Here is a 277,297-nt window from a genome sequence, read left to right on the forward strand (position 1 = left end):
GCTGCTGTGTGTTTGTTTACATGGCTGACATGTTGGATACGGTACTAAATTCACACAGTGCAGCCTGAGTGCAGCAGGTGTTCTGAGCCATTGATGAGGCAGCGGTCCGTTATAGAGCGGAGCGGTCATTATACTCCTATAATTCACAGCTGATTTCAGTGCTTGACCAATCAGAATCAAGCATTTAACTAAGCCGGGTAATAAAGTGTTATATGTTCTATGGGAGAATTAAGATACTTTGGATTGACATACTGTGTGTGGAGGATTTGATTCTATTTGTTTTCTCAATTAGATTTCTTTTCACTTTTTTCAACTTTTATTACTTGGGATGGTAAAAAGATGAGGCAGACAAATAAAATGTATTTTGACAAGTAATAAAAGTTGAAAAAAGTGAAAAGAAAGCACTTTAATCTGATGGAGAAAACAACTAGAATCAATGCTCTGTGGATGAACAGGAAGTAGTGGTAGGGTGTGACTCAAAGGGATCTGGCGCCCTCTATCTTGCAACTACGTTGTGCAAAAGGAGAATATTCCAGATAGACAGAATCAGAATCACAAAATGAACACAACGTAATCGACTTTTGCTATTTTTATTTTTTTGTTCGAAAAAAAGAAACTTCATAATATCATCATTAATCGTTTCGTGACAATCTTTTTGCTCAATGAGGTTTGTTCTTATAGATGGACATTCTGTGTGTTTCCTTAATTTTTAGAACACTCATGTAGTGTGTTAGAAGACCATTGTCTAAACCTCCAAAATAGGACCGTTATTTTTAGCTTGTGGCCCTTGGACTTTTTGTATTTTGCCGAGTGGTCCCTGAGCCTTCTTAAGTTGAGTAGCCCTGTGTTATAGTGTTATATGTTGTACATGTAGTGATGCGTGGAAGCGGGGATTGAACCCGGGGCTTCCACTCGCCAGACCAACACACAAACCGTCGTGCCAAGAGGGCTGAGCCCAATTAGCAGGGCTGTTGTACAGTGGGCAGGTTCATGTCTGTACTAACTGTGGGGGCTTCACATATAGGAGGATTGACATACTGTGTGTGTGGAGGTCCAGGTTCATTACTGAAGACAGGACCATGATCCATAGACGTGTCACTCTTCATAGACACACAGCTGGGTGTTGGAGACTCTGCTCTGTGGTCAACACTTCTGGAATCATACAAAATACACCACAATTATCATGTGGATGAAAATGTTTCCTTTGTGTTTATTGTTACAGTATGTTCCATTATGAAGGATCTCACACACTGAGTCTGTATGCTCTGTATCAATTTATTGTATTATTCATCTTCCCCCAAAACATCTTTATGCACACAAACCTTATACAGCCAGTCTGAGCTGTTTTACTGTATTCATTTACCCAAAACTAAACTAAATGAAGCAGTAGGGACAATGCAGCAAGGATAAGTAAATATGATGGCAGCTTAAAAAAAAAACGCCTTTATCCGCCCGTATCCGAAGGAAAATGGGTGATTTTGTGGTGGTGATTATTTTTTTCACCCGTTGGTGTAGAACGTAGAACATTTTGTGTATAAAATGATGTGGTTCATCCCCCCTCAGTAAAATCTGACAAATCCGACTTGATCACTATACTATGGAAATAATGTGCACTGATTTGTGTGATGTTTGGAAAGAAATTGTAGGGGTAATATTAAAAAAATAGGTTTTTCAAAGTTCGTCCTTCTGGTGGTGCTTTTAGTGGTTTGTTTTGGTATCATTTGTTCCTCAACGTAGAATGATTGTGCGTACAAAGTTTCCCAACAATTAGACGCTGTGTTCATGATTTGTGGCGTTTAGTTCAAAACGGGCCACTCATGCAAACTTTAATCAATCTTAGCCAATCAGGATGGAAAATGACTAATTAAACAGATCTGTCTTAATCACATGACTATCTAATTTGTACTGGTTTGCAATTTGAAATTTGTATAAAATCTGAAGGAGTGATATAAAAAAAGTGTTTTACATAAGTCGGCCTCCTGGTGGCGCTATAAAGGCAAAAGTGGAAAATGCAGAGCAAAGGTTTTTCCTTGGCCTCTAGGGAGTGCATATACAATGTTTCACGCAGATCGGTGCAGTTAAAAACCGGCCTGTTATAGCGCCACCATCAGGCTCATATGAAAATATTCAAGTGGCATTTCTTCCTCTGCCTAGTGGGAATGTGAGATTATTTTATTTATTTATTTTACCAATTTATTTCAGTGACCAATCTCGCACAGACACGAACGCATACACAGTTTAATTGGCATTCCAAGATTCCAGTGATCTTACCTTGTGTGTGGAGGTCCAGGTTCATTACTGAAGTTTATAACGTGTCCTTTAGAGCGGTCACTCTTCATAGACACACAGCTGGGTGTTGGAGACTCTGCTCTGTGGTCAACACTTCTGCAATCATAGAAAATACACCACAATTATCATGTGGATGAAAATTTTACTTTATTTTTATTTTTTTTGTTTATTGTTATGTTCCATTAGAAGTATATCTTGCACACTGAGTCTGTATTTTCTGTATCAATTTGTTGTATAATTCATAATATATAGACCTATAGATATATAATCCCCAAAATATAATTATGGACAGAAACCTTATACCATTTGATTAGTTTTACTGTATTCATAATCATATCCTCAAAACAAAACTAAATGAAGCAGGGATGAGTTTATGGTCAGGTAGGTTATTTTGGGCCAGCAATGATCAGAATTCTCCAATCAGGATGGAATATGAAAAGTCTGACAAATCCGTCTTGATCACTTAAATATGGAAATAATGTGTACTGATTGATGTGTGATGTTTGGAAAGAAATTGTAGGAGTAATATATATTAAAAAAAAAAGGTTTTGTGTGTATCTGTGAACAGCCCAACACCACCCTAGATTATCTGATCACTGACAGACAGAAGGACAGACAGACAGAAGGACAGACAGACAGACAGACAGACGGACAGGGTGTAAAACGTATTCGGGACCATGCTGCCTTTCGGCCTGGTGGAGACAATTAGAGCAAGGAGAGTTTCAACTGCTGATCAAGGAGATTCAGAATTATCCTGATCATTTAATTCATTTATTTTACCAATTTATTTCAGTGACCAATCACACACGCACACGCACACGCACACACACACACACACACACACACACACACACACACACACACACACACACACACACACACACACACTTCAATTGGCATTCCAAAGTGATCTTACTTTGTGTGTGGAGGTCCAGGTTCATTACTGAAGTTCATAGGGAGTCCTTTAGAGCGATCACTCTTCATAGACACACAGCTGGGTGTTGGAGACTCTGCTCTGTGGTCAACAGACATAAATAAACATTAATAAAACCATCAAAACCTGTTCATAGTTCAAAACAAAAGTAGCCCATTAACTCATTTACTGCCTATGACTAGTATGACGACTTATATAAATGCGTCCGTTCCGCCTATGACTAGCTGTCAATATGCTGTAATCGCTAATTAAAGTATGATCGCCGATCCGACATTATTTTTTCCTCTATAGAGCCGCACTATCCACAGAAACCGGAGACGGACAGACGGAGACGAGATGTGCCGTTTCTCATGCTAAACTGCGACCTTCGGTAGCAATAAATGCAACACATTATAATACAGTAGAAATTATAATTCTAGATTTATAGTAGGACAGCTCAAAGAACTCCTTGTATGGACATGGTCTCATAGATATGACAGACAGACAGACAGACCGACCTCAGGATGTCTTTAGAGGCAGGGTCCAACTCCTCTCTCTCCACCGAGCCACTCATGGTAGAGCAGAGACCTTCACACACACACACACACACACACACACACACACACACACACACACACACACACACACACACACACACACACACACACACACACACACACACACACACACACACACACACACACACACACACACACACACACACACAGGGTGATTTTAGGACAATATTCCTTACATTGTTGTGGATCCATGTCACATTAAACACTGACTGTAGGTGAATAACTTCATGATTCCAGTTACTAAAACCACTGTTGTAATGAAGAGAATATGATTTAAAACATATTGTACCTCATTGATTCAACATACTATAGTATATCCACTGTTGTAATGAAGAGAATATGATTTAAAACATATTGTACCTCATTGATTCAACATACTATAGTATATCCACTGTAATGTAGAGAATCTGATTTAAAACTGTGTAGCTTATTGTATAAAAACAGCAAAGGGATTGTAATTCTATACTGGGTTTATTTTAAATCCAGTGTGTATTAATTAATAATAGTGAATTAAATATGTGATGGAGTCAAAGCTAACCAAGTGCTCAGTCTACCTCTGACACAATAACTTTAACATGTAGTTGCACAGTTTGTCCAAAAGGTGGTGCACATGGACCACATTAAGGAGGACAGAAGGCCTACAGTAACACAGTAAGACATTTATGAAGTACAGTTGAAACATGGACTGTGGTTGAAGCTGCTTGTGTGAAATGGAGGGTTTTCAGACCTGGGGAGGCGAGGCTGTTTTGTTCACTTTGTGAAACAAATGTTTGATCTTTTCAAACTCAGATCAACGTTTCCTTTTAGCACGAAAACACCTGACAGGCCAGTCCAGACATGTCATCAAACATGTTGTAGCGTTGATGTGTGAAATATGTCTGTTTAGCCTCTACAATGACTTCATGTTGATGTGTGAAATATGTCTGTTTAGCCTCTACAATGACTTCATGTTGATGCATGCGCGCAGGGGGTAGGGGGGGACGGGGGGGATTAACACCTCCACTTTTTTTGGGTGGGGGGGATATCCCCTCCAGTGTTCAGGTCCAAGAAAAAGCCGCAAATATGATCGATTATACTGTACACACTGAGTAGTTCTCATTTCAAGGCGTATTACTGCCCTCTAGAGGCATTGGCGGCCTTAACTATGTTTCATTGGTTTCAATTGAAACGGGCCTCGGCCGTCAGGGGGGCCTCCGACTGCCCGTCAGTCTAAGTCCAAATGATGGTCAATGCAAATGATCGTCCATCGAAAACCCCCTCTCACATTTGGGCCCCCTTTAACGTGCTAGTTCTGCCTATGTCCTGTTGCCAGGGGGGACTCCGACTGCCAGTAAATCTCAGTCCAAATAAATGACGCTCAATGCGAATGACCCTCCATCGGAAGCCCCCCTCAATGGGCCCCCCTCTATCACGCTGTCGCTGTGCCTGTGACGCTGCAGTGCACACCGATCGGCTTGACTTTGTAATACGAGCTAGGCGCGCGGTTTAGTTGTTGGATGGACTATCAAAACAAGTTGTTATTAGTTAGAATACATCACAGAGCCTTTCAAACGAGAGGGCACTTGTGAGTAAAGTTGGCAAGATTGTTGAACCACTAATTAACAACAATGCACGCTCATTTTAAGATGGCAACAACAAACATGGACGTAACACTGGTCTGTCTGTCGCATCCTATGGTCGTATCCAGTCAGATGAAACACGGTGTTAATCATGTCAAGGTAACGTTAAAACGTTACCTTGAATGGAATATATATCTGAGGACGTGAGGAGCAATTATGTTGTCAACTTCCCCAAAAGGCTGTCCTGTCCTATCAAACCAGACGCTGGGACAGCATCCACTGCTTGTATCCACAATATAACTTGTGAGTATCCTAATTTATTACTTAACATGTCACGCCAATGCGCAAATGGTAATGTGGGTAGTGGGTACAGTAATTAATGTACAGTATTTGTGCAAGTTGGCCCCACAATAGACCTTTTGTCAGCCTTCTGATTGGTCCCTGAGACTCCCTGACTGGCCAACCAGAAAAAACATTCACTTTTTGCTATCGGGGGTGGAGTTTGTGCAGTGGAGAATGTTGCTTCAGCCTTTCAAAAACTGTCCGCAGTGCGGAGCACGGCAATCGCCTGGTACGGCCGCGGCAGTAGGGGGCGATCTCGCTCATCATAATGAATAAGCTTCAACAAACTAGTTCACATGGACCTTATCAATGGTCTAACTAGTTACGATTGGGTACATATATTTTAAATGGGCAGAATTACGTGTATGTGAGGAGAACAGATTATAGTTCTCCTCTTCCTACCCAAGATTCAATGCGCTTTCTATTGCTATTTCTATTCTCTCTCTGATCCAGAGGATTAAACTAATTAAAACATATATTTTCGGGGGGAAACTACTGTTTTGCTATGTAATTACTGTACCCTTTTCTTCCCTTTTTATTAATATCACGTAGATGTGTTTTTTTTGGTACTTTATATAGCTGTAATGAGGCTATGAACCAAAAAAAAAATCCCATCCACTTCCACTATAAAAGAATCTGCAATAGTGATTCTGTCCCACTGGGATTAAACACATTAAAACATATAATTTCCGGAAAACCCCCTGTTTTGCAATGTAACTACTGTACCTTTGTCTTCCCTTTTTATTAATATCACCTAGATGTTTTTCCTTTGGTACTTTATATAGCTGTAATGAGGCTATGAAAACATAAAAAAATCCCATTCACTGCCACTATAAAAACAATCTGCCCAGGGAAAATGTCCCATCATAGTAACAGGGCAGAATGGGGCGGGATTTGCAAACTAGTCTATTGTGGATAGCCTATGCATTATGTTCAAACAGTTCAATCCAAAACATAATGCTTATGGTTGTGTTAGGCTGCTTTTATACGGACCTGGTTGTCATTAATGCATACAGATATCTATGAAAGGTCTTTTTATTAGATGTCTGGTAGATTTTAATCGTGCCATGTCACGCTGACCGGCAGTTTAAAATACGGTTACACCCCGCCATTCCGAAACACCGCTATTCCGAACGTTGACTTCTAACCCTAACCCTACCCCTAACCCTAACCCTAACCCTAACCCTTACCCTAACCCTAACCCTAACTAACCCTAACCCTACCCCTAACCCTACCCCTAACCCTAACCCTAACCCTAAACCTAACCCTAACCCTGCTTCGGTATAGCGGTGTTTCGGAATGGCGGACTGTTGCCTTAAAATACTAGTGTGATCTCTGGTAATACAGTATATTTTTAGGGAAAAAAAAAAAAAAAAAATTCCGGGGGGGAAAATGATTTATGAAACTTTATGACCAGGCGAATTCTGACAACAACAACAACAACAACAACAACAAAAAGACAGCAGCCGACATGTGTCTTTTAGGGTTGCCAACTCCCAGAGACTCAAATAAGGGACACCTTATTTGTGTTTTGAGGGGGGTCAAAACCCCTGAAATGCATAGAAAACTGCATTTTGGCACAGACACTCAGACAGACTATGGTATAACACACAATACATTACAAACACAACAGGTCTTACATCTGCATCAGGCTACATCTGCATCAGGTTACACTTACTCATACATGCCATAATCATAAGGAAATTAAATGCTTCAACCATACACCAGATATATCTAGCCAATAATAAACCCATGTTGTGTGTTGTGAGCTTGTAGATCTGCTATTTTCACTAGTTTGGGTATGTCTTATTTCTCTTTTGGGTCTTGGGCTAAAATGTTTTGGAACCACAATGTTTTGGTCATCAATATACTGCTACAGAGAAAGGGGGGAACAAGTAATCTGCTTGGAACTCTTCAACGTCGTCAAGATTCTCAAGAACCCATAAATAGTATTATAGCATTTTCCCCCATACAGACTAGGCTACAGAGTACAGACACACACATCATTAATTTAATAGAGTACGAGAATGGTTCCTTAATCACATTTCTTTTTGATCATGTATTTGCTTTTGCAGAATTTCTATTTAAAGCGTGGGGTAGGAGGAGAAGGGTGACTTACAGTTGAAGTTAAATGTTGACTTTTGTGTTATGTGCAGGCCATATGGAGATGTAGTGTATCGCAGGGGTGGGTGCACCCCTCTCATCTCTGCAGGCGTTTGAGTGTTTGCAGGGATGGGAGGGGTGTACTCACTCCTGTGAGGCACTTCAGTAAGGTACTCACTTCTGTGAGATACTGTATTTGTATTAAAGGAGTAGTTCACCCCCAAAATGATTTTTTTCTATTGATTAGTCACGCCATGGAGAGTAGAATTCAATAATATTATTTGGTTTTTGTCACATTCCTAAGACAAAAATTTGATTTGAGTAAATTGACCCCCATTGATTCCGGATGGTGACCCGTTTCGAAACGGGTCACCATCCGGAACGAATGGGGGTAAATCTATTGTTATCACATTTTTGTCTTAGGAATAAGACAAAAAACTAAAAATATTATTGAACTCTAGTCTCCATGGCGTGACTAATCAATAGAAAAAAAACATTTTGGGGGTGAACTACTCCTTTAAGCTGTTGGTGGAATGCACACTGGAATGTTGTTTTGTTGGTTATACGTACAGTATGTATTTGATGTGTCTGATAATCCCATGTGGGATGGGTCAAATATTGTCCAGACACGAAAATAAAATATTCATTCATTCATTCATTCATTCATTCATTCACACAGCTCACCTGCTGCAGTCAGATGAGACTCATTCTTTCAGAATATTCCACAGTTTTGGGGCTAAACGAGCTTTGGCTAACAAACCTCATCTCACATGCAGGTAGGCTACTTATTTTCGGTAGAGAAATGTTAGTTGCAACTTTAGTTTTGTGTCGCCCGCGCTGGCTCACATTCAACAACGCACAGCATCTGAGTGAGCGTGCCGTTCATGTTACACAAGGACGCACGCAGCAGTGCAGCACGCACGTACGTGACGAGGCACCCCCAGGGTCCTAGAGCCCTTCACATGCAGCACACACACACACAAAGGCAGGCAGATGATGCCTGGCGCATGCACAGAAAAATATATATTTTATGTGCAGAGTCCCTTTACCGGGACAAGCGACGTCCCTTACGGGACACGCCTCTTTCAGTCAGAATACGGGGCGTCCCGGCTAATACGGGACGGTTGGCAATAGTTTGGTTTGACACTTGTCAACATGCACAGAACATAGTGATTTAATTTTCATGGTTTATGACCAGGCAAATTCAGACGACAACAACAACAACAAAAAGAAGGCAGCAGCTGGAGGGCAGCCAGTACAGGCTTTGGAGGAGGTGAGGAGAACAGGAGTTGGCCTGTTACTCCTTCAATAAAAAGATCTAATATAGACTTAATGAATTCATGTGTATTTCATTTTAAAAATGCCTTGAAATCTGTGTAAAACAACTGTGTAATTCAGCTCAAGTGGAGGGGATATGTCCCCCCCTCCTCGGGGCAAAAGTGGGGGGGATATCACCAAAAGTGGGGGGGATACCCCAACATTTTTCACTGATAAAGCACCATCTACTATTACATTTTTCTTAAAGCCGCATCCCACTTCCAAGGCCATACACGCCCCTTTACATCCACTTCAACTCATAGCTAGCTCCGATGTCGGTAGAAGGCCATACACGCCCCCTTTACATCCACTTCAACTCATAGCTAGCTCCGCTGTCGGTAGAATGCACGGCACAGCCGTCCGCTGATTCGCTAGAGAGCAAGAGAGAGAGAGAGAGAGAGAGAGAGAGAGTCTCAGGTTACAAGAGGGAAGGGGGGGGCGCTGCACAGGGGGAGAGAAAGAGAGAGAGAGCGAGACTCAATCGCTAGCCGAGAGCCTGTATCTTACAAGAAGTTCGCGGCCCTTCGGGCCACTCACATCTAGAGTTCACAGCGACTGACTGACTGACTGACTGACTGACTGACTGACTGACTGACTGACTGACTGACTGACTGACTGACTGACTGACTGACTGACTGACTGTCTGTCTGTCTGTCTGTCTGTCTGTTGCTAAAATGAAAACATTGAAACAATGAAAATAAAACATTGCCAGGCCTATTACAGTAACAATAATAACACAATTAGGCCAAAACTTGTTTTTTCCATTTTTTTTTATTTAAAAAAAAAAAAAAGCGGGCGTGGACTCTAGATGTGAGCGGCCCGAAGGGCCGCGAACCTCTAGTGAAGATATAACTATGTATGCCTCAGTTGTTATTATGACAAGGCAGGTTCATAGTTATTTACAGTATTATTATGACAAGGCTGCAGGTTCATAGTTATTTACAGTATTATTATGACAAGGCAGGTTCAGACAATAAACTACAGGACTCAACACTGCTGAGACGCAACAAAACACTTTCTGTTTCACACAAGATGTCGGACCTCCGAACAAATGATTCCTACGTAGTTGACAAGACAGTAAATGACTGAATTAAGTGGTCAACACTGCTATGATCCTGTCACATTTAGATGAAGTCCAGACATTTGGCTTCTGGCATACTGGGCATAAGCACGACTATACAAGTGGGCCAGTGGGCCACCATTTTAGGATAGTTACAGTAATGTTTGGTCTGGGCGGCCACTAAAGTGGAGAGGACCAATCCTTCAGCAGCACCGGCCCACAGAGCAGAGAGACATCACATGATTGGCCCACTGGCTTGTCTATCAACTGAATACTGGCCAATCACAAGCTACCGTGGCCCAGGAGTCCCACCCAAACATATAACAGCTGATAGAAGCCCACAACGCATCGCTGCCTCGACACGTTGTGGGCTTGTAGATCTTCTATGTTCGGTCCAGGATGCAAGGGCTGAATTTATGTCCCAGTCCGACCCTGCCTGATGTTGAAGGAAAGCACTCTTCAACAGTGGTTCATGTGAGGCTGTTCTGTTCACTTTCACTTCCTCAAACTCAACCAGGACTGTGAAAAACATGTGACGTCTAAAACTGCTCTAAGCTGGAAGTGACGAGTCATCGTTGTTCTCTAGGACAGGGCTTTTCAAAGTGGGTGACGGGGCACCCTGGGGTGACGGGGCACCCTGGGGTGCTGCGACGGCAGTCCAGGGTTGCCGCGAGATATTTGAAATTTATTCGGACATTTAAAAATATATTTAGTATGATTTTAAACTTGAAGTACAAAGTCATTTTCAGTCAGTTCTAACCAAAATGGCTATTATCTCGCTTTCCTCGCAACAAAATCTCTAAAATATGCTATTAATAAATATAAGGTGCTGGGGAGTGAAAATTAGGAATATATTAATGTAGGGGTGCCTTGGATGAAAACAATATGTATAGGGGTGCCCTAAGCCAAAAAGGTTTGGGAACCCTTGCTCTAGGACGCTACAGGATAGGGCAGAAGAGACTCTCTTCCCCCTACAACATGATATTATGATTATACTTGGAGGAACATTTTCTTTTCCCTTTCTTTTTTTCTTCAAAACATGTTATATGGAACATACTTACTTAGAGCTCTTTATGTTATATGGAACATACTTACTTAGTGCTCTTTATGTTATATGGAACATACTTACTTAGAGCTCTTTATGTTATATGGAACATACTTAGAGCTCTTTATGTTATATGGAACATACTTACTTAGAGCTCTTTATGTTATATGGAACATACTTACTTAGTGCTCTTTATGTTATATGGAACATACTTACTTAGAGCTCTTTATGTTATATGGAACATACTTAGTGTTCTTTATGTTATATGGAACATACTTACTTAGAGCTCTTTATGTTATATGGAACATACTTACTTAGAGCTCTTTATGTTATATGGAACATACTTACTTAGAACTCTTTATGTTATATGGAACATACTTACTTAGTGCTCTTTACGGCTGGCATGTGGGGCAGCAACACAGGAGTTCATTCCAGCGTCTCTCTAGAAGTCCAGGAGTGATGATGCCGGGTCTTCAGCCCTCCCTCCACTGTCCTACACCAGATGTTCTTGGCTCCGCCTCTTACGACCTTGATGAAAATATGCAAATGAAGCCAAAAGAAAGCACACTTTACCCTGATGTCACCCAGGGGTGTCACACCACATTCTGGGCCCTGGGTACAAGGATTCACTGCGGGCCCCCACACAATTATTTTGTGCTTTAACTATTGAAAAATAGCAGATAAAAATAGCATAGAAACTATTGAAAAATAGCAGATAAAAATAGCAATATCTACAAGCTCACAGCGAGCTTGTAGATCTGCTATTTTTTTTTAAATAAAAACTAAAACGTCCAATAGATGTTTCTATGTCAGTGGTGCTCAAACTTGGTGCTCAAACTTTTTCATGAGAATGACCCCTGAAAAGATATGTACCGTATTTGGCCACGGACCCCATCTCAAAATATTTAGTTCCAGGGATCCCCCAGAAGCCAAATTTGAGTCACAAATGTTTGCTTAAAAAATACATTGTTTTACCTTCTAAACACTTTAAGATTAGACTAGTCTTTGTTTTACCTCTTCTACATGCTTTAAGATTAGACTAGTCTTTGTTTTAACTCTTCTACATTCTTTGGTGCTGACATCACCACAGAGAGAGAGAGAGAGAGGGAGAGGGAGAGGGAGAGGGAGAGAGAGAGAGAGAGAGGGAGAGGGAGAGGGAGAGGGAGAGCGAGCGTGTCGCTGTTACTACATGTCATCTTTTCGACACCCGACTCTAACCCTCACCCTAACCTTAACCTCTGTGGAGTGAGTCGCTAACCCTCCGGTCGAAATGATGGGCGTTCGCGGAAGCGAGATTTCCCAAAGGGAGAGGGGGAGAGAGAGAGAGAGAGAGAATAGCAGATCTACAAGCTCATGTTGTGAGCAACATGTTTAGGCCTGTCCTCTCCTTTCTTTTGTACTTTTCTGAGTGCTCGGATCGCTGCTTTAACTCAACCTGGAGATCTGTTATTCTGCCTTTTCATGTTGTGAGCTTTATGTAGATCTGTTATTCTGTCTTTTCATGTTGTGAGCTTGTAGATCTGTTATTCTGTCTTTTCATGTTGTGAGCTTTGTGTAGATCTCACAGATGCTGGGCTTTAAGGGGTTCAGTGGGTTTTGAGGGTAGGTTTATAAATAAATAAAATCTATAAAAAAACACTGACATTAATATAAAGTATAAACACAGAACATTATCACACACCAGATGAAACAGTAGTGAACAGAATACAAATCACTTACCCTGCATTAAGCTGTATATTATGTCCTGTTGTTGTTCAGAATGGAGTGAGCAGCTTTCATGTGAGTGCAGTGAGCGAGGGAGGGATGGTTCTATCCTACTGCTTGTTGTGTCAAAATGGTGGCTGTGTCTCTACCTTGTTGTGTGATGTCAGAGTGGGTGTGTCTCTACCTTGTTGTGTGATGTCAGAGTGGGTGTGTCTCTACCTTGTTGTGTGATGTCAGAGTGGGTGTGGCTACAGTCCTGTGTTGGTCTCTTACACACCTGAGCTAGGAAGAGATGAGAAGGAGAAGACACCAACGTCATTTTCTCTACTCCGCAATCCTTTGCCCGGCAGATTCATCACTCGGTGGTAAATTCACACCGGAAGTTCAGTGAATAACATTAGAGTCTATGAGAGCCGGCTGTAAGTTCAGTGAATAACATTAGAGTCTATGAGAGCCTGCTGGAAGTTCAGTGAATAACATTAGAGTCTATAGAGCCTGCTGGAAGCTCAGTGAATAACATTAGAGTCTATGAGAGCCTGATGGAAGTTCAGTGAATAACATTAGAGTCTATGAGAGCCGACTGGAAGTTCAGTGAATAACATTAGAGTCTATGAGAGCCTGCTGGAAGTTCAGTGAATAACATTAGAGTCTATGAGAGCCGGCTGTAAGTTCAGTGAATAACATTAGAGTCTATGAGAGCCTGCTGGAAGTTCAGTGAATAACATTAGAGTCTATGAGAGCCTGCTGGAAGTTCAGTGAATAACATTAGAGTCTATGAGAGCCTGCTGGAAGTTCAGTGAATAACATTAGAGTCTATGAGAGCCTGCTGGAAGTTCAGTGAATAACATTAGAGTCTATGAGAGCCTGCTGGAAGTTCAGTGAATAACATTAGAGTCTATGAGAGCCTGCTGGAAGTTCAGTGAATAACATTAGAGTCTATGAGAGAACTGGAAAGCTCATGAACAAAATAATTAAATCTGAACGATAGAGACTTTATAAAACACTCGGCTCAGGAATATAAAAGAAGACATGTCACACATTGTTTTCTGCTGTGTTGCTTTTCGGTGTGTGCGCTGTATAACTTTATAGAGGCATCTAAAGAGAACAAAGTACGTTTCTGAACAAGCTAGCATTGCAAGACTCTCCACCGTCTTTTCCTTGTGTTTCTAGCACCTGAGGGCCTCAACTGGGAGGAGTCACCTGAGGGCCACGCCTCCACTGGGAGGAGTCACAGAGGAAGCAAACAGCAGCAGACAAATTGGTGTTGCTGGATTCAGTAGAACCACATGTTTCCTACAAGCCCTCATATGTGTTGCTATGACAACCCTACAAAGTAAAGAAAGCTTTCTACATAGATTTATATTTCCTCCTATTGTAGGCAGGCCTATGTGTTATAATGACTATTTTACTAGAATGTAGAGGGATGTCCTGGCTTCACGTTTCTGTGAATCTACATGAGTTTATGTGCCTCAACCCACAGACAGAAAGGCTTAGTTTTTAGTTTGGGTTTAGCTTATAACTTTACATATCAATTTAACCACTTTTACAGTCAAATATTGGTTCTACAAGAATCCATGTCATGTCTGGGAGGCCTTAGAGAGGAGGAAAAGCTGTGTTGTGTTTGGTCCTGTCTCTCTGTGTGTTTGTCTCTGTGTGTTTGGTCCTGTCTCTCTGTGTGTTTGTCTCTGTGTGTTTGGTCCTGTGTTTCTGTGTGTTTGTCTCTGTGTGTTTGGTCCTGTCTTTCTGTTTGTTTGTCTCTGTGTGTTTGGTCCTGTCTTTCTGTGTGTTTGTCTCTGTGTGTTTGGTCCTGTCTTTCTGTGTGTTTGTCTCTGTGTGTTTGGTCCTGTCTTTCTGTGTGTTTGGTCCTGTGTTTCTGTGTGTTTGTCTGTGTGTGTTTGGTCCTGTCTTTCTGTGTGTTTGTCTCTGGCCTGTTGCTGTTGGACTGGTTTGACTCACAGAGAGAGATGGGTGCAGTCTGGCACCATGCCAAGAGCACTGGAGGACGTTTAGAAGGTGTGTGTGTGTGTGTGTGTGTGTGTGTGTGTGTGTGTGTGTGTGTGTGTGTGTGTGTGTGTGTGTGTGTGTGTGTGTGTGGCGCCCTCACCTGGTGGAAAAAGTAGGCTACAAAATAATTGTTTTACCCCACATTAAATTACATGTTTTATTGTTGTTAATATTTTACAAAAAATAACCTTTTATTCAAGTAAAATCAGCCAATATAAAAAATAGCTTATTCTGTTACAAGTAAAAGTCTATTCTCATTTTGCTTGAGTAAAACGTATTAAATAAAAATAAATAATATATAATACAAAGATTGTTCTCTTGCTCAGGGGTTCCCAAACCTTTTTGTCTCAGGTCACCCCATGAATATCTTTTTAATCCGAGGCACCCCTACATTATAATTTTCACTCCCAGCACCTTATATTTATAGCATATCGTCGTTGTCGGGTGGAAACCTTATATGTATTTAGCATCTATAAAATGTACTAAACTAGTGAAAACAGCAGATCTACAAGCACACAACCGTTGTGTGCTTGTAGATCTTACTAAACTAGTGAAAACAGCAGATCTACAAGCACACAACGCCTCGCGATGCGAGTCGCATCGCAAGGCGTTGTGTGCTTGTAGATCTGCTGTTTTCACTAGTTTTATTCGACAGTCTTTACCAAAAGACGTACATATTTGAAACTTGGAGATACAAGGTTTCTGCCCGTCAGTAACGATATTTTTGTGATTATGTTGCGAGGAAAACGTTGAGATAATAGCCATTTTGTTAGAACTGACTGAAAATAACTTTGTACTTCAAGGTTAAAATGATATATTCCAAATATTATCAAATGATCTCGCAGCACCCCTGGACTGCCGTCACGGCACCCCAGGGTGCCCCGTCACCCCAGGGTGCCCCTGTCACCCCAGGGTGCCCCGTCACCCACTTTGAAAACCCCTGGTCTTGCTGGACAATATGATAGGGATGACATGATGTCATGTATCTTATAAGGGGAAGTATTTACATATTTACTGACTGTAATATGACATACATGTAGCCTGGCCTGCTGTAAAGCATCATTATAAGATCTGAATGTTAAAAACACTGAAACAACATGAGATTCATGTCAGAAATCCCCTGACAAAGCCTGATGAGATGGACGGATGGTCTTCAACAGGGGGTCCTGGACCCCTTGGGGGTCCTCAGAGTTACTACAGGGGGTCCTCCAAATCTTTGTGTGATAGAAGCTTTTTTTTCTCCTTTTTTATATTAACCACTTGAAACCTAGTGTCCTTATTCTGAAAACTTTAGACAAAAATAGCTGATCTACAAGCTCACAACGCCTCGCAGCGCGAGGCGTTCACCTACAATGAACATTGTGAGGCGTTGTGAGCTTTGTGACCTACAAAGAACTCATTAAATAACTTTAAAGGACCAAAACAACATAATAATTAATAGTAAATGATTTAATTCCTGGGGGTTACAGTGCAATGTACCTGTAGAAATATCTGTAAAGAGACAATATAAGACATAAATGTACATTTAGACCAATGTTTAAATCATCATCAATTCACATTAAGTCACATTCATGTGAACACAGTCACACATTGCTTGTACTGTATAATAATAATAATAATAATAAGGGGGGTAATAATCATATTCGTGTACACTGTAGGGAGCTACAATGGAAAAAACTATGGCTCGTGGACCAACCGGTGACTTTGTACACGACTTCGTACATTTCCCATAGATTCTATGGGACTTGACCACTTGCTCCTGCCCTTCGTGTACACGGTCTGTGCCGTCTATAGTTTCTTACTGGGGGGCAGCAGAGAGCCATATGTACACAGGCCCTAGGTGGTGTCCACGACCAGTAGTTTTACATGAACCCTCAGAGGGACACTGTGGGCTTATCAAGTGGTCCGTGGTGGTTCTCAAAGTGAGGTCGGGGGACCCTCAGAGGGACACTGTGGGCTTATCCATACCTTGGCTACAGGGGGGAAATAATTAAATGTACTTTTCATCGTGCCTGTTGCTAAGGTATGGCAACATGATTGGTGTCTTGCAAGACACCAGTCATGTTGCCATACCTTAGCCTTTCCTGAACTGACGCAGCTGTGAACATGTGTACACAGCCAGCATATTACTCAATGCCAAACTTTGCACACACACTCCTTGCCTGCCAATCCACAACCTCCACCCCTCCAGGGACCCCCAGGGCTTATCTCCCGATTAGGACACTTTCCAGCATAGTGACATGCAGAACAAACTGTCCATATAGTATGGTTTACATAAAAGTCAGTTGTCTTTCACACACACACACACACACACACACACACACACACACACACACACACACACACACACACACACACATATATATATATATATATACATATATATATATATATATATATATATATATATATATATATATATATATATATATTTCATTTATTTATTTCATAAATATTTTTCATCACAATTGGGTTTGTGGGGAGCCATCCCTGCTTCAAGCTGTCACAGCATGGCACCAACACTTCAAACTAGTTAAAAAACCCAATACAGCAGATCTACAAGCACCTCACAGATCTACAAGCACCTCGCACATGCCAGGGACAGAGTAGGTTGGCCTGTATAAGCCTTGCTGTCAACACACTATACTACACCACTCAGGCCACCAAGCCAGGTGTGGTCAATTAGTGCCTTCTTTTGATCAGTGGCTTCTGCTTGATGAGTGGCACCAGTCTGTCTTTGTTCCCTGGTCAGTCAAGTTCACTGGGAGAGAATGTTTCAGATCAGTGCAAGTGTATTTGTTTTCCATTTGGACTTACTGTGTTTTGTTGGTACAGTATGCGTGCGACTAACTAATATTTCTGATAATTCCAATTTGTTTGTTGTTTAATTAGCCGGATTGTGAATGCCCTGCATTTTTCTTTCATCTTTAGAACCACACGTGTGTAACAAAACAGAGTGGTGATCATTTGGTGTGGGTGAAGAGAAGAAAAACATTTCATTAAAGGAGTAGTTCACCCCCAAAGTGACTTTTTTTCTATTGAACTCAAGTCTCCATGGCGTGAGTAATACATTGAAAAAATAAGTCATTTTGGGGGTGAACTACTCCTTGAATGTCAGTTTTGTGGTGTTTTGACTGGACACCCTGAGGATATTGCCAGATAGACAGACAGACAGACAGACAGACAGACAGACAGACAGACAGACAGACAGACAGAGAATTGTAGGCCTTGCATTTATTTGACTTGGTTCCAACAGATGGCGAAAATAGCTAATCTTCAAGCTCACAATGCCTCACTGTTTGGACAAAGAGTTGAGGCGTTACATTTTGTAAAACACGGCCTTGTGAAAATAGCAGATCTACATGCTCACAACACCTCACAACGCAGGGCGGCGTGAGCATGTAGATCTGATATTTTCACAATTTCTGCCCTAATATTTAATTTATCATTTTAAAAGTATTAAAAAGTCCTTAAATTGTCTCTTTAGAAATGTGCAGATAGCCTCTGTATACTGTTGAGTGGAAAAACAATGTTTCACATTAAGCTAAACATTTGGGACCACCCAAGATCATTTGGAGACCCCTCTAGGGGTCCCATAGTTGAACCACTGACTTATAAGGGGAGTATGGAGACCCCTCTAGGGGTCCCATAGTTGAACCACTGACTTATAAGGGGAGTATATGAGGCTGGATCCGTCTGGAACACTGCACTAGGCTCTCGCCAGCTCTGTAGCTCTCCACACTTGAACAGTTGTGTTCTTAAATTCAATTATAATAATTAACCCCTGTATATACGGGCAATAGTTTCACATGACTTTGTGTACACAGCCAATAGTTTTACATGAACATGTTCAGGCTTTAGTACTGTACTGTCTCGTGTAGCCCAACAGAGCCCATCACAGCACAACACGGCCCACCAGAGCCCAATACAGCCTACCAGAGCCCAATAGACTCCAGCAAACCTAAGTCCAGCCCAGTCCTGCCCAATAGGAGTATAGACCAGGGAAGGGGGGTAGTTAGATGACTGCACCAGACTCCACCAGGCTGCTCCATGCTCCAGCCAGCTCTGTAGATCCTGTGTACACGGCACTCCTAACTCGAAAGGTCAAGGAAAAGGGTCGTTTTAGGCGTCAAAACAGGCCCTTTGTCCTTAAAATGAATAAAAAAATCAAAAAAATATGTTTTGTTTCAGGCAGGACACACGTTTCATATTTGAAGCATGCCCGATCTGGTCCATGGCCGGTTCTCAAAGTGAGGTCGGGGGGCCCACAATGTCCCTCTGAGGGGACACGGCACAGATTGTGTACACGAAGGGCAGGAGCAAGTGTTCAAGTCCCATAGAATCTATGGGAAATGTACACAGGCGTTTACAAAGTCTCTGAGTGTCCCACCAGGCTGGAGCAGCCTGGTGTTGTCTGGTGCAGTCCTGTCTACCCTAGTCTGGCCTATTCAAGCCAGATCTGGACAGTAATGGCCTGGTGGAGTCATCTAACTACCCCCTTTCCCCGGTCTATACTCCTACTCGGCTGGGCTGGACTTAGGTTCTCATGACCCTTTACGATTGTGAAAAAGACACCGAAACCCGGATTTTTGTCCTTAAAATCAATAAAAAAATCTAAAAAAATCTGTTTGTTTTACGCAGGAAACACTTTTCATATTTGAAGGATGCCTGATCCGATGGAATGGGTTTCGTGTCTCTCCGACACTTTGAACCCTTTATGATTGCGAAAAAGACACGAAATTTGCACGCCACCAACACGATTACACATTCTTTCGGATAAAAGACACTTATTCTGACTTACTTTTTGACGCTGAATCCAACAAACCCGGTCTCGTGTCTCTACGACACTCCTAACTCGAAAGGTCAAGGAAAAAGCCACTGTGTACACAGGCAATAGTTTTACATGACTTTGTGTACACGGCCAATAGTTTTACATGAACATGTCTAGGCTTTAGTACTGTACTGCCTCGTATAGCCCAACAGAGCCCAGCACAGAACAGCACAGCCCCCCAGAGCCCAACAGAGTCCAGCAAACCTAAGTCCAGCCCAGTCCTGCCGAGTAGGAGTATAGACCGGGGAAAGGGGGTAGTTAGATGACTCCACCAGGCCATTACTGTCCAGATCTGTCTTGAATAGGCCAGACCAGGGTAGACAGGACTGCACCAGACTCCACCAGGCTGCTCCAGCCAGCTCTGTAGATCCTTGCACATGCGATTAACCACTGTGTACACGGGCATTAGTTTTAAGTTTTACATGAACCCTCAGAGGGACACTGTGGGCTTATCAAGTGGTCCATGGCCGGTTCTCAAAGTGAGGTCGGGGGGCCCACAGTGTCCCTCTGAGGGGACACGGCACAGACCGTGTACACGAAGGGCAGGAGCAAGTGTTCAAGTCCCATAGAATCTATGGGAAATGTACACAGGCATGTACAAAGTCACCAGTAGTTTTACATGAACCCTCAGAGGGACACTGTGGGCTTATCAAGTGGTCCATGGTAGGTTCTCAAAGTGAGGTCGGGGACCCTCAGAGGGACACTGTGGGCTTATCAAGTGGTCCATGGTCGGTCCTCAAAGTGAGGTCGGGGGACCCTCAGAGGGACACTGTGGGCTTATCAAGTGGTCCATGGTCGGTTCTCAAAGTGAGGTCGGGGGCCCACAGTGTCCCTCTGAGGGGACACGGCACAGACCGTGTACACGAAGGGCAGGAGCAAGTGTTCAAGTCCCATAGAATCTATGGGAAATGTACACAGGCGTGTACAAAGTCACCAGTAGTTTTACATGAACCCTCAGAGGGACACTGTGGGCTTATCAAGTGGTCCATGGTCGGTTCTCAAAGTGAGGTCGGGGGACCCTCAGAGGGACACTGTGGGCTTATCAAGTGGTCCATGGCCGGTTCTCAAAGTGAGGTCGGGGGGCCCACAATGTCCCTCTGAGGGGACACGGCACAGATTGTGTACACGAAGGGCAGGAGCAAGTGTTCAAGTCCCATAGAATCTATGGGAAATGTACACAGGCGTTTACAAAGTCTCTGAGTGTCCCACCAGGCTGGAGCAGCCTGGTGTTGTCTGGTGCAGTCCTGTCTACCCTAGTCTGGCCTATTCAAGCCAGATCTGGACAGTAATGGCCTGGTGGAGTCATCTAACTACCCCCTTTCCCCGGTCTATACTCCTACTCGGCTGGGCTGGACTTAGGTTTGCTGGACTCTGTTGGGCTCTGGGGGGCTGTATTGGGCTCTGGTGGGCTGTGCTGTTCTGTGCTGGGCTCTGTTGGGCTATACGAGGCAGTACAGTACTAAAGCCTAGACATGTTCATGTAAAACTATTGGCTGTGTACACAAAGTCATGTAAAACTATTGCCCGTATATACAGGGGTTAATTATTATAATTGAATTTAAGGACACAACTGTTCAAGTGTGGAGAGCTACAGAGCTGGCGAGAGCCTAGTGCAGTGTTCCAGACGGATCCAGCCTCATATACTCCCCTTATAAGTCAGTGGTTCAACTATGGGACCCCTAGAGGGGTCTCCATACTCCCCTTATAAGTCAGTGGTTCAACTATGGGACCCCTAGAGGGGTCTCCAAATGATCTTGGGTGGTCCCAAATGTTTAGCTTAATGTGAAACATTGTTTTTCCACTCAACAGTATACAGAGGCTATCTGCACATTTCTAAAGAGACAATTTAAGGACTTTTTAATACTTTTAAAATGATAAATTAAATATTAGGGGCAGAAATTGTGAAAATATCAGATCTACATGCTCACGCCGCCCTGCGTTGTGAGGTGTTGTGAGCATGTAGATCTGCTATTTTCACAAGGCCGTGTTTTACAAAATGTAACGCCTCAACTCTTTGTCCAAACAGTGAGGCATTGTGAGCTTGAAGATTAGCTATTTTCGCCATCTGTTGGAACCAAGTCAAATAAATGCAAGGCCTACAATTCTCTGTCTGTCTGTCTGTCTGTCTGTCTGTCTGTCTGTCTGTCTGTCTGTCTATCTATCTGGCAATATGTTCAGGGTGTCCAGTCAAAACACCACAAAACTGACATTCAAGGAGTAGTTCACCCCCAAAATGACTTATTTTTTCAATGTATTACTCACGCCATGGAGACTTGAGTTCAATAGAAAAAAAGTCACTTTGGGGGTGAACTACTCCTTTAATGAAATGTTTTTCTTCTCTTCACCCACACCAAATGATCACCACTCTGTTTTGTTACACACGTGTGGTTCTAAAGATGAAAGAAAAATGCAGGGCATTCACAATCCGGCTAATTAAACAACAAACAAATTGGAATTATCAGAAATATTAGTTAGTCGCACGCATACTGTACCAACAAAACACAGTAAGTCCAAATGGAAAACAAATACACTTGCACTGATCTGAAACATTCTCTCCCAGTGAACTTGACTGACCAGGGAACAAAGACAGACTGGTGCCACTCATCAAGCAGAAGCCACTGATCAAAAGAAGGCACTAATTGACCACACCTGGCTTGGTGGCCTGAGTGGTGTAGTATAGTGTGTTGACAGCAAGGCTTATGCAGGCCAACCTACTCTGTCCCTGGCATGTGCGAGGTGCTTGTAGATCTGTGAGGTGCTTGTAGATCTGCTGTATTGGGTTTTTTATCTAGTTTGAAGTGTTGGTGCCGTGCTGTGACAGCTTGAAGCAGGGATGGCTCCCCACAAACCCAATTGTGATGAAAAATATTTATGAAATAAATAAATGAAATATATATATATATATATATATATATATATATATATATATATATATAAATATATATATATATATGTGTATATATATATATATATATATGTGTGTGTGTGTGTGTGTGTGTGTGTGTGTGTGTGTGTGTGTGTGTGTGTGTGAAAGACAACTGACTTTTATGTAAACCATACTATATGGACAGTTTGTTCTGCATGTCACTATGCTGGAAAGTGTCCTAATCGGGAGATAAGCCCTGGGGGTCCCTGGAGGGGTGGAGGTTGTGGATTGGCAGGCAAGGAGTGTGTGTGCAAAGTTTGGCATTGAGTAATATGCTGGCTGTGTACACATGTTCACAGCGGCGTCAGTTCAGGAAAGGCTAAGGTATGGCAACATGACTGGTGTCTTGCAAGACACCAATCATGTTGCCATACCTTAGCAACAGGCACGATGAAAAGTACATTTAATTATTTCCCCCCTGTAGCCAAGGTATGGCAGCTGCCATAGCTTGCCATACCCAATTGACGCCCCTGCATGTTCACCTCCAGTAGGTTGGGAAAGTAGCCTGCCACCCTGTGGAAATAGGCTTGAACTGCAAGATAGGACCCTAAAACAAATAAAATGGAATAAAAAAGCATCCGTAAGACGGATGGGCGAACAAGTGGTGTCCATACGTAGATGGGGTCCCAGAGGACATGTAGAGCCCACCCCCTTATTTTTCACGCCCCCAGGGAACACACAGCGGGGTTTGGAAATTTGTCGTGTACACCAGCCCTAGGACCTCGGCTTCGTGGACCGATTTAACGATAGGGGTAATAATAATAATAATAATAATAATAATTAATTGGCTAATCATTGACAGCAACTAAAAAAAAAAAAAAGGCAGTGACCTCATTTTGATTGAATAGTCATGATATTTAAATAGTCATGATATTTGACATCTATCTATCTATCTATCTATAACCATTACGGCCAAGACCCTTGCAAATTAATTCTGCCCTTTGCCGCAACGCGATTCACCCTTGCAAGGGAATTCCGTCCTTGTCCCTTTTATGCACATATATGGAGTACCCTGATGTCATAAATATTAAGCCCAAATCTGGGAATGCCCATATATGGACTTATTGTGTCAATCTCATGTGGTCTATGACATCAGACATCTATGATGTGAGACATCAGTCATCTCCATATTTAGGAAAATATGGCCAGATTTTGGCCAACTTAAACAACCAACCAGGCATTGTCTGTCTGTCTGTCTGTCTGTCTGTCTGTCTGTCTGTCTGTCTGTCTGTCTGTCTGTCTGTCTGTCTGTCTGTCTGTCTGTCTGTCTGTCTGTCTGTCTGTCTGTCTGCTGTCATATATTACTAGACAATTTCTCTGAAAATAAAATGAAAAAAAAAAAAAGACTCCACAATAGGTTTGTTCACAATTCCAATTGGAATCAACTCACATTGTCCAACTGTATATGTGATAACAATTTTTTAAGGTTTTATTTTAGAAAGTGCCTACAGGTAATACAGTAATAATATAGTAATGTAGACTTTCTATGGACTTTGAGCTTTAACCAAAAAACATCCTTCATAGGTTTGTTCACCATTACAATTGGAACCAACTAACAATGTCCCAATGTACCTCTGATAATAGTTTTGTAAGGTTTTACAGTAGAAAAGTGAAGAAATATACCTTCAAAGTTGCCTACGTAGGTACATTGGGACATTGTTAGTTGATTCCAATTGGAATGGTGAACAAACCTATGAAGGATGTTTTTTGGTTAAAGCTCAAAGTCCATAGAAAGTCTACATTACTATATTATTACTGTATTACCTGTAGGCACTTTCTACAATAAAACCTTAAAGAATTGTTATCACATGTACAGTTGGACAATGTGAGTTGATTCCAATTGGAATTGTGAACAAACCTATTTGTGGAGTCTTTTTTTTTTTTTTTTTTTTTTTTTCAGAGAAATTGTAAGTAATAAATGACAGACAGACAGACAGACAGACAGACAGACAGACAGACAGACAGACAGACAGACAGACAATGCCTGGTTGGTTGTTTAAGTTGGCCAAAATCTGGCCATATTTTCCTAAATATGGAGATGACTGATGTCTCACATCATAGATGTCTGATGTCATAGACCACATGAGATTGACACAATAAGTCCATATGGGCATTCCCAGATTTGGGCTTAATATTTATGACATCAGGGTACTCCATATATGTGCATAAAAGGGACAAGGACGGAATTCCCTTGCAAGGGTGAATCACGCTGCGGCAAAGGGCAGAATTAATTTGCAAGGGTCTTGGCCGTAATGGTTAGATAGATAGATAGATAGATAGATAGATAGATAGATAGATAGATAGATAGATAGATAGATAGATAGATAGATAGATAGATAGATAGATAGATAGATAGATAGATAGATAGATAGATAGATAGATAGATAGATAGATAGATAGATAGATTATTCAATCAAAATGAGGTCACTGATTTTTTTTAAGTTGCTGTCAATGATTAGCCAATTAATTATTATTATTATTATTACCCTAATTATTATTAGGCCTACTATTATTGTTGGATTATAGGTAAAACCAGTGGTAGGCTACACACATTCATTACTTGAGTAAAAGTATAAATACTGCAATATAGAAATACTCTGTTACAAGTAAAAGTTCAAAATTCAAAATGTACTTGAGTAAAAGTACAAAAGTATTGGAATAAAAGAAAAAGTAGAAAAAGTAAAAATAGGCCTACTAATGTTTGAAAATGGCAGATCTACAAGCTGTGAAGAAAAGAAAATACTCTGGTAAATTAAAAGTACTTGAGTAAATAAATAGTTACTTTCCTCTTGGTAAAACCATAGAGTTATAGGGTAAAATGTAGAGCTGCTTTGTGTTGATAAAACAGACTCAAAAGATACGTTATGTATCTTTCAGGACCATTGCCTGCTTTCGTCACAGCCCCAGCGAGCTCCTACGGTAATTACACTACATGATGTGCAGCGAACTTTGGACGTCGGCTCACTTCACCTCCCGTTTGGCAAAGTTGGATGGCTTGACTCCAGTTAGCAAGGCATAGGCTATATATGCAGGGCCTTGTTGGCGTCATTTTGGATAGAAAAGTATCATTTCGTTTGCGTTTGTTGAAATAATGGGACATTTAGGCCATTTGTGGGGGGTTTATCCTTTTAGTTGACCTTGTAGCCTACCATTGAACTGTACTGTCATGAAACTGTAGGCGGCGTGGGCCTATATGTTTTTCTATGAAAATATCTAATAAAGTTTTCAATCAATTAAAAAGTATTGCCTATAGTCTGAAATTTGGTTAAACATCCTATTGAGTGCTAAAGCACTTCATTTAAGATGAAGTAGGCCTATGAAGTGGTTAGCTCTTATTTTTATAATGATTAAATGTTGTATTATTCTTAATATTATTGCTGACAAAAAAAAAATCATACAAGCCATGGACTCCCAATAAAGATATCAATGCAAATATGTTTAGATTACATTACATTTTCTAAACGTTATATAATTTGACATGATAAATAGTCAATTAATTCCATGTAATAATCTCAAGTGATTGGTTTATCATACTAATGTTTTTTGACTTTGATATTGAGGTTTGAGGACTTTTGCTAATCTAACCTTTTTTGTTTCTTTTTCCCCCCTTTTTTTAGACCCTGACTCTAGTGATGGCACACAATTGTCTATTAGAGATTCTTGAGGATCTTGATTATGAAGAATTAAGTAAATTCCAACAATTCCAATGGTAAAATAAAAAAGAAACACCTGGAAGATTCAAAAACTAGGGGGAGTTTGACTAGGGAGGCTACAGCAGATCTGCTGGTGCAAACATATACAGATGGGGCTGTGCAGTTCACAAAAACTATTCTGGGGGAGATCCCGAGGAATGATCTTGTGGAGAAACTTTCAGACACTTGGCCAGGAGGATCCAAAGGTAATGAATTTAAATTAAAGGTAGGGTTAGTGTAAAAAAAAAAAGAAAAAAAAAAAGGTTTGTCGTGATCATTGCTATTTAGGGTGTTTGTTCAGTAACGGGAGTATCTGTCTCAGTGTATATCCAGCTCTTCAATAAAAAGAAAGTATATTTTCAGGTAGGTTTCCAGTTTCAGGCAATCAGGAGAGCGCACCCATATCAGCTTTAATGTTATAGTGTTGTTTACTATAAACAACTGGCGAGACAGGGGTCAGGGAGACTACTGTTAACTTAATAAACACTCTATAGCAATGAGTACTTTAAGAATACAGAGCTATTTAACAATTATTTATATATGTATATTAAAAAATGCACTTACCCTAACCTTTTTAATGAAATGAAACTATACACCAACACGGAGCTAGAAAGGAACGCCCATAAACGTCACATCTGGTTTTGCCGTGGGGGAAAACAATGCACTTTTCTCCATGTAGTTAATACAGCGTACACAGTATACTATCGTTTTAATCACGTTCAGAGCGGTTTTTTTTGGACGATAAAACACTCGACAGCCAAGAAAAATCCATCAGAAGGACTTCTGGAACGCAATCGTTCACTCGCCGTCGTAAAGTTCACTTATTATTAAGATAACAAGCCTATTATGAATGACTTGATTGATTGATTGATTGATTGAACAGACCGCTGTGCTGCACGGAGCTACTTTACCTCGCCACCTCGTCTAAACTACTACTCCTCCCTCTTCAAAACCTCTGGAATAAAACGGGACACAATTTTACTCTTTACGTTGACCACATATTCAGTCTACTACACCAAATCTATTTTTGCCAATCTATGCAGTGCTGGCATATAGGATATAGAAGTCGGAGTTCAAGTGGTTTGTAATCAGTCAGAATAATATATTCCCCGCAAATTACACAAGCACTGACTGAGATGGAGATCTGTCGTTTCTGGAGGCTCAAAGTTACACAAGCATGAGATGAGATCGGAGATCTGTTTTTCTACTTTTATCTACTCTACTCCCTGTGTTACAAAAAACATGTTTGCACATGCAGTGTTCAATCCTGGTAGAGACACTAATATTAAATTAAACGTGCCACAATATAAAACCAACAGCCAGGCCCATTAGTCGTCAATAGATTTGAAACGTGAGTGCTATATTATGTAGGCTAAATCCATTCCCATTCCCATATACACTTACAATGGCATCCTCCTCCTGTGTCCTTCCCGTGTTCCATGAACATCATTGCTGAATTATATGGCCTTTGTTTTTTAATATTGTGATAAGTGTATTTGATCATGTTCATGAAAATGTGAAAGTGTGTCTCTTACCAGGTGATTAAATCAGTCAGATAACCATGGCATTGATCCGACCAGTCCTATAAGGACAATAATTAATCCCGATGCTACTGCAGATAGTTTTTGGTCCATTTGCAGTAAGGAATCAATGTAATTAAGTGGTTTATAATGATCAGACTCAGATTATCCCCCGTGCATGCGTCAAAGTTGCACAATACGCACCCGTGGGTCCCCCTCTTCCCTCTATGCTACAAAACCTGTTTACATTATGTCTTTAATCACCTAGTAGAGACACAATTACAATATAGGCCTATGATCAATTAAACTTAGCCTACTATAATATAAAAAAAACAACAGTCGTTAAGTCGTCAATGATGTTTATAGAACACGTCGTAGTGAGTTCAAGTAGGATAGAGACCTGATCTTTGAATATATGGCAGGATCGACACCAGTTTAAATGTATTTTCTGCAGGTTTGAAACTAGGATAGGATTGTGTTGTGTTGCGTCGTGTCAGTGTGTAAATCCTAGCATGATAACAAGCTGTTAATGGCTGTAGACAACTGGAATTCATTTAATGTGCTCTAGAACCATCATTGATTAATTAATGCTTTTCGTTTTTTGATACGATAAGTTTAATTTATCATAGAAAATGTAACAGTGTCTAATAGGCCTACAAGACGGATAGTCTAGATAACCCATGGTCTTTGATGATGCGACCAGTCATTAATAATATCAGACAATATTTACTCCCAATGCTGTTTAATTTTAAATGCATAATTTTTTGTCCATTGGCAACCAAGGAATCAATGTAAGACATTGCAATTAATTAAAACATCGCTGTACTATTAAAAAATCGTATTTGAAAAACACGGAAAACCCCATTCTACTAATGGAGGTTGGTGTAATGTTTTCCCCCACGCTTGACTCCGCCCCCGGCTATGACGCGCTGATGACAGAACGCCGTGTTGGTGTATATTGTTCTCATATTAGGCTATAGCATATCCAATCATATCATCGCTGTAGGAACCTTTTAAATCCTAAAATATTACTTTTAAGGAAATGGAAAAAAAGAAGACCAACTACAAAGATAGCCCTTGTATAGTATTTAAATTCTAGTTCCATTGTAATTTTAGCACTATGGGAGAAAGTTATACTCACTTAATGAAGTACACTATATTGTACTAATTACAATTAGTGCTGATGAAAATGCTGTCCTTGCAGCATAGGTTCTCTAAATACAATGTTATATCATTTAGAAGGAATTATCAACGTAGCATCAACCAGGATTTTAGATTTACTCTTTTGCTATGATCAGTGGTGGACAGTAACAGAGTAGGCTAGATGTACTTGAGCACGGTACTGATTCTGAGGATCTGAGTTAAGTACGTAGCCTACTTAACTTGAGTATTATTATTCTTTTGATACTAATTACTCTTACTTGAGTACGTTTCCAAGTCAAATATTTTACCTTTACTCAAGTACTTCTCAGAAGCCCCCCCCCCCCCCCCCCCCCCACCTCGTCAGTGGCAGCAGTGCTCTCAATGTAACTTATTTCCGATGACAAGAGGTTATCAAAGCAGAATCGAACATGGCTACTACATGGCACTCGACCCCCTTGTTTTCCTTCCTTTTACACTTCTTAGTATCCAAAAGAAATATACATAATGTTAATCTAGGGTTAGGGTTAACGAATGGGTTAACCAATGAAAAGTACTAACGACAGTTTGACTAAAATGTTTTCTTAATTATTTAATAATAACTACACTGGATGCAATGGATCGATTTTCTGTTTCCTGAAAAGTCATGGTTTTGGACACGTTCTCAATATACAATATATGAATCATGATATATTGATTATCAATTAGTATACTAATAAAGTGAATCCCCATCTTGTCTTCAAGGTGGTACTGCAACTCAGCCAAAAGTCAAGTCCCAAGGAGAGTCAGAAGAGCAGCTGGTGTCTGTGAAGAGTGAGTCAAGTCAATTCCCAGACCTCCAACAATGCATACTGGGCCAACTTCTGGCTAGCAAAATCTGCAGAAGTTCTGAAGAACTTGAGTTAGCCAAAGCTCATATCCTCTGTCCAGAAAAGGCACGGCTTATGATGGACATTGTCAGAGACAAGGTGTGTTCAGACATGCTTGAATGTAGGATCTCCCTTGACATACAGCTGAACTGTACACGTTTACGACTGCCGGATCAAAATGTGCCAGCAACTCTGCAAAATGTGACAATGAAACGCTTGACAATGGAACATACTCTGCGGTCTGTGAGGAAGTTCATTATGCGAATGTCAGAGTCCTGTCTGACGAGGCTACTGGAAAGACTTCTGGTGAAGATCGTTCTTGTGATAGCTGGAGAGGAACTGGTCAGAAATCATCAATTTTGTGCACTTAGTGATAAAAAGTTAGTGATTTTTTGTACGGTGTTAGGTATGGGTTTGGGTATAAGGTTTTCAGAAACCATCTGTGATGACCCATCCCTTAACTGGCCGGCTTTACACTGCAGTCAAATCACGCCCAAATCCGATTTGTTCTTTTGGCCCGACTTTTCACCAGGGGCGGACTGGCCATCTGGCATACCGGGCATATGCCCGGTGGGCCGCTAGGCCAGAGGGCTGGTGGGCCGAAAATTGCTTTTAAGACCCATTTACTTGTGAACTTGTAGATATATGTTTTCACTTGTTTTATCAGGATACCAGGGTTGAAGTGCCATCATGCACCTTTCTTAGTTCCCACATCCCATGGGTGTACTGTAAAGGACAGCATTTGATGTTTATATTTGATGTTATGCTTTTGAAACTGATATTATCCTAGATAAAGTACTATGTTCTATCCGTCTGTCTTTCAATGTTATATGAGATACTTAAAGTGTGGTTCCTGTGGAAATAAGCCTCGGCTTTCTAGAATCTCCTTTTAGTTGACCTTGTACCAGTGATTTGTACTGTCATGAAACTGTACTTTTTTCTTTTGCAAACTTCTAATAAATTCTTCAACCAATCAATCAAAAGCAGACAAAATAGATACTGCGTACAGTTCTAGGCTACACATACAGTATTGTCACTGTGTATTGTTTATTGGCCTTTCACTTTCAGCATTATCACAGGTTATACAATTATTATTAAAACACTGCATTATTTGGCCGTTACACTTACTGTTACTACCTACCTATACAGTAGCATTTACTGCATATTGAGCAATGAAATGCACATTTCTAAAATATAATATAACCCAAGTGTGTCCACTTCTCAGATCAATATACTTATTAGCTAACAAGCCAAATTTCTTATTGCATGCACATTTTGACATGCAGTCATGTTCATACTCTCCTTGTTGGTGAGAACTGTACGCTAACTTATACAATTTATGGATTGTGTAGTTGCCTGTGGGTTGTGTAGTTATTATTTATATTGTTCTGTAAAAGTTGTGGTATTAAGAGCTTGTGTATTTGTATGTGCCTCGACCGGATGAGTCGGTAGAGTTAGAGTATCTGCGCGCGCGCGCTGGTTGTGGGGGCTGGTCTGGCCTAAGATGCCAGGGCTGAATTTTAGTCCCAGTCCGTCCCTGCTTTTCACACTGCATTTGCAAGTAACACAGATCTGATCTGTGCATTCAGACAGCGTCAGCCCAAAGCTGCCCTGTGGCGACATGTATGCTTTGGTTACCGTGGTAACGACGTAGTCGTCATGACGTTACGTCACTACGTCGACGCTGGCTGATTACGTTCTGATTACGTTCAGGAAATGCGACATAATAGACCTTTGTAAACACACGTTAATATTGTTTTTCTCTCTTCTTTTCTTTACTCTTGTGTTTCGCTCTTCTCTCTCGTTTTCACTGTTTAGCTCACGTGTTTTCTCTCTTCTCTTTTGTTTTTCTCATGTGCTCAGTGGGCTGTAATCAAATAGTAAATACTCGCGCTCTGTAATGATGTAATTTACAGCCGCGCTCGGGTCTCGCTGCTCGCGCAGCTTGAAGTGACGCTTGGCCAAGTTGGCCAGTTTGATGTGACTTGAATGTGACCTGCATATAACTCAATGGGGTGGATGTGGTTGCTGCTTTCAGACTGTGTCAGATGTCCTCAGATCCGATATGGATCGGATTTGAAACTACCACTGGATGTGGTTTTTCAAAATCGGATTTCATGTGACCTGAATGTGACATGTTTGGATTTAGACTATTTAAAAAAAATCGGATTCCACTTTTGAAGTGACTCAGATCTGATTCAGGCTAGATTTCAGTGGCAGTGTAAAGCCGGCCTTGGCCTTCTCTGTTAATGTGTAGGAGGAGGGGACCAGCCTGCAGGGGTGTGTTTGGAGGAGGCGACACACCTGGCTCCAATCAGCCATATAGAGTATTTAAGCAGGCTGGTCAGAGCATTTCTCCCTCTCTCTCCTACCCAGGGAACAATGGTTTTGTTTGGTTCTTTTTGAGTTTGGTTCTATCTTCGTTCTGCCTTTGCACATACATTACATTATCACACATCCACACATGCACTCCATTACTGATCTTACTGACTATTCCTAACATATTCCACATTTACATTTATGTTATGTTTGATTTAGTTATAAATAAATACATTTTGCATTGTTATCCTGTGTGTCGTCTCCCATATTTGTCATGATTTGAGTCAGGTCATGACACCATCGCAAACAAGTATTTGAACCCAAATATTTGATAAAAGAGATTTTTCAATGGATTCTGTTACTATTGGGTATGATGAACAACATACTAAAAGTTTATGAAAAAATAACTACCGGAAAGGTGTCATTTTCAAGATGGTGTCCACGATGGCTGCCGAGAGCTGAAAATGCCTATAAACTGGGTTTTAATGTGTAAAAATTCATAATAAATCTGCACGTATGGGTATAAGGATTTCAGAAACCATCGCAAACAAGTTGGGCACGCCCCCTAGTGGTCTGTTTGCAATGAATTCAATAGTAGATTGGACAGTACATGGTTGAAACCCCAAATAATTGATAAATTAGATTTTCCAATGGATTCTGTTACTATTGGGTATGATGGACAACATACACAAATATAGGAAAGAATAACTACTGGAAAGGTGTGATTTCTTTTTTTTTTTTTTTTTTATCCCACAATTTTGTAACCCATTTTTTTCACCCAGTGCCAATTATACACTTGTTAACTATTTTTGGAATTGTGGCATGCTCAGCATATTGTAGAAACCCCAAATAATTGATAAAATAGGTTTTTCAATGGAAAATTCAGTTTCTATTGGGTATGCTAGTAAATAACATATGCTTTATACAATCTTGGTCAAATATTTCACTCATTCATCATTATTTGTGCAGCCCCCATCACACTTGCACAGTGTGGTACAACGAAGTACAGCTCGGTGGCATTTACAGTTACCCTACAACTACACAGCCACAGTGGAGGATCAATGAGCATGCCTTGCTCACATCTTCCAGATCTGCCCAATATGGCACCCACACTTTTGTTCTGGAATTCCATTCCCAACCCCATTCCCTGGGGGTCTGGGATCTTGGGAGTTTTGGAGAGTGACTGCTTCCAAACAAAAGCTGCAGTGTGCAGGGCACGTTTCGCATGTTGGAATAAAGCATGCTGGGTTGGGGGGATCGAATCCAAGTAAAAATCTAATTTATCAATTATTTGGGGTTTCAACCATGTACTGACCAATCTACTATTGAATTCATTGCAAACAGACCACTAGGGGGCGTGCCCAACTTGTTTGCGATGGTTTTTGTAAACCTTATACCCATACCTAACACCATAACAAAAATCAAAAACTCTTCACCAAGTGCAGATTTATTATGAATTTCTACACATTAAAACCCAGTTTATAGGCATTTTCAGCTCCCGGCAGCCATCGTGGACGCCATCTTGAAAATGACACCTTTCCGGTAGTCATTTTTTCCTAAACTTTTAATATGTTGTTCATCATACTCAATAGTAACAGAATCCATTGAAAAATCTCTTTTATCAATTATTTGGGGTTTCAACCATGTACTGACCAATCTACTATTGAATTAATTGCAGACCGACCACTAGGGGGCGTGCCCAACTTGTTTGCGATGGTTTTTGAAAACGTTATACCCATACCTAACACCATACCAAAAATCAAAAACTCTTTAAGTGCAGATTTATTATGAACTTTTACACATTAAAACCCAGTTTATAGGCATTTTCAGCTCCCGGAAGCCATCGTGGACGCCATCTTGAAAATGGTGCCTTTCCGGTAGTAATTTTTTCCAGAATTTTTAGTATGTTGTTTATCATACCCAATAGTAACAGAATCCATTGAAAAATCTCTTTTATCAATTATTTGGGGTTTTAACCATATACTGACATATCTAATATTTGATTCATTGCAAACAGACCACTAGGGGGCGTGCCCAACTTGTTTGCGATGGTTTTTGAAATCCTTATACCCATACCTAACACCATACCAAAAATCAAAAACTTTTCACCAAGTGCACGAACTTTACCAGTTCCTCTCCAGCTATGATGAAGAAATGGATTGCTGAGCTGAAAGAAGATCTTAAAGAAATGCTCTATAGTTGCACTGGTGTAAAAAAACATCACAAGGATGCAACTGGGACGTATCATCAGTGATGTAGCCTGGGGTCGACGGGTGTTTCGGGTCTCGCAACATCATACACCCTCGCCCAGGTGACCCAGCCGGGGTTGATCAAGTCCCGACTTACGTCCCAGTAGCTATCCACGATCAGTCCTATTAGGGAAAGACAGGGTCACTCAATGTGCTGCACTGGAACTACTCTGCCGGGATTGGGGGTACAATTCTGGCGCGTGGAAGAACTAGGCTCTATGGGTTGACTCCTGGCCGGGCTCCTCCTACGTCTCACCAGGTCCTCACCTGCTCTCACCAGGTTCAGAACCTGTGCGTTGCACCAGACCCCAATCCAAACATTCCATTCAGCTGCTGCAGTTGAATGGCCCTCCTAAAGGCCTCACCGTGGATTTGTTGGGCTTCTTCCTCACGGAAGACACAGGCTGGGGCGCTAACCCAACCTGCTCCCGGGTGCCGTCTAAATTCCGGCCGTCAACCGAGTCTCCGGTGGTCACCAAACTATTCCTGGTTGTCACATAGTCTATTCCTATGAGCCACTATAAATAGAACTAATAGTGTAAAAAAAACATCACAAGGATGCAACTGGGACGTATCATCAGTGATGTAGCCTGGGGTCGACGGGTGTTTCGGGTCTCGCAACATCATACACCCTCGCCCAGGTGACCCAGCCGGGGTTGATCAAGTCCCGACTTACGTCCCAGTAGCTATCCACGATCAGTCCTATTAGGGAAAGACAGGGTCACTCAATGTGCTGCACTGGAACTACTCTGCCGGGATTGGGGGTACAATTCTGGCGCGTGGAAGAACTAGGCTCTATGGGTTGACTCCTGGCCGGGCTCCTCCTACGTCTCACCAGGTCCTCACCTGCTCTCACCAGGTTCAGAACCTGTGCGTTGCACCAGACCCCAATCCAAACATTCCATTCAGCTGCTGCAGTTGAATGGCCCTCCTAAAGGCCTCACCGTGGATTTGTTGGGCTTCTTCCTCACGGAAGACACAGGCTGGGGCGCTAACCCAACCTGCTCCCGGGTGCCGTCTAAATTCCGGCCGTCAACCGAGTCTCTGGTGGTCACCAAACTATTCCTGGTTGTCACATAGTCTATTCCTATGAGCCACTATAAATAGAACTAATAGTGTAAAAAAACATCACAAGGATGCAACTGGGACGTATCATCAGTGATGTAGCCTGGGGTCGACGGGTGTTTCGGGTCTCGCAACATCATACACCCTCGCCCAGGTGACCCAGCCGGGGTTGATCAAGTCCCGACTTACGTCCCAGTAGCTATCCACGATCAGTCCTATTAGGGAAAGACAGGGTCACTCAATGTGCTGCACTGGAACTACTCTGCCGGGATTGGGGGTACAATTCTGGCGCGTGGAAGAACTAGGCTCTATGGGTTGACTCCTGGCCGGGCTCCTCCTACGTCTCACCAGGTCCTCACCTGCTCTCACCAGGTTCAGAACCTGTGCGTTGCATCAGACCCCAATCCAAACATTCCATTCAGCTGCTGCAGTTGAATGGCCCTCCTAAAGGCCTCACCGTGGATTTGTTGGGCTTCTTCCTCACGGAAGACACAGGCTGGGGCGCTAACCCAACCTGCTCCCGGGTGCCGTCTAAATTCCGGCCGTCAACCGAGTCTCCGGTGGTCACCAAACTATTCCTGGTTGTCACATAGTCTATTCCTATGAGCCACTATAAATAGAACTAATAGTGTAAAAAAAACATCACAAGGATGCAACTGGGACGTATCATCAGTGATGTAGCCTGGGGTCGACGGGTGTTTCGGGTCTCGCAACATCATACACCCTCGCCCAGGTGACCCAGCCGGGGTTGATCAAGTCCCGACTTACGTCCCAGTAGCTATCCACGATCAGTCCTATTAGGGAAAGACAGGGTCACTCAATGTGCTGCACTGGAACTACTCTGCCGGGATTGGGGGTACAATTCTGGCGCGTGGAAGAACTAGGCTCTATGGGTTGACTCCTGGCCGGGCTCCTCCTACGTCTCACCAGGTCCTCACCTGCTCTCACCAGGTTCAGAACCTGTGCGTTGCACCAAACCCCAATCCAAACATTCCATTCAGCTGCTGCAGTTGAATGGCCCTCCTAAAGGCCTCACCGTGGATTTGTTGGGCTTCTTCCTCACGGAAGACACAGGCTGGGGCGCTAACCCAACCTGCTCCCGGGTGCCGTCTAAATTCCGGCCGTCAACGGAGTCTCTGGTGGTCACCAAACTATTCCTGGTTGTCACATAGTCTATTCCTATGAGCCACTATAAATAGAACTAATAGTGTAAAAAAACATCACAAGGATGCAACTGGGACGTATCATCAGTGATGTAGCCTGGGGTCGACGGGTGTTTCGGGTCTCGCAACATCATACACCCTCGCCCAGGTGACCCAGCCGGGGTTGATCAAGTCCCGACTTACGTCCCAGTAGCTATCCACGATCAGTCCTATTAGGGAAAGACTTAATTAATTAAGAGTTAATTGTATTGTATTTGTGAAAATTTGTATTGACTATTACTACTTTCTTGACGTCTTGAGTAAATTACGCACATCATAAAAGCAACTTCTCAATCTTGTGAAAAAATGTAAATACATTGGCACTTTCATGCAACAAATGTCTGTTGTTTATTACATTATCAATAGCTTGTGTCCTGTTGATCAAAATGTATTCTGTTGAATTGTCTAACCCTCCAAATACATCTCAGCATTAGTTCACCGCATAAGAGGTGAGTTTAGTTCAAGCAGTTTCAAAGAATGTCTTTGGGTACAGTATAGGTTGGTTCAGGTTTAGTGACTGACAGGGGTGAGCAGGTACTGGTCACGGGTGCAGGCTGACCAAATAAGGAGGAGGCGAAGACATGAGAGTCAACGTTTAACCACGTTGTGGTACATTTACTCTGTAAGTTGCAGGTTTGTGTTAATGTTGAAAATGTGTGAACTATTCCTTTAAGCCTCAAACAACCATCTTTCTTTAGAGTGTTCCCTGAGCACTGCCGGCCAATCAGAGAAAGAAAGGGCCGCTGCAGGCAGAGTTGATATTATGGACTTGTAGATAAGGGCTCTTTTAGAGTCTCTCCGGTGTGCAGCCGAAACTTGTTGTTTTCGTCTGGACACTGTTTTTCCAGCTTGCTGTGGATGCAACTTTATGTTGTGAAATATCAGGCTTGTATTCTGTTTACTTTCATGCATTTGCTGCTCATATGTTTATATATTCATGTGGGGAATCTACCCTGTGTAATCATTAAACAATGCTGAGTTTTTAAGCGTAACTGTTGCCCTGGCTAAACTGGACTGTCTTTACTGGACTATTTGGATACAGAATGACGCATCAGCGTGTGATACAAACTAGATGGGTGTGTGCTGTACAGGAAACAGAAATAAAGTATTTGTATCAATAATTATGTCTAATAAATCATAATAGCATTTCAACTCATAAGCATCTTTACGTTGCAATAATAATTCATCATAAATCATCTGATCAAATAATAAATCATCTTTAGGACATAATAAAATATAATTCAGAATTCAATTCATAATTACAAATCTGGTAATTAATGAATTAACCCAAATGGGAAATACAAGATAATTTAAGCAGGATAAACCATTACTTTAATCAATAAACCATGAACCAAAAAGGCAATACACGTAACTGAAATGCATTGCTTATAATTTCATATAAACAAATAAACAGTTAAATAGTTGTGAAAGTACTTCAATAAATGAATAAAGTGTCCATGGCCCGTGACTAGGGCTGGCAACCTGTCTAGGGCTGGCAACTCCCCGCTGGGAGATCGAACAAACAATTGCAGATGATGATGGCCACTTTAGCTGCATGTCTTAGCATAGTTAGCAGACATGAAAGGTGTGGAGAAACTCACGTTGATTCTTGGATGCACACGGTTTGAGGGGTGCAGAATGGTGGTGGTTCAGGAGGTTTGAGATGCACAGGCGACAGGCAGCTATGATTTGGCTTGGTGGTTTGGCCATGAGGACGTGAGGAGAGCCTAACCTCCCACAACCTGTGCGTGGCCAGTGAACAAGCTGGCATTCACTCAAGCTTGATTGGGTGTCAGTGACTCTCCATGAGCCTTTTGACACAGTTGGCAGATTGGCCAATCGAGTTCAGACAGCATCATCGCAGAGATAAACGTTATTTTGACCCTGAGGAGATGATGCAAGTCAAAGCGTCGGTCACCCTTTGCAAATTAATAAAACGTGCAGACCCACTGTTAAGCACCGAGCTCACAGCTGAAGTGCGCTGGACATCTCTTGAAAGAACTAAAGGCCCTCATCCATGGCAAAGTTGTAGAGGTCAGTCCTTATTCAATCTCTCTCTCTCTCTCTCTTTCTCTCTCCTCTCTCTGTGATCACACACACAACACAGTACAGCACACCACACACATGGATGGTTTGAGTTCAAGGCTTCTAATGAGCCATTACATTAGTACACATGAGTGATAATATAGATCAAGGACTTTCTCTCTCTCTGGATCGTTTCTCCTGCAGTCTCACATGGCGTTCTCTACTACTATAGAGTTGTAAAACAGTGTATTTGACCTGCATGGCAGCAGAACAGACCTCTGCTTAATGGCTACATGTCTGTTCAACATGGGGCCGTGGCACGGAACACGTCTTCTGGTTCCTCCACCACACAGATAAACAGTGGTGAAAGAAGAACTTCAAGTGTTTACTTATACTGTAAGTCCGGGGTCTTCAACGTTTTCAGGCCAAGGAACCCTTAATTGAGTGACGGATGAAGCAGGGACCCCCACAACCTTTTCATAGATTCCATCGTTTCATTGTTTGACTGCACAATCATCAGCGTATTTTGGATTCATGTCAATTGGTGTTTCAGATATTTAACCACTTGAACCGTCGAAACTTAATAAACTTGACCTTTCACTCTGTACTTAGTCTGCTCTTTTTCCCCTCTACACCAAAGCTCTTTGCCAAAAATAGCTGATCTACAAGCTCACAACGCCTCGCAGCGCGAGGCGTTGTGAGCTTGTAGATATGCTATTTTTGGCTAAAGTTCTCTGAATATGGACACTAGGGTTCAAGTGGTTAATATAAAAAAAGAAAAAAAAGTTTCTATCACTCAAAGATTTGGAGGACCCCCTGTAGTAACTCTGGGGACCCTCTAGGGGTCCCGGACCCCCTGTTGAAGACCCCTGCTGTAAGTAAAAATACCAATGCCACAATGCAGAAATATTCTGTTTCAAGCGTTCAAAATTGTACTTGAGTAAAAGTACAACAGTATTAGCATCTTATACGTAAGGTACTAAAAGTTAAATGATGCATTTTACAGCATGTCCCTTTGTCCCATTTTACAAGATTCTTCAGAGGTTTTTAAAAATGTTCAAATCTTTTTCAAAAAAAAATCACATGCGTTGTGAGCTCAAGATCCACTATTTATTCGACTAAGTATCAAATACCGTAGGGCTTAATAATATAAATCTACAATGTAACGAGTAGCTAATGTTTTGAAACAATTGTATAATAATCATTAGGTATGATCATTTTATTTGTAGAGCGACTAGCAAGAATAAACTAATTGATTTGCATTATGTGGGGACCAAAATATACAACACTGTAACCAACCCCCGGAAGCAAATTTTAATTCCTTCTTAACACATATGGTGCCAACCCCGAGTTTCCCGAGTTTGATTTCAAATAGACCGCTGTGCCGACCCCGAGTTTCCCGAGTTTGGCCTTAATTACTTAATTAGGTTAATTACACTCTCACCCATCTTGTGACAAAGTTTGGTGCTTCTGTGATAAAAAATAAGTCAGAAATCACATATTCAACAAGTAATGTGACCAAAAACAAAGACAAATGCTTCCCATGAACCACAATATTGCTAAACCATGGCTCAAATGGCTCAAATATGAAATTCATAATAACTTGCTATGACGAAATGCCTTTCAGTGCGTCCAGGCTAGTCAATTTCACCTTTATTACACACGATGGCGCCACCTGCTGATGTGAAACCAATGGACTGAAGCCAGGGTGTGTGTTTGTGACACACAATCTACTTGTGATCATCACCCACCGCAACAACTCTAGTCTGCCTGCCTATCGTTACATTATTCTGCAGCTTCATCATCATCACATCAAACAAATAGTGGGTCGCTGTAATTTCTACTTCACCATCAAAGATGGCGACGCTGCGCTACAACTGAGAATGTATTGTGTGTGAGAGAAAGAGGGAGGAGGAAGAGAGAGAGAGAAAAAGTATTTATTGTTGTGTGTGTGAGAGAGAGAGGGAGGGGAGAGAGAGAAATAGTGTGTGTGTGTGTGTGTGTGTGTGTGTGTGTGTGTGTGTGTGTGTGTGTGTGTGTGTGTGTGTGTGTGTGTGTGTGTGTGTGTGTGCGTGTGTGCATGCGTGCGTGCGTGCGTGTGAGACACATTGTATTGTATTGTAAATGGATTTTATTTTTCTATATTTATAGGTAGTGGTTCGTGCAGAGGAGCCTGCTGACTTCCCTTTGGAGAACTGAAAACTTTCCTTGGCCTGTTTCTGACCGGCCTCATCTCAACTCACACGTGCACGCACGCAGCCTCTGAACTGTGAACATGCACACGCACGCAGCCTCTGAACTGTGAACACGCACGCAGCCTCTGAACTGTGAACACGCACGCAGCCTCTGAACTGTGAACACGCACGCAGCCTCTGAACTGTGAACACGCACGCAGCCTCTGAACTGTGAACATGCACACGCACACGAGCACGCATGCAGACTCTGAACTGTGAACGTGCACACGTATAGGCGCACGCATGCACACGCGCACACACACACAATGTGAGAAACAATGTGAACAAGCCAGAGAAACACTGAACTAGCAAGAATACACTTGATTGAAAACGGTAAAGAAACAAAATAAAAAACACTTATTTGTCTTATTCTTTTGTATTTGTTTGAAGGAAAAATACTGTAAATACAATATTGAAGTCATTGAAGTCAAAGCTAAAAAGATCAAGTGAGTTTTCAGCCTGATACAGTATCATTCATTTTGTCACGATAAAACTGAATGCGGAGGCTGTCTTCGAAGTTGGTCAAAAACATGGCAAGAGCACAGTACAGACAGAAATAAGCCATGGCAACAGATGTGTTAATTGTTTTGTTGTCCTAATTTGTTCTGGGCACATGCATTGCACACTTTGATTCTGAAAGCATTTGTAACAGGTCTGAATTAGGGCCATAATTCAATCTTATCTTTCTACTCTTTCAATGGAATTGTATTTGGAAGCATCAAACTGATATTGCTGTACGCAATTTTGTTTTCTAAATTGATTGTTATAACTCTATAATAAGACAATGCGGTATAACGTTTGACATACCTGAAGAAATGCGTTTGACAAAAATATAACACTGCCATGCAATTCATTGCAGTGAACATCAGTTTGATGCTTTACAGAAACACAAGCTATATTTTTTTGTAATTTACACACTAGATTGTTCTAACCCTGGTTATCATGATTGTCTGAATTCCTAATCATCTGTATCCCTCAGGGGACCCAACCCTCTTTGCAAGATTTTATTTGTTACACAACTGCAAGTATGAATACACAAGAGTCAAATTCTTTGGCTTTGGCTCCTCAACATCATAGCAACAATAACAATAACAAAAGAAATAGTGGGTACATTAATCAAAGCACACATTTTGGTGCTTTGAAGGTGACATGTGCATGGGTCAAAAGAAAAGACAGAGAGACAGAGAGACACAGAGACAGAGAGAGTGAGAGACAGACTATGTAAATCGCTTTTGATAAAAAGCACGATTTAATAAATGCACCATTTACCATAGATAGATAGATAGATAGATAGATAGATAGATAGATAGATAGATATATAGATAGACATGCAATAGGCAGGACTGTCTCTCAAATTTTAGTGTCAATCATGCATAAACCTGGTTGTCTGGGGGAAGCTAACTGTCATCCCCTCTCTCTCCTACATGTACTGTCTCACTGTCAGAATTGAACTAGAAATAAATAAATAAATAAACAAACAAAAAAACTAATGGATGATGACCTTAACTTCCAGAGGCACAAATCTGATATCTCTGAGAATGCCATTTTTCATCCTCTGAAGATATATCTAAATTTAGACACTTCCATTTTGCGGTCAGATTTATAGGAAGCTAGGTTTGTGCTTTTATTTAGAGTAGACTTGATTAATGTGATGCGCTTTTTACTTGAATGACAAAGCAGGTGTGAAAAAAACAAATTCCAGTTTATTCAAAGAGCTGCAGCCTCAGCTTAATCCAAGGTGTTTGAACACGTCACTCCTGCTTTTAACTTCTCCTCACTGACTCCCTTCTGACTTCTTATGGATGTTAGATCTGTGAATGTCTCCTTCCTGCAGTACATTGTTGCACACTCACTGAATATATGCACTGAACAGATCTGGTAGATAAAGGTCTCTTGAATTCTCTTCAATACACCTGCTGGAATACCCCCGGGAGACACTGTGGGAAGTGCTGTGGGAATATGGGGTGACCTTACTCCAATCCAATCTCTGTACGCCCAAAGTGAAAGCTGTGTCCATGTGCTCGGTAGTAAGAATCGGAAGAGTAAGAGTCGTAATTCGTTCCCGGTGGGGGTTGGCCTCCACTAGAGGTCTGCGCTTTGTCACCTATCCTGTTTGTGACATTCATGGACAGGATTTTGAAACACAGTTGTGGCATAAGAGAGGGTATACGGTTCGGTTAGCTAAGGCTTGCTTCACTGCTTTTTGCAGATGATGTGGTCCTGATGGCACCATCGGCCCGTGACCTCCAGCTCGCACTGGATCAGTTCGCAGTCAAGTGTGTGCAGAGGCCGGGATGAGGATCAGCGTCTCCAAATCTGAAGCCATGGTTCTCAGCGGGAAACCAGTGCATTGATCTCTCCAGGTAGGGAATGAGAATTTGCCCCAATGAAGGAGTTCAAGTATCTCAGAGTCTTTGACGGGGACATAGACAGCTGTATGTCCCCCTCACACCGGATGATACCCACTTACTAGCTTCGCGTAGCCAGGCTTACTCATCTGCACAGAGAAAAGCCTGGGAGAGATATGAGGCAGAGACAGTTCTAGGAGGTGGAGCTGAATTTTCCCAGAAGTTGTCTTTTTTTTTTTCAGTGTTCCTGCAAACGTATTCCCATCTCAATACGTACTTCTCCCGCTCCGTCGGTTGTGCTCGCAATAAACAATATACAAACAAAAAACATTGATTCAGGCGATGTTACACCTATAGAGCAAGTTAAGAGCTATGCATGCACCGCATGACGTAACTTTCGTTAAACGCAGCACTTCCGCTAGAAATCTTGGAACCAAGCGGAAGTCATATCGTGCCCAGGGTGCCCACTCACTGGATCCCCTTTTAGATTGCCTCATCAACCTGGATGTCAAACAATTTTCTCACGCTCAATGACAATAAAACATAATTAATACTCTTTGGCTCCCCACATGCAACAAATAATATCACAACCTCCCTTGGCCCGCTGACATGCAAACCACATGTCAGAAATGTGGCTCTTAGACTCTGCCCTTAAATTTGACAAACAAATGAATGCTGTTGTCAAGAAGGAGCCTTCTTCCAATTAAGACAGGTCACCAAAATAACTACCCCATCTAGTCCATACGAGATGTCGGTATCGGAAAGGTGGCAAAGCTCTATATCTGTAGATTGTATTTTGGTATGATAACCCCTTCTGAGACACAGCTAAATTGGTGTTATCAGCCGCTAGAGTTGGTGTCTCATCAACTTTACATTACAGGGAAAAAAAGCAAAAAAAAAGTAAGTAGCATATGAGGGGTCAAACTAGGGGGTTTTCATGATTCTGAATCCATTGCAAGCATCTGTTTTGCACAAAAAACATTCCTTGGGCTAAAAGACTGCCCCACAAGACTATGGTTTAGTGATGAAAAGTGAGTCATCACTTTTCACACTTTTGTGGGGGCTGTTTTAGCCCAAGCCCAAATCTTGTATGGGGGGGTCCCTGGCACAATACATAGTAATCTGGGGGTCTTTGACATGGAAAAACAACAACAACCACTTCTAAGCCCAATAAGAAACTACCACCCAAAACGACCAAAATGTACATTTCAAGCCATTTAACAGAAAAGGCCCAAAGTAGTTCATAATTTTGACAGTGAATCACTTTCTCCACTGGGTGGCAGTGTGTACAAGGCTACAATCAGAGGTGAGAATGCACCAGATATAGGCTACAGTATAATAGGACAGGGGTCTTCAATGTGTTCAGGCCAAGGGAGTGAGAGATAAAGCAGGGACCCCCACTACATACTGTATAAAATTGTGTTGCATATTTTCATTGATTTCATGAAAGCACATCAGTCTATGTTGGATTTGTGTTAATGTGTTCTTTCAGACATTTAACCAAATCGCAGATACTCAGTAAATTTGCCTTTTCACTCTCTACACCAAACCTATTTGCCAAAAATAGCAGATCTACAAGCTCTCAACGCCTCGCAGCGCGAGGCGTTGAGAGCTTGTAGATCGGCTATTTTGGGCTATAAAGTTCTCCTCAGGGATGCGAGGGTTCAAGTTGTTCATTGAAAATGTAAGCCATTTACCATGAGAGGGAGTGGGTTGTTGGCTGATTTACCACTGTTTCAGGGTTGTGGCACGAGGCGAAGCCAAACAACCCTGAAACAGTGGTAAATCAGCCAACAACCCACGACCCTCGAATGGTAAATTGCTTTTCTACCACTTCTACCATATAAATGAAAGAAAACACAGTTGTAACTTGCAAGGTTATTTAGCCAGCTCAATGTTGTTGACTGACTTACCACTGTTTTAAGCCAATCAGAATCCAGTATCTGAACATGTGACCACAAAAAGTGGTAGAAAATGATCCTACACAGAAGATTTGGTGTAGCCCTCCTGTAGTAACTCTGAGGACCCCATAGGGGTCCCGGACCCCCTGTTGAAGACCCCTGTAATAGGACCGTGCCAGAATGTGTTCATAACCATGTAGGGAGATTTAGATGCAGCTTGGTGTCTCTCTGACTCGTCTTCCAGACATCACTCTGAAGATGAAAGTTAGGGGATTTTCTTTTGCTTAGCTATGAATTGCTGGTTATTTTTGATGTAAAAGCCAGCGTGGAGTTTTAATGTAATCCATGTTCAAAGTAGATGTGCAGTTAAAGCAAATAAGCTAAACCCATAACTACCCCCGAATGCACAGTAGGAGGCCTTATCGTTATTCTCCACCATTCTCAAAGTTTATGTTTGAAGATTTGGTAGTTTTACCGTGACACCTGTTGCTGTATACCAGTAGATCTCAAACTTTTTTCGTGTCAAGGACCCCCAAATTTATTTGATATACAGTATATTTGGCAGCGGGTCCCCATCTGAAAAGGTGTTGTGCCATGCCAGTGAGCCCCAGAAGAGATTTGTGTTTAAAAATGCCAAATTATTCAAGATTTTTTTGAGCACTTTAAAGATTTTTCAAAAATGTTCAAAAATAGCATATGTAGGCCTACAACAATTAAGCACACCAGGCGGCACAAAGTGACGTGCTGTGAGCTTGTAGTTCTGCTATTTTTGAATAGCCAACAAAGGCTATACATTTATAAAGTGTTTAAAATGATAGCTACTTTTGCTGGGAACCCCCTGGAACCCACACCAAGGACCCCTGGGGGTCCCCGGACCACACTTTGAGAACCACTGGTTTATAACTACACACTAAATACGTGCTTGTCTCTTTCAATTGATTTGAACTCTCGTGCTACACACTCACGTTTATGTAGATGCAATCAATGTCCTTCAATTCAAGCTCAAACCGCCTCCTTTGATTTCACTCGTAGTCTTTAAAAAGATGGCAAAGGAGATGCTTGCCAGAAGCCTGCACCTATTCTGATGGCTTTATTGTATTTATTTTGGTTTTGTTATATGCTGTACAGCAGGGGTTGCCAAACCTTTTTGTCACCCCATAAATATTTGTTTTAATCTGAGGCACCCCTCCCTACATCACAATTTTCACTCCCAGCACCTTGTATTTATAGCATATCGTCGGGAACCTTGTATGTCCAAAACCGTTCGTTTTGGATTTATCATCCATAAAATGTCCTAAACTAGTGAAAACAGCATATCTACAAGCACACAACGCCTCGCATCGAGGCGTTGTGTGCTTGTAGATCGGCTGTTTTGACTAGTTTTGTACGACAGTCTTGTATGATGAAGCAGGGCTTTGCTTTACCAAAAGACGTGCACATTTGAAACTTGGAGATACGAGGTTTCTGCCCGACAGTGACGATATTTTAGTGATTATGTTGCAAGGAAAACATTGAGATAATAGCCATTTTGGTTAGAACTGACTGAAAATAACTTTGTACTTCAAGTTTAAAATGATACTAAATAAGTGTCCAAATGTTATCAAATTATCTCACGGCACCCATGGATTGCCGTCACAGCACCCCAGGGTGCCCTGTCACCCACTTTGTAAACCCCTGCTGTACATTTTCTTTTTTTTTAGGCAGACACTTGAGTCTGGTATATAGTCTGTTGAGGTGGTATGTTGAGTTTAGTCTTGTTTTGTCAATTCTAAGCAAGGAACTTGTGTAACATTCCTGCCTCTTGCCAAGTGCATACTTGTAAAAGAGACTTTGGTCTCGAATGTATTTTTACTGGTTAAATAAGGGTTATGTTTCAAACTGGCCTCTTCTCATTTGATTTCTGAGGCTAATGTCCTTCTCCTCTGTCTCGTATAAATCAGTGAGTGCACATGTCTGAAAGCAGCGCGTCCGTCTGAGTCCTACTTAGAGTTGCAGATCAGTGAAAGGCTTTTATTGAGCCAGAGAGGTTTTTTATTGGCGAGTGGTTTGCCCTGTTGATCCGATATTTAAAATACCAAGGCCATGATGTACCTTCGTGAATGAGATCCTAAAACGTCTTTGAATAAACTGGGTAATATTGAGACTGAGGATGTGTCTGCTAATGTGTGTTTGGTGAAACTGTAAACACTTGAAATACTGTAAATACGGTGTGTGCACGTGTGTGTGTGTGTGTGTGTGTGTGTGTGTGTGTGTGTGTGTGTGTGTGTGTGCGCGCGTGCGTGCGTGTGTGTGCGCGCGCGTGCGTGTGTCTGTGTGTAAGCACGAGCATCTGCATAAAGTGTCTGCTTGCCTTAGACTTATAATTGGAGATAAATTAAAATCCCCATAATTCAATTACACATTAATAAGAAAACATGGTTGTTAAAGAGAGTCTATATTACAGTACGTCAGCAGTGTACAGAAAGAACTGAGCCCTCCACTGAGTAACAATGACATGCTATGAATCATGACCATGTTCAAAATTAAGTTCTCTTCTAAAGTAAGTAAGAGAAAGAGAAACATTGATTTTCTTTCTCGTTCTCTCTAAAGTAGCTCGGGGCAGCGATTGGCAAGGTCATCTCGGTTCATTTCTAATGTGTTTAAAAGGCATGTAATGAGAAAACGATATGCAGCTTTTTTGTTTTCTGACATGGCGCCAAATGGGAATGTTCTGTTTGAGAGTACACAGCAACAGTGAACCGAGATACTGAGATACCCAAATCTGTCAAGCAGGGACCTGCAGAGAATGTTAGAGAGGCAGAGGCTGAAATATCTAAAAGGGCCTTTTAGGTGAAAATATTGAAAATAGCAATAGCTATTTCCTGTACTTATTCACGGTCTGGAGAGGGCACTTTTTTACAGACGGGTACAAGAGCAGGGGCTCAAGCCCACTTTGATGTCTATGTGTGCTCACGACGCGTTGTGAGCTTGGAGGTCGGCTATTTTCTGTACTTATTCATGGTCTGGAGAGGGCACTTTTTACAGACGAGTAAAAGGGCAGTGGCTCAAATGTGTGATGTCCATGTGTGCACGTGCTTGCTCTCAAGATGAAGAGCTATTTACACCACACTATGAGACATTATCCAGGTATGTTAAACCCCATTCACACTCTGTGGTATAAATCAAGCATTAGAGTCTTTAAGATCCCTCCAGTGTTGTGGCACCAAACAAAACGCCTTTGCTGTGAGCAAGGTCGAACTACAGGGATAAGCTAGACAGAATAGTCAGTGTGTGTCTTGCTGCAGAGTGGTGGGTGGGGGTAACATTTCCTATGCTCAAATACGTTGTGACATTCTAATCATGATACCGGTTCAATTTATTCGCCCTTGCGTTGACGGCGAGTTGCCTTTTCCCTGTGTGGCAGCCAAACTACTTAGCTTTCTGTGTTTGTGACCTCATTATGGAATCGCTGGGATATGGCACTGCGTTTTCGTCCAATCCCAGAACCACTTAGCTATATCTCACCCAATATTGTGACACATTGTGTGACTGAACTATACTAGTACACTACAGTATGTGTAGTCCCTATAGCGTGGCTTCTTTTTCTCCTATAATCCTCGTGGTCAAGTCTCCTTTTGTCTCACTGTCACACTGAATACACTGATGAAGGTTGGATCCTTTTGGATTAACAGTCGAAGATTTTAGAAAATTGACCCTCTTTTTAACTCATTCTGGGCGATCCCCGTAGAAACCGTAGATTTCCCGCTGTACCGCGGTGCCATGCCCGTCGATCCCGGAAGTTTAATTAGCTTTAATCACCAGTAAGACTCCCTAATCGGGAGATAAGCGACCGTAGGTCACTTATCTCCACAAATAGGGCAAAAATGTGTTTTGCCAAAATCTTCCTGATCCATGTTGATGACATGTGTGTAGACATACTGTGTAGTGATTTTCGTGATTTTAGGGCAAAATCTGTAGGAGCAGTGTCCAAAAATGTGTTTTTAAAAATCGGCCTGGAGGTGGCGCTATATGGGAGAGATTCATGTTGATGGGATGAGTGTAGACATACTGTGTACCGATTTGCGTGATTTTAGGGCAAAAATTGTAGGAGCAGTGTCCAAAAATGTGTTTTGCAAGAATCGGCCTCATGGTGGCGCTAGAAGAGGGCCATGTGAGACTGGCGGATAAGCAGGGATACAGCGTGGCAACGGATATGTCTATTTCAATGGGGTTTTTTTTATTCGAAAGCTTGTCACCGAGTCTACAGTCTACTAGATGAGTCACGCACAGATTGTGCACGATGCGTGCGCGTGCCCACGTTAAAAGGTAAGGACAATTTGGCAGCTGCTTACTACAGCTATGTTTAAAATGGCAGCAAAATTGTTAAGGACGACAGTTTCTAAGGATAACACAATGCAGCCAATACCCAGTGGCAGCCTTGAAATAGAGTTTAAAGTAATCTTTGTTTAAAAAGAAATCTTGCGTGGGATTACCTTGCTATTGTGCATTAATGGTTTTGATGGGTTAAATGCAGAGAACACATTATGTGCAAATGTACTTGGCAAATGAATGCATTTAATTAACTAATGAATACTTCAGCTGAACAATAGGCCTGTGTATCGATTGAGGGACACGTTGCTTGACAAAAATGACATATTTGACAATATGTTGCACGATACTGTTTCTCCAAAGCATAAATCAGCCGGTTCTGTCGGACCTTCTCTGTCTTTATCAACACAGTAATTCTAAGGAAGACATACTAGTAGTGTCCCAATGTGCACCGGAAAACAACTTGGACATGCTGGTACTACAAGACATCAAAGCACCTACTGATAGCGGTTCTGATAGTCATCAGTCAGGTCAGCTTCTAGGCTAGACCAAAAGGCAAAGGAGAAGGCCTACTACAGTGTTGTTTATAGCAGTGGTTCTCAAACTTTTTCATGTCAAGGAACTATAAACCAGTAAGACTCCCTAATCGGGAGATAAGCAACCTTCAGGTTGCATACACAAACTTTAGAAGGCAGTGGTAGCAAATTAGGAGGAAATATGGGAAATGTGACAGACCCATGTTGATGACATGACTTTAGAGATTCTGTGTACTGGTTTTTGAGATTTTAGGGCAAAATATGTAGGCGCAGTGTCCAAAAATATGTTTTGCAAGAATCGGCCTCATGGTGTTGCTAAAAGAGGGCCATGTGAGAAATGAGTGGAGGTTGTGGTTTGGCAGCCAAGGAGTGTGTGTGTGCAAAGTTTGGCATGGATAGGGGCAACGGTGGCGGAGATATGAGTATGGCAAAAGTGTGACGTGACGGACAGACTGACTGACAGACAGCCGGTGGAGGTTTTGATGGTAACTATCCTAACGGTCGCAATTAATGTGTATTTGGCCGCAGACGCACATCTACAAAGATTTTGTATACAGTTAGTTCTGTTAAAAATGTTAAACATTCAAACATTATTAACCCATTCAGAACGGGTACACATTATTGTGCATCATTATTTTTTTTAACTATTGAAAAATAGCAGATATACAAGCTCACAGCGCGGCACAGAGTGCTGCGCTGCGAGCTTGTAGATCTGCTATTTTTGAAAAACGTGAAAATTAGAATTTTGACCCGATTCTATAAGTGTCTTTTGAATCCTTCTAAGGTTTTTTGAAAAACCTATGTTTCTGTGTCAGCAATCTGGCTATAGCCATCGTCAAAGAAAAGGACCTTTTCACTTAACTGGAGCTCAGTTAGTCTGTTCTTCCGAGACTACTATGTCAGTGGTTCTCAAACCTTTTCATGTGAAGGACCCCCAAAACGAAATGTATTTGGCCACGGACCCCCATCTCAAAATACTTAGTTCCAGGGACCCCCCAGAAGCAAAATCTTAGTTACAAACGTTCGCTTTGAAAATACATACATTCAAAGATTTGCACACATTTTCACGACTTTTTCAAAAATAGCAGATCTACAAGCTCGCAGTGCGGCACTCGGTGCCGAGCTGTGAGCTTGTATATCTGCTATTTTTCACTAGTTAAAGCATTCAATAATTCTAGGCTTAAGATCTTGGGAAAATAGCTGATGTATATACGTAGGGCCCGTTGGCTGCCTGGACCGCACTTTGTGAACCCTTGCATAATTTAGTCCATGGACCACCTTAACTGTGTTAACAAGTGTACAAATGGAACCAAATGGACCCACCCCATAAGGGTCCATTTGATCAGACCTCTCAGAAGTGATCTTAAAGAGGGATCAATTATGGATTTATCTCTCTCTTTATCTCACACACACACACACACACACACACACACACACACACACACACACACACACACACACACACACGCGCGCGCGCGCAAATAAAGTTGACACTGACATCTTGAAAATCTTACAATGTATATAATTGACACAAGATTCCAGGAACAAACAACAGCAAATGACACATACTGTATTTTTCAACCTCTTTCCTGGTGTTTATCGTTAGCATAAACACATAAACTCTCCGGTTTCTGTTAACGAAAAAAGACAAAAACAAAAAAAAGACTTTCTTTTTCTTTCATAAATCGGCACCTTTCAGAAATGCCAGCCACATTCAACTCAGTGTAAAGTCATCTGTAAATGCTGATCTGGGATCAGTTAGTGTGGATTCCACCCCCCCCTACTACTGATTGACAGGAGGGATGGGGAGCAGGCACTGATGTCAGATCAGTCAGTGCCTTATGGAGCTTCTCTCCAGCTCTGTGTGGGGAGCTATTGGTAATCAGGGGCCTGTGTGTGTGTGTGTGTGTGTGTGTGTGTGTGTGTGTGTGTGTGTGTGTGTGTGTGTGTGTGTGTGTGTGTGTGTGTGTGTGTGTGTGTGTGTGTGTGTGTTTGTATTACTACACATACTATCCAAATGTCCCCCACATTTACGGTTTAGGGCTGGAGTTATGCCTGATTTAGTAAAAAATTGCAAAAACTAAAACATAGGCATTCACCGTCATAAAATGTAATTGTCCTTGCAAGAATAGTAATACAAACGTGTGTGTGTGTGTGTGCGTGCGTGCGTGCGCGTGTGTGCGTGTGCATATCGCCGTTGTCGGGCGGAAACCTCGTATCTCACAAGTTTCAAATGTGTACGTTCTTTCGCAAAGTAAAGCCCTGCTTCATCGTACAAGGCCGTCGCACAAAACGAGTGAAAACAGCCGATCTACAAGCACACAACGCCTCGCGGTGCGAGGCGTTGTGTGCTTGTAGATCCGCTGTTTTCACTAGTTTGAATCATTTTTAAAATGATGAATGCAAAACGAACGGTTTTGGACATATAAGGTTTCCATCCGACGACGACGATATGATGCTTGTTTTCACCGTAGTCAAACGGGAGGCATTCCTACTGGTCCATATCTTATCTGCATACACACATCAACCAATCAATAGTGGTCTCTGGAAGGTGTTGACTCACCCATCGATCGACCAATCCCGTGATGTCTTTGTGCAGACAATGCCATTTATTGGCCTCATAAAAGTGCAGCGTTTAAAAAAACAAAGTAAGGGAGGGGCGGGGGTACTTTGAACAACAAACTAAATGAGATTAAAAGGTGGAGGCGTATAATAGTGCAGTGGTTCTCATACTTTTTTTTTATTTTTTATATCAAGGACCCCCAGTTTGATATGCATTAGGCCACAGGACCCCCCCATAACTCTGAGGGGCCTTTTCCTCCAAAAGAACCTTGGTTCCAGAACCAGTGCCGGTTCAACTTTCTTGGGAACCTTGGTTTGTGAACCGGCTTGTGTTTCAAACCAGATTGAACCATGACTGAATCAGAGGAACCAAGGATTTTGGGGTTTCCGGTTCCGAACCAACTTTTACGGTTCAGAACCAACTCCGGTTCTCGGTGGAAAAGCACACCTCTGGTTCATCCCATAGGCGGGAGAAAGAACCAGAAGCGGTTCTTTGCCGGTGGAAAAGGCCCCTGAGTGTACAAATGGAACCAAAATGGACGTGCGTAAAACGGGGTCCATTTGGTTTCAATTTGTACAGTCTATGAGTTACAGACTTGCAAAAGGGCCCGTTTGGTTCCTAACGATCTATAATTTAGCTGGGGGGGACCCTACTACCGGAAACCCCCCACTCAAGGACCCCCTGGCACACACACCCCACTTTGAGAACCACTGGCGCATAGAGAAAGAGGGAGGGGGGGGGGGGGGGGGGAGTGGTTTGAGGGAGGGAGGGGAGGGGTTGTGCAAATTTCGGCCGAGGAGGACATTGCGATGGCAGCATAGCCATTGAAAAGTGAAAGTCGTGAAGTTGAAAAGTCGCTAAGTCGTCTTTGAATTGGAATGTCACCATTGGAGGGAGGGGGGTGGTGGTGGTGGTGGGGGGGGGGGGGTCGGGGTAATTTTTCCCATTCTCTAATAAGAGTGCGATTGAACTTTTTTCACATTCAGAATCAGCATCAGAATTCACAATCACATTTCTGTTGTTTCATTGTTTCCTTTTTTTTTTTTTTTAAAGAAGGATGCTTCATGGGAGTGTGAACGTAACTTTTGTTTCGTTTTTAATCGTCAACCCCGACCCTAAACAAGGTGTCAAAGGCAGTCACAGGCAAATCTCGAAAACCAGGAACCAACACGCACGCACGCACGCACACGCACACACGCACGCACACACACGCAAACACACGCACGCACAAACATCCGTCATTAAAGCACTATAAAGTAAAATAAACGCAATCAAAATAACCTGGCAGCACGTCGTGACGATAAACCAACGTTCCGCCCTCCTGAACATCATTCTGCAAACGGCCACCCACAAGAGATCGTTTTTTTTTTTTTTTTTTTCTAAAGCTCTACGATAATAATCCAGTCATTAAAATTCCGATGGGATGTATATTGACACAACTGTAAGTGATGGCGGGAGGTTCCAGTGCACAGCTGAGCCCTGTGTAAGGTACGTTACCCATTTAGGCCTGAACACATTATGACGCAATATTTTATGCTTTAAATATAAAAAAATAGCAGATATACAAGCTCACAGCGCGGCACCGAGTGCCGCGCTGCGAGCTTGTAGATCTGCTATTTTTGAAAAATCGTGAAAATTTGAATTCTGACCCGATTCTATACGTGTCTTTTGAATCCTTCTAAGATTTTTGGAAAAAACCTAGGTTTCTTATGTCAGCAATCTGGCCAGCCGTCGTCAAAGAAAAGGTCCTTTTCACTTAACTGGAGCTCAGTTAGTCTGTTCTTGAGAGACTACTATGTCAGTGGTGCTCAAACCTTTTCATGTGAAGGACCCCCAAAATGATATGTATTTGGCCACGGACCCCCATTTCAAAATATTTAGTTCCAGAAGCAAAATTTGAGTTACAAACGTTCGCTTTGAAAATACATATATTCAAAGATTTGCACACATGTTCACGACTTTTTCAAAAATAGCAGATCTACAAGCTCGCAGCGCGGCACTCGGTGCCGCGCTGTGAGCTTGTATATCTGCTATTTTTCACTGGTTAAAGCATTCAATAATTCTAGGCCTAAATGGGTTAAAGACGGAATAGAGCTCCGAATTCCCTCGCGTTTCTTATTTCTATGCTTTCTACGCGCACCGATTATATAAAACACAGATGCTCTGGGGGGCAGTGTTTCTCAAACTTTCAAATTTCAAGGTCTCCTCTTAACTCTGGCAGTGTACAAATGGACCAAACGGGTCCATTTGGTTCCATTTATACACTGTCAGAGTTACAGACTTGTATGGGTCAATTTAGACCCCCCTGAAGGAACCCACAGAGTCCCTGGATACCACTTTGAGAAACACAGCTCTGGGAGACTTTAGCACGGCACTCGCGGGCACTCTGTGCTGCGCTATGAGCTTGTATATCTGCTATTTTTGATATAGCCAAAGTATAAAACAATAGTTAAAGCTGTTAAAATCTAAAGTGACACAGATGCGTTCCAGGTCTAAAGTGGGTCGAGACGGAATAGAGCTCCGAATTCCCCCGCATCCTCATTTCCGTGCATTTCCGTGTCAAGTGCGGAATGGACAGGCACCGATTATATAAAACACGGACGCTCCGGGGAGGACTTTAGCGTATTGAAATTTCCATTTAGCCATAGGGCTATAACTTTTAATAACCCCCGCCGTTGTTGTGAGCTGAATGGCATTTCATTCGTATAATGGGAAGTCAGTTCGATGCGATACATTTCAATACTGTCTCCGCCACCCAATCAATCAAGATTTATAGGCCTCTCCACCTCTTGTCCTCTCTCCCTCACACACACACGGATGCATGCGCGTGCGCGCGTTTGCACATTCACGCGCGCGCCACACTTTTTCGCCCACATTGCATACGCGCTCATATCATCATCCTCCCGGCCTCCTGCACAAAAAGCCTTCTCAAAACACAAGAACCTTGACATTTCTTTGAACTAACGGGCAGAGACGCTGGTTTTTTCCCCTCCCAGCGTGGTTCTCAAGTCAGCGCAGCGCCGCGGCATGCCTCTCTCTCTCTCACTCCCACAACATACAGTAAGGTCGATTCATAATGAAGCACTGTGTCACTGTCACGTTGCCTTCGCCGTCATGTGTGAAGAAAAAAAAGCGATCGCTTTTGAAGGTCATTACAGCTGATGGAGGCAGGAAGGGCGGGCGGGCGGGCGGGCGGGGTGGGGGCGGAGAGGGAGGGGGTTCGGACAGACACTGAGGCACTGAGACAGGGAGAAGGGAGGAGAGAAAATCGTAGCAGTTGATGACGGATATCGTCACCGTCGGGCAGAAACCCTGCATCTCCAAGTTTCAAATTTGTACATGTTTTCGCAAAGTAAAGCATTGCTTCATCATACAAGGCCATCGCACAAAAGTAGTGAAAACAGCAGATCTACAAGCACACAACGCCTCGCGGCGCGAGGCGTTGTGTGCTTGTCGATCGGCTGTTTTCGCTAGTTTAAATCATTTTAAAAATGATAAATGCAAAACAAACGGTTTTGGACATACAAGGTTTTCCACCGGACAACGACGACATACGTTTCCAGATCAGGAAAAAGAAAAGAGCAAGAGAGGAAAAAAAAGGAGAAGGCCACAAGACAATATAGCGTACACACAGCGTGGCGTGTGTGGCAGGTGAAGACAAAATGTCTCAAGGTTGGGTCGTTTCTTCTTCTGTAAAACAAGGGAGAAGCCGTCAGAAGCGCTAATACAGTCTGCGATAAACAAGTGGCTATAAGTGCAGTGCTCCCCTGTGGCGGTGGCTTTTTATATATATATACAGTATAGATATACATCGTCGTTGTCGAGTGGAAACCTCGTATCTCCAAGTGTCAAATGTGTACTTTCTTTCGCAAAGTAAAGCCCTGCTTCAATAGACAAGGCCGTCGCACAAAAGTAGTGAAAACAGCAGATCTACAAGCACACAGTGCTTGTAGATCGGCTGTTTTCACTAGTTTAAATCATTTTTAAAATGATAAATGCAAAACGAACGGTTTTGGACATACAAGGTTTTCACCCGACAACGACGATATATATGACATGTTGCTGCAAAAGACAAAAATATCACCCGTTCGCCGGGCCACGATCGCGATGCTAATTTTAGGAGCATTGAACCTTAGCAGGGGGAAAGGGGGGGGGGAGCTCGTGAAATGGCACACCGCCGTCGTCGACGTGCATACATTCGCTCCGCGCCGCTGCGCGCGAACGGCGAACGGGCGAAACGAGGACAATATGGCAGCGCTCTCTCGCTTCTGCTTCTGTCGGGGATTGGAACGATGTCTTTTCCGTCCCGCCCTCCCTCCCCCTCCCCCCCCCCCCCGTGGACATTTTATAACGGGTCACCCCCTCCCGTGTGTCCCATACTGTGTGCTCTTGCTATAGTGGGATGGTGGTGTCACGGCCCAGCATGTGTTCCGTTCACACCAGACTCCCTTCCACCTGATCCCACACAGCCGGCGGGGCCTGGAGAAAACAGATCAGCTCTACGGAGGCAGGGAGGGAGGGAGGGAGGGAGGGAGGGAGGGATGAGGGGCAGGGATGGAGCGCTTGGAAGGGGTCAGATTACTCCCACAGTGGAGGATCATGTCTGTGTGAATGTGATCGCGGCTATTATTACAGCTTACATGATGAAACGGGGCGGAAAAGTGCTGACGCGGGAGCGCTCTCACCCTCTCCGCGGGAGTGTGTACTTTTGTGTGTGTGTGTGTGTGTGTGTGTGTGTGTGTGTGTGTGTGTGTGTGTGATAATGTTGTGGGTTTATCGTGTTTGAGAGAGGGTTTTACCCAGAAGCCCTGCAGTTCCAGATTATCCTTTTAAACTCATCAATAGTTTATTTCATTTGAGTTTGCGGTTTGTGTACTTTTTGCTATAAATATTGGGGAGTGGCAAGGCCACTGTTCGGGGAGTATATTTTCCCTCGGTATACTGACAAATAAATAATCGGGAACTGAACACAAACACTATTTGAAAAAAGGAGTGGAATAACAAATGATTTGGCTCGGCGCAAACTGCGACGCGTAAACCCGCCTTCCCCCGACTCCCCCCAAGCCCCCGGTTCCCTGTCCCAGCCCTCTAAACGGTGTCAACACCCACCATATCGTTAGCGCCGTAGCTTTTCACACGTCTTAGGTACAGATATTATTTCAGAGAACCCAAACACCAGAAACCAAAAACAAAAACAAAACAAAAAAAAAACATTATGAAAAATGCAGAAAAGACCAGCTCTAACGGCGTCATAATAATAGCAAGAAATAAAAGTACAAGAACAGAATGTAAAAGATCTATGAATACTTTTTGTTGTTCCGTTTTGCCCCTCGTTCCGAGACCCCAACGGAAGTCCATCCATGTACATTTTGTGTGTTTTTTTGTGTGGTTTCCCTATATTTGTTTTGGCAAAGTAACTAATCCCCGACATCTTGCTCCCTCAGCCGGCCCACGGACCACCCACCCCCGTGTCCCAAACTCAGTCCCAATCAAGGTGTATCTCCCCCACCCTGTGGATTATCGCCGGAGCAGTAAAATGACCGGTGAGAGCAGGTAGATGGCGACGCACGGCAGGTTCTGGCTGGCGGCCCCCATAGGTTTTGCCACCTTCTTGTTCTCTGGCGGGTATTCGTACACTTTGGGCGTGCTTGGCGTGATGAGGCGCGGACCCCCCCGGGGGCAAATGTCATCGCCGCATATTCCACTTCCTGAACCGCTCACGTCGTCGCCTGCACACAAGAGCACAGAAAGAAAACGAGGATTGTGTTAATCATTTAAAACTTAACACACGGTAACCACAACTGTGGGTGAACCTCTTGCCCTTTTCCATTCTTTTTTGCTTAATTTATGGATTTAAAGGGATATTTCACTTTCAAAAAAACTTTTGGTAATTTTATCATCTAATTAGGCTTTTATGAATACCCTGAACAGTTTTTAATTAGCTTGATTGAATATTTAGATATTTGATGTAAATGTTACCAGGCCCTCCAGGCCCAGGGCCTCTCCCCACACACACCCATTGTAACTTCAAACTTCATTTTAACCATGATAGATTCATTAAAAACACCTGGTGTAGTATGAGTCTGGTTCCATTTAACGGCTACAGAGATACTGTGTACCGATCTGCATGATTTTTGGACAACATCTGTAACAGGGCCCTGTTACAGATGTTGTCCAAAAATCATGCAGATCGGTACACAGTATCTCTGTAGCCGTTAAATGGAACGGGTATTTCTTACATTGATGCTCCTACATATTAGCATGCAAGCACCAGTTAAAGTTACTTTCCATCCCTCATATACTGTGTGCACAGTGCACATCCCATAACCCACACACTGCACATCATTTCGGAGCTCATATCTTTGAACGGGTAAGAGCTAGTTTCCAATAATTTTACTTCTACTCCACTACAATTCAGATCCAAATATTGTACTTTTACTCCACTACATTTAGTTTAGTAACACTTTACTAAACTAGTAACACTTTAGTTACTAGTTACCTTTAGATTTAGATTTTTATTAGTAACACAGTAATACATACATACATTATCTACTGTACTTCAGCCCCATATATGTTTTGGCCATTTGAAAATAGACAATCTACAAGCTCACAATGCATTGCCATGCAGTGCATTATGATTTCGTAGATCTGCTATTTTCAAAAGATTTTTATACATTTTATGCATTGCATTGTATTTCTATATTGCAATATTGAGATCTCTACTTAAGTACAAAATATGACTGCCCAAACATTCTTATGGGGATTGCCGGCTATAATTTGGTCCATGTATGCCTTTATAACTGTAATCCACACAAGTAGAGTACCGCTGCTTGAGGAGGGCAGATGTTCTCCAAAGTGAGACATCTGTGGCTTTATGCTACAGAACCGACGTACACAAATACAGTAATACAACTGCCATGTCTCAGGAACAAGAGACCACATGGGAGGCAGGCAACCAAGGCCCACAGGGCCTCTTAATCCTGATTGCTTCATACCGCAACCTTCATAAATACAGTAAGAGAGTAATAGGTTGCCCAGGTTTCCAGACAGGGGCGTCACAAGGGAAGGGGGGAGTGGGTCTGAGTTACTAGGGCCCAAGGTGGAGGAGGGGCCTTAATTATTTTATACTTTAGCTATTGAAATAGCCCACTAGCAGATATACAAGCTCACAGCGCGGCACCGAGTGCCGCACTGCGAGCTTGTAGATCTGCTATTTTTGAAAAGTCGTGGAAATGTGTGCAAATCTTTGAATATATGTATTTCTTTCTAGCGAATATTGTAACTTAAATTTTGCTTCTGGGGGGTCTACAAGCTAGCTGTGAGCTTGTATATCTGCTATTTTTCAATAGTTAAATCACAAAAGAATGCGTTCCCAGTCTAAATGGGTTAAACCCCCTCCTCCTATGAAGAACATTCATGAGGGGCCCGCCCGCAGTGAATCCTTGTACCCAGGGCCCAGAATTTGGTGCGACACCCCTGTTTCCAGACCTGGAAGAAAAGGATTGGTTTTTCTGTGCCATGTGCTCACACAATGAAACTTGATAAGTGATGATGAGTGAGAATAATGTGTTATAAAAGCCGACCTCAATTATCCAAAGTGGCATTATGATTGAGGCCAGCACACCTTCGGCTTTATCCTAAAATAGCGCTTGCCATTTTCAGAGTGACTGGCTGTTTAACAGAGCTAAGCCCTCACGTTATTCGGTACCAGTAATTTGTTTAATACCATTCGCCTGGCAGCATTTGCATAGACATCTTGTACAAGGGAACATCATCTGAGCACTTCACATATGGAATGAAAATGTGTTTTGAGTGGCCAAGATATTATCTGAAATACATTTGAGATCTGGTATTTCCAAGGTCCAAAATACAATTTCTGATTGTATTTTTGGCAATTTCTTTTACATTTTGAAACATACAGTACACATTCAACTGGTCTTCCTACCAACATGCCCTACTTTCTCTGTAAATGTATCTTTTTTCTGCTACTGGAGCTTAATATATTGTATGTCTTACTGGTGAATTGAGTCCAATGGACCACAATGGAGTAAAAAATAAAAACTTAACCTTTCATCATAATTGTTTTACTGTGCACTGTTATAGTCAGGGAAAATGAGCAGAATACCTGTCAAATCTGGGAATAAATTCCTTACCAAACAATTTCTTCACCAATGTGTTCATAAAGGTGTCTAGTAACATATCTAACAAAGATTGAAATTCAACATCCCTGGCAAAATGTTTGACAGCTAGGGTAATTCTGGGTCTCATTCACTTGAGACCCATGTGAGGGGTCTAACTAGGTGTTTTTAATTATTCTGAATCCACTTGCAAGCATTTGTTTTGCACGAAAAACATTCCTTGGGCCAAAAATGGACCCCATACACCTTGTGAAAAGTGATGACTCATCACTAAACCATCGTTTTTTTGTATCTGATTTTGGCCCAATGAATGTTTTTCGTGCAAAACAAATGCTTGCAATGGATTCAGAATAATTAAAAACACCTAGTTAGACCCCTCACATCCCACTTAAAGCATATTTTTGGGAGTGATTCTTTCCCTTATAGTAAAGTGAATGAGACCCAGAATTACCCTAGCTGTCAAATATTTTGCTAGGGATGTTTAATTTCAATCTTTGTTAGATATTAATGTTACTAGACACCTTTACGAACACATTGGTGAAGAAATTGTTTGGTAAGGAATTTATTCCCAGGGTTTTATTAAAATTCCCTGACTATTAACAATCCTGTTCCTTTTCAGGTCAATTCTTAGAATTAAATTAACACTCCAGATTCTGTGTGTTGACGCTGCTTCTCCCAAACCATTTCCCAGGTGAGATGGTCACTCACTGGTGTCCTGGAAGTCCACGTCGTTGCCGTTGAGGGCGTTCTTGAGGCGGTGGGTCATGATCTTTAGCTGCATGATCTGCTGGCGTATGGTCATGTCTGGCTTGGTGATGTCGATCTCCACCTCGGGGTTGTTGATCTGGCTGGCCAGGCCGTCGCCCATCACCTCGGGCAGGTACCTGCACAGTGTCACATCACGTTAGATAGATAGATACCTTTATTATCCCACGGGGGAAATTCAGTTGCCCAGAGGCCGCACAGCAGTTAAGGTTACAAGTTACAGAGAAGTAAGAAAAAGAAAAAGAGTACTGTAGTATACAGTCCAAAGATCAAGCACAAAAAAAGATAAATAAAACATAAAGTGTCGAAAGCTATTGCAAAAATATATATACATAAAGTGACCACGAAACATTCAATGCTCATAAGTGACACGTCACACACACAAAAAAGCAATACTCAAGCATAACTTAGCAAACAGTGCCAAACAAAAGAGTGCACATAACAGTCACTGCTAGTCAATGCAGTCATGCAGTTCATACTTCACCACCGACCGTCCTCATTGTCATCGTTCTTCACAATACTACACACACACACAGCACAGTGGTTCTCAACCTTTTCTGGACCAGGGCTTGACTTGAAAATGCTGAAAATGGTCAGATATATCAGATATATATCCTCAGAGCCTTTATGTTAGTTTATGTTGATGATCGATCGTTGTGTTGCGGTTTGGATCAAAACAAACTTTTCAATGTTTTAAAGAAGAAATACAGTGATTTCTTTTTTTTGTTTTATACATTTTTATCCCACGATTTTTGTAACCCATTTTATCACCCGGTGTCAATTGTCTAACGTAATCCTGGGCGCTACACTCCCTCTGGCAACCTGGGGGCAGCAACGGACTGACCTCATGCTTCCTGAGGAGTCCAAGACGCTGCTTATCACCTGACAGTTGATAGTGACAGTCTCCCCGGTTGGACGTAGTGCGTGGAAGGAACACGTGCCCCATCAGGCACCCAGAGTGACCAGGGGGAGGCAGTATAGAGACCAGGATTACTGCATGTTTTTTGTGAGGGTACCTACCCTAGGGTACACGGGGAGAACATGCAAACTCCACACAGAAAGGCCCTTTCGCCAACCCCACCTGGGGAGTGAGCGCTGACGACGCGGAGGAGAGAACACGCCACCATGCAGCGCCCACAGCGTACCCCGGCGGGAATCGAACCCAGGACCTTCTAGCTGTGAAGGGACAGCGCTACCGACTACGCCATCGTGCCAACCGGTTGAGAACCGCCGCCATAGTACACACAAAATAGCCGGGGAGCCACTGTGCCAAAATGAGAGAAGACCTGTGGTGTCATGACATACTCCAAATTTTTGTTTTTCCTATTAATTTGGTCAATAAGGTACACAGAATGAGAGGCCTGCTCTGCCGGAAACATTGCGAACAAAAGTTTCCCATTGACTTCACTATACTGGAAAAAACACACCAAAATTATGCTTCAAGTAGCATGTGAGCATTGTGAGGGGTCAAACTAGGGGTTCTTTGTGATTCTGAATCCATTGCAAGCATTTGTTTTGCATGAAAAACATTCCTTGGGCTACATTTCAGCCTCTCAAACCTGTGAAAAGTGATGAGTCATCACTTCACCGTTATTTTGGTCCGTTTTCTAGCCCAAGGAATGTTTTTCATGCAAAACAGATTCAGAATCATCAAGAACCCCTAGTTTGACCCCTCACATGCTACTTAAAGCATATTTATTTTGGTGTGTTTCTTTCCTGTATAGTGAAGTCGATGGAACAGTGATACAAATGGCCATAACCTTTTTTTTCGCAATGTTTCCGACAGAGCAGGCCTCTCATTCTGTGTACCTTAATGACCAATTATTATAATTTTTTATATATATATATATTTTTGGCTTTTATGCCTTTATTGATACAGTACAGTACAGAAATTTTCGTCGCCACAGGTGGCAGTAGGTACCTCTGGCCACCCACCGGTCTCTCTGGAGATGGGTGTGTCTAAAAATAGGAGGCCGTCCTTTCAGCTTATCTTCTGCAATACAGTTAAGTGACACTAGATGGCATAGCAGAGCAATTACTATTTTGCTGGGGATTGAAATGAACTACAGAAGAGACTAGATACTAGAGAGTAATTATACTTTAAATGGTGTAAAAATACATTTTGGCATAGGACTTTTTCATTAAATGTTAATTAAATGTCTCATTTGTATTTGTAAGGGTCCATTTAAAAATAAACACTGGGTAATTTTTGTTCTACACAAATTCAAATCATTACCAATAATTTCATGAAGAAACTAAGATTTTATTATATTTTAACTCTTGCTTGGCAATGTAAAAATATGTTTTCTCATGTCAATAAGCCAATAAATCACCTTTGAATTGAAATTGAATTGTGTGCCATTACTTTTTGCATAGCTTTTCGGTGTAAGCCTTTCTCAGCGTGGGAGGAACTTATCAAGATAATATCAAATATAATAATAAAAGAAAGCTTTCAATTGTTTTGCTAATAGTCAGGGAATTTTAATAAAACCCTGGTAATAAATTCCTTACCAATTTACTGAAGTGATATCTTTCCTAATTCGTTTTTTGTCAGTGTTGTTGTTTTTCACTTTGTGAAAGGTGGTAGACTCCCCTTCCCCCTCTTCACACCTCATACAGACCGGGTCTCTCTTTGCATTGACCTATTTGCTTCAAAACATGGCGTGCTGTCTGTCAACAGTGTCAAACAACTGCACTGTTAAATGGCTATTTTACTTAAAAAGGCTCTTGTCTCACCCCAGATACCATGGTTGCATTTAGTCTTTGAGCACATACAGTTTCTTTATAAACTTTAAGGGATAACTTTACTTATAAAGTTATCTTTATACTCCTATTTTGGCTCAGTTTTGTGAGCTTGTAGATCAGCTGTTTTCACCAGTTTGTGTCCTGCATGGGAAATCATCTAATCAGAGTCAGTCAGAGTTAAGGGGAGACCTGGAAATTTGAAAGTTTGAGAAACACTGACATAGTTCATAAAAATGCAGTGCAAATAGGACTTAGTAGTACATTTTAGTATAGCCTCCTCATTGACCTCATATCACATTATTAAAGAAAACATTTGATAACCTTTCATTGAGTTCCTAAGATTATTTAGCCCATGTACCAGTATTACTATATTTTTCACGTGCCACTTGGGGAAATACTAAGCATCAAAACCTGCTGTAGTCACACCAGTAAATGCAAATACTTGGTAAAACAGGTTTCACTTATGTGCGGGGGAGAATTGGTTCACTGATTTGGCCTCATACCCAGTGGTGGAAAAAGTAATCACATTTTTTGTGGTGAGTGGGTTTTTCACAGAGAACACACCTAACCCTGTGCAGGGATAAAAGTATCAATACTGTAATGTAGAAATACTCTGTTAAAGTACATAATTCAAAAAGTATGAAAGTATTGGCATCAAAATACATTGTGAGCTTGTAGATAGGATGTGGTATTATAAAATGTGGAAATAATGTATTAATGTATGATTCACTACGAGCCGTGGGCCGGCAATTGTGCTTGCGTGAATTGAAAACAATCGGTTAGTCCAATATCTTCTTTTACGGAGATTGACGTTTAGTGAGCATGGAGTTGAGCAAGTAGATTTATCTCTCTGTTGCTTTGTTTGTGCATTCTAAAGTTGACAGAACTGGAAACAACAGATACATTCTGTATGTATTCACAGTCAGATAGCCATCTTCTCCTCTCTTTAAATAAATGCAAACAAGACATTCCCCTTATATTATCCTTTTGTTATTTATGCTATTCATCTGACACCTCACCTGGATGTGGTAGCATATACATTCAGTCTCTCTATCGATGGATGCATTGCCCTGCTTCATCTCTCTCTCAGCTAAGGGGTCCCTGCTTCATCTCTCTCTCAGCTAGGGGTCCTTGCTTTCTCTCTCTCTCAGCTAAGGGGTCCCTGCTACATCTCTCTCTCAGCTAAGGGGTCCCTGCTTCATCTCTCTCAGCTAAGGGGTCCCTGCTTTCTCATTGTCAAGTTGTAGATCTCCTGTTTTCACTAGTTTGGGTCCAGGGAAAACATCTAATTGTTCTTTTGGGTTTCAACCAAAAAGGTTTGGGAACCACTGTGCTAAACATGTACCCCCATAGGAGTCCTGGACCCTCTGTTGAAAACCCCTGGCTTAGGAAGCGAATGACCCCCTACCGGCCCTAGAGATAGCAACACTTTTATACTTTGACTAGTAAAAAGAGTCAATTCTGACCACTGCTCTACATCTGTGAGCCAATTGTAGTTTTACTTTAATTAGTTACTAGTTACTTTGCAGATATGGTTATATTGTGAAACATACATTAATCCACTATTTCCACATTTTAAACCTAGGCTATTTCGAAATTGCCGATTTACAAGCTCACAATGCGTTGCGTTGGGACACATTTTGAACTTGTAGCTCTGCTTTTTTCAAACAATTTGTACTTTTACTTTTGGTACTTTAAGTATATTTTGAAGCCAATACTTTCATACTTTTGCTCAAGTACATTTTGAATTATGTACTTTAACAGAGTATTGCTACATTACAGTATTGATACTTTTACGTTTTCCACCACTGGGTATGAGGGCAAATCTATTTACTGCAGTGATTCAATCCCTCCCCCGCGCATAAGTGAAACCGGTTTTACCAAGTATTTGCATTTACTGGTGTGACTACAAGCAAGTCTTGACGCTTTGTATTTTCACAAGTGGCACATGAAACATCTGGTAGAATATAAATAATTTTAGGAGCACAATGAAACGTTATCAAATAATGTTTTCTTTAATCAAGTGATAAGAGGAGGCTATACAAAAAATGTATACTAAGTTTTTATTAACTATGTTCTACAGTAGTGCTTCTCAAACTTCCAAATTTCAAGGTCTCTCTCCCCTTAACTCTGACTGTGTACAAATGACCACCCCCCTAAATGAACCCACAGAGTCTCTGGAAATTAGACATTTTCCCAGGAAACAAACTGGTGAAAACAGCTGATCTACAAGCTCACAAAACTGAACCAAAATAGGAGTATAGGCTACGGTTGACCTGAAAGTTCTCTTAAAGTTTATAAAGAAAAGTGTATGTGCTCAGAGACTAAAAGCAAACATGATATCTGTGGTGAGACATGAGCCTTTTAAAGTGAAATAGACATTTAACAGTGTTGTTTGACACAGATAGACAGCATGTTGTGTTCTGAAGCAAATGAGTCAATGCAAAGAGAGAACCAGTCTGTATGAGGTGTGAAGAGGGGGAAGGGTAGTCTCCGGAGACACCTTAAGCTACTGTGGAATCATGTGGGGAAAAAAAGTTCAATAAGAAAAATACACTAATACAGGGGTCTTCAACGTTTTCAGATCAAGGACCCCTTAGTTGAGAGAGAGATGAAGCAGGGACCCCCACAACCTTTTGTACCTCAACCTCTGTGCTTACTGCTTAGTATGCTCTTTTTTCCCCTCCACACCTAAAGTATTTGCCGAAAATAGCCAATCTGCAAGCTCACAACACTTTGCAGTGTGAGGTGTTGTGAGCTTGTAGATCTGCTATTTTTGAAAAATTGTGAAAATGAGTGCAAGTCTTTGAATATCTTTGACCCGATCTTTGACCCGACTTCTAAATCCTTCCTCTAAAATCGAAATCATGCTGTTCTCAAACCTTTTCATGTGAAGGACCCCCAAAATTACAGGTATTTGGCCACGGACCCCCCATCTCAAAATATGTTGTTCCAGGGACCCCCCAGAAGCAAATATTTGAGTTACAAATGTTCGCTTTTAAGTAGATATATTCAAAGACTTGCAAAAAAAATCATGATTTAAAAAAAATAGCAGATCTATCTAGCTTGTATATTTGCTATTTTTCAATAGTTAATAATCCTAGGCCTAAATGGGTTAAACAAATAATTACAATTTGAGTGCAAAAATAACTCGAAAAGAAACTATTTACAAGCTCACAATGCAGGTAGAGATAACAAGTAACCAACAAGTAATAGACTCGAATAGTCGACTCATATTGAAGAATCGCCACCCCGTGGCTGAACAGCCACACTACACGTTGAAATAAAATATCACATTTCTAGGGGGCGCGGCTAAGAATTTGGAGGCGTGTTTGACAGAGGTACCTCTAGGTGGCGCGAGGTGTCTACTGGTGTCATTTTAGACTTGGCGACGCTAAATGTTGTACCCCACTGTAGTATACAGTAGACTGACAGGAAATGGGGAGAGAGAGAGATGGGGAGTGACATGCGGCAAAGGTCGTCCGGATCGGGAATCGAACCGGCGACGCCGCGGCAACCATGCCTATGTGGCGGTGCCTATGTGGTATGCGCCTTGACCAGTCGGCCACCGGACGCCCCTTAATGACCAAATTAATAGAAAAAACAAAAATAAAAAGTATGTCATGACGTCATAGGTAAAACCCTATTCTTTGAGCTTTTTGGGCCTGTGGCTCCCCGGCTAAAAGAAAGAAGGAAGAAAAGAAGGGTGTGGTGTGTTGAAGGGCCCCCACCGTGCGCGGCTCATGCCGTTCCAGCACTTATCCTCCGCTCCCGCTCCGGTGGCCACCCGGTCACTGCAGAGGACGCTGGGCAGTGACACCCAGTACGGCTGCATGTCCTTCAGCCTCCGGGTCACGTCGAACACCTGCAGAGACCCCGCAAAGGTTCAACCGTCCACCCACCATTCATTATCACCTGCTCTAATGGCATATAGCACCGCAACGCTCCAGAGGGGACGCAACACAAACACAACGTAATTAATTCTCAAAGACCTGGAGCGCGAGTCGAGTCGCGTTAGATTTGAACCACTTTAACCATTATTTTGTGCTTTAACTATTGAAGAATAGCAGGTCTACAAGCTCGCAGCGCGGCACCTGCTATTTTTTTTAAAACTGTGAAAATGTGTGCAAGTCTTTGACCCGACTTCTAAATCCTTCCTCTAAATCAGTGGTTCTCAAACCTTTTCTTGTCAAGGACCCCCAAAATTACAGGTATTTGGACGCGGACTCCCATCTCAAAATATGTTGTTCCAGGGACCCTCCCAGAAGCAGAGATTTGAGTTACAAAAGTTTGCTTTGAAAAACATTTTCAGGATTTTTCAAAAAATAGCAGATCTACAAGCTCGCTGCGCGGCACTCGGTGCCGCGCTGTGAGCTTGCATATCTGCTATTTTTCACTGGTGAAAGCATTCAATAATTCTAGGCCTAAATGGGTTAATTGAAGCGCTGGGTCATCCATTTATTTGTCATCTGATTAACTCTCCCATCTATCTCTCCATTATGAACTGGACGACTTAGCTTAATTGAGCGTGCTGGGCGAATAGCTTCCTGCATCATAAACTCCCAATGAGACAGAACAGGCCATCAGAGGGTTATAAACAAGACGGATGGAGCCGTGGGGGGGGGGGGGGGGGATTAACAGTACTTACCAGTTTCTCCAGTTTGCCCGTGCTGGGTCCCATCCTGTCCTCCACGGTGACTTTCCCCGTCCTGGTCACCTCGTCCTGCCCCGCGGCGCTGGTCCCTCCTCGAGGGGTCCCGCATGCCGTGAACAACTGGAGGGAAGAGAGGCGAGAGGAGAACCAGTCAAGGGACAGAGAAAGGGAATACCCATTTACTGTAGACCTGATGGCCTGATTGTACAGATGTCTTCTAAATCCTAACAGTTTTGTGAAAAACCTATGTTTCCTATATCAGTGGTTCTCAAACGTTTAATAAGGACCCCTAGGATTATATGTATTTGGCTGCAGACCCCCATCCCAAAATATTTTGTTCCAGGTACCCCCCCCCCCCCCCCCCCCCAGAAGCAAATATTTGAGTTTTCCTTCTGACCGAAGGTCGCAGTTTAGTATGTGAAACGGCACATCATGTCTCCATCTGGACATGTACACTTTTTTACGGTCTATGGGTTTGTCGCTCTGACATCACTGTGATGTCAGGGGAACCACACAAACAGAATACCTTTTATGCCCATATATGGAGTTTATGCCCATATATGGAGTTCCCTGATGTCATCAATATTAAGCCCATATCTAACAGGACTTCATAATGGACTGCCCATATATGGAGGCCACATCGGCCACATAAAACACTAACAGAATCCATATATGGCCAAGACAGATGGCCAAGACAGCCCATGTGTGGCTGGTTCTACAGACAGGGATCTCCATGTATGGGCATAAAAGGGATTGTATGTAGTATGATGTCAGATGTCATAGATGATGTTTTAGTAATGTTGTTCAACATATTTCCAACCAGGTGAAAGAACACAGAGGATTGAGGATTTAACCTTTACTTTTATACAATATTATGAAATATCCGGAGATTTTATGTCAAATGCTTCGGAACATTTTGCTAGTTTGACCACTTCAAATGCTTAAAATAATAACCGAAAACAGCCTGTCTGCAAGCATTGAGAGCTTGTAGTGCTTCCAGAGAGGACACGCTGTCTTCCATGGAATCCAAATGACTGAAATCAGTTGTTTGACGACTGAGAACTTTAATCCAAGGGAATGATAGTGTGTGCTATCAAATAAGGGCTTTCATTGTCACATGCACTTACAATACAGCTGCGGCAACATGGCAGGCAGCGAAGAAGATTAAAGAGTCAAGAAGATTAGAAAATAGTCTAAATAAAACGATGGAGGAGATTGGATGATAGAAGGGAGAGGAACAGGACGAACAGTGTTGATCAGATTGGACGAGGCTCTGAAGACAGCTTTACTGAAGTTTTCTTCAAAAAAAAAAAGCGGGCTGTGCTTTATCGGGCTGTGCTTTATCATCATCAGCTCCATCTCCCTTCTTCGACTGGACTGGATGAAACTCTAACCGTAAGGTTTCAGATTTTAGAACTCAAATTTAATTCTCTTGAACTTATCAAATTTTGCCTTCAACCATACAGTATGTAAATCAGCCTCGGTTCTGTATAATGATCTTTATTGCTACTGGTGTCAACATGACTGGAATCCAATAGGCCTGAAACTAAAGGCTTTGAATAGAACGCCGTGAACCCGTACTTATGTGCTGCTACGGACAAGATGTTATACTCCCTTTTCCAAGACGTTTGCTATGCAACCTTATCCATAAGGGCACAAAGGGCCTTTGTGCGACTCATCGCATCGCCTACGCCTCCTCAGCCCTCTAGACCCAGAATGTGAATGCCACTTGTAGTTTACATTACCACAGGACTGAAATCACCATATTCCTGTACTAACGGAAGAAATAGTACGGCTCAGCTGACTGTATTTCTCTCTGGAGGGCTTATATTTTGCACGAGGGACAACTTGAGCTTGTGGAGATGCCATTTTCAGGCCGATGACACCATCGTACGTCAAAGTATAAATCAGTCTTAAGCAACAGTCTCATCATGCCTGGCCTGGTTTTGGGATAGCTCCAAGTGCTTCCCCTCACCTCAAGATCTATCATTAAAACATGAATCCGTGCTGAGCCTGCGGCCATGCGTCTTAAGTCGCCTGTGCTTACGCGGTTTTATAGCACACAGAATAATAGGTGTAAGAGATATGACATGGACTCCACCTATGTTACGGTATAGGATTCACGCCAAGCAGCATTCAAGAGTAATTTGCACATGCATTTTTTTTTTGAACGAATTCATATCACATGGTTTACACCCATATTATGTTGCTGAGGCAATCACACACAGGCCCCCGTCCCGTATCTTGTGTGATCCTGACGACGGTCGTGTAGGGCAAGAAGTACTGCGAGTGATTGGAACATGTTGGTTTAGGATCTGGACGTCAGCAGATTATGTAAGTAGGGGATAATCCATGTGACACTTGGCGCCCAATGCTACTGGAACATGGACGCTGATTGACCGCTGTGGGGACCAGGGGCGTCACACCAAATTCTGGGCCCCGGGTACAAGGATTCACTGCGGGGCCCCCCATGAATGTTAACTATTGAAAAATAGCAGATATACAAGCTCACAGCGCGGCACCGAGTGCCGCGCTGCGAGCTTGTAGATCTGCTATTTTGGAAAAATCGTGAAAATGTGTGCCAAGAAACCTATGTTTTCATGTCAGTGATGCTCAAACTTTTTCATGTGAAGGACCCCCCCCCCATCTCAAAATATTTAGTTCCAGGGGACCCCCTCAGAAGCAAAATTTGAGTTACAAATGTTCACTTAAAAAACAGACATATTCAAAGATTTGCGCACATTTTCACGACAAAAATAGCAGATCTACAAGCTCGCAGCGCGGCACTCGGTGCCGCGCTGTGAGCTTGTATATCTGCTATTTTTCAAGTGGTGAAGATTAGAACTTGGGGAAGATGCACGGGGAAAAAAAACATCCACTCTGCTGAACAACTACAGGCCTGGAGAGGAGATGTTTCTGCCAGGCACTATAGGGATGGGACGATACGCGATATTATCGTTTATGGTGATAAAAGAACTCTCACGGTAATCGTGGAGATTTAATTTATTGTGATTTTATCCTCCGTCAAGCACTGGGATCAATTCACCTTTCATAGCACTTAAACCCTCTGGTAAAAGGTACTTAATATGATATAATATGTAATATATGTACTTGATACAGTCTTTTTTTCACTCTCTATCAAATGTCTTTGCCAAAAAATAGCAGATCTACAAGCTCACAACGCGTCGCAACGCGACACATTGTGAGCTTGTAGATCTGCTATTTTTTGGCAAATATTCCTCCCCAGGATAATGGTTTTTATTTATCGAGATTGTATTGTAAATCGCGATTTCTTTTGTCACAATAATCGTGATATGAAGTTTTCATATGGTCACATCCCTACCAGGCACTCGTTTCTTTCTCCACATAAGACCACTTATACAGAGCCAGCCTTTGTCTTGCCCCTCACTCTCACTCTCACTCTCTCTCTCTCTCTCTCTCTATGCACTGCACTCATCTTCCACCATCACCGAAACAATGGAGGCAGATTTATCCGGGCTGCCTAGTGCGTTTTAAGTCTCACCACCGGCGGAAGAATTACTCAGATGTTTTGTACTTCCATTCAGACCAGAGGTCGATTCTAAAAATGTCTTCTAAATCCCAACCTTTTTAGAAGTTATCTGAAAAAAAGTTTCCATAGGAGCCGATCTACTATAGGCCTTCATAGGCCTTCTTGTATGCTCTGTCTAATGCCTGCTTGTGACCCTCTGCAGACATGGAGGAGAGGAAAGCTTAAGAACCTGGCCTAGTTGATTGGAGGTTCACTGTCTTTTTTTTGTTGTTGTTGTTGTTGCTGCTGCCTCTTTCTTTTCTAAGTTATATCTCTAAGTCTATTTACTTTATGTTTTGAAGCCTGGAACAACTTTATGGAATAAACACCTTTTTTTATTTCAACTTTAAAACTCTGGTTTGGACCTTCCATTTTTTCCCTTTTTATGGGTTTGCTGCACAAAGCCAGTCAGTACCAGTCAACCACCACAAGGACAAAAGGTCCTTACACCATGAATAAATCTTTATTCCTTTTTGTATTATTATTATGTTGCTATACATATATAGCAACAACTAATGTGACACAGATGCTGTCCTGGATTGAAAGGTAAAAGGCTGTGTGGGTTACAACCAGGGACGTGCTGGGCCTCTGATTCAGCCCAGGAAAAAGAGTTGGAGAGGCCCTCATTGCGCGCTATAGAGAGAGGTCTCTCTCTATAGCACTGCTGCTACTCAAAGATTTGCCATTTCCGATCATGACAAGTGACAAGCCAGTGGGCCAGTTACTGTACATGATTTATATTTTGTCTTTGTTGGGTGGAAACCTTGTATGTCCAAAACTGTTTGTTTTTGTGACCATAGGTCGCATTTACTACCAAAACCTCCACCGTCTGTCTGTGCGTCAGTCAGTCAGTCAGTGAGTCCGTCACACTTTTGCCCTGCTCATATCTCCACAACCGTTGCCCCCATCCATGCCACATTTTGCACACACACTCCTTGACTGCCAAACTACAACCTCCAAGGACCCCCGGAGCCCCAGGGACCCCCAGGTCCCTGGTGGACCCCCAGATGTAAAAAATGACCAAATGTGCTCACACGTCACACGTCACACTTTTTCCCTGCTTATATCTCCGCACCCGTTGACCCGATCCATGCCAGATTTTACACACACACTCCTTGCCTTCCAAACTACAACCTCCAAGGACCCCCCGAGCCCCAGGGACCTGGGGGATCCCAGATGTAAAAAATGACCAAATGTGCAAAAATGACCAAATGACCACCCCAACGGGGCTGCTCACGGGGAATTCCCGGGGACCACCGACTCCTGGTGCTCCAGAACGGATGCAAAAGTGGTGGCGCCCCCAGTGGAGGACCCCCTGCCACTGCAGCGCACATAAAATGCCGTAACTCGGGCTAGGAGCGTCCGGGAGAGCCGGGGCCGGTACCTATTCGTCCGCCAAGGCAACGCGGAGACCCCACCCCTCATTTCTCACATGGCCCTATTCTAGCGCCACCTTCAGGCCGATTTTTAAAACACATTTTTGGACACTGCTCCTACAGTTTTTGCCCTAAAATCACGAATATCACTACACAGCATGTCTACACTCATGTCATCAACATGGATCAGGAAGATTTTGGAAAAACAAATTTTTGCCCTATTTGTGGAGATAAGCCACCTACGGTCGCTTATCTCCCGATTAGGGAGTCTTACTGGTGTATTTATCATTTAAAAAATTATTTAAACTAGTGAAAACAGCCGATCTACAAGCACACAACGTCTTGCACCGCGAGGCGTTGTGTGCTTGTAGATCTGCTGTTTTCACTACTTTTGTGCGACGGCCTTGTATGATGAAGCAGGGCTTTGCTTTGCGAAAAAATGTATACATTTGAAACTTGGAGATACGAGGACAGTGACGATTTACTTTGTTGGCCGCCTCTGAATGCTTTTTTGTTAAGCAGTGGGTGCTCAGCTACTAAATTTTAAAAACACCACAGAAGTGGGAAAAGCGTCACTCCAGAATAATAGATGCAGGACAGGCTCGGATGCATCTGCAGGTCAAAAAGTCAAGCTACTCTGAGGAAGACTGAGGCCTAGGGGTGGGCGATATGGAAAAATACAATATCACAATATTTTCCCAAGCTGTATCACGATACACGATTTTATCACGATTCTTTTTCACGTTGGTTTTGATGGTTATTTTTCAAGTTACTTGACAAAAACTAGACTCTCTGGGTTCCTTTTGGGAGGTCTAAATTGAACTTTACAAGTATGTAACTCTGACAGTATACAAATGAAACCAAATGGACCCTTACGGGTCCATTTGGTTTCATTTGTATACTGTCAGAGTTAAGTGGAGACCTTGACATTTTAAAGTTTGAGAACTACTGATTTAGACCAAAATGCAGGTTTAAATTGAATTCTGCAATGAATCTCTGTATTAACAGGATTTCTTACAAGGCTCCCTCATTTGTATCACGATACATACGATATCTCTGAAAAGACATATCGTGGAGACATTGTATCGTCTCAACGATAATTATCACCATATCGCCCACCCCTACTGAGGCCCAAATGCCTAAGAAGAATGTGCATCTGAGCCTGCCTTGCATCTATTATTTTGGTGCCGCCTTTTCCACATCACTGGTGTTTTTTGAATAAAAGAACAGAGGAAGGTTTCTCTTTATTTAATGAATTATTCTCTTGAACTTTCAAGTGGCAGGGTGCGGGTCTAATCTTTTTAAAGCAATTATGACATGCTGTTTTACCAATCATAACAGACTTTGTCCTGGTCCTTAAAGCGTGTATTATGATATTAAAACTGAAAACTTCACCAAAGTGGTAAATGGTAAATGGTAAAAATGGTACATTGGAACGATACAAACACAGAGACAACCCTAACCCTCCCCTGGACGATGATGCGTTCGTCCAGAGGCCAATTAACTCACTTTTCTGAGCCTAATTATAAAAAAGAAAAAATAGATTACAGAAAAAATAGAACACTGTATGTTGAAAGTACATTTTTTGGTGTAATTGAGGTCAGGAAACGTGAAAACAAAAAGCCTAAAATAAAAACAAGACCTTTAAGATTCATCCTCAAAAGATTCAGTACTCAAAAATGTTTCCAAATCGTTCGAAAATAGATCAACAAGCCCACAACGCGTGGCGATGCTCTGTTCTGCACGGCACCGATCTTCCGGCTTCCACCAAAATCGACGGAGCCAGGTTCACCATGGCTGCTCGTGTGCTTTTTAAGACCAACATTAAAAAGGTGTGCATCCGTTAAAAAGAGGCAGGAATAGCTTGGCCTGCAGGCTTGGCATGGATGACTCATGTGCAGCACCTCTCTGTTTTAACCCATTCAGAACGGGTACACATTTTGTGTTTCATTATTTTATGCTTTATACTATTGAAAAATAGCAGATATACAAGCTCACAGCGCGGCACCGAGTGCCGCGCTGCGAGCTTGTAGATCTGCTATTTTTGAAAAATCGTGAAAATTGAGAATTTTGACCCGATTCTATTAGTGTCTTTTGAATCTGGATTTTTTGAAAAACCTATGTTTCTATGTCAGCAATCTGGCCAGCCATCGTCAAAGAAAAGGTCCTTTTCACTCAACTGGAGCTCAGTTAGTCTGTTCTTGAGAGACTACTATGTCAGTGGTTCTCAAACCTTTTCATGTGAAGGGCCCCCAAACTGATATTTATTTGGCCACGGACCCCCATTTCAAAATATCTAGTTCCAGGGACCACCCAGAAGCAAAATTTGAGTTACAAACGTTCGCTTTGAAAATACATATATTCCAAGATTTGCACACATTTTCACGACTTTTTCAAAAATAGCAGATCTACAAGCTCGCAGCGCGGCACTCGGTGCTGCGCTGTGAGCTTGTATATCTGCTATTTTTCAAAAGTTAAAGCATAAAATAATGGTTAAAGTGGTTAAAATCTAACGCGACTCAGGCGCGTTCCAGGTATTTGAGAGATAAATGTGGAGCGTTGCTACGGCATGCCATGTTGTGTCTGTATGAATGAGGCAACTGAATGGCATGAGATGTGGCCAACAGTGTATCAGTGCAGAGCCAGGACATGCTGTACGTTTGAAGCATCGATCAAAGGTTTACATCCAGCTCCAGGCATCGCCTCTTTTTACTCATTCGTTTTACAAATATCTCTACCCATCTCTATAAAATTTTAATGCTCAAATAACTGTCTTTGTATGTATCGCAAATGCAAATGCACACACACAATAGAGGTTATGCGCATGCATAAAGTGAATGGCAAATCGAGTGGCAAAGTGAGTGGCAAAGTGAGTTTAAAGTCTTTTAATGAAATCAGATAGGACTTTTCTGTTTGGATGTATGGGCTGTCAAGGCCAGAAAGTCGTTTTTTTTTTTTGCCACTCAGTAGGCGTTCCCGCATAACTTCCGGGTATGATGATGTCACACGCATACCCTCTATTGAAACAGGTCCCCAGGATGTTTTTGTGTTATCCTTTTAGCCTTAATGTCTTACTGTACCTCGTGCTGTTTGCATTTCTGACTAATAAAGTATTCAATCAATCAATCAATCAATCAATCAATCAATCAATCAATCAAAAGATGTCCTCAAATGGGTGTGTTTTGTGTTCTGTACAGGGACGTGCAGAGAATGTTAAGAGGCAGGGGCTGACATTTCTAAAAGGGCCTTTTGGTGAAACTATTGAAAATAGCAGATCTCCAAGCCCACAACGCATCACGCTGCGACGCGTTGGGGGCTTGGAGGTCGGCTATTTTTGGTACTTGATACCACACTAAACCAAGCACAATGAAGTGGATATTGGAGATGTGGTTTACGGCATGTATTTCTACACCAAGAGGGCAAATCTTTCAACATAAGATGCTGCATTAAAGTTCAGGGGAGTGCCCTCAGGTATGGCATGGAAAGAGGGCATTTGCATTTCGTTCACCATAGTAAAAACTGAACGGCACTTTTTACAGACCTCATTGCGCGCTATAGAGAGAGGTCTCTCTCTATAGCGTTGCTGCTGCTACTCAAAGATTTGCCATTTCCGATCATGACAAGTGACAAGCCAGTGGGCCAGTTACTGTACATGATTTATATTTCGTCTTTGTCGGGTGGAAACCTTGTATGTCCAAAACCGTTTGTTTTGTATTTATAATTAAAAAAAATATTTAAACTAGTGAAAACAGCCGATCTACAAGCACACGATGCCTCGAGTTCAGGAGAGTGCCTTCAGGTATGGCATGGAAAGAGGGCATTTGCATTTCTTTCACCATAGTAAAAACTGAACGGCACTTTTTACAGACGGTCTGTGTGCACGTGCCTGGTTCTGTGTGTGTGTGTGTGTGTGTGTGTGTGTGTGTGTGTGTGTGTGTGTGTGTGTGTGTGTGTGTGTGTCCTCACCTTGCTGTTGACAGCGTCGATGTTCTCCATCATGGTAGAGATGGCTTCTGATACACGGTTGGGAAGGGAGAGAACCACCGTGTCCACGCCTGCCGGGCCGTCGAAGCGGGTAGCAACCTGCACCATGGTATCTGCACACACACACACACGCACACACACACACACACACACACACACACACACACACACACACACACACACACACACACACACACACACACACACACACACACACACACACACAGTCAGCATGGAGGACGCAGGGGACAGATGAGTGTCATATATTGCTGGCAGAATTGAGTTTTGGTGAGGAATTACATGAGAAATGAGCTGTGACATGAATCAGACGTGTAGTTGATTGTGTGTGTGTGTGTGTGTGTGTGTGTGTGTGTGTGTGTGTGTGTGTGTGTGTGTTTGAACATCTGTGAAAGATCATGCAAGTTTGTATGTGCGTGTGCACTGTGCACACATGCACGTCCTATGATCTTCGCAAGCAAATAACCAGCCATCTTGTGTGTGTGTGTGTGTGTGTGTGTGTGTGTGTGTGTGTGTGTGTGTGTGTGTGTGTGTGTGTGTGTGTGTGTGTGTGTGCGCGCGTGCACGTGCGTGCGTGTACGTGCAAGTGTGTGTGCACCAAAACCAATAAAAACAAAACTAAGACTAAGCCTTTTCAAAAAACCTAAAAACTAAATTAAAATAGCAAACCCGCTTTAAAAACTAATTAAGACTGAATTGAAACTGGGGAAAAAAAAGTCAAAATGATATAAAAACTAATGAAAAATGTAAAACCATAATAACCTTGGTGCGCTGGTGCATTTGTGTGTGTCTGTGTGCATGCGTGTGTGTTGCTGTGTACGTGTGTGCGCGCGTGCGTGCGTGCGTGCGTGTACAGTGTGTGTGTGTGTGTGTGTGTGTGTGTGTGTGTGTGTGTGTGTGTGTGTGTGTGTGCGTGCGCGCGCGTGTGTGTGTGTGCATGTGTATGTGTGCGTGCATGCATGCGTGTGTGTGTGTCACTGTGTGCGTGCATGTGTGTGCGTGTGTGTGTGCGCGCGCGCGCGTGTGTGTGTGTGTGTGCATGTGTGTGCGTGTGCGTGTGCGTGTGCGTGTGTGTGTGTGTGTGTGTGTGTGTGTGCATGTGTATGTGTGCGTGCGTGCATGCGTGCGTGCGTGTGCGCGTGTGTGTGTGTGCATGTGTATGTGTGCGTGCGTGCGTGCGTGCGCGTGCGTGCGCGTGTGTGTGTGTGTGTGTGTGTATGCCACCTGCGAGGTGCCTCCACTCCGTGTTGAGGTCGGCCTGGTTGGCCAGGCAGCCCTTCATGACGTTGGAGCAGTAGTTGCTGCAGGGACGCGCGGAGGCCATGCCGCGGCAGTGAGGGCAGTAGGTCATCCTCATGATGGCACGCATGCACTCCTGGCTCAGCTGCACCTGGAGAGAGACAGACAACACCCAAATACACTTAACACCCAATAAACCACCTGTGTTATCCACTTGAACCATCCACCATCCATGTCATGCTGTCAGGCACAAATCTCCACATTCTAACTTTTTTTTCTTTTTTTTTTTTCAGTAATTGAACGCCCTGCTTGATCATACTACAGTGGGGCGGCAGTGCAGGGGCGTCAAGTTACTTTTAAATATAAATCCATGAATGTCTCTTTGTCTACTGTGCTGGTTATTATGTTGTTAAATTACAGTAAAATACCTATAAATGCTAAATTTAACAAAATGGTCACTTTAACAAGGTAGTCCCCCCAGGAATCCGCGATCACGGAATTTATCACAGAACTCGGGACCACCCGCGGATTTCTCGGCCATTCGCAGACTTTTCTGACGGCCGCGGAATAACAGTGGCGAGTGGCGGCAGAGCAGCGGGAGTAGTTATTACTACTATTATAAAACGATTTGTACAAGGTCTGGCCAGTGGCCACCTCATACAGAGCCTGGGGGAATAGCTTAGCTTTAGCTTCCCTCCTGCTAGCACTGATGCTGGATGGGTCCGGTCCCACATTCGTTCCTGACAGAAACTGTGTCCTGAACTATAGTTCCTCTATGCCTCTATGGTCCTGGCAATAACAATGCTAATGCAGAAGAGAATAAATAAAAATTACACCCATACTAGGTAGTAGGTAGGCTATCCTCTAAAATGTGGTTACTATGGGCATGGTTTGGATGACAATATAGTCTTTGCAACAGAAAGTAATTATTAAAAACATTAGCAATTAAAGAATAATAGATTTAATATTAGATTGTTATTCTCAAAAATGATTATTCGATTATTCTAACCACTAATTACAATTAATTGTAGCTATTTCATGAAGGGTTTTACTTGATTGTTAGAACTATATAATTTTTTGCTTGATAACTGGTAATTTTAGGTTGTTTTTTAATGTCCACGGAATCAAGAAATGTTCTCCGCAGAATTTCGCAGAATCAGGATTGTTCTCCGCGGAATCAAGACTTTTTCTCCGCGGATTCCTGGGGGGACTAACAAGGTATACATAATGTCTTGCGCGCGTTCAAGACACCAGTCATGTTGCCATACCGTAACTTTTTCTGAACTGACGCCACAGCGGCAGTGCACAGATATAAAAAGCTAGATGCCTCATTTGCCATTGCATTGGAGCGATGTGCAACAATTGTAGTCTGGACTTCCTGTAAAAACCAAGGGATTGCTGCCAGTCAAGTGACTACTACTGGCCAATCACAACGCGTCTTTTCCGTGACATCCATTTCCTGATGTTGCGCGGCTGCGTGCGGCTCAGCTGTTCTTACAGGCTGCGTACGTAAAGACCCGCCCCCACCTGCCTCTGATTGGCCTACCAACTTCCGTATGTGTGACGCACGTGGAAGCGATGCACACCGATTCCCTTGGTCCCCTGATGCATATGCACCAGAGCCGAAGGAGGCGTCTACCTTTCTACAGTATGTCTATGCGGAAGTGTTTCTGAATTTGAATCGTGAGAAGTAACAGTTTTAGACATATGAGATTTCCTCCCGTCAGAGACTTCTATTCTGGGGGGAACATTAGCCAAATATAGCCGATCTACAAGCACACAACGAACGCAAGGCACGATGCGCTGTGCGCTTGTAATTTGACTATTCTTGGCAAAGAGATTTGGTGTAGACAGAAAAACACTGTCCAAGTACAAATACAACACCGGTCCAGTTTACTAAGTCTAGAGGGTCTAAATGTTTTATTTAGCAAGCATCAATCTAGGAGTCCAACGGATGCCAGCGGCATTAGCGGCAATAGATCAAAGGCGACTTTTGGCAGTGGAAACCATTTTTCTTGTGCCACGGTCTCCTGTGCCCGCGTGGTCGCTCACAAAGTTCATTCTCATCTTCTCCACAGTATGACGGAGATTTGACAGATCAGTGGTTCTCAACCTGTGGGTCGGGACCCCCAGGGGGGTCCTCAGATTATTTGGGGGGGGGGTCACTAGATGATTAACTTAATGTGCAACATTGTTTTCTCTCTCAACAGTAAACAAACCAACATAACGTTTAAGTGTATAGAGGGTATCTGCACCTTTCCAAAGTGACAATTTAAGAACTGTTAAGACCCTTTTAATACCTGTAAAATTAATAAAATAAAACATTGGCCATATTGTCAAATATTAGAGGCAGAAATTGTGAAATTAGGTGATCTACATGTAGATCTGCTATTTTCACAATAGAACTGTGATATACAAAATCTAATGCCTCAACTCTTAGTGCTCATCAGGGTGGAGGGTCTCCAGTTAAAATATAATTATTTTGGGGGTCGCGGCCTGAAAAGGTCGAGAACCACTGCAATAGATGAAAGGAATACGCTTTTAACCACTTCCCAACCTGGGTCCCTATTTTGGGCAAGACAATAACATTGTCAGAAATCAAGAAATCAAGACAAAGTATACATAGCTTCAGTGGTTAAAAGAATACAGAGAGGTTCGTTTCTATGGCCACAACAATGACAACCACAGTAGGTTTGGAGGTCACCTCCCGCGGGGGCACTGGAGGGGGGGGGGGGGGCACTATTTTTTTCCCAGCATGGTTTCCATGGAAACCATTTTGTCTGGGAGAATGTGCGTTTTGACTCGCCCTGACATTCATAGCCAACATTCTCAGCTCCCTCCATCCTCCATCCCCGTAGCCTCCCATGTGGTCGTTCCCGCAGGAAAGGGCCTCCATGCGTAAAAAAAAAAACTGAAACTGGGTTAATACCAGTAAGCTCTGTTCACAAGAGAGCACAGCTATGCATACAAAACCCCAGGATCTGTGTGTGTGTGTGTGTGTGTGTATGTGCACGCGTGTGTGCGTGTGCCCACACCAGTGTGTGTGTGTGTGGTGCACACGCGCACATACGCGCGTGTTTGCGTGAGATTCTGTAGAACTCTTCTAAGCTGACATCTGGGCCAGCCAGCCCCGATGCTTTTCCTGGAAACTCCTCCTCTCCCCAAGTCACAGTTAAAACCTGCTTTCAACAAATACACAGACTTTAACAGAGGGGAGATAGGATAACAATGGGGATCGGCCGTAAAAACAAATCACACAGGGTGCCGGACTCCGGACCCTCCGGAGCTCGGCGCTTATACAGTTACGTCCATTTTGTCTCCCTGCCCGGGCAGAGTTGAATGAGAGGGAGGACAGAAGGCCTTGTTGTTCTCAGCCTGTGATTACAGTTTCAGGACCATGGACAGCGGCACACACATGCCCCTTCCTCTAATGACAACAGCCGGCGGTGAACACAAAGCCCAGGATCCCTCTGCGGGGCTCACTTGTTTCAACCGTGTTTGTGCGACTCGTTGGCGCGTTCTGACTGGAACGATGGCGAGATCGGGGAAAAAAGTTTAACCCAAAAAAATGTCTTCTAAATCCTAATAGTTTCCTGAAAATGTATCCATATTTCCATATCAGTGGTGCTCAAAGTTTTTGATGTCAAGGATCCCTAGAATATGTATGTACTTGACCTCGGACTCCCATCTCAAAGTATTTTGTTGCCGCGCTATGAGCTTATATAGTATATCTGCTATTTTTGAATAGCCAATGTAGCCTATAAAAAATAATGGTTGTAGTGGTTAAGTGACATGATGCGTTCCCGCTCTTAATAGGTTAAAGCGACTCAACTCTCCAGTGGTATGAAAACAAGATCAGTGCAATCTGGTAATTAATGCCAGTTGGAAGAAAAATGGAGGAAGAACTGAGAGAGACGGGGGGGGGGGGGGGGGGGGGGGGACGACGACAACAAAATAACCACATTCCCAGGCTTGGTGGGGTTTTGGAGTAATCATAATAAGCATCATGAGTCACACATCATGAGGGGGGGTTCCTGCCCCCACACCCCTCCATCTCCACCTCCCCCTCCTCCCCCTCCTCCCAAAGCCCTGCTTCATCATACAAGACCGTCGCACAAGACTAGCGAAAACAGCAGATCTACAAGCACACAACGCCTCGCGGTTGTGTGCTTGTAGATCGGCCATTTTTTAAATCTTTTTTTAAATGACAAATACAAAACGGACGGTTTTGGACATACAAGGTTTCCACCCGACAACAACGAAACGCTCCTCAGGTGAGAGAGAGTGTCAAGCGAGGTGCAGACAGGAGGCAAAGAGGGAGAGGAAGGTGCTACTGCTAAGATACTGATGGCCCCTGCCCCTCCCCCAGCACAACACACACACACACACACACACACACACACGCACACACACACACACACACACACACACACACACACACACACACACACACACACACACACACACACACACACACACACACACACACACACACACACACACACACACACACACACACACACACACACACACCAAACCCCGAAAAGAAACAACAACGGGAAAGGTTTGACAGGGAGGCTGATGAGAGGCAGGACGGTGGGGAGAGAGAGAGACAGAGTGTGCTGGGTAATAAGGTAGTAACTGTTGCATCATCTGTGGCTCTAGCCTATTTAGACCTGCATCGTGTCACTCTAGATCTGAACCACTTTAAACATTATTTTGTGCTTTACCTATTGAAAAATAGCAGACTTACAAGCTCACAGCGCGGCACCGAGTGCCGCGCTGCGAGCCTGTAGATCTGCTATTTTGGAAAGTCGTGAAAATGGGTGCAAACTGCAAATCTTTGAATATATATTTTTTGAAGCGAACGTTTGTAACTAGGTGGTCCCTGATACATTCTTTATTTTGAGATGGGGTTGACGCGAAAAACTTTGAGAACCACTGACATAGAAACATGCGTTTTTCCAAAAAACCTTCAATATTCAAATATTCAAAAGGCTTGGACAAATTTTCACGATTTTTCAAAAATAGCAGATCTGCTATTTCTCAATAGTTATAAAGCATAAAGTAATAATACGATCCCGGTCGTAATGCTTTATCACACAGGCTGTCTCGGGCCAAAGGCAACAGGTGCTTACGGCGCCGCGGCAATAACTGTCTGAAAGGCTACGGTTGGCAGCAGCTTCCCTCACGTCCTTGGGCCTTGGAGGACCACCAAGGACTGTGAGGGACGAGGGACGCCTTAATTAGGACTGGTGATATGAACGGTAGTGACACAAGAACACGCACGGCACGCGCACAAAGTACGCAGGGGCGTCGCACCAAACTCTGGGCCCTGGGTACAAGGATTCTCTCACACTTTGTGCTTTAACTACTGAAAAATAGCAGATATACAAGCTCACAGAGTGGCACCGAGTGTCGCGCTTGCAAGCTTGTAGATCTGCTATTTTCGAAAAAGTTTGAACATTTGTGCAAGTCTTTGAATATTTCTTTTGACAAACCTATGTTTCTATGTCAGTGGTGCTCAAACGGACCCCCATCACAAAATGTTTAGTTCCAGGGACCCCACAAGAAGCAAAATTGGAGTTACAAATGTTTGCTTAAAAAATACACATATTCAAAGATTTGGACACATTCATGACTTTTCAAAAATAGCAGATCTACAAGTTTGCAGCGCGGCACTCTGCTATTTTTCAATAGCTAAAGTATGAAATAATTCCAGGCCCCTCCACCCCTTGGGCCCTAGTAACTCAGTCCCACTTTTCCCCCCATTGTGACGCCCCTGAGAGTACGTACGGCGCACACTGCACTTTACTGTCAGCTCACGCCGACCTTGATTTAAAACCTCCCCACTCGGCCCTATGAGGAATATCCAGAAGACCATTTGCACACGTAAAAAGAGGTCCTCGTGAGCATAGCGATATTATTATTATGCAAAACAAGAGCCGCAAATGGGCTTATCTAGCTGCTCGGGACGCGAGAAAGATTACATAATTGACATAATTTTTGCACATTTGACGTCCCATTGTTTATGTATGTGGGTCATTACATTCACACTGCTCTTTCTAACTGTATTCTTCCTTACTCATCATCCATTCCCCCACACGCAACCTGTCAAGAGGAGCTTCCCCAGCGCATTACTGTAGCTACTGTATACAGTATGGAGGCAATCAGGGTTCCATTTGATGGGGTGAGGGGATCCTTGCTACTGCTTTTGCAGGGTCACATTGGCCAAGCTTCGCAGGACGCTTCATGAAATTAACTAAAATAAATAGCAACTCTCAATTCACACTAGGTGTGATTTTTTTTTTATCATCAATACATTTTCATCCTTGCTTCTAGTCAGACCTTTTGGGAAATGCAGACTGTCTGATCAATTGAATTGAATGTACAGGTGACGATGAAAGAACAGAATGTGTCCTGCTGGACTTGGCTGGTGGTGTCTAAACCTAACCCTCTGGGAAAACAGCACTGATTGGTTGGGAAGAGGAAGTAAGCTCAGTTACCACGGAGATGAGCGAGACCAGACCACACTCACTTCCTTGTTTACATGTTGTGGGCGACCAGCGAGTCACAGACAGTATGAACGGGTGCCGCTTATATATGTAAACATTAGTTTTTTGTTCTAAATTTAGCTGGTGCGGCTTATATTCAGGTGCGGCTTATAGTCCAGCAATTACGGTAAATAAAATGGTTTCCAACCGACAAGGACAATGAACTGGTCTTCACACCAGCAGGCCTATTTTAGGCAAACTTTAAAAAATGTAGCCAAACTGCTTAAAATTCTTCTTTTAAAAATAAAACATTTGACTGAATTTTGTATCTATAAGCTCACAACATAAAACATTGTGGCACATTGTGAGATTGTAGATCGAATCTATTCTCGCTATTTGTCATCTGACGGAGTACAGTAAGTAGGGCATAAGCGTACACATTACAAATCCAACCCTGATATTACACCACCCCATGTGTTACACAGTGCAGACTGGACTCTAAGCCTCAAGAGCCACAAGAAAAGCGCCAGTGTGACCCACTTCCTCCACACACACACACACACACACACACACACACACACACACACACACAAACACAAACCCCCGGGGGAAATGGAACAGAAAACAACTAGAGTTAAGGACACAGCAACTGGTGCAGCCTGAAGCAAAATAGAGGAGAGAACACCGGAGGGGAAAGAAAGACTAGCATATTATCGTCGTTGTTGGGTGGAAACCTTGTATGTCCAAAACCGTTCGTTTTTATCATTAAAAAAAATGAACTACTCTAGTGAAAACAGCCGATCTACAAGCACACAACGCCTCGCACCGCGCCTCGCACCGCGAGGCGTTGTGTGCTTGTAGATCTGCTGTTTTCACTACTTTTGTGCGACGGCCTTGTCTGAAAAAACTTACACATTTTAAACTTGGAGATACGAGGTTTCGATATTACGAGGTGACGATATTAATATTTATGTCATCTTAACCTTCACTGTTATGTCAATTTGATATGTCGCTCTGCTTGTTAGATTTATTTACTATTTGTGTGTCCGCGCACACAGGCACACGCATACTGTATACACAGTACACACACACGCACACACACACCTCGGCGTGTCTGAGTTTTACTACACACTCCGGTCCTGAACTCCTTCTGTGTTGCCTTTCATTGCCGCTGACCTCCTGATTTAAATACTGTACATCCCCTTTCTAATAAAGACTGGAAGGTCATGTCATCTCCTCCTTGTTCATGCAAGGCATATTGATGCATGTAGTAGGCAGGTGCGCACTCACACACACACGCGTAGCACACACACACACACACACACACACACACACACACACACACACACACACACACACACACACACACACACACACACACACACACACACACACACACACACACACACACACACACACACACAGGGATGGAATGATAATAGTTATTGTCGTTTATCATGATTAAAAAGGCTTGTAATAATCATATCGAAGAGATATTCATTTAGCGTGAAACTGTCCTTCGTCCATTAATTGATTGATACTTTATCACGCAAAAATGTGAACAGCGCGTAAGTACAGTAAAACAAGCAAAAAGGGTAACAAAGGTGTCTTTTCCCCCAGGTAGTGTTACACCAAAAATTAAGCCAACATGTACTATATGTTATCACACATATATATATAGTTTATTTTGATAAATGAAAATGGTTTTATGTGTAGGCCTATTTAGGCCCTGGTAGTAATTCATTTGTGAAAGACCGACATAACTTATGGCATTAGGAAAAAAGTATGTTTATACAGTCCAACTCCCTTTTGTACTTTTTTAGGCTAACAATAGAAATGTTGCTGTATTATAGGATCCATATCCATTCACTGCAATAACAACATACCAAAAACTGTTTTGTTTTATAAGTTATGCTATATTATCACAATCTATGCAAGCATTTTGGTCAGATTTTCAACTATACCAGGGATTCCCAAAATGGGTGCCGTGATGCCACTCCAGGGATGCCTCAGAATGATTTGATAACATTTGGAATTCATCAATATCACTTCATCAATATCGCTTCACTATATGCTTAGTAAAACAGACCTGATTTGCACTGTACTTGATGAGTTCTTCCATCTACAGCCAACTCTCTTCACCAAAAACAGCAGATCTACAAGCTCACAACGTGTCACAACGTGACGCGTTGTGAGCTTGTAGATCTGCTGTTTTTGGTGAACCTTCCCCCCCCAGAATAGCGATGCTGGGGTTCAAGTGGCTAAACGTCAAGTATAACGTTATTTTCGGATATTTCTCCGTGACATAGCCTACTGTATTTCCGGGGTGGAAAGATGCGCATATATGTTGCATAATATAATCTAAAAATGAAAAGTGTAATTCAGGGGTGCTGTGACATGGAGGAAAAAGTTATTTACAGGGGTGCCCTGAGTCAAAAAAGTTTGAAAACCCCTGCTCTATACACGCGTATACTGAGGTCAGCTGTGGTGCTGTCTGTTGGCTTTGCTGCAATTCAGCGATGTGGTCTGATGCCTCCCTGTGCAGGCTGCGGTAAACATCTCCAGTCTCCTGACCCATTAGGTGGCTATGAGGAGCTATAAATAGGAGCGGTTGTCTCATTAGGACCCAATCAATTGAAGATAGAGTTACAACGGGGGAGACGGAGGGGGAAGCTAAGGATCCTAATTAGTACACCGGGCTATACACGCTGACTCTGAGGGGGAGAGAGAGAGAGAGAGAGAGAGAGAGAGGACAGGAGAGGACACAGTTCTCAACAATGTTGACAGAAATGATGGATTCATAGGCAGGGCTGAGACTGGATGTGACATAAATTGAGGAGGATGGTAGAAACGACCAGGGACGTGCTGGCCATTGGGAAAAGCGGGACAACTCCCGAACGGCCGGTTCATTCCCGGCCGGTCCAGGCCGGCCATTAGGAAAAAAATAAAAATAAAATGTCGGCCTTCGTCTCTGTCGGGCAGAAACCTTGTATCTCCAAGTTTCAAATTTACTTTGCTTCATCATACAAGGCCGTTGCACAAAAGTAGTGAAAACGCCGCGAGGCGTTGTGTGCTTGTAGATCGTCTGTTTTCACTAGTTTAAATCATTTTTAAAATGAGAAATACAAACAAACGGTTTTGGACATACAAGGTTTCCACCCGACCACAACGAAATATAACAAAAAAAAAGAAGAAAAATGAGGGCCACTCCAACTCTTTTTCCCGGGCTGAATCAGGGGCCCAGCACGTCCCTGGAAACGGCAGTAGAAGAACTGAAGAGGAGAGGCGAGGAGAGGAGAGGAGAGTGCTGGGTCGGCTCACTGTGCTTGCAGTCCTGTGGCCAAGGACCACAGTGTGAAGCCGGTTGAACGGCGGTGCACAAGACTAGCTCGCCGGGGGCAAAAAGAGTCTTTTCATTGTCATTTTCCCTCTGCTTTTCTCTTTATTGCGACCGAAGGTCGCATATACTCTGAAGAATCGTGTCGCTTGAGTGTCCGAAGCCTCGTGACCGTCCTTCCGAAGCCTCTGTGATGTCAGTGTGATGTCAGCCGAGTTGTGACATCACTTCCTGTACAGGGCAGCTACATGAAATGTGGATAACACTATATATGGAGATAGTCCAGTCCATCATGTCATATGGGACTACCGTCATAGAAAGTAGCCATTGTTAGGCCGGAGTCAATGGCTGTCTGTCTGACTGCCAAGTCTGCCATTGACTTGCAGCGCATGAACGCCGCACTGGAGCGTGAAAACCAACAGGCCTGATGGAAAATGATACATGGCCGCAGGCTTTGTGACGTCCCACATCTTATGTGCTGGGCATACTACTAACCGACGCCAAGGACCTCCAGAGGCCATACAAAGAGTATCTAACCCGAGGCCCCTTACTAAGTAGCAGTGATGTTAATAGGTTTTTAATGTAATGAGTCCCGGGACCCCAGAAGAGTTTTTCGGATGAGTCCCAGGGATATTTTATGGGTCCCAAAAAAATTCAACACCGCGGAGATGGGTATCGTTCACCTCTGAATCGATACGATACCTTTTTCGATACCTGGGAATCGATACGATACCTTTTTCGATACCGTTTTCGATACTTTTTTATGTATTATTATTATTATTACTACCCTTATTATTACCATTATTATTATTATTATTAACTTTTTTCTATAGGCTATTTTACACACCACAATAGGTTATTAAGGCCGTCTAAAGACTGAGCTTGTAGATCGGCTATTTTCAAAATGTTTGCCTATTTCTTATATTTATTTTACAATTTGGCTAATGTTTGAACTTAGAACTAGGATTTCTAAATACACTAGGCTACAGACACGCATTTAATTATATTTATATCACTGGGACCCCAATTTATATTACATTTTAAAAAACTAGAGTAGGCCTACAAATGGAACAGGTCCATTTGGTTCCATTTGTTCACCGAGTAACAGACCCATTAAGTTTCCAAAAGATTCCCTTTTACTTTGCTATTAGCAATATAAAACGTTTTTATATTCAGCAAAATGTCAGTAATGGTATTGTCTGCCTCTCATTATTGTCAAGGAAGAAAGTACCGCATGTCGCTGCCTTGCTTAAGTTTCATCAAGGCAAAAAAAAGCACCCTAAGACACACACCAAAAGTTGTGTGTGCGGGGGAAAGAGGAGGGGCAGCCACCGTTGCACAGAAATCACTTTCACTTTCAGCTTATGACAAACGGCAGCTTTTAATCAATGCACAAGGATTTAAGGACATTATATTTATAATGATTACAAGAACATTCACTACCTGTAGCTATGGAGTAGGCCTACTCCGTTGGAACCTACTCTGTTGGAACGGAAATAAACTTGTACGTGCTGTTAGACAGACAGTTGGCTCCTCTCCTCTCCGCAGGTTTAATAGGAAGCAAAGACAGACACCACGGTTTGATTTGATCATTGCGTAGTCAATTATGAAGGGATTTCAAAAATTTAAACGTCTCCATATTGCTTGGGAAGTCTACTTAGCAGAACATCGCGGCCTTTGCGATTCGCTAATCGCTAATGTTTTTCTTTTACCGCGATGCGGTAAATTATGGATTAATAATGGAGGCGCGTCCCCGGGACCCCAGAAACAAGACGTGAATGCGTCTCTGGGCGACATGAACGCGTATTTGACGCGGGACGCGCACGTAATGACATCACTGAAGTAGCATACATTTACAACATACCTTCTCCAAAAACATCAATATTGAACTCCATATGTATATGGATACATACATGTATTTTTATTAATAAAGGATAAAATAAAATAAAAATGCCATAGATGGGCATTCCCAAAAGCAAAATCCCTTTATGCCCATATATGGGGATTTCTGATGTCATCAATCTCTGACCCTAACTAGCTCAAAAGCCTGCTTTACTCTGATTTACACCCTACCTTTCCAGATGATGACCTATTGGGTACACACTTATGTCCAAATATAGAAATCCCAAGGCATCAAACCTAAGCTTGGCTTTACTAATTAACATATGTTTCATGCCCATATATGGAGATCCCTGTCCCAATGTTATCAATATTAAGGACATATCTGGAAATGCCCATATTTGGTAATGTCCACATATGGGCATGTTTTGACATAACATAGTCAGGGAACTCCATGTATGGAGTTAACATTGATTGACAGCAGATCTACAAGCACACAAACGCCTCGCACCGCGAGGCGTTGTGTGCTTGTAGATCTGCTGTTTTCACTACTTTTGCGCAACGGCCTTGTACGATGAAGCAGGGCTTTGCTTTGCGAAATAATTTATAAATTTGAAACTTGGAGATACGTGGTTTCTGCCCGACAGTGACAATTTACTTTGTTGGTCGCCCAGACCCCGAAATGGAACAAAGGCCGACATTTTATTTTAAAATTTTGAACTGGCCGTTCGGGAATTGTCCTGCTTTTCCCAATGGCCAGCACGTCCCTGTGTGTCTGCCTCTGTGTGGGCAGCACTGGGAGCCCGGCGTGGGCCTGACTGACTGACTATAGGCGCTTTTCCACTGCAAGGTGGAACCAGAACTTTCAGGAACCAGAACCTATTTTTTTGGTTCTGGTTTTGTTTCCATTGCGAACGGCCCGGTTCCAGACAAGGTTCCTGGAACCTCCTGGAACCTTTTTTAGGTCCTGCTCCTGATGTAGAACTAAACTTGAGTTCTGGGAACCTATGGGCGGGGCTAGCAGCGCTCCTGCTCTCGATTGGTCGAGCGGAGGTAACGACACCGAGGAGAACGGGGAGAAATCTCTCACAACACAACAGCGTCATTTTTAAAATCCTATTCCGACAGACAGAAACACAGTCAGAAACACTATGGACGCGACGCCATATCCAGAAGGAGCTAGAAGCATCCGTTCTAAATGAAAGGATTTTCAAACGAATTCCGTCGCCGTCGTCTTTCTGAAATGAGCGTCGAGTGCACAAGCAGACAGACACAGTGCCAAGCAAAAATAAAGAAAATGTACGTCGATAGACAGACAACAAACTACGGTGGTGATACGCATTTCTACAGACTCCCGAGTCGCGAGGCAGCAGCCGAGCCGTGCTGTGACGTGACGTGACGTGACGTGTGTGTGTGTGTGCGTGCGTGCCGCATGTGTGTGTGAGAGAGAGGGAGACGCTTTTTTTTCCTCCCTAGAGCAAAGGCAGCGTACCGACCAAACGCTCAGTCAGCAGCTTGTTTGAACGTTCTATTGTTTTTTTATTTTTTTATATTCAGAAAGTAGTAATTAATAATATACGGTTACATACCGCTGTTATTTTAGATTTTAGAATCCCGAATGTGCTGCTGTTAAAATGACCAGCTGTTGTTTGTCTCAGCCAAATCAGGCTGACCAGTGGAGCTTCCCGGTTGGGTCTGGTTATATGGAAACAAAAGCAGAACTTGGTTCTGGAACTTCACAGGTTCTTGAAAGTTCTTGGTTCTGGAAAGTTCTGGTTCTGGTTCTGGCTTGGCCCTGCAGTGGAAATGCGCCTTATGTGTGTGTGTGTGTGTGGGAGGAGGGCCAACTATCTGCTGCATGTGACCTTGAGTGCAGGGGAGGACTGAGGCGGTGCATGCGTATCAATCAATCAGTGCAACACAGAGCTCTGTCTGGGAGAAATTCACAGTAACAAAAATGAGAAATTCGGTTTTCTGGCGGCACGGAATTACCCGGTTTGTCTCCGAAACACCTTTTTTTTCTTACAGAACCCGGCTCAGCTCAATACTGTTATCGTTCAATTTATTCTGCGCTCGCGCCGCCTCCCGAGGCGTACATGCGCGCGTGTACAGTGCGTGCGCGTGTGCGCACACACGCATGCACGCACGCAAGGCAGGAAGGCAGTCCCTGACCTCATCGAGAGGGCACTGGATGACATTTTGTAATTTTGTTAAAGCTGGACTAATTACTTATACATTTTTCTCCCCAGCTGACCTCGTTTAATGAACACATCGCTCAGTGTCCTTCGGAACCAACAACGTGGAATGGGCCAGGAAATGTGTAATAAGAGCAAAACCCCTCTGAGGTGACACAGTGTTGCACAGGACCGATGGAGAAATTAAAGGTGTGCCGTGTGCGTCTGTGAGCGCGTGCCGTGCATTTAAGTGTGTCACTCACTCTGTACCTATTATGTGTCTGCAATCTCTGCATGTGTGTGTGTGTGTGTGTGTGCACGCACACGCTTGTGTGCATGTGTTCTGGGCAATAACTAAGTACATTTACTTAAGTCGAATTTTGAGGTATTTGTACTTTACTTGAGTATTTCCAATTAATACTTTTGCATCTGCTCCACTCTTGGATCCAAATATTGTACTTTTACTCCACTACATTTATTTGAAAACATTAGTTACAGTTGCTTTGTAGATGTTGATTCTAATTTCAAAACATACAACCACTTCAACCATATACATTTTGACCATTTGAAAAAAGCCGATCTACAAGCTCACAATGTGTCGCACTGTGAGCTTGTGGATCTGCTATTTTCAAGACATTTTTATACATTCGAAAACTCGAAATGGGACATTGCACATAATGAGTACTTTTACTTACAAGTTTGGTACTTCAAGTACATTTTGATTCCAACACATTTGCACTTTTACTCAAGTAGTTAAATTATTAATTCCGGACTTCTACTTGTAAAGGAGCATTTCCGTATTGCAGTATTGGCACTTTTACTTAAGTAGTAGAACATTTGAGTACTTTTTCCACCACTGGTTCTAGGGCACACATTTGTGTGTGTGTGTGTGTGTGTGTGTGTGTGTGCGTGCGTGCGTGCGTGCGTGCGCGCGAGATAGGGTATTCGCAAATAGTGATTTTTAGTATTCGAATTATTCGACCTCAAAGTATTAGAATAGTCGAATATTCGACAGGATTGGCCAAACTGTCAAATATTAAGTAAGCAAGAGGCGAACATTGTGAAAATAGCAGATCTACATGCTCACAACGCCTCGCGTTGCGAGGCGTTGTGAGCATGTACATCGGCTATTTTCACAATATTTATCTGCGGAACCGAGTCACATTAAATGTAATACCTACAATTCCAAGTGCTTGTCAGGGTGGGGGTCCCCAGTTCAAATATGTTTATTTTGGGGGTCACAGCCTAAAAAGGTTTGAGAACCCCTGGTATAGAGCATTAACAAATTCATCCACCAGGGGCATTGACAACTCATTCTTATGACTTCCTATCTAGCCAAGCTTTCTAAACTATATATTTTTTAAAGAGAAAACAATAAAAAAAAAAATAATAATAAGCGAATATTCGACCTCGGTGAACAACGTCGAATAGTGACTTTGATATTCGAATGTTCGAATATTCGAATATTTGGTGAATGCCCTAGTGTGAGAGAGCGAGAGGAAGAGGGAGAGAGAGAGAGAGAGAGAGCGAGAGGAAGAGAGAGAGAGAGAGAGGGAGTGAGTGAAAGGAGCAAAGTGACTGCTTATCAGCTCAGCACCTTGTGGGCTGGCAGAGCGCTGCGGGGGCTGTAAGCCACTCTGGCAGGTCTGGAGGGCACCGCCCAGAGGGCACAAATCATGAATAGAAATGCCAGCTTAGTGCGTCTGCCCATGCTAATACGGCCCCTCGCTCCCCCGTTACCGCTATACAGCCCCGCAGGCTACGAGCAATGCAGCGTGCAAGCCTTCATATTCCCCTCTCACCGTAAGGTCCCCACGGTTATGCTAGCCGCCACCGATACCAATACTATTTCAGGGTTTCCCCCCTCGGCGTCTCCTCGACCGCGGCAGTCTTTTTCTTTTTTTTTTTTTAGCTGTCATAGTAATGTTACGTCCTTGTGCCGCTGTAGGTAGCTGGGACTAGCTGCACTTTTTATTCCCTCTTGGGTTTTCGCTAGGGCTCTGCTGTGTGTGCTTAATTGAGACGTTCCGGGGTCTCTCTGCGCGTAGGCTGCGAGCCCAGTGAGTCACCTATCTTTTGGGATGAAGACGAGCCCCAAGAGCGACAACAGACGAGGCTTCCTCTAAGGTATTTAGGCCTGAAAGCAAATCTGTTACCACTTTAACCATTATTTTATGCTTTAACTATTAAAAAACAACAGATATACAAGCTCCCAGTGCGGCACCGAGTGCCACGCTGCAAGCTTGTAGATCTGCAAATTTTGAAAAATCGTGAACAGTCTTTGAATATCTTTTACCCGATTCTATAAATGTCTTCTAAATCAGTGGTTCTCAAACTTTTTCATGTCAAGGACCCCCAAAATTACATGTATTTGGCCGCGGACCCCCATCTCAAAATATGTTGTTCCAGGGACCCCCCCAGAAGCAAATATTTGACTTACAAATGTTCGCTTTTAAAAAGATATATTCAAACGCAAAAAAATCACGTTTTTTCAAAAATAGCAGATCTACAAGCTCGCAGCGTGGTACTCGGTGCTGCGCTGTGAGCTTGTATATCTGCTATTTTTTAATAGTTAAAGCATTAAATAATTCTAGGCCTAAATGGACTAAGGCACAACGCTCTAGCGGCACAGCGCTAACAACACTACACACAGACACACAAACGGAGAAGAGGCTTTTATAAAGTCTTTTTTCTCCGACACACATCCCGTCGACGTGGCCCTGCAGTCAAACACCGACGCTAGCTTAATCTTTTAAACGGAGAACATAACCCCTCCCCAATGTGTTGGAACTTCCAACAGGTTTGTCTCCTTTTCCCCCCCTCTCTCTCTCTTTTTCTCTTTCTTGCTTACATATGCCCTGGCTCCCCCATATTTCATCCGCGGAAAAGAAGCTGGAATATTATTCGTCTCAGGTGCAGCATTATAAACCATTTGTACCGCGCGAAGGATGGGTGTATTTCTCATGGGTGCACTGCTCTCAGTGCTCCCCCTGCCCAGTGCATGACGGGGGACATTATTCACCAGCACACCAATACTGAGACCTACAGTACATGCGCGTGCACGCGCACACACACAGGGGTGTCACAAGGGGGGGAAGTGGGAATGAGTTACTAAGGCCCAAGGTGGAGGGACCTTGATTATTTTGTACTTTGGCTATTGAAAAATAGCAGATCTACAAGCTCACAGTGCGCCACCGAGTGCCGCGCAGCAAGCTTGTAGATCTGCTATTTTTGAAAAGTCGTGGAAAAGTGTCTTTGAATATCCACAAGTTTCCGCGGGAGTTTACTGGAGACTATCAGGACCAAACTTCCGGGTTTAACAGCAGACATACAAGCTCAGGTCGCGTCGCAGATGCAACCCGTTGTGAGCTTGTAAATCGGCGGCGGAAGATCGATGCAGACGTTTGCGCAATGCACTATGGGGCGTAGGAAACTCGTGGATATGTATTTTTTAAGCAAACATTTATAACTCAAATTTTGCTTCTGGGGGGGGTCCCTGGAACAAAATATTTTGAGATGGGGAGCAGTGGCCAAATACATATCATTTTGAGGGTCCTTCACGTGAAAAAGTGTGATCACCACTGACATAGAAACATTTATATTATTTTTTTTTACGTCTTGCACAAATTTTCAAAAATAGCAGATCTACAAGCTCGCAGCATCAGTTATATTTCAATAGTTAAAGCACAACATAATGTGTAATAATGCGTTCCCAGTCTAAATAGGTTAAACCCCCTCCTCCCCCTATGAAGAACATTCATGGGGGGCCCGCAGTGAATTATCCTTGTACCCAGGGCCCAGAATTTGGTGCGACACACCCTGCACACACACACACACACACACACACACACACACACACACACACACACACACACACACACACACACACACACACACACACACACACACACACACACACACACACACACACACACACACACAGTGATGGGAGGAAGATTCCTCAGTGGCACTCTGATCTTCGCTCTTTTATTCTTTTCTTATACGTAGAGGGGGAACATTTCTCATGGGTGCGCTGGCATTAACCCTCCCCACAGCCTGGGGGGACATTTTTCAGCGTGGCGCTGACATTAACTGCTGTTGCAGGAGCTGATTGCCTGAGCCCCGGGCCGTGCTTTATGGAGCCTCGTGCTTCCACACAGCATCGATCTGCTATTGCCTTTTACTGCACCCATAGATGGATAGGGAAAAGTGTGTAATGCGTGCGTTTAGAGAAAGTGTGTGTGTGCGCGTGTGTGTGTGTGTGTGTGTGTGCGTTTGCGTGTGTGTGCGTGTGTGTGTGTGTGCATGCGTGTGTGTGCGTGTGTGTGTGTGTGTGTGCGTGCGTTTGTGCGCCGAGTACCAGTTGCGAGGGTGTGCACTGAGGACAGAGAGGAATGCAGGCGGCAGAAAACTTGGATACCAATGAGTAAACAGTACGGGAGGAGAGGAGAGGAGAGGAGAGGAGAGGAGAGGAGAGGAGAGGAGAGGAGAGGAGAGGAGAGGAATATGTGGCCCTGCTTAGTAAGTGAGGGCATCACATCCCACAGTAGGGGAAGTGGATAACACGGAAGATAACAGAGATGATGGAAAATACTGTTGCGACTGGGTCATGTTAACCTGACTCGGCCAGATGGTGGCGACGTGTTGTATTGAGTAATACATCCTCAGTTTACAGTTTAGGTATTTAGCAGACTCTTTTAATCCAAAGCGACTTACAAAAAGCAGGTAATACATCACTATAATAAGCAAGATAATATGTCAGTACATCAACAACAATATAACAAATGCATAGGAATATCAATCTTTTTACTAACATAAGTCAGTAAAAAAACGTTTCTAAAACCTAAAAAAATGATAACTAGCTTCATGTATGGTCAATGGGTGTTACAGTAGTGCTATGGGTGTAGGTGGAGTCTGAAGAGGTGAGTCTTCAGTCTATGGCGGAAGCTAGGGAGTGAGTCTGTAGTTCTAAGTGGGACAGGGAGTTTATTCCACTGTTTGGGGGCCAGGAGGGCGAATTGTCTAGTACGAGATGATTTTTGTCCTGGAGTTTTTAGTGAGGGTTCTGTCAGCATCCATGTGTTAGCTTAGCTGATCTGAGCGAACGGGTGGGGTTGTTGACAGAACCCTCGCTAAAAACTGGAACTGCTCAGAGATTGGTGCTACGAACAACGCACGGTTTGAACCAATCAGCGGCATCTATGGGCGGGATCTGAGCGAGACCGGATGTGACACGATCGTGAAGCGCCTGTTGCACTTGCACCGTCGTTTTTTCACTATTCATCTTTGCCACTACCACAACAAACAAGTCGGTGATGCTGCAAGCCTCTTTTTTTCAAACGCACTTCGCCATCGGGGCTCCGTGACGTGGAGTGCGTTTGAAAGAAAGAGACTTGCGTTCAGTGTTTACTTTCCTGCCGACGCAGCTCTACTATATATCATGCGCAGACACGTCAATATGGGGCCTTTTCCACCAAAAGAACCTTGGTTCAAGAACCAGTGCCGTTCAACTTTCTTGGAACCTTGGTTCGTTCTTGCGAAACCGGCCACGCACCGGCTTGTGTTACTTTCCACCAGATTGAACCAGATTGAACCTGAGGAACCAACGATTTTGTGGTTCCCGTTCCAAACCGGTTCGGAACCAACTCGGTTCTCGGTGGAAAAGCTCAACTCTGGTTCATCCCATAGGTGGGAGAAAGAACCAGAACCTGTTCTTTGCCAGTGGAAAAGCGCCCTACGAGTGGTGTGAGTTAGCACACCCAAACTGTGATAGACAGAGGATCCCATCCAACCACCTGCCAAATAGCTTGAAAAAGGGGCGCCCGCTGGCCTGGTGGTCAAGGTGCATACCACATACTAGGCTATGATGCCTACTGGCGTCGCCGGTTCGGTTCCCGATCCGGACGACCTTTGCCGCGTGTCATTCCCCGTCTCTCTCCTCATTTCCCGTCAGTCTACAGTTGTCCTATCGAATGAAGGCATAAAAAGCCCAAAAACTAATCTTTAAAAAGAAAATAAATACATTTAAATAGCTTGAAAAAAGGGATGGCCTTTTGCAGTGGCTGGGCAGGATGGAGACTGTATTTAGGAATTCAAAAGAATCAGGTTAGGGTCATATTCTGATAAGCAGGACAAATCCGAAAGAGAAACAAAAATAGCGGATCACGCAAAAAAAAAAAAGAAGCCCTCTGAGAAAGAAAAGAGACGAGTCAGACGTCTTACCTGGGACACCTTGCGCACCACCTCCCCGCTCACCACCATCCCCTGGAGGAAGGAGCGCACGGCCACGAAGGTGCGCGTCACCTTCAGCTTGAGGTCGCGGGGCGTGTCGCCGAACGGCCGCAGCGTCTCCGTCTGCTTGGAGACGCACTCCAGGTAGTCCTCTCCTGCAACCAGCATATTGTCAAAAATCAAACCTCGGTTCCAAGTGAAGCGGTGAATTTTTATTCTATGTGTTCTAGAGCTATGAAATCTGTGTTCTAGATCTATACATTCTGTGTTCTAGATCTATATTTTCTAAAAAGTATAGTATGAATTCTGAATGAGTGAATGATTTTGTCCGGAGGGCCAAATTGTCATGTGAAGCTTGACCAATCCTCAATTCTGCATGCACGGGACATGTACAGGACAGACAAAGCCACTCCTTGGAAGCGGCTTTCCCCGCTTCAAAAACCTTGCGTCTCCAACTATCAAATGTGTATGTTTTTTGGTACATTAAAGCCCTACTTCGTCATCCAAAAGTGTCGCACAAAGGTAGTGAAAACAGCCGATCTACAAGCACACAATGCCTCGCATCACTACTTTAAATCGTTTTTAAAATAATAATAATAAAAAAAAGTAAGGTTTTGGACAAGGATTTGGACAAGGTTTCCACCCGACAACGACGATACAATCCCTCCACGATGGGGCGAATTTAAATATAGATTGGAATTTTAAATAAACCGAAAGCTTGTGGCTTCATGGATTGAAATTCAGATTAGAACAAGCCTCTCTCACAATGGGAGACGCAAACTGCAGAGGCAGATATAACGACCACGCTATTTATTTAAGTGTCATGGTGCCGCAGTGCGGGGTCACATCTATATTCTCCATATACTCCTCTTTCACGGTGATAAAACACAACCCAAAAATAATAATAACGAGCAAATTACCATTTTCATTGTGTGCCCTGTATGCTTTCTGATCTCACATTAAAATTGCCTTGTGGGTGGATGTTTGGACAGGGGATGGTGGTCATACTGTGCTGCTACGGGGGAAATTCAGGACAGTTGCTGACTCTCACGGATCTACTTTCCACAATTCCGGTTTATATCAGAACCGCCAATCCGATCGAAATGCCCATATATGGCCCATAATGGGCATGCCATATCCTGAATGTCTGTCTGTCCGATGTCTGTCTAATATAGAGGGTATGCGCGTGACTATCATCATCATACCCGGAAGTTATGCGGGAACGCCTACCGAGTGGCAAAAACTACTTTCTGGCCTTGACAGCCCATACATCCAAACAGAAAAGTCCTATCTGATTGCATTAAACGAAGTTAATCGACATTAAACTTACTTTGCCACTCGATTTGCCATTCACTTTATGCAAGTGCATACCCTCTATACAGTACATGCTGACATCACTGATACTAAACAGTGCCTAAATTTGGACATAACTGACATCACTGATACCGCCAACTGTGCTGCGTATGAGTCGCCACCATGCTGAAACAATGACCAAATTTGGAGATGACTGACATCATTGATACGTCTGGGTTCTCCAACATTACTTCTTGAGACTCCTACATTCAATCCCTCATATACTGTGCACACCACATAACCCAAACTGCACATAATTCGGAGCACATACTGTATGTTCGAAACGGGCAAGGAAGGACTAGTAGGCAGACAGGAACAATGGGTATTACATGTTCACAGTTCAGGCCAAAGGTGGTACTGCAGCTGAAATGCTCTGAGAGCCATTCAAAAATGAGAGAGGCTCTCTATTCAGGAGTGGTAATTTAGCCTCAAACCTTTTGAAAAACGTTTTTTGGGACATAAACAATATGACATAAATACTTTTTAAATGCATGGTGTATCACCTTTAAATTGTACTGTAAAATAGGTGGGCCGCAGTGTACCTATGATGCCGGGTGCCAGGAACTGCCTGTTGGCCTGGTTAAACAGCTTCTCCAGCAGCCTGGCCCAGAAGTCGTTGAGCACCTCCTCCAGGTTGACGTTGGAGCCGCGGCAGTAGCGCCGCAGCTCCGTGAACAGGTCGGAGAAGACCTGGGCGTTCTGGGTGTACAGGGGACCCCACGCCGAGGCGAAGGTCTCCTGCAGGGCCACCTCCGAGCGGTTCAGCAACTCCAGGAAGTACCCTGGGAAACACACACACACACAAGCAGGAAGTTAAGAGTGTGAAAATAACAAGGACGAAGAGGGCAGATAGTGTTGGTTAAGTCCTGAATCAAATACTAAACTATCAAAAAAGTGCACAGCACACCAGTCCTTATGAGGTGCTTGCCAACGGAACAAACACTATAACGTCGTTGTCGGGTGAAAACGTATGTCCAAAACCGTTTGTTTTGTATTTATCATCTAAAAAATATACTAGTGAAAACAGACGATCTTGTAGATCTGCTGTTTTCACTAGTTTTGTGAAAAGGTCTTGTATGATGAAGCAGGGCTTCACTTTACCAAAAAACATACACATTTGAAACTTGGGAGATACGAGGTTTCTGCCCGACAGTGACGATAATTAAAAAAAGAGTATAGCCGCATGTTTATTAGGACACCGAAAAAAGGAACCAACGTTTCCGACAGACAAGCTGCCTTCTTCAGGGTTATATTGAAGGGTAAGTCCTGAATCAACCAGCTAGTTTGAACTCATGATGACAAAAGACCCCATTAATCCATGCTAGCATCACTGCGCTAGTATAAGCGGCAGAAAGTGGCCACAGAGAAACGTGTTGTCCCGACCCCCAAAAATGCATATCTGCTTCCGCTTCAGAACGGAAGCACTGTCTCTTCGGTCAATGGTTCTCAATCTGTGGGCCGGGACCCCCCGAGGGGTCCCCAGATGATTAACTTAATGTGCAACATTGTTTTCTCACTCAACAGTAAACAGACCAACATTACATTTAAGTGTATAGAGGGTATGTGCATATATAAGTGCCAATTTAAGATTTTTTCTAATACCTCTAGAGGCAGAATTTGTGAGGCGATGTGTGCATGTAGATCTGCTATTTTCACAATAAAACCGTGTTATACAAAATGTATTTCCTCAACTCTTAGTGCTCGTCAGGGTGGGGGTCCCCAGTTAAAAAAATATGACTATTTTGGGGGTCGTGGACAGAAAAGGTTGAGAACCACTGCTCTAAGTTACAGTAACCCGGAGCAGCGATCCGATTTTGGATTGTTTTTAATCAAATCTAATTGATTAATAGCTCGGCAAACTCGGGTCTGGCACGCGAAGACATCGGCAATAACTCTGGAAACTGGGGCTTGGGCAGTAAATGAGTTAATAATGGGTAGTGGTAGTTGTACTTGCATGTGAGCGAAGTAAGAACCAAGACTCTCCTAGCTCCTCTATGAGTCATGGAGGCAGGGCAGAAACAGCATGTGGTCTTGCTTTGTTTTGCTGTCCCATTTTTAAGGCGACGGCGACAGCATGCGTGGTAGTTTTATCTATTTTTTTTTCTCTCACAATAGAGTGTGCACCAGTCGTGCTTGAAAAATGCTGGACTGGGAATAATGTACCCAAAGTGAAACTACACACGTGCCTTGCATCTGTGGTAACATCCCACCCACCTCCACTCGATCCCCCCCCCCTTCGCCCACCATCACGTCCAAAGAAAGTGGCACACGTGCCTCAAAAGACTATTGTTACTCTGTGACAATAGTCACATGCATTTCCCCGTTGGCCATTACCGCAGATGTAGTCTGTGCTTTCGAAGACGACGCTAAAGCATTTCTAAGAGAGACATCTTGATCCTTTCATCTGCATACCAAAGCTACCTCGTACCGCACACAGACCCAAAGTAGAGGTACGCTAATGGGCCCCTCTGGGGGCATAGCTGCCGATTTACAGCAGCTCGCGTCGTGGTATGGGAATACGCCGCCGGAACTATAGACGCTTAGACAGACACACTGAGAGATGTGCCCGGGCGACGTTGCTGGGGGAAGAGTGGAGGAACGCTGGAACCTACCCCAGGAGAGAGGAACACAAACAAAAGAACACGGGGGCAGGAGAAGTAGCAGCCAGGTCCCAGAGGACAACAATGCAACGCTCCACTCTGCCTTGCGGGGTGATGGTGGCGAACGAACGAGACAGTGTTGATTTTGTTGACTAAAACTACGAAGAAAACTTTCGTTTCACTGTAAAAAAATAATAATAATCGTTTCACTGATGGAAACGCAATGAAAACTAAGCTATGGTGACTAAAACTATGACTAAATATAATTGACAATTTCGTCCACAAATAAAAACTAGACTAAAATGTCAGGGAGGAACTAGTGGAAAAGAGATCCAGTAGGACTAAAAGACGAGTCATTCTATCTTTGTTTGCCCTCTAGTGTTGCGCTCTAAAAATAACAGATCTACAAGCTCACCACGCGTCATGCTGCAGCGCGTTAGTTTGTAGATCTGCTATTTTCAGCATGCAAATAAGTGTAAAATCAGCCATTACGACACCATCAAGGCCCGCCAAAATACATTTTAGAATCTTCTATTCAAAAGACTGACTAAAACAAAATCGAGGAGGAGGCAGACAATCCCCCATCCATCCATCCATCCATCCACCAGCCTTGTATTTACTGTGCACCTCCAAGTAAAGAATGTGCTAAATATTAAATCTGCTCAGTGTGTTTGTTTCTGCAATTGCATACTGTTTGTGTCTGCGTGCGTGCACAAGTGAGTGCGTTCGTCTGTGGGTTTGCATGTAGTGTTATATATAAACGCGTGAACACCTACAGTATTTATGCGATGCGATGCCAGAGTGCCGTCTAGCCGACAAGCCAACCTCGGGACCAGGGACGTGCTGGCCATTGGGAAAAGCAGGACAACTCCCGAACGGCCGGTTCATTGACGGCCGGTCCAGGCCGGCCATTAGGAAAACATTTAAAATAAAATGTCGGCCTTCGTTACATTTTGTGGGCTGGGCGGCCAACAAAGTAAACCGTCACTGTCGGACAGAAACCTTGTATCTCCAAGTTTCAAATGTATAAATGTTTTCGCAAAGCAAAGCCCTGCTTCATCATACAAGGCCGTGGCACAAAAATAGTGAAAACAGCAGATCTACAAGCACACAACGCCTCGCGGTGCGAGGCGTTGTGTGCTTATAGATAGGCTGTTTTCACTAGTTTAAATCATTTTTAAAATGATAAATACAAAACAAACGGTTTTGGACATATAAGGTTTCCACCCGACAACGACGGAAAAAAAATGTAAAAAAAAAAAATGAGGGCCTCTCCAACTCTCTTTTCCCGGGCTGAATCAGGGGCCCAGCACGTCCCTGCTCGGGACTCCTGAATAGCCTGCGCCCTCCACGGCCCCTCTTGTTGTGTGCAGCAGCGTCTAGTATTTATTTATATGCCTGTTGGTGTGCCACTGACTGCGTGTCGGCCATAATATGAACGTGTGAATGGATGTCTCGACAGACAGGGAGCGATAATGTGCAGCGGTGTTTGCTCTGAAGGCGTCTTATCTCAGCGCTCCCGCCTGCCTCCAGATGCGGGGGAGATGAGGAGGAGAGGAGAGGAATGGATGGATGGATGTGTGGCCATGCCACCAGCTCCCAGCCCAATCTGGGTTGGCTTATTCCCTCGGTGAAGCTGTGCTTTAACACATAAAGTACCGGGAACGCATCTGTACCCGCTTTAACCACTTTTTTTTCCTACTTTGGCTATTCAAAAATAGCAGATATACAAGCTCATAGCGCGGCACCGAGTGCCGCGCTATGAGCTTGTAGATCTGCTATTTTTGAAAAAACTTGAAAAAACATGTAAATCTTTGAATATATGTTTTTTTTTAAAGCGAACGATTTTAACTCTGGGGTTCCCTGGAACAACATATTTTGAGATGGGGGGGTCTGCGGTCAAAATACATATGATTCTATGGGTCCTTGACATTAAAAGCATCACAGATAAAGAAACAGGTTTTTCAGAAACCCATTACGATTTAGAAGACATTTGAAGTCTTAGTGGGTTAACACATGGTGCAAACACACACACACACACACACACACACACACTTGCATACGCACACACAGACGCACGCACGTGCGCACCCACGCACACACACGTGCACGCACGCACGCGCACGCAGTCCAGAGTCTCATGTGACACAAGCGGCTTTGATTTTTTAATCTCCATTAGAATTCCTTCCTGCTGTGTGGTGTCAGCAATACAGTGGAAATGCCACAATTCTGTTTAATGGAAAAGCCTGTCAGATGGGGAGTCTTCGCCCAGGTGCGGCGAGGAGATTGTTCCTCCATCAAATGCACACTGACCACATTTCTGCCGGGTGTTCGGGGTAAACTGGGAACGGGCGAGCCAAACAGCATCCCGCAGGTGTTTACCCATTTAGGCCTAGAATTATTGAATGCTTTAACCAGTGAAAAATAGCAGATATACAAGCTCACAGCGGGGCACCGAGTGCCGCGCTGCGAGCTTGTAGATCTGCTATTTCTGAAAAATCTTGAGAATTCGAATTTTGACCCGATTCTATAAGTGTCTTTTGAATCCTTCTAAGGTTTTTTTGAAGAACCTATGTTTCTGTGTCAGCAATCTGGCCAGCCATCGTCAAAGAAAAGGTCCTTTTCACTTCACTGGAGCTCAGTTAGTCTGTTCTTGAGAGACTACTATGTCAGTGGTTCTCAAACCTTTTCATGTGAAGGACCCCCAAAATGATATGTATTTGGCCACAGACCCCCATTCAACATATTTAGTTCCAGGGACCACCCAGAAGCAAAATTTGAGTTACAAAGGTTCGCTTTGAAAATACATATATTCAAAGATTTGCACAAATTTTTATGACTTTTTCAAAGTGCCGCGCTGTGAGCTTGTATATCTGCTATTTTTCACTGGTTAAAGCATTCAATAATTCTAGGCCTAAATGGGTTAAAATGCACCAGAGTTTTAAAATATCTTTCGGACAGTATATCAGACCTTTTCATGTCAAGGCCCCAAATTGATACGTATTAGGCCGTGTGGACCCACATTTTCTGTCGGTTGGAAGAGTTACATTATGTTAATAGTCATTCCTATATTCCTCTAATTGGACTACCTTTTGTCTGGTAAATTTATGGTGAAATTATATCATTTTATCAACCTGGCATGCCTATTTTGGGGCATGTTATAGGCCAAAAAAAAAAAACAAGCAGCTCACAATGTGTTCACTACTTTCAACTGTCCCTAACTTTACTTTACCCCCTGGAACCCACTTAAGGGACCCTCGGGGGTCGCCGGACCCCACTTTGATAACCACTGCTTTAGGCTACAGTAAGTTCCTATCCACCTGTTTCCGCGAAAATTTACTGTAGCATTATTTGCGGGACACTTCCGGTTAACAGCAGACATACAAGCTCACGTCGCGTCGCAGATGCAACCGCTGTGAGCTTGTAGATCACTCTCGGCTGTGGCGCCGGAAGCTGCCTGCACATTCTGCGCAATGAATGCACAATGGGATGTTGGAAAGTTGTGGATAGAAAAGCCAGCAGTGAACTTAAGCTCCACTAACAGTCCCCACGCCACACAGTCCCATGTCGTGTTGTTTTGGCTGCAAACGGTGCATATATATTCAAACGCTTGCTTCTTGTAGCGTAATTGTCCTGCATCTCACGCCGTCTGCTCTCTCCTGTGCCCTTCCGCCTCGGTGACTAATGATCATCATTAGTGCGACACGGGCGCAGTGCGCGCACGTGCACACACACACACACACACACAAACATGCGCGCGGTATGTGGTCACTTGCAGGTGTGTGTGTGTGAGTGTTTACGTTTGTGTGTGTGTGTGTGTGTGTGTGTGTGTGTGTGTGTGTGTGTGTGTGTGTGTGTGTGTGTGTGTGTGTGTGTGTGTGTGGGTCTGCACTTGTATAAAGATGACCTTTCTCTTGTCTGTGTGGTACAGGGTTCCCAGTGGGTCCGCCACTGCCTCTACGGTTCATCCAGTCATCCCTCCCTCCCTCCATCCCTCTGCCCTCTCTCATCCTGCTGCTCTCATACCCCTCAACCCACCCCTCATCCCTGCATGGGCCTGTCATCTTCCACCATGATGACCTCCAGAGACGGAGCATCCAGCATGGCCGCTTGTTGTCCCAGGACATGATTACAGGGCGGTCACAGCGATTATGATATTTTATAATTGCGATCAACGATGGTGGGACAAAAGTCCTTTCTCTCCATCCACTACCATTGAAATGCAGTAGCTTCTTATTGTTATTTTGTGTATTCAATTCTCATTTTAAACTTGGTTTCAGTAAAAAAAGGAGCTTATCAGGTGCAGTATAGTGACTGGGCATGTTTTTAAATGTTTTTTTTATTTCTCTAAAAATGATGTTTTACCAAATTCAACATAAAAAAGGCGGAACCAGGGCGGGACAAGGCAGAAAGAGCCTGCTGGTTGGTCAGTCAGGGACCAATCAGATGGCTGACAAAGGGTGAATTAATTCAGTAGCCAGTGCCAGGGTTGTTCAGTGTTTTTACCTTATTTCCGAGGCTCCTTGGACACAACACTGTTCCAAATGAAATCTGATTGCTTCCGCTCGGTTGTGATGGTTGTATTTTCTTTCGCCGAGAAAATATATATATATTTTTTTGGTCTGGAAAAGCACTCGACGGTCGGATTTGAAATCCCGACTTCAGTTGGGATAGGCACCCTGTTTGTTTCTGCTGCTGGAACATTATGAATGAAAATAAATTTTCTGTTTGACTTTTAGGCCTCGTGAAAACAAAAGTTGCACAGGGCAGATACGAAAATAACATACAAAATGTAATAACTTTATACTTTATAATAGACAATCAACAAGCTCAAAGCACGCCGCATCGTGACGCGTTTGGAGATAGTAGATCGTCTATTTCCACCATCTTTGAAAATATATGAACATCTTTCAACATGATTATGACGATTACGCGAACACAATTATTGTGACGATGTGATCATCGTGACAGGCCCATACATGATGGCTGGGACTGTTGCCCCATCCAGTGAGGATGAGACAAACAGCAGATGGTTTGGGATAACGTTAAATGGTACAATATCGCTCTTCTCCGTCTCTATTTTGGTCTCCGCCTTTCTTCCTCGCATTTTCTCTCTCTCTCTATAGCTCTCACTCCGTCCCTTTTTCACTTGTGTACACTCACACACACATGCAAACATGCACTGACGCTTAACCCATTTAGACCGGGAATTATGTTAGCAGATATACAAGCTCGCAGCGCGGCACTCGACATTTTTGTCAAATGTTTGAATATATCTTTGTGAATATTTCTAACTCAAATATTTGCTTCTGGGGGGGGTCCCTGATACACAATATTTGGAGATGGTGGTCGGTGGCCAAATACATACGATTCTAGGGGTCCTTGACATGAAAAGGTTTGAGAACCACTGGCGTAGAAGAAATATGTGTTTTTCAAAAACCTTAGAAAGGATTTAGAAGATATTTATAGGATCGCGTCCAAAATATTCGACAAATGTTTTTCAAAAATAGCAGATCTACAAGCTCGCAGCGCGGCACTCGGTGCCGCGCTGTGAGCTTGTATATCTGCTATTTTTCAATATCTTAATAACGCATATTGATACATTCCCGGTCTGAAATGCTTAAATGCACGCACACACCCACAGTCGCCCCCCCCACACACACAAAGCGAGAACAAGATAAGCCAAGCGTGTGTCCTAATGACTTCCTTCCTGTGGCGAGAAGGGAATTAATGATTTCATTTGTAATCGCAAGGAGTTTTCACATCCAGGCCACCTTGACAGGTTGAAGGAACATTTCCTCCCCCTCCTCCATACTGTAACTTGTACTTATTCCCTTGGCTCTTGATTCTGCTAAAACACACGTGCGCTGTGTGCACACACACACACACACAGGCGTATAAGTGCGAAGCTTATCCACTTTCCTCTGTCTCTGGCTTCAGTTTAATTGATTCTAAGTACACTCTACTTTCACCTGTTCTCTCTATCTCACACACACACACACACACGGTTTGTTATTGACAAGGGATTCTCTGTATTGATCAACCTTCAGCTGCCAGTTAAGTCTCAGAGTGTGTTCGGACAGATCCCTGGTCCGTTGGTTCTTCCACACAAAGGGATTAATTGACCACGGCCTTGTGCTCAATAATTTCAGACTAATCCCGAATCGGTTTCACCGACACTGGTGGGGTGGGTGATGAGACTTCGCTCGGCTGGCCTCTTTTGCTTCTCATGTATTAAAGTGCCATTAAAACCGGGAAACCGTGTCATTTTAGATTTTAGCTATATAGCATACTGTATATCCTCGTTGTCGGGTGAAAACCTTGTATGTCCAAGACCGTTCGTTTTGCATTTATCATTTTAAAAATGGGTTTAAACTAGTGAAAACAGCCGATCTACAAGCACATAACGCCTCGCGGTGCGAGGCGTTGTGTGCTTGTAGATCTGCTGTTTTCACTACCTTTGTGCGAAGGCCTTGTATGACGAAGCAGGGCTTTACTTTGCGGAAAAAAACGTACACATTTGAAACTTGGAGATACGAGGTTTCTGCCTGACAGTGACGTTACATACAGTATATTGTTCCATCCATCCATCCATCTTCAACCGCTTATCCGGAATCGGGTCGCGGGGGTAACAGTTCCAACTGAGATTTCCAGAGTTCCTTATCCCGCTCCCCATATCCAGGAGTATACAGAGGCGTTCCCAAGCCAGTTTGGAGATATAATCCTTCCATCTGGTCTTTGGTCTGCCACGGGGTCTCCTCCCAGTGGGACGTGCATCGAGGACCTTCCTAGGAAGGCGCTCGGGGGGCATCCGTACTAGATGCCTGTGGCCGTGGCCAAATACATAAAAATGTGGGTGGCACTGACAACAGAGTCTTTAGGGGAAGAAGTTGCTCGGGATAAGGAAATCTGGAAGTCTCAGTTGGAACTGTTACCCCCGCGTCCCCATTCAGGATAAGCAGTTGAAGATGGAGGGATGGATGGATGGTCCTGACTCCTGAAGTTTGAGAACTACTGATTTAGAATGCATTTGTATAATCGGCCTCTGGTCTTAATAGGCTAAATGCCGGAAACACCCCCCCTCTACCCCACCAGTGCATCCCAGCTTCCCCTGTCGGGAGGGAAAATCCTGATACCAAAGTCAGCCGGTCATTAAGTCATCTCAGGCTGACAGGAAATCACTGATTAACTCATTATGTGCCCGTCCTACCCTGGCTTCTGGGCGCTACATGTTGATTTTCTGTGACGTGCGTCCAACACTATCTATCACATCAAAGAGGACGTGTCGCGGCCCTGGTACCGAGCCAAACCATCGATGGTCATTGAGATATAAATAGTATACTGTGAAACACTGGGGGAACACATTGCAACATGGAGGAAGTGCAATATGCAAATAAACAGCCAACATGAGAATTATTGAATGCTTTATCCAGTGAAAAATAGCAGATATACAAGCTAACAGCGTGGCACCGAGTGCCGCGCTGCAAGCTTGTACGTCTGCTATTTTTGAAAAAAGTCGTGAAAATGTGTGCAAATCTTACAGTATGTATTTTTAAAGCGAACTCAAATTTTGCTTCTGGGGGGGGGGGGGGGGGTCCCTGGAACTAAATATTTTGAGATGCGGGTCCGTGGCCAAATACATATAATTTTGGGGGTTCTTCACATGAAAAAGTTTGTGAACCACTGACATAGTAGTAGAACAGACTAACTGAGCTCCAGTTAAGTGAAAAGGACCTTTTCTTTGACAATGGCTGGCCAGATTGCTGACATAGAAAAATAGATTTTTAAAAAAATCATTCAAAAGACACTCTAATTTTCACGATTTAAAAAAAATAGCAGATCTACAAGCTCTACAAGCTTGTAAATCTGCTATTTTTCAATAGTTAAAGCATAACATAATGATACACAATAATGTGAACCCGTTCTAAATGTTTAATACTGATTTCTGAGACTAAAGGCTGGATCGCCCTTGGTGATTGCTTTGTGCTGTTGTGAGTCCCATCTTGCATGTTGCAGTGCACTGTGGTGAAATGCACCCTGCCTTGCCACTTTGACATGCATTTTTGAATGGTGCAATACATCTGCAAATGAATGCACCCCCCCACCCCTACCCAAAGCAATACAGACACACACATCGTCATTGTGAGGCAGAAACCTTGTATATCTCCAAGTTTGTCTTAAGTAAAGTAAAGCCCTGCTTCATCATACCGTACAACTTAAGACTGTCACACAAAACTAGTGAAAGTAGCAGATCTAGCTTGTAGATCAGCTATTTTCACTACTTTAAATCATTTTTAAGATGACACATACAAAACAGTCATGGACATACAAGGTTTCCACCCGACAACGACGAAATACAGTATAATCATTATAATAATCTTTGTTGCGCATATGCATCACAGTGCACAAAAGAAGGATTGCAAGAAGTGACGAGAGGGAGAGAAAGAAGGAGGGAGAGCAAGAAAAAATAAAAACAATGAGAGGGAGAGAAAGAATGAAGAGAAGGGTAGAAAAAAGAGGAGAGAAAGAAAAAATAAAAACAATGAGAGGGAGAGAAAGAATGAAGAGAAGGGTAGAAAAAAGAGGAGAGAAAGGAGTGGAAGAGGGATATTAAGAGGGGGGGGGGGAGGGGGTAAAGAAGGGGGAAAGGGATGGAAAGAGGGGGAGAGATAGAGAAAGCAGGGGAGATAAGGAGACAGAAGGGGAGAGAGATAGAGAAAGAGGGGGAGAAGGATGTATCCGATAGCCTTAACTTGATTTGTCTACTCTGACAAGTGCTGAATGATCCTATTAGCTGGACATTTCGGTCGTCTCCCTGGCAAAGGAGACGGTAAGCAAGAGAGAGAGAGAGAGAGAGAGAGAGAGAGAGAGAGAGAGAGAGAGAGAGAGAGAGAGAGAGAGAGAGAGAGAGAGAGAAGAGGCCCATGGAACCAAGAAGGCGGTGGTTGGGTGTGAGGAGCAGTGGCTACAGAATGAGAATTGATTTTACAAAGATCTGTTGACTCTGTCCAGCAGGCACGTGCACACACACATAGACATCAAAGGGGGGCTTGAGCCCATGCCCTTTTCCCGTCTGTAAAATGTGCCCTCTCCAGACCATGAATGCAGTTTTCACTATGGTGAAAGAAATGAAAATGCTCTCTTTTCATGCCACACCTGAACGCAGCATTCAAGAGAATTGCCCTGTCCAAACTCTCCTGAACTTGAATGCAGCATCTTATGTTGAAAGAATTGCCCTCTCTTTTTTTTATATACAGTATATCAGTGGCGAATTTTCAGGACCTTCAGGGTATTCAGAGAAGACCCAGGGATCCTCAGAAGAAAGAAAATAATATTTTTATTTTTAAATAAAAAATATATTTTTATTTTTTATTATTTTTATTAAAATAATTACAATTATTTGTGTTGGTAATCTGTTAAACTGCACTGTTTCGCTCGCTATACTCGTTGTAGTTGTTTCTTCCCCAAGTTCTGTGCATAGGGAGTGCTTGTGTGCTGGGAAAAATAACAGCCAATGAGAGATTTTTTCTACTGAGTCTCTGCGCAGATTACTCTCACTCGCAGGTCTTCCAGAATTCCCTGAGCCAGTTCCCCATAATACAAGCCTTGGTGTGGATTGTCAGTTTGATCAACCAATCATATTTTGAGGGCTCTGGTCAAGGGTATACGGAACACCCACGTTCAACCACCAATCAAAATGAGTCAAGTGACTACTGGCCAATCACAACACAGCTTTTCCGGGACTTGGAGTGGAACAACAAGCATGTTTCACACTCACTATGCACTACACGTGAAACTTGTAAAGTAAACAGACGCGACATGGCTGCAGCTGGAGTGAACGCTGTGGATTTATTATTATCGTTGCCTTTTTCAAGAAGACTGTTTTATGAAAAGATGGACAGAACTTAAAAGGAATGATAGCTTTATGAACCCATCTTTGAGAAATTCACCCAAAAGGACAGGAGGATGTTTTTCTTTTCTTCAAGTGAACAACTTCATTGGTGAGAGAAACTGAATTAATTTATATTGCTGGATATGCCGCTGTGCATTTAATTTCCATTGATTGATCATTGAATAATGTATTAGAAGTTTGCAATTGGAAAAGGTACAGTTTCATGACAGTACAAATCACTGGTCAGCTAAAAGGAGATCCTAGTAAACCTTACAGTTTATTTACACAGGAACCACTTTATGTATCTCATATAACATTGAAAGACAGATTGATACACTTAGGCCTGTTTTTGTCTATTTAATGTGGGTCTTTCTTGACGTGGTCTTTCTTTACATTGATAGCTGGTGTTGTTACATGATGGTGGACAGTGCGTTTTGCTTTGTAAAGCACGCTATGTTAAATGGACGTTTCGATTGGTTGCGCTGGTTGTGTCTTGTGTGGCTCTGTCTGTCAGCAGTGCACATCTATTTAATCCTTATATTGGCATTGGTTTGGAAGTCTTGGTTTGGAGTATGTGTGTAGGTTAAGCCTACCCAGCGTGCTTGCCTTGTACACAGTCTGCTGTTCATTGTTACCAGTTTTTGTAAAAGAAAAAGAAGAATGAAAAAGGCATACAATTTGCGCGCATGTGCACGCACGGGGGGGGGGGGGGGGGGGGGGGGGGGGGGGGCGGTGGTGCGTCCCCGAAGGTCCGGTCCCTTGGGGCACGCATCGCCACTGCAGTATATATATATATATATATATATATATATATTATTTTTATCCCACGATTTTGTAACCCATTTTCACCCAGTGCCAATTGCCTATGTAATCCTGGGCTCTGCTCTCCCTCTGCCGCGCCTGGGAGACAACGGACAGACCTCATGCTTCCTTCAATGCATGGGTAGTCCAAGTTGTTTCTTTTCACCTGACAGGGGGGATTTCCCTGGGATGGACCGTAGCACGTGGAAGGAACACGTTATTCCAACCAGTTCCTTTCCCCTCCATCCAGGCGCTCCGGCTGGCCAGAATTGCCCTCTCTGTGTAGAAATCCATGCAGTTACGCCACATCTCCAGTATTGACTTGATGATGCTTAGTTCAGTGTGGTATCAAGCACCGAAAATAGCCGACCTCCAAACTCCAAGCTCACAACGCATCGCAGCACGACGCGTCGTGAGCTTGGAGGTCTGCTATTTTCAATATTTCCACCAAAAGGCCCTCTTAGAAATAACATCCTCTGCACGTCCCTGCACCTCACAGCCTCCTTCTTCCCTCAGGCCCCGCCCCCCTGCATGGTCCCCTTCACCCAGGAGACGTCCAGCCGTTCTCCTCACTCCCAGAGGTTTCCTATCTATGATAGGAGGGACACGCTTTACTGCCCTCGTGTGATGTGAGGGTACAGTATGTGTGTGTGTTTGTATAGGATGGCACATAACCTTGATGGTGACAAATTCACTGCTGTCCTGGGTGGCGAGTAAGTGCCTGTGTGCGCATTATTGTGCTTTGAGCGTGTGCCACCTTATACTGTGTGTGTGTGTGTGTGTGTGTGTGTGTGTGTGTGTGTGTGTGTGTGTGTGTGTGTGTGTGTGTGTGTGTGTTTAGCTGAGGGGGGGGGGGATTGCACAAATGCACAAACTAAGAGGATCTGGGAGCCATTAGAGCATTTACGTGTCAGACTGCCTCTCCGTCAATACGAGCATTTCTCACATGCGTATACAGTGCCTGCCCCGGCAGTGCCAGAGCCCCGTTAGCGAGCATTTAGACACCATTAAAACCCTCCTCGTATTAAACAAGCCGACACAACACATAAGGCGCTCCATTCATCAACGGACCGTCTGCGAAAAGTCCTCGTTCCCGGCTCTCTCTCCCTCTCACACTCGGTCGCACCCCTCCGGCATTCGGCTGTCTGGCGCTGTGCACTATTTACCCTTGTCTGCTCTTCCCCTGCATCCATCTGTTTCTCTTTTACAGCCTCTCGTTTGCCTCGCTCGTTTCCTCTCCCTCTCTCCTCCTTCTGTGTGCCCCGCGTCACCGCGTGATGTTTTCCTGCTGTCACTTTGTTTTCTCCCCCTGAACCCTCCTCGGCTCACATTTACACATCGCTATCTTCTGTCCTTTTTGTGCGTCACGAGGATCTAACAGCTAGTCTTGCCATGACTCTCTCTCTCTTTCCCTGCATGGCACTGTCTCCCCCTTCCGCCTCGATTGTTCGTTCTTTCCAAAAGTACCGCTGCCACCCCCTTTTCCCTCCACCCCCCCCCCCCCCCCCCCTGTGAGTAATGTGCTCGGCATAATTAGGCAGGCGTATCACCCTGAAACGTGTGTGATTTGCATGCAGATAAGACGGGTGGCACAAAGGCAGCAGACGTACGCCCTTGTCACTCGGTGACATCACCAGAGGTGACCCTGCATGGGAGCGGCGGGGAAATGGCGGGGCCGCGGACGAATTGAATCCGTCGTCTAATTGGCGGAATATTTTCGCCGCGGAAACGCGACGTGTCTCGCCAGAGTCCAATTAAGAAAGCACGCCCAGATAGCCTACTCACCGTCTGCCGCGGTGTTTCATTAGGTTGCAGAGAGGAAATCAGGACAGGCATATAATTAGATGCCAGGGGGAGCTGTGGCATTAAAATCAGGCAGGATTTGGGCACAAACTTGTCACCGCCGCGCACCCCTAGCAACCCCCCGCACCCCTATAGGTCTATTTGAACTGCCTCTGAGGACAAGCAGTTACATAACAAGACAGTGGGTAGATGTGCATCAGTCTGAATTAATAACTGAATAATAATGATAAAATAATTAGAAAATGAGTCTACCCTGTTGCCGTTTGACCAGTCAGCTAGCCAGCAGAACCAGCTGACTCTGCAGAATCCGAGTCCAGTATGAGATAAATTACAAATCAGTCAGTCAGTCAGTCAGTCAGTCAAATTATCATCTATCTATCTATCTATCTATCTATCTATCTATCTATCTATCTATCTATCTACTGTATCTATCTATCTACCTACCTACTGTACGTACCTACCTACCTACCTACCTACCTACCTACCTACCTACCTACCAGTCAGTCAGTCAGTCAGTCAGTCAGTCAGTCAGTCAGTCAGTCAGTCAACCAACTTATCATCTATCTATCTATCTATCTATTGTATCTATCTATCTACCTACCTACTGTACCTACCTACCTACCTACCTACCTACCTACCTACCTACCTACCTACCTACCTACCTATTGTATCTATCTATCTATCTATCTATCTATCTATCTATTGTATCTATCTATCTATCTACCTACCTACCTACCTACCTACCTACCTACCTACCTACCTACCTATCTATCTATCTATCTATCTATATATCTACCTACCTACCTACCTACCTACCTACCTATCTATTGTATCTATCTATCTATCTATCTATCTATCTATCTATCTATCTATCAACTGTATCTATCTACAGTATCTATCTATCTATCTTCACACACTATCACACAGGCAAGCTCTTTTCAAGAACATCTAACATCTAGGAACATTAACAATGGCATATGCAATGAATGAGGATCTTAACACACACACACACACACGCACACACAGACAGACGCACACACACACACACACACACACACACGCACACACACACACACACGCGCGCGCACACACACACACACACACACACACACACACACACACACACACACACACACACGCGCGCGCACACACACACACACACACACACACACACACACACACACACACACACACACACACACACACAGTGCCAGTGCATCCAGATGCCAGCCGTGGCACCATTAGGCAGAGAACCACCTGCCAGGCTCAACGCTTCCGTCTGTCTGGTACACCTGGCTGCCATCTACCACGGAGCTCCCCATGGTGCCACCACTCTCCCCGTCCTCCATGACCTTTCTCTCTGGCATTCCATACGCCCTCCTCCTCCTCCTCTCCATCTCTCTCTCTCTCTCTCTCTCTCTCTGCCTCACTCCGTTTGCTCATTTCACACTTTCTCTCTAATGCCCCCCCTAGCGTTCACTCTGGCAGATACAAAATATACAAAGCCACTTGAGTTCCCTACTGGGCCGGCCTCAAAGCTTTCACGATTTTTCAATAGTTAATAAAATAGTTAGTTAATAAAATAATGATACACAAAATGTGTACCCGTTCTGAATGGGGTAACAGCTAGTCTTGCCATGACTCTCTCTTTCCCTGCATGGCTACTGGGCCGGCCTCAATGCTTGGCCCGGCCAACAATTACCATACTTCTAGGAGCGAAAACCCCAAAAACCCAAAAGGGTGTCATCATACGATTTATGTCCTCAAAGTCACACGTCCAACAGGCTTTGAGCTGAGCAGATTGGACCTTTCTTTCCAGAGATAATGTCCAAAACATCTTGAAAACTGCCACTTTCGCAGATTTATCGATCGCAGAGTTTTGGCCATTGTCACCCATAAAAAGGGCTAGGAAGGTCAGACAATGAGAAACTAGAAGGGGTGTAACGATGTAGTAACTGAATCGAGAAATCTTTTTTAATTTAGAATGATCTACTATATTGATATCGTTGCTGTCGGGTGGAAACCTCGTATCTCCAAGTTTAAAATTTGTACGTTCTTTCGCAAAGTAAAGCCCTGCTTCATCATACAAGGCCGTCGCACAAAAGTAGTGAAAACAGCAGATCTACAAGCACACAACGCCTCGCGGTGCGAGGCGTTGTGTGCTTGTAGATTGATTGTAGCAATGCTATAATCAATTGTATGCAAACTAAGTATTTGAGCCTTGTATTTAGCAAGAGGGAAAATGAAAAAGATGGGTCTAATTACTTTTCCATTCCATATAGATACTCTTGGTCTATCGATAAATGTGTGTAATCTCTGTGTTCATGTCAAGTTGTGGGTTTGTCCATATGTGTTGTAATATAATGTCCATATATTTGCTAAAGAATCAGTGTTTACTTATTTATATCCATAATAATCGATTTTTACCTTAACACTTTGCAAGCCGAAATAGAATGGCTGTTGATAGATTAGCCGTGAAATTTCTATTATTGTATTATGATCTGAGACATAATATTATGTTTATAAACATGAGCCCGCCACCCCTCCTTCTTGGACCGCGCCGTTTTTTTTTTTTTTTTTTCACTCCCCAGGTTGTTAGCTCACCGTGATTATCTGGATCTCCATTGGGATAGAGTGGCAGTTTTGGCAGAGGCATTTTCTCCCCGTGCGTTTCGTGTGCGCGATCCGTGCGCATATAATCCAAGCATATAATCCAAGAATGACTGAACAGTCGATGTGACCATTTTGGCTAGCTTAGCCCTTAGCACTCCAGCTATGCTAATGTTATCATCTAAACAGAAAACGGACGGCTGCTGGGAGCCTCTGGGAAGGAATGGACCTGACGTCACTTCTGCTTCATGTCAGACGAGCCATGCGCTATTGATGGACGAGTGGTGACTAGGGAAGGTTAGACGATCGCCGATTTTCGGATAAAAATCATTTATTTCGTTTTTAATGACCCAGTACGGTAAAAGACGGCGCGGCTGAGACTCCTTGCTCAGATGTCCGGTATATTCCGGTTTTAATATTAAGGGGCTCCCCGTGGCTTGCAAAGTGTTAAAACACGGCTCTATTGACACGTTTCACACAGATTTAATGTCTTAAATCATTGAATCGAATCATATCGCCATGAATGAACCAATATCGTCCATGTATCGTATCGTCAACCATGTATCGTGATGCATATCGTATCGGTGTACAAAATATGTATCGTTACACCCTAGAAACTAGATACCTGAGTAAAGTTCACTTTGAGCTGCATTCAACACATCCACTGCCGTTTCCGTCTGCCTTACTAGGCCACTAGGTTGACTTGGGGCGGGGTCGGGTTCGGGCAGAATTTGACAACTCTATAGGTGCTGCTCATAGTATCTGTCGCTGCTTCGCTGTAAAAGTGTCGATCGACATACTCGTTGATGTCGGCATGCGTCCAAAAAAAAGAGAGAAAGTGAGTGGAAATGGTAAAAAAAAAAAAAAACACTGGTTTTGTAGCTTTGTTGCAGCACTTGAAGCCAGCCCAGCTTGGTCTGTACAGCTTTATAGATTTTGTAGCAGCTACAAACGTCGGGCGTCGCTTTGTATCTTCATGCCACTGGCGTCTATTGAAAATGAATTTCTGGCCTGTAGCTCTGTGTCTGCCGGTGTGAACGCAGCATAATGTTGCCAGTTAATCTTCCTCCCTCCCTCGCTCATTCACTCACTCGCTCTTTTTCTCTCTCGCTCTTTTGCTCTCCATTCTCTCATCTGGTAGGCATGCTGTTGTTTTTCCCCCCTCTGATTTTGTTTACTCTCTCCTAGGCACGGGTCAATTGTATTTCCATTTCTGTAGATTTCTGTCTTCAACTATTAACCCGCAAATACCTGGAACGCGCCCGAGTCGCGTTAGATCTTAACCACTTTAACCATTATTTTATGCTTTAACTTTTGAAAAATAGCAGATATGTAGATCTGCTATTTTTGAAAAATCGTGAAAATGTGTGCGAGTCTTTGAATATCTCCGGCCCGATCTATGACCCGACTTCTAAATCCTTCCTCTAAGTCAGCTGTTCTCAAACTTTTTTCATGTCAAGGACCCCCAAAATTACAGGTATTTGGCCACGGACCCCCCATCTCAAAATATGTTGTTCCAGGGACCACCCAGAAGCAAATCTTTGAGTTGCAAATGTTCACTTTTAAATAGATATATTCAAAGACAAATCATGATTTTTTCAAAAATAGCAGATCTACAAGCTCGCAGCGCGGCACTCGGTGCCGCGCTGTGAGCTTGTATATCTGCCATTTTTCAATAGTTAAAGCGTTCGATAATTCTTGGCCTAAATGGCTTAATTTGATGCCCTTCCCTCGGCGCGGTGCACTCAGTCATTCAGGTGTTCTTTGACCGCGCGTGCCTTACTGTCACTTTCATTTATGTGCCGATATTATTCACACTCACAGTCACTACAACCTTACTGGATAATGGCTGTCCTTGCCCAGGGTTGCTGGCAATGATGACATGACTGACTATTGTCATTAAACAACTCATTTAAGACATTTAAAATGTTCTGTATTAAGTGACATGCATCGTAATATGCAACTCGAGTATAATTATAGTTACAAGAACCCATAAATACTCATAATGCTTTCTAACAATAACCATGACACAGTGTAAAGCATTGTATAATTCATTTTAAAATCAAGTATAATGCATTGAAATTGGCTTATACAGTAACCATGTATAATTATAGTTTTAAGCACTCATTACAGTATTTACTATGTATCATAATGCAATTATAAAGATTTGTATAGACTTATATGCAATGTTCCCATAACGTGCAAGACACAGCACGCTTTGCTCTTTATGTGTCCAAAAATCCATTTCAATTTGCTAATTTTAATCAATATTTATTAATCTACATGTGTGCACAGCCATACTGTATACTGCCAAAGTATGGACACACAAAAAACATTTTTCTTTTTCATTGCGACTGACCTAGAGATAATTTAGAGTTAAATTGATTAAAAGCAATCTAGCTTTGTCTGTAATTAGATTCTGTGTATAAGTCACATATCTTTGGGCTTGGACAGGTGGTGTCAAGGTTACCACGAGTGGTACCCGCCACTACCCGGTGCACATGTCAGCAGCTACTCAAGTCAAGCTCAGGGGATTTGAGTGTTTGCTTACATAATGCTACAGAAATTGGTGTCCCACCTGAAAATGAATGTTCTGTTTACTAAAGAGCTGGAGAGAGAGAGAGAGAGAGAGAGAGAGAGAGAGAGAGAGAGAGAGAGAGAGAGAGAGAGAGAGACAGGGAGACCTCTGTTACTGAACAAACACTCTGGTCTATAGCAATACTTGCTCTACGTAAGAATTAGGGGTGTAACGATACAGAAACTGAATCGAAAAATCTATTTTAATTTGCAATGATCTACTGTACTATATCAACATGCAAAAGTATATATCGTACCATTTTGGCTTTGTATCGTATCGGTATCGCTTTACGATGCAGATATCGGTATCGAATTGTTTTGCAGTGCAAATAATTGATTGTATGGAAACTAAGTATTTGTGCCTTGTATTTAGCAATTTTAAGAAGGAAAAATGAAAAAGGAATCTCAATGTTCATGTCAAGGTGCGGGTTTTTCCACATGTGTTGAATATACCATTTTGTCAGGATGTGGAGAATAGGCTACAAGTGTACCTTGTTACCGGGTTTTTCCATATGTGTTGAAATAAAACGTCCATGTATTTGCTAGAGAACACTTATTTATAGCCATAATGAGATTTTTCCCTTAAAAACATGCACTATTGACACGTTTCACACAGATTTAACCATTTTTTGCTAGTTACTATATCGATTTTAAATCATCAAATCGAATAATATCTTATCGCCATGAATGAACCAATATTGTCCATGTATCGTATGGTCAACCATGTATCGTGATACGTATCGCATCGTTGTTCAAACGTATCGTTACACCCCTAGTAAGAATACAGTGCTTTAACGTCCACAAGCCTTTCGTTGTAGTCAGGTGGAAACCTTGTATGTCCAAAACCGTTCGTTTTGCATTTATCATTTTAAAAATGGCTTAAACTAGTGAAAACAGCCGATCTACAAGCACACAACGCCTCGCACCGCGAGGCGTTGTGTGCTTGTAGATCGGCTGTTTATTGTCATACCTCCAGACAAGGTCCCCCATTGGGATATCAGCGCCATCTGGCGCTGCAACAGAGTAAAACTCATAAGCTCCCGTACGAGAAATATCATTTGTCGAGAGGGGCAGCGGCGCAAGACCCAGACTCCATCCCCATGGACGAGCTCTCGGTGCTGGAACGCGCCGCCATCCGTTGTGGCCTGGAGCTGCCACTCGGAGATGCGCCACTCGGACCACGGGCTAGGATTCCTCTCCTGGGCCAGGATTTGGAGTCCTCTCCCCCGCGTCGGATGGAAAAGCTACCACTAGTCCCAGGCTTTGCAGAGGCCCTGCATTCAACCTGGACTACACACAAGGACCCCCCCAAGCTCCCCTTCCTGGTCGATTACCGCGACTCAGAGAAGGCGGGAATCCCCTTGTGCCCTCCCATGGACAAGCTGATGGCCCAGTCCCTGGTAGGGAGCCTCAAGCCCAACCATGAGCGGACCGGTCCTGGAGGCCGGCCTCCCCTCAATCTGGCCGTGGGTAAGAAGCCTCCTGGGTTTGCCATCCCTTTTGACGACAAGCAGTCTTCAAGGGTGAGGAACTCTTACAGATCGTCCGCGCTGGCAGCCAGGACGATGAACGCCACCCAGCTGCTGCTTTCCTCCACCAGGCGCCTCCTCAGCGAGATGCGGGAGGTGCCTGACGTGTTGGTGGAGGAAATGGACAAGTCGCTGCGCATGCTGATGGACTTGAATGTCCACGCGATCGAGTGGCTTGGACATGGCATGGATTATTGCATCCAGGCGGAACGTGCCAGTTGGCTAGACAAGGTACAGTGTCCTGGCAGTTCTGGAGAGGAGACCGGGAAGATCCTGCAAGACCTCCCCGGCCACCCTACCTTCCTCATGGGCGGTGGACTGGAGCTTCTCCGCCAGGAGGTGGCGGATAAGAAGATCACTCTGGAGCTCCTGGGAGCCACGACGGACCCCCAGGTACCCAGAAAGGAAAAGAGACAGGGACGGAGCAAGGCCCCTGGTCAGGCTGACAGGGGGCGCTCTTCCTCCAAGCAGGGGAAACAGAACAATCCCCCTAGGACCCCCTCTTCTTCCTCCGCGGGACCCCCTCGCACTGCAGCGGGGGCTCAGGCCCGCTCTCAATCCCGCCACCCTCCCAGGCACGGGATACCGGCCAGCTCCCACAAAGCCCGTGGGAAGCCGCCGCGAAAGTGACACTGGACTCTGGCGGGGTCCCCCTGAAAATTCAGGGGACCCCCCCTTGCAAGCGCAGACGTTTGGACAATACGAACAATTTTTCTTATGCCAAGAAATTAATGTTTATTCCTCCTCTGTGCTCTCCTCCAGTGCCTGTAATAAAAAGTGTGTTGATGAAACAATGCCTGTTTATTTCAAACCCACCTGCTTTACTACAGACGACCCCATTTTGCATGAATTTAACCAGTGTAGAGAAGTCCAGGCTGGAATTTCTTTCCACTCAGATAATATCGCTTCCTCCAGTCATGCAGACAGGTTACAAGCAGAATATTTCTCTTTGCAAAATGTTCCCAGACAAGCTAATTCCTATTCACAGTGGTATAGTCTCTCTAGTGTGCAATACCCCTCTGTCTCCACCGAGCGGCACTGTTATGCCGACTCTAGTTCAGGACAGGAGTTTGGTCTTAGCGTCAGGGAAGAAGCCAACACATATCACCCAGGGTCGGCCTCGTCTTCCCGCAAGGAAGCATATAAAGGCCTTAGCACAGGTTATAAACGTAAATACAATTCCCCGAGCCGGGGATTATGTTACTTATGCGATGAACCCTGTCCCCCGGGCTCCACGTTGTGTGTCGCATGTATTATTAACAAGCGAGGCTTCTTGGAGGTCACGTGTTCGTCCCCCACCGGATACGGAAATAAGCGTACCGGAAACGGAAACGCTCTTTCCGCCGGTGACTCCGCGCCTTCCGGCCCGGAGGTCACGTGTTCGTCCCCCACCGGATACGGAAATAAGCGTACCGGAAACGGAAACGCTCTTTCCGCCGGTGACTCCGCGCCTTCCGGCTCGGCGTCTAGCGGATACGGATACGTGCCCGGATATGGAACCTTTCCCTCCCGGCCCAGTAGTTCCGCTCAGGCGGTACAACCCCAAGGCTTCTCCGTTGCTCAGCAACACGTTAGCACAGTGTGCAGAGCAATGGAAACGTTGCAATCCGAATCACTGGGTGTTTCGGACGGTGACGCGGGGTTACAGACTACAGTTCGCGAAAAAACCCTCCCTATCCAGCAAGGTTATTTATACTCGAGCCCGCGGCTTGAAGGCCGATGCCTTGAGGGAGGAGATAAGCTCACTATTGCGCAAGGGCGCTATAGTGGAGTTATCACGCGACCAGAGCCGTTTAGGCTTCTGGAGCCGTTATTTTCTGGTTCAGAAAAAAGGAGGGGGGCTGCGTCCGATTATGGACTTACGTGCTCTGAACAAGCACTTGAAAAAGTTCAAATTCAGGATGTTGACGTCAGAGTCACTGATGAAATCAGTGAGAAAGGGGGATTTCCACTGTTCAGTGGACCTGAAGGACGCTTATCAGCACGTCCTCATTTATCCCCCACACAGGAAGTTCCTGCGGTTCGCCTTCGAGGGGCGCCTGTACGAGTACACGGTCCTCCCTTTCGGTCTTTCTCTGAGCCCTCGGGTTTTCGTGAAAGTGACCGAGGCAGCCATTGCTCCACTGAGGCATCAGGGAGTCAGGCTGGCGAACTACATAGACGATTGGATGATTTCCGCCGCCTCCTGCTCAGAAGCGGCGCGCCATACCAATCTGGTGTTGTCACACCTGAAGGCCTTGGGTTTCAACGTCAACTTTGGCAAAAGTATGTTGTTACCCTCCCAGCAGATTTCCTTTATAGGAATATCTCTGGACTCGGCCACCATGTCCGCTCGCCTCTCCCCGGAGAGGGTGGACAGGTTTCTGGCTTGTCTGGGCTCCTTCCGACTGAACCAGGTGGTCAGGTACAAGGAGTGCATGAAGTTGACTGGGCTGATGGCTTCAGCAGTGCAACTTCTGCGTCTGGGCAGGTTTCATATGAGACCTTTCCAGCGGTGGTCACTGGCGCTCAGGATTCCTTCCCTGCAAGGGTACAGGAAGGTGACAGTCAGCCAGGTCTGCATGGACGCTCTGGTCCCATGGAGGGACCAGGCGTTGTTGACGAGTGGGGTCTCCATGGGCGAAGTGGTGTCACGCAAGGTGATCACCACAGACGCCAGCCGCTCGGGGTGGGGCGCCACCCACGAGGGGCGCTCAGCCAGGGGTCTTTGGACCCAGGCCATGTTGGAGTACCACATCAACTATCTGGAATTAATGGCGATCTACTTGGCGCTCAAGCATTTCGAACCATTTCTCCGGGGTTGCCATGTCCTGGTCAGGACGGACAACACGGCGGCCCTGTATTATCTCAACAAACAGGGCGGCCTCTCCTCGCGGACGCTGGATCAGCTGGCGCGCGAGATGACCCTCTGGTGCTTGCCTCGGTTGAGGTCCATCAGAGCCTCCCATGTCCCGGGCCTTCAGAACGGCGGCGCCGATCTGTTGTCCAGGGGGGAGCCTCGTTACGAGGATTGGTCTCTCCACCCTGCGGTGGTGAGGCAGATTTTCTCCAGGTTCGGTCGACCGCGAGTCGACCTCTTTGCCTCCCAGGAGAACGCGAAGTGCCCCCTTTACTTTTCAGTGAGGGGACCTTCTCCTCTGGGGATGGACGCGTTTGCTTACGAATGGCCACAAGGTCTTCTCTACGCGTTTCCACCCCTGGAACTGATTCTTCCCACTCTGGAGAGGATCAGATGTTCCAACCAGGAGGTTCTTCTGGTGACACCATCCAGGGGAGTGTGGAGGTCTCTGATCACCCCACTGCTCTCTCAACCCCCTTGGCGGCTTCCCTTGCTCAGGGATCTGCTGCGCCAGGCAGGGGACGAGATCTTCCATCCAGACCCACGGGGCCTAGACCTGTGGGTTTGGCCCGTGAGAGGGAGAACCTGCTTGCAGCAGGCTTCTCACCGATGGTTGTAGCCACTATTCAGAGTGCTAGAGCCCCCTCTACTAGGGCTGTGTATGATGGAAGATGGAATGCCTTTTTGGACTGGTGTGAGCTACAGGAGCCACCTGTGGTGGCTCATATAGCTTCGGCCCAGAAGGTGTTAGATTTCCTGCAGGACCGCCTGGACCTTGGTCTGGCGTTCTCTACACTGAGGGGTTATTTAGCGGCTATTGATGCCTGCCACCTGGGGGTGGCAGGCAAAGGCCTTTCTAAAATCCCTGAGGTGGTCCAGTTCATGCATGGTGTGGACCATTTGAGACCTGTGACCAGAGCCTTGTTTCCTGTTTGGGATCTACAAGTGGTTCTTGAGGGCCTTTGCAAGGCACCTTTTGAACCGATTGGGAGGACCTCTTTGAAACATTTAAGTTTCAAAACAGCTCTTTTGCTTGCCTTGTCTACGGCTAAGCGTGTGAGCGACCTTCATGCGCTCTCTGTGAGCCCTGATTGTATGAGGTTTCTCAATAATGACTCCAAGGTTCTTCTTAAACCTCATTTGAGTTTTATTCCTAAGAACCGAGTGGTCCCGAAGGAACCTGTTGTTTTGACGGCTTTCCATCCTCCTCCGTTTGCATCAGAGGAGGATAGGCGTCTTCATTGTCTTTGTCCAGTTAGGGCCCTGAAGGCCTACTGTGATAGGACGGTGGACAGCAGGTCTACTTCTCAGCTTTTCGTGGTCATGAATGCCCGTCAACGAAAAGCGGTGTCCAAACCCACTCTGTCGAGATGGCTTGTGGATGCTATTAGGTTGGCTTACACCCGGTCTGGGTCTGAAGTGCCGGAAGCACTTAAGGCCCACAGTACTAGGGGTGTGTCTACCTCTTGGGCTTTGTCCAAAGGTGTCTCCATTGAGGAGATTTGTGCAGCGGTGAATTGGTCTTCGCCGTCTACCTTTGCGACCTACTATCACCTGGACGTTGCGCCTTCTGCTATGGCGCATACGGTTCTGGGTGCTGCTGCCCTTCCTACTATGTAGTGGGGCGGCTCTCTCCCCTTCCTGAGATAGCATGTTGCTGTCTCTAGAATACGTGGGGGGACCCTGAGTTTTTCCCTTATATTATTGCAATTTTATAAGGTGGACCTGTGTCTGCCCTTAGTGCATAAGGCAGGCCTCGGTCTGTCAGGGTCTTTTTCTGTCTGAACACGCCCAGGCCCTGTGGGTCTGGGTCGGATCAGTCCTGAAAGGGGTCACGTCGGTTGACAGGACCTCCTTTCCGGGTGTGGTCGGTGTGCACGACAGTCTTGTCGGTTCATGACTTCTCGGGGAGTATATGAGTCCCAATGGGGGACCTTGTCTGGAGGTATGACAATAAACGTATAGGTTCCGAACGGAACCATGTTTATTTAATACCGGAGGACAAGGTCCCCCAGAATAAAGCCCCTCGGTTCGCTAGTTGCGGGCGCAGAGGTGCGGCTTTAGAGGAAGTTATGATAGCCCGCAGGGCTTATATACACTCGGGGGCGGTGCCCTCGTTTGTGATTGACAGCCCTACCGACAAATGATATTTCTCGTACGGGAGCTTATGAGTTTTACTCTGTTGCAGCGCCAGATGGCGCTGATATCCCAATGGGGGACCTTGTCCTCCGGTATTAAATAAACATGGTTCCGTTCGGAACCTATACGTTTTCGCTACTTCTGTGCGACGGCCTTGTATGACGAAGCAGGGCTTTACTTTGCGAAAAAAAAAGTACAAATCTGAAACTTGGAGATACAAGGTTTCTGCCCGACAGTGACGCTTTAATGGTTCAGGCAAAGAAAAGGAATATTTGCTGTATGACCATTTATAACCCCCCACCCCCCTTCCTTTTCCCTCTCTCTCTTACACACACGCACGCACGCGCGCACACACACACACACGCACACACACGCGCGCGCGCACACGTACGTACAGGCCAGGAGCCAGCTGTGTGCAAGCATGCAGCATCCTCTAATCTGTGGCTTGCTTGGTGGGTTCCTCCAGAATCCCTGGGCCTAAAAAGGCCTTGCCTGGCTGCGTTGGAACAGTAACACCCTACACTTAGCTGCATGGCGCTAGATAGCCCACACCCTGCTAAACACAGCCAGATGTGGAGAAGGGACAGACCCACTGGCTGACTGCAGGGCACACGCTTTTTGTTAGAGGATCCACTCGGGGGGCGTCGAATTGGGTATGGCAGGGGTATGCAGCTGCCATACCCTAGGTCCAGGGGGGGGGGGGAAATAAAAGTTACTTTTAAATATACAGATCCTTCTCAAAGAATGTGAATATTGTGTAAAAGTTAATTCTCTTGAAACTTTCATCTATTTCTAGAAACCTTCATATATTCTAGATACATTGGACATTCAGTGAATTATTCCAAACCTTTTTTTTTGTTAAATTCTTTTTTTTTTATGGCATACATCTCATGAATATCAAAAGTCCATATTTCAAAATACTACAATATTCATCATTCAAAACAAGGATTTATAATAGAGAAATGTCAGCCTTCTGAAGTCAGAGTTGCTTGAAGTCCAGTGGGAAGTTTCCGAAGTCGGTTATGACTCGGGGTGCTATGGCATCTGCTTTTTCATACAATATTCGAATTTTTCGAGAAGGATCTGTAAATCCATGAATGTCTCTTTGTCTGTCTGTGCTGCTTATTATGTTGTTAAATTACAGTAAAATAACTACAAATGCAACGTTTTACAAAATGGTCACTTTTAACAGGCCTATTCTTCACATCCTGACAAAATGGTATATTCCCAGGTTCCGCAGGTCAGCTGCACAGGTGCAATTCATTATTGTTAATTGTGGCACGTTTACTGACATGCCAAGTTTAGCTGCACTTGAACAACCGTTCCAGGCTGCCATATCCAGCACAAGAAACCGTAGAAACGGGGGGAAACATAGAATGTACTTCTTAAAATAAATGTATCATGCCTGTTGCTAAGGTATGGCAACGTGACTGGTGTCTTGCACGCGCGCGAAGGCGCGCGTGCAAGACACCAGTCACGTTGCCATACCTTAGCTTTTTCTGAACCGACGCCACTGGATCCTCTCAGGCTCGCTATGCTAGAAAATATTCTTTACTGCTACTTGCACTTATACCCTCGAGACTGAATTAACCATAATGTTCGCCCCTCGAGCCAAATAAATTAACCACATCTATGAATCCTAATGCCGCGATATTCTGGGCATGTCGTAATAGGCGTACGCTCTGCGAAAAAAAAAGTAGGCGAACAGTCTGAGAAGTTGGGAGAAGGTATTTGGCAAAAGTAGCAGATCTAAAATGCCTCGCAATTATGCAATGTGTTGTGTGAGCTTGGAGATTAGTTGTTTTAGCTTTTTTTTGATGTGCAACAAAATATATAAGGCAGGGGGTCTTCGACGTTTTCAGGCCAAGGACCCCTTAGTTGAGAGAGAGATGAAGCAGGGACGCCCACAATCTGTTCATAGATTCCGTATAGTTTCATTGTTTGACAGCACGATCATCAGTGTATTTTGGATTCACGTCAATTTGTGTTTTCAGATATTTAACCACTTGAACCGTCAATACTTAAAAAACTTGACCTTTCACCCTGTTCTTAAGTCTGCTCTTTTTCCCTTTTTAGCCGAAGACAGCTGATCTACAGTACAAGCTCACAACGCCTCGCAGCGCTTGTAGATCTGCTATTTTCTCCGAATATGGACGATAGAGTTCAATTGGTTAATATAAAAAAGGAGAAAAGAATTGTTTCTATCACACAAATATTTTGGAGGACCCCCTGTAGTAACTCTGAGGAGGACCCCCTAGGGGTCCCGGACCCCCTGTTGAAGACCCTTGATCTAGGGTTTAAGTGGTTCCAGTGCCTGGGGCTGGTGCTTAACTGTAAGCCCTTCTCTGACACCATGAGGGAGCAGGGGGAGGTTTTAGGTTTTGGTTTATTTCAGCAGTGGCTGTTTATCAAGGGCTGAGGCAGGAGTGAGGTCACGTCCCACTGGAATACAAACACCACGGCTCTCGCCGTCGTACTTTTTCTCACAGCAGTGACGGCTAAAAGCAACATGTATTTAGTAGGCCAGATCTGTAAGAGCCATGCGCGCTCCAGTTCTACCATCTGTCTTATCGCTTTGCCTCCCCTTCCCTTCAAAAAGAAGTGATCGTCACGTCGGTTATGACACATCTCGCCCTTCTCCTCCACTCCTCTCCTCTTTCACCCTTCTCCCATGTTCTCCCTTTCAACTCGGCCGTCAGCCCGTCCGATGGGGTGGGGGAAAGTGTTTTTTTTTTTTGGAATGAGCGATGGTAACTTTCTGTGCAAGTTCAAGAGGGGTTAACCGTTACACAATCGTCACGTCACATAACATCTGAGGAGAGGAGAGATGCACCTGTAATTTACAGGTGCACAACAAAACCTTCAGATCTCAATTTAACTCTGATAGTCGTGTCCATTTTTAACACTCTCAGCGCACTCTCATTACGACAAAAAGAAACAATATTCTCAAAGCACGCTGAAATTAGGGGTGATTAATATGCAAACATTTAGTTCCAATCGGTCCATCCAATGCAAATAAGGCTCACGAAAGGAAAGTCCAATTCATTAACACCAGCGGGAACAGCCACACGCTATTAGAGTGAAGGTTGTTAGCATCTTCAGAGAAGCACATTTATGATGGGTGTCACCCCCAGACATTATAGTGATCATGGCAGCAGGGATTGCAGCCAGGCGAAGACATCATCATGCAGATATTTCGACCCTCCAGTACAGGGGTGTAAAACTCACTTGACTCATGTACTGTATTATCTTTTGTCTGTATGCACTCACTCTCAACTCACTCATTTGTTCACAACGCACACTAGACATGCCGGGTTACGTTCTTGGGCCAACCCCAACCCTCTGATGCTGATTGATTTCAGACCTTGGACTAAACAGGAATTTGTCCACGGTATAATGTAATCTGCATTTCATCCTTTGTCGTGAGTACAGGTGATTTTAGCCTGCCTTGTCCAAACAACCAGTCATCGCACGCATACGAGTGCTTGCACGCCGAACACACGTATACGATTTTATAAAAAAATATCCATCCATTCCAACCGTAAAAGACCCTATCCCTCATCATGTTATGAGGGGGGGGGAAAAACAAGTTGCACAGGCATTGACGTTCCAATGAACAAGGCTGAAGTTTGTCCCTGGGTTGCACCAGTTGTAGACATAGAAATACAGAAACTAGATCCAGGCATAGAAATGGAGGAGAAAAGTGATACCGCTACCATTGTTGTTTATGTCTGCTCCAGATTTGAGACTAGCATTACGGGAGCTGCTGCTACTGTACAGACCCACACCACCCCTCATCTACTGCTTACAGAGCTCAGACAGGTAAAAGAATGAACGCTTGTTATGGCGCGGAGGATAAAAGAACGAGCGTTCTGCGGCGGCAAGAGAGTTGGGGCCAAAATTGCGATGGTCGAGTCCATTGGCTTGAACAAAATTAACCACTTTGTTGACTACAATGTCATATCACCGTTTTCAGGCTTAACGCCTCAGCACCAGCTCCACAAACAACACGGTGACAGTCAAAGATGCATCCGTACACACAAATAAATAGTGCGCCGCAAAGCCACCATATAGGAGGCTATACTTTGTATAATTGCAAATTGCACTCAGCTGTGGAACCTTATGGGAGCGTTTGCGCTGGCATATGTTTAGTTAAATCGTATCTTTTGTGAATCGGACCTGAAGTCAGGGCAGATAGTGAGTGCAAATGACTTAGCTATCACTAGCTATCATTATCATGGTGCTATCAGCACCCACAATCCATTCTTTTTGACTTTGCAATGGAGAGTTAAATTAACACGGAGTGATTTTTGATGTGTGTTTGATCCATAGAAGAAATATGGACAAGGAAGTGAGCCGAGATGTCACCCATTGGTTTCTACAGAGCCGTTTTGAAACCACTATTTAAGGTAATTCAAATCCACCATCTTGGAATTTTCGGTCGTGAAACGACCGCTATTGGCTGGAAGGGTAGCGAAGGTGGGTACAACTCAGTAGAACCAGTAGAAGCCCTAGAAGAATTACCATAATTTATTGTCTAATAAAAATAAAAATATTATGGGACATAATTTTGTCACCTTCTTAAACTAAGTAATTTTTGTACGTTTTTCAGGAAAAATAAATATATGATATTTCTTACATTGCACCCAAAACGTTTATAACAATGTATGACTATTAACTTAAAAATAACACTGTCTGACTGTCAGTCAGTAACATATTAAGAGGATTAAATAGGATTGTCATTGTATACTCGCCCCTGGGCTATTTGTAAAACTTAATAAACAGATTAAAAAAGAAACCTGATTTAGGCTAAATTATTTTACTGACTTATTTTTTTTTTGTTGCCTAAGTCACAAAACCATATGACTTCGGTCAATAAAATTGAATATTTTGGCCCAAGCCACAGGCAGAGAGGCCATTATACTAAAAGGGGCAGGAACAGCATGATCCTTTTCAATTAGGAGATGGGAGATTTTACCAGAGGTGGCCAGTGTCATTAGGCAAAAATATCCTTTTTCCTCAAGGCCATTAGTGTAAGAATGTGACTATTTACAAAAAGGCATATAAGACTTTCAACTAGAGACTGAAAGCATACAGTATTTCTTACAGTGTTTACTAAGGTAATTCAAATCAAGTAAAATCCGATCAAATATCCAGTGAGGTTAAAGGGCCAGTTCACCTCTGGGACAACCAGATCTTATTTTATTGTTGTTTGGGAAACGATCAACACAATCCTGAGTAATTGTTTGTGTTCAATCAAGATATTTTAGTATTTCAGCATGAATGATGATGCATTTTGCATATGATGCAGCATGATGACTCATATGATGCAAAATGCATCATCATTCATGCTGAAATACTAATATATCTCAAAACACAGATTGAACACAAAACATAACTCAGGATTGTGTTGATCTTGTCCCAAACAACAATAAAATAAGGTGAACTGGCCCTTTAATGGCATGAAATGTCTTCTGCCACCAGCAGGAGGGGAAATAGCGACACCTTCTTCTAGGCCATAAACTGCCGCCTGCAGAGTTTCCATTATTTCCGCACTGGCTTCATATCCAGCGAACGGAAACTTTGCCGCCTGGTTTGGTCTGAAAGGTCGAGGCAAGTAACAGCAGGAGCTGAACCTTTCTGTCACAAAACTGGCAGCAAACAGCTCATGGTATGTGGACAGGTTAACGAGTGACAGCCTCGGAATGACCTGCTTCCTCTGAGTACATGAGTTAGAGAGCTCTGTGCTTCCATGACGCGCGAGTGTGCGCGGGCGTATTGGATGCACATCATTAGATTGTTTAGATAGCTGAGTGCTGTTTGACTGCGTTCTGCCTTGTTTACCGTCTCTCGCTGTGCTAAATGAGGTGTTTCCCCCCGAACAACGCCAACGTTCCAGGACCTTAAGATGACATAAACGAACTTGGACAGAATGTGTATGCCTTGGACAGGTTCTTTTGGTGCGTGCGTGCGTGTGTGTGGGTGTGTGTATGTGCCTGCCTGCCTGCCCCGTTTATTTGTGTGTGCGTGTCCTTCTGTGTGTTTTGGCAGAAATGAGCCAAAGTATCCCTTTGGCATGCAAATGACACACAGTAGAAAGGGACCACGAGAGAGAGAGAGAGAGAGAGAGAGAGAGAGAGAGAGAGAGAGAGAGAGAGAGAGAGAGAGAGAGAGAGAGAGTTAACAAACGTCACTCAGCCACTTACACTTATCACAATGAATTGGGAAAAGGTCAAGCTAACTAGCCGAGCCCCGATCCCCCCGGCTGACAGATCCATTGTCACACTCTGGCCAAGGGGAACTAGTGCAGCCGAGAGACAGATGCTCAGGCCCTCTGCTATTAACCGGAGCAGGTCATTAAACACAAATAATCGCCTCAGTGTTCTGATGGTCCAGTGACTAACTCACTCTGTCTCGCCCTCCCACCCCTTCTGTTTTTCTCTATCTCCTCTCGCTCTCCCGAGTCTCCCTCCGCGCGTAAACTGTAAACATCGCAATCAAGAGGCTGAGCTGACCTTCGTTCCTGTGATGCAATAGCTCTTTGGCGTCTCAACGGCGACCGGCTCTGATGATGTGCGTCTGTAGCGATACACAAACAAGTCGTTTCTTTTGCAAAAAACGTACACACACACACACACGGTATGCGCGTTACGGCGCAGTGCCGCTCAATTTGCCAGACAATTAAAATGCCATCCCGCGCTCAACAAACCGAGCGGGGGTGCGTTTCAGTTCAACAAGATTTTGGAATTGCGATTAGACTTGGGGTCGTGGCTGCGGTACATGGGAGCTTCAGTTACACGTTGGTGTCAGATTAATTTTCGGGGGGAGAAAAAATAAATACACCCCCCCCCCACACACGCACACACACACACACACACACGCACACATTCGATTCAGTTGGCTGAATTCAAATGGGATCAACGTCTGCCACGGAGCGGCCCCGCGATAATGAATACAATCTCTGGGTCTAACGTCACACTCCGTAACACTTTCTCTCCCATAACCCTTCCAATCTCCTTTGCATCAACCTGCCTTCCAGTACACTGTGTGCTTATAACAAGGCTTTAACTTGCGTCATCATGGCTCTACCAGCGCTGAGTTATGACATACTGCAGTTCAGATTCCTCATTAGTCCAGAGAGAGGTTACGTAAGACTTTGACTTATAGTAAATCCCCCATGGTCTTCCGTGTGTGTGTGTGTGTGTGTGTGTGTGTGTGTGTGTGTGTGTGTGTGTGTGTGTGTGTGTGTGTGTGTGTGTGCGTGTGTGTGTGTGTGTGTGCGTGCAAGCTCAAAAGTGGGCGAGCGCAAGTAAACCCACCGTCTGCCAAGATGGGTCACAGCTGGCAGGCCATGTCTTCTATCGATCATGCTATAATGGCCTGTGATATATCATGTTCTAATACTTTAAAGGGGCTGTGAGTGAAATGTGTTTGTTAACACTTTTCCCTGCCCGACCAAAACGAACGAAATTCCTTGCAAGGATCAGTCAGCAAAAAAAAAAAAGATCTTCCTCTCTTCTTCTTCTTCTACTTCTTATTCCAAATGATCAGCGTGTTAGCGGCTAAACCGGAAATACTTGACCGCTTTCCAGGTCATGATAGCTGTTTTTAGCATAGCAACACAGTATAAACAGGAGCGTCATCTCAGCCACTGTATAGGTTGTATTTTCATTCAGAAAAAAAGTTGACGTGGGGTGGGCATATAGAGAGCATGCCGTGCGCTTATATCGATGTGCACGGATCGCGCACGCGGAGCGCCTCGTGGGAAGGACGTTTTCGCTCAAATTCGCTATTGCAGGTCAATGGAGAGATGCAGCTTCAACAGCGCGAGTACAAAATCACCGACACCGTTTCAGCGAAACGATAGACATGTAGTTGGTGGTCTCTCTGGTGGTCTTATAATGAATGTTGTTTCAGATCATAAGGTATATTCCTGAGATAATAGAAGTTCCCCAGCTAAACCACCGCACAGCCATTTCTGGGAGGCTGGGAAAGTGTTCAAATAAGTGTTAAATGGCTCTATGCTGCCATGGTGAACATTGCTAGAGTGTTCAATAACGGGGCTCTCTCCAGCTCTTTAAACCATTTAAGGCCTAAAATTATTGAATGCTTTAACCAGTGAAAAATAGCAGATATACAAGCTCACAGCGCGGCACCGAGTGCCGCGCTGCGAGCTTGTAGATCTGCTCTTTTTGAAAAAGTCGTGAAAATGTGTGCAAATCTTTGGATATATGTATATTCAAAGTGAACGTTTGTAACTCAAATTTTGCTTCTGGGTGGTCCCTGGAACTAAATATTTTGAGATGAGGGGTCCGTGGCCAAATAAATATCATTTTGGGGGTCCTTCACATGAAAAGGTTTGAGAACCACGGACATAGTAGTCTCTCAAGAACAGACTAACTGAGCTCCAGTTAAGTGAAAAGGACCTTTTCATTGACGATGGCTGGCCAGATTGATTACATAGAAACATATGTTTTTTCAAAAAAATCTTAGAAGGATTCAAAAGACACTTATAGAATCGGGTCTTAATTCAAATTTTCGTGATTTTTCAAAAATAGCAGATCTACAAGCTCGCAGCGCGGCACTCGGACTCGGTGCCGCGAGTGCCGCGCTGCGAGCTTGTATATCTGCTATTTTTCAATAGTTAAAGCATAAAATAATGATACACAAAATGTGTGTACCCGTTCTAAATGGGTTAATAAACAACACATACATTTTCAGGTCGGTATAGCAAGGAGAGAGACCTCATACGGATTACAGGATAAAACAAGTGAAATTGGAGGTGATGAGACAAGGAAGTGAGCAGACAAAATTGGAAGTGGAACGCCATAAAGATTTAAGCTGCTAAATTGGGTACTCTCTCCCGACTGGATGAACCTGGCGGCACGCCTGAAAATGTATTTAATGTTTATTAAAGATCTGGAGAGGAAGAGAGACACCAGAACAAACACTTTACACTAGGGCAGCAAGGGTCTTCAACAGGGGGTGCGGGATCCCTAGATGGTCCTCAGAGTTACTACAGGGGTCCTCCAGTGTGATAGAAACCTTTTTTCTCCTTTTTTATACCTTTTTTCTCCTTTTATATATTAACCACTTGAATGCTATATAGCGTCCATATCCGGAGAACTTTAGCCAAAAATAGCAGATCTACAAGCTCACAACGCCTCGCGCTGTGAGGCGTTGTGAGCTTGTAGACCGGCTATTTTTTGGCAAAGAGCTTTGGTGTAGAGGGGAAAAAGAGCAGACTAAGTACAGGGTGAAATGTCAAGTTAAGTATTGACGGTTCAAGTGGTTAAATATGTATCTGAAAACACAAATTGGCATGAATCCAAAATACAATGATGTGCTGTCAAACAATGAAACGATATGGAATCAATTAAAAGTTTGTGGGGGTCCCTGCTTCATTTCTCACTCAACTAAGGGGTCCTTGGCCCGAAAACTTTGAAGAGCCTGCACTAGGGTCTACCTGGAGGGTGGGAAATGGATAGAGGGACAGAGGGGTTTGTCTTTGGTTAAGAAACTATGTCCTGCTCGAGTTATACAAGCCTCTAACAACGAATAATAGGGGAAGTATTCTGTATATGTTGGCAAAGCACTTTTAAGTATTCCAAAATGCAGGTTAAAGACTAAAGGAGATTAGTCTTTTGCTATCAGAGCTCCTACGCTTTGGAATGCCCTGCCCTTGGAGATCAGGCTCGCTGATTCGGTCCCTTGATTCAAATCCCTGCTTAAGACTCACTTTTATAGATTCAATTAATTTGAATTCATCCATGTTTTGATCTGTCTTCTTGTATCCACACGCGTATTCTGCTTCATGTGACGCACTTTTATAAAACGGTTGAAAGACTGTGGTATACAAATAAACTTCAATCTAAGTATAAAACCTTTTTGGCAAGTGAGAACGGGCCAAGATAAGACAGGAACAAAGCAACAGAATTACTAAAAATAAGGAAGCTGTCTTTTACTTCTTATAAACAACTGTGAGATCTCTATCCAATTTCACATAGCAGGAAGTGTTTGGAAGTTGAGACAGAGCATCAACATAATCTGTTCTATTTAATACACAGACACAGTACAACCACCTTTATCAGCTTGGCGATACAGTAGATCACAACCTGTATTTTGGACAATGTTGTAAGTATATCACGTTCTGTTCACCCCACATCTCTGTGATTGTTAAGACTTCATTAGATGTGCCAATATCTTTATCTATCAGAAAAGAGATGAGATCCGAGCACTCGAGGAGTTTAAAATAAAACAAAGTTTATTGTCTAAAAACCTACATGTTTCGACCTTGCGGTCTTCATCAAGGCAAAGAATTAGTTCTTTGGGATCTCGATTAGGGAGTCTTACTGGTAGTAAACTGCGATCGCAATAACAGGTTCTGTATCCGGAGTGACGGCACTGTTGTGCTGTGTTGTCAATCGTGACAGTCTAAGTCTTAATATTGATGACATTGGGACAGGGATCTCCATATATGGGCATAAAACGTATGTTAATTAGTTAAGAAAAACAGGGCCTTGGCGAGTTTGGGCCTGGGTTTGATGCCTGGGGATCTCCATATATGGGCATAAGGGGGTACCCTAACAGGGCATCATCAGGGAATGTCCATACTGTATATGGACATTTTATTTATTTTATCCTTTATTAATATATCCAATATATGGACTTAATATTAAGGTTTTCGGGGGAAGGTAGGGTGTAAATCAGAGAATACAATATACGTGTATGTTATGCCCATACATGGAGATCCCTATCTGAACCAGCCACACAGATATGGGCAGATATATGAACTTTCAGTGACAAGGGAACCAACCAATAGACTGTAAATATATGTACTGACTGACTGACTGACTGACTGACTGACTGACTGACTGACTGACTGACTGACTGCCTGACTGACTGACAGACTGACAAGCTGCGACATTTCTCATGGTATACTGCGACCTTGGGTCGCAACAAACCCCTGCTCAGTGCACACATAAGTGTGGGGACCCGGGGGCCTCCTGGTGCGAGTGGTCCCCCCGGGGGTCCACAGGGAACATGGGCCACACTTAAGACACAGACACAGGCGACGGGCGTTCAATGCACTACAACTGCAGCAGATATATTCTCTTACCGTCTTCTCTAAGCAGGGGCGTCACACCAAATTCTGGGCCCTGGGTATAAGGATTCACTGCGGGCCCCCCATGAATGTTAACTATTGAAAAATAGCAGATATACAAGCTCACAGCGCGGCACCAAGTGCCGCGCTGCAAGCTTGTAGATCTGCTATTTTTGGAAGAATCGTGAAAATGCGCGCAAGAAACTTATATGTTTCTATGTCATGTGAAGGACCCCGAAGATGATATGTATTTGGCCACAGACCCGCATCTGAAAATATTTAGTTCCAGGGACCCCCCAGAAGCAAAATTTGAGTTACAAATGTTCACTTAAAAAATACATATATTCAAAGATTTGCACACATTTTCACGACTTTTCAAAAATAGCAGATCTACAAGCTCGCAGCGCGGCACTCGGTGCCGCGCTGTGAGCTTGTATATCTGCTATTTTTCAATAGCTAATGTTACTAGGGCCCCTCCACCTTGGGCCCTGGTAACTCAGTCCCACTTTCCTACCCCTTGTGACGCCCCTGTCTCTAAGCATCTGCTGACTAATGGGCTGAGAGAGACCATTTAAGTGTCCATTTAAGCAATATTACAACAAGAGGGTGTGGGTTATTGTGATGATTGGCTCGCCTGCGTTGCAGCCGGAACGAGCTGAAGGTGAGATCCGCAAATGGCAAGAAGCCATTTCAATCCCATTGAAAAACAGAATCCACCTTCATATTTAGATTTAAACTTTGAAGTCAGAGAAGGTCATAAAAATGTACTGCAAATCCCCTGAAAAAAACAAATCCCCTGCAGGACATGTGAAGTTTTTTAAATGACACATCTGTTTGTACGCACCCAGCACCCGCGTTATGGTCACCGCGGGTGCTGCAGGTAACATGCTGGTAGAATTTAGGAAAGATTTGTTTCAAGTCAGTCAGTCCGGTTTTAGTCGCCTAAGCATAATATAATTGCTCAAATATGGTGTTCCACACTGACATCATCAGTATGTTATCGGTGTGGACAAAATATGAAGTGACATACTTATATGGGATCAGGTGAGAGTACGTCTGATCCTCTCAGACTATTGCAGCCTTGCCCAAATATGGAGTTATTGTGTCATGATCATTCCACTGTACCAATATAAATGTGCATATCTCCTTGAATGGACCGTTCTGTCTGTGACGTCAGTTACTCTATGTGTATCCATACATGGAGATACTAGTAAAATGCCTCAGTGCGACATGCGGCGAGGTGGATAAAGGTTTAAACCACTCCTCTCAACCCGATTGAAAATTACTTCTTACTGAACCGTAGTGGACCAGTCCCTTCAGATTGAGGTGTTTAGCTGAGGCATGATTGATTCTATTAGTGGAATTAGTGTCCATGTAAATGGTAAAAAGGATGTGGTCAATCAATCAATCAATCGAACAAACAAACAAACAAACAAACAAACAAACTGTTTCTATCATTTAACAGGCTCAATACAAATGCCATTTTCAATCATATCTGGTGGGATAATGTAAGTACATTCAAATAAAATCAGACTTTGCTTGTCCCATGTGAATGTGTATAAATCACAGACAGGGGTCATTCCTAAATTACGAGGTCCCCACATAATACTAGTCCTGTGCAAATAATGCTTTTTAGGCTTGGTGTGACATAAGTCGCTGCTATATTGGCAAGCGGTATACAGTATACAGTATGGACTAAACCTTGTACTATACTATACTACTCACATTATGTGTGACCTAGAAAACATGTCTCACTGAGGAAAAAGTGTCCCTGGACACAAACAGTAGTTTCACATCAACCCTACTCATTACCCTAATCATTTATGTCTAGAGGGCTTTCTTACCTTTAAAAGTACTTATTTGCTCCCCCAAAGAACGGTGCGGGTGTTATTTTTCAAACAATGCAATATGGTCCATTTTGGGTCCATCTGCCCTACCCGACCAGAGAGATGAGGATGAACTCTCATCTCTCCCAGGACTTCCACAAGCACAAGTCCCGCGAGAGACGAGATTTCAACGTGAGTTCAAAGTTCATGGCTTCGCGACTTTTAGGCTTAAATTCTCCTATAAGGCCTAACACAGGGGTCTTCAACAGGGGGTCCGGGACCCCTAGGGGGTCCTCAGAGTCACCACAGGGGGTCCTCCAAACCAGTAAGACTCCCTAATCGGGAGATAAGCGACCGTAGGTCACTTATCTCCACAAATAGGGCAAAAATGTGTTTTGCCAAAATCTTCCTGATCCATGTTGATGACATGAGTGTAGACATACTGTGTAGTGATTTTCGTGATTTTAGGGCAAAATCTGTAGGAGCAGTGTCCAAAAATGTGTTTTAAAAAATCGGCCTGGAGGTGGCGCTATATGGGAGAGATTCATGTTGATGGGATGAGTGTAGACATACTGTGTACCGATTTGCGTGATTTTAGGGCAAAAATTGTAGGAGCAGTGTCCAAAAATGTGTTTTGCAAGAATCGGCCTCATGGTGGCGCTAGAAGAGGGCCATGTGAGAAATGAGGGGTGGGGTCTCCGCGCCGGCAAGGCGGACGAATAGGTACCGGCCCCGGCTGTCCCGGTCGCTCCTAGCCGGAGTTACGGCATTTTATGTGAGCTGCAGTGTAGGGGGTCCTCCACTGGGGGCGCCACCACTTTTGCATCCGTTCTGGAGCACCAGGAGTCGGTGGTCCCCGGGAATTCCCCGTGAGCAGCCCCGTTGGGGTGGTCATTTGGTCAGTTTAGCACATTTGGTCATTTTTTACATCTGGGGGTCCCCCAGGGACCTGGGGGTCCCTGGAGCTCCGGGGGTCCTTGGAGGTTGTAGTTTGGCAGGTAAGGAGTGTGTGTGCAAAATTTGGCATGGATCGGGGCAACGGTTGCGGAGATATGAGCAGGGCAAGAGTGTGACGTGTGAGGTGTGACAGACAGACAGACTGACTGACTGACTGACTGACTGACTGACTGACTGACTGACGGACTTACACTTTGTGCAGGGTTTGATAGTAAATGCGACCTACGGTCGCAATCACCACTTGAACCCTAGCATCCAGATTCTGAAAACCTTAGCCAAAAATAGCAGATCTACAAGCTCACAACCCCTCGCAGTTGTGAGCTTGTAGATCAGCTAATTTCGGCAAAGAGGTTTTGTAGAGGGGGAAAAGAGCAGACCAAGTACATAGTGAAAGGTCAACTTTAGTAAGTATTGACCGTCCAAGTGGTTAAATAAATATCTGAAAACACAAATTGACATGAATCCAAAATACACTGATGCCGTCAAACAATGAAACTATATGGAATCTATGAAAAGGTTGTGGGGGGTCCCTGCTTCATCTCTCTCTCAACTAAGGGGTCCTTGGCCTGAAAATGTTGAAGACCCCTGGCCTAATGCATTCATATCTGGCTTCTTATTCTCAAACTCAACACACACACACACACACACACACACACACACGCGCCCGCACACACACACACACACGTGCGCTCACTCACCGTCGAAGGCCTTGTACTGTCCGGTGAGCGAGGTCTGCAGGGCGCGTCCGGCTTCTTTAAGCAGACCTTCCATCTCCCTGCGACTCAGACTGGCCAGGCTGTCCTCCATGCCGCTGGTACAACAGGTGTACCCTTGGGGACAAATACGCAGGTGCTCCCCTGGAGATGAGAGAAAAGCAAAAAAAACATCATGACATTTTACTTGACGATTAATTGTGTTTTTGGCATTTAAACATTGGAACATATGTCTCGTCTAAGTCTCAAGCCATGAATCCCCCCTCAAAGCCCGGGGGAACAATGCCCCAAAGAGCAAATCACACAAGTCACCTTTTACAGCTTTCGCAGCACTAAGACAATGACACAGGCACAGCATTTGACATTTGACTAAATTAATAGAGTTACGTTTGGAGTCTGACTGCCACTGTGTGTATACCGTAGATGTCTGCGTTGTCTTTTTTCTCTTTCCTATCACCAGTAAGACTCCCTAATCGGGAGATAAGCGACCGTTGGTCGCTTATCTCCACAAATAGGCCAAAAGTTTGTTTTACCAATTATCAAGACATACGGGCAGTTGACAGTTTGCCATGGTTACTCATTGAAGTTGAATCTCCATATATGGAGATAACCTACGCATCACACTAAGTCTGACCTCACCAGCCCATATTTGGGCATGAGCAACTTATGTCTCCATATATGGAGATATGATGACATCACACAGTCCTCAGCCGATGATGTGGCGTGATGTCATACAATACACAAACGAGCCCTACAGTATAAAGGGGCAATTCTTGCCAGGAAAGAAGCATTTCTTCGACTCAGACCTTATCGCCAGGGTTGGCTTATAGCAGCTGTCGGTAGGACCATATATGGATTCTGTTAGTGTGGATCTCCTAACAGGGCATCATCTGGGATACAATCCCTTTTATGCCCATATATGGAGATCCCTAACAGAATCCCTTTCATGCCCATATATGGAGATCCCTAACAGAATCCCTTTTATGCCCATATATGGAGATCCCTAACAGCATCCCTTTTATGCCCATATATGGAGATCACTAACAGCTAACAGAATCCCTTTTATGCCCATATATGGAGATCCCTAACAGAATCCCTTTTATGCCCATATATGGAGATGAGAGAGTGTTTTTTACTGGTGATTCAGTCAGAGTGTATGAAAGGGTGCGCTCGTTTTATTGTCCACGACATTGCAAGCGGCGCGAAGGCCAGCGGACCTTGGTCCTGCTCTTCGCCCCCGAGCGCCGCAGGCGCGAGTGGCCGCGAAGAGCGGGCCAGGGCCGCGCGGCCGGCGGAGCGCCGCGCGAGTTACGAAGCCGTGGTGAATGCAGTCGTTATATTTATGCCCAGGCCGTAAGGCCTGGGCAAGCCCACGATAAACGCCCGCGCAGTCCGGTGCGCATTTCCGAACGCACCCTTTCCCCACACTCGGACTGAAACACCAGTAAAAAACACCATCCCATATGGAGATCCCTAACAGAATCCATTTTATGCCCATATATGGAGATCCCTAACAGAATCCCTTTTATGCCCATATATGGAGATCCCTAACAGAATCCCTTTTATGCCCATATATGGAGATCCCTAACAGAATCCCTTTTATGCCCATATATGGAGATCCCTAACAGAATCCCTTTTATGCCCATATATTATGGAGAAATCCCTGCTCTGAGTATCTGACATCAGTGTGATGTCACCTGTTTATGCCCATATATGGAGATCCCTGCTCTGCGTATCTGGTTGCTATGGTAAACAGTTGGTTGCTAGGGTAAAAAAACATGGTTGCTATGGTAAACAGTTGGTTGCTAGGGTAAACAGTTGGTTGCTAGGGTAAAACCATGGTTGCTAAGGTGGTTGCTAACGTACACTAACAGACCAGCAACAACAGACTGTTGCCACAGCAACGTACACAAAGGTTTGTGTACACATGTGGTGTGATGTCATACTGATGCGGAGATATGAGCAGGGCAAAGGTGTGACGTGTGACGTGTGACGGACGGACGGACGGACGGACGGACGGACGGCCGGTGGAGGTTTTCATAGTAAACTGCTCCCTGACGGTCGCAATTATTGTTGTTGCCTTCATGTTACTATTCTGTTACAATATCCGAGAAGCAAAACAAAGTATTTCTTTACTCATATGTACAGTAGCTGTATACAAGATGTAAAAGAATGTTTAAGGTGCATTTTATATAGCACATTTATCCAAAGAACTTTACAATGATTGTGCATTACATTCACCCATTCACACCCAGATTCATAAAATACTGTATATTTTCATGATCAGTCAATCGGATTGTGAATGAATGAATGGTATATTGTCGTTAAATCATGTATCACCAGTATTTGGGGGCCTACTTGCTAGATCCTATACTTGCAAGATCCTCAATCTGTGGGCCCCAGGACCACAGATTGAGGGAACCGTTGGCGTAGAACACATGCAGATAAACGTGAACTGAGGGTGATGGAGGCAGCCGGCAAGCATGGTGAAGGATTTTACAGCCATGAACTCCTTGGCAGGCGGGCAGGCTGGCTGTCTGGCTGGCAGCGGTGGGAAAAGTAGTCAAATGTTTTACTAAAGTATCAATGCTGCAGTGTAGAAATACTTTTGTTACAAATAAAAGTCGGGAATTCAAAATGTACTTGAGTAAAAGTACAAAAGTATTGGTATCAAAATCAAAAAAGTACCAAAAGTAGGAAGTACTCATTATGCAGAATGTCCCATTTAAGGTTTTCAAATGTATACAAATCTACAGTATAGAGGGTATGCGCATGCATAAAGGGAATGGCAAATCGAGTGGCAAAAAGTTAGTGGCAAAGTGAGTTTAATGTTGTTTAACGTTGTTTTATGTAATCAGATGGGAGAATTTTTCTGTTTGGATCTATGGGCTGTCAAGGCCAGAAAGTGTTTTGCCACTTAGTAGGCTTTCCCGAATGACTTCCGGGTATGATGATGATGTCACGCGCATACCCTCTATTGAAAATAACAAAGCTACAAGCTCACAATATGCGTAGCGATTTGAGCTTGTAGAGTAAAAGTACAATATTTGGATCCGAGATGTGGTGGAGTAAAAGTAGAAGTCCAGGAAATTGGAAATACTCAAGTAAAGTAAACCTAATGCTTTGGCATCATTTTGTCCAATTTAACCTCAAAATTACAGTACTTAACTCTTTCTCAGCCTGAACGCACATATACGCATTATTGCGCAAGACGGCCCAGCCTGGTCGCACATATACGCACTAGGTGATTAAAAACGAAAAAAAAAATGATAAAAAAAAAAATATCGGCACACCTTTTTTATCACCAGATCGGCTTACCCAACATATCGGCACACCCCATCTGCGTGCAAGGAGGAGGGGGGAGGGCCCAGAGGGGGATGGGTGTTTTTTTCTCATTGACTTACTGTGTACACAGCAGCCACTAGCTTAGCAACATTGACGGAGCCGATTGAAACGAAAATGCTTGGAGTTACGGTACATACCGAGATCATTGATTGTGACCACATTGACGTGCACGAAACGCGCACGCGAAGCTTCCCGGGGGGGAGAAGGCTCCGCCAAATCGCCACTATATTCCAATGGGGAGCTAGAATCTTCGCTGGTAAGTAAACATTAACCGACGAAAACAAAACAAAAAGAGACACGTGGGATGTGAAGATGTGCCGATGGCCTGAATGAATGAATGCACTCTAGATCATAATACAATAATAAAAATTCCCGGCTAATCTGAGGACAAGCCATTTTAGCGGAGACTGGGAAAGAGTTAAGTAAATGTACTTAGTTACTTTCTACGAGGGCTGGCTGGCTGGCTGGCTGGCTGGCTGGGGGAGAAGCCTGCCTCTCTGTCTGCATGGCGGGATGTGGAGGAACTCTGTGGCTCTGAGAGCAGTGGAGCGAGAGAGGGCATCCACTCCCCTACAGCCTTAATAAGCGCTTCTGGCTGACGCTGAGGGTCTGTGCATGTGATCACACACACACACACACACACACACACACACACACACACACACACACACACACACACACACACATGCGCGTGGGCCGTGCACACACAGACATACAGTGCACACGCACTCAGACAAACCAGGGAAGGTGGAAGAATGTGTCCTTGCAAACTTCAAAGGGAGCGCAAAAGATAATGGACACCTTCAGATGTTTACAAACTATAGTCCATATCTAGCGAACAATACCAGATGCTTTTCAAAATATAATTATGTGGAAAGGACTTCACTGAAAAGGCGGCTGTTCGGTTAGCAGAATGTTTATGAAATGAATTGAATAAACATGGTTCACTAAGTTGAGGAAGTTGCCAGTTCTACAAACAGTACTGCACTAATGTACTTGGTAGAACATTGGTCTATAAATGTACATTGTAAATGTCTAGTGTTCAAAACAGCTTGTAGTTAAACGTTACATTTAATGTGTATGGGTTTCCCTGTATGGAACTTGATTGGGTTGGCTGGGAAGCAGCCTGAAGTAGAGCTTAACAGTCAATGACTCAAGCAATAGCTGACACTGAGATACCTGAAAATACGTTTTTAATACTTCTCTTCAGAAGGTGAAATTGACAATGGCTCAGTCACTACAAACATCAGCAGCACCACAGGTGCTGGAAGTGGAGGATATGGTCGTACATACACCCTCCAATCACATACACCCACAATTCTACACAGCCTATTTATAAGCAAACCCAGGCTCATTATTTTCTTCATGTTCGACGTCTCTCGCCATTACCACAAATGACAGCTCCTCAGTGACTGAAATGCCAGCCTCCTCCTTGCATTCACCATGCCACTCTATGTGGGTGCATGCGAGTGTGTATTATACATTGTAACAGGCTCAATTGTAGGACAGACGACAGCCAAGGTTTTGAAATCACAAGGTTCTGTATTCCCTGAGCTGTCTGCATACAGAGAACAGAGTTACACAAGGGAGAACACATAGTAATGTTCTGTCTGAACAGTGGCTTCCCAGTGCTTCAATTAGCTCAATTCACAACAGGTGTGCACTGCAGTCAGTCACACCTAGTTCTGAGACCGCTTAGAATCGGCCATCACCCATCCCGCTTTCATGTTCTTTAACCCATTTAGGCCTGAACACATTATGACGCAATATTTTATGCTTTAAATATAAAAAAAATAGCAGATATACAAGCTCACAGCGCGGCACCGAGTGCCGCGCTGCGAGCTTGTAGATCTGCTATTTTCGAAAAATCGTGAAAATTAGAATTTTGACCCGATTCTATAAGTGTCTTTTGAATCCTTCTAAAGTTTGACATGTTTCTATGTCAGCAATCTGGCCAGCCATCGTCAAAGAAAAGTTCCTTTTGACTTAACTGGAGCTCAGTTAGTCTGTTCTTGAGAGACTACTATGTCAGTGGTTCTCAAACCTTTTCTTGTGAAGGACCCCCAAAATTATATTTATTTGGCCACGGACCCCCATTTCAAAACATCTAGTTCCAGGGACCACCCAGAAGCAAAATTTGAGTTACAAACGTTCGCTTTGAAAACACATATATTCAAAGATTTGCACACATTTTCACGACTTTTTCAAAAATAGCAGATCTACAAGCTCGCAGCGCGGCACTCGGTGTCGCGCTGTGAGCTTGTATATCTGCTATTTTTCACTGGTTAAAGCATTCAATAATTTTAGGCCTAAATTAATATCTGCATATCTTTAGGTTCCACCGTACGAGGGGTTGTGAGCTCCAGTTTTGACTAAAGGCCTGTCCATACTTTCTCCGAAATGTTTGTTGACTTGGACTTTCCGACGTGCAAATTTCCGAACTCTCATTAGGTCTAATGCTTTTCAGAAGTCGCGAGTGACGTCATTTTGTAGTCGAACCGGACCTTTTGACCGAAAAGGGAGGTTTCGGGCTTAAATCTGGTATTTCTACAGAATGTGTATAATGTGCATAAAGGAAGCAAACTCTTCTTCACCATTTGGACACGGCTGGTGAATGGGAGCGTGATTCTGGCGCAGGCTGACAACCTGATTAGGCAGGAGTGCATCTCTCCATTCCGAGATGTCTCCTTTCCGACATGTCTCCATTCCAACACTATCTCTTACCCTAACCCTAACCTTAACCTCTATGGAAGTGTTGCCAATAGACCATATTCACACCGCAGCCATCTTGGATCACATGACTTCCTGGAGTAGCAGCCTGCATTACAAACCATTGTGAACAATGGAGCGATGGTCCCAAAATATGAGTTCTATTCAACCAATTTCTTTTTACCAAATTGACAAATGGGCAGATGACAACATCAACATCCCCAAAAGGATTAAATAGAAGGGTATATTCACAATATTCATTGTAGTTAGGTTGCAGTGTTACTCTGTACAAAGACTTGCTACAGTATGCAGACTAGTGCTTGCTCTGCCATCATGTAGTTAATAATACTGTATCGTGATTTTTGCATATTAATCAGAAACAATCTAACAACAAATAGTTAAAATGATAGTGGAGCAAGCACTGCACAGATAGCAAGTCTTTGTACACAGTAAGGTTGCAACCTAACTACCATGAATATTGTGGATGTACCCTTCTATTTAATCCTTTTGGGGATGTTGATGTTATCATCTGCCCATTTGTCAATTTAGTAAAAAGAAATTGGTTGAATAGAACTCATATTTTGGGACCATCGCTCCATTGTTCACAATGGTTTGTAATGCAGGCTGCTACTCCAGGAAGTCATGTGATCCAAGATGGCCACGGTGTGAATATGGTCTAGAAGAAGTCACTGTCGGAGTGGCGACATGTCGGAATGGAGAGTGCCCCCAATTAGGCAGTGGTGGTTGTATCCCTGTCACCATGCACTGTTTTTAATGCATGTCCATTGTGAAATAGCCATCTAATAATGTCTTTTTAACTTTTTTTTTTAAGTTTTTCTTTTGTTGTACCTCCTAAACTGTTGTTTAAAAGACCCTATATTCCACCTAGCACGGGGGTCAGCAACCCGTGGCTCTAGAGCCGCATGCGGCTCTTTAGCGCCACCCTAGTGGCTCCCTGGAGCTTTTTCAAAAATGTATGAAAATGGAAAAAGATGGGGGGCAAAAATGTGTTTTTGTTTTAACAATTTTTTATCGTCACTGTCGGGCAGAAACCTTGTAACCTTGTATGTTTTTTTTTTCACAAAGTAAAGCCCTGCTTCATCATACAAGACTGACGCACAAAAGTAGTGAAAACAGCCGATCTACAAGCACACAACGCCTCGCGGTGCGAGGCGTTGTGTGCTTGTAGATCTGCTGTTTTCACTAGTTTAGTACATTTTTTAAATGATAAATACAAAACGAAGTTTTGGACATACAAGGTTTCCACCCGACAACGGCGATATATAAGGCTTTTATAATGTTTTGCGGCTCCAGACAGATTTGTTTTGTTTTTTTTTGGTCCAATATGGCTCTTTCAACATTTTGGGTTGCCGACCCCTGACCTAGCACCTCAAATCCTGGATGGTAACGTTATGTGAGTCCCAAAAGTGCACTGTGCAGCGACAGGCGAGGTCACGGAGGGAGGTACGCGGGTGCAGAGCCACACAGCCCCGATTCAATGCATATCATCATTGCCATGAACGGGTGCAACGGGATGAGAGTGTCCCAAATGAAACATTTATGAGAACGCCAGAGGAACTGTTCTTTCATATCATTTGAATTTTCAGCTCTAAAATTATACACACACGCGTGCCGCGCGCACACACACACAGAACAGAGAGAGTGAGAGAGAGAGAGAGAATCGTATGAAGCAATGATAAAATGGTTCAAATTGAAAATGGAAGAAAATTATACATCCAAGCGGCTAGGAAATTGAGGGTATACTTTCTCAAAGTGACATTCATCTGAAGGGCCACGAGAGCGAATTATCACGTGTCAATCATATTCTTTAAGAATTCCGAATATACGGAAAAGATATTTCACCCTTTCAAGCATTAATCTGAACATTTTTGAAGTCTTCCCACTCATCTCCATATTATGCATACCCCCCACCCTACACACACACACACACACACACACACACACACACACACACACACACACACACACACACACACACACACACACACACACACACACACAGAAACATCAGAAATGCTGCAAAGTACAGTGCAGCAAGAAGCCTTTCATGCCTCTAACGACTTCACAGCGTTTCAGAAGATGATTTTAGATTGTGAAGCTGGACTTAATACTCTGCCTCTAAGGCTCCTTTATCTCTCTCACTTTCAGTCTCTCAGACACACACACACACACACTTCTGTTGGTGTTGTGCCAGTGGCCTATCATGTACTAAACCAGTGTGTGTAGATTGCGAGCGTGGGCCCTCTGACAGAAAGTTCCATTGGGCATCAGATGGTATCGCGCCCTGCCTGCCAGTGGGACAGAGACCCAACTCAGTCTCATTGATACTGCCATCTTATCCACAGGCCCGGCAGTGATGAGCTTCTCCGTGACTCATTCTTATAGCGGCTTTTGGAATGCAGCTCGTCGCTGAATGGACGAGAAACCTTGTAACTCCCATGTTTTATGTCGTCCCGCCCGCAAATTAACGCCCTACTTCACCATACAAGAAGAGTGTCACGCATACGTAGTGGAAATGTAACAGATCTATGAGCTCATGATGGGTTGCATCGCGACTTAGCTAGTTCTCACCCTGGGCAAGATATGACTTCCGGTTGGTTCTAGCTGCATGTGGCGGAAGGGCTGCGTTTAACGGAAGTTACATCATGTGATGCGGGTCTGTTTACATTCCCCAGCGAAACAAACAAAAAGATTGTAGCGTTTAACTCGCTCTTAATAGGTGCAACGTTGTCCGAATCGATGTTTTTGTTAAGTGGTATGCGTAAGTGGTATGCACCCGGACCAGTAGGCCAGCGGGAGCTGCCCATTGGGCGTTAATTTACGGGGGGGGGGGGGGGGGGGGGGGGGAAACACGAAAAGTTAGAAAACGGACATAAGGTTTCTGGCCGACAGCAACAAAAATGCCTTCTAAAATCCTAACAGTTTTCTGAAAGGCCTACAGTGTATAGCTAAGATTGAAACAGATGCTTCACAGGGTTAAAATGCATGTATAATATTTTTTCGGACATAGTAGTCTCTCAAGAACAGACAGAGCTCCAGTTAAGTGAAAAGGACCTTTTCTTTGACGATGGCTGGCCAGATTGCTGACATAGAAACATAGGTTTTTTTAAAAATCTTAGGATTCAAAAGACACTTATAGAATCGGGTCAAAATTCTAATTTTCACGATTTTTCGAAAATAGCAGATCTACAAGCTCGCAGCGCGGCACTCGGTGCCGCGCTGTGAGCATGTATATCTGCTATTTTTCAATAGTTAAAGCATAAAATAATGATACACTATAATGTATACCCATTCTGAATGGGTTTAATACCTTTATAATATTTTTTCCGACATAAGAGGTTTTCCGTGTGTTACAGCAGCGCTCTGTGTATTTGTGGAGTGTAATCCTCCCTGCATGGCTCTCTGTTCCTTCCTCCCCTCCTCTGCTTCAGGGCCCTTCGGAGATCTTCTTGTGTTTCCAGGTCTGCCCTGGTGATACCTCTCAGGCTTCTCTCATACACATGCATATCGTCGTTGTCGAGCCGAAACCTTGTATCTCCCAAGTTTCGAATGAGTACGCTCTTTCGTAAAGTAAAGCCCCGCTTCATCATACAAGGCGGTCGCACAAAAGTAGTGAAAACGGCAGATCTACAAGCACACAACGCCTCGCGGTGCGAGGCGTTGTGTGCTTGTAGATCGGCTGTTTTCACTAGTTTAAATCATTTCTAAAATGATAAATGCAAAACGAAGGGTTTTGGACATACAAGGTTTCCACCCGACAACGACGATATATACAAACATCCGTGCGTGCATGTCTGTGTGCGTGTGTGTGCGCGCACGCGCGTGTACGTGCGCTCTCTCGCCCACACACTCTTCCCCCTCTCATATACCCATACAACAGATATACACGTATATTCACACACCGCACACCCAGACACAGAGCTCAACGTCTAACAAAGTGTGAATTCGTCCACTGTCGGGCGGAAAAAAGCGATCTCCGAAAGCGCTTGTTTTTATTGTGTTAAAAAGAACATACAATATAATGAAAATAGCCAATACGAGAGCTTGTAGATCTGCTATTTCCACTACTTTTGTGCGACACTCTTGTATGACGAAGTTTAGTCAATTACGAAAGAACTAAAAATGAACATAAAAAAGTGGTTTCTGCCCGCTAATGTCTTTGTGCCTCGGGTCTGTCTGAGCCATAGGTGTTCGTTCCTCTGTTTTCCATGTAAGGCACGTGGAGGCAAACTTGCGCTTCATGAATAAATTTAATTAGATTTTTTTAATTTGCGGCGGTAAACCTCGCCCGCTTATCGGCGACACAGTTGAAAGGCGGACCCCTCACACAGCATGGGAGCAAATCCCCAGCATAATGTGTGACACAGGGGTCTGCAGTCTGTGACAACGGCAAAAAAAAAGATCTCGCATTAATCTCACTTTACTCGCTACTTGCTACGGCATGTGCTGCCGCGCCACAATAAATCACTTAATACTTGTTACAGAATGTTTTCGGTTTTTTTGTGTGGAGAAAGACTTTGTTTTCAGCCTCCAGAAGGCATTTTTTGGAATGATACATGGGCTCTTGCAACTCTAGATCTTTAGATTACCGCTGTCTCGCGACTGCTCTGTCCAATTTATCTGTCTTATTGGCAAAAGCTGCCAGACAAAACACGGCTTTGCTGGCCTTAAGAAGAGATTTGGGATCGTCTGTGTCTGTAGTGGGTGCCGTGCCCTCTGTACATAATTATCCTTACCATGCAGGTAGAAACCTTGTATCTCCAAATTACAACATTTTATGTTTTTTCATAAATTAAAGCAGCATTAAGTTACTTTTTGTCCAATCTGTATGGTAGAGTTATGTTAATAAAATATAAATTGGGGAGGTTGTATCAGGTCTCCCTGCTTCTTCTATTGAGACATTTAGATTGGGTCAAAGTTCATGTCTCAGCGAGACACAGGATCTGACACAGATTTTGACCTGATGTTCAAGATTCAATTTATCCTCTAAGTGGTTCTCAACCTGTGGGTCGGGACTCGGGCCCCCAAATTTTTTGTGCGGCCCCCAGATGATTAGCTTAATGAAAACACTGTTTTCTCACTCAACAGTAAACAAACCAACATAAAGTTTAAGTGTATAGAGGGTATCTGCACATTTCTAAAGTGACAATTTAAGGACTTTTTAATACCTCTAAAATTACAAATTAAAAATTGGTCAAATTGTCAAATATTAGAGGCAGAAATTGTGAAAATAGCAGATCTACATGCTCACAACGCCTTACGTTGCTCACAACGCCAACGCCCTGTATTGCGAGGCATTGTGAGCATGTAGATCTGCTATTTTCACAATAGAACCGTGTTATACAAAATGTAATGCCTCAACTCTTAGTGCTCGTCAGGATGGGGGGTCCCCAGTTAAAATATGATTATTTTGGGGGTCGCGGCCTGAAAAGGTTGAGAACCACTGCCCTAAGCAAGCAGGCAGCCTCTATTAGCTCAATGGTAAAAATGTCAGCACTTGACTTGGGAAGGAAAGCAGGTTCACACAAAGTGTCACACAAAAATAGTGAAAATATTCCTTAATTGAAAAACATTATAATAATATATATATTTTTTTAAATGAACTGTTTTGGACACCGACAAGTACTGCAATGAATGCAAATGAGTGTGGAATTGATTGGATGTTTTAACATTTTTGTCATTATAGCGGAGCTTCAGCCGGAGCTGGCCACAGCGCAGCGGCATATTGATCACAACTGAGCCGACTTCATTTCTCTCATCAAAGCCACTGATGTCCATGCACCGTGCCGTGTCTGTGCGCTAAGAGGCACACTATCTGCTTCTCATTTAGTCCTCGACTGTGACCCGATGTTAATGAAGACGAGGTGATCTTTATTGGACTGTGCGAGCTGCCTTTCCATACCCCTGCGCGCGCGCGTGCCAAGGATGGGACGATAAGCGATATTATCGTTTATCGTGATAAAAAACACTCACGATAATCATATCGTGGAGATTTAATTTATCGTGATATCATCCTCCGTCATGCACTGGGGTCAATTCACCTTTTTGTTTGCCGAGCTGCATATCCGGTACCATTTAAACCCTAAAAGGTACTTATAATATACGTACTTGGTAAAAGGTACTTATAATATACGTACTTGGTAAAAGGTAATTATAATAAACATACTTGATACAGTCTTTTTTTCACTCTCTATGAAATGTCTTTGCCAAAAAATAGCGTCGCGACACGTTGTGAGCTTATAGATCTGCTATTGCTAACATGTTCTGCCCCAGGATAATGTATTTTGATTTTCCCGATAATATTGTCAATCGCGATTTCTTTGGTCACAATAATCGTGATATGAAATTTTCATATCGTTCCAGATATGTGTGCGTGTGTGTGTGTGTGTGTGTGTGTGTGTGTGTGTGTGTGTGTGTGTGTGTGTGTGTGTGTGCGTGTGTGTGTGTGTGTGTGTGCGTGTGTGCGTGTGTGTGTGTGTGTCTGCCGTTATTGGCAGTCACTTTACATGGAAAAGACACTGTGTTATTATAACTGGTGGTCTACTTGTATCTATAGACAGACAATAATGTGATCACAGCCTTGCACTGCATTTTGACCCTGATATATTTGGATTTTGACATGATTTATGTCTTTAATTGAAAACCTTTAATTGAAGAAATTAAAGAAATTAAAATGTGTGTGCACGCGCATGTGTGCGTGCATGTGTGTGAATATGCATTATGTGGAACCATCTGTATGTGTGTACACACGTGTGCATGCGTGTCTGTGTGTGTGTGTGTGTGTGTGTGTGTGTGTGTGTGTGTGTGTGTGTGTGTGTGTGTGTGTGTGTGTGTGTGTGTGTGTGTGTCTGTGTGTCTGTGTGCGTGTGCATGCATGCGCGCACCGTGTGTGTGTGTGTGTGAGTGCGTGCCTCTCAGGTCATCTGGGACAGGTCTGCTTTCGTCCCTGGAATCAGAACTGGAGCAACGTTCAATTTTTCACGCACCACATATTTGGAACAAATTTAACTCCCAGAAAAAGTGCACATCTGCACATCAACTCCCAGCTCTTTTAAAAACCACTTAAACCCTATATGGTTGACCGGCATCCCTCAGGGCTCTGTACTTGTACATGTTCTGTTTCCGCTCTACATTAGATATATCGTTGCTGTCGGGGCAGAAACCCCTTATGTCCATATTTTGGCTTTTTTGTGTTTTATTCGTAAATGATCACACTCCAGTTTTCCCACGCAATACGGATGCTGGGGTTTGAGTGGTTAAATAGAAGTTGAAGAGGCGGCAGTGGGCTCAGGGGTAGAGTGGCCGCTTGGGAACCCTGTTCGATCCCAGAGTTAGTGTGGAAGAGTCCTTGAGCAAGACTGGGAACCCCTGAACCCTGATGAGCAGGTTGGTGCCTTACAGTTTACAGTTTAGGCATTTAGCAGACGCTTTTAATCCAAAGCGACTTACAATAAGCAGATAATACATCACTATAATAAACAAGATAATATGTCAGAACATCAACATGGTTTGCCTTGCATTGGTTTCCTCCGCCAACGGTGTATGAATGTGTGTGAATGGGTGAATGTAATGCACAATCTAAGTAAAGCGCTTTTGATAAGGGCGCAGTTTTTATACAGTATAAATGGGTGCCATGGCATTGGTCTGAAGGTTCATTAGTCCGAAGGTTCATTAGTCCGAATTTGTTAAGAATACTATGCCTAACTCTAACACTAACCCTGACCTTAACCTCAGTAACCCTAACTAAATTCGGATTAATGAACCTTCGGACTTATGTGCAGTCCCCCTATAAATGCACCATTTACCAAGACCTTCCTTTTTGCCATGGCCTATTTCTGAAATTTTTGTCCTGTTATTTATTTTTATTTTTTTATTTTTACTTCTCTTAGCTCCAACTATATTCAAAATGACCTTTCATAATGTAATGTGTTGCCTATGCACTGTCGTGTTAATGTTTTGTGTAAATCACTTTGTTTAAATGGCTTGCTGTTGAACTGTGTTACACAACTAAACGTATATACAGTATATTCGCTATGCCCTTGTGCATTATGGTCTGCCAGGCATAAACCTTGCATCTCAATACTTTTATATTCGTTTCTTCATCATACAAGCAATAAAGTTGAGACCAACAAGTAGTGAAAACATCCGACCTACAAGCTCACAACGCGTCGCAACACGGCGCGTTGTGAGCTTGAAGGTCGGACGTTTTTTCAGTACTTCTGAGAACGTTTGTTCCGTGTCCCGAAAAGTAACGTTTTGTACATCCGAGGTTTCCGCCGGATGGCAGCGACATTACGCTAAGTGCTGGAGCATCCGTCTCTGTGAGGAAGTGTCATTTAAGTGTGTGTTATTGTCCTGAAGTGTCTGGCTCAGCCTGGGCTCTCTGGAGGAGAGCAATTCACAGACATTTTCCTCCTCCAGCACTTGGACAGTCTGACAGGCTACATCACAGAAGGTCACAACGAGCATCCTTTTGTCTGCGTGGGCGTGTGTGTGTGTGTGTGTGTGTGTTTGTGTGCGTGAGTGTGAGCGTCCGCCAATGCCCGCACACACACACACACACACACACACACACACACACACACACACACACGCACGCGCGTGCATGCAGGTGAGACTTTTGTGCTTGGTTTGTTTTGTGTGTGTGTGTGTGTGTGTGTGTGTGTGTGTGTGTGTGGGCGGGTGGGTCAGTGCAGAGTGGGAAAGAGAGGGAGTAAGAGGGAGGGAGAGAGAGAGAGAGAAACAGAGGGGAGAAGGCAGAGGAGAAGAGAGAGAGAAGAGAGAGTGAACTGAGGGGTGTGTGAGAGAGAGAGAAAGATTGATGACGGAGCAGAGAGAGAGAGAGAGATGGAGAGAGATTGAGAGAGAGAGAGAGAGAGAGAGAGAGAGAGAGAGAGAGAGAGAGAGAGAGAGGAAGGAGAGATGATATATAGTACCACCAGGGGTCAGCTGCAATCTGTCAGCCACTGGGACACTTGTTTAAATGTCTGGGCCAGTAGCCATATCACTGTGTGTGTGCGTGTGCGTGTTTGTGTGTGTGTGTGTGTGTGTACGTGTGCGTGATGGGCTGGCAGCCATGTGTTCCTGCCCAACCTGCTCTGTGCCTTATATTTGAAGGACATCCATTGTAGCAACGCCTCTCTCACTGCCAGTAAGATGCAACGCTCCATTGGGTGCCTCCTCTGTAGAGCTGCCCGCTTGATTATTATTAAAAATATCAACCATTATAATTATATTAGCATTAATAACGTGTACTGTGCAGGGTTTCCTGCAGGAAAAAGTCTTGACCAGGGGGGGATCTCATGGCGCACGCGCGAAGCGCGTGCGCCGAAATTTTTTGATAATTAATTAATTAATTCGAGTAATTAATTCACTTAATTTTTAATATTAATTCTTATTTTTGCCCTATAAAAAACACATGAATGTGCCAATGATGACGGAAAACACAACTACATGCTATCATCCACATTTATTCAACATTGAATAACTTATATTGCCGGTTCGCCACCAAAGGGTTAAAGAAATAGTGTGCACGCTGGTGTACGAATTCGTGCACAGATGATGCACTATGCATGTACACGCTTTTCACAGCTTTCAAACAAAAAAATTAGCTTGGAAATCCGTTCAGGCATTCAGGAGATACCAGCCCTTATGTTTTCTTCAAATGTAAACAAACATGGCTGCCATGTTTGAAAGATAGGGTTGGTATGGGGGTTAAACATGCAATTTCGCGATCGCGATCATGCCTAGTACATTGTTGGAGGTCCAAAAAGTTTTTTTGAAAAAAAAAAATTTTGAAAAAAAAAAAAAATTTTTTTTTTTTTTTTTTTTTTTTTTTTATACCCTTGGGGGGGCGGGGGGGTTTTCTGGCCAGGCGGGGCGCCTGGCCTGTAAAGTGCTGCAGGAAACCCTGCTGTGATGACTTACAGTGCAAACACAACAGCTGCACGGTGGATACAATACACACAAACAGGCACGCACGCACGCACGCACGCAAGCGCACAAACGCGTGTGCGCGCACACGCCCCGTATCTCAGTACCACAGTAAAACAGCTCATCCGTAACACAGCCTTATTTTTCCAGTTGGTTAATCTCCAGTAAGGCCCGCTGAGGCAGAGCAGGCATCGTAGCCAATGTAGCCTACTGTGGGAGTGTGTGTATGTGTGTGTGTGAGAGAGAGTGTGTGCACACGTGCAACACACTCACACGCCTAAGGTATGTTGGGTGACAATCGGCTACTTTCAATCAATGGGTGGCGGAAAGGTATCGTTGACGACCAGCTTTCTCTTTTAAGAGCACACACGCACGCACGCACACGCACGCACGCACACGCACACGCACACACACACACACACACACACACACACACGCACGCACCACTTCAATCTCATTGCCAGAGGACACAGGAGTAATCAGTAGCGAAGGACAGCTCAATCTAGAAGGGGAGCAGTGCTGGTAGGAGGGTTCAGCAGGCTCAGAGGACGCAGCCAGCCAGCTAACCCTTAGAAAGAATCCTTCTCACACTTCATACTTATAAGCTATGATGAAATATAACTTAAGTACGCATGATACTTTCAGTCACAAGTTAAAGCAATATCTAATGTATTGGCATGAGAATGTACTTAAAATACCCCAAAAGTAGCCTACTCATTATGCAGAATGACCCATTTCACAAGTTTTAAAATGTATAAAAATCGCGCTGTGAGATTGTGCAACATTTCTATCTATCAAACTACAAAGTAACTAGTAACTGAGGGTTTTAAATAGTTGTAGTAGAGTATCGTAGAGTTTTGCTCTTATAAGTAAAAAGAAAAAATATATACTATAATGCCTCTGAGATGTAAAGAGAGTGGAGCAGAATTGAGCAGCATTGAAAATTGGAGTACCTCAAAATTGTACTTGAGTGGATGTACTTCGTTACTTCCCATCAAACACTGGTTCCTAAGACGTTTTTTCCACACTTATAATGCAGGAGGCGTCCCAATCACGCTCAGAGCGTTCACAAACTGCACGCTCTCTGGGCTTAGGGAGGCTACAGAGATAGACGCTTTTTTTCTGTGGCTGGAGATAGCGGAGCAGCAACGGTATAAAGCCCCCATGTGCCTTTAATGTTGCAACCTTCTCTCACAGGTCGAAGTCCCCGCCACGCCTCGCTTCGAACCAATTTCCCAGAATGCCGTCATCTCACTTTGTTCCTTTATCTGAAGTTCTCTGTGGTCGCGCAAAATAAGGCGATGAAAAAAAAAAAAAAATGCAGTTCAGAGTGCTAAGAACTGTTATTGTGTTGAGAGAAGAGATTGAGTCCTCTGTATAGCTTGGTTGGGCATGCGATAATGGTGTCTAAGCTGCTTATACTGTAGTTGGTGCTGAGGAGTGGAATGAGCACGACTCCAACCTGGACCTCATACAGTCAGTTGACCAATATTCACACGGAGGCCGTTTTGCTCGTACCTAGGTATGAAGTCAGAGCGAAATGGCCATTTAGGGATAAATCCAGGATTGTGTGTGTGTGTGTGTGTGTGTGCTTTCTGTCTGTCTGTGTACATCCACGAACTCTCCCAATGTGGTGTGTCATATTCATATATAGGGATGGGACGATACGCGATATTATCGTTTCTCGTGATAAAAAGCACTCACGATAATCGTATTGCGGAGATTTAATTTATTGTGATATCGTCCTCCGTCAAGCACTGGGATCAATTCACCTTTTATTTGCCGAGCCACTTAAACCCTCTATAATTGGTAAAAGGTACTTCTAATATTTTTTTTTCACTCTATCAAATGGATATCAGGATATCGCGATAATATCGTAAATCACGAGTTATTTTGTCACAATAATCGTGATATGAAATTTTCATATCGTCCCATCCCTAGTCATATACTGATTTCTGTACATGATTCTTGATATCATAGACTGACCTCAAAGTACCCTAATGGATACTGACGGACCGACGTCAAAGTGCATACAGTAGTAACCGCTAACAACGTCAACTGAGCACCTTGCATATTTTGCTGTCATCTTAGAAGTTAGTACACAGTTTTTTGGTCATTTAATGAGCTACTTTGGCAGCAAAAAGAGCAAAACGATCACTTTGTGTTTGCGCATAGTGACACATTGTCCATTTTTGTTCCATTTCACAAAAAGTAAAGGTTTTTGGGACATTTCCACCAGACAGCGATGGTATTTAAAATGACAACCTGCTTTGCATTGCCACTTTCTACTGTAGGTCCAATCAAAAGGCAGCAGCCAATCATTACACACATGCGCACACACACAGACACACACACGCGCGCGCACACACACATACACCCTATTCGAGCGAGGTCTTTAACACCCCCTAGGGGTGGGCTCAAATTCGTCCTTGGATCTCTGCTTTTAAACTCATGGGGAGAGATAGTGTGAATTTGTGCCTATTAGTGCGTGCGTGTACCTGTGTGTGTGTGTGTGTGTGTGTGTGTGTGTGTGTGTGTGTGTGTGTGTGTGCGTGGCTGCACAAGTGCACACACATGCACTTGCTGTGTCATGCGTACGTGCGCGCACACGCGGCTTATTTCACGGCGTATACAGCTTCCTTCCTTCCTCGGCGCTCTCTCTCTGACAGACAGAGCTGTTAGCTGGGGGGAGCAATTCCCCCACCATTAAGTTATCACCGTTCACCAGGGAGGAAGGCTGCTATTAAACAGCAATCTGCAGCCGCAGAATAAGGTCGCGCACACTGTGATAAACCCTGGGAGAGGTTGACAGACAAGCAGGGGAGGCTTTTTTAGAGACAGACAGGCAGTGGGAAAACGGAGACAGAGTGAGAGCAGGCCAGCGTTGGAAGTTAAAAAGAATGACTCAAAGCCTGGCTCTGTCCATTACTTTTTTTTTATTTTGCAGGGAGCATGTGATGGAGGTCAATGGAATGATAAAAAGAAAGGATAACGGGGAGGGGGAGGAGGGAGGCTGAGAGCGACAGAGATGGAGAGAGGGGTGGTGGTGGCTATAGGGATGGGGCGATAAGCGATATTATCGTTTATCGTGGTAAAAAACACTCACGATAATCGTATCGCGGAGATTTAATTCATCGCGATATCGTCCTCCGTCATGCACTGGGATCAATTCACCTTTTATTTGCAGAGCTGCATATCAAGTGCCACTTTAAAGGACAACTTTAGTTTTTTACAACAAGGGCTCATATTTTAGATTGTAATTAAAGAATATAAAAGATGGGTGTTAAAATTATTTCATTTACTTCTTTTTATTGTTTTAGAGATTCTTATTTCAGTGGTTGGGGGCATGCGTACAAGTGGCTAAATATGTCATTTTACACAGAATAAACCCATTCCCAAGATACAACGCAACCTTTCATGGTTGGATGTGACTTATGGGGGCTGGAAGTGTTACTGTAAATAGCAATAAAGAAACTGCTGGCTTATTGTGTCTAAAAAGACATATTTAGCCACTTGTACGCATGCCCCCATGCGTACGCATGCCCCACATTTTAGCACGGTAAACGCAATAAAACAATGGAACGAAGCAAATGAAAACATTTTAACACCTTGACGTCCGAAATAGAATGGTGGTTGGTAGATTAGCCGTGACATTTCTATTATTGTATTGTGATCTGAGACATAATATTATGTTTATAAACATGACCCCGCAGCCCCTCCATCTTGAACAGCGCCGCTGTTTTTTCTTTTTTTTTTTTCCCCAGGCCAGTAACTCACCATGATTTTCTCGATTTCCGTTGGGATAGAATGGGGGTTTTGGCCGATCGTCGATGTCCCCGTGCGTTTCGCGTGCGCGATCCTTTCACGTAAATGTCCCCGCAAATAGTCCATGTGTGACTGAAGAACAGAACTGAAAAGTTTCGCTAGCATAGCCCCAAGCATGGCTGCAGGAGGAGCTCGAGTGTGTAGACAGTAAACGGATGGGTGGAAGGTGCCTTGGAGAAGGAGAGGCGCTGACGTCACCTCTGCTTCATGCACGGTCTGCATGAGCTATCAGTGCACGAGTGGTGACTAGGGAAGGTTAGACGATCGCCGATTTTCGGATCAAAAGCTTTTATTCCGGTTTTAAAGACAAAGTCCGGGAATGTACGACGTGGCTGAGAGTCCCTGGGGGGATGTGCGATATAGTACGGTTTTAACATTAAGGGGCTCCCCTTGGCTTAGAAGGTGTTAATACTCACTTTTTCCTTTTCTCTAATTACAATCTAAAATATGAACCCTTGTTGTAAAAAAAACAAAATTGTCCTTTAACCCTCTATAATTGTTAAGGGTACTTATAATATACGTACTTGATACATTTTTTTCACTCTCTATCAAATGTCTTCCACCCCAGGATAATAGATTTTGATTATCGCGATAATATCATCAATCGTGAGTTCTTTAGTCACAATAATGGTGATATGAAATGTTCATATCGTCCCATCCCTAGTGGTGTGGGGGGCGTTGACGATGCTTTGCAGTGATTTGATGGCACGACTTCCACACTGTGAAATCCTGCTTGTTCACGTTGCACCAAATCATCAATGGACAAACGTGTCATGAAGCCATTTGGAAGCATCCAGCAAAGAGGCTGCTCACGCTGATAGAATGTGCTTGCTCTCTGCAACCTAACAACACCTACAGTAACTCTGTCCGAGTGACAGCAGTGTGTTGTCACTCAGTGTAGATCAGGGGTTTTCAAAGTGGGTGACGGGGCACCCTGGGGTGCCGTGATGGCAGTCCAGGGGTACCGCGAGATAACTTGATAATATTTGGAATTTGTTTGGACACTTGAAAAAATATTTAGTATCATTTTAAACTTGAAGTACAAAGTTATTTTCAGTCAGTTCTAACCAAAATGGCTGTTATCTCAACGTTTTCCTCGCATCATAATCACTAAAATACTGTCGGGCAGAAACCTCTGTCGCACAAAACTAGTGAAAACAGCCGATCTACAAGCACACAACGCCTCGCATTGCGAGGCGTTGTGTGCTTGTAGATCGGCTGTTTTCACTAGTTTAGTACGTTTTGTAGATGATAAATACAAAACGAACGGTTTTGGACATACAAGGTTTCCACCCGACAACGACGATATGCTATAAATATAAGGTGCTGGGAGTGAAAATTATTATGTAGGGGTACCTCGGATTAAAACAAATATTTATGGGGTGCCCTGAGACAAAAAAGTTTGGGAAACCCTGGTGTAGATTACAGCAGTGATTCTCAAACCTTTTCATATCAAGGACCACCAAATTGACACTTATTAGCCCGCGGACCCCCCATTTGAAAAGATACGCCAGGGACCCCCCATAAGAGAAGACTTTCACTGCTCTAGCAGTGATTCTCAACCATTTTAATTTCAAGGACCCCCAGTTTGACATGCATTAGGCTACGGACACCCATTTAATGGCATATCTATCTCTGGGACCCGAATTTATATTGTAAAACAATGTTACTTTAACTCAGAGTGCACAAATGGACCTGTTAGGTTCCATTTGGTTCCATTTGTACACTTTTGGTTCCTAACTATCATTTAGCTGGGGACCCCCTGGAACTCCTTCAAGGACCCTGGGGGTCCCCGGACCCCATTTTGAGAACCAATGGGTTACAGTACATTACGGGGCTTACCACAGTGTAAGCATGTAGCCTGACAAGATAACAGTTCTGTCTCTCAATTATGGTTCTTGACTTTTAACCACTCGTAATCCAAACTAGAAACAGAAGCATCATAATGTGGCTGTACGTGCCTTAATACAGAACTGTGACATTTAAACTGAGATTTTTGTTAAGTAGGCTTTCTCCAAATACTTATGGTACTCTCAAAGGTTACAAAATAATACATCCTAAAGTAGGTCTGGGTCAATAACTGCTCAGAAGTACAGTCGTGTAATAGCTTAGTAGCCTACATGCGTTCTTGATTACTGGTAGAGCCCCCTCTGAGAAACATGCACCAGCCGCCACTGGGATTGAGCATGTAATATCTACAGATAACATTCAATTATACGCACAATATAGGGAATTCACCAAGTATTGAAATATTCGAATATCAAAGTCACTATTCGACATTCCACCCTGACAAGCACTTGGAAATGTAGGTATTACATTTAATGTGACTCGGTTCCGCAGATAAATATTGTGAAAATAGCCGATCTACATGCTCACAATGCCTCGCAACGTGAGGCGTTGTGAGCATGTAGATCGGCTATTTTCACAATGTTCGCCTCTTACTTACTTAATTTTGACAGTTTGGCCAGTCCTGTCGAATATTCGACTATTCAAATACTTTGAGGTCGAATAATTCAAATACTAAAAATCACTAGCACAATACACAGTCATAAAGACAGAGCCATAAAGTGGATAGTTCGAGTTAGATCGCAAGTGCTATATGATCACTTTGTTTCAAGATCAAAGAGTGCCATACCTTTCTCTTTCAATAGGTCTGGTAATGCCAACAGTTGCTATAGCTAGCTATGATTATATTCAACAATGTCCACAAATAGCTTCTCATTGAAGAACCGCTGGGATACGTAGCTTTTTTTTTACTGCCATTTCCTAGCAGTGGTGGAAAAAGTACTCACATTTTTTACTTGAGTAAAAGTATCAATACTACAATGTAGAAATACTCCGAATTCAGAATGTACTTGAGCAAAAGTATGAAAGTATTGGCATCAAAATGTACTTAAAGTACCAAAAGTAAAAGTACAAAATGTTTGAAAATAGCTGATCTACAAGCTCACAACGAGTCACAGCGCGACACGTTGTGAGCTTGTAGATCGGCTATTTTCAAATTGCCATGGTATAAAATAGGGCTAAAGTGGTTGTTTTATGATAATTATAATTTATATCTGCAAAGTAACTAACTAGTAACTAAAGTTTTCAAACAAATATAGTGGAGTAAAAGTACAATATTTGTATAAAAAAGAAAAATCAATATTTTTGAAAAAGATATTTAGATTTTCATTATCGCGAGAACAATGGCTTCCACTTAAACATTGCAACTTTTCAGGAATAGAAAGCCTGCAGTTTCTATTAGCTTGGATTCCCAATCGATGACGTCACAAGACGATGGGACGACCTGCCCACAGCCCTCCTCTGAGAAAAAAAAAAAGCTATTTTTTAGTGAGGACCAATTATATGAAGATAAGTTGAAAAGTGGTGAAGTCCTCCTTTAAGTACAGTACTTAAGTAAATGTACTTAGTTACTTTACAACACTGCATCCTAACCCTATATTCCCTAGCCTCCAAACCAACACCTACAACTCTGTTCTACTGTAGTTCACAGTGAATAGCTCAGCACTAGTTCAGCTTTCACCCAGTCTGGGTCTGTGACAGTTGATACAATAGCTACTGTGGGTATGTGAGGGCTTTTACAATGGATTACCTCTGTTCAGTTTCTGAAAAATCTGCACACTCACTGTACCACAATGCACCTGTCAAAACCTCCTCATGACATGCACAGTGCTGACATGCTGACACATACGCCTTCCGGCTAATCTTCGCTTGCATAATTGAGAATACATCGCTGCTTCAAATGGCCCTCTGTGTGCGATGAGCGTGTGGGCGTGCTTGTCCGTGCGCGCATGTGCGTGTTTGTGGGCCTGTGTGTGTGTGTGTGTGTATACACATGCTGCTGTGGTGGCCAAGAGATTAGTGCCCTAATCCAGTCATCTGTTGGAGAGTGTGTGCACCCACAGCTGGGTCGATTGACGTCTAGCGCCAAGAACAACACCAACTGACCATGCATGTAAAACATGCGCGCACACGCACGCACAAACGCATGCACACACATACTGCTGTACTGCGTGGATTGAGAATAAACAGGTGAGAAGCCAACTGTCTGACAGCATATAGGTCAACCTGTGGGTCGGGACCCCCAGAGGGGTCCCCAAATTATTTTGTGGGGTCCCCAGAGGATTAACTTAATGTGAAACATTGTTTTCTCACTCAACAAGAAACAAACCACTGCAAGGATTAATGATATAGAGGGTATGTGCACATTTCTAAAGTGACTATTTAAGGACCTTTTTAATACCTCTAAAATGAAAATTAAACATTGGCCAAATTGTCAAATATTAGAGGCAGAACTTGTGACGAGGCGTTGTGAGCATGTCCTGGCATGTCCTGACATGTCCTGGCAGTGTTTCACACACACTGGGACACATTTTTGTGCCTGGTCGCAGGAAAACATCCCTTTATTTTTAGTTTCCAAAATGTTGTTTTGAATTATTATTTCAAAGGACTTCAACATTTTCCAAAAGACTTTCATTAAAAAAAAGTTGAAATTTCCCTCAACAACTTTGGGAACCACCTACTGTCCTACAGTGTCTCTGACATGCATGTATACCCATGTACCCACGGAGGCCATAATAACCTCCCCCTCCCCACACACTAGAGGCTCTTCTTCAGCAGGGTAACGTGAGCCGGGCAGTGGGGGTCACATAAATAGCCTGCTCGGGGCAGACGGGATGGCGGCCTCATAACACATTAATAACGCATTACTACTGAGCCCTGAGGCCTGCCAGGCACTGATCTATCTCCTCATGCACTGGCTGACCGACTACTGTAACTAAGTGGCAGGCAGCGAGGACTCCGACACCGTGTCAACACTGACCCAAATATATTGAGTTGAGTGTGGACCGTGTTCAAGTGGCCCGGCGTGTCAGATGCACTGGAACTAGTGCGCTGTACACATTTAGTTTGAGTCTGGAAAAGAGAAACACTGAGCACTGTGTGCAGGAGCTTTTACCACCAGGGGCGTAACAAGGTGGGGGGAAAGTGGGACTGAGTTACTAGGGCCCAAGGTGGAGGGGGCCTTGATTATTTTATACTTTAGCTATTGAAAAATAGCAGATATACAAGCTCACAGTGTGGCACCGAGTGAAAAGTCGTGAAAATGTGTGCAAATCTTTGAATATACTGCGTGTATTCTTTAAGCGAACATTTGTAACTCAAATTTTGCTTCTGGGGGGTCCCTGGAACTCCATTTTTTGAGATGGGGGTCAAATAAATGTGACTCAGCGTGACTGAGGGGCAGTCATTTCGGAAGGCAGGGTTATTCACTACTGCTAATATGACTTTTTTTTTTTGTTTTTTTTTTCTAAAATGAAAAAAGCCACAAATGCATCTCAAAATATCTAGGCTACATTTCACTTGAACGCCAGAGCTTAACTCTGCATGTAAATAAGACTTCTTTTAATTAATGTGAGAGATCGTCAGGTCATTTGCAGGTTAGACATTTATTTAGAACTTGAATATCTCAAAAGTAGTATTTCAGCATGGCATCATTCTATAAGCCATATCTTCAAAACTGTTGGGTCAATCTCCACAACCAATATATTTTGTAGCTATGATCCACAGCTTTCAAATGAAATGAAAAAATGAAAATGAGTTAAAAATGCAATGACTAGCCGTCAGCTGCGCTGACACACAAATATTATTTTGGGGGTCCTTCACATGAAAAGGTTTGAGCACCACTGACAAACAATCAAAGACTTGCACACATTTTCAAGATTTTTCAAAAATAGCAAATCTACAAGCTTGCAGCGCGGCACTCGGTGCTGCGCTGTGAGCTTGTAGATCTGCTATTTTTCAATAGTTAAAGCACAAAATAACGCAGTGAATCCTTGTACCCAGGCCCAGAATTTGGTGCGACACCCCTGTTTCCCACAAACATGTTTAGGTTTGCGGCAAACAAGACTAGAGTGTTTAAATGGTATCACTTTAAAAGCAAACAATGCCCCTTGAACGCGCCAACACGGATCAAGTCACAAAAAAGCCTAAGCTTGTTTCCATTGGTTTTATAGCGAGTAAACGCCATAAACACCATCTTATCACATTGCTAAACAAGCGCTAATCCTTCTGTCCTCTGTCCTAATCGCACGGAAATACGGTCCAAAAACATGGATTTACCTATCCACAACAGAAACAAATCCTGTTTATGGGGTGTGTTGTTTTTTGTGCGTGGTTTGTGGATATGGATTTACCGTACAGAGACGAGGCCGCAGACCTGTGTTCGTACAGTAAATGTGACATCTTATGTAAGGATCCCTACCGTAAACTGAGTACTGAAGTGGCTCCGGTTGTCAGGAGTTTCACACCAAATGGGCCCTGGGTAGTGGGTACAAGGAATCACTGTGGGCCCCCCATGAATGTTCTTCATTCATGGGGGGGGGGGGGGGGGTTAAACCCATTTGAACTGGGAACGCATTATTACACATTGTTTTGTGCTTTAACTGCCGTTCATGAAAAATCGTGAAAATTGGTGTAATTTGAATATGTTTGATCCGATTCTATAAATGTCTTCTAATAGTCCGGAGGATAGTGACCAGATTTTAGGTGAATCGTTCACTTTTTCATACAAGCGTGAAAATTGGTACACTTGTACAGTTTGGGGCCCTGAACATTTTCAGATATGGAGCCATCGCAAAAACGCCCCCTGGTGGCCATTATGGCCATTTTACTTTCCGCCATTAACAATTAATGTATTTTACATCATAACTCCTGAACTAAACATGATAATACAGAATAGATGATGTCTAGACCTATGTTTTGATGGTCAAGGATTCCATTGATATCATGTAAAACATCATAAACTGTCCAGGTGAATAGTTAACTCTCCCCACGCTTTGAACGATAACGCTCGCCCCATTTTTTACAGAACCTCGATGCCAATACGGCGCTCGTTCGGTTCGTTCGTCTGATGACTGTAAGCTGATGAGGGGTCGCGCGGCCGTTTACTGTAAACACATTTTCCGCTGTGATGGTGTAAAAAATCCATTATGCGTTAGATCAACGGAGAACAATTCACTTCCTTGTTGATTTCCTCTGGCCCGGAGGCTCTGTAGCCAGTGACTGCTCTGAATGTACGGCAACACATAGCAGGACAATTCACATTCATTCTCGCATGACGCCGCCCTCTGCTGCCTGGCAGACCAAAGTGCACTATTGCACAACCAAAAAAAAATAAAAAAAAATAAAATAAATGTCTGTCTGTCTATCTACTATAACGTCGCAAAGGTAAGCCGCTTTTTGATGGCGCCAGACCCAATAAATAAATAAATAATCTGGCAGTAGGAGAGTTAATGGTCATATATATTCATGGCGGAGGGGTCAACCATGATACAACTGGATACGCGAATGATATCTACAAGTTGGACACCACCATAATGGTCTGGGCTTTAATTAACGCCAGAGGCCCTTGAGAAAACACATGGTGATGTCATCCAATGGGAAAACCCTTGAAATAACACAGAGCGATGTCATTAACTGGGTGATGACATCACCCAGTTCACATCCCAGGCCATAAATAAGGGCCACGAGAGGGGCCTTCTATGCCCGGAGCCAATCCAATGGGCATAAACGGGCACATGTCCAAAATCTTGAGGATTGGCGGATTGGTGAGCTTCACATGACATTTCAGCCAACCAGACTATGGGCCAGTCTCAAGAATTTGTCAAGCTTCACGTGACATCATAATATCTTACTATAAAACTGTGTGTCCTGCAGACACTCATGCGGTTTCCGCATAAGTGTTCGAAAACGTTCATGGGGATTGGTGGATTGGTGAGCCTCACATGACATTTCAGCTAACCAGACTATAAAAGGGCCTGATGGATGCGTCTGTGTAAATCGGTGTTGTTAGGAATGATGTCAACGGTTTATGTTTTGTGACATCAAAGACCAGATCTCTGGTCAGCCTAAATAAGATGTGATGCAGTTTTTAAACATTGCATTTAGTCTGGGTATGACCAAGAGAGATCTTTGAAAGAGTGACACAGCGATATGTAGAGAATTGAGAAGGAGACAAAGATTGACAGAGAATATATCAAAACCAAATCTTTCCACCTCACAATTGACAAAGAAACGCCTTCCAATTAACAGTGCAAGTAGTTTCCATACGCCTTCACATCTCAGATTCTCCTCCATGAAGACATGAAGACATCAGGAGCCACAACAACCTCTGCTGTCAAAATGATGAGAAATGGAAAGCTCCCCTCATCTTCCTTTGTAACCAGTCTGAAACGAGGAGACACAGACCATCCAAGATCTTGTGAGGACTTCATCTCAGCCAGGAGAAGTACAGAAACATCTGATAAATTACACAGGAAGGAGAAGAGCTTCATTGAGGTATCGACTCTGAAGATACACCAGCATGTCCGCAGTGGAGAAAAACCCTTCCACTGTGAACAATGTGACAAGGGTTTTAATCAGCTAGGTCACTTGAAGTCACACCAGCGTACCCACACTGGAGAAAAACCCTTTGTGTGTAAACAGTGTGACAAGGGTTTCAGTGAGTTAGGTACTCTGAAGACACACCAGCGTGTCCATACTGGAGAAAAACCCTTTGTGTGTAAACAGTGTGACAAGAGTTTCAGTAAGCTAGTCAACCTGAATACACACCAGCGTGTCCACAGTGGAGAAAAACCCTTTGTGTGTAAACAGTGTGACAAGGGATTCAGTAAGCTAGGAAACCTGAAGACACACCAGCGTACCCACACTGGAGAAAAACCCTTTGTGTGTAAACAGTGTGACAAGAGTTTCAGTAAGCTAGTCAACCTGAATACACACCAGCGTGTCCACAGTGGAGAAAAACCCTTTGTGTGTAAACAGTGTGACAAGGGTTTCAGTGAGTTAGGTACTCTGAAGACACACCAGCGTATCCATACTGGAGAAAAACCCTTTGTGTGTAAACAGTGTGACAAGGGTTTCAGTGAGTTAGGTAGTCTGAAGACACACCAGCGTACCCACACTGGAGAAAAACCCTTTGTGTGTAAACAGTGTGACAAGGGTTTTAATCAGCTAGGAAACCTGAAGACACACCAGCGTACCCACACTGGAGAAAAACCCTTTGTGTGTAAACAGTGTGACAAGGGTTTCAGTAAGCTAGACAATCTGAAGACACACCAGCGTGTCCACAGTGGAGAAAAATCACACCCAATGTGAAGTGAGCGGTTGTCGTGCTTGCATAACGTCTTCAGACTAGGATATAAGTCTAGGATGTACAGGCTACACACACACACACACACATACACACACACACATTGCTATGGCAAAACGCTGAGGAGAAATGGCTACAGACACACGCACAGCCACTCTATGGAGCTGTTTACCACCGCTCAAAACCCTTTGTGTGTAAACAGTGTAACAAGGGTTTCAGTGAGTTAGGTACCCTGAAGACACACCAGCGTACCCACACTGGAGAAAAACCCTTTGTGTGTAAACAGTGTGACAAAGTGTAGAGCCCTTTACCTGTAGGTGCTCTAACGCGAGAGGCAACGATGGTTTAACAACACTCTGAGATTGACATATTGACATGACGTCATTTCTAGTAAAGGATAAAATAAAATAAAAAGTCCATATATGGGCATTCCCAGGAACAAAATCCCTTTTTGCCCATGAATGGAAATGTCTTATGTCATAAATCCCAGGCCCTGACTGGCCCAAGAGCCTGCTTTACTTTGATTTACACCCTACCTTCCCCGAAAACATTAATATTAAGTCCATATATGTATATGGACATATATTAATGAAGGATAAAATAAATAAAATGTCCATATACTCATACAGTATGGGCATTCCCAGATGATTCCATGTTAGGATACCCCTTTATGCCCCTATATGGAGATTCCCAGGCATCAAACCCAGGCCCTAACTCGCCATGGCCGTGCTTGGCTTTCCGAATTAACTCATTCATTGCCTTTTCAAAATGGCCCCCAAGTTCCTAAATTTCTAGTGCATTGATCAATGATCCGTGCACGCCTATGCCTAGATCATGCACCATGTGTAGTACCTTTTCACAGCTTTCAAACAAAAAAATCCGCTTGAAAATTCAGGCATTCATGAGATAGAAGCCTTCAAAGTCTTAATGTAAACAAACATGGCTGCCATTTTGAAAGATGTGTTTGTTATGGGGCTAAACATGCAATTTCGCGATTGCGATCATGCCTAATACATTTTAGGCATTTTAGAAAAAAAAATGTTTTGAAAAGAAATCATTTTGGGATTTTTTTCTTTTTTTTTACGGGAAAACTCAGGAAACTCGGGCCATGGCAGTCTGGGGGTACTGTAATAACTCGGGAAACTCCGGCCTTGGCAGTCAATGAGTGTTAACATACGTTTTATGCTCATATATGGAGATCCCTGTCCCAATGTCATCAATATTAAGGACATATCTGGGAATGCCCATATTTGATAATGCCCATATATGGGCATGTTAATTTGACATAACATTGTTGACTATCATGCAGGGGTCTCCATATATGGGTAGCCTAACTGGTCTGATGTACATCACTGGCCAGATGGCCAAGAATTGCTAGTTCACCAAAAAAAAGGAAGAGGAGAGCAAACGTCACTGTATTTTTTTCAAAGGCTGCAGATGGAATCATATTTCATCTGCATAGCATCCATGTCTTTTATGGATTCTTCTGTTGCAGTTGTTTCTTATGCCTTCATGTTATGAAGTCATTATTTACATTTCTCTGATTGGCAAATGCCACCCAGCAAGCTTGGTCTTGAGTTATTCACAAAAAAGGAAGAGGAGAGCAAATACCCCCAAAGGATGCACTGGTGCAACACCTCAAAAGAGCAGTGTACGGTGTACCAAGGAGTACACTGTTGGGGACAAGCATTTGAGGTGGCACCAGAAATGCCATCGTGGTCAATTCTTCCACAGGCAAGACAATCTCTCCTTCAGCTCTTAAGTTGTGGCTGCAAGAAAGGCTGCCAGGGGCATTACAAATGCAAAAAAGAAAGAAAAAAAGGAAGAAACTCCTAATAGTGCACACACAGCAAAGTGTCAATGTGGAGAAGGCTGTGAAGGAGACAGTGAAGATTTAAGAATAGATTCATCATCATCAACAACAACAATCAATCAATCAGTCAAACAAAAAACATGAAATATATGTGCTTAAGAAATACATAACAAGACAATGAAACCAAATGTATTCAACAGAGGCAAAATATTGTGATTTCCTTCTCAAATCACTGAATTGACCATTAACTATTCAGCTGGACAGTTTATGATGTTGTACAGATTATCAATGGAATCCTTGACCATCAAAACATAGGTGTAGACATCACATATTCTGTATTATCATGTATGGTTCAGGAGATAAGACACAAAATACATTATCTGGTAATGGCTGATATTAAAATGCCCACCATGGCTGCACCAGGGGGCGTTTTTGCGATGGCTCCATATCTGAAAATGTTCAGCGTCCCAAAGTGTACCAAGTTTCATACTTTTATGAAAAAGTGAAAAATGTTCAGACAAAACCAGCAGACTACCTCACAACATCACCAAATTGACCATTAACTATTCACCTGAACAGTTTATGATGTTGTATATGATATCAATGGAATCCTTGACCATAAAAACATAGGTCTAGACATCAACTATTCTGTATTATCATGTTTTGTTTAGGAGTTATGATGCAAAATACATTAATTGGTAATGGTGGAAAGTAACATGGCTGTCATGGCCACCAGGGGGACGGTTTTGCGATGGCTCCATATCTGAAAATGTTCAGGGCCCCAAACTGTACAAATGTACCAAATATCACGCTTGTATGAAAAAGTGAGCGATTTTCGTCACTATCCTCCAGACTATAAATCAATGTTTCTATGTCAGTGGTGCTCAAACTTTTTCATGTGAGCGACCCCCAAAATTATATGTAATTCGCCACGGACCCCCATCTCAAAATATCTCGTTCCAGGGACCCTCCAGAAGCAGAACAAATGTTCACTTAAAAAAATACATATATATTCAAAGATTTGCACACATTTTCACGACTTTTCAAAAAATAGCCGATCTACAAGCTCGCAGCGCGGCACCGTGAGCTTGTATATCTGCTATTTTTCAATAGCAAAAGTATAAAATAATGAAGGCCCCTCCCTAGTAACTCAGTCCCACTTTCCCACCCCTTGTGACGCCCCTGCAGATTGTACTGAACTGGCCTAGTTGGCAGGCTTGTCCTGGCTACATGTTGCCTATATAAAGAGGAATGAGTTAATCAGATAAAGGATAATGCGATAAAGGGGCTGGTGTGGGCCAGCGGAGAGCAGAGAGGCAGATAGCTCTGGCTCACATCAAGGCAATCATAACAAGCATGCCAGTGTGAACAAACAAGCCTGGGACCAGGGACGTGCTGGGCCCCTGATTCAGCCCGGGAAAAAAGAGTTGGAGAGGCCCTCATTTCGCGCTATAGAGAGAGATCTCTCTCTATAGCGCTGCTGCTACTCAAAGATTTGTGACAAAGTGACAAGCCAGTGGGCCAATTAAATTTCGTCGTTGTCGGGTGGAAACCTTGTATGTCCAAAACCGTTTGTGTTGTATTTATCATTTAAAAAATGATTTAAACAGCCGATCTACAAGCACACAACGCCTCGCACCGCGAGGCGTTGTGTGCTTGTAGATCTGCTGTTTTCACTACTTTCCTAATGGCCGGCCTGGACCGGCCGGGAATGAACCGGCCGTTCGGGAGTTGTCCCGCTTTTCCCAATGGCCAGCACGTCCCTGCCTGGGACAGAACGTGAAATAGGAACGCAAAGAGTAGCGCCGGATAGAATAGACTGGAACATAATTCAGTACAAGAGAATTACCTGCGTGAGCAAAAACGCATCTTACATGAACAGCAAATAATGTAGCCCACATGAGGCCACACACACACACACACACACACACACGCACCATCCGAATGACTAATATCGAGCCCCACACACAGTGTGATGCGGCAGGCAGGCAGGCAGGCAACAGGAGCTGTGAATGATCAGCACCATGATGGATTACAACAGGTTTTGTAATTAAGTTGCTCTGGTCCTCAGGAACATGCATGGCTGCCTTCCATGAAAGGCCAGACGTATACATGGAGTGACACACGCTCACGCGCTTAGTGTACGCCAGACCCGTAGAAGGAGAGAGTTCTGACACTTACGCCGACTCCCATTGTAAGCGTGGAAAGCGGACGTGACGTCACTGTTTAGCGTACTGGAGTCTGGTGATATTCCTGCTGCTCTTCAGCCTCGTCCACCTCCATTGTAACGGAGGCATTTTCACTCGCTGGTAAGAAGACTAAATCACGTCTTTTCCCCCTTTTAACGCATTCACAGGCCTCTCCAAGTTAATTTAAGTAAATTTTAAAGTCAATAAAGTAAATAATGTAAACTTTCTCCCCCCCCCCTTTCTGGAAGTGGGCGTACTTCTCGTAGCTTCCAGCAGGAAGCGCCGTTCACTTACATTCTAGGAGGATGGTTAGCTTAGCATCTCCACGTCCACTCCACGGGCCAGACGATCAGCCACAACAGGCTGCACGATGACTGGATCAAAAGTGTCTAGATCGCTGTGCGTGGATCGCGGACTCAAGCACGCTCGGGCGCCGCTTCCCTATCGCTCTTTTCCCTGCTTCGCCGCACGCAAACGAATGGAGGAGAGCTCCCCGCCGCGTCCCCAAAGTAAGACCGGCGCCCTCTAATAGTACTATATACACGCTCGTACCGAGCGCTCCAGTACGTGTTGTTATCATTTGGGGCATTGTTTTTTTTTTACATAAATAGAAGATTTGTTCGGCAGTACTTGTGTTCGGGTGTCTGGGGGGGCTAGGAAAGTGTTAAGAGCCGATTACGTGAAATAATAATGTTGCCTACCTTGGAGAGGCCCGTGAATGCGTTAAAAGGTTGAAAAAGACGTGATTTAGTCTACTTAACAGCGAGTAAAATACAATGGAGGTGGACGGGGCTGAAGAGCTGTAGGAATGTCACCAGGCTCCAGCGGCGCCACTTCCGGTCTGCGGCGAGATCAAAAACGTGACGCTACTCTCTCCTCCCCTGTACTACTCGGGTGTACGCACACTGTGCGTACGTCTGTCTGTCAGTCATCTGTCTGTCTCCTCTCTGTCCCCACTTATTGCACAGATCCCAGCGGCGTTGTCACCAAATGAATAACCAATGAGTGTGAGAGGCAGCTGCTGTGTGCGGTGGCAGCAGGCCGCCCCAGTCCCAGAGCAGCAGGTACACACAGCACACACACGTCACGGAACGCATCTGTGGCCGCGTTAAATTTGAAACACTTTAACCAATATTTTATGTTTTAGCCATTAAAAGATAGCAGATATACAAGCTCACAGCGAGCTGCTGCGAGCTTGTAGATCCGCTATTTTTGAAAACATTGACCCGATTCTATAAATGTCTTCTAAATCCTTCTTCTAAATCAGTAGTTCTCAAAACTTTTCATGTCAAGGACCCCCAAAATTACATGTATTTGGTGTTCCAAGGACCCCCCTGGAAGCAAATATTTTAGTTAAAAATGTTGCTTGCTTTTAAAAAGGTTTATCCAAAGATTTGCAAAAGAATCTAGATGTTTCAAAATATAATAGATCTACAAACTCGTAGCACAGCACCGCACTGTGACCTTCTACAGTATATCTGCTATTTTTCAATAGCTAAAGTAGGGGTCTTCAACAGGGGGTCCGGGACCCCTTGGGGGTCCTCAGAGTTACTACAGGGGGTCCTCCAAAACTGAGGGATAGACATTTTTCCCCCTTTTTTATATTAACCACTTGAACTAGTGTCCATATTCTGAGAACTTTAGCCAAAAATAGAAGATCTAGCGCGAGGCGTTGTGAACGTGTAGATCGGCTATTTTCGGCAAAGAGCTTTGGTGTAGAGGGGAAAAAGAGCAGAATAAGTACAGAGTGAAAGGTAAAGTTTTGACGGTTCAAGTGGTTCAATATCTGAAGACACAAATTGACATCAATCCAAAATACCCGATCGAAACTACACAGAATCTATGCTAAGGTTGTGGGGGTCCCTGCTTCATCTCTCTCTCAACTAAAGGGTCCTTGGCCTGAAAACGTTGAAGACCCCTGAGCTAAAGTATAAAATAATTCCAAGTTTTAACGGATTAATCCATGCAGCCAGCCACACAGCTAGCCAGTCACAACAAAACAGCCAGTCCTGCCCTGTCCCATCATCTCCAGCATCGCCTCAACACTTTGTTTCACTCGCACACGTCTCTCTATTCACTTCCAGCAGGGGCGTCAATTGGGTATGGCAGGTGCCATACCCTGGGTCCAGGGGGGAAAATAAAAGTTACTTTAAATATAAATCCATTAATGTCTCTTTGTCTAGCTGTGCTGGTTATTATGTTGTTAAATTACAGTAACATAACTACAAATACAAAATGTAACAAAATGGTCACTTTAACGAGGTATTATAATTATATTCTCCACACTTGTATTCTCCCCATCTTGACAAAATGGTATATTCCCAGGTTTTCCGCAGGTCAGTTGCACAGGTGCAATGCATTATTGTTAATTGTGGCACATTTACTAACATGTCAAGTTTAGCTGCACTTGAACAACCATTCCCCATATCCAGCCCAAGAAACCGTAGAAACGGGGGGGAAAATGTAATGTACTTCTTAAAATAAATGTATCATGCCTGTTGCTAAGGTATGGCAACACCTTTGCGCGCGTGCAAGACACCAGTCACGTTGCCATAGCTTTTTCTGAAATGACGCCACTCTATTCACTTCCAGCACCAGTGTCTTCTCGCTCCCCGCAGTGACTGAAGTGGAATCGAATTGACCTGGAATGCGGGAGAGAGACAATTTCCCAAGATGCGTCTGAGGCAGTAACACAACACAAACACACACGATTCACACATAGTTTACTGGCTGTCCCAGTTAGACCCTACAGTACAGTACAGTGCTCCCCTGCGCTGAAGACATGCCGTAACGCATGTCTGAGACCGCTTAACGTCTTAAGGCGAGGGCTGTGTGTGTTCTAGTGCGTGTGTGTGCCTCTGTGTGTGTGTGTGTGTGTGTGTGTGTGTGTGTGTGTGTGTGTGTGTGTGTGTGTGTGTGTTTTCACGTGTGCCTCTGTTTTTGTGTGTTTAAGCACGTGTGCCTCTATGTATGTGTGTGTGTGTGTGTGTGTGTGTGTGTGTGTGTGTGTGTGTGCGTGTGTGTGTGTGTGTGTGCGTGCATGCGTGTTTGAGAGAAAAATAGTTTCTTCTGAAGTATCTCTGAACCGTGTCTGAACTGTGTCTCCAAGACGGGACAATACAAAGCTGTAGGGAGCTGACCTCATTTCTCTGGACAGCTCCGAATGTCTACTGGTGTGTGTGTGTGTGTGTGTGTGTGTGCGTGTGTGCGTGTGTGCGTGTGTGCGTGTGTGTGTGTGTGTGTGTGTGTGTGTGTATGTGTATGTGTCTGTGTGCATGCATTTACAGGGCGTTGTGTTCCTTGTGTGTTATTGGCTGAAGGTCTTTGCCAGGGGTGTGTGTGTGTCGCAGGTTTTACACAAATATGCTGCTACGTTGCCGAGCAAGAATAGGGGGCCGACGCGTTCCCAGTGGCAATCACACATAGTGTACACAAATAGAAACACAGAGAAAGAAATGAGACAGGTAGGAAGTGGAGAGTTTCACTTCCTGCAGTGTTGCTATACCAGCTGTATTGTGTGTGTGCATGTGACGATAAAACACCTTCAACTAGAGACCGAGAGCTTTTCCACATTCTCACTCTCAAGTTGTACTACAGTGCGTTGGGGGGGAAAACATTTCACCATGCCGCGTCGCATAACTTTTTTTCGATTGCCTACAATAGAACGCGAAAGTTCAGTTTTCACTCCCAATTGGTCGATGTGTCCAACATTTAAAACAAGGGCCTGGGCCACAGGGTAGTGTTGGTCCAGGCACCTACAGTAGGCCGGTGATCCAGCGTTTGCAGCGTCGCAGGTTCGAGTCCCGATTCTGGCGACCTTTGCTGCGTGTCAATCCCTCATCTCTCTCCCCGTTTCCTGTCAGCCTACTGTGTACACCTACTGCAGGGATCCCCAAATAGTTTTTCCCAAGGTCCGAATTATGTCTAGGGTACCAAGCAGAGGGCCACAACATTGCAGGGGGCGACGGTGGCGTTTCCGCTACTCAAGCAACAGTTCAGATATCGTCACTGTCGGGCAGAAACCTTGTATCTCCACGTTTTTTGGTAAAGCAAAGCCCTGCTTCATCATACAAGATCGTCGCACAAAACTAGTGAAAACACTAGTTCTACAAGCACACAACGCGATGCGAGGCGTTGTGTGCTTGTAGATCGGCTGTTTTCACTAGTTTAGTAAATTTTCTAGATGATAAATACAAAGCGAACGGTTTTGGACATACAAGGTTTCCACCCAACAACGACGATATACTAGTGTTGCTGCTGCTCTTATACCGCCATTATTACTGGGGTTGGTGGGGGACAGACAGTAGCCCCCCGCGGGCCGCCTATTGGGGAACCCTGGCCTACTGTGTACACCTCCTGTATCAATAAAGGCAGAAAAAGCCCCAAAAATATCTTTAAAAAAAACAAAAAACATTTGAAACAAGACAGGTGTGCCGTCAGAAGCGGACACAAGCCCTGCGAGGCACGCCCGAGTGAGCCGTTATAGGCGAGCGGTTGTTGGCCCTGCCGAGCTGAGCGAAGTCGGCTTCTTCCATCTCGGCTCCGCTCAAGACGCAGAATCGTAAATCATCACACATTCTCACTCTACAAGTACTATTGTGACTTCATGGGAACAGATGTGCAGAGACGTCAAATGTTTTACGTGACGGGGGGGGGGTACCCATCATCACGTCACCTGACACCGTTCCGATAACGTCCGTATTTTCCATAACGCGGAAGTGCCGTTCTCAAAGCCGAGACGTGAAAGGGTGATGGATCCAACTGAAAAACATTGGTGTTTTTTGTGTGCTTTCCTCTCCTCTCCCCTCCTTGAAGTGAATCCGTCTGTCAGTCAACAGATAAGGATGGTGTGCAGGCAGGGCACTGCTGTTGTCAGGGCCCATCAGACTGTGAGAGGCCAACATAACATGGTGGTACCCACTCAGGAGAGAGAAGTGGGCCTTTGGGGACACAACAGAGACTGTAGAATAGGGATGGGACGATACGCGATAGTATCCTTTATCATGATAAAAACACTCAGTGGAGATTTAATTCATCGTGATATCGTCCTCCGTCAAGCACTGGGGATCAATTCACCTTTTATTTGCCGGGCTGCATATCCGGTACCACTTAAACCCTCTATGATTGGTAAAAGATACTTATAATAGGGGCGCCCGCTGGCCTAGTGGTCAAGGCGCATACCACATACTAGGCTATGATGCCTGCTGGCGTCGCCGGTTCGATTCCCGATCCGGATGACCTTTGCCACATGTCATTCCCCATCTCTCTCCCCATTTCCTGTCAGTCTACTGTCCTATCAAATAAAGGCTTAAAAAGCCCCAAAAACAAATCTTAAAAAAAGAAGAAAAAAAAAAAGATACTTATAATATACGTTCTTCATACAGTCTTTTTCACTCTCTATCAAATGTCTTTGCCAAAGAAATAGCCGATCTACAAGCTCACAACGTGTCGCAAAGCGACGCGTTGTGAGCTTGTAGATCTGCTATTTTTTTGGCAAATGTTCCCGCCCCAGGATAATGGATTTTGATTATCCCGATAATATCTTAAATCGCGACTTCAATTGTGATATGACATGTGATATGTGATATGACATTTTCATATCGTCTCCATCCCTACAGTAGAATAAAGTGGAACGGTTTTTGAAAAGGGCACAACAAAAGCCAGGACGAACCAGCCAGGGGGAAAAGGGGGGGAAACAACAAGGAGAAGTGAAGGGGGGGGGGGGAGAGAGGAGGAATGAGGAGGGAGCGAGCGGTGATTGTTGCAGGAAGGGGTGGGGACGGGGCGACGCACAGAGTTGTTGGCACAGCTGTTACCTGTCACGACCCTTTGACTCCATCATACTTCGCTCCGCTCCGGTTCTCATCCCTCATTCTTTGTGACGTGAACTCTTGGAGAAAGGAGCGGCGTCGTGAGGGAACGGAACAACACATTCCCTTTCGTTTCGCCTTTAATATCTCCACCAGCGGAATAGTTTAAAGGACAACTTTAGTTTTTTTACAACAAGGGTTCATATTTTAGATTGTAATTAAAGAATATAATTACAATATTCTGTTGTTTTAGAGATTCTTGTTTCAGTGGTTGGGGGCATGCGTACAAGTGGCTAAATACCGTATGTCATTTTACACAAAATAAGCCCGTTCCCAAGATAGAACGCAACCTTTCATGGTTGGATGCAGGGCAGGGATTTCATGGAGGCCATGAAGGCCATGGCCGCCGTTGCCCCTCAGTTTTAGCCTGATTTCAGACTCAGCTCACGCTTTAGTCTGAAACTGTGCTCCATTCTGAGCGATTTACGGGGGACTTTTTTGCGAGCGTGCACGCGCGTGTCCGCGCGCGAGTGATCGCGACGCACGGTGATCGAGACGCACGGTGGACGCGACGCACCGTCGGGGAGTGTGTGTGTGATTGTGTGTGTGTCTCTGTCTGTGCCAGTGACTGCTTCCACACAGAACTGCGACCAGAAACTTGTAATCAACATTAAACAGCTTGGTGAAATCAGTGCGCTCGTGCGTGTGTGTGTGTGTGTGCCTTCCTCTGTGTGTGTGAACTTCGTTTGAATCGTTTCAACTGCTGCGCGGATTGGATATTCGTTAGACCCACCCCACCCCACCCCCACCCCGCGCGCTCATTGGACAGCCGAAAATAAAAACCGATTCATGTACTAAGCTCCAGACCAGAGAAAGAGTCCACTCTGAGAGTGGGCGGGGTCTCTGGTCTGGAAGCAGGCTACCTCAGTTTGGCCTTGTGCCCCTCAAAATAATGGCATGACCTGAGGCCACTGTGGCCTTAATGCCCCAGCTGACTCTACCACTTTCTCCTCTGTCTCCTTCTTGTCAATATGTAGACACCAGTGTCTTTTGTTGAGATGCTTAAATCTTCACTGAGTCCCCATCTTTAAACCGATCCAGTGACTTTGAGAGGCTGAGCATGAATCAGAAATACCACCATTTATATATTTCACTGCAGATTAACCCTTAAATTCAACTCATTTTTTCAATAGACTCAAATCTAGTTTTATTTGATGGCCTTCCTGCCCTGGTATTTGGCCTTTGTGCCCTCAAACAATGGACAACACCAAAGGCCAAGTGGCCTTGCCCCTAAAATGACGAAATTCCAGGCCTGGTTGGATGTGACTTATGGGGGCTAGAAGTGTTACTGTAAATAGCAATTAAGAAACTGCTGGCTTATTGTGTCTAAAAAGACATATTTAGCCACTTGTATGCATGCCCCCATGCGTACGCATGCCCCACATTTTAGCACGGTAAACGCGATAAAACAATAGAACGAAGCAAATGAAAACATTTTAACACTCACGTTTTCTTTTCTCTAATTACAATCTAAAATATGAACCCTTGTTGTAAAAAAACAAAGTTGTCCTTTAATATCTCCACCAGCGGAATAGTTTAACTGGTGATGTCATCATCATGTCCAGGGGTGTCGCACCAAATTCTGGGCCCTGGGTACAAGGATTCACCGTGGGGGGCCCCAATGAATTTTCTTCATAGGGGGAGGGGGTTTAAACCATCTTTGAATATTTCAAATCCTTCTGTTTTTAGAAAAGAAAACTATTTCTATGTCAGTGGTGCTAAAACTTTTTCACGTGAAGGACCCCCCAAAATTATATGTATTTGGCCACGGGCCCCCCCATCTCAAAATATATTGTTCCAGGGACACCCCCAGAGGCAAAATTTGAGTTACAAATGTTCAAAACACATAGGCCTAAATTCAAAGATTTGCACACATTTTCACAACTTTTCAAAAATAGCAGATCTACGAGCTCGCAGTGCCGCGCTGTGAGCTTGTATATCTGCTATTTTTCAACAGCTAACGTATAAAATAATTGTTGGGGCCCTATAGTAACTCAGTCCCACTACACCCCCCCCCCCCTTTGTGACGCCCACGATCATGTCGCCAAAGCACTAGCTCCTATTTCAGAATAATGAAATGCTGCTTCGTTCCCCCGTTGCACACACCGTACCCGGCGCTGACAACTCGTGCGGGCTCCAACAACCACGTCTAATGAACACGCTGTTCTCTGCAACTACCGTACCTCTCTAATGCCGTAGGCCTTAGCATATGAAAAAAATAAAAAACATCACAGCGGGATGGAAATCTATTTTGGAGCGAACATAAAGGACAAAAAGCCAGCGTATACTCTGAAATCCTGGTCTTTTCTTTCACCTGCTATACGGCACAACAAAAAAACCTTTGCGGCGCGTAGTCATCAATCATCGGCCGTTGACTCACGGGCTTAACGGAGGAGACACACACACACACACACACGCACACACACACACACACACGCACACACACACGCACACACACACGCACACGCCCTTTCCAGAGCAGACATAAAGGCCACCGAGCAGCTGATCCACAGTCAGATTTTGTTTAATCCTCTGATAATTAGCCAGATAGGTATTAAAAGGTTGGCTGAATCTGAGTGCAGATCGGCGCTTGGAGGCAGCTTGCAGCTCCCCATCTCTGACTCTCTCTCTCTCTCTCCCTGAGACGAGCCTATCAGATCAAAGCACATCCAACTGTCTCCCTCCAAACCTTTACTGCGCTCCATCCAACCACCACCCCACCCCACCCCACCCAGGGGTGTCACAAGGGGGGGGGGGGGGGGGGGGGGAAGTGGGACTGAGTTACTAGGGCCCAAGGTGGAGGGGGCCTTAATTGTTTTATACTTTAGCTATTGAAAAACAGCAGATCCACAAGCTCACAGCGCGGCACTCGGTGCCGCGCTGCGAGCTTGTAGATCTGCTGTTTTTTGAAAAGTCGTGAAAATGTGTGTAAATCTTTGAATTTTTTAAGCAAACATTTGTCACTCAAATTTTGCTTCTGGGGGATAAATGGAACTAAATATTTTGAGATGGGGGTCCGTGGTCAAACACATATCATTCTGAGGGTGAAGAGCTATTCACTTCACCGCATTGTAGTTTCCTAGCTATCACCTAGGCTTTGTTATGTATTTTTAGGTGATAGCTAGAAAACTACACCGCGGTGACGTGAATAGCTCTTCACCCCTGGACTCTGATAGAGGCTTTAATGGGTTAAACCCCCTCCCCTCCCTATGAAGAACATTCATGGGGGGCCCCCGCAGTGAATCCTTGTACCCACGGCACAGAATTTGGTGCGACACCCCTGACCCAGCCCGCTCCCTCCCAACGCCTCCGGCTGGGAATCTGGCCAGGGTTATGGGCTTCCACTGAGCGGATCCTCACTTGCCCAGAGATCCACGCACGCCGCTGCCATGTTTTATTTATGGAGCGGAGCCCCAGACGTACATTCATTTACCTGCGGGGAAGCTCGCTTATCTCTGCTTTTCCTTTATGTCATTTGTCTTGCCGCTTGATTTAACCCATTCAGAACGCGTACACACTATATTGTGTATCATTATTTTATGCTTTAACTATTGAAAAATAGCAGATATACAAGCTCACAGCGCGGCACCTAGTGCCGCGCTGCGAGCTTGTAGATCTGCTATTTTTGAAAAATCGTGAAAATTTGAATTTTGACCCGATTCTATAAGTGTCTTTTGAATCCTTCTAAGATTTTTTGAAAAACCTATGTTTCTATGTCAGCAATCTGGCCAGCCATCGTCAAAGAAAAGGTCCTTTTCACTTAACTGGAGCTCAGTTAGTCTGTTCTTGAGAGACTACTATGTCAGTGGTGCTCAAACCTTTTCATTTGAAGGACCCCCAAAATTATATTTATTTGGCCACGGACCCCCATCTCAAAATATTTAGTTCCAGGGACCACCCAGAAGCAAAATTTGAGTTACAAACGTTCGCTTTGAAAACACATATTATATTCAAAGATTTGCACAAATTTTTACGACTTTTTCAAAAATAGCAGATCTACAAGCTTGCAGCGCGGCACTCGGTGCCGCGCTGTGAGCTTGTATATCTGCTATTTTTCACTGGTTAAAGCATTCAATAATTCTAGGCCTAAATGGGTTAAATCATGATGAATTGCCATCGCCGCCTGTCATTTGCGGGGCATTATCTGTTTGATGAGAATTAAATTGCACAACTTAATCTCATGTTAAATCCATTTGCGGGAACTCCGAGAGAGAGAGAGAGTAAGGTTGCTCCTCGGCAGACTGTCTGGAAACCATCTTCGCCAAACAAATAAAACCTGGTTATTCTTTTCTTTTTTTAAAGTTAGATATCGTTAGGTTTTATTTTTTAGATAGGAGAGTGTATAGACATAATATGGTCTTGACGACCATGCAGACTTTTGCAATGGTACAAGCTCACAATGCGGCGTTGTGAGCTTGTAGATCGGCTATTTTCGGCTAAAGTTCTCAGAATATGGACGCTAGGGTTCAAGGGGTTAATATAAAGAAGGGGGAAACATTTTCTATCACACAAAGATTTGGAGGACCCCCTGTAGTAACTCTGAGGACCCCCTAGGGGTCCCGGACCCCCTGTTGAAGACCCTTGCTGTATGGTATTAGGTTTACTGAGGCACTGGCTCAGCAAACAGTACACTCTCTGCAATCGATGTATGCGTTTATTCCTTGCTTATTGTAAGTCACTCTGGATAAGAGTGTCTGCGGGGAAAAAAAAGCGTAAAATTGTAAACTGTACATGGGAAGGGCCGAGAGGGGAGACAATCAATACAAGACCACAACAAGTTGGATCATTCCACACCACCAGGACCTCACCGCTCATAAGGAGCACGTGGCCTGTGCACTACTAGCTGTCTGAGCCTCCAGGCCAGCAGCGGCTCCAGAGAATCCACTCTTTGTCAAATCCCGCCCCATTTTGCTCTTGTTACTAGGTGGGACGAAAAAGCCAGGGCAGATTGTTTTTATAATGGAAGTGGATGGGGGGGTATTTTTCATAGACTCATTATTGCTATTTAAAGTACCAAAAGAAAAACATCTACGTGATATTAATAAAAAGGGAACAAAAAAGTACAGTAGTTATATTGCAAAAGAGGGGTTTCCCCCCGAAAATACATGTTTTAATTAGTTTAATCCTCTGAAACAGGCAGACGACCGAGAGAGAGAGAGAAAGCGCAGTGCATCTTGGGTAGGAAGTTGTGGAATTATAGGCTGGCTGTCAACATAACATGTATTTTAATTGTAATTCTGCCCTTTTTAAATATATGTACCCAATCGAATATCTTAGTTACATCATTGTCGTTCATGTGAACTAGTTTGTTGAAGCTTATTCTCATTATAATTATCGAAATCGCTATGACCGCGCAGCGCCGTACTGCGCCCCGGCCGTGCTCCGCATCACGGCACCGTGGTGAAAGACTGAAGCGACTTTCTCCCACTGCAATAAGTCCACCCCCGGTAGCGAAAAGTGAATGTTTTTTTCTGGTTGGCCAGTGAGGGAGTCTCAGGGACAAATCAGAAGGCTGACAAACGGTGAATTGTGACTGGGGGGCTAAGCCTTTACCAGGGGGGGGGGGGGGGGGGGGGCTCTAGCCCCAGGCTAGAGGGGGCTTTACGAGAAAGTGTGTGCAAATCTTTGAATATATGTATTTTCAAATCGAACGTTTGTAACTCCAGGCACCCAAAAGCTGGGCGGTTCTGACACTGTAGATCCACAAAACAAAACAAAAACAACACGGCCAACAATAAAACAAAAGACAGAGATGTGCAATCGGGACGTCACAGTCTGTTGTCTGGTAAACAATTAAAAAACACTCAAAAACAAGGGAGGGAGCATAAGGGCCTCATTGATCGTGATTCAATCAGTGGAGGTTCCGCCTCTACAACCGGTTGCGTTAAAAGCCTGTTCTGAATAAGAGTCTGACATGGGAACTTGGTACACTCTGCAAGTCTTGTTCTGCGTTGTGTATTTACAGGTCGGGTCTGGACAGGCTGTGGCACTTCAGGCCTTCCCTTAGTCACCGTGAGTCACACAGCTGTTTTGACAGAGACGGATAAACCCAAAAGAGACCAAACTTACAGGCAATGATAATTGACCATATTCAAACAGCTCTTGTGTCACCATCACCAACGCACAGACACGTAAATGCGTGCGTGTGTGCGCGCACAACACACACACACGCACACGCACACGCACACGCGCACGCACACACACACACACACACAGGGTAACAGCAAAATAAAAAAAGTGTGGGCAGGAGAAGGTATAATTGCAAGGGGAAGAAGAGAAAGACTGGAGGGATGTATTCGTCACTGTCAGGCAGAAACCTTGTATCTCCAAGTTTCAAATGTGTATGTTTTTTCGTAAATTAAAGCCCTGCTTCATCATACAAAAGTCTCGCACAGAAGTAGTGAAAATAGCAGACCTACAAGCTTGTAGATCGGCTACTTTCATATTTTAAATCCTTTTTAAAACGATAAATATGAAACGAACGGTGTTGGGCATATAAGGTTTCCAAACGACAACGATGTATTGCAGGCCTGTTGCAGACAAGAGCCGACAGGGAGGGGTGAGATGAAGATGCTTGCAGAGCATGTGTCACAGCTATTAAGTCTTGTGGTTCGTCTCTTCTCCTCCGACCAGCCCATTCTCTCACCAAACCGCAATGACAAGACCCCAAAGCGGCGCAAGCGTCGTTCGCCACAGTAGCTCGTTTCAGAATCCAGGCCATCTTCCCCCATTGTTCAATGTAGGCCACCAGCTATGAGGTCATGCTCTTCTCCTGTCCACTGCAGAGCAGCCGCGCAGACCTTTACCAGTAATAAGACAGTGTCTGAGGAACCACAATTCCCAGCATCCTCTCTGGTTGCTGTGTGGAACTTTTAAGAAGATTTCTACCACTTTTTGTGGTCACATGTTCAGATGCTGGATTCTGATTGGCTTAAAACAGTGGTAAATCAGTCAACAACCTTGAGTTGGCTCATGGACCCCACCCACCGTTGTGTTTCTGAAACAATTAATGATTGTAACTAAATAACCTTGCAAGTTACAACTGTGTTTTCTTTCATTTATATGGTAGAAGTGGTAGAAAAGCAATTTACCATTCGAGGGTTGTGGGTTATTGGCTGATTTACCACTGTTTCAGGGTTGTTTGACAACCCTGAAACAGTGTTTCAGGGTTGTTTGACAACCCTGAAACAGTGGTAAATCAGCCAACAACCCACTCCCTCTCACGGTAAATGGCTTACTTACAGTAGTCTGAAACAGGGAGAGAGGTGGTGGAGGGGTGACATGCGCGCAGCAAAGGTTGTCGCGACCGGAATTCGAACCCGTGACACGCTGTCAGGCTGGAAAATACCAGACTAGGCGCCCAGACGGATACGCCAGCCACCTGGGAGAGTCCCCTTATTTTTAATGGAATTGTGGGTTGAGAAAAGTAAAACATATATAATTTTGAGTGTAATAGAAAAAAAACTAAACATACTGTAGTGTTCTTGTGATATTAGACTCACCTAAAACATTCAGAGGTTAAGTTTCTCTCTTTCTTTTCAAATCTCCTTTATTGAGGTAGTGATTGTACAGAACATTAAATGTAGAAAATGTGACCTATTTTCAGTCATGATCAAAACAAACAAACAAACAATGGAGCAGCTGCCCACCACTGTGGAGTGTGGGGGTTCTAACCCACCGCGGTGCATCTGGCATAGCTGAGCGTCCATACCAACACAATTGGCCCGTGTTCAGGGGCAAATTGTGCCTACGGCAGGGATGGCACCTGTCAGCGGGGAGTGTTTGGCCGGATAAGTAGGACGGAGGCTCTACGTCTCCCGGTGGGGGCTCCTCGCTGGCAGGTGAGTCAGTAGGACACAACAGCAGTGACAACACACCAAAATGTGTGTGGGAGGAATAATTTGGCATAACGGCTAAATCGGGGAGAAAAAGGGTAAAAAAAAAAAAACCAAACAAACATGTAAAAGAAAACCCCCCCCCGAAAAATGTAAGAGTTGAAGTTTAACTTTACTTTACCTACAGCAGGGTTCCCTAATTGGTTTTCCCCAAGGGCCGAATTATGTCTAGGGTACCAAGCCGAGGAAAACAACATTGCAGGGGGCGGCGGTGGCGTTCCCACTACTCCAGCGACAGTTTTCGTCGTTGTCGGGTGAAAATCTTGTATGTCCAAAACCGTTCGTTTTGAATTTATCATTTTAAAAATGATTTAAACTAGTGAAAACAGCCGATCTACAAGCACACAACGCCTCGCGGCGCGAGGCGTTGTGTGCTTGTAGATCGGCTGTTTTCACTACTTTTGTGCGACGGCCTTGTATGGGGAACCCTGACCTACAGTAAGAGTGCGATGATGCGTTATGTGAAAACTTGGGACTTCACTGGTGTTTGCACAGTAGCTGTTTGTCCAAGTGTCCACAATAGCCATGTTGGACGGCCTTGACAGCCTGTCTCCACATGTTTCTGCGGTGGGGTAATTACACTTGACTGGAACCAAGTATAGAAGACTTTCCAGGAAGCGGGTCCACTCGGTCTGGCTCAAAGGCCACACCATTTCATATCTGTCTCGACCAGACCCGAAACAACAAGAGAAACAATTTGGCTAACAAAAGATTTTCACACATTCCTCCGAAGCAAAAGAAATATAGCCTCAAACTCAAATTATGTCATGGGTTAGCACCTCGCAGCGCAACAAGGCTGACTGGAAGTACAATAACCCCATGAGAACTGGAAGCGACTTAATGATTGTAAAGTATCGTTAGTTGGCTTGTTTGCTGGCGGAGACAGTGGACAGTTTATGTGCCGTTTGAGAATTGATGTTCTGCACAGCACAATCCTAGCATTCTTCACACACAGATCAGCCTGAACCGCAGCGAATTATTCTTCAGCGTAGCTACAGGGAGAATGGTGTCCCGAAACGCTTTAGGGGTGGGTTTTCGTCTTAGACGCAAAGGGGGTCGGATCGGAATTCCACGCTCACACGAAGTGAAAGAAACAAAAAGAAAAACACTCAAACCAAAACTATTAATCAAGACAGAAAAATAAATAGTTTGATTGTCATTTTTGAAAAACAAACAAACTAATTTGATTTCCCTTTATGGATGTAAATAATGGGAGCCTTTTCTTTCTGGGGAATAAAAGTAGCTGTGTACTTCTCATGGTAGTGTAAAAGACATCCATGGACAGGGTCTTTAGAATTCAAAATCTTGGCTTGTCGCCCGTGTGCGAGCAACGTTATTGCAGCACTCCTGACAGGTAAATGCACAAGGTGTGCAGAGGAATGTTTTTGTCTTCCCTCTAATCCCTCGCCTCAACTCTAGGCTTGAATGGATGCTTTTCATAGCTTCGGCGTTGACACAAAAAGAAAAAAACCTAACTGTCAAATCCATACACTCCACCTAAACTTAGCAGCGACGAGGCACAGCTCCTTCTCTCCGCCTGTCTCTCTCCCTCTTTGTCTCTCTCACTCCCTCCGTTTCATCCTGCTCTCCGTCTCACCAGTGCTCACTCTGTCTTTCTTTCTTTCGTTCCTCCCGTGTGCCCGTGGAACTCAGTTTCATATCGTCGTTGTCGGGTGGAAACCTTGTATGTCCAAGATCGTTTTAAAAATGAACTAAACTAGTGAAAATAGCAGATCTACAGTGCGAGGCGTTGTGTGCTTGTAGATTGGCTGTTTTCACTACTTTTGTGCAACGGCCTTGCCTGATGAACCAGGGCTTTGCTTCGCGAAAAAACGTACAAACTTGAAACTTGGGGATACGAAGTTTCCACCCGACAACGACGATATGCTTCTTGCCTTTGTTAATATTTTGTGATTTTGTCCCACTACGTTTAAAGAAATATTTAAATATAGGCAATATTTTTGCCTCTGTTTCCCATAAGCCTCTTTAAATAATTGATGTGGATTTGTTTTTTCTCTCGTTCATTTGGGATTTTTTTCTTCCACTGTCGTCACCTCTCTCTGTCTGTCTGTATAGTGTGACGTCCTGGCAACTGATTAGGGATCGGACGATATAAACATTTCATATCATGATTATTTATTGTGACAAAATAAATCGCGATTTACAATATTATCACGATAATCAAAATCCATTATCCTGGGGCGGAACATTTGCCAAACGCGACGCATTGTGAGCTTGTTTTGAGCTTTTTTTTGGCAGACATTTGATAGAGAGTGAAATAAATACTGTTTCATGTACGTATATTATAAGTACCTTTTACCAATTATAGCGGGTTTATGCGTCTTGGCAAACAAAAGGTGAATTGATCCCAGTGCATGACGGAGGATGATATCACGATAAACGATAATATCGCTTACCGTCCCATCCCTACAACTGATACATCTGGGCATGTTAACTCCAGTACCAGTACAGGCTGTCAGCCTGTACTAAAAAAAAAAAAAAAAAAACTCAGTCAGAGCTTATTTATACTTGACATGACATTCTTTTTTTGTCCAGCAACGCAGTTGTGCGAAACCAATGATCCTCCTACGCCTCGAGGTGAAGATGTCTCTACAAACCTGGCAGACACTGCTTCTGCTGCTATTGTTACTGAACCTAGCATGCCGACGCTCACACAGTCAATGGTGAATTGATTTGTGACTTGACCGAGGAATATCTTCCACGCGACGTTGTTCGGCGCTCTCCGACATCTGTGTGAACTACAGTATGTTGTCGACAACGCCAAGGCCGCTACCACGACCCGGGAGGGGCGAGGAGGGCCGTCACTTAGCCAATAAACAAGCCATCTTGCCAACATGTGAAATTAGACAGCCCTTATCTTTGGCCATGTCCAAATATTAATCAGTGGAAGACCTCCCCTGCGCTGTGCGTGTGCGTGTGTGTGTGTGTGTGTGTGTGTGTGTGTGTGTGTGTGTGTGTGTGTGTGTGTGTGTGTGTGCGTGACTGACAGAGAGAGGGGCAGGGGGGTCGGCGGGGTGGGGCACAAAGGTAGTATTCTACACTGTCCTCCTTCACCGAAAACACTCATTAGAAAGAGGCTGTGTGAGCTGAAAGGCTAGATGGTTATCCCCGACCGAGCGAGCGAGATGGAGGCACAAAGAAAGGGAGGGAGGAAGAGAGAGAGAGAGAGAGAGGGGGACAGATAGAGCACCGCCTTTCGCTGAAAAGGGTAGATGGTTATCCCCTCCGCCCGATGAGGGAGGAGGAGGAGAGGATGAGAGGAGAGGCACGAACGAAAGAATCAGAGGGAAAGAAATAGGGAGGGCTAGCAGGGGCGTCACAAGGGGGGGGGGGGGGACTGAGTTACTAGGGCCCAAGGTGGAGGGGCCTGTCTTTAGCTATTGAAAAACAGCAGATCTACAAGCTCACAGCGCGGCACCGAGTGCCGCGCTGCGAGCTTGTAGATCTGCTATTTTTGATAAGTCGTGAAAATGTGTGCAAATCTTTGATTAAATGTACTTTTTAAGCGAACTTTTGTAACTCAAAGTCTTTCTCATGGGTGGTGCCTGGAACAAAATATTTTGAGATGAGGAACCGTGGCCAAATACATGTCATTTTGTGGGTCCTTCACATGAAAAAGTTTGAGCACCACTGACATAGAAACATAGGTTTTTCAAAAAACCTTTGAAACCTTTGAAATATTCAGACTCTGCACAAATTTTCACGAGGTTTTCAAAAATAGCAGATCTACAAGCTCGCAGCGCAGCACTCGGTGCCACGCTGTGAGCTTGTATACCTGCTATTTTTCAATAGTTAAAGCACACAATGTGAGTGAATCCTTGTACCCAGGGCCCAGAATTTGGTGCGACACCCCTGAGGGCTAGAGAGAGAGAAAGAGAGAGAGAGAGAGAGAGAGAGACTGAAGGGCCTCTGTGTGTTTATCTCGCTATGACTCAGTGTTATCTGCAGTCCTGACGCCAGTCAGAAGCAAAACCCACAGAATGGCAGCCTGCTGGAGTCAGCAGCAGCAGCATCACTGCACAACTATGTACCGGACCAACCGTCCCAGGGGAAGGGAGTAAGGGACTCACTCCACAAGGGCCACCGTCGTCATTTCCATCATTAGACCATTAGAGACGTGACTCACTTGTACTTGGTTCTCTTACAGATTTAGGAGGGGGAATTTCCTCTTTCTGCTACAACACTCCGCTGCAAAACCTACGCTTCGACATTTTGGGAAACGTGTGTATATATAGCCTAGTCCAGAGTCATCTTTGCCGTCGTCATCATCGTTGTCAACGGTGGCGTGTAATCGCAGCCGCGCGGCGATGAATGGGCCCACTGTGGTGGTGGAGTGCAGCTGTACGACATGCCGTCCCCACCGCGGCCCGGTGATCCTACAGTAAGCGCCGTTACGAGTCCCGACCAAGAGTGGTCACTAGGGATGGGACGATATGAAAATGTCATATCACGATTATTGTGACAAAAGAAATCGTGATTTACGATATTATCGCGATAATCAAAATCCATTATCCTGGGAAGGAACTTTTGCCAAAAAATAGCAGATCTACAAGAGCGACACGTTGTGAGCTTGTAGATCGTCTATTTTTTGGCAAAGACATTTGATAGAGGGTGCGTTCGGAAACCCGCACCGGGTGTGTGCTCAGTGTAGTGAGTGCAGTGGGCGTGACGTTGGAGAGTGCGTTCAGTGTGGCTTATTTACGAACGGCCAGTTTTAACAGGCAGCTGAGCGCTTTTTCACTCTGAACTCTGAAGGTAAACTTTCTGAAAAGCAGCAGTTGCTAAGTATGCTAACGTAATGTTGATATTGAAAGGAGATGTAATTCATAGCATTGGCATACCTGCTGTTAGTTTACACGTTAATGTGTGTGAAACTATCAAGCCCTAAATGACCAATTAAGCTGCAAATGCTGCATTTTGCGGTAATTTTCTCCATTGTTCACAGCTGAGAAGCGTTCGAGACATGGCCATGAAAACCAACCAATCAAAACACTGCACTGCCGCACCACACCGTCAAACCCCATCTTCTGAGTAGGGTTGGTGAGTGCGTGCACTCAACACACCAGTGCGCCGCGCACTGGATTTCTGAACGACAACGCACCAAGTGCACCGAATAAACGAACGACAACATGGCACACCAGTGCGTTGAGTGCGCATTTCCGAACGCACCCAGAGAGTGAAACAGAGTGTATTAAGTATGTATTTTATAAGTACCTTTTACCAATCATCAGGGTTTTGGTACCGGATATGCAGCTCGGCAAATAAAATGTGAATTGATCCCAGTGCATGACGGAGGACGATGTCACGATACGATTATCGTGAGTTTTTTTTTATCACAATAAACGATAATATCACTTATTGTCCCATCCCTAGAGTGGTCACCCCCGCCCACACAACCACCCACCCCTCGGAAGAATTCCAGAACAATGTCATCGGTTCAACGTTTTCTTCCTCTCTCTCTCTCTCTCACCTCTTTCGTCCAGCTGCTGCCGAGAGGCCGCTTTAAAGGGGCCAACAACGACGCCACGGTGGGACTTGAACCACCGCGTGGACCGGAGCCAGCGCTCCTCTGACATCACGGTACCGTCCACCCCCTCCCCCCATCTCTCCCGATACACAACCAACCTACAAAGACTTCCATTGTGTCTGCCTGCTGGATGCCCCCTCCCGCCCTCGGCACCCACACCCCCGACCCCCACCCACACCAGTAACACGTACACACACACACACACACATACAGCACAGCACACCGACCCCTATAGCTGCCACACTGGCATCAGTCAATGGACAAAAGAGCACTTTTAATTAACTTCACATCTGTCAGCCACCGCCGTGCCATGCCAGAGAGAACATGTCAGATCATGCCCCATTTGATCTTTAAGAGGATCCCCCCCTCCCCCCTCCCCCACACTCCTTCCACTCCTTATAGGGAGAGTGGAAGGACAAGCGGTGAGATTATGAAAAAAAAAAAGAAAAAAATACGGAGGAATTTTCACGCACGCCGCCGTGGTCATATGACAGCAAGTATAGGGCATGGAGTTCCCGCTTATCTGTCCGCCGCCGGCCGCATTGTTGTACAACTAGTGATGTTGAGCTAAACACACGTACTGTAAGCATCGTTGTCGGGTGGAGACCTTTGTTATGTCCAAAACCGTTCGGTTTCGTATTTATTGTTTTAAAAACAATTTAAACCAGTGAAAATAGCCAATCTACAAGCGGTGCGAGGCGTTGTGTGCTTGTAGATCGGCTATTTTCACCAGCCTTGTGCGACAGTCTTGTATGGTGAAGCAGGGCTTTGCTTTACGAAAAAACAAATGTGAAACTTGGGAGATACGAGGTTTCTACCCGACAGTGACGATAAGTATATCACACACACTGTACTGTTCACGCTCACACAGACTTGCTCCCATTAGGCCTGTCATCACGGCAAAAGTGTGTGTGCGTGTGTGTGCACCTGTGTGCGTGTGTGCGCCTGACTGTGTGTGTGTGCGTCACGCATGTTCCTAAGTTTCTGTGTACAATAGACTGCTTAACTTACAAGTCCTGACTGGATCATAGACATAACTCTGACAGTTCTGCTCTCTGTAAGTAATATGCACAAGAGAAAGAGAACGGACTAAATATTTACACAAACCGGTTCTTGGACATGACTCATCATCATCACCCACGGTCAGATCTGCGTCTCTCAGTTTTAATGAAATCATCCTCATAAACAACATCTGAGGAGGCTGTTTGCAGACAAATATGGCAACGAAAAAAAAAGAAGAGGAAGAAGAAACGCATCCAGCACACCACAGCAACAGCAGTAACGTGATCTCCATTCCCCAGCAGTGGTGGAAAAAGTACTCACATTTTTTACTTGTGTAAAAGTATCAATACTACAATTCAGAAATACGTATGAGAATGGAATCTGCGTTCCGCCAATGCATTTCAATGATAAGGGAGCATTTTTTGCAGAAATCCTCTGCTGGCATGAAACCACTTCACTCTCATTGAAATGCATTGGCGGAACGCGGATTCCACTCTCGTAGGTATTTTGGTGTGAGGGCACCCTTACAAGTAAAAGTCCAGAATTCAGAATGTACTTGAGTAAAAGTATGAAAGTATTGGCATCGAAATGTACTTAAAGTGCCACAAGTAAAAGTACAAAGTGTTTGAAAATAGCAGATCTACAAGCTCACAACGCTTGTGAGCTTGTAGGTCGGCTATTTTCAAATAGCCAACGTATAAAATATGGCTAAAGTGTTTTCTAATATTATAATGTATATCTGCAAAGTAACTTGTAACTAAAGTTGTCAAATACATGTAGAGGAGTAAAAGTACAATATTTGGATCCCAGATGTAGTGGAGTAGAAGTAAAAGTATTGGAAATTGGAAACACTCAAGTAAAGTACAAATACCTCAAAATGTTACTCAAGTACAGTACTCAAGTGAACGTACTTAGTTACTTCACACCACTGGTCCCCAACAGCAGTGACACAAGAGGATTCCGGCAAGTATAGGAAACTTACTAAAACTATCCTTGACACTGCTAGACTTTAGAGTTAGCATAATGTTCTTCCCCAAGAGGTGGAACATGTCACTTTTGTTCACCGGACACGCCTGAAAGCGAAGCCCTTTGCAAAAGTCTCCGGCTCCACAGCTAATGCCAAAAAATGTCAGACATTATTTCCATCACCCCCGTTAACTCCGAGGTGAGGATGACACGGAGGACGGGGACTTGACCTTTTCTTTCAATTACGCCGTCTGCCTCGCTTTGCATGCGTTCAATCCAGGGGTGTCTGCGACACCAAATTCTGGGCCCTGTACAAAAGGATTCACTGCGGGGAGCCCCTGTGCTTTAACTATTGAAAAATAGCAGATATACAAGCTCACAGCGCGGCACGAGTGCCGCGCTGCGAGCTTGTAGATCTGCTATTTTTGAAAAATCATGAAAATCTTTGAATATTTCATTTCTTTGAATAGTTTTTTTTTTTTTTTTGAAAAACCTATGTTTCTATGTCAGTGGAGCTCAAACCTTTTCATGTGAAGGACCCCCAAAATGGTATGTATTTGGCCACGGAACCCCATCTCAAAAATATTTAATTCCAGGGACCCCCCAGAAGCAAAATTTGAGTTACAAATGTCCGCTTAAAAAAATACATTCAAAGATTTGCTCACATTTTCACGACTTTTCAAAAATAGCAGATATATCTGCTATTTTTCAATAGCTAAAGTATGAAATAATTAAGGCCTCGATCTCCACCACATTGGGCCCTAGTAACTCAGTCCCACTTTCCTACCCCTTGTCACGCCCCTGCGTTCATCATACGCGGAGTGGGAGTCTCAGGCTGCCCTCGGATAATGAGGGTGAGAGAGGAGAACAGCCTCTTACTCTTCTGCCTGCTAACAGCTGTATGAACACACAGGGGCATCGCACCAAATTCTGGGCCCTGGGTGGTGCAAGGATTCACGGTTATCTGTCCACGGGTTTAACCCATTTAGATGGGGAACGCGTTATTTTGTTGCTTTAACTATTGAAAAATAGCAGATCTACAAGCTCACAGTGAGTCTTTGAACATTTTTTTTACCCGATTCTATAAATGTCTTCTAAATCCTTCTAAGGTTTTTTGAAAAACCTATGTTTCTATGTCAGTGGTGCTCAAACCTTTTCATGTGAAGGACCCCCAAAATGATATGTATTTGGCAACAGACCCCCATCTCAAAATATTTAGTTCCAGGGACCCCCCCAGAAGCAAAATTTGAGTTACAAATGTTTGCTTAAAATATATATATATTAACCCACTTACTGCCAGGGGCCACAAGGTGCCGCTAGAGTGCCAGACATTTCTCCATAGGCCTTCGCTCTAACTTCCGGGAACACTGGCAGAAGTGGCTTGGGCTTTCACTGCAAACACTGTTATGAACGAAGACCGGAGGAAGTGAGCTAACAGTTAGCTATTGGCTTCTTTATTTTTTAGAAGCCCGATCTGAAGCTATTTAGCCGCAAAAAAACGTTGTCGCTGCCTTGGGAACACAGTTCAGAGAAAAAGGTCTCTAAAGATGTGAGTTTGTTTTGGAGTCGGCGGCGCGGTGCGGCGCCGTTACCCGATTACGGGCCGATGTAAACAGAATCGCGGCCCGGGGCATAGATGGACATTTAGACCGGGGCTTCGTTGAGGCCTCCGATTAATTAATTCATTTCGATCGGGATAGGCACCCCGGAATACGTCGCGCCGCCTACAGTATAGATTGAGTTTTTTGGGGGGATCTAAACTTTATTCTAAACCATTTTCAATGGAATAAATCGTCGGACCATAGACTCAGGGTAAGTAAAATAGCAAAAAAAAACATTGTATTGGATTGAAAAAATCCCGAACTTGTCCGGGATAGGCACACGAAGGGTTAAAAGATTTGCACACATTTTCACGACTTTTCAAAAATAGCTGATGTACAAGCTCGCAGCGCGGCACTCGCTGAGCTTGTATATCTGTTATTTCTCAATAGCTAAACTATAAAATAATTAAGGCCCCTCCACCTTGTTGGGCCCTAGTAACTCAGTCCCACTCCCCCCCCCCCCCCCCCTTGTGACGCCCCTGTGAACACAGCAGCACTGTTGTGACAAGAAAAACCCGGCTATGAAGAACAGGTTTGTTCCCACCTGCAGCTGTACAGCACACAAAAAGAGAGGGGGCATGGCATGAGGCGTTCTGTTGCTCACAGGCGATGGGTTTCAGCCACACATGCATCACTGCGGGGAGCCCCTGTGCTTTAACTATTGAAAAATAGCAGATATACAAGCTCACAGCGCGGCACCGAGTGCCGCGCTGCGAGCTTGTAGATCTGCTATTTTTGAAAAATCATGAAAATCTTTGAAGATTTCAAATCCTTCTGAGTTAAAAAAAAAAAAAAACCTATGTTTCTATGTCAGTGGACCTCAAACCTTTTCATGTGAAGGACCCCCCAAAATGGTACGTATTTGGCCACGGAACCCCATCTCAAAAATATTTAATTCCAGGGACCCCCCCAGAAGCAAAATTTGAGTTATGTGTGACTAAAGCCCAGAGCCCAGGTATAGAGGGTGAAGCCTGCGATGATATAACTGGAGTTATAAGACATTAGGGATGGGACGATACGCGATATTATCGTTTATCGTGATAAAAAACACTCACGATAATCGTATTGTGGAGATTTAATTTATCGTGGTATCGTCCTCCGTCATGCACTGGGATCAATTCACCTTTTATTTGCAGAGCTGCACATCCGGTACCACTTTAAACCCTCTATAATATTGGTAAAAGGTACTTATAATAGACGTACTTGATAGTCTTTTTTCACTCTCTATCAAATGTCTTTGCCAAAATATAGCCGATCTACAAGCTCGCAACGCGTTGTGAGCTTGTAGATCTGCTATTTTTTGGCAAATGTTCCGCCCCAGGATAATGGATTTTGATTATCGTGATAATATCGTAAATCGCGATTTCTTTTGTCACAATAATCGTGATATGAAATGTTCATGTTGTCCCATAACTGACATAACTTTAATTAAATGAGTGAAGCAGAGTCGACTGAACATCAAAGAGGCGACGACATTACAAGACAAGTTGTTGCTTTCAAAAATACTAGCGTGATCTACGTTATGAGCTTTTGGAGCGTCTATTTTCGCTGTTCTTTGTACCGCGGGAGTATACTAGGGCTTAAGTGGTTATGGCTTCCATCTCCAGACAGCGACGATTGGCCTCTTTTTTACAGACAGTAATAACTGCAGGGGTAGTCGCCAGCCAACTGCTGGGGCAGATGTCTATATCACCCAAATACCGCTGCACTGCAGGACCTGGGCATTTTACAGCTGCTACAGGCTAGTCTAACTGCAAGGACAAACTCGCTCATAAACAGGGTACTCTCTCTTTCGCTCTGCCGCTATCTCTCTCTCTCTCTGTCTAGCAATCTGGCGGGACACACAAAGACGCGCACACATGCCAAGAGAGTCAAACGAAATGAAAAAACAATGCCGCTAAACAGCACGGAGACAAGGCAGTTCCGACGTGCCTCGTAAAAAAAAAAAAAAAAAAAAAGGGGGACTCATCGCACAGCCTTGAGACACATCCATTTCCTGTCTCCCCCGCCGGTCCAGTAGGGATTTACTCATTAAAAGCTCATTATGGCCCGAGTGAAAACACAACATCGCATTGGTCAGACTTTACTGTAATACCAATCGAGGGGAACACTTAGGCCATTCTGAGCCATGCCCTGTTTCTCATGTGCTTACTGGGAGTAGGGATGGGACGATATGAACATCTCATATCACGCTTATTGTGACAAAAGAAATCGCGATTTACGATATTATCACGATAGTCAAAATCCATTATCCTGGGGCGGAACATTTGCCAAAAAATAGCCGATCTACAAGCTCACAACGCGTCGCAACGCGACGCGTTGTGAGCTTGTAGATCGGCTATTTTTTGGCAAAGACATTTGATAGAGAGTGAAAAAACGACTATCAAGTACGTATATTATAAGTACCTTTTACCAATCATAGAGGGTTTAAGTGGTACCGGATATGCAGCTCGGCAAATAAAAGGTGAATTGATCCCAGTGCATGACGGAGGACGATATCACGATGAATTAAATCTCCACGATACGATTATCGTGAGTGTTTTTATATCACGACAAACGATAATATCGCGCATCGTCCCATCCCCATCTGGGAGGCGAGCAGATGAGCTCCAGCCGGGGCCCACGCAGCCAGGAGGTCAGGGGGACTCCAGGTCTCAGAGAGGGCGCAGTATAGTTGTGTGTTTGGGGACAGATTACGAGCGTGACATTCCCAGGAAACTCAATAAGGGCCAGGGAGAGCAGTCTAATCCACCAGTCAACAGTGGATGGACTGAGGAAGAACATTTTTCCTTCGGCTCTCTGTCATTTCTGTTCTTTTTTTTTCTTTTTTGTTCTTTGTTTTGATTTGTTTTGTTTGTTATATTCATTGTTCTTTTGTTTTTTACCAGCCCCCGAAACCCACTGAGGACAGGAAAAAACGTTTAAGCCGGAGGATACTGACGCTTCCTGACTAGAAGTCTGTGAGACAACCGAGGCCCTGGCCTTTGTGTTTAAGCAGTATGTGCTGGCCATGGATACCGCTACTGTATGCATGCCCACACAATACTAAAAAACAGTAAACTCATTCTCTAGCTGGGGGGGGGGGGGGGGGGGCTGGCGAAACATGAGCCGCTGCGCTGACGGTTTAGGTGGTGCATTATTGGGCTTTTTTGCTGCATGTTAAACGAAAAACAACAACACACGGTGTTTATGTGATTGTACTTGTTAGTTTTTAGTGCTAATCAGACACGAGGGATTAGGAAGCAGTCGGTCTACTTGCAACTACTACTTCCCATTGTTTTTCTCCCTTATTTCCATAGATCATAGACATACAAGTGACAGGCCCAGAAACGATTCAGTAGAAAGAAAAATCAAATAAAATCGGGTAATGGAACCACAAGTGTGTGTGTGTGTGTGTGTGTGTGTGCGCTCGTGCGTGCGCGTGTTTGTGGGTGGGTGGGTATTTATAGCGATACATAGCAGTGCATTAGTCTGCATGTTCCCAAGAGAGCCCTTCACAGAGAACAGGGGGCCACAGCACCGTTCAGGCAGTCAATGTGTCCGCCAGCTAACAGCCAAGGCGTGTCGTTGGCAAGATAAGAGCTGCAAGTGCCGTCAAACGAATGACTCCACACACACGTCTGTTAGAGGTGGCAAATTGAGAGGCTTAACTCTCAAATACCTGGAACGCCGCCCGAGTCGCGTTAGATTTTAACCACTTTAACCATTATTTTATGCTTTAACTTTAGAAAAATAGCAGATATACAAGCTCACAGCGCGGCACCGAGTGCCGCGCTGCGAGCTTGTAGATCTGCTATTTTTGAAAAATCGTGAGAATGTGTGCAAGTCTTTGAATATTATAATTTGACCCCGGTCTATGACCCGACTTCTAAATCCTTCCCCTAAATCGTGTTGTTCTCAAACTTTTTCATGTCAAGGACCCTCAAAATTACAGGTATTTGGCCACGGACCCCCATCTCAAAATATGTTGTTCCAGGGACCACCCAGGAGCAAATATTTGAGTTACAAATGTTCGCTTTTAAATAGATATATTCAAAGAATCAAAGATCAAAAAATCATGATTTTTCTAAAATAGCAGATCTACAAGCTCGCAGCGCGGCACTCGGTGCCGCGCCGTGAGCTTGTATATCTGCTATTTTTCAATAGTTAAAGCAGTCAATAATCCTAGGCCCTAAATGGGTTAAGGGGAGAGTGGGCTTTTAGAAAAGACATGAATATGGTGAAAGGAGAGAGCGAGAGAGAGAGAAAGAGTGAGGAGGGGGAAGGGGGGAGGGCAGGTATCCTACACTGACAGTGAATATATAATATATTATGAGAAGAAGAAGAATATATGGGGACATTTTCAGTTCCTTTCATCCCAACTTTTTCAGTTTAATAATTTAATTAATGTTGTTATCAAACACTGTGGCGGAAAATGACAAATTGGTTGGGGAAATGAGGCGACATAAAAGACGGCAAGGTTTCCAGTGAGATTTTGCTAGTTGGAAATTGACATCTCTGAAGTTGTGGGGCTAAAACGAGAAGGCTGTTAAAAGCATGCTAATGCCTGTCTGAGACCTGGCGTATAAGCTATACTAATTGGAACGACAAGAATTTAATGAAACTACTGCTACATTTTGGAAATGACAATACCTTAAAATTGAAAAACGTTCCTTCAGACCAAAACCTGCGGCGCACATCTAGACCCAATGTCTACATTATGCACTGAACATTGAACCCTCGCAGATTTTAATTAACATCTGCTTGTTCAGCATAAGACAGTGCAAGGGCTCCGCCCGACAGAGACGATACGAGGAATGGGACAGACATCGAGTTACCGTGACAATGCAGGCTTTGCATGGAGATAAAGTGAGGCTCACTTTAAAGGGATAGTTCACCACCAAAATGCCTTTTTTTCTATCGATTTCCCACCCATGGAGACTTGAATTCGTGGATATCTTTTCGTTTTTTTCGCATTCCTAATCCAATAATTTGGGGAGACGCTTTTGTGTCTCCATAGGGAACCACTGCTGATCATCAAATTATTGTCCCGGGAATCCAAACAAAACTATCCCTTTAAAATGTAAATCAATATAGGATTCATTTCAGAGTTTGGTATAAGCAAAACAGTAATATATACTGTAGGATCAAATCCTATTTGGAAAACGTCACCATGCCATCGTATCTCAAACAACGACACAGTGCGTTACAGTATCACACAGTCTGCAATAGAGTCCTCCCTCGTGCATTCAACATAACAATTTGTCAGTGGTAAAACTATCTAATAAGCTGCTCTGCCTCCAGGGCACTGTATGGTCCATTCACATGTCAGCACGTTGTGTGGGCGCCAATAGTCTGACTCAGGGGTGTCGCACCAAATTCTGGGCCCCGGGTACAAGGATTCACTGTGGGGCCCCTGTGCTTTAACCATTGAAAAATAGCAGATATACAAGCTCACAGCGCGGCACCGAGTGCCGCGCTGCGAGCTTGTAGATCTGCTATTTTTGAAAAATCATGAAAATCTTTGAATATTTCAAATCCTTCTAAGGTTTTTGGAAAATTCTATGTTTCGATGTCAGTGGAGCTCAAAACTTTTCATGTGAAGGACCCCCAAAATGATATGTATTTGGCCCCATCTCAAAATATTTAGTTCCAGGGACCCCCCCAGAAGCAAAATTTGAGTTACAAATGTTCGCCTAAAAAATACATATATTCAAAGATTTGCACACATTTTCAAGACTTTTCAAAAATAGCAGATCTACAAGCTCGCAGCGCTTGTATATCTGCTATTTTTCAATAGCTAAGTATAAAATAATTAAGGCCCCTCCACCACCTTGGGCCCTAGTAACTCAGTCCCACTTTCCTACCCCTGGTGACGCCCCTGGTCTGACTATCAAAACTGGTAGTGTGAGCTGTCGTGATGACGAAGGCTGCCTACATAAATGATCGCGCAGCCCACGCTATTTGAAAGAGACATGATAATGGATGTTTGGAGGCGAGCCTTTGTGGCCATATCTTGGCGCTAGCAAGAGCAACCCGGCCAGGATGAAACATGAAGCATATAGACCAGGCGTCTTCAACGCTTTCAGGGCAAGGACCCCTTAGTTGAGAGAGAGATGAAGCAGGGAAACCCACAACCTTTTCAAAGATTCCATATCGTTTCATGGTTTGCCAGCACAATCATTGGGGTACTTTGGATTCACGTCAATTTGTTTTCAGATATTTAACCAGTTGAACTCTCAATACTTCTCTCCTCTACACCAAACCTCTTTGCTGAAAATAGCTGATCTAGAAGCTCACAACGCGAGGCATTGTGACCTTGTAGATCGGCTATTTTTGGCTCAAGTTCTCAGAATCTGGTCAAGAATCTGGCTAAAAAGGAGATTTAATTTTTTTTCTTTCTATCACACAAAGATTTGGAGGCCCCCCTGTAGTAGCTCTGGGGACCCCCTAGGGGTCCCGGATGGACCCCTTGTTGAAGACCCTTGATATAGATGATGAACACCTAGTATATTGGCGTGGTGCTGGCTGTATATGAACTGGAACGACAGCAAGAGGCTGACGGGCGACAGTGTGTGCACTCACATCTCCGTGGCAAATACTACAAGCATAGACATCCCTACACACACACACACACACACACACACACACACACACACACACACACACACACACACACACACACACACACACACACACACACACACACACACACACACACACACACACACACACACACACAGTGAGTTGTTTATCGTGAGATCTTTCATATTAAGAATAAAATAAATTGAGATATTTTTCCTCCCCGTATATCAAAGGTGTCCGTAGTTGCAGAATGCAGTAGAACTTCCTTTGAGATTTTCAGCACCGTCTCACAACTCAAGTGAAAATGATTAGTTTGCCGGCTTGCAACTCAAACTTTTATCGTATGCATTCTCTCAAGGGGGAAAAGGAGATCAAAAGCAAGAAAAAAACAAAGAAGACAAAATATCTCCATAATTTACACACGGGTACGGTACCTGAGATAAGATACACACAGCAGCAGATGTATACTGCGCCCGATATTATTTGATCATATTTGTCTTCCCTGCTGCTATTGATGCATGTACAGCACGTCAGCACTGCAAGTTGACTTTCTTTCCGCAGTGAATTGATTCCAGAGGCTTCTAAAACGAACCTAACGACAGCACAACGCTGAATACATTTGGGCTTTGCCGTTCGCAAAACAACAACCCGCAGCCACTGCTTTCCTCTGCGTCGGTACATGTTATTATCATAGCCGATTTGACAAAAACACTAGTTTGTAAAAATCCTAGCAGAGATGTTCTAGCAGAATGCCAGATCCATTAGGCACTAGGGACAGGACGATATGCGATATTATCGTATATCGTGATCAAAAACACTCACGATTATCGTGATATCGTCCTCCATCATGCACTGGGATCAATTCACCTTTTTTATTTGCTGAGCTGCATATTCCGGTACCATTTAAACCCTCTATTGGTAAAAGGTACTTATAATATACATACTTAATAGTATTTTTTTTTTACTCTATATCAAACGTCTTTGCCAAGAAATAGCCGATCTACAAGCTCGTAGATCTGCTATTTTTTGGCAAATGTTCCACCCCAGGATAATGGATTTTGATTATCGCGATAATATCGTAAATCGCGATTTCTTTTGTCACAATAATCGTGATATGACATTTTCATATCGTCCCATCCCTATTATGCACTACAGTATGTTGTACGTTGAAAAAAGAAAAGAAAAAAAAAACACTTAATAGCTCCACCAGACAGCCATAACGCGGACGCAGGAACAGGGGGAAAAACCTACAGTCAACCACACATAAAATGTCTTCTTCATAAGCATGTTTTTTGGAAACCGATTTTATGACTCCATGAGGCATGGAGCGGTTAAAGCATATGGTCTATTAACAGTGTCTACAATGAGGAAAGAGAGCCTGAGAGTCTAGTAGAGTGTGTGTGTGTGCATGTGTGTGCGTGCGTGCGTGTGTGTGTGTGTGAGAGAGAGAGAGTGAGAGCACACTGTCCCTCTCTCCAGAGGTCACTCTACCCTCCAGCCACACACACACACACACACACACACACACACCGCCTCAGCCAGAGACTGATAAATACAGGAGACAATGGCAGATGACTTAAGCTCCCGTCACCTCAATGTCACACAGCCCAGAGCAGAGCCTGCCGCCGCCGCCGCGTGCGCACGTCTGCCGCGACGGTGCCCCGCGGGCACACGTCTCTCTGCCTGGCTGGATCCCATTCAGAGGAGGAGGAAGGAGGAGGAGAAAAGAAAAAGGCTCGCTGCCAGCCAGAGACAGCCATAATATACTTCTCTCCTTCCCCGCCCAGAATTAACCTTTAATAATTGTCAGGTTTTTACTATTATTAGGCCTGCCAAAACTTGAACGGTATGTGCCACGTGTTTGGAGACGCACTATGAGATGGCTTGTGGTTAAAACTTAAAGCTATGACCAATCTCATTGTTGCGACCGTAGGTCACAGTTAACTATGAAAACCGGCACATCTTGTCCACGTATCTGCCTATCTCTGTAGGTCACACCTGACACTGTGGTTCCCCTGACACATCACTGTGACATCACAGATCTATGGGTTTGCTGTGATGTCTCTTAACAGAATGGGTTTGCCGCTCTGACATCACGCTCTGGCTTCACTGTGATAGCACACAAACAGGCCCATATATGGAGGCCACGTCGGCCACATACCACACTAACAGAATCCATATATGGCCAAGACAGATGGCCAAGACAGGGATCTCCATGTATGGGTATAAAGGGTATGATGTCAGATGTCATAGACATCTTCACATAACGAATAACTGAGTAACCATGTTTGGGCTCTCACGGCATATCTACAGTACATGGATCTCCATATATGGGTACCAGGGGTCTCCATATATGGGTAAATGGTCCGATATACATCACTGGCCAGATGGCAAAGAATTGGCGCGACATTGCCCTTTAGGGTGAGGTCGCATGTCGCCCTGAGGCATCTTAATAGTGCTTAAAGCACTGGTTCTCAAAGTGGGATCAGGGGACCCCCAGGGGTCCTTTAGGGGGTTCCAGGGGGTCCCCAGCCAAAGGATGAACCGTTTAAAACGCTGGCTAAAAACGGCTATTAAAAAATAGCTGATCTACCGGCTCACAACAATGAACTTGTAGATCTGCCATTTTTCAAGAAATCTTCTTTGTGCCAGGGTCCCTGGCACAAAAGCCTTTCAAATGAGTTCCGCGGCCAAATACACATCAATTTGGGGGTCCTTGACCTGACAAAGTTTGAGGAGCGCTGGTTTAAAGCTTACAAGTGCACCCACCCATGCAGAAGCCAACCAGGGGTGCATGGACACAGATGCGCGCTCCAGTGGAGCGACAGCGGTCAGTGGGATAAGCGGAATCTGTTCTCTGTCCGAGGCGTCAACAAACGGTGGCTGACGTCACCTAAACAACAACAGGGCCACGACCTGAGAGAGACAGACGGACTATTTATGCAGCAATACAAAATATAAATAAAGAGAGAGAGAGAGAGAGAGAGAGAGAGAGAGAGAGAGAGAGAGAGAGAGAGAGTGAAGAAAGGGCTCTGCACTGACAGCTGTGCTTAATCAAAGGAACTAAGCCAAGCAGACCAGTAAGGAAAGGAGGATTTATGGCTAATACTTCTCCGGCAGATCAGATCAACCGAATACGCTGTGTGATTTCTCGGTTGAATATCTGTTATTTTTTTGCGAGGAAATATAAATTGGGCAGAGAGATGAGGGGCTGAGAGAGAGAGAGAGAGAGAGAGTGTGTGTGTGTGTGTGTGTGTGTGTGTGGTGTGGTGTGGTGTGGTGTGGTGTGGTGTGGTGTGGTGTGGTGTGGTGTGGTGTGGTGTGGTGTGTGTGTGTGTGTGTGTGTGTGTGTGTGTGTGTGTGTGTGTGTGTGTGTGTGTGCGCGTGCGCATGCATGCGTGTGTGGGGAGAGTAAGTACCAAAAGAAGAGTTTTGAGAACGAGAGGGAACGAGTCTAAATACGTATACTTCGGTATTTTTGCAATTACAAAATTCTGACAATTCTTATATAACGTCCAATACGGGACACTAAGGTTAAAGTGGTTGAAGATATAAAGTCTGACAACGGGAAGATGGCGGGGGAGGGAGAGAAAGAGAGAGAGAGAGAGGCAACTTTGACAAACAGGTCAGCACTGTGGTCAAAACTATCTTTTCTCGGTTACTGTAAGGATCTTAGTTCAGATCAAGCCCTATCTCTAAAGACCTAGATAGGGTTATCCATGCTTTCATCTCATCTTGACTTATTGTAATTCCACTATGTCGGCATCTGGCCTCAGTTGATCCTGGTGCCCTATAAACTTGCCCTGCATTGCTGTGTCATGTTTCTGCTTCTTTTCGTTTGTATTCCATTTTGTATTTTGCTCCGTTGAATTTTTCATTCTGCCGTCTTGTTGTTTTGATCTGCACAGCACTTTGGTTTGACCTTGTTCGTTTTAGATGTGCTTTGTAAATAAACCTTGAGTGGAGTTGAGGGAGGCAATGTTTCACACTGAGTATAGTTCCCCCTGTAGTCAATACAGTCCAATATGGGGCATGCCCCTCTCTAGGAGGTGTATAATAATGCAATCAATGTTCTGTCATTTCTCTCTTGCATGCGCTCGCTCTCTCTTTCAGTGTTGCCAGGTCTGCAACACTGAAAGAGTCTATTGGTAGTTAGGTTTTTTTTTTTTTTTGCTTCCACATTTTTTTTTTTAAATAATTTTTATCCCACGATTTTGCAACCCATTTTGACCCAGTGCCAATTGCTTATGTAATCCTGGGCTCTGCTCTCCCTCTGCCGCGCCTGGGGAGACAACGGACTGACCTCATATGCTTCCTTCAATGCATGAGTAGTAGTCCAAGTTGTTTCTTTTCACCTGACAGGGGGGATTTCCCCGGGATGGACGTAGCGCGTGGAAGGAACACGTTATTCCAACCAGTTCCTTTCCCCTCCATCAGGCGCCCCGGCTGGCCAGGGGGAGGCATTATTGAGACCAGGATTACTGCATGTTTTTGTGAGGGTATCAAACCTAGGAGACACGGGGAGAACATGTGCTTCCAAATGTTTTAACTATTTTTCAAACCAGTGATTCTCAAACATTATTCACGTCAAGGACCACCAAGAGATTCCAGGGACCCCTGTACCAGATTTGTTGAAATGTTTCAAAAAGATTCCACATTTTGCACTTTGTATCCCCTCAAGATTCTTTTGAAAACAGCAGATCTACTGTACAAGCTCGCAGCGCTTCGCATCGCAGCACGTCATCGTGAGCTTGCCGGCTATTTTCAAATAGCTGGCGCATAAAGGTTTGAAGTGCTCATGCCAGGTCGCTCCTTTTTAGGCTTGTTTTCATAGACCTAGTTGCTTATTTCCCTCACGAACCCTGGCAACGCTGCTCTCTTTGCGTCATCGCTGCACTTCCATGCACAGCGAGGTTTGCCACAGTCTAGAAAGAGGAAAAGCGGTTCATTGTGTCTCCAGCCAACCTACTTTTGTTGAACAGCAGTGCCGTTTTCTCCCATTGCGTCCATTCATCGAAGCCAAGCCCAAGGCTTTCAAGTTAGTTGAAAGCCCTGCATGATGAAAAAAAAAAAAGAAGAATCTGCTTTGCAGGCAGTAAACCACTCTTCTTTTTGTTCATGCTTAAAACTCCTGTCTTGTTGAAACGTGTTTATTTCATTTCATTTAGTCTTTTATTTAACCAGGTACAGATTGGACAAGACGGAGCATAAAAGTTTTCCGACAAAACAACATGAAAACAATGCGCGTCTATTAAATAGCCAAAAAACACACAAAATGGAACCGTGTGTAATATTGTGCAATTGTCTGCCGCAGTTGAATATAAAAGTGTTCCGGCTCCCGAAGGTCTCATACTCACAGCTGTTTACAAGCCATTTTAAATTGTCCTAGATCAGATCCAGGCAGAGATATCACACAGAACGCAATAAACCTGTGCTGTGACTTTCATTTCATGGGCCATGAAGTCGTTTAATTTAAAACTCAGTCAAAACTCAGATTCACTGGTGTTCGCCCAAACCTGTGTGGCGTGAGGTTTCTGTTGACTTAATCCAGAGGTTTTTCGACATGTTTTTTTTATTACAAATGTTTTTATCCCACAAATTTGTAACCCATTTTTGCACCCAGTGCCAATTGCCTAAACTGTAATCCTGGCCTGGGTGCTGCTCTCCCTCTGCCAACTTGGGGAGAGCCCCGAACCGAGCTCACAAATGCATGAGGAGTGAGCAAGCCACTTCTTATCACCTTACAGGGGGGAGTTTCCCCCGTAGGACAGAGCATGTGGAAGGAACACGTTATTCCATCCAGTTCCTTTTGCCTCCATCAGGCGTCCCGGCTGACCAGGGGGAGGCAGTATAGAGACCAGGACTACTGCTTGTTTTTTTGTGAGGGTACCTACCCTATAGGACACGGGGAGAACATGCAAACTCCACACAGAAAGGCCCTTTCGCCAATATGTAAAATAAAACATATTTTGCACCAAAATAGACAATCTACAAGCTCACACCGTGTCACATCTAGATGCATTGTGAAATAGTACACTGGCTATTTTCAGTGAGCCCCACAGCACTGAATTCAAACTTTTTTAGTTTTCTACCTTTCGTAAATTTGATGAACTAAAGTGTTATTCAAAAATATTTTTGATATGCTTAAAGGTGAAAGCCTTTTCCCATGGACCAACTGTTATCATGCCGTGAACCACTGGTTGGTACGTGGACCACAGGTTGAGAACCACTGATCTAAACCTCTGAAGAAGATAAGGGTCCAGGGGACCCTCCGAGTTCCTTGTGGGTTTGTAACTCTGAGAGTGTACAAATGGAATCAAATGGACCTGTAGGGTCCATTTGATTCCATTTGAGTAATGGGGGTGCTAAAAACAAAGTTTTGAGAACACGTCTGCTCCAGCCGCTTGCAGAAGCAGCGCCGGGAGCCTCCAGACCCCTGGCCATCCGTCAGCGGAGCGTCACAGGACAGGCAGTGCAGAGCAATTCATCCCGACTCCCTGCAGCCTCCTCTGCCACGTATACTGGATTTGTGATTCAATTTAGCTGAGTGATGCCTCAGACCCCGGGGCTGCTGCTGGTGGCTGACGCCGACGCCGGTGGCGGACGTGAGGGACGTCAGGTCGCTGAGTCCGACCAGGGCCTCGTCGCCGCGAGACGTAAGAAGGGGGACGGATGAAGACGGCCCGGGGCGGCGCGGCCACCTTGCCAGCAAGACGGAGGATATGTATGTGAATCATGCTTACATGAGCTCATAGTCGCTGTCGGGTGGAAACCTTGTATCTCCAAAACCTTCCCTTTTTTGCTATTACTAGACTTTTGCGCCCGGTTCTCCCGTTGTGTAGTAAGTGAAACCTGACCAATCATGGACATTGCCCCGCTGTCATGTGAAGCTCATCAATCCCCAATTCTCAAGCTTATCGGACATATCTCCATATATATGCCCGTTTGCTTTTCCCATTGGATGGCGTCAGCGCAGACACACACGCACACAGACGTAGCTTTCCCTAATTTATAGATAGATTTTAAAAACGATTTAAAATAGTGAAAATAGCAATGCGAGGCGTTGTGTGCTTGTAGATCTGCTATTTTCACTACTATTGTGCAACACTCTTGTATGATGACGCAGGGCTTTTTTCATTTCGATTTCGAGATTTCTGCTCGATAGTGACGTCATGTAACTATATGTGCCTGCATGGAACGCATAGAATGTGTAGGCGCAAACAAGCGCACGCGCATGTCGCTTGTAAAAGGCAATTTGGCTGTGCTGCGTTGCAGACTCAGAGGTGGACGGCCACTGTGCTGATGGGTGAGTGCTGTTCCATTTGGGACGAGGAGCTGTCCATGAACAGTTGTGTTGCAACGAGGGGAGAACAGTATAGACACAATGAGAAGGGTGGGGTGGGGGGGGAGCAGAGAGAGAGTAGAGAGAGAGAGTAGAGAGAGAGAGTCAGAGTTTAGAGCGAAGCACCTTTGCTTCTATAAAGCTCTAACCCTCTCACTCTGCATCTCGGGAGGAAGCCAGCAAGCGTATGAAAGATTTACACAGACATGCTTTTAGCAAAGCCATGTCCCTGCCCCCCCCCCCCCCCCCCCCCCCACATACACACACGGGAGATGAGAAACCTATGCTTACTTTCGTAACACCGGCTCTCTGATAATATAAGTGAGGTGTCTTCTTATTTGTCTCGATGGCCTAGCCAGGCTATTGGAGATGATGACATCCAAATTCAATTGCACACCCCTGATGTCATCACTATGCCCAAGGTATAATGGATGCACTCTAAGGGCATATCGGTTGGATTGGCGGTTCTGGTCAATCCAACCGACCCGCCGGGCATCACCACACTCCTCCGACTCCACCGCGACGTGCGTGCCAGTCAAAACATTGGTAATCAGTGATCTACTGTCGGACGCTCCGAAATTGGGCTCGGCATCGAAACCCAAACATCTGCCATCGGTCAGGGCTCTAATTACTGTATCATCATGACTGGTCTAATAATTAGAACACATTTTTCTATAATAGGCACTTCAGAATAATCCCTCATAACGTTGATTACTGTAGCGAAGCTGGCCGGCAATAAATCATAATATAGGCTACTCATGGTGACATAATATTCAGCGGTGAGTGTCGTCCATGTGTCTGGTTCGAGCCACGCAACTTTGATTAAACTTTTGTGGAAATCTTCCATGGTGTCCAGTCTGTCCACATGGACCTCTTCGATTCAGGCGTTACTCTAGCTCAGGGGTCTTCAGGACCCCTTAGCTGAGACTGAGATGAAGCAGGGACCTCCACTACATACTGTCCAACATTGTGATGAAGATTACACCTTTTCATAGATTTCATAACTAGCTTCATAGACTTGTTTGACAGCACTATCATCAGAGTATGTTGGATTTGTGTCGATGTGTATTTTCAGACATTTAACCACTCGAACCCTCAATACTTTGTAAACTTGACCTTTCACTCTGTACTTGGTCTGCTCTTTTTTCCCCTCTACGCCAAACCTCTTTGCCGAAAATCGCCTGTATTTTAAACTTCTAGCCAGACGTGAAGTCCACATGCCAGCTCTGAACAGCGTGATAACCCAGTTTTCAGAAACAGTGCCAAACGTGATTCCTCAGTGTTTCTAACTCCGGTTCCTCCCGATTCCTCAGGTTCCATATCCAAGACCCAGACCCTGTCAGGACTATCAGTCAGACAGACACTACTGGCTGGAAGAGCTTTTGAGGATAGCAACAGGGAGGTGAGACGCTGAAAGGGACTATATTTGAAAGAGAACACATAATGACAAAGTGCTGGCTGCCTCCACCTCAAATAAAGTCACCCAGCGGGAACGGCAGAGAGAGAGAGAAAAACAAAAGACACAATCATAGACAGACAGTAATGAGTCCTCAGCAGTCCACAGTGACAGGCCCCCAACGCCTCCTAATCTCACACCGTCATCTCCCACATTCAGCTGGAAATCACCAGTGACACACAATGATACACCCTTCCTGTAGTTTAACAGGAGAGCACGGGCCAAAATACACATTTCAGAGCCACACATACTGTACGATGTGAAGGTGATGCATATTATTAAAAATCTCATGCATGCTAGTGAATTCATCACTTAAACCCCGGCATTCGTATGGACAACAAGCTCACAAGAGTTGTAAGCTTATCGATCTGCCATGTTCAGTCAAAGCTTTCCCCACAATAACAGAAAACAGAAAATACACTAGTATAGAGCCTTGAGGGACTCCACTCAACCATATGGGGTTTGAGTGGTTAAGAAAAAAAAAAAAAGAAAAAAAAAAAACAGTCCTCGGGATATACTGTAGCAAACGGCCTTACTTCAGCGATACTGCACACAACTTGTGGCCACAAACCAGCCTTTCCAAAACTGCAACAAAAAAAACTTCAAATAACCCCTTCAAATAATGTAGTAAAAAGTAAAAACGAAATAGTATATAAATGTAATTAGCCTACCACTCAAATATATTACATATTAAAATGCATCATGCATTTTGAGCTTGTAGATTGTAAATGTATTACATATAGAGACTGTACTGTATATCTGGTGTACTTGTAGGTATGCACACACAGTCAGCTTGTAGATCCAGACTGTGTTTATATTGTATGTTGTTTTTTTTTCATCTAATATTCCAACTCTCTGCTACATCTCCGCCCCAGGCTGTTTCTGTAACTAAGAATATGTTGGTAGTCAACCCTGTCTGTGGCAATACGGGTTAAATAAATAAAAAGAGGCGATGAATAAGTAAAGTGCCTCTCACTCACACGGCACTTGGCGATTGTGTGCGTGCCCTGCGTGGGCAGACACGCAAAGGGACGCTGCATTCACCTTCATGGAACGTCTGTCCATGAGTCCCCGTGATTACGTGGATGCGTGTAAACATAAGCGTGGGAAAAATAGATGCGGTACAAAGCATCAGTGATGGTAAAAAGTACTACTCACATTTGTTACTTAAGTAAAAGTATCAATACTGCAATATAGAAATACTCCGTTAGGGTGCCCTCACACCAAAATACCTATGAGAGTGGAATCCGCGCTCCGCCAATGCATTTCAATGAGAGTGAAGCGGTTTCATGCCAGCAGAGGATTTCTGCAAAAAACGCTCCCTTCTCATTGAAATGCATTGGAGGAACGCGGATTCCACTCTCATAGGTATTTTGGTGTGAGGGCACCCTTACAAGTTAAAGTCCAGGATTTATAGTGTACTCGAGTAAAAGTACAAATGTATTGGCGTGATAATGTATTTAAAGTACCAAAAGTAAAATGTCTCATTATGCAGAATGTCCCATTTCATGTTTTCAAATGTATAAAAAGCTATTGAAAATAGCAGATCTACAAGCTTGAGCTTGTAGATCGCTTGTAGATTTTCAAATGGCCAAAATATATGGGCTTAAGTACCATAATGTATGTTTTGTAATAATAATTAAATCTATAAAGTAACATATAACTAAACTGTTCAAATAAACAATGTTTGCCTCTGAGATGTAGTGGAGTAGAAGTAAAAGTACAAATACCTCAAAATGTTAAGTACAGTACTTGAGTAAATATACTTAGTTACTTTACACCACTGCAAAGCATAGCCTGTGCCTCTCTCTCAAAAGAGTAAGCGTGTGCGCAAACACGTACACACACACACACACACACACACACACACACACACACACACACACACACACACACACACACACACACACACACACACACACACACACACACACACACACACACACACACACACACACACACACACACACACACACACACACACACACACACGCATACACACAAGCCAGTGGAACACCTTTGAAGAACGCACCAGGCAGCCAGCTCAGAAGCAGACTGGGGTTGACAGAGTTCATTTGAGAGATGTGAAATATGTATGACAGAAGACTCTGCTGGGGGAGGAAGAAGAGATGAAAATAGAGGGAGAGAGCGAGAGAGAGAGAGAGAGGGAGAGAGAGAGAGAGCAAGCAACAAAATGACGGACCTACGGACGAGAGGAGAGGAGATGCAGGCAATGGGAGAGAGAGGGGGTCCGGCTGAAAAGACAGCCACGTGCTACACTCCACTACAGCCAGGCGTAAAGGAAGTAATGCTTGGTTGAATAAGACATTGTCATTTCAAGTTCATTAGCTCGCTGCGGCCCTCCTGGGAGGGAGGCCGGTCGGTGCCCCCTTTTAGCACCACGAGGACAGGAGAACAAGCCCTCCCTCTAGCCGGCCTTCTATACTTACAGTTCCCTCACTTTCCCTCTCTCTCTCTCTCTCTCTCTCTGTCTCTTTCTGGCATCCACTCACAGTCACAATAGCACACACCTTAGGTTGTAAAAACGGAGCGCGATAGAGAAATTGTTCGAGGAAATGGGAAATCAATTGTTTGTGTGTATGAGTGAGAGTGTGTGTTGTGTGTGTGTGTGTGTGTGTGTGTGTGTGTGTGTGTGTGTGTGTGTGTGTGTGTGTGTGTGAGAAAGAGACAGATTGAGAGAGAGAGAGAGAGAGAGAGAGAGAGAGAGAGAGAGAGAGAGGGGGAAAACAGACTTTAGTTGGATAGTTGGAAAGTCAGTTCCTTGGCAACACACAGAATTACAAATGCTAATTACATATTTTCCTCAGTGCAGTGGTGGAAAAAGTACTCAAATGTCCTACTTAAGTAAAAGTATAAATACTGCAATGTAGAAATACTCCGTAAGGGTGCCCTCACACCAAAATACCTATGAGAGTGGAATCCGCGTTCCGCCAATGCATTTCAATGAGAAGGGAGCGTTTTTTGCAGAAATCCTCTGCTGGCATGAAACCGCTTCACTCTCATTGAAATGCATTGGCGGAACGCGGATTCTACTCTTATAGGTATTTTGGTCTGAGGCACCCTTAGGGAGCGTTTTTTGCAGAAATCCTCTGCTGGCATGAAACCGCTTCACTTTCATTGAAATGCATTGGCGGAACGCGGATTCCTCTCTCATAGGTACTTTGGTGCGAGGGCACCCTTACAAGTAAAAGTCCAGAATTCAAAATGTACTTGAGTAAAAGTACAAAGGTATTGGCATCAAAGTGTACTTAAGGTACCAAAAGTAAAAGTACAAAATGTTTGAAAATAGCAGATCTACACTCTCTCTGTGAGCATGTAGATCGGCTATTTTCAAATAGCCAAGGTATAAAATAGGGCTAAAGTGGATTAATGTATGTTTTATAATATAATCATTTATATCTGCAAAGTAACTAACGTTTTCAAATAAATGTAGTGGAGTTAAAAGTACAATATTTTCCCCTGTGATGTAGTGGAGTAGAAGTAAAAGTACTGAAAACTGGAATTACTCAAGTAAAGTACAAATACCCCAAAACCGTACTTAAGTACAGTACTTAAGTAAATGTACTAAGTTACTTTACACCACTGCCTCAGTCAGTGTAGCCTAATTGTTTTTTTCCATGTGGCCTCTCCTGTCACAAGGCCTTAGTCATCTTCTTGGTCGGCCGTTTCCAGTCACCCCATCTGAACTGCCCACCATCATCTGGTCATCAAGCCAGAGCGACCGCGCTGTCACCATGACCTGCAGGGAATTTCCTGAGCAAACAAATTTGTACGTTTTTTCCCCCGTAAAGTAAAGCCCTGCATCACCGTACAAGACTGTCGCACACAACTAGTGAAAATAGCAGATCTACAGCAGCTGTTTTCACTAGTTTAAATCATCTGTTCAAGCCAGATCATGACCTGCAGGGAGTTTCCTGGGAGCGTTTCGCTGCTTCTGCGTGTCATCTTTTCGACACCCAAACCTAACCCTTACCCTAATCCTAACCTCCGCGGGGTGAGTCGCTAACCCTCCCGACGCTCCGTTGTCGAAATGATGGTCGTTCGAAAGAGAGAGATTTCCCTGTTTCCTGAGCAACGAATCACTATGAAAAGATACGGCATGCCGGCGAAACATGCCTTAATGTGTCCCTGGCCTGTCACAATTATTACATGAAGACATAATCGCAAATAATTGAGATAGTCGCAATTACTTTGGCAGGCTTTTCACAATGGCTTTTTCAAACATTTTCAAAAAATAGTGGAAATACCTACAAGCTCACAAATCATAACATGACGTGTTGTGAGCATGTAAATGTGAAAGTCATTAAATATTTCTTTGTATATTTACATTTGTAAATATCTGCCCCGTGCAAGGCAAACAAGAAATTTCATTTTTGGTTTACAGTATTATGTACCAATGTTCAATTCCAAAAAACACGACTAACCATCAAGTTAGACCAAGGGTCTTCAACATTTTCAGGCCAAGGACCCCTTAGTTGAGAGAGAGAGATGAAGCAGGGAACCCCTCAACCGTTTCATTGTTTGACAGCATGATCATCAGTGTATTTTGGATTCATGTCAATGTGCGTTTTCAGATATTTAACCACTTGAACCGTCGATACTTAATACACTTGAACTTTTACTCTGTACTTAGGCTGCTCTTTTCCCCCTCTACACCAAAGCTCTTTGCTGAAAATAGCCGATCTACAAGCTCACAGCGCCTCGCAGCGCAAGGCGTTGTGAGCTTGTAGATCTGCTATTTTTGGCTAAAGTTCTCAGAATATGGACGCTAGGGTTCAAGAGGTTAATATAAAAAAGGAGAAAAAAAAAACTTTCTATCACTCAAAGATTTGGAGGACCCCCTGTAGTAACTCTGAGGACCCCCTAGGGTGTCCCAGACCCCCTGTTGAAGACCCCTGAGTTAGACAATTCCAAAAAGACAATTAACCACCGACTAAAACTTCATAACCGTTGGGTTTACAAGCCAAAATGAGTCAAATGAGTCTGAGAATTTGTACATTTCCAATGGAAACGATATTGGCCCAGGAACTAAACGCTGCCTCAGCGTTTACAAACTGCGCCGGGGCTTGCGGGGGAGGAGGCGATGGAGAAGGGAGGGCGGGGTGGTGGTGTTATGCGGGGCGAGATACCCCAAAAAAACAGCCTATATCGCAAAGCCGGAGGATTAATTTTGGTTCTCTGCTCGCTCGCTGCACCGCAGCAGAGTGTTCTCTCTGTACTTCATTTTAACCCATTTAGAACGGGTACACATTTTGTGTTTCATTATTTTATGCTTTAACTGTTGAAAAATAGCAGATACACAAGCTCACAGCGCGGCACCGAGTGCCGCGCTGCGAGCTTGTAGATCTGCTATTTTTGAAAAATCGTGAAAATTCGAATTTTGACCCGATTCTATAAGTGTCTTTTGAATCCTTCTAAGATTTTTTTTTAAAACCCATGTTTCAATGACAGCAATCTGGCCGGCCATCGTCAAAGAAAAGGTCCTTTTCACTTAACTGGAGCTCAGTTAGTCTGTTCTTGAGAGACTACTGTGTCAGTGGTTCTCAAACCTTTTCATGTGAAGGACCCCCAAAATGATATTTATTTGGCCACGGACCCCCATCTCAAAATATCTAGTTCCAGGGACCCCCCAGAAGCAAAATTTGAGTTACAAACGTTCACTTTGAAAATACTTATATTCAAAGATTTGCACACATTTTCACGACTTTTTCAAAAATAGCAGATCTACAAGCTCGCAGCGCGGCACTCGGTGCCGCGCTGTGAGCTTGTATATCTGCTATTTTTCAATAGTCAAAGCAGTCAATAATTCTAGGGTTAGAGTTAGGCCTAAATGGGTTAATAACGACGACCCCCCCTCGGCAGAGCCCAAGCGGAGGGAAGCACGGGTAGGAACGGCCCCCCAGGCATCCGGAGAGGGAAGCACACACAGATTCCTCTTTAATTACATTCAAACTCGGAGCGCAAGAAGAAAGGTGAAAGTTAGACGGGGAACCCCTGGGAAGTATTTTTTTTCCCGTCTACTTTTTTATTTTATTTTTTTAAGAAAGCTGGAAAGGACGCCCCCTGTCTGTTTCACAGAGCAGTGTTTCTCAACCTTTTTTCTGCATGGGCACACTTTTCATGTCCCAAGAATCCATGGTGGGCACACCAACATAATACGGAGGTGTAAATATCGTCACTGTCGGGAAGAAACCTTGTATCTCCAAGTTTCAAATGTGTACGTTTCTTCGCAAAGTAAAGCCCTGCTTCATCACACAAGGCTGTCGCACAACAATAGTGAAAACAGCAGATCTACAAGCACACAACGCCTCGCACCGCAAGGCGCTGTGTGCTTGTAGATCGGCTGTTTTCACTACTGTTGTTTAAAATTATAAATACAATACTGGCTTTCAAGCAGTTTCAAGGGGCACACTTGACCCTTCTCAGGGGCACACCAAAGGTCCTATCAGTTCTCTATGACATAGAGAACTGATAGATCCAGCATAATATCAAGGATATTGGCTTTAAAGGTGATATGCACTTGTTAAACTATAGGACATTATATGGATCATGGAATCCACATACAGCAGAATTGTTTTTATTAAAACTACCATTCAAATCATAGTGTTTTGCCAATTATTTGGGGGCACACTTGCAATATCCACGCGGTCCGCCAGTGGTCTCTAGGCCCACAGGTTGAGAATCACTGGACTATTTGGACCATCACTGGACGTTTTGCCTCCAAACTTGGGCAACGTTTCAGCGTGATCACAGCCGCATTGATTTCCATTAAGAAACAAATTAAATATTTCAAAGCGTATAAAACATCAAACATGAAATTATTTGGCCGTACTTCTGTGGCCTACTGGCAATGTACACAAGAACTTCTGCACAGATCCATCCAGTGGCTTGAGAGATTAGTGCCTGACTGACGCGTGCGTGCACACACACACACACACACACACACACACACACACACACACAGACACACACACACACACACACACACACACACACACACACACACACACACACACACACACACACACACACACACAAAGTGTAGCCTCTGGCAGAGCCATGCCATAAAAATTCCCAAAGCCTTTAAGCAAGCGAGGTGAAACTCAAACTTGACGTTTCAATCTCAGTTCCATCGGCGGGTCATACCAGGTGATACCTGGTGACCAAATTCTGGGCCCTGGGTACCTGAAAAATAGCAGATATACAAGCTCACTGTGAGCGGGTATATCTGCTATTTTTGAAAAATCGTGAAAGGTCTTTGAATATTTCAAATCCTTCTAAGGTTTTTTTTTTTTTTTTTTTTAACCTATGTTTCTATGTCAGTGGTGCTCAAACATTTTCATGTGAAGGACCCCCAAAATGATATGTATTTGGCCACGGACCCCCATCTCAAAATATTTAGTTCCAGGGACCCCCCAGAAGCAGAATTTGAGTACAAATGTTTGCTTAAAAAATACATATTCAAAGATTTGCAAACATCGGGTTTGCACTCGGTGCCACGCTGTGAGCTTGTATATCTGCTATTTTCCAATAGCTAAAGTATTAAATAATTGTAGGCCCCTCCACCTTGGGCCCTAGTAACTCAATCCCACTTTCCCCCCCTTGTGATGCCCCTGATGGTGACTTCCAAGTTTAGGCAGTGTCATCATTGGGAGCAGCATATGGCCATACTCCAGACAGAATGAACTGAGGAAAGACTGGTTAAATTCAAACGCCTTTATTAATCCCATTAGGGGCAATCAGTTCTGAGCAGCTTGCTTGTACACAGAGAAACACGGAAGAGAGAGAAGGGTTGAAGTTATTTGCCTTAGGGGCTTAATGTCCCCCCTGGACAAGCGACAGGTAAAAAGAGAGAGAAAGAGAGAGAGACAGAGATAGAAAGAGAAAGAGAGAGACAGAGATAGAAAGAGAAAGAGAGAGAAAGGAAAAAGAGAAGGGAAGATAACGTGAATTGATGTGAGATTGCGTCTTGGTTTATTTGGGGTCCACAGAGACTTGTGAATGGCGAGTTTAACAAGGAAAATTACGACAAAAATAAAAATTCACGAGCTATGGGCAAAACTGGGCGAATTAAAGAGTCAAACAGCGCGTGCTGCCAGTTTGCGGAACGACGTCTCGGGGTCGAGGGAGAGACAGACAGCGGTGCGAGCCGGAGACCTTGTTCCCTTGACTTTAACCCGTTTAGAACGGGTACACATTATTGTGTATCATTATTGTATGCTTTAACTATTGAAAAATAGCAGATATACAAGCTCACAGCGCGGCACCGAGTGCCGCGCTGCGAGCTCGTAGATCTGCTATTTTTGAAAAGTCGTGAACATTAGAATGTTGACCCGATTCTATAAGTGTCTTTTGAATCCTTCTAATTCTAGGCCTAAATGGGTTAATTGCAGCAGCGTATAGCATCCCGTTAGGAAAGATTACGCAGGATAATGGGAGCGCCTCGGGGGGAATGCTTCGCGAGTGGCTGGAGACATGGGAGGTATTCGCCGGAGACTGTGGGGGGGGGGGGGGGGGGGATTTCAAGCCACGTACTCGGAATGCCTGCGATATTGGCCTCAATTACGCACGCGCGCGCGCGCACGCACGCACGCACGCACACACACACACACACACACGCGCACACGCACACACGCACACACACACACGCACACACACAGATGCATCTGCCCTATCAGAGGACGTCGGCAGTCGAGTGCCGTTAATAGGAAGTTGGTGCCAAAACAAGGGCCCCTGGTGAGCGTGGAAGAACAGAAATGATTGTTTATTGAACAGAGGTGTGTGCGGCGTAGTGGGCGGCCTGCCAGCGGAGTTTGTACATTGTATTGTGCATGTTGTGGCAGGGATACACACGTTTTGGGGACTCGGTGACACTGGTGACACAAAACCCTAGGGATGATGCCTATCTCTCCAGTCCATCAGCTCGCCTCCCGTTTTTTTCTCTCTCTCTTTTAGGCTTGGGATCCCAGGAGCTGATTCAATCAGAGGATATCCTTCTGGGTTTGTCTGTGTGTGTGCGTGCGTACGCGCGTGTGTGCGTGCATGCGTGCGTGTGTGTGTGTGTGTGTGTGTGTGTGTGTGTGTGTGTGCGCGCGTGTTTGTGTGTTTTCAATGTAAGACCAAGGATATAGTTACAGTCCCTGTGCGACAGTGTGTGTTTGCCTGTGTGTGTGTGTGAGTGTGTGTGAGTGGGCGTGCGTGCGTGCGTGCGTGCGTCCATCCCTGCGGGCTTGCAGGGAGCATTGCCATAGAGCCTCAAGATGCCCCTCAGGGGATTCATCGTACACCAGCTATAGCGAACAGCCTCCCTAGAGTTATACTTACTCGCAAGCCGCCGGGTATTGCACTACCGAAAATAGCAGAGGTACTATCTTTGGTGTGCACGACACCTCCTGCGCGCAATGTAGTATAAACCTGGCCTCGTATATCCAGAGGTGCAGGCAGCAGGTTTGTCATCGTGTGTGTATAGATCTAGCACGCTTCGGTGTGTGTGTGTATTTGTGTGTGTGTGCAACCTGTGCATGGTAGGGCGGTAGCCTATCGCGGCGTGTAGAATTCATAGCGGGGGCCTGCACACGGTTATGGCGGCGTGCATGTCGGCGTGGACCTGTGCCATCTGCCAGGCAGTGGGGGGGCGGCGGCGAGCAGAGCACTGAGCACTGCTTTATAATCCATCCAGAACTGGAATTTTATGCTTTTAGCTATTGAAAAATAGCAGATGTACAAGCTCACAGCGCGGCACCGAGTGCCGCGCTGCGAGCTTGTAGATCTGCTATTTTTTAAGTCGTGAAAATGTGTGCAAATCTTTCAATATATGTATTTTTAAAGCAAACATGTGTAACAAAGATTTTGCGTCTGGGGGAGTCCCTGGAACCAAATATTTTGAGATGGGGGGTCCGTGGCCAAATACATGTCATTTTGGGGGTCCTTGACATGAAAAGGTTTGAGCACCACTGACGGAGAAACATACGTTTTTCAGAAACTTGATTAGGATTTAGGAGACACGTATAGGATTGTGTCAAAAAATATTCAAAGACCTGAATATTTTTGTTGTTCGCGCTCTTTCAAAAAATAGCAGATCTACAAGCTCGCAGCGCGGCACTCGGTGCCGCGCTGTGAGCTTGTATATCTGCTATTTTTCAGCAGTTAAAGCATAAAACAACGGTTAAAGTCACAGTGCGTTCCCGGTCTTTCCGGGATAATGCAAGAGAACAGCCACACGGGGAGCTAATACTGATTCCCTGTCACTTCAAATACTCACCTTGTCTACAGACGCCACCTCTAGAGGTGACATGATCCACAACAGCTGGGACTGCCTGCAGTGCCTCGTGCACACACACACACACACGCACGCACGCACGCACGCACGCACGCACGCACGCACGCACGCACACAGTGGTGGGAAGTAACTAAGTACATTTACTTAAGTACCATTAACTGAGGACGATTTTGAGATATTAATGTACTTTATTTGAGTATTTACAAATCTCCAGTACTTTTACTTCCACTCCACTACATCCGAGAGACAAATACTGTACTTCTACTCCACTACATTTACCGGTATTTGAAAACTTTATTACTAGTTACTTTGTACAAGGTCTTGATCATTTTTACAAAAAATACATTAACCACTTCAGCCCTATATACATTTCGGCCATTTGAAAATAGACGATCTACAAGCTCACAGTGGGTCGCATCACGATGCATTGTGAACTTGTAGATCGGCTGTTTTCAAATGATTTCTATACATTTGAGAACTTGAAATGGGACATTCTGCATAATGTGTACTTTTACTTTTGGTACTTTTACTCAAGTAAATTCCAGACTTTTACTTGTAACAGAGTATTTCTACACTGCAGTATTGATACTTTTACTCAAGTAAAAAAAAAGCTTTTCCTCCACTGCACAACCACCCACGAGAGCACACACACACACACGCACGCACACTCAGTCACTCACACACACGTGTGCACACACACTCACACATGCCAGCCACACATCACACACAGTGACAGCAGGGCTGGAGAGGAAGATGGTTTATGTCATCCCTGCTACTGCCTTTAGAAGTCACATCTGTGACACACACACAGTCACACGCGCACACACACGGACACGTGCCAAAGTAGATCTGAGTGGAGTGGTGCTGTGATGGGGGAATAATTCTAGGTTTGACAGAACCAATTCCTCGAGACAAAAGATGAGCTTCAGAGAGCCACACTGTAGCCCTGGAAGGGGCATGCGCTTGTGCACGGGCACGCACACACACACACACACACCAGCAACTGTTTCAACCCCTTGTGGAGAGAAAGGCAACTAGCTACACTATAATACGTTTGTGTGTGTGTGTATACATGTGTGTGCATGTGCGTGCGCGCGTGTGTTTCTGCATCGAGTAATTTCGATACATGTACAGTATGAAAACTCTTTCACCCCTTTCAATTGTATATAATTCATTTTGATTGAATTATATTGATTGTATTGTATTGTGTACACTTCTGCTTTGGCAATGTAAACGTATGTTTTCTCATGCCAATAAAGCCCTTTGAATTGAAGTGTGTGCGTGTGTGTGTGTGTGTGTGTGTGTGTGCACCCGCGGGTGTGTGCGTGTACATGTGTGTGCGTGCGTGCGAGACAGACAGACAGAGGGATAACAGGGGATGAAGTCTGATGTGGTGATCAGAGAAGAGACAGGAAACCTTTGCTCCACAATAAAAATCCTCACGTGCATCTTACAGCTGCACTCCGTAAGATTTATGTCCTATACCCGGACTGGGACTCTAACCCACGACTCCAACCCTGTGTGAGCACTGAAATGTGCCGAGGTAAGACGGAAACTCCCTTTGGGGTCACTTACTACTACTACCATGTCAACCACTAGTGGTGCTTGCCGACCACAGGGTCTAAATGTCTGAATATGTCATTGTCGGGGAGAAACCTTGTACTGTAGGTCCAAAACCTTCCCTTCTTTCGTTATTTTAAAAACGGTTTCAAATAGTGAAAACAGCCGATCTACAAGCACACGTTGTGTGCTTGTAGATCTGCTGTTTTCACTAGTCTTGTGCGACAGTCTTGTGTGATGAAGCAGGGCTTTACTTTATAAAAAAAACTTACAAATTTGACGAATAGATGAGGAGCGAGGCCACTAGAGCCACCAAAGATGGTTCAGTTATAATTGTTATCAACATACTCAACCATACGGATTGGTTCAAATAAAATGTTATTCAATCAAATACATATTTATGGATTGCAGGCTGCAGCTTTAATTCTTAAGGTCGTTGCACGGCAGGCGTTCTTTTTCATGTAATTCATTTATTATTTTCTTCTAATTGTTGTTTGTGTCATGAGTACATGTTTGAACGTTGAATATTTCATTAGACAGAAATGTAGAACAGCACGTACAGCTAAAAGAAAAAAAAGTAGTACAGCACAAGTAAAGTCAAAAAGAAGTCTAAAAGAAGCACCCCAAAAAAGTCCTTCTGGCCTTGTTTCCATTGGAAACATCCACACAGAAAGTTAAGATCACGTGGCCATGATAACACAAAGCCATTTTTATTTGGAACAAGGTCGACTTTTCACAGTGAAGAAAGGCATCAACCTGTATGAACAAACTACCGTATGTGAAAAGTTTTGATACAAAATACTTAATTGATTGATTTTCAAAAATGTTTCTGCATTGCGCCACCCAAATTGGCCCGTGCAGTTAGCAACCTTCCAAGACAAGATGGCATTTACATCAATCCTAATCCTCGCTCCCGGTCCACTGTTGCAGACTGTGGATAGAATATGTTACTTTTCCTAAACTGTAGAACAGTGGCGTCAGTTCAGAAAAAGCTAAGGTATGACAACATGACTGGTGTCTTGACTGGTGCAAGACACCAGTCATGTTGCCATACCTTATCAACAGGCATGATTCATTTATTTTGAGAAGTACATTTTCTTTTTTTCCACCCGTTTCAACGGTTCCTTGGGCTGGATATGGCAGCCTGCAACGGTTGTTCAAGACGTGCAGCTAAACTTGGCATGTTAGTAAACGTGCCACAATTAACAATAACTAGCCCTTACACGTTCAAAGATATGAGCTCCAAAATGATGTGCAGTGTGTGGGTTATGGGATGTGCACTGTGCATACAGTATATGAGGGATGGAAAGTAACTGTAACTGGTGCTTGCATGATAATATGTAGGAGCATCAATGTAAGAAATACCCGTTTCGTTTAATGGCTACCCCCCCTAGTTATGTTAGGTGTGTTCATATGCTAATTGTGATGCGATTTCAGATCAATTGCTCCAGCCACTGAGGAGAAACGCTGTGACAGACAGACAGACATTCGCAAAATTATAGTATAGATGCATTGCACCTGTGCAGCTGACCTGCGGAACCTGGGAATATACCATGTTGTCAAGATGGGGAGAATACAAGTGTGGAGAATATAGTTATAATACCTTGTTGAAGTGACCATTTTGTAAAATGTTGCATTTGTAGTTATTTTACTGTATTTTAACAACATAATAACCAGCACAGAGAGACATTCATGTCTTTATATTTAAAAGTAACTTTTAGTTCCCCCCCCTGGACCCAGGGTATGGCAGCTGCATACCCCTGCCATACCCAATTGACGCCCCTGCTGTAGAACTGGAAAGAAGCGAGGACAAAATGGGGGAAATGTTTCTCAGGCCTTACGATGCCTCAATGCCAGACACAAAGCCTGGCGAAATTGCTTGATTGCTTTCAAAGTCTTGTGCTTTGGACCATCAACAGGCGGTGAGAGCATCCTATTTATCGAAGGCTTTGTCTCCCATATGCTCCTGTTCACACAGTGCCGCTCCAGAGCTAGCGACTAACTCGACATGTCTGGACAGATTCGGCCCCACGTCTGAATTTCCACTTTGCTAACAATTCCCGGCTATAACAACTCTTAAAAACTCGGGGCACGCAGAAAAAAGGAGAGGTTGTAATGGATCTTATTTTATTCTCTGTACTCCCTTCGTCGTAATGTTCCTCTCTCTCTCTCTCTCTTGCGCTTCCGAGCATTTCGACCATCACGGGGTCTGGCAGGGTCCAAAGACCAGTCAGCAGTACTCAGTACTCTCCATCATCTCCTTCCTCTCTCTCTCTCTCTCTCTCTCTCTCTCTCTCTCTCTCTCTCTGTGTCTCTTTCTCTCTCTCTCTCTGGTGAACATCAAAGTCAGTGTGGTCCGTTTCAAGCTCTCTGCAGCCCATTACGGCTTAATGCTTCAAGAGGCTTCTCATACTGACTTCAGCACTTTAACAAGTCCAGCACGTTCAGTTGGTAGGCAAAACACGAGTACACACAGACGCACTCGCATCCGCACATAAAATACGCAGCATGCATTGCACACACATGTGTGTGTGTGTGTGTGTGTGTGTGTGTGTGTGTGACACAAGAAACGGACCGTCGGGAGGGAGACAGCTATGGTGGCTTTCAACTGTCGTGGATTTATAAGCCTGGCAGACAGCGAGACAGAAATAACTGTTGCTTTTATCCGTGAGTGTGTGTGTGTGTGTGGGGGCAGCACCAGATGAATAGGGCCGTCAGTCACTCGTGGGCGCATATGCCGACATTAACCTTCAAATGAGCCTGGCCTCCGCTTATCTCTGCGTCAGGTAATGGCAGCCATTCACTCTCGCCAGCAGCGGGAGCCTTTTTTCTATTGCTCCTCAAGAGAGGTGGACTATACTGTTGTTAGCGCTGTATGGAGAGCTGGGCACGGCACTAGAGCCTGACCCATAACACATTTGTGCAATGGTGGGGAAAAGTACTCACAGTTTTTACTTTAGTATCAACCAGTAAGACTCCCTAATCGGGAGATAAGCGACCAACGGTCGCTTATCTCCTTAAGCCCTATATACCTCCACCTCTCACGTCATACGGGTAGCCATAGTTACACCTGGAATGTTGAATCCCCATATATGGAGATAACCTACGCATCACACAAAGTCTGACCTCACCAGCCCATACTTGGGCATGGACGACTTATATCTCCATATACGGAGATGGCCATATATGGAGATACGATGACATCACAGAGTCCACAGCTGATGATGTGGCGTGATGTCATACAATACACAAACAAGCCCTATATAAAGGGGCAATTCTCACCAGGGAAGAGAGCATTGCCTGGAATGTTGAATCTCCATATATGGAGATAACCTACGCATCACACAAAGTCTGACCTCACCAGCCCATACTTGGGCATGGACGACTTATATCTCCATATACGGAGATGGCCATATATGGAGATACGATGACATCACAGAGTCCACAGCTGATGATGTGGCGTGATGTCATACAATAAACAAACAAGCCCTATATACTGATGCGATACGATGACATCACAGAGTCCACAGCTGATGATGTGGCGTGATGTCATACAATAAACAAACAAGCCCTATATACTGATGCGGAGATATGAGCAGGGCAAAGGTGTGACGTGTGACGTGTGACCGACCGACCGACCGACCGACGGACGGACGGCCGGTGGAGGTTTTCATAGTAAACTGCTCCCTGACGGTCGCAATAATGCAATAAAGAAATACTCTGATAGAGTGGAAGTCCGGAATTCGATATTTAACTGTAAAAGTACAAAAGGTATCAAAATATAATACAAATGATGCAGAATGTCCCATTTCAAGTTTTCAAATGTATAAAGATCATTTGAAAATCGCATAATGAGCTTGTAGATCGGCTATCGAAATGCATATAGAGCTGAAGTGATTAATGTATGTTTGTCACAATAGTCAATCTACAAAGTACTTTACTTGAGTAAATAGGAATTACTTAAGTACAAATAACTAAAAATGTTACTTAAGCACAGTACTTAAATAAATGTACTTAGTTACTTTACACCACTGCATTTTTGTGTCCAACGATACCGATATTCTGACCCAATATTTTGTCAAAAGGTGAAACGATTTGATCACTTCTAACTCGATTTGATACGCTTCTATTTGGGAACATTTATATCACTGGAGTTCGGGCTGCTGCGCCACGCCTACGATGCACGGTCGATCCGACCGATATGCCCATATATGGGACATCTCTGTATCTGTCAGTCCTTGTTGGTAGGTAGGTACTTTATTTATCCTGAGGGGAAATTAAGGTGTATACCTATATATGGAGATCCCTTTTGTCGTCAGTATATGCCCATATATGGGCATGGCTCCTTTTGTGCCCCTATATGGAGTTGCCCGATTTGTCTGCCTGATTTCTTATGCCCTGAAAAGAACCAATCTACAAGCTCACAAACTGTCGCATTGCGACGTATTATGAGCTTCTAGATCAGCTGTTTTCGGAACATTTTTGAAACGTTTTGAAAACCTCTTTCTCCCATAATGACATGCCCAAAAATAGGGACGGCGGGTTCAAATAAAGTGGGACACACACAGGTTGCAAAATCGGCCTGTACTGATGTCATCCAAAAAGTAAAATAACGGCTGAAACATCATCTGCCAAGCGGACAGATCAGTCTGGCGGCTCTGGCTCTTCACAGGACACTGTGAGCTGGGATAAAACGGTCTACAGCGTCGAGGACTGCCCAGAATAGTAGTGACCACACAGCAAGAACAACAACGCTAGGGCTTAGCTCAAAACACATGGTAATTACAGCTGCAGTGTATCGTTGCTGCCCGGCAGAAACCTCCTATGTCCTCCTATATTTCAACCTTTTGTGTCGTAAATCGACACCCTGCAGTACTTGATCACACCACAGTGTCACACGAAAGCATCAACAGTAGTAGATCGTCAAACTCAAAGCGTGTCGCTTCGCGACCGCGTTTCAAGTTTGTCACTCTGCTACTTTAGCTATTTTTGAATATCGTCAATGTCGGGCGGAAACCTTGTATTTCCGAAACCTTCCCTTTTTTATGAAAATAGCCGATCTACAAGCACACAACGCCTCGCATTGCGGCGACCTGGCGTTTCCCTAGGAACCTATAAGCACAACGATGGGGGCCAATGGTGGCCAACGCTGTCTTCACTTGGACCGAGCGGAGGTGCCAAAAGTTGGGGGGCAAAGATTTACTATTCTTTCCATAACGGCACATAACTCAGTAACAGCGCTGAGTCGGCTCATGCGACCATCGCAACGCTTGGTGGCTCATGGTCGCCTGAGACGGTGCGCCTCCGTCGTCATCACCGAAAAACAAGCGATCCTTTCCCTTGCAGCCCCCATGCCCCCCACCGGCGCGCTTAGGGTCATTGGGAAAAACGTGGATGCCGTATTGCGAGGCACCGTGTGCTTGTAGATCGGCTATTTTCTCTACTTTTGTGCGACACTTTTGCATGATGAAGTAGGGCTTTCATTTACGAAAAAAAAACATACAAATTTGAAACTTGGAGATACAAGGTTTCTGCCCGACAGTGACGACATGATTGCTGAAAAGTAACAGTTTTGGACATATGAGGTTTGCCGACGGAGAATACGCCCAGGAGGGTGCGGGCTCGTCCATTTGCGTGCAACAGGATCCCACCCGCCTCGGCCTTAAAGGAGCAGTTCACCCCCAAAATGACTTTTTTTTCCTATTCATTACACATGCCATGGAGGCTTGATTTCAACAATATGTTTAGTTTTGTGTTGCATTCCTAAGACAATAATCTCAGTACAATAAATGTACCCCCATCCTTGATGGGGACCCAAATGCAAATGGGGGTAAATTGGGGAATCAATGGGGGTAAATTTGCTATAATCATTTTTTTGTCTAAGGCAGTGGTTCTCAAAGTGGATTCCAGTGACTCTTTGGGCTCCTTTAACGGTTGCTAAATTGACCCATACAAGTGTGTAACTCTGACAGTGTACATATGGAACCAAATGGAACCAAATGTCAGAGTTATGGGGAGACCTTAAATTTGAAAGTTTGAGAAACACTGGTCTAAGGAATGCGACAAATACAAAAACATATTATTGAACTCAAGTCGAGTAATCAATAGGAAAAAAGTCATTTTGGGGGTGAACTACTCCTTTAAAGTTATACCATGTAACTTTTTTTATAAAACAAATCTTAAAATTGTCCTAACTGTTAAATCGCTAAAGTTTTAGAACCCCCACTCCGTTATTTTCAGCTTCTAAAGCCTTCTCTTTATATGTTTTCTATGATCCCTACCGGGGACCGGTTTTCGCGGCAAAATTGCGTCATCACACTACCGGCCAATCACAGCGAGGGTTATACACTGCCGGCCAATCACAGCGCATCTTGGAGTGGGGTCGCTAGGGCGGCCATATTTGTAGTCTCCCGTGTGTCTCTATACTCGGGTGCACGGTGAAGCATGGGTGAAGGAGTGTATCTCCGGAATGGCTGAACGCACAGCAACCAGGGACCCCTCAAAAGATAGATCTCGGCGAGGTGGAGGCAGACGCGGGGGTGTGAGAACCGAAAAACGGCCGAAAGACGCGGACGCGACCGAGGTTTGCTATAGAGCTACTGACCACAAGTTGAGCAACTTACACAGTATAGCTTTAAGACAGACAGGGGGGTTATCTATTTCTGACCCCCCCACCCCGTGGTGTATGTTTTGCAGGGGGGAATGGTTTTTGCTGTGTTGTTGCAGGTTTGGCTCAGATGGCCGGCGGGGAAATGTGCTGGCACTGGTTCTTACCATCTGTGTTTAACCTCAGTCTGCCGCGAGGAGCGGCGGGGGTCGCGGACACACGAGCAGCCATTATCATACCATTAGCCTCAGTCAAGGAGGTGACATTGAGCCACCCAGGAGAGATTATCTACAGTGCATGCATGCGTCTAGAGCTGCATGCACGGGGCCAGCATAGGTGAGCTGTCAATATGTCTGTGTGTCTGTGTGTGTGTGTGTGTGTGTGTGTGTGTGTGTGTGTGTGTGTGTGTGTGTGTGTGTGTGTGTGTGTGTGTGTGTGTGTGTGTGTGTGTGTGTCAAATCGAACACAACCACCTTGAAGACTAATAATCATTGTTTACTGCAGGGGTCTTCAACGTTTTCAGGCCAAGGACCCCTTAGTCGAGAGAGAGATGAAGCAGGGACCCCCACAACCCATATAGATTACATATAGTTTCATCGTAAGACACCACAATCATCAGTGTATCTTGGATTCATGTCAATTTGTGTTTTCAGATATTTAACCGTCAATACATAATAAACTTGACCTTTCACTCTGTACTTAGTCTACTCTCTTTCTCCTCGGCACCAAACGTCTTTGCCGAAAATAGCCGATCTACAAGCCGATCTACAACGCCTCGCAGCACGAGGCGTTGTAGATCTGCTATTTTTTTGGCTGTATTTTTGGCTGTAGATCTGCTATTTTTGGCTAAAGTTCTCAGAATATGGACGCTAGGGTTCAAGTGGTTAATATAAAAAAGGAGGAAAATTCACACAAAGATTTGGAGGACCCCCTGTAGTAACTCTGAGGACCCCCTAGCGGTCCCGGACCCCCTGTTGAAGACCCTTGGTTTACTGCTTGCCTGTAACCTTGATACATGAAAACCGTTTCACTCCTTCTCACTTGTACATATTTTGTTTTGATCATATTGTATTGTATTGTGTACACTTCTGCTTTTCTCATGCCAATAAAGCCCTTTGAATTGAATTGAAGTGTGTGTCTGTATGTGAGTGTGTGTGTATGTACGTGTGCTCTATGCTGTGCATGCCACCCATTACACGTGCTTATCAAGGGTCAGTATTTACCTACAGTACATCTGTAATAAAACCTTGAACACATGCATGCAACCCATCACCAATTACACTTGAACACGCACACACACACACACACACACACACACACACACACACACACACACACACACACACACACACACACACACACACACACACACACACACACACACCACACCAAATGTTAAAGCTATGCAACGCTGCCATTAGCACAAATCAGAACATGCACATAATAACCCGTACTTCGCATTCAGGCCGCTTGCTTGCTTGAGAAATGTTCCCATAGTCTTCAGTGTGGCACCGATCAGCCCATGTTTCCAGCCACAGGGCAGTCTTTAGCTGACAACGGTTCCTAGCAGGCCTAAAACCCCGTAGCGGCAAACCCACTGTATCATTAGCCAAACACTGGTTGGAGATGACACTTCAGTGAGAGAGAGAGAGAGAGAGAGAGAGAGAGAGAGAGAGAGAGAGAGAAGGGGCGTCGCACCAAATTCTGGGCCTGGGTACAATAATTCACTGTGGGCCACCCCATGAATGTTCTTCATAGGGGGAGGGGGTTTAACACATTTAGACTGGGAACGCATTACTACGCATTATTTCTGTTGAAAAATAGCAGATATACAAGCTCGCAGCGCGGCACCGCCGCGCTGCGAGCTTGGACATTTGTGCAAGTCTTTGAATATTTTTTTACCCGATTCTATAAATGTCTTCTAAATCCTCCTAAGGTTTTAAAAAAAAAACATGTTTCTATGTCAGTGGTGCTCAAACCTTTTCATGTGAAGGACCCCCAAAATCATTTGAATTTGGCCACGGGCCCTCATCTCAAAATATTTGAGACCAAATGTTCGCTTAAAAATACATTATATTCAAAGACTTTTCAAAAATAGCAGATCTACAAGCTCGCAGCGCGGCACTCGGTGCCGCGCTGTGAGCTTCTATATCTGCTATTTTTCACTAGCTAAAGTATAAAATAGTTAAGGCCCCTCCACTTTGGGCCCTAGTAACTCAGTCCCACTCCCCCCCCCCCCCCCATTGTGACACCCCAGAGAGAGACTCATGGACCTTGCCTACAGTATAGCAACCAGCAATCAACAACAACACAGATACCGCATGGGAAAGGCAATGTGATTTACCAAAGTGTTACCAGGCGCGGCACAGAGAGCTCCCCGGTATGGGCTTGTCTTGTGGTTGCACAGTAACTTCACACTGCGCATACAAACCTCATTCACAGATAGTTACTCTATCAAACACGGGCCCAGTATCTCTTCTCTAATCTCTCTCTCTCTCTCTCGCTCTACAGTATGTTTGGGAGATCATCATCAGAGAGATAGATGAAGAATGTCATCCCCCCTCAAAGACAAACAGATCGTTAAGTCATCATGGCTGTAATGACGGGGTGGGACAGGGAGGGGGCAGCGCTGGGGGAGGAGACGGATGAGGCGCGCGGAAATCAATCACCGCGTCGCGGTAAACACACTGACGAAAAGATGCCGCGGCCCAAAAAAATGATCACATCTCGCCGGGGCCAAAAGCAAAGAAGGGGCCATTACTGCTCGCTCCGAGAGCATCAATCAGCTCGCGATCACTTGATTACTGACACGCACACTCGTTATTTTCTGTTCTATCGATACGGTTCCCGTGTTCTGGTAAACACTGTCTCAACACGCTGTGACAACTAGATGCTTCGTCTTCGGCCTCAGCGGCTGTCCCCCCCCCTCCCTTGTTAGCCTTTCCTCCTCCGGGGTAAATGATCCAGTAAAAAAAAGAGGACGGGTTCGGACGCAAGCGGTACAGCTGGGATTGTTTCATTCATCTCTCAATAACAATTGTCAAATAAAGGCAAGGTGAAATGACGACAGGGGGGAGAGAGAAAGAGAGAGAGAGAGAGAGAGAGAGAGAGCAGAGAGAGACTGCATGTGTGCATGCATGTCCCTGGCATGTGTCCAATATGGAGCAATCGAAGCAATTGCTCCACTACAAAACATAGACACATGGTGAAATACACATGATCAAAGCCACGGTAAGAAATAATCACCACTAAACAGGTTTTCTGACTGTGTGTGTGTGTGTGTGTGTGTGTGTGTGTGCGTGCGTGCGTGCGTGTGTGTGTGTTATACTGCATTACTGGGACCACTACAGACAATTGCAAATTAATATTCTAAGTGATATTAAAATCCAGGAACATTGGCGTGTCCAGGCGGTGGCATGGGTGGGGTGGCACAGGGACCACCCCTGGAATCACATGGCCACCCCAGGTGCCACCCTACGACACACATTTTGGGATACGGAAAAATCAACAGTGCTCTGAGAGCAGACTGACCACTGTGACTGACCACTCCTCGGACTGACCACACTGGAAACTGAACGCCTGGTTTCCGAGCATCTTGAATATTTCTGTCAACAATGATGACCGCATGGTCGGACAAAGTCATCGCAAAATTGCGATGGTTGTTTGTGGCCTCTCCTCTACGCTGCAGGACCAGAGAACCCAATGCGTACTGTATATCATCATTGTCGGGCATACGTTTTTTTTTGTTTTTTTTTTCGCAAAGTAAAGCAGACTTGTCAACTCTCCTGGATTTCCCAGGAGTCTCCTGGATTTTGAACCCCTCTCCTGGGAGTCTCCTGGATTGGCAAATCTCCTGGATTTCTCCTGGATTTGGTATCAAACTCCCGAAATTCACCAGAACACAGGAAATGACATCTACTATGTAAAAAAAAATCTGGGGGAGGACCCCCAGACCCCCCGCTTTAGGGGTGGGGGCAATGCATGCAAGAGAGATCATAAAGATGCCCTTTGCTTCTGTCATCAAATCTGTACACCAACATTTGGCATTTTAAGGCTGAAATTGTAGCCATGCTAGTAAAGCAAGCCTGATAAAAGTATCAAACATGCACAAAATTCACCAGAACACAGGAGATTAAATCTACTATGTTAAAAATGTTCTGGGGGAGGACGCGCTTTAGGGGTGGGGGCAATGCATGCAAGATCATATAGATATTCACTTAAGTAATGACTTACAGATGAGACGTCATTATTAAAGATGTCTTACTTTGCTTCTGTCATCAGATTTGTACACCTACATTTGGCATATTAGGCTGAAAGTGTACACAACATGCTAGTAAAGCAAGCCTGATAAATGTATCAAACATGCACAAAATTCAACAGAACACAGGAAAATATATCTATTAATAAGTGTTGGGGAGAGGACCCCCCAGACCCCGGTTGGGGAGTTCCGCGCACCCCCCGAAAATAAATCTCCTGGATTCTGACTGTCCAATGTTGACAACCCTGAAGTAAAGCCATGCTTCATCATTCAAGACTGCCGCACAAAACTAGTGAAAATAGCAGATCTAGATCGTCTATTTTCACTACTTTAAATCAATTTTAAAATGAGAAATACAAAACAGTTTTGGAGATACAAGGTTTCCACCCAACAACGACAATAAAACAAAGTTTTAATCATGTTTACAGTACACATGGCATAAATTAACAGTCAATCAATGCATTTCAAAAGACAACATTTGAAAATTACTTCTAAATTAACACTTATGTTGCAATGATTTTTTCTCTTCAATGTCTCGCGTTGCCATGGTTACCATAGACTTCCATGTAATTGTGCAATTGTGTAAAAAGTGCACACCCATGCCTAGAACCACGTTGTATGCTGCTACTACTCTAATGCGTTGCCATTTTTAGGTTTAGTCACCTTTTATATTAAACTTTAAATACAGGAATGTAAGACACTGTAATGTTATTAATTAAAGTAGGGTATATACTGTATGGGTAGAGAATACAAAAAAAGTAATGCCATTTGATGTGTGTGCTCGTGCACGAATGCGCATGCATGCATGAACAAGTCTGCGTGTGGGCAGCTGGGCGTGCTGCACTAGGTCGAGCCTCAGTCAAAAACAGTCTGGACACGCCACTGTCCAGGAATTCACATTAGAGACACTGTCAATTATTATCCCATGAACAAATTTCCCACAAATCCGCCCAACCAAATACTCTGGCTTTGACCCAGTCTTGTTTTTCTTCTTTTTTTTTTACCCCCAAAGGGAAAACACAACAAAAGTGCATCAAGTGCAGGGCTGTCACAATTATTACATAATCGTCTAATCGCAATTATTTGACATAATCGCAATTATTTGACATAATCGCGATTATTTTTCATAATCGTCATAATCGTTTCCATGTTGAAAAATGTTCAGATATCTTTTTTTTTTTTGTAAAATGTTTTGGAAATAGCCGAGCTGGTAGATCGGCTATTTCCACTATCAATGTTCTTTTTTAATTATAAAGTTGTCAAATATGTCAGTAATTTCTTTGTGTATTTTGGTTATGTGTCATATCTGCCATGTGCAACTTCAAAGCCTAAAAGCCAAACAGTAATGTAATTGTCAACGACAAAAACACAATTAAATCGTTAATCGCAATTATTTGAGTGACGATTAATCGTCATGTAAACTGTCATAATCGTGACAGCCTTAATCAAGTGCATTCGATGTGCTATGAACTGTATAGCTGTGTCATAGCTTTAACTGCACGAACCCCTTGCATCCATATTCTGGGTATGTCAGACAGAATAGTCAAACGAATAGGCAAAATCAGCAGATGTGTCAAATTGCGGCGCCGTGTGAGCTTGTATATCTGTGATGTTTGACAGAGACTTGGTGTAGACTAGAGGGTACCATAGAGGGGACCAAGTATAGACCCCTGGCCTGAGGCTCAACCAGTATAGGATTTAAGTGGTTAAAAACAAGGGCTCTAGAACCTGTTGTCAGTGGTGGAAAAATTACTTGAATGTTGTACTTGGGTAAAAGTATCGATACTGCAATGTAGAAATATTCTGTTACAAGTAAAAGCCTGGAATTCAACATTTACCTGAGTAAAAGTACAACAATATTGGCATCAAAATGTACTTAAAATACCAAAAGTAAAAGTACTCATTAGGCAGAGTGACCCTTATCAAGTTTTCAAATGTTTAAAAATCTTTTGAAAATAGCCAAAATGGCCAAAATGTATAGGATTGAAGTGGTTAATGCATGTTAAAATGAAATGTAGTGGAATAAAAGTACAATATTTGGATCCAAGATGTAGTGGAGTAGAGGCAAAATTAGGGTTTAGGACGGTGTCTTGGACAGGCCTGGAATCATACCTGCGACAACCAGGGGCTCTGGTTCCCCAGGCAGGCTCGCTAACCACTCAGCTATGGCCTTCCCAGTTTCACACCACTGCCCGTTGTAGAAATTTGGATGCAGCCGCTGCCCCGCTCTCCCACACACACACACACACAGTATGCATGTGGAAGGAAGGGGGTCAGTGCTGTGCATGACCTTCAGTTGGGCCCAGCCAATACATTAAAGCTGATGAAGAGCTGGCGTCTCACAGAGGGAAATGTCCCCCTCCACACAAATGTCACAGAATCATCCTCGCCGTTCAGGTGGCTCATCATTTGGAGCAATAAATTAAGCGCTTAATATTTTACTGAGGTGTTTAACATGCCAGACTGCGGCGTATGAGCGGTTATTTATGTCCAAGAGCCTAAGCGACATGGGAGAAAGAAATATTACCAATACAGTAGCATAGTGTAGAATGGTCTCCTCTCCTCTCTACTCCGTTCTGCACCAGATGTGGTGGGGCTCTGACCGCCTAGCCGTTGGTCTTTCTGCAGGGACGTGCTGGCCATTAGGAAAAGCAGGACAACTCCCGAACGGCCGGTTCATTCCCGGCCGGTCCAGGCCGGCCATTAGGGGGAAAAAAAATAAATGTCGGCCTTCGTTCCATTCTCGTATCTCCAAGTTTCAAATTTGTAGATTTTTTCGCAAAGCAAAGCCCTGCTTCATCATACAAGGCCGCGGTGCGAGGCGTTGTGTGCTTGTAGATCGGCTGTTTTCACTCGTTTAAATCATTTTTAAAATGATAAATACAAAACAAACGGTTTTGGACATACAAGGTTTCCACCCGACAACGACGAAATATAACTCATGTAATTGGCCCACTGGCTTGTCACTTGTCATGATCTGAAATGGCAAATCTTTGAGTAGCAGCAGCACTATAGAGAGAGATCGGATCTCTCTCTCTATAGCGCGCAATGAGGGCCTCTCCAACTCTTTTTTCCCGGGCTGAATCAGGGGCCCAGCATGTCCCTGTATTTCTGTCCATCTGCCCACCACTTTGGTCCCAAACAAAACATCTCAAAAACGAATACCAGAACGCTCGCCCCCAAAACACAGTCTATCCGGCGGGAACGGAAGAGCGGTCTCTGCCTGTTATTCCTAAGCGTAACCTCGCTAAACTATGCCTAAGTGGTTTAAACCTAACCTTATTCCTAACCTTAACCTCAGTAAACCAGTGCCAAAACCTAACCCTATTCCTAATCTTAACCTCAGCAAAACTATGGCTAACCCTGAAGTTATTTCTAACCTTATCCTCAGTAAAACAAATACAAGAATGCAAGAACCGCCCTGAACCTCAAAAACTAGTCGCAAGATTGTCATGGAATATGCTGTGCACGTTCGAGCTCCCTGGAGGATGACCACGATGCAGATTTAGGTAAGGCCGTGGCTTTTCCCTCTAGTGCCACCCATAGGCACTTGCACGTTCACTTGCTCACTCGCCATCTCAAAATATAATGGTTTGATTGCCATGTCACTTGCTGAGTGCTTTCACACTCCCCAGAGGATGAACACTAAACATTTGGGTGACCCCATCATGTGGCCTCTGGCAAAAACGTCAACTTGAACTTTGCTCCTAAGATATCTCATAATAAATCAGTGGTTTTCAACCCTTTTCGTATCAAGGTTGATTATTTATTCGACATTTGAGCCACGGACCACAGGCAAATAACAGGCAAACGTTGATCAAAACAAACAATTCTTTAATTAAGTAATGCAGATGTTTAACAATTAACTCTTGAGCGTGAAATGAAACGGGTCCATTTGGTTTCATTTTACAGTCTCAAGAGATAAAGATCTATATAAGGTTCCATTTTAGCTGGGGTTGAGAGAGCCACTGTCATGGTCAGACTGCAGAAAGAACCCTACTGATTTTGGTAACCCCTTGACCCTTCTATCTCATTTTATAATTTAGTGTTCAGTCACTGCGTTGCAGAGCTCTATAAACAACGATATCAGGGACGTTTAGACCATTAGTCTTGTATTACATTACTTGTACTTTCAGGCCCGTCATTGATTGCCGGTCCCGCGTGTCACGCAAATTGCAGTCGCACATTGTTCATTGTCTTGTAAATCGTTTTTTTGTCCCATGTTTCATGTTCTTGCACGTCGTTGACCCAAACAAATTCCTGTGTGTTTTTCTGTTTACGGGCAACAAAGTGGTTCTTTGAGAGGGGTTTTTTGCACCTTTCTTTTTTTTCCTTCCACATTCTTTCTGTCTCTCTTATCTCCCTTTGACCCTCCCTGCCTCTTCCTGTCATCACTTATACCTGCGTCGCTCATCCCTTCTCTTGATTTTCTTTCATTTCTCCATCTGTCTCCCCGTCTTGTCTAGGGATAGGACGATACGCGATATTATCGTTTATGGCGATAAAAAAACACTCGCGATAATCGTATCGTGGAGATTTAATTCATCGTGATATCGTCCTGTCATGCACTGGGATCAATTCACCTTTTATTTGCCGAGCTGCATATCCGGTACCACTTAAAACCCACTAAAGTTGGTAAAAGGTACTTATAATATATGTACTTGATACAGTCTTTTTTCCCCCACCTTTACTAAATCTCTTTGCCAAAGAATAGCCGATCTACAAGCTCACAACGTGTCGCGTTGCGATGCGTTGTGAGCTTGTAGATCTGCTGTTTTTTGGCAAATGTTCCGCCACATGAAAATGGATTTTGATTACAGCGATAATATCGTAAATCGGGATTTCTTTTGTCACAATAATCGTGATATGAAAATGTTCATATCGTCCCATCCCTAGTCTTGTCTGTCTCCGGCTCTCTCTCTTTCTAACAGGCATTGGCAAGCATTGACCTGAGACACGAGTGCACTGCATGCCATTGATTGAAACGGGAGGAATAGCTGGTGTCACGACAGAGACAGATCTGTTCCTCCACGCTTTATGGATTACAGACGTTTGGAAGAAAAGAGGGGTTGTCGAAGGGGACCCGCGCTGGCGCTAATTCTGTCAATTGATTTATACTGTATGGTTAATCAACTTGATTAGGAGTGTCCCATTACTTCAAGGGCCCTCGCCGGCTTATGATGTATGGCGTAGTGACACTAGCTAACAGTTTCATCACATTACTGTCCCACCCTCGAATCATATACGCTCGCTCATTTCCTATCGGTGTAATCGCTGGAAGGATCTGTGTCTTTGCGCTGGAAGTCACTCTGAGGGGGATTCCCCTTTGGGTTGGCGATAGATGTTTAGATTCCACTGCAGGAGGCCCTGGTTTGAATCCAAGTGGTTACACATGCATGGGTGGTTGTTAAGCATGCTGGGAACCGCAGATTTTTTTTTTAACTCAATTAGATCAGGTGAATACCACTTAGTTTTGGCCTTTAAAAAGCATCAAATGAATTATAACATATCCAATGGCCTGGGAATAGAGGAGTTTAGCCTGCCCTTTCACCTTGTAGATCTGCTATTTTCACTAGCTTTGTGCCAGCGGTCTTGTATGATGAAGCACGGCTTTACTTAACAAAAGATTTATAAATGTGAAACTTGGAGATAAGAGGTTTCTGCCCGACAGTGATGATATGTACGTATATTCTTTCTATTAATGAGTTTTGTTTCCACGATGACTCATATTTGAAGAATGTTGCTAACGTTCTCTATATAGGCTGGCATACAGTACATACAGTATACGTATAGGAATAACATTATGCAGTCTTAAATGGACCGTTATTTCCCTTTCAGCATGTGTCCAGGCCAGTGGTTCTGTGAATATGCATGGTCATGGTCTCACTCCTTGTTAACGTATGTACTATACTGTAACAGTAGACCTGCAAGTAAGTGAGTGTGTGTGTGTGTGTGTGTGTGTGTGTGTGTGTGTGTGTGTGTGTGTGTGTGTGTGTGTGTGTGTGTGTGTGTGTGAGAGAGAGAGAGAGAGAGCGAGAGAGAGAGAGAGAGAGAGAGAGAGAGAGAGAGAGAGAGAGAGAGAGAGAGAGAGAGAAGGGGGTGTTGGGGGCATGTGTGTATGGTCTGTGTATGTACATGTGCGAGGCTGCGCACGGAATTCCAGGGAAGGCACATATGTAATCATCTGAACTGCAGACTGGCTTGTGACTGCTTCTATGAAAAGCCCCCAGTGACATCAGACCATGGCACAGTATGCAACATCATATTTGCACGGTTAGGCCGCGTGGTCAAGTGACCGCCAGATAATTTCCAAGGGTCGAGCCTTGGAAATAACAGACATTTAGAGGAAAAAAGAAGGAGGGGAAAAAAACAGGAAAGGAAGGCGGCAGCTTATACAGTAGGACATCCAGGAAAAAACAAGGAATGGCCCAGTAGTAGACTGTACATTCAAGCAGGGTTTTTAAAGACAAACTGTTTGATATGCACAAAAGCTCTGATAGGCTATAAAACGTCTATGTCAACATATAGACTACTACACAACAGTTCACATGAGCTCTTGTGAGGAAAGTTGATACTAAGGAAATACAGCCCACCACTCAAAGAGCAAATCAAATTAAATGTTTAATGAAAACTACAAACGTGGGTATTTCCCTGTTAAACTTGAGTCTACACTACAGCATTGGTTCTCAAAGTGGGGTTCGAGACCCCCAGGGGTCCTTGAGGGAGTTCCAGGGGCCCCCTGGCTATAAATGATAGGAACCAATGGACCCTTAAGTGAAGGCTAACTCAGAGAGTGTACAAATGGGTACATTTGTAATCTCTCTGAGTTAAATTAACATTGATTTTACAATATACTGTAGCCTAAATTGGGGTCTCGGAAATAGAAATGCCATTGGGGGTCCGTAGCCTATAATGCATGTCAAACTGGGGGTTCTTAAAATTAAAATGGTTGGGAATCACTGCACAAATATTCTCTTATGGGGGTCCCTGATTCCCTGGCATATCTTTTCAAATGGGGTCCGCGGGCTAATAAGTGTCAATTTGGGGGTCCTTGACATGAAAAAGTTTGAGAAGCAATGTGGTCTACAGGAAAGAAACCCATTGTCCCATCTGGGATCCAATCAAAGATGCCACTGCAGGTGCAACGTTGGGTACACGAACGCCGATTCGACCCAGCAGCAGGGAAAGAGCGGAGTGCGCACTGCATGCGCGACAGACGCGCACCGTAAAAACCAACAACATCCAGCCTGAGATTTGCTTACCTGATATCTCGGTCTGAGGGACACCTTCTAGTGGGAATCCTTTGCCGTTGTAAAACTGCCTGATATCCGAACAGCTCCGCGCTTTGCTCGTCCCTTTGTCGCCGTTAGCCGGCGCCGTCAGCGCGCACAGTACCAGAGCCGCAACGAGCAGGGCATCCATCCCAAGACAGCCGCGGTGGAGCTACTTTAAACCAGCCAAGTAGAACTGCAAATCCCGTAACGTGAAGTATCCCGCTGCGCTGTCCCTTCAGTAGCCCGGATAGCACTGATGATGATGATGTTGTTGTTGCTGCTGCTGCACGTTAACTATCCTTGTGTCGGACGGTTCCCTTCTTGGTCGGCGTGGTGTCCGCGCACAAAGTGTCAGTCAGCCCCACACACACACACACACACACACACACACACACACACACACACACACAGACAGCACTGCTCCCGTTTATTCCGAGCGCAGCAGCAGCGGCGTTGAATTGTGTCCCAAATAACTGTGGGCTCTGAGCGCGCCGGGCCGGGGCTATAATAAAAGGTGGTGGTGGTGGTCGTGGTCCCGACTTCCAGTTTCCACCGTTGAGGGTTGTAATTGAATGGCTTTACCTACGGGAAAAGCAACAGAGAAAAAGGAGATATGGGTTACAACATTGACCAAAAATAATTCAACTCAAGTGGCAAAAATAGCATTGGGCGCTGACGCCGCGCTGTCTGGATTGCGTCTACGGTTCTGTCGCATGCCTACCGGGCAATGACAGCTCCCGGGGATCGGTTTAAAGGGGGGCGCACTGGTCTTTAGAAACAGCTAAAACACCCCTCCGCCAGGTTCGTTCAGGTCTACCGCACGACGGGACGATGCTGTCCCAGCTCTGCCATTCAGTGGAATGAGGAGGAGGAGGAGGCGGGGAGAGAGAGGGAGAGAGAGAGAGGGGGAGAGAGAGAGAGAGAGAGAGAGGGGGGGGGGGGGTGGAGAGATTAGATGGAGGGAGGGGGAGGAAGAGAGGTATAGGCAGGGAGGGAGAGAGTGAGCTACTGCAGGAATTAAAGCTTAGTTTCCACATGAAGTTTTCCGTAGACTCCTCATGGCATTTTCTTTTATCCTTTTAATATTTATATAAAAAAAAGAATCGAGCAGCTAGTGCTCCTGTAAGGAGCCAACCGGCTCCTACATCTGGCTTTGTCCGTTTGTCCCTGGAAAAGGGTCGCCCAGGTTCACACTGGCCAAGCTTCCCGGGACGCTTAATGAAATAAACTCATAAATGGGTCCGCGTCATGCAGACGACCTAAACCTAACCTTAACCCTTATAACCTCAGTAAAATATGCTGGCCAGTAGCTAACCTGCCGACGGTCATATCCTACTCGGACCAACGGACCTGCGGAACAATGACCTCATGAATAGCACGGCTCACTTCACACTAGGTGTGATTTCTTTCTTCTGAACCTTTTTTTCGAACCCTGTCCAAATAGATGGGCCAGCAATGCGTCACGTTCTGTCTTTTGTATTCTAATGTCCAATAGGCGTAGACCAGTGGTTCTCAACCTTTTCAGGCCATGACCCCCAAAATAATCATATTTTAACTGGGGACCCCCCTACCCTGATGAGCACTAAGAGTTGAGGCATTACATTTTGTATTATTATGAAAATAGCAGATCTACATGCTCATGTAGATCGGCTATATTCACAATTTCTGCCTCTAATATTTGACAGTTTGGCCAATGTTTAATTTGTCATTTTAGAGGTATTAAAAAGTCCTTAAATTGTCACTTTAGAAATGTGCAGATACCCTCTATACACTTAAACCTTATGTTGATTTAATGTTTTACTGTTGAGTGAAAAACAATGTTCCACATTAAGTTAATCATCTGGGGACCCCCCAAAATAATCTGGGGACCCCCACAGGTTGAGAACCACTGTTTTAGGGGGGGCCTAAATTGAGCCATACAAGTCTGTAACTTTGACAGTAACTGTCTGTAACTGTCAGAGTTAAGGGGATACCTTGACATTTGAAAGTTTGAAAAACACTGGCCTAGACAATGTTGTGGTCCCTGGCATCTGACTCTGAGTGAAAGAATGTGCACTATGTGACCTGACATCTTGATGACTACAAGCCAGATGTCACAGGTGGACAAGGGGGCGTTTCTCTGACCTCAGGTTTCTAGCCCCGCCAATCACGGCCCACTGTCAGGTACCTCACGTCCAATCAGCGGCCACTGTACGTGTCTGTGTATACATGCGCCATCGTCACTCCTCGACATGCAATTAAACCCAGCCGACAGGCAGCTACCTGCCCAGCGCCGTGCGGTGTACAGTTTACTGTCCATGTGAATATCTTCATTGTGTGTGTGTGTGTGTGTGTGTGTGTGTGTGTGTGTGTGTGTGTGTGTGTGTGTGTGTGTGTGTGTGTGTGTGTCTGTGTCTGTGTCTGTGTCTGTGTGTGTGTGTGCTTTATACACACAGACATTTTGTTTCTTTTATTCTTGTGTTATTACTACTATGTGCCTTATTTTAACTTGTTTGTGTATACTTTTGTCCATTGTACAGCACTTTGTAACTTTATTTCGAAAGGAGCTTTATAAATAAAATGTACTTACTTACTTGAGTTGAATTTATTATTTTCTTTCTATAACTTTTGGGTAGAATTACTCTTTATATCGTCGTTGTTGGGTGGAAACCTTGTATGTCCAAAACTCTTAGTTTTGCATTTATCATTTTAAAAATGATTTAAACTAGTGAAAACAGCCGATCTACAAGCACAACAACGCCTCATACAAATTCCAAACTTGGAGATACAAGGTTTCTGCCCGACAGTGACGATATGGTTATGTAAGTTTTAGGTCCATGTATTTTAAAGTGTTCCAGACTCTTTAACAACAGCAGTGCATTTGTCACCTCTCAGAAGCTGTTCTTGATTTTTAGCAGACTACTGTAAATATCTTCTCACCTCTGCGTGTCGTAAAGAATCTCCGGTAATGACATCGTAAAATGTTCTGTAGTGATCTCTATCTGCAGTATCTCCTGTCGTTGAATGCAAACCCTACATCTCCAGAAGTGATGAAAAGGAAATGAGTCGGACGATTTTCTCATCTAAAAAATGAGAGCCTATAAGACTTGTTTTGTGTCTTATCAATATATTTTTGCAGCCATTTCACTTTTCCCCCCATCGCAAAAGTACATACCTGGACTACTTTTTAAGTCGTGGCACTAAATGGGTCAAACGTCCAGACGAGCACTGGTGTGTCCTTGTGTCTGTATCCATCCACCCACATCCTTGTGTCAAGGGTGGTTGATGGCAAAGTACAAGAATGCGATTTCTTTGACCCTTTATTTTCCTCCACACATCACCAAATAGTCCAAATATATATAATGCAGGAGTATTCACTGTGCAGGCCCCCGGGCAAACATAATTCTTGAATAAAACAAACAGAAAACTGGCCAAGACTGGGTGGTGGGATACAGGCTGGGGAGTTTTGCTGAGGCTTTATACCACTTGACCATTCTATTTTTTAGTTTTCCTTCTCGTTTGTTTTATTGTTTGTATTATTTGTATGATTTTTTGTATTGTATTCTTTTCTTGTGTCTTATGTCCAGGTCCGAGTCTTGTTTGTCTGAAAACCTTGAAAAAAAAGAAGAAAACTGGCCAAAATAAATGTATAAAATGAAATAAATTCCATCTGTGAATTGATTCCAAACATTGCCGGACCACAATAAGCTACCATGGCCTGTCCTGTTGTTATTGAAATTATTCCAGTCCTGAGTACCGTTTCAACTTGTTTGCATTCAGGGAGCTTCCTAGCTCTCTCTCGTTTGTATTTGTGATGTTTTTGGGGCCTGCTTGGAAGCACTTTGTGTTCTGCTGCAGCCTGCTCTCAGTACTTTCATCCAGCCAAGAGGGCACTTGTTGAAACTGTGGTCAAAGCGCCAGGGGTGTCGCACCAAATTCTGGGCCCTGGGTACAAGCATTCACTGCGGGGCCCCTGTGCTTTAACAATTGAAAAATAGCAGATATACAAGCTCGCAGCGCGGCACCGAGTGCCGCGCTGCGAGCTTGTAGATCTGCTATTTTTGAAAAATCATGAAAATCTTTGAATATTTCAAATCCTTCTGAGATTTTTTGAAAAACCTATGTTTCTATGTCAGTGGAGCTCAAACCTTTTCATGTGAAGGGCCCCCAAAATGGTATGTATTTGGCCACGGAACCCCATCTCAAAATATTGAGTTCCAGGGACCCCCCCAGAAGCAAAATTTGAGTTACAAATGTTCGCTTAAAAAAGACATACATTCAAAGATTTGCACACATTTTCACGACTTTTCAAAAATAGCAGATCTACAAGCTCGCAGCGCGGCACTCGGTGCCGCGCTGTGAGCTTGTATATCTGCTATTTTTCAATAGCTAAAGTATAAAATAATTAAGGCCCCTCCACCACCTTGGGCCCTAGTAACTCAGTCCCACTTTCCTACCCCTTGTGACGCCCCTGCAAAGCGCAGCCTGGCAGCGGTCCAAGCCCCTCTCCGGACACACAGAAAGACACGACAAAAAAACAAGTACAACATTTTCATGCCCTCTATACTGTATCTCATCAAACTATTGAGCTCATGTGAAGCTCCCACTGTATGAAGTCCTGCATATCCTCACTGTCGGGCAGAAACTCTGTATCTCCAAGTTTCTAATTTGTAGGTTTTTTCGTAAAGTAAAGCCCTGCTTCATCATACAAGACTATCTCACAAGGCTAGTGAAAACAGCGGATCTACAAGCACACTGTGTGCTTGTAGATCGGCCATTTTCACTAGTTTAAAGACGCAGTGCCATGATTTATTTTCCCCTAACATGATTATCAGGTATTATGATTATACTAGGAGTCAAGCTGTCAGCCTCCAGGAAGAAATCCAAAATACAAAGGGAATACATAATTGCTCATAACAACCACAACAGGGGGTCTAATGAAGTACTGTCAACCTCATAGACACATGAAAACCAGAAAAAGAACAAAACTATGGCACCACCTCTTTAAATCATTTTGAAAATGATAAACACAAAACAAACAGTTTTGGACATACAAGGTTTCCACCCTCGACGACGATATTATGCAGTGTCATTGTGGAGCGATCTCTTGCGCAAAGCATTTATCTCTTTCGTCAGGCAGCAGCTGACGAGGGTGATGATGGGAGCGACCGGCGGGGGCTGCGTGATGCTGCCAGGGCTGTGGGAGACATGGTGGCATGCTCCGGGACAAAGGTGCCACTGCGAAACATCAACCCTGTGACACATGGACCCTGCGGTGCCTTTTTTAATAACCCGGCCCTCATCAGACAAACAGCATGGGAGAGAGAAAAGTATGAGAAAGCCACATGGCATGGATTTCACGTTCACTTCCTGTCTCCTCATCATTTTATGTAAGGAGGCAGATATTGTTTATGAACGCCGCAGCCACCCTATAATTAGTCCCGTCCGCATGGCTGGATCAGTGCAAACACGGAGAGCACGCGTATCAGAACTGTCAAATAGCTGCACAGTTTCAGCCGTGAAACGGGGGCAGTGAGCGAAGTTAATTGCAAATTATTTCCCGTCAGAATGCCACACGTGTGCAAACGTGCATCCTTGTTTGTCGTAAAGCCAGTGTTTCTCAAAGTGGATTTCAGGGACTTTGTGGGTTCCTTTATAGGGGTCTAAATTGACCCATACAAGTATGTAACTCTAACAGTGTACAAATGAAACCAAATGGACCCCAAGGGGTCCATTTGGTTCCACTTGTACACTGTCAGAGTTAAGGGAAGACCTTGACCTTGTAACAGTTTGAGAAACACTGGCTTAAGCAAACCATGCACTGGGTCCACGTATAGAGTCTCTGCTATAAAGGGTGAGATATGACTAACTGTGCCACACACCAGATGCAGACCACAGTCTGGCTTTGGTTCCCATCACTGTTCCACTGCCATGGGGGGGGATCGTCTGCCAGAGCCCAGCACATGTGGCCAGAGGTTAGTTAACAAGGCTAAGTGGCCCCATTGTGTGTGTGTGTGTGTGTGTGTGTGTGTGTGTGTGTGTGTGTGTGTGTGTGTGTGTGTGTGTGTGTGTGTGTGTGTGTGTGTGTGTGTGCGCGTGAGATTGTGCAACTGTGCACATGAATATCTTCATTTTGTGTGTGTGTGTGTGTGTGTGTGTGTGTGTGTGTGTGTGTGTGTGTGTGTGTGTGTGTGTGTGTGTGTGTGTGTGTGTGTGTGTGTGTGTGTGTGTGTGTGTGTGTGTGTGCAAATGCATGCAAGCGAATGTGCATGCACATGTGTGTGTGCATTAATATCTATGCATATCTGTGTTCATATACATATGTGTGAGTGTGTGAATGACATGTTTATTATATTGTAACAACCCTGCAAGAGATGGGGCCGTAACTCGGCATGCCAAGCGAGCTAGCTCTCATAGCGTTGCGGGTTGCTTGCCTTGTCTGCTGAGTGGGGGGCTGGGGTTTGCTTCCCGGTTTGGGAGTGAACTGCCTCATTCAGTCTGCTAAACGTTACAATATCCATGTATGTTGTTTGCATGAGTATACTATGTAAGTACACTTGATTTACAAAGCATATTTTGAAATAAGATATAAGGTGTTGCACAAAGAAAATATCAATAGAAAGGAAATAGAGGGGCGCCCGCTGGCCTACTGGTCCAGGCGCATACCACATAAGCATTGCCACATAGATGCCTGACGGCGTCGATGCCTGACGGCGTCACCGGTTCGATTCCCGATCGGGATGGCCTTTGCCGCATGTCACTCCCCGTCTCTCCCCCCATTTCTAGTCAGTCTACTGTCCTATCCAATAAAAGCCCCAAAACAAATCGTAATAAAGAAAGGAAATAGAAAGTTACAAATTGATGATATAAAGACATTAAAACTGCACAGAAAGCAAATACAAATTAAAAACTAAGTGCTTAGGAAACAAGATTGTTTTTAAAAGCTTCTCAACACATTCCACTGACTCTGCATTTTCTATAGCTATGGGAAGATGGTGATGTTCCAGTGTGGGAGCTAAACCAGCAAAGGATCAGTCACCCAGTTTTTAGACTAGATTGTTTTTAGACTCGATTTTGGGGCAACCAGAAAGCCATATACGTAGTCAGTAGAACAGAGAGATACTTTAGTGAATGGTAGTTTAACTATTCTGTATAGTAGAGCATGTTGACAACCTAAACACCCAATAAATAATAAAAACAGGTAAGAATATCAATGAAAGTGCAAAGTACAGAGGGCTACTTATAGCACAGTAACCAGTTACTGTTATTTAACATAAGATGAGTTTCAGTACTGTGGCTCAAAAGATATCATTGCTGATTTCAAACTATTTTTTCTATAGCCACTGGGAAGTAGTGGGTTAAGGAAGTCTAAGCTTGTTTTAACACGTTGCAAGCCGCGGCAGAACCCTCTGAACAGAGGTAGCGCCGAAGAAATAAGCCATTTATTTACAAACATGTTTTAAAAAAACAAAGCCCACATGATAACAACACGTACTGGAGTGCTCGACACAGCGTACATATTCATCCTGCAGAGGTCGGCGATCTTACTTTGGCGAGGCGGAGGGGAGATCAATTCCATTCGTTTACGTGCGGCGAAGCAGGGAAAGGAGCGATAGAGAAGCGGCGCCCGAACGTGATTGAAACCGCGATCCACGAACAGAGACAAAGACCAGCCATGTTGTTTGAGCTTCTTGTTGAGTTACAACACTGGGGAGAGGATGAGGCTCCTCCTGGCCAGCCATCCATTCAGAATGTGAGTCAACGGCGTGGCCTGCTGGATATTAGGAGTATCACACCCAGCACCAGAAAATGACTGTCAGAGCATATTAACCCTTTCAGATCGCTCCAAAAAGACACAGAGAAGAATTTCCGATGTTTTTTTTTTTTTTATTATAATTTATATCAAAAGTCCGGTAATAGACGGCGTGGCTGATGGGACCCAGTAGGAAGTCCGAGGGAGTACGGCCAGGCTTAGAAGGTGTTAAGAGTGACTGAATAACAGCATGTTTAAAGCAATCAGGCACACAGCCATAGCTAAGGGAGCTATTCCCAATGGAGAGAATGTTCGGACTAAAGGAGCCGGAAACATCTTTTAAAAAGAAGTAATAAATAAATAAATGGCTATGCGAGTTCTTTCAAAGAAATTGGGCTATCAGACAGGCTAGACAGTCAAACCTATAGGGATACATGCAGGCAATATCTTCGACTTTATATTACTGAACATTTCAGAGTCTTCATTTGAAAAGACTGGGGAGCAGGGGCACGGTTCACCAATCAATTGATTGTGCCAGCAAAACAAAGGAGGCACGTTTCTTATTATACAGTGAATCAACAAAAACACAAAAAAAAGTCCTTTAACTTTCTGATTTAAAAGATGAAAGTAGTTCCTTCATGAATGGTGAACCTGCAGACTTATAGACTTGTTTCACCTACACTCAGCCACAGCGGATGTTATCATTTGTTCAAGACGATGATTTTACAATACAAACCAATTTGTTTTTAAAAGAAGCAACCAAAATCTGGTCCGGACAAAAAGAGGTTGTTAAAGTAGCTGTTAAAGACCGGACATGGAAAGTAATATATATACGTATCCTTATAATTTAAAGGTCTGCAAAGATAAGAGGAGAAGCTGTGAGTGGCTATTGAAAGTGCTATAACAGGTAGTGCATTTGATTGTTTGTGTCATAATTAAGAACAAAAAAGTAATAATACACGTATGCTCAGACATATAAGTCATCAATAAATCGTCTTGTCTAACATGATGCAAAGGTTGGTAAAGCTAGCATTGGACAATCGCTATTGTTGGGTGGTGCTTAGCAATCAGTCTCTTGTTGTCAATTATAACAAACGCAGAAGATGAGAACCAGGCAAATTCATTTAGAAAGACATTATCTGGGCCAGGTCAGCGCGGTAAATCAACATCAAATCAATCGTGATTACATGGACCTCAAAAGTGTTGAAATCACCAATGTCCACAGAGCAGCAGATGGAGAAGAAAGGAGGATTGGCCAATCCTATCCTGATGCATAATGTACTACACATGTGTTGAAATCACCAGTGTCCGCTGTGAGGCTGATGAATTGTTTGGTAAAAACACAGCAGCTAAACCTCGTCCTCGACCGCACATCCTGGGCACGTTGACAATGTCACAGTCCATGGGACACTGTTCAATCAGCCTACACCAGTGCTTCTCAAACTGTTTCATGTCAAGAACAAAATTGACACTTGGCCCGCGGACGCCCCATTTGAAAAGATACGCAGGGACACCATATAAGAGAAGATTGAATGGCTCTAGCAGTGATTCCCAACATTTTTAATTTCAAGAACCCTCAGTTTGACATGCATTTTAGGCTACGGACCCCCATTTAATGGTATTTCTATCTCTGAGACCCCAATTTATTTTGACAAATCAATGTTAATTTAACTCTGAGAGTGTACAAATGGAACCAAATTGAACCGTTTTTTTGGTTCCATTTGTACACTCTCTGAGTTACACACCCATAAGGGTCCATTTGGTTCCTATAACTATCATTTAGCTGGAGACCTGCTGGAACTCCCTCAAGGACCCCTGGTGGTCCCTGGACCCCACTTTGAGAGCCACTGGCAGGGGCGTCACACCAAATTCTGGGCCCTGGGTACAAGGATTCACTGCGGGCCCCCCATGAATGTTAACTATTGAAAAATAGCACATATACAAGCTCACAGCGCGGCACCGAGTGCCGCGCTGCGAGCTTGTATATCTGCTATTTTTGAAAAATCGTGAAAATGTGTGCAAGAAACCTATGTCAAGGACCCCCAAGATGATATGTATTTGGCCACGGACCCCGATCTCAAAATATTTAGTTCCAGGGACCCCCAGAAGCAAAATTTGAGTTAGACATGTTCGCTTAAAAAATACATATATTCAAAGATTTTCACACATTTTCACAACTTTTCAAAAATAGCAGATCTACAAGCTCGCAGCGCGGCACTCGGTGCCGCGCTGTGAGCTTGTATATCTGCTATTTTTCAATAGATAAACTTATTAGGGCCCCTCCACCTTGGGCCCCAGTAACTCAGTCCCACTTTCCTACCCCTTGTGACGCCCCTGGCCACTGGCCTATACACAGATCAGGTCTCAGGTATAAACAAAAAGGCAAGATCATGAGAAATGAAGAGGACCCTTAGGAAGTTGGCATGAAGAATTACTTCTTACACGGTTATTAAAATGTGAGTGTGTATGCGACGATGCGTGCCATGCACGCGCGCGTGCTCTTGGTGTGATGTGGCGTGTGCCTTCACCCATATACTGTAGAGTGGGGACATACATGTGCTCCGACCGGCATACATGTGCATGTTGCATGCAAGTGTCCCGCATGTGGCCACATGGTCCACGGAGCTTCTGGGGAGAGACTGATTGGTCCTCCGCTGTCTGGTATGGAGATCATGTAATTAACGCTCAGTAAAGCCACAGCATAGCCATGTTTTCTTCAGGCTGCTTCCCATTGAAGTTTTATTGGCTCTGACCATGAAAGGCCTTTCTAATGAGGACCAGGATGTTAGGATGGAGGATTGGGGGGGGGGGGGGGGGGGGGGGGAGAGAGGAAGGAGAAGAGAGAGAGGTAGCTGGGTGGCTGACTGGTAGCAAAAGTGAGGAGAGGAAAGTAATTTGACAGAAGGTTGAGGTTGAGAGAGAGAGAGAGAGAGAGAGTGAGAGAGAGAGAGAGAGATCACCACACTCAACGAGTGTAATTAGATGGCAATGCATTTTCTGGGCGTTGAGAGGGAATTATACCTTTCCTTTTTTCCCCCCTTTTACCATAAATACTGCATCTGTGAGAGACCACACCTTGTCAAACACAAACACTCTCACTGCCACTGGAACTCGAGAGGAGTAAGAAAAGACACTCTTCCACACTTTGTTAAAGGAAGGGGCGGGGTGGGTGGGTGGGTATTGCCTTAGATAGGAGAGTATGGAGAAAGGCAAGAAGCCTAGGGGGTAAATATGTGCAAACACGTGTCTCCAGACGGATATGAACCGGAGAGGTCACGATCATGTGGCTGATGCATTATTCGGCCAGCTAACGACACGCACCGCCGTTTTTTTTACCACTTTGTTGATGTCGCAGGTAATTTAGCAGCGGGTGAAGGAAGAGTTGCTGTGAGAAAATTAAGGACTTCAAAGACATAATTTGCACAGTGATATGTTCATAGTGCTCACATGTACACAGATATGCATGACATGCGTGTCTCACACTCACTCACTCACTCACACACTCACACTCACTCTCTCTCTCTCTCTCTCTCTCTCTCTCTCTTTGTAAGCAGACACTAACAAGAAAGGGGTGTGCAGTGGAGTGCAAATCTCCACCAGGAGGCACACTTCAATACTTACACTGATGCAGTATAGCGTCAAACTGTGTCTATACTGTAGTTTAGTACAGGTGTTTTCAACTGATTGTGAACCAGGGACCACTACTGTTGTGTTGGGTGGGGATATATAGGCTAAGATTAGTTTTGTTTTGGTATCCCATGTTTATATGTGTTATAAACATATGTATATTGCATTATAATCGGCTTATAACACTGTCAAAGTATAGTTATACATGTTTCGAAAACAATGGTCCATGGACATCGCATAATTAAAGGTGGTCCAAAAATCAAAAAAAAAAGAAAAAAAAAATATATATATATTTCATAAATCCAAAAGCTTGAAATGAAATGGGTGTGGTGGGCCTTCAAGATCGCTTGAAATATGCCAGTGGTCCAGAGCTCAAGAACCAACCACTGATCTAAACCCCCAACAACTATTGTAAATATCTACAGGTATCTGCATAGTACTGTGTTCTATCCGTCTGTCATTCAATGTTATATGAGATGCTTAAGTGGTTTCCTGTGTAAATAAGCCAAGTGCTTTCTAGGATCTCCTTTTAGTTAACCTTGTACCAGTGAACAGTAACGTCATGACACTGTACCTTTTTCTATGCAAACTTCTAATAAAGTCTTCAATCAATCAATCAATTCCATATCAAACTCATGTTAACCAATAGGCTCTACTGATTTGTAACATTTATGAGTGAGTCGACACATGCCATTAAAAGAGCATGGGATGAAACGAGCAGCACCCGAGTTTAGAGAAATTAGATTTCATTAAAAACAATTTAGACCGGAAACTGAACTGGATCTGCCTTTTTGTTGGCCGGAACAACCCATCACTTCCTGTCTCCCGGTTACTTCCTATGTAAACAGTGCTAGCTAACACTGCTCCTAGCTCAGCAACGGTAGCATGGGGTCTTTTTTTTATATATATAATTTTTAACCCATATTCACCCAGTGCCAATTGCCTATGTAATCCTCGGTTCTGCTCTCCCTCTGCCGCGCCTGGGGAGACAACGGACTAACCTCATGCTTCCTTCTATGCATGAGTAGTCCAAGTTGCTTCTTCTCACCTGACAGTGGGGATTTCCCCGGTTTGGACGTAGCGCGTGGAAGGAACACGTTATTACAACCAGTTCCTTTCCCCTCCATCAGGCACCCCGGCTGGCCTGGGGGAGGCATTATAGAGACCAGAATTACTGCATGTTTTTATGAGGGTATCTACCCTAGGAGACACGGGGAGAACATGCAAACTCCACACAGAAAGGCTGGGGTCTTTTGTAATCACGAACGGACCACAGTGTTCACACAGATCGTGCACAATGGACATAAGTTAAACTATGCATACCGAGTGCATAAACCAACAGTCTGCATATACTGTAGTTTGCACACATCACACCGGGTATGGATTATTTTCCCAATAATCTCTCAGCACCACCGCTTAGAACATAGAAGATGGGGCGCCCCGCCCGGTGGCCTACTGGTCTAGGGCGCATACCACATAAGGCATTGCCACTTAGGCATTGATGCCTGACGGCGTCGCCGGTTCGATTCCCGATCCGGACGACCTTTGCCGCATGTCACTCCCCATCTCTCCCCCCATTTCCTGTCAGTCTACTGTCCTATCAATAAAGGCATAAAAGCCCCCAAAAAAACATAGAAGCAGCCGGGAGGAAGACAGGAAGTGGACTAAGAAAGGAGAGGAGATAAACTGAGTTCTTGTTTTTCCAAAAAAAAGGTGGTGCCCTGCAGATTCCAAAACAAAGGGGAAAAGTTTTTTGTAAAAATCTGTTTTACCTTTTTTTTTCCCCGAATGTGTTCCCGGATTGGTTTCCTAACAACGATGACTCAACCGGGCAATCCGGTACACTTTTCCTCCTTGAAAAACTCCCATTTCTGTGGAATTTCTTGACCTCCAATGTCCCAGTAACAGACTACATTCATGCGTCATCTTAGGTCACCAGGTCATTTAGTGCACTGTTTCTCAACTAGTGGTCCACGGTGGTCTTCTTGGCTATGGTGGTGGACAGGGACAGTCTCATGTCATCGTCTGGCTCCGGTCTTGTCCTGTACTTAATATTCTTCATGTATACAAAAATGTTGTTTGTACTGTGAGCTCTAATAGCTGCCTGACAACTCCAGAACTTCACAAGCCACTGATAATGACGGTAATGTAGACCTATTTAATTCCACTCCAAATCCATATCACACAAATACCAAATGACCTTTCCCCCGAAATGAAATAAACTAAAACTGCACTCTGTCGAGGTGCCAACTTGCGGCCTGTGCACAAGTGTATGGGCTACTTGTGCGCCAGCAGAGTGCGTCATGAGGTGCGCTCACCACTCACCACTGGCATCACCAGGAATGCTGGTCCCTCGTTGGCTGTTAATGATGACGTTGCCAGAAATGCTGGTCCCTGATTGGGCCACAGGCTTAAACCTACCTACATATGCAGCCGACCGCAGTACTTGCGCGCTCTGCTGGCGCAAGTAAATAATGACAAAAAAATATGACTTTCCACTAATGAATACATGGTCAAGGACCACATGCAATGTCTTCACAGACCACCAGTACTCCACGGAACACCAATTGAAAACCTCTGGTTTAGTATGCGTGGAGAATATAAAAAGAGTCTGAGGTATTGTAGCTGCCGGATGGACAGCTTGTGCCCTCCGCAGCCTCGTGGACACATGTCCCATAAGCTGGAGTGATGGTGAGTCTGAGACGATCAGAAAGGGACCTATGATTTCAAATCAAAGACAAATGTCTCGCACACTGTCCATAACTTGCAAAAAGGATGCTCTTTATTACCTCGCCGTTTTGGTCGTGAAACTATGCAATGCATTCATGAAGAATAACAGATGTTGGTGATTGTTATGAAAAATCTTTGGGAATTGAGTTCCTTGGTTCACTGGCAGGTAGCAGAACATGTATTTTACCTTCATCGGTTCAATAGTTTGCGAGATTTAAGTGCGGACAGAACAATCACACAAACACATAACGGTACACGGACACTGCACGCACATTAATGAAAACATAACCTCCGCCCTGCTTCACCTTAAGAGATAACAGTCACAGATACAACACACACACACACACACACACACACACACACACACACACACACACACACACACACACACACACACACACACACACACACACACACACACACACACACACACACACACACACACACACACACACACACACACACACACACACACACACTGCAGTTGGTGTATTGATGTTCCAATCATTGTTCTTAATGTCAGAGTGATGCAGGGAGGCAGCAGCAGGGGTCTGAAAAGCTTACAGAAACTCGGTAAGGGTTTTATGTAAACATCCGTGTGCTGCTTCAACAGACTCGGCCTCGGAGAGGGGAGATCACTGTATCCTCAATCCAAAAACGGCCTCCAGCTGATAGCATCGATTCTTCCTTTCTGAGGGGTTTTATGTCGACCATTAGCCTGAGTTCAGCACATTCACAAGTGAGCCAGGGTGTGCACACACATTACTCACCCCGGGTTTTATCTCTCTCTCCCCTTCCTCTTTCCCTCTTTTATTCACTTGCTTTTATTTCTTACCCCCATCCCGCACACACACACACACACACACACACACACACACGCACGCACACGCACACGCACACACACACACACACACGCACACACGCATAGGGGCTGTCACGATTATGGCATTTTACATGACGATTAATTTTCTCTCAAATAATTGCGATTAACGATTTAATTGTGTTTTTGTCGTTGACAATGACATTTCTGTTTGGCTTTTAGGCTTTGAATTACACATGGTAGATATGACACATAAGCTAAATATACAAAGAAATTACTGACATATTTGACAACTTTATACTTAAAAAAGAACATTGATAGTGGAAATAGCCGATCTACAAGCTCACAACGCATCGCATAGCGCGTTGTGAGCTTGTAGATCTGCTATTTCCACTATTTTTGACATGGACACGATTATGAAAAATAATCACGATTATGTCAAATAATCACGATTAGACGATTATGTAATAATTGTGACAGCCCTACACACGCACACACGCACACTTTTCTTTCTCACTCGATCATTTTCTCATGAGAACACATTGTCAACATACGTAGCAGAGCCCTTCATTGTTGGCTTTGTGCAACATGCATGCGTATGCTTGTAGAACTCAAGATTGTCCATTTTTCCTCTCCCTTCCGCCCGCTGCCTTTGTCTCTCTGCGACGTCGTAGCACTACATCATTCCTTGATTACATTTACCCAGTGTCGGCCTGTGCAAACACAGCCTCCACAAACAGCACATCTGCATATTTCCACACACACACACACACACACACACACACACACACACACACACACACACACACACACACACACACACACACACACACACAGACAGAGGGTGGGAGGGAGAGAGGGACAGAGAGAGAGAGAGAGAGAGAGAGAGAGAGGGACGCTTCACCATACAGTCACACACACCGGAACAGACGGGAGAGGGATACATTTTGATGGTGAGCGCAAAGGGCAAAACAGAGGGGATGTGGAGACAAATGAGAGGCGCGGAGCGAGCGAATATTAGCAGAAATGGAGATGGATGAAATGGCGAGATTAGCAAACAAAAGGAGGGTGCGGCATGACTCGGGTAACAGAAGAAAGATGGCAAGGGAGAAACAGCTGAACCAGAAACAGGCAGGCATAGTTAGCCAGAGAGAGAGAGAGGTGCTTGGATGCAACATAAAAAGGAAAAGGTACCAAATAGGCCTATAGGAAAAAGATTGACCTCAAAGAACTCAACACAAAGAGCACCCTCCTTTCCCAGTACTCTTGGGGTTTGTCTTAGGCCAGTGGTTCTCAACCTTTTCAGGCCATGACCCCCAAAATAATCATATTTTAACTGGGGACCCCCCAACCCCCCACCCTGACGAGCACAAAGAGTTGAGGCATTACATTTTCGGTTCTATTATGAAAATAGCAGATCTACATGCTGTTGTGAGCATGTAGATCTGCTATTGTCACAATTTCTGCCACTAATATTTGACAATTCAGCCTGAATTGTTTAATTATCTGGGGACCCCCAAAAGTTATTTGGGGACCCCCCTGGGGTTCCCGACCCACAGGTTGAGAACCACTGTCTTAGGCAGCCATTGTCGTGGATAAGAAATGCCCCCCCGGAGGTTGCCATGTTTTTGCTTTCTCTGCCCCTGCGGGTACCTTGGCACCGTGTCCACGCTTGGTAATTACTACTCTGGGCACATTCCAATGTTCTCTCGGCACAAACACGTCCATGTTATTAACATAAAAAAAAAAGAAGAGAAATACAATCGAATAATCAATGATTGTATCGGCCTCACACCGGGGCGTCTGGTTGATACAGTGGCTGCAGCGCCATAGATAAATCCCATATAGCATGAAACGTAATTGAAACGCCACTCAGAGTGACTCGACTGTGATTAATGGCATTTAAACACAACATTTTAATATCCCTGCACATCAAGTGTCTTATGTCCGGGACGCTGCGGCAAGATGGAAAACACAGCACCCATCATCAAGTGGAGAATAAGGAGACTGATAGTGATCGACCGCACCCCGCCCACCACCCCCCTGCCGGCTCACCCATGCTTCTCACATGCAACGGGTATATACTAGCATCAATACAAAAACCCCCATCTCGTCTGGCAGCGGATATACCTCAATTTCCCTGCACCACCTTCATCCAATTACTTTGTTCATTTGCCCTCATGCTGTTCCCATATAAATATTTCAGCCCCTCTATTTGTCATCTGTCTGAGGGGATAAATTAACCGGTCTCCTCATCTGCCTCTTGCCGTGAGAACTCATAAAGTCCCAGGGAAGGGGTTGGGTTGGGTGGAGGGAGGGAGGGAGGGGGCTGCATGCTCACAACCTCCAGTAGCCACCACCCATGTATCTAATGGCTTTGTAATGTGACAGTAGACGTTGGAACGGCTTTCAAGGACAACATGATATCAACCCATTAGATGTACTGTAACCTGCTCGTTCATGAAAGGAAAAAGAAAATAGTACACGCTGCATATATTTTCCGTGCGGCGGTGCGGGATAAAGTGCCAACTCTGCGCGAATGTGTTTGGCTGATGGCTAAACTGAAAGGGGCTCATGTCTGTCTGTCAACTAACAGCTAGGTCACTCTGAAATATCTCTAAGTCCCTGGTAATTTCTCACACGTTCAAATGCCCTGCATGGCCCTAAAGCCCCGTCTCCAACTCTCACTGGCTCCGATGTAGGTCTGAAGTCGAGTCTTTTGAATGCCACGACGTTCAGATTGGCAGCATCTCCCTCCCCGTGGGCTGTGGACACAGTGGGGGAGCGTAAATCTCTGTGCGCTTCTCAGCCCCCTACGAAGGACTCTTAATTATTTTGCCATCGCCACTCTACAAGATCCAAACATTCTTTTCAGCATTCCTCCATCCTCCCCTGTGCGGAATCACTTTATCACATTTCTCCCACATCCCCCCCCCCCCCCCCCCCATTTTGTTTTTAATGAGCAAGATTGCACAGAGAAATGGGACATATCATTCCCGCAGTGCCCAATCAATGGACATAAATGGGTAAACTAAGTGGCTTGTAAGAGTTATAATTCTTACTGTGTGGACATTTACACAGCACGGCTTGCACGATCCATTTGGCTGTTTGTTTGCAAGTGCCCCCACTTTTGAAAGGAGTCCAGCTAGCATGGCGTAGTTTTCTCAGAGCCCCAGCCCTCCGCCCTCTCTCTGAAGCGAGCCTGAGCTGCTAATGGGGAATTGCCGTTTACACGGATGGTTCTCCCAGTGCTCCCCTCACACGGCGTTGTAAACTAGACTGTAAAACAAATTTCGCTTGTAAATCTGTCGATTGAAAAACTGTCCATCTTTGGTTGGGTTTCAAATGAAGCTGTAATGCTGAAGGATTCATTTCCTGCAGCCCCCATAGTGGAAGAGTGCCCGTGTGACTCACCACTGATTTACAGGGCCCTCCCAAATACCGCCTCGTTAGATGTTTTATGTCCGTCCCAATTTGCCAGGCATATACTTTATAGTGTGCGTGTTTTATTAGATATCTAGAGGAATGCATGGCTTGGTATACAGTACCAGTTATGTTGGGACAGGGGAAGACTAGGGTCTAATTGTGCAAGGACACACTGTAACAAAGATCACGTTATTCATAACCTAAGACATGAAAGTCCTGGCAGTAAGCGTAACGTTTTTGTACTACATAGCTTTTATATAAAATGATCTTTACTTTATTATGAATCTATTACATTATGCATCAGAAAATATTTCCATATAATTATTGCACTTGTCTCATGGCAGCACAGGAATCATCTCTCCCGCCGAGAATCTCGACGGGGCTCATGTGCGATTCGATTTATCAAGCGGTCGTATCCTGCCAAATCACAGCGTAATAAAGGGCTGTCTCTACTATCTCTAATTCGGGGTAATGCTTTTCAGAGGTTGCGAGTGACGTCATTTTGCAGTTGAACCGGACCTTTCCGACGAAAGGTTCGTAAATGAGAATGGTTGGGTTTTGATGAATGTGCCGGATGAGAGCAATCGTCATTTTTTTTTGTCAAATAAGTTTTATTGCCAACAGATTATCAACAACAGGATGTATCAGTTATAAGATTAACAATTTTCTGTTTTAGCATATATAAGAAAGAAAGAAAAGGAAAGAGCTGAAAACAACAAGAAATAAAATACAATATGTCATCAAAACAACCCCTTCATACCCTCCCACCCCTACTGCTCAGTGACGAAACGCATAATAGAGAATCAGAATGAATTGTCCAATGGACATGCATTAGAATAAACAGTCTGTTTACACTAACATCATCCTTCTACTCAGGTAACGGACAAGGGGCAGCCAGATCTTATCAAATTGTGCCTGTCTGTCTTTAAGTGAATATCGTATTCTCTCAAGGTGAAGTGTACTAGTCATTTCATTAAGCCAGTGTTTAAATGCAGGTGCTTTCTCTTTTTTCCAATGAGTTAAAATCAGCTTCTTTGCTGTAATCAGACCATATGAAAGGAGATGTCATTGTGAACTTGTCAAGTTGGAAATGGGGTCTGATGTGCCTAAGATAATTAGTATTGGGTCAGGGTCAATTTGGGTGTCCAGAATATCAGAGAGCGCCTCAAAAATCTTAATCCAATATCTCTGTATTTGAGGACATAGTGCGAAGCTGTGTAATAAGTTTGCTTCCGGTGCCTTGCATTTGTCACAGTTTGGGGAGATATCTGGGAATATCTTGTGCAATTTGGATTTGGAATAATGAAGCCTATGTATAGTTCGAAATTGAATAAGGCAGTGTCTAGAGTTAATCGAGCAATAGTTAACTTCTTCTAAGCCATCATCCCAGAGCGTCTCCGATATCGGGGTCCCCAACTCATTTTCCCATGCTAATTTAATAGCTGAGGTAGTAGGAAGGCCGATAGCCTGTAAAGACTCATAGAAGTATGATATGTTCATATCTTGGAGCAATCGTCATTTAAACACATTTAAACACGCCGGCCGAGTTTGTTAACGTGAAGAAGCGAAATGCAGCCAAGAAGAAGATCTTCTCTGACGTGTGAAGTTACCCCACCCATCCTCTCAGTTCTTCTAGGTTCTGGGTGACTGATAAAAGGGGATTTTCGGACTAGCCGTCTTACCACGTTAACCTGATGTTATGATGTTCATGAACGATTGCTACAGTTTTTTTCCTCTGCAGCTCCGACCGGGATCGGCGGGATTTAATGCTAAATGGCTTATTTGAATCACTCGACAATTCCCCTTTTTTGAGCAGTTCTAAACCCTCCTACTTCTGGGTTTGTGTCTAGGTCCCCGTGTCCCCATGTCCGTATCAGCACCGTATGCAATACGAGACGTCCGTCCGTCCGTCCGTCCGTCCGTCCGTCCGTCCGTCCGTCCGTCCGTCCGTCCGTCCGTCCGTCCGTCCGTCCATCCGTCCGTCCATCCATCCATCCATCTTCAATCGCTTATCCGGAATCGGGTCGCGGGGGTAACAGTTTCAACTGAGACCTCCAGATTTCCTTATCCTGAGCAACTTCCTCCACTCCCTCAGACCGACTACTGTAACTAAGTGGCAGGCAGCGAGCACTCTGACACCGTGTCAACACTGACGTTCCCAAGCCAGTTTGGAGATATAATCCCTCCATCTGGTCTTTGGTCTGCCACGGGTTCTCCTCCCAGTGGGACGCGCATCGAGGACCTTCCTAGGAAGGCGCTCGGGGGGCATCCGTACTAGATGCCCGAACCACCTAAGCTGACTCCTTTCCAAGTGTAGGAGCAGCGGTTCTACTCCAAGTCTCTCTCGGTGACTGAACTTCTCACCCTATTTCTCACCCTACTTCTCTCCTAGGGAGATACCAGCGACCTGTCTGAGGAAACCCATTTCGGCCGCTTTAAGCCTGTAATTGGAACTATATGTTAGGGATGGTTACGTTAGATATTAGATGCTAGGTTAAATCATTTTAAGTGAATAGTGGCTGCTGCATTACGTGTACATGCCAGGTCAGATTGGCAGACTATGCTGATGATAAAAACAAATGGTGTTCTCGAGCTTGAGACATGATGTCAGATTTGAGCGATGGCTACACTCATTTCAAATTGGAGACAGCTACTGTAGGTTGATAAATGCAGACAGTTGCTTTGAGATGAGCTTACGCACATTACATTTTAACATTGGAGCCAATGGAGATTCCTTTTTGATGTCCGTTTTGAATCCATTTCCGGTGCAAACCGGAGGCGCTACTTTTCGCGCAGATCGGCACCAGCGGGATTTTCGAATTAGCCTAAATGAAATAGAACAAATCTCTTGGGAAACAGGCATGTCAGTTTAATATGTCATGAAAGTTAAACAAAGTTAAACTCGGGTTGTGGCTGTCAATGCATTTTAGTGTGCAGGGCATTCCTTATGCCCACAACTTCTGGAATAGATGATGTTGGTGGCTGCAATGAGTACTATCCTATATTAACATTCCGGTGGACAGTGGACGCCACAAACGTAACATGGGTTGGCGGACCGTGGACATCACAAACCAAACATTCCCATAAATGGTCCGAACGCTATGCCCATATATGGTCATGTGCATACATGGGACCAACCGACTTCAAACTCATGCGTGGGCATCGGAAAGGACTAGACCGAGTTCGTTGTCTGCCACCAAGTCGCTCAGAAATGCCGTTGCCAATCACCGCTGAGCTGATCAATATGCCCATGTATGGGCATGCAAATATATAAGGTATTGGCATTCACTAATGACATCAGGGATCTCCATATATGGGCATAAAAGGGACACAGGTAGACAGAGATACGGAGATATCCATATATGGGCGCAAAAAGGACACAGACAGATGTGTACAGTACAAAGGGTACTCTGACAAAGCCCCTGACACTATGACTCAGACATTATTGATCGGATCAGTAGTGTGAGGGCCATAACTGAAAGGGGCATGCGTTCTCATGTGTCTGTCCCGCTTTTATGCCCAAAAATGGAGATGTCAAAGTATTGATCTTGCACTTCTGTTAAATGAAAGTTGTAAATTGACTTCATACGACGTATTGACTTCATAAATGACTTGTGGCATCCAAGCACTCTGGTAACGGTTACTGCACCATACTCTTATAGTGGGTCTTATTTTATTTTCTATTAATCATTTTATCATTAAAACTATTAATTCTGCAGTTTCAAATGTCGTCCAAATATGGAAATACCTGATGTCGTAGTACTGCGTCATCAAATATGATATTTGTCTTGCCTAAATAGAGAGTTCAACTGGGCTCTGTCTGGCAAAATCCCCGTATACAGAGTTGTCTGATGTCATAGTATTGCATCTTAACGTAGAACTGGCTTATATAAGTAATACACAATAACGATCCTCAGATTGTGCCCGGTAAAGCTGTCAAGATGGCGACATACGATGCTGGAGAGATGCAGGTAGATGGAGTAGCCACCCCCAGCGTTATGGCTTCGGGGGTCGCAGGCAGCGTGTCTGTGGCCTTGCACCCTCTCGTCATCCTCAACATTTCAGACCACTGGACGCGCATCCGCTCTCAGGAGGGGCGGATCGTGCAGGTGATCGGAGCCCTCATCGGGAAGCAAGAGGGTAGAAGCATTGAGGTGATGAACTCCTTTGAGTTGCTCGCCCAAGCTGAAGACGACCGGTTGAACATCGACAAGGACTATTACTTCACCAAGGAGGAACAATTCAAGCAGGTCTTTAAGGACATGGAGTTCCTGGGCTGGTACACCACCGGGGGTACCCCTGACCAGTCGGACATCCACATTCACAGACAGGTGTCCGAGATCATCGAGAGCCCTCTCCTCCTCAAGCTGAACCCGTTGGCCAAACAGGCCGATCTTCCTGTGGACATATACGAGTCCATGATCGACATAGTCAACGGCGAGGCCACCATGAAGTTCGCCAAGCTCGCCTACACCCTCGCCACCGAGGAGGCCGAGAGGATCGGCGTCGACCACGTGGCCCGCATGACGGCCCCCGGCACGGCGGAGGCCTCGGCGGTGGTGGAACACCTCACGGCCCAGCAGAACGCCATCAAGATGCTCCACAGCCGCGTGAAGATCATCATGGAGTACGTCAAGGCGGTGGAGGCGGGAGAGTTGCCGTTCAACCACGAGATCATGCGCGAGGCCAACGCTCTGTGCCACAGACTGCCCGTCCTCAGCACCCAGAACTTCAAGACTGACTTCTACGACCAGTGCAACGACGTGGGCCTCATGGCCTACCTGGGCACCGTCACCAAGACCTGCAACAGTGCCAACCAGTACCTCAGCAAGTTCAACGTCATGTATGAAAACAACAGACAGGGCTTTGGTGGTGGTCGAAGCCGGTTAAGGGGAATGTTCAGTTAAAGAAGGGGGGAAATGAGATAGAACTGTGGATCTCAGACTATTTCATGTCAAAGACCCCCCCAAACTGATATGTATTTAGCTGCGGGCCCCCATCTGAGAATACCTTGTGCCAAGGAATCCCCAGCTTGTGTAGAACCTGAGTATTATTTTTTTTTAACAGCCATATCTACATATTTTGCTGGGGATCCCATGGAAACCCCTCAAGGACCCCCGGGGGTCCCCGGACCCCACTTTGAGAACCACTGAGCTAGAAGAGGTGTCAAGGACATTTTCTTTCTTTCTTTTTTTGGCGATGGTGGTTGACTAAACATCCTTGGGTGCATTTGATTAAAATACTCTGTCAGGTAGGGCATTAATCAATTTACAAAAAAGACCATATCCTATTTAAATTGCCTTGTGGGTTGGTCGGATGGTGGATGCCATAAACATAACCAAAGTCCAAAGCAAAACTTAAACTTCATAATAAGTAAGCTGCAAGTAGGATTTATTTTTTGTGCCATAATGTAATAATAATTATAAATTACTGAAAGCACTTCAGATTATTAATGGTACTTTGTGGAAGACATTGTAAGTCTTTTCTTTGTCTGTGTGATTTCCTAATCAAATAATTGGACTCTGAATTTAAATGATTTGATTTAAAAAGAAGAAAAAAAGTTCTTTCATGGAACACATCATCTCTGTGGGACGGAAACCTCATAAAATGATATAAAAAAAAACTGTTTACTTTTTAGGATTCAAATTTAAAAAAGTACAAGTAGCAGATCTACAAGCTCAAAGCGCTCTCTTCGTGCCACGTTTCAAGCGTGTACATCTGTTATGTTTTTGTGTGACACTGAAGTGTGATCAAGTAGGGCTTTAATTTAAGAAAAGAAAACAGATAAGAGGTTTCTTTCTGCCTGACAGCAACGACATGCTAATGCAGTCACCCAACAATGGTGGAAAAGGTCATTTTTACCTTAAGTAAAAGTATCAATACTGCAATGTAGAAATACCCTGTTTCAAGTGATAGTCTGGAATTCTACATTTACCTGAGTAAAAGTACAAAAGTATTGGTTTCAGAATGTATTTAAAGTACCAAAGTCTTCAAATGTATGAAAATCTTATGCAACGCATTGTGAGCTTGTAGATCTGCATTTATTCATGTAGAAATGTATGTAGGGCTTAAGTGGTTAATGTATGTTTTGTAATTAGAATTCAGATCTACAAAGTAACAAGTAACTAAAGTTTCCATAAAAATGTAGTGGAGTAAAAGTACAATATTTGGATCCGAGATGTAGTGGAGTAGAATTAAAAGGAATTGGAAATACTCATCATGTAAAGTACAAATACCTCAAAATTGTACTTAAGTAAATGTATTTAGTTACTTTACACCACTGATGACATGCTTATACTGCAGGCAGCCAACAATGATTGGTGCTAATGCCTGTGTCTGGCTATTCAGGTGGGCTGTCACTACGGCTGTCACTCACAATGCACTGCTGCCAGGCAGATAGTCTTGTGTTGTGAAATGGGTGACACGGAAAATTGTTTTGTGTGTGTGTGTGTGTACAGTATGTGTCAGTGAAACCGTGTGCATTTTAGTGTCAGAGTCACTTCTCAAAAGTTGCTAAAAGTTTGAAATAAATGTACCTAAAGTTGTTGCTATGTGCTTACAAAAAGAAGAAAAGTGACACTCATCCAAAAGCTGTATAGTATATGGACAAAGCCTGTACCATCGTTTGTGCAATGGTATAGCTCCAGGGACGTGCAAAGAATGTTAGAGAGGCAGGGGCTGAAATCTCTAAAAGGGCCTCTGGCGAAAATAGCAGACCTCCAAGCTCACAACATGTTGCGCTGTGACGCGTTGTGAGCTTGGAGGTCGGCTATTTTTGGTGCTTGATACCACACTGAACTAACCATTATTAAGTCAATACTGGAGATGTGGCGTAAGGCATGTATTTCTACTGAGAGGGCAATTATTTCAACATAAGATGTTGCATTCAAGTTCAGGAGATTTTGGACAAGGCAATTCTCTTGAATGCTGCCTCCAGGTATGGCATGGAAAGAGGGCATTTGCATTTATTTCACCATAGTAAAACTGCATTCATGGTCTGAAGAGGGCACTTTTTACAGATGGGTAAAAGGGCAGGGGATCAAGCCCCCTTTGATGTCTATGTGTGCACGTGCCTGTATAGCTGAGATGCTGGAGGATGTGAAAGGTGTCTGTGAACACCTCAAAGGTGTTTAAAATCATTTGAACAGTTTAAGCTTCAAACTGTTTATTTGAAAAAGAAAATGCGGATGTCAAAGAACAACGACCAGAAGGCACAACGAGAGGACAGGTAGCCCTGCTGGAAGAACTAATGTGTCTTTTGGAACTTCACGACACATTCTTCTTTTTATTTTATTTTTATTTTTACTAACATCCTTTTGAATGGTGCTAATGGCTGCTGATGAACAGGTTCATAAATAAATAAACAGCAAGTAAAAACATTTAAACTAGAGTGGGCTAGCAATCAGGCTTGGAATATGACAAATCTACTGATCCTTCTTGACCACATGACTATAGAGATAACGTGTACCGATTTGCGTGATGTTTGGACACAATCTGTACGAGTAATATAAAAAAAAAACAGTGTTTAGCAAAAATCTGAGTCCTGGTGGCGCTACAACAGAACAACTTTAAAAGGGTGGCATGTGTTCTTCTGCCTAGATTGCGATCTACCAGTAGATCACAAGAACTGCACAGGTAGACCGCATGACATGCCCATAAAATAAATACAAAACACAAAACTTGAATGAAGGTGACTTGATTGATTTGCATGACCTGGCCTGTAAGCTCCCATTGCGGCTTGAAAAATGCAGTTGACAATAATTTTTAAATTACAGAATGGGAGGAATAGAGGATACAGAATGGGATTAACACATTTTTCACTATGTCCATATTCCAAGTGCATTTGCTTATACTGTATGTAACACCGGCGCCGCTGTCCCAAAGAAGGTCCTCCCTATGTTCCCCTGGTTCTCTGTTCCCCAGGTTCTATGTTCCCCAGGTTCTCTGTTCCCCAGGTTCTTTGTTCCCCAGGTTCTTTGTTCCCCACTTCGCCCCCCAAAAGGTTCTATGTTCCCCACCCACCCTACTCCCAAGGAAGGTTATATGTTCCCCACCCAAAAAAGGACATTTGTAACAGCAACCCTTAAGTATTTTAAGAAATGGGATAAAACATAATGTTTGGTTGGTAGATCTTGCTGAGCTGGTCAAGTTAAAAGTAGCTCTGAAGTGAACAAAGTGTGTGCACCCCTGTGGGAATGTGCATGCAGTGTTTCACGGCAATCAGACACTGCCTTTATGATTTGAGCCGGGACTACAGTGCCTGCTGTAAAGCCCTGTGGAAAAGTAGCAGATTGTAGGATATACAGCATGTTGTCAGACTCAGGTCCATGTCAGGTCCATAATTCATTTACTCTTACCGAAAGAAAGGTATTTTCAACATCCCTTTGGTCTTTGTCAAAGTGCAGTCAAAGATGTATTTATTTTCAAGTTTGCTATTCCTGAATGTCGGCTAAAATCAAAAGTATACAAATTATGAATAGAAATTAAGTGCATTAGCCATCCAAAGTGAATTCCGGATGGCTGCTAGTTTTCATGCTAGGCTGAGCCAAGGCAGCAATCATAAATCTCTTGCTAAGATGTATAGTTCTGTTTTGCTTTTTAAAATAAATGTCTATTTCCAGCTTATTGGTAGCTACTGTAGCGATATGCAGATCACAGGTTGCTCCCCGTTTAAAAACAAGACTATCTTTCTGCTGCATTATGCCGAACTTGGTAGCTGTTGTGACAGTACATTCTAACTTGCTTACAAACAAATACTTTTCCCACAAAAAGTATACTGTGTGAACCGCGTTACTTCAAACAACGTGTCAAATAAATCACCACAAAACTGCTTAAACTTGTCCCAGTCAGTGCAACATTCCTGCATGCAGCCGAGCACAGATTCTTCTGTCCAGTCTTTTATGTCCTTTGTGCTCTCTCTCCGTCTTTAAGCAATTTTATATATGTGCAGCAGATGCACACAGTTATGATCTGCAAAGTGTAGTGGCCTAGAGGGAACAATTAAGTCAATCTGAGTTAAGTGATAAAGAAAAGAATGTCGTTGTTGTTGGGTGGAAACCAAATGTTCAAAACCGTTTGTTTTATATTTATCATTTAAAAAATGATTTAAAATAGTGAAAATAGCCGATCTACAAGCCCACAACGCCTCGCGGTGCGAGGCGTTGTGTGCTTATAGATCACCTATTTTCACTAGTTCTGTTCGACAGTCTGGTATGATATGAAGCAGGGCTTTAATTCGTACAAATTTGAAACTTGGAGATACAAGGTTTCTGCCCGACAGTGACGATATACTATCACCCTCTTTACTGCGTTCGGTCACATAATAGCCCATGCACAAATACTTTGACCCATCTCACCTGCCCATTGAGAGCGTTGGTGAAAACAGCAACATAATGAAAAATTCATTGAGTTTTTTCCCTCCACTGTAATTGTGTTCGACTCTTTACCACAGTTTATGCTCAAACTATATTTGAGGCAATGGTGGAAGGTAACCAAGAGAACATGCTCAAGAGGAATATTTCCAATTTTCAGAATACTTTTACTTCTACTCCACTCCAGTACACCTCAGAGGCAAATATTGTACTTTTACTCCACTACCTTTATTTGAAAACTTTAGTTACTTTGTAGATTTTGATTATTGTCAGCCCTATTTAAACTTTGTCTATTTTCAAAATATTTTTAATAGGTTTCATACATTTGAAAACCTGTGAAATGGGACATTCCGTATAATGAGTAGCCTACTACTCTACTTTTACTTTCGGTATATATTGATGCCAATACTTTTGTACTTTTACTCAGAATTATTTTTAATTCCGGACTTGGTGTAATGGAGTATTTCTAAATTGTGGTATTGATACTTTTACGCAAGTAAAACATTTGGTATTTCTACATTGTGGTATCGATAGGCCTACTTTTACTCAAGTAAAACACTTGCACTCTTTTTACACCACCGATTTGAGGTGCCCAAACCATTTGTTCACCAGTGTGTCACCACATCGCATATGGCAATGCTTAGTTTAGTTTAGTTTATGCCAACGTGAAACGATTACAGCCACCCAGATCACATGGATTTTCACTTGGGGAAGTGGGTATGTGTTTACACCAAGCACCCACCCGCCCGCCTGCCCCCCCCTGCCCCTCCCCAATGACACTTTCTCATGTTCACAGGTCCGGACTCAGCTGTTCCAGAGGGAACACACATGCCGATTTGGGTTTCGGAAGGGATTTCCCCCTTTCAAGAGATATCAGTGTGAAAGTACAGTATTGCCTGTCACCATTGTAAAGCAACACCATACATTCCTCATATAGAATTTCATCGCCGTGGAAGGGGCAGAAACCTCTTGTGTCTGTGTTTCATAAATTACTGCTCTGCTTCGTATTACTTACTGCAGCGTCGCACAAAAGTAGTGAAAATAGTAGGTCTACAAACAAGCTCGCAACGAGTCGCAAGCTTGTAGATCTTGTAGATCTGCTATTTTCAAAAAAGGTTTTGAGTGAACTTTTGATTGTGTCTGTGGGTTTTTAAAAATATTGAAACGATGAAAAGTATCACAAGAGCATGTGACTTAAAGGAGTAGTTCACCCCCAAAATGACTTTTTTTCTCATGCCATGGAGACTAGAGTTCAATAATATTTTTAGTTTTTTGTTGCATTCCTAAGACGAAAATGTGATAACAATAAATTTACCCCCATTCGTTCCGGAACCGGAATCAATGGGGGTAAATTTACTACAAATTTTTGTCTTAGGAATGTGACAAAAAACTAAAAATATTATTGAACTCTACTCTCCATGGCATGAGTAATCAATAGAAAAAAAGTCATTTTGGGGGTGAACTACTCCTTTAAAGGAGAATACCGGAGTATTTTCCTAAATCTGAAATTATCACACCTTAATCTTAGCCGCAAATTGCAACTCTAGATTGTTTTAATATGTTGAATCTATAGGGTTGCAATACATCCCATTGGCAGCCAATGCATTCAAACCGTTTTTTTTACATCACAGGAGAAAACGCGCTCGGCAAGACTTCAGGAAGTACAAACACCGTGGACAGAATGATGCCGTCGTGAACGATAAATAAATACCATCTTTTTTTTTGTCGAGCGATACAAGTAAGCGATTTAGCTTTGTACCCAACCGTGCGCGACCGGAGCTGCTCTTCCACTCGCCTTGGGATATGATAACGTCAGATTAAGGTAAACAAAACGCTACTCCGGAATTCTCCTTTATTTCTATACTACAATGGATCCACTGGAACACAGGTAATCTTTTGCCATTTACTGAAAACTAACCGTTTTGGCCCAACAGTGACGATTTGCTTTTAGAGCGTTTTACAGTATATGGTGGAATGGGTAGGCGGGGGAATGTGGGGCAACCATAAATAAAGCACAGTAAAAGACAAAAGGACAGGCACAACGCAAACCTATAAAAGTACAACATCACATACACATGATACCCCTGAACTGGTTCACGGTAAAATTGGGAATGTTAATTAAACTCTAAAAGTGCAAAACTGTAAGGGTCTCATAAACAGTTGAAATAACACTCCTGAATTCACTGTGTGCAGTAGTATAACAATATCCTCATTTATTCTCCTGCTTTCGCTGCAGTCATACAACATGCTTTATATTTAGTCTTTCCTACACAGTAGCCTATACACAATACTATACACAATACTCACAAAGCTACAGCGATGACATATACCACGCCATTGTTTTCTGTCTGGGAACAAGTGGAATGCAGCTAGGTGCTTAGCTTGTGTGGGTGCAATTATCAAAGCGGTATCCACGGTGAAGAATAGAATGGCTTCCATGGAGCGGTTGCCAGCACAAGTAGGCCGTTGGAGAGGAGATAGGGTGAGCTTTTAGAAGGGCAAATACTGCATACTGTACGTGAGAGTAAACAGTTGAACAAAGCAAGAACAGCCTCTAACAAGTTATTTTGCTACCACACCCCACTGTAACTGTCCTTGATGCCTGATCAGAGCAGTTTGCCTGCACTCCAACTTGTGTCGAAAGCCACATGGGTGAAGACATGGAAATGCAGGCAAGTACAGCAACTAGCATCGTCTAGCACAGGGGTCTTCAACGTTTTCAGGCCAAGGACCCCTTAGTTGAGGGAGAGATGAAGCAGGGACCCCCACAACCTTTAGATTCCATATTGTTTCATTGTTTGACAGCACAATCATCAGTGTATTTTGGATTCATGTCGATTTGTGTTTTCAGATATTTAACCACTTGAACCGTCAATACTTAATAAACTTGACCTTTTACTACTCTGTACTTAGTCTGCTCTTTTTCCCCTGTACACCAAACCTCTTTGCCGAAAATAGCCGATCTACAAGCTCACAACGCCTCGCGCTCTGCGAGGCGTTGTGAGCTTGTAGATCTGCTATTTTTGTCTAAAGTTCTCAGAATATGGGCGCTATAGGGTTAAAGTGGTTAATATAAAAAAGAAGAAAAAGGTTTCTATCACACAGAGATTTGGAGGACCCCCTGTCGTAACTCTGAGGACCCCCTAGGGGTCCCGGACCCCCTGTTGAAGACCTCTGGTCTAGCATGCTCTGAGGTGACATACTGGTGCATAAGGTTAGACACTAAGGTGGCAGCACTACAGGTCCACATACTGTAGGTATGTGCGGTACATGAGAGATTAACAGTCTCGATGCAGCGCAGGCTTACGGGTGACCCGCTGTGAGCTCTGGCACTGATTTACACGCATGGCCACACAGCACACAAGCCTGCGCTCGCACGTACATGCATGCATACGTACGCACACACCTCACGACCCGCATTGTGGGGACTATGGTAAGCCTCTCTGAATCCTTAATACAGCAGATCAATGATGCTCCTGTGTTGCAGCACACTCATTCATAATGGAGCACATAGACATGTGACCCATATCTGCGTGCGTGCGTGCGTGCGTGCACACAGATAGAGACACACGCCTTGCCTTCACATGGGTGTGTACACACACAATGGTCCCACATTGTTTATTCTTGTGAGGACAACTGGTCTTCGCAAGGAAAGGAGTACAAGGCCGCAAACATGCATATTAAGTCCTCGCACAAAATAACTATACTTAAGCTGCATCAACATGGTGAAGTCGGGACTTGGACAACAAATTTAAACGCAATAAGAAGAAAAGTCCTGGGCAGGTAACAAGGAGACTGCTCGAAGCTTAAAGTCTGGAATTGTGCATATATTCATAGCATATTCCAACAGTCTAACCAGAGAGAAGAAAAAGAGATAAACGAAGACAGACAGAAAGGGAGAGGGAGGGAGAGGTCGAGGAGAAGCGACGATGTCACCATAAGACGGCACCCTGGGGACCACTGGGAGAGAGCGTTAAGAAGACCACCACTCATCCATCTGCTGGACATGAGAAAGGAGACTGTCCGCTGCATGCCAAACAGAGCATAATGGCTGACAGGGATTTCTACATGCGACACTGGGCCTGGGGCGCCCAGCAGGACTCTATACTGTATGTCACAGTACACTATGGATGGAGCGATATCAAAATGGCATGTCACGATTATTTTGAGCAAAGGAATTGTGATTTACGGTATTATCGCGATAATCTAAATATCCCCAACAACCATTATCCTGGGGTGGAACATTTGCCAGAAAATCGCAGATCTACAAGCTCACAACGCGTCACATTGACGCGTTGTGATCTTGTAGATCTGCTATCTTTTGGCAAGCCGGGGATCACTTCACTTTTTGGGGTTGTAACCGGTCTTGAGCGGAAACCACAACACATCATGTTGTAGTACTCAAAGGACTACAATTTGCCGGAACTATCCAACCGGATTCAGTTTTAACCCAAAATAATTCCCCTGCGCTCAAGGACATACTTTTATGGCCTACCTATAAACTCCTTGATGCGGAGTAGTTTTGCTTTTAAAAAAATCGTTTGGTATATGCATCTTTTAGTCCAACTGGTAGCGACTGGCAAGACTACACTACTAGGCTACTCGAGCATTTTATTAATAGGGATTGGGGAAACAAATGGGGGGAACCAAATCAAAGCCGCTTCTTCTAGTGGTTTCCGCGCTTTAGGCAGAAACCAAACGGCCTGTTGTGAACGAACACTTTTGGCAAAGAGATTTGTAGAGAGTAAAAAAAAAAAGACTATTATGTTATTTCCAGGTCCTTTTACCAATTATAGAGGGTTTAAATGGTACCATATATGCGGCTCGATCGGCAAATAAAAGGTGAATTGATCCCAGTGCATGACGGAGGATAATTTCATGATAGATTTAAATCAAATACAATTTTAAATCAAATACAATTCTTTGATTGTGATTGTTTTTTGTTTGTTTTTTGCCTGCATGGTGCATCCCGCACATACTCACTCAGTGAACGTTTGAGAGAGTGAGCAACAGAGGGAGAGAGAGAGAGAGAGAGAGAGAGAGAGAGAGAGAGAGAGAGAGAGAGAGAGAGAGAGAGAGAGAGTTTTGTTGTTGTTTTGCTTTAACCTTACTGATACAGCAGCACCATAAAAGTCTGCATGAATTTCAAAGCCAGCCGGTGTGGAAAACAATAACAGCCAGCTATATCCCAGAGAAACCAACAATAGAAGTCAGCATTAAATAAACAGATTCCCTCCTTTAGCTGCATCATAATGGGCCTTCGACACCAAAGCAATATAACTGTAGCCGTACTGACCTTTAGTCCATGGTGGTGGTTGATTGAGAGTATACTCTTCACACTGACTTGCTTTGAGCAGCAAACAGGAAATTAGGAATGTCCAAAAAGTTTAACTCAAAAAAAGGTTTATTCCATCTCCAGATGTTCCAGGCTTGAAAACATTGAGTGAATTGAATTCAAAACTCAATCTTCTAACTCAAAATAGAAGTCAGCAACAACAAAACCAGGCATTAAAAGCTGAGATATTCCAATCAACTACACCTGGCCCTCTCTTGGCCAGGTTTGCTCCTCCATGTCTGTAGAGGGTGACAAAGCACACTGACGAGGACCCATGGCACATACAGTTCATAATCTACATTCCTACAATAACTATATCTATAAAGATATCCTACTGTATAATGCAGGAAATCTCTGTCCTTCTTTGTGTCTGTAGTTCATGTATCTCAAGCGTACGTCCGTACGTCCGTCCGTCCGACCGACCGACTGAATTCAAAAGGCTGACAGCAAGAATTTGTTTTACCCCCATTACTAGCAGGAATTGTATGGAGAGAGAAGGAAAGAAATTGGTACCATAGCGTTAAGGAGAACTCTTCTAATACAATATGGACCAGAGTCTACTGTGATGTGTTGTGCTGTGCTTTGCTGTGCTGCTGTCACAGCAATGGTGAAATGTTAAAACAAAAACATATTTTTGTTGCTTTACTGCATCATTGGAGCGCTGATGAAAGTTAACACCAGCTGCTCAACATCATTTTTTAACCCCTTTTTTATAAGTCTTTTTATGCCTTTATTGATAGTGAAATGCAGACAGGAAACGGGGAGAGAGAGATGGGGAGTGACACGCAGAAAAGGCCATTGGGATCGGCCGGGACTCGATCTCGTCAGGCTACATTAGAGCGAAAGTGTAGCTTTTAGCTCGATACACATACAGCGACAAGTGCCAGGTGTCAGTTTGTATCTTTCACGTTGCTGGCTTCCGTTATAAATGACTTCTAGCCTGTCGCTTTGTCGAATTAGAGTGGACGCAGCATCATGTATGCACATGAACCAAGAGAGAGACACACTAACACACACACACACACACACACACACACACACACACACACACACACACACACACACACACACACACACACACACACACACACACACACA

At 44.0% G+C, this 277,297-nt stretch overlaps 3 protein-coding genes across 3 annotated transcripts in view; 1 reads left to right on the forward strand and 2 right to left on the reverse strand.

Annotated features, from left to right (window-relative positions):
* The window catches only part of LOC308285134 (protein NLRC3-like), a gene marked incomplete at its 3' end in the record, with an annotated part of 31,014 nt that extends 27,717 nt beyond the window's left edge, over nucleotides 1-3,297 (reverse strand). The window contains exons 1-3 of the mRNA XM_080725851.1: nucleotides 3,206-3,297; nucleotides 2,272-2,385; nucleotides 1,039-1,152 (exon numbers count right to left, since the gene is read on the reverse strand). Of these exons, the coding sequence (XP_080581977.1) occupies nucleotides 1,039-1,152; nucleotides 2,272-2,385; nucleotides 3,206-3,243 (266 nt within the window). The 5' untranslated portion in view covers nucleotides 3,244-3,297. The remainder of the gene's footprint in view (nucleotides 1-1,038; nucleotides 1,153-2,271; nucleotides 2,386-3,205) is intronic.
* A 54,862-nt stretch (nucleotides 3,298-58,159) lies between these two features.
* On the reverse strand, nucleotides 58,160-243,306 carry LOC308285651 (glypican-1-like; the record flags this gene model as incomplete). The annotated part of the gene is made up of 10 exons (XM_080726484.1): nucleotides 58,160-58,371; nucleotides 61,489-61,664; nucleotides 68,022-68,155; nucleotides 68,939-69,064; nucleotides 77,837-77,967; nucleotides 79,097-79,262; nucleotides 99,178-99,341; nucleotides 101,082-101,321; nucleotides 141,915-142,073; nucleotides 243,147-243,306. The coding sequence occupies 10 exons, from the start codon at nucleotides 243,304-243,306 to the stop codon at nucleotides 58,160-58,162; spliced, it is 1,668 nt and encodes a 555-aa protein (XP_080582610.1).
* A 22,128-nt stretch (nucleotides 243,307-265,434) lies between these two features.
* LOC308285135 (COP9 signalosome complex subunit 6-like) lies at nucleotides 265,435-266,400 on the forward strand (the record flags this gene model as incomplete). The annotated part of the gene is made up of 1 exon (XM_080725852.1): nucleotides 265,435-266,400. One exon carries the CDS (start codon nucleotides 265,435-265,437, stop codon nucleotides 266,398-266,400), a length of 966 nt encoding a protein of 321 aa, XP_080581978.1.
* Between the last annotated feature and the right edge of the window lie 10,897 nt (nucleotides 266,401-277,297).

The sequence above is a fragment of the Nannobrachium achirus genome, assembly GCF_963921795.1.
Source record: "Nannobrachium achirus genome assembly, chromosome: 5".
Lineage (NCBI taxonomy): Eukaryota > Metazoa > Chordata > Actinopteri > Myctophiformes > Myctophidae > Nannobrachium > Nannobrachium achirus.